The following is a 235,094-nucleotide window of genomic DNA, read 5'->3' as shown; positions in this document are numbered from 1 at the left end:
GCTACCTGATGCTTCTGTTATTTAAGATTTTTATTGAGTTTGGTGAAAATATTCCCCACTTAATGAAGAGAGAAAATCCTGAGTGAAATCCTGTATAAGATGCATTCAGGGTTCATATGTTTTACTAACCAGAAGAGAATCCACATGACAGCAAATGGTTTTTATAAATGCCTTAACCATGGGGAAAACAATCTGATTTGCAGTCCTGAAGTTGATCACAAGACACAAACCCAGAGGCGAGCAAGATTTCCTTGATCCTACTGCTGATGCCATCACTTTCTAAATGTCAAATGACATTGTGCTCCATGAGATTTAATTCAAATTCATCTGAAATAAACATTTCTGAAATCATTCCCTTCTGGATTTCCTGTTTAAGGTCCAGAAGTGACCAGCTGTGGAAGTCTTGAGGGAAATCTCTGAAGAGTGCTGTGAAACCATTTACAGCCTAAACCGCTGTCACTCCATTTTCTTCCCTCATGTTGTCTTTTCTATTCAGTAAATACTATTCTGCTCCTTGCTGGAATGGTGGGTTTTAGGTTTTTTTTTTTTTTTGTGGTTTGGTTTTGTGTTGCTTGAAATGTTTGGTGCTTTAAGCTTTCTGTAAGGTGACCCTGTGACAGTTGTCATGATTGTACCATTTGGTAGTCCATGGCACACTTGCCCTGACAAACATTATTGTTTATTCTGTATCAAGAGTTACCAGATGTGCAAAATCAGCATCTTCTGGTCATCCTCCACAGACCTGACAATTCTTAGTCTTCTATCAGATGTTTGCTGCATCTGATAACATTTGCTTGCTGGAAGTCAATTTGCCACAGCATAGACATTTTTACAGGTTCTTGCTAAAATTTTTATGCTAGCTCAAAGCTCTTTTTGTCCAGTCGTACATGGGATGATTAGAGGATCTGTATTTTTTTTTTGTTTGTTTGTTTGTTCGGGTTTTTTTGTTGTTGTTTGTTTCTAAGATACTTTGCTGTGTCTACAGTTGTCAACTACGACTCCAAGGAGGAATTGCCTCTTTGTATGCTGAGTCTGTACAGATCTGTGCTGTTGACTGGCTTAGAAAATTTAGGATTATTTTCAAATTGTTCTGAGAGTTGTATGTCCTTCAGATGTATACCAAGGCTGTTTCCAAGTTCTTAATCTACTTTTTGGCACAGAAAGATCTTAGCAGGCTGAACACTCTCACTTCATGGACTGAAAGGAAGCTGAATAATCTTGGTAGGGTATGAAAAGTTGATGGAAAATTCGATTTTACCACTGTCTCTTCCTTCACACCATTTCTTTCCCTGGAAATGGTGTTTCTCCTGGCAGCCAGGTGAAGAGCCAGTGGCAGTGGGGGATATAGGGTGAGGAGTGACTGGCTAGGTCTGTGCTGGGACAAGGGGCCCTGGCTGGCTGGGCTGCCACTCTCCCTTCCTCATCCTCTTTGTCCCACCCCTGCCCCTTCTCTGATGGCAAATCAGAACGAGCTGGAGTGCAGCTCTGGCACTGCCATGGCTGAGTGAATACCATGGGTAGGGTTGTGTTCCTTCCAGAGAACTGGTAGAGACCTGTGTGTGTATGGCAGAACAAGGAACAGATGAAAACCAAACTATTACATAATGAAGCTGCCCAATCAAGACCATATAAAAACTCTGCCCTTAGGTTCTACTAGGTCATTGTGATGGTATCTGCTGACTCAACCTCTTCTTACTGAGGTAAATTAAATTAGGACAGTCTGAAAATAGCATTATTCAGGATATGAATACTTTGTCATGTCTTCTTTGAAGGTACTGAGTTATTTCATCTGAGCAGCTGTGAAGTTTTGGGAGAGGATAATGCTCTGTGCAGGTCTCTGTGGATGACTTATTTCCTGGCAGCTGAATGAGCCTTTGGGACCTGCTCTCTCACATCTCTGAAGGTGATGGAAACTCAGTTCTGATAAATGTCTTATCTAGAAAAATCCATCCAACTTACCAAGAAGCTCTGTATTCTTTTTCTCTTTGTTGCTTTGTCCTTGTGGGGTCAGGTGGTGTGCCTTCTTGAGCAACGTTAGCTAGACTGTACCATTGGTTTTTGGCTGCATGTGTATGGCTGTATCTATCATAGGAAATTGTGTGTGCCTGAGTCTGTTTGCTAGTACTGAATGGCCAACATTATACTATTTTCCAGGATTTCTCTGGCCTCATTTATAAGTTGTCTAGGAAGATTTTTTTCAGCTTTCCATTTGGGGTGGCCATATACAGATGGCTGACTGAGAATAGTCCTTGGCCTATGGTGGTTCCCAAATCATATCTGAAAATTATTAGCTATTGGTCTGTGCAAAAACTGCACAAGGGCTATTCTAAAATGAATCATATACAGTACAGATGATTGTATTCCAGTGCCCAGAAACACTCATTGGCATTTTAATTTACCAACCAGCACAGAGGAAACCTACTGTTTTTCTGTTATTTCTTCTTGATTTGTTTTTCTGCCAGCTTTGAGTTGGGATGGAGGAGTTTTTTATTTATCACTCTTCTGGTTTGTTTTATGATATGTGAAGCTTTTATTTTTTTCCTAATACTGTTGTCAGTTTTAGTCTTGCTCTGTTTTTATAGGTAAACATTTTAGCTGAAACTGGAATCCGTGCCATAATGACAGGAAATAAATTTCTCATTGTTTCCTGACCTGTCTTGGAAGGGGGGAAAAATAATCCCTGCCCTGTTATTTATTCCGTTTCTCCTCAATTTGAGTCACTGCAGGAGGCAAGTGAAATTTCTCTTCTAGCACTCAAGAGATAACTTCTTTCCTGGGAATAACAAGTTTTCTTTTCCTTTGCTCTTCATTCCCAAGAGCATCTTCTGTGAGGACATTGAGTGAAGTGTGGGATGTCTGTAGGAAGGAGGACAGAGCCAGCCACCATTGCAGCAAGCCACAAATGGCCATTGGAAGAAGGAATGAGTACAAATGACTTTAGGAAATACACAGGTCACTGTGTGAGGAGAAAACTGGACTGAGAGGCAGAATGGCTGCAGAAGAGAGGCTGCCATGGTGAATAGGAGTAGAAGCTCTGGTGAGTGGAGTTCTCATGCCTGGGGGACTGTTTAGTTAATTACTGAGGGTGGATGCCTACATGCTGATGTGAAAGCTCCTGTAGCAGGATTAAAATAATGATATGTTGTATTTCAGAGAGTCAGCAGTAACAGCCATGTTATAAGGACAGGATTGGCTTGGGACAGGAGGGATTAAAAGTGGAGATAGGCACAAACCCAATATATAACATATATTTTACTAATACAACTTTGACCGAAATATTACTAATTTAAAAAATATGCTTTGTGGCTTCTTAACTTTGTGCCTGGCAATTTTAAGAGGCAAATAGCTAAGATGCAAATTAATCAGTATTTTCTAATTGTAGTCTCCTGTTTGTTTATTGCTTCTTGGTCGTCACATGTAATGTGACAATAACTCAAGATGACACTTTCCAGTCCCCCACCTTATTTTCTACCTTTTGCAACAGCAGAAGCAACTGAATCAGCAAAGCTCCCAAGAGTGCCTGTGTTACAAGTATTGATTCATTCTCTGAGTACCCATTCATTTGGGCATGGAGTAAGGTGAGGTAGGGTGTGTGGAGGGGGAGTAATGGTTTAATTAGAGACCAGGCATTCAGAGCAAGGAGTATGGCATTGACATAATCTTAATTCTGAAATTTATATGATACATACTTGCCTTGAGCCAATGGGTAGTGAGTAAGCTTTGTTAGTTTTGTGTGTCTTGCTGTCATCTACTGCATGGACTACTTGTCCTTTACTTATTTTCCCTTATATCATCGCTGAGTAAATGTTAACTTACTGTATGCAAAGGAGAAGTGGATTTGAAAACAAGAAAGCTGTTACATGTCTCTTTTAAGAATTTCAAAACAGTTCAGACATTCATCTTTACAAGATTTTAATCTCAGTCTTAGGTAGGATTCATATTTTGGTGCTTTCTGGGTATGTCATAGATTGCAGTGTGATATTGAGGCTCTAATTCAGCAATGGTATTTACTTGTCTAGACTTGAGTCTGGAATCTGGGCCAGTGGATCTCAGAGGACTGGGCTTCACAGGTAACACTCATGCATGAAGCTTTTGTAGAGAGCTGTGAATCTTCACAGTAAATAGCTGTGCAGCTATTTTGCTTTGGGTCCAAAAAGTATGTAGCAGGGTGGAAATGTGCTCCATAAGAACATTCATATCCTTGAGGCCAACAGACTTCTTCTGAAGAAAGATGGGACTTGAGAGAGGATTTTGTATCTTTTGTACTGCTGGATCAGGCCTCTGCCGTTTCCGTGTCCCACACTGTGGCAGGGGGAGCTTTCAGAAGAGCACACTGTGAGTTTTATGTGGACCACAGGCACAGAAGGCAGTTTGCAGAGGGGAGACATCTGCATGCCCAGGTCTGCTGCATCTCCTCACTCTGGCTGAAATGCATTAAAATGCCCAAGAAGCTTGGATGTCTCTCCAAAGAGCCTGAAGGCTGTTTAGATGTGTAAGGGAGATCAAAAGAGAAGGGGAAGAAACACAGCCTTAAAATTAATTTTATTGTGGAGTGGTGTAAAAAAGATGGTTCCTGGTTTAGCAGCTTTCTACTTATTAAAAGAATGTATTTTAGAGATGGGATGTCAGGAAAGCTTTCTTATATAAAGATGTATCAGTTGTTTAGAAAAAGCCTGAACTGTAAATATAGGGAAAATGTGAGCTTGTGGGATGTGGGGTAGACAGCTGATATTACAATAAGCTGTCTAGTCACTTAATATTTGAATCTCAGTATTACTTTTAAGATTATTTTCCTCAAGGTACTTATTGAAATGATATTTTCAAATTGGGTATACCTAAAGGTCATTAAGCACATGTTTGTTTGGTCATTAGGCACAGAAGACTTTGAGTTAAATTCCATGGGATTTACTTTTCTACTTCTCTTTAAAGCTAAGCTTGCTTACAGAGAGTAATAGTTTCCAGTTCACACTGCAGAAGATACTGGGTGTTTTTCAGAGTAATATCTGTCTTCAAACAGTGCCTACAGCTGGCAATGACTTTACTGACAGGCAAACTATTACTTCGTGGAAAAGGCAAATCTCAACCTGATGTGCCAATGACATCTGCAGACTAAGTGTGTCATGATGCCAAATACAAATATGGTATAATTTTCTTTTGAATTGTGTTGCCTTTGTAGGCCTTGTAGGCCTGTGGCAACAACAATCCAGCATTCCCTCTAGTGGTCACTAACCAAACGGAATAATTTCTGTTTAACTTAACTCTTTTTTTTTCCTTGTTTTCATGCAGTGCTATGTTAGCATCCCTGAACAGCAGAACTGACGCAGATACCAAATTACAGCAAATGTTTCTGAGACTGGATTTAAGACATGTTCTCATTTCTGGAATGATATTGTGACATTTTTCCATCAGGCTAAGAAAGAAGTGCATTTGTTGGAAAAATCCCAGCAGTTGCAAAATATTGTAACTATCCTCAGTTTCTAAAATATTGTCTATTTCTGAACTATGCATGTACTTGCTTTGTATCACATCATGCATAGTAATTAATCTATTTTGTGACGAAGATGTGGTCTCTGGAAGAGCTGTGTCTCTCTGATCTCCTGCAGTTAATGGGTAAAAGTGAGAAAATGTCTTAATAGTAATGTTTAACCAAACCACAGTGTTATTTTGGCAATAAATGTATGGGACTGTCTGGGACACACCACTGGATCGATAAACCTGCATGGATTTAATTTATTTTCTCCTCCCAAGCCCAACTTGTATTTTGGGCCTAAGCTCCCACCGGTGCCTTTTCAATGAAAGAGCGGCGAGGGCCGAGGCCGAGCGGAGCTGCTGACTCACTCCCTGACCTTTAGCAACCTCCTGTGCCCTGGGCGCCGCCGCCGTGCCTGAGGCGCAACGCGGGCCGGTTCCGCACAGCGCGGCTGGGCCGGGCCGGGCCGGCGGGGCCGTGAGGGCCGCGCGGGGCCGTGCGGGGCGGGGGGCGCGGGCGGGCAGCGGCCGGGCCGGTACACGTGTCCCGCGCCGCTTGTTTACTATCGCCGCCGCCGCGCGGGGCATCCTGGGGGCTGTCGTCTTATCGCCGACCCGTGGGCAGGCGCGGGCGGCCGTGGTGACTACAGCTCCCAGAGTGCTTCTGCGGGCGCTGGCCGAGGCATCGACCAATCGGCGCGCCGCATGGGGGTGATTGACGTGCGGCGCGGTGCAATCCGCTGTGCAGGAGAGTCAAAACATGCCCGCCCTCCGGGAGGAGTTCTGACAGGCAGGCCAGGTAGCCAATAGAAAGTGGCTGAGAATTGAGCAACGTCGCTTCTGGCCACTCAGCGCCCGAGTTGCTCCTGTGGGGGGCGGGACCCACTGAGAGAACGGGGCGGGGGGGCAGCCGAGGGGAGCTCGGTAATGGCGACGGGTTCGGTAAGTGCTACAAAGTTTCGAGCTGCCGCTTTTGGGGGCTGCGAGGCTCCGGCGGGGGACGGGAGGGGTTCGGTAGGTCAGAGAGCTTTGCTAGCAGCTGCAGGTCGAGCCGAGGAGGTCGCGGGGTTCAGTCTTTTGACGGCGACGGGAACCTCGGACATTATTTACTGTGCGCCTTCCCTGACCGGCCCCGCGGAGTCGCTACCCTGCCGCACCGCTGGGTTGAAACTCACGGAGTGTGCCGGCGCTCTTTGTGCCCTCTCAAACCATAAAAACAAGCGGAATAGGGGGGTGTTCCCCCCTTGTTTTCCCCGGGGAGCGGCTGCCCGCCCCGGTCTGTCAGAGCGAGGGCGCCGTGCCCGGTGCGGGAGCAGCGGCTGTGCGGCACGTGGAGCGTTTGGGGTGCAGGTGGGTGCGGGTGAGCCCCGCGGGGGGAGCGGGGCCGGGGCGCGGGGGGGCCCCCCCGGGCCGGTGTTACGCAGTTCGAATGAATGGGGCCGAGCGCGCGTGCGCCGTGCGGCCGCGGGTGTAAACAAGGTCACGTGACGGGCGGGGGGAGCCCCTGAGGGGCTGCGGGCGAGGGGAGCTCGGGGGGCGCCTCCCGAGGGTCTCGGAGGCTCCTCCCGGGGCTCCGCCGCCCCCGAGCCGCCCGGGGAACGCCGTCCTCAAGGGCCTGTGGGTCGGCGGGGGCAGCGCGGCCCGCCCTGCGTCAGCGAACAGGCCGCCCGGGCTTGGAAAACATGGTGAATCACGCTGTGCCTCGGCTGCGCGCTCTGGCACGGCCGGGGATGTGCAGCGAGGATTCCTGATCAAAGCGGCTGCGCCAGGAAAAGTCCCTGGTGTAGATCCAGTCTTGCCAGTATGTTGTGTTTTGCTTGGAGGAGCTGTTCTCCAAATTAAACTCCGTCCAGCTTATTGCTCAGGCGTAGAGCTAGCCTGAAACTTCGTCAGTAGGTTGGGGGAAGAAAGGCGAATAGCAGAAGGAAAAAAGCCACGGGAAGCACTTACACCCAGGCACTTACATTCCTGCGCACTGCGGTTTGGGTGGATGCTGCCCAGTTCCTGCTGAACCCTTTCGCAGCCACAGTCTTTATTTACTTTTCTCCCAAGTTTATTTTTGTCCCTCAGAAATAGACATGATTCAATTAATAAAGTCTTTGTTAGCGTTGCCACTTGTTTTAGCATGACAAATTCACTTACTTTAAAGCACAAAGTAATAATTTCATTTAGCCTCCAAAGACAGCTGCAGTAATTACAGTCCTGTGAAGCATGGTTCTTGACAACATCTGACACAACAAATTTTCAACATAAAGTTGAATTTTAAAAAATTTTTTCAAGCTGGTTAATGACAAATCCCCTTCATGTTCAAACCATTAAAAGGCTGAGGAGAAGGACATGATGTCCAAAGTAGGCTTTAATGAAGTAGAATAAAAAAATGGAAAAGTAAAGTTGGGCACTTTGTTTGTTTTTCTTTGTAATTCTCTTTCAATTTCATTGTCATTCATTTGTTAGAGGGTTTTTTGGCTTTTGTACACAGATGGCTTTGTTTTGGAGAAATTCTTGTGACTTGGAGGAATAATTTATTTCTCAAACAAGTATCTCTCTTGTCAGAGTAGCATTTTGTATCTGTACCTTATCTCTGACCTTCAGAGTGCTGCGATACCAGGACATGGACTTTCAAGTCTTGGCACCTGGCAGGAAGGAGGGAGAAGGTAACATTCTAGAAATAAGTTTGAGTCTTCATTTTGGAAGGAAAATGGGAAGGGAAGAGAGGAAAAAATAGAGGGAAAAATAAACCAAACAACAAGGCAGAAGGAGGGAAAAGAAAGACGTAGATAAGCCAGAAAAACAAGGAGTGGCTTTTCCGAGTTGATTAGTTGGAGATAATGTTCAAGGTCCTGACCTGTACTACTGAGGTCTGGTTTTTCTGTTCAGAAGACTGAGCTATCTGCTCTTGTGGTGTTCTGTCATTTTACTGTCCCTTATGGGTGACAGGGGTATAAATTTGGTTAAAGATGTTTTCTGGAGGTGAAAATAATGTCACTGATAGTTTGTTGTGTATTCTCACTTGTGTCACCTTTCTTCTCCACCTTAAAGTCAGAATAAGCCAATGTTAGCTTTGTAGTAGTGCCATTTGAGTAGAATCAAACATCTTTTTATGTTTAGCATGCAAGTTTATATAAGTTTTGCATATATTTGAAAGATTAGGAGATCAGAAGTGTAGAAATTTTCCAGTCAAAACTCTCCTGGATGTGATCCTGTGCAACCTGCTGTAGGTGAACCTGCTTTAGAGTAGAGGGGGCTGGACTAGGTGACTTCCAGAGGGCCTTTCCAACCCTGTCATTCTGTGATATGAAAATATTGTATTTTTCTAAGCTATTGTTGATATTTCTCTAATGTAGCTTACTTAGTGGACATACATATGGTAGACTTCTCAGGTTTTCTTTCTTATGAACTGTATTCTGCTCTTTTGTGAGAGACTTATGATTATTTTTTCAAGGACACTTCATTAAAGTACAGGCTAATCATGTTATGGTGGCTTTAGTTCATCCTCATCTTAAAAAAAACAAAGTAGATAACCAAATGACTAAAGATTGGAATAACATTGTTTACCAGGTTTTAGAGACAGTGGTTGTGTAGAATAAGCACACAGTTCTCTTTTGAAGATGATCTAACATAGTGGGTTTGGTATAAACATTACTTTACTGGGATTTGGGGAAATGAAACTGAAGTCTTCCAGTAGAGGTAACTTTATCTGTCCATTTTCAGTGAAGGATGTTAGGAGTCCAGTGTGTTTGAGACTCTTCCTGGAGGCCAGAGATGGGAAGGGTAGTGGAAAAGGCTTCTGCAGACACCAGTGCTGAAAGGGCAACTGGGAAAATGTGGACCTGATCTCACAAGGTTGAGGACAGCATTTTTGCTTTGATCTTAATTTTCCAGGCCTGTTTCATGGTTCCTCAAGTCCCTGGGTGTAGCAGCTTGCCTCTGAGAGAGCCAGACACTTCTTTGTGTGAGGTAGATGTGGAGCAAGTGAGGGGCAGGCTGGTTCTGTGAGGCATCTGTGCATGAGGCAGTGGGAACAGATGGGGTCCCTCCAGGCCAGGGTCAGTTGTGGCTCACAGAATGTTTTGGGTTTGAAGGGACCTTAAAGGTCATCTAGTTCCAGGCCCCCTGCCGTGGGCAGGGATGGATTGTGAGGATGGTCTCCAAAAAGCAGTGGATTTGCTGGCAGGATGGCTCCAAATAACTAGAAGAAAGAAAATGTCACACCAGAATTCAAGGAGGAGGATGTGGGGAAATTACAGACTGGTCAGCGTTAGCCTTCAGGTATTTTATTAGGCAAATTCTCCTGACAGCCATGTCCACCGTCTTTGTAAGGCAAGGAGTTGTCTGGAATAGCCAGAACAGATTAGCCAAAATCAAATCTGGTCTGACCCATCTGATTGCCTTTTGTGATGGGCTGAGTGCTGTGGGTACCAAGTGAATGTTGTGTATCTTGGCTTGAGGTGGGTGAGGTAACTCCAGGCTCTTGGAGGAGTGGGCACAGGCTGAGGGAAGTTCAAACCTGCCTGAGGAGCAGCTTCTTTACAGCAAGAGTGGTTACTGGAACAGGGAAGTGCCAGGCAGTCTCCATTCCTCAAGACACTAGAAACTCAAGTGGCCAGGGCCCCAGGTAGCCTCTTGACTTCAGAGTTAGCTCTTTTTTCTGTAAGGATTGTACAAGATTGTGTCTAGACACCCCTAAAAGATGCTGTGATATTCAATAGACTGATGAGGATTTAGGGCCTGGTAACGAAGTAGTATATCAGATGCAACTTAAAACAGTTCACATGTATACAGATTTCTAACCTCTGTCTTTCTAAAGTCAGATACTTTGGAGCATCCTAACATGGTGTGGGAAGTGAAGACAAATCAAATGCCTAATGCAGTTCAGAAACTCCTTCTGGTAGTGGACAAGAGAACTTCAGGGATGAACGAGTCACTGGAGTTGCTGAAGTGTAATGAAAATCTGCCCTCTTCTCCTGGATATGCATCCTGTGATGAGCACATGGAACTTGGTAAATAACAAGATTTTTTCAGAGGAAACAGAATTCTGAAGTTTGTTTTAGATATCCTGTACTGAAATTACTGGAAGCTGGTTAAATGAAATTGCTGATTTTTAGCTTGGTTAGGGCAGGGAATTGTGACATCTGAAGGTATTTGCAGTCTTTTTTCCCTTTAACCCATTTCCAGTTCTGACACACTGGCCTGTTGACTCAAATATGTTCTTGAACTCCGAGCCACAAATTTCTGCTTCTAGTCCCCAGAGGAGCAGGGTTTTTTGGCACAAAAAAAACAAACAGAAAGCTCAAGGGCTCCTCCTAAAGGAATCATGTTGTTTTAGATCTACAAATAAAGATTCTGGCATAGGGGAAGATTACTTCAGTTCTTACAGATTGGAGAAAATCAGCATATACCATAGAAAGTATCAATATAAGCTGTGAAATATTAACAAATTTAATTTAAATTATGAAGTGATTAAGAATAATGATACTTATATGACAGCACATAGCACAGACTTCTGTTAACAAGCTGGGGTCTTTTCTGTTACTCTGTTTGGGATAGGGAAGGTGTATATTGTTGATGGGAATTCACCCTACCAGGCTGTGTACCCAGCTTTCATGATTTATTTAATCTGAGTTATTAAACTTTGGTTCCCTGGTGGAAACCTTTTACCTTGAACATGATCTGATGTTGAATTTTTTTAGTGTCACACCTTCAAGGACAGATTAATGTAAATGTCTTTTGTGAAATGTTTTAGTATTTTAGTGAAGCATGCTGTTTTTGAATCTAGTAAAAACATTAAAATCAGAAGTACATTTTTATTTATTTACCTCATTTTTTCTTAAACTTCTTGTGTGAATATATAATTGACTAGAGATGTTACTATTTCTGTGTCCATTTTTATGAACGGGGTTTGTGAAATGTTGGTAGTTGTCATATGAGAAAATAAAATTACTTTATTGTGGTTCCTTTTTTTAAATCAAATTTGCAATATTTGGTATCAAATTGAGTAGACAGCAAAGAACTGAGTATAATTATGGTAATTTGTGCATTTGTTTGTAGATGATCTTCCTGAATTACAGGCTGTGCAGACAGATTCTACCCCACCTGCACTTTTTCAGCTTGGTGCTGATGTTTCACATCAGGAATGTTCAAGGCCTTCATGGAGCCAACATACCTCAAACAGCAATCCAGAAAATGCTTATTCTTGTGAGAATGGGGTGAACTGGTTGACAGAATTAGCAAATATAGCCACAAGTCCTCAGAGTCCTTTGATGCAGTGCGCTTTTTATAACAGGTACTGACACTCATTTCACTTTTGAACTATAGGGATTTATTTATAATCCTGTCTTCAAAATATTTCCTTCACTCTTTTCACCTTCTGACTTTGAACTGGAGCCCTATTGTTTGGTCTTTTTATTTATTCTGTGAAGGTGTGCACAGAACTCATCTCAGAGCCTGGTGCAAAAGCTGCTTAGTTTCCAGCTGTGAATGACATAGGATGATGTAAAGACTTTGCCTACCCACAGCAGGTTCACAAATTATGGACATTTACCTCATGTGAAGCAGCAGATAAAATCTAAGAGGAATTTCTTACACTAAATTCTTAAAGCTTTCTAGTGCACAGACTTCACATTTGTTTTTATTTTTAAACAGCTAATTGGAAATCTAATGCAATGTGTATTTTAGTAGTGATCTTTGTGATCTTTAAGTTCTGTAAGGCTGTGAGCAGCAAGTGTGGGATCTTGGAAACCACTGGGCTTCACTTCTTATTGTACAGCTTTTCTTAGGTTTTTAATCAGAAAATTTGTAAAAACTTCAGCATTGTGCTAAGGAGATGCCACTGTGGAAATAATACTGTAATTGGGTGCTACATAGAACCTATGCAGGAGTTACGCTACATATTCCCTTTGCCTGAGCTTGTGCCCTTTAATCATCCCCTTGGAATACTGGGATGGTTCGTGTGTGGGAGGTTTGTTTGGTGTTCAGCTCATGCAAACAGAAATATTTGCAATAAAAGCATTTTAGAGTAATGGCAGCAAAGTCTCATGTTATCTTAATCTGCGATATTTTAAAATACATGTTTCTGTTGTAGATCATCTCCTGTTCGCATAATAGCAACAAGCAAAAGTTTACATTCCTATGCACGTCCTCCACCAGGATCTTCAAACAGTGATCCTAACTTCTCCAAGAATGATGTGGATGAAACACCAGTCAGACATGAAAGGGTGAGTTGTTCTGAAACATTTTAAAATAAACATGTATGAGCAATTGGTTAAGTTTTTTTTACAAGGGAAACTAGCTTAAAAAAAATCTGTTTAGTGTTAATACTATTGCTATTTAAACGAGACCTTCTGTTACTTCTCTTTTTACCACACAGGGTGGGCTTGTAGTGCTACTTTGTATTTTTTGTGATGAGATCACTCTAAGAAAGCTCTGCTTCTATTGTGATTCCTTCTACAGCAAGCTTTAAAAAATTGTTATCTGATTTGATGCCTCAAAAGGAAATATGGATCCCTCTCCTTTGAGATGCACAAAGCCTGTCAGTCCTGTGTCTCCTTTTCCCATGTATTAATTGGTATCTGAAATTTGTCTGTTAACAGCAGTGAATTTTCTCCAGGGATTTATCTACAACTGCCTTGAGCCTACAGCTTTCCAGTAACTGGACCATAGAGTAATGTGCTTTAAATGATTCTGTAGATGACTAAGGAATGATGAGGTGTAAAATGCTTACAAATGAGCATAAGATAATCCATTGAGATGAAATGAATCTCAGAGAATGAAACCCAAAAATGTCAGGATGTGTCTCAGAAAAGGCGATGAAAACAATCCATTCACATTTATTGCATTCCTTTAATCTTTGTCTTCATGTTACATTCCTATTAGTATTTAAGGCAAAATGATGCCACAAGTGAAAATAGAGACTGTCTTCAGACATATAAGACCAGCCCTGAAATGCTCTGCAGTAAAATACCAACACCATTTTGCATTTTTTCTTTTTAATAGGCAAACAGTGAATCAGAATCTGGCATTTTCTGCATGTCATCACTTTCAGATGATGATGATTTAGGATGGTGCCATTCCTGGCCCTCGACTGTCTGGCATTGTTTTCTGAAAGGTAAAATAGCATGTTTCATGAAATAAGTATTTGTTTTATCTTGTAGGTTTTTTTTTTCCTTGTAGCACTAATGTTGTAACACTAATGTCCTTTTTCTCCTTGAAAAAATCCATTAGGCTCTCGCCTGTGCTTTCATAAAGGACGCAATAAAGAATGGCAGGATGTTGAAGAGTTTGCAAGATCTGAAAGCTGTGGAAAAGAGGAAAATCTCCCAGCCAGTCCTTACAAGGTAATTGTTAGTTCTAACAAACTCACTGCAATACCTTTAGCAAATACTTTGTTTCTTACATTACCCCTGTGCCTTTAATTACTGTCTCAGGAAAATAGGTTGACATTAATGTTGTTTAGAGCTGATCACTGTGCTGTTTGTGGATCTCACAGAAAGGCACTTGAATTAAATTCATTTATGTATGTTTTGAATGTATGTCATCTTTATTAACTTCCAGCTAGATAGAAATGCAAATTAGAATATTGTTATTTTATAATACAATGTATGATGATGAGTATACACCTAGAGTATGCACAGGTATATGCTTTTCTTGGGGGAAATTTTTTGAACTGTATGTGTGTTAACAGGACTATGGTTCCAATGGTTTGAAGTTGATTTCTCATGAAGAAAGTATTTCCTGTGGTGAGTCAGTGCTGAAGCTGACTTTTGATCCTGGCACAGTGGAGGATGGCTTGCTTACCGTAGAATGCAGACTCGATCATCCATTTTATGTTAAAAATAAAGGTATGAAATACCTCAATTACACGTGGTTGCATATTAAAATATTCTCAGAAAGTGACTGCAGTTTTTGTTGATATCTCATATTGTTCATGAAAGTGATAAAAGTAGTGGTGTAGAAACAGTTTACTATCTTTGTAAAGTAATCCAGAATATGAACAAACAAAAAAAACCTGTAAAGCCATAAAGCTTCTGGAATACTGCCTATCTCATAAGGAAAGAGTTCACTGAGTATATCAATGGAGCTCAGGAAAGCAGAAAGACTGGGGTGGGGGGAGAACTGCAACTAAGGGAAGCTTTTCTCACTTGCTAAAAATGGAACTTCTGATGGTAAAAGTCTCCTTTTTTGCTAGAATGAGATTTTATTTCAAATAAAGATAAACTATTTGCAATAAGAATTCCCTAAGTAAGAGTTTCTGATTTTTCTTTTGTATGAAAGAAACTACATCAGAACACTTTTATAAAATTATGTCATTTCAAGATATAGGATTGCTCCAATAAAGAACTGGAGAGATTGTCTGGCCGTTTGTCTAATTTAACTTTTTACCACTTCAGGTTGGTCATCTTTTTATCCAAGCTTGACTGTGGTTCAGCATGGCATTCCATGCTGTGAAATGCATCTTGGAGATCTGTGTCTACCTCCTGGACACCCTGATGCCATTAACTTTGATGATTCAGGTGTTTTTGATACATTTAAAAGGTAATTTTTGGATAAAGTGGCCTCAGTGGTTCTTGTATTTAATGAGTAGGCACCTTAAGTCTGGAAGAATTTGAAGCATTATATAGAGGAAAGGGAGAATAGTTTTGGCAATACAAGATAAATGTTAGGAAAAAATGAATACTCAGTACTAGGAAAGCTATGTAATTATGTGCTCTGCTAAACTGCAAAGTAGTGCCTTGGAGTGAAATAACTTTTTAGCTTCTTTTATGATAGTTTAAGGCACATTAGATAAAGCAGTAAAAAAATATATATTGTCTTTATAAATTTTCAGGTAAAGTGGATTATGTTTGCAAAACCTAGTACAATTTTCTGACAATAGTATGTCTGCCAGCTGTTATCTCATGTTTCATATGCAACAATACATCTGAATTATCTGAGTAGTTTCTTAGTGGTAAATGCATGTGCAGTGGCTCTAGAATACAGTATGCTCATAATCTTATTATTTTTGTGTATTCTGTTTTTCGGCATTCTTTTTATTATATCAAACTTACTAACTTCAGAGTTTGATTCACTTTGGGGTTTACCTGAGCTAGAACTTCAACCAGATAACCTTCAGAGGTCCTGTTCAACATAAATTACTCTAAGAGTCTAAGGAAATAATAAAGATTTTTCCATATGATTTTGAGATTTTAAGATTTAGTAAAATCCATCTTTTCCTATGATGTTAGTGTCTTTTTAGCATCTGTTTTTAATCTAGTTGCACTTTGGTTTTTTACAACAGAAAAAAAGGAATTTAAGATGCTCTTTGCAGTTCAGGCCCTGAGAGCTCTTTTATGATTTCAGCCTGGCACAGAACAAGTTCAGATTGCTTGGCTTCACTCATTTGCTGTCTGGGTGTTTTTCTTAACCCCTGGTTACTCCAAGTTAGCTGTTAAAATCATGGTAGCTACATCTCACTGAAAAATGTGCATTTCTGGCTCCTTACTGATTTGCAGCCTAGCTGAATGCTGCCTTGTACTTCGAGTTCCTTGTCTTTCTGAGCCGAAGGGAGTGACTGAGTAAGGAGCATGCAGCAGCTGCAGCTGTGATAACAGGACAGAACTAAAAACAGAGTTCGGTTTCTGTGCCATGAGAAGGAGATTAGGAATAGGAAGGGTGCTGGCCTGTTGTAGAACAGAGGTCCTTTCTCCTTATCTTGTGATACCTGCAAGATGGTCAGCATTACCCTCCCTCCTGCTTTGTACTCTCCTGATGAGGGATGGTGGAGGCCCCTCGTTGGGCTCCACTCTGCTGTGTGGTTCTGTCCCACAAGAGGCTTTACCTTTGCAGAGAAGGGCTGGACTGCCACATGCAGCATTTCCTTACTTGTAGTTCTACTTGGTATTCACAAAAAAGCCCTTCACAACCCTTATTTTGGCCATAAATCATGCAACTGTAGCCACACTGAGCAATAGGTAAGAGGAGCATTAGCATATGTATCTTTATCTTGTGATGGTAAATTAGTGGTTTAGATTTTTGATTGAGTAGCCCCTTTCCAAGAGTGTTTTTCCACCTGGAGATGGTAACAGTCTGTGGAATAAAACTACTTCTTTAGTGATTAGAAGTTAATTGTAGTCATTGGTTAGCTAAAAATTGCAAGAGTTTGTCGTATTTGGAGATCTGAATTTTATGGAAACAAGTCACCTAAGCTGTTCAGATACCTCGAGAAGGAATGTGGTGGTTTTGTCACTAGAGGGCAGGCGTTTGTCAGCACAGCATCAAATAGTGCCAAGTCACGGGGCCCTGCGCAGGGCTTCAACCTCCGGAAGGTTTGTGTGTAAAACAGTCTGTACTCAACTGCCCAGAGAAGTTATTTGTACTGAAGTGAACATAATAAATGTAGTGGTTTCATATTTTGGTTAGTATATATTTGCAAGGGAGTAAATCTTTGCATTTCTTTCCTTTCTGTACCTGTCATTCACTGATCAGGTTTGATTTATGTTAAGGAAAGAAGCAGGAAAAAAAAGTGTGTTTAAAAAAAGAATGAAGTTTTAAGACATAGTATAGGTAACAGATACATAGCTGAGGAAAGTACATAGCAGAACATGGAAGTTGCAGTCTTCATCACACTGAAGAAAAGACTAATTTACCTCCCAAAGCCTTGCAGTTTTTTGTTTTTCACACTGACATCCACATCGAGCACAAATCATTATGTGACACAAAAAAGGACAAAATACTAGAATTGTAATAAAAGTGAAGAGTGAACAGATATTTAGGGGTTTCACATGAACATTCCTGGATGCTTTATGACGTGTGTCCTCCCTGCAGTTACGATTTCACCCCGATGGACTCCTCTGCAGTGTATGTGCTCAGCAGCATGGCTCGCCAGCGCCGCGCTTCGCTCTCCTCTGCGGGAGCAAACAATCAGGATGCTGAGAGATCAGAATGCAGTAGTAAAAACTGTGCCTCTGCTGCATCGTCACATCTTCCCTCCAATCCTTTGTACAGCAAAGCTGGCAAAAGCCACACCTCAGGGACTGCAAGTACTGTGAGTGCCACTTCTCCAAACAAGTGCAAAAGACCAATGAATGCCTTCATGCTTTTTGCCAAAAAATACAGAGTTGAATACACTCAGATGTATCCAGGGAAAGACAACAGGTAATGATACAAACTGCAGTTTTGCTGTTACTGGTGAGTTAGAAGAATATCTGTGTCCCACTTTTAATATTTAAATAGGCTAAATGTTGCATTTGAAATACAATGTGTGTATTGTTTTAAGAAAAAGTTTTGCAAGATGTTAACATAAAGGGTGGTTTATGGGTGGACTGTGAATATTTTCATTACTCGGTGAACTTGATACAAACCATTTTTGGCAAACTTGCCTTCTGATAAAACATTGGGGTAAAGCAACTGATAAATGTATGGGTGCACTGGCAGAGGCACAGGTACAGAGCTGTTGTTGTTTACAGTGATGAGGTGCTCTGCTTGTGTGCTGTAATGGAAAAAAGGGAGTTTCTGCTTCTTCTAATTAAGTCTTGATGTATTATTGCAAATTGGTCCTGAAGTTGCAAGCATTTATTTCCAGTCTGTATATCCTGTTGAAGAGTGGAGTACTGATAAGTTAGGATATCTCAAAGATCATCATCCAGATAGCACATTGCCAAATTTTTCTTGCCCTAAAGGCATTCAATGATCTGTTGAAATTTGCAGGAAGAATTGTATGACTGTGTTTGGGGGGGATAAGTCTTTGTTAGTTTGTTCTTTTGTTCTTAATCTCTAGCCTGTTTGCTTTTAAACATATTTTAGTTAAGATTTCCATTACATGTTTTTTAAGTAGTATTTGGTGCTAATTGGGTATATGTAAATAGAAACCAAAACACATGAACATGGACTGATCTTACAATCAGATTTTTTTACTGTATGTAATTTTATAAAAACTGTTACTGTAAAAATTGCATTGTGACATAAAAATTCTTGAACTAAATCTGGTAAAAATTAAAGTTGGCAGGGCTTTGAAAGGGGTTTTACTATTTTATAATGTTCTAATAAGGAGGCTGTAACTGTTGCTGAAATAGAGAATCCTGCCAAACAATCCCAGCCAGTCTTGTGTGTCCTGACAATGATGTTGTGTAATGTTTATAGTAAGTTCAGTGAAGCAGATCTGCTGCCTTCACACTGATTGCAGCTATCAGCGAGAAATGGAAGAGAATGTCAGCCAGGAAGGTTTATGATGGTTATAAATTTAGTTGAAAATGCTGATTTCACATGGATGCAGTGAACTGGAGCTGTGGCTGCATGGATGTGAAATTCAGTGAGCAAGCAGGACAGTGAGCAGGTTTACCTTGAAGGAAAGAGGTGACAAAGTTCCAAGTGCAGTTCAGAATGCACTGCTCACTGTCCTGCTTGGGAGGCAGTGCAGTTTTTGGCTGCAGTTCCATGGCATCCATAAAACACAGGGTGGCAGAAATAGCATTAGCGATAATTGATACAGGCATTCAGCTGCTGTCACTCAAGTGTTGCTGAGGCATTCATTAATTTAGCTGCAGGGAGGCAACTCTCATGTTTTTTAAATATAAGTCTGTGTCATTTTCAGATGTATAGAGCTTATAACATAGTAGCCACTTCTGTACAGTGAAGTTCTTATGTTTACTGCTGTTATTTCCTTATGGGAGTAAGAGAGTACAGAACTTGAGGTATTCTGAATTAAATGGGCTATTCTGAGACAAAACAGCTCAAGGCACGTCAGCAAGACAGTGAGCTTGTAAGCATTCAAAGCACAAGTCAAGAGTCACACTATAAAAATGGACTGCAAGATCCTGTTTGAAAAACTGGTGTTAGGGCTGCACTTGTTTATTTTCTGGATACTTTTCACTGTAACACTGTAACCATAGTTGAACTTGGTTGTGTGTTCAGAAATTCTTTGAGTAGTGGACCTTTTAGAGATGAGGGAAATTATATTTTTGTATAAAAGATTTTAAGGTTGCATCTTTATTTGGGAAGTCAGTGGCTTTTACAGCAGACCTGTTCTCTCTGGGTCACCGTGTTCTGTCCTGAGGGTGTGAGTGATCCAGTACAAGCTGGTGACCCAGAGCAGACAGGTTTCTGTTGATATGCCTCTGGATACTGTCAGAAGATGAAAAATCTGCTAATTAAACTGGGTATGTTTGCTTCTGATGACAGACCAAAGATACTGGTTTGCAGTTTGGATAGAAAAACAGAAATTCAAGTGCCAAAGAGCCAGGCTGTGCAAATGGGTTTGATGGCAATGGGATGTGGAGTCCCCTGGAGGAGTTTGCTCTGAGGAGTCATTGGAGCACAGGGCAGTGCAGGCTCAAGGGCTGTCTGGGCACTTTGGGATGTGGTCCCTGAGTGCTCTGCAGCTCACAGAAACCTGAATGGCACCACTCAGCCTTGCAGGGGTCAAATCCTTTTTTTTCAGTGGTGCAGAACAGCACTCAGGATTGCTGTGTGTGCCATGTTATGGAAACAGTTGATGACACTCTAATTGTCTTGATTCTGTTTGAATATCTTCACTGCCAGCAAGGAACTTCATTAATAGGAGAAAGAAAAAGACTTAGTTGTGTCCACCTTTTTCTTAGAGCCAGTCACAGAACTCTCATTGCTGTAATCCGAAGCCAAAGTACAAACCACTTCATAGCTTTAATAGTCATTGATAAAAGAGCTGTTGTTTAGAGATTTTCATTCAGCTAAAAGACTGAGTTAAAGCTTTAATGGGATATTGATCCAACATTTGGGAGTGAAGTTAAGCAATATGGCAGGCTAGTACAGGGAAGTGTTGTCAAAAACCTAGAGTTTGTAAGGAAAGGAATTAATTTAGTATCTGGAAATGGCTATAAATGTATGAGAACAAATGGTTCCATTTGCACAGTAATGGGAACATATCAGTGTGTTCCACCCAGGGTGGATTAAAGGTGGAAGAAGCTACAGATATTGATTAAATAGACATGGGGACTTGCAGTTAATCAAATATTTGGCTGAGGTCATATTCAGTTCATTGCTCTAATTATTAGTGAACATATTTTCAGCAAATCTGTCATATGATCTTCTAGTATGAAAGTAGAGCAAAACAAATGTAAGTTACCATTTGGTGGTGGTTTTTGTAACCTCTCTATTTTGCTGGTTTATGCCAGTTGCTGTATGTACACCCTTTGAAACGTTAAAATGTGCACTGACCCATGCTTAGCTAACACAGAAGTCTCAGCTGTTTAACTACTAAAAGAACTATGAGAGGATAATCACAAATAGGATCATTTCAATTTTTAACATATACCTGATTTCTTCCTTGTGTGTTAATTCCACATTTAACTCACATCTTTTTTAAAGTGCTCAGATAAAAACAAAAAAAATATCCTGGTATTTCTTAGCACTGTCCTGACTGTACTGTAAACATTTATCTTGCAGAGCCATAAGTGTGATACTTGGCGACAGGTGGAAGAAAATGAAAAATGAGGAAAGAAGGATGTACACACTAGAAGCCAAGGCCTTGGCAGAGGAGCAGAAGCGTTTAAATCCTGACTGTTGGAAAAGAAAACGAACGAATTCTGTATGTTTGTGAAGCTTTTTCATCATGCTGCTACATATGTTCAGATGGGTGGCTACAGTGTGCTTTGTTCAGAATAAGCTGCTTTCTTAGTAGCTGAAACCTTCATTTACTCCCCTGTGTTGTGTAACCTGCTTTTGGCAGTTTGGCAGGAGACAGATCAGGAGAGGGTCTGTCTGAATATTTTATGAGAGTTTTGAGGATTCTGGTTTGTACTGAAAGTTAGTTTGCTTGTGAAATGCAAAGGAAGGGCACGTGGTCTTTTGCTTTGAAGTGAGTTCATAAGGTTGTACCTGAACTTCTTTATCTTCTGTAAAAGCCTTTTCTTTACTTTTTCCTAGTTTTCTTATTGGTAAATTATATCAGCATATATGAAGTTACTGAAGGAGCAAAATAATTTATCCCCCTGAATGCCTTTCATTTATTAGTCTGTTCAATTGTAAAATAAATACAGTAGATAACACTACTGTAGGAAAAGAAATTGTTTTCCACTTTGTAGAAAGCCATCAATATAAGAGTCTGCAGCAATGTATTAGTAGGTGAGGGATGTATTATGAAAGAGAAGGGCTTTAAAGCTGAAACATCAAAAAAAGGAGATTCTGCTTGTTCAACTAGAAGAGTAGATTGGAAGGAAAGATCCTGAGGTGCACAGAGTGCTTGCCAAGTTCTTCCATTTAATGGCTGGGTAGGAGTTGAAGGGTGGTGTGGACTTTATCTGCATGGTTGTGAAACCATCCATGTGGTGTAATATTTCATCCTCAAGTTACCCCTGTCCTTTGATGTGTAAATGAGGCTTTTTTCTCAAGAGCATATGCAAGTGTTGCCTTAAGACTGAATAAGAAATGCTCCAACACTGAGTTGCTTCTTTCTGCTGCACATACTTTGTGCAGTTTTCAGTCCCTGTTGCAGAAGGTTCCACCAAATCCCAGCTGCTAGGAACAAGCTGTTTTTCTGTTCACTGCATTCTATTTTAATCAACAGTGACAGCTTCTGTTACATTTCCTTGTGGGTTTAGTTAAAATAATATTATTTATTTATTCTGCTTTTACACTACAGCAGTTTTGAGCTTTGGGTGGTGAGATCACAGGCTCACCTGTGAGCCTCAAGCAGCTCAGAGGCGTGTTTGTGTGTAGCTGAGTAGTGATGGGTTTGCCTCAGCAAGGCTTTCCTGCCCTGCCTTGCAGTAGGATTTTCCTTGTCCCTACACTCTTCAGGCCAAGAGAACAGGATCTGTGGAACCCATTTCCTCAGTGTTACAGCAGGAAATACCCTCTGTGATTGTTCCAGTTCAGTGAACTGAGCTGTTTGCTGTTTTACCCTGTAATGACAGTGGGCTCCAGGCTCTGACACAGAAGTCAGGATGGTCTTTTGATGATCAGGGAGTAAAACAGTCTGCTTTGGCCTTTTTGGTTTCTTCTGAATAACTGACCAATGATTAGAAATACTTGTGGCTTTCCAAACAAGTGTTGGGCCCTTTGCTTGGTAATTACTAACCCAGTTTCTCTTCTCTTCTCTTTTCTCAGGGCTCACAACAGCATTAAGCCAGAATTTTCCTGTTAACTCTGTATTTACAAAATGGCTGTTGCTTGATGGCGAGAAGATGCAAGATCAAGGTCTTACTCTTTGTTGTGACTATGTGTGACCATAAAATACTGGCACCATCGTGGAAATGACCTGAGTGCAGATTTGCTTTTTACAATAGAACATTAAGTAAGCTAAAAACTATCAGCATTTTAAACCAAATTGCCTTATTTTTCTTCCAAACTTCATTATGTATCAGGTAATATAGGCTTGAAAATGGATATCCTGTGGTGCTAAAGTACTTTAGAAAGAGGCGAAGGAGATATGTATAAATGTTTATTTTTAAAAGAAAATGTACAAAAAGGGGAATTTTAAAATATGTAACAGCTGTTTATATACATTGATTCTTATTGCTGATTAATATGTATTGCACAACTGTATTATTAATTGCGATTTTGGGGCCTGGGATTTTCTGAAATGGCAAAGTGTTATCATTATCAGCTTGCAGCTTCCCAGCCTGCCCTGCTGCCAGCAAGTTACCAGAACGTGGGAATGGAGGGTGTGGTGTGATGTAGCAAGGGAGCTGCTGCTTGGGATGCCACTTAGAAAACTTGTAGCCACAAGGGAGATATTTTTGCATCAGCTGGCACTAGTTAGAGCTGTCATTTTGTGGTGGAAACAATGGCCTGGACAGGATGAAACAAATAAATAGCGTTATCTCAAGAAAAGTGGTGCTGTTGATATCATCACCATCATAGTTATAACTCTGTGTTTTGTCTTTGCCACATATTCTACAATATTTTATTTTGCCATAAGACATCTTTATGGTGGGGGCAAACTTTGCACTTAACTATATGTGCAACACTTGCACTTTACTTTTTTTTTCTCCTCCAACTGTCTAAAATTAGAGCAGCTGCGTTAGGATTACAATTGCTTCTGCTGTGAACATTTACAATCATGGCTTTTCCTGTACTAAACAGCTGTGCGTTGGTTTTTTTTTTAAGAATCACAACTGTAAATTTCAGTTTATGACACGTCTACATGATGTTGCCCCTAAGATTTTTGCACACTATATTCTTGTATATTATTTCAAATAAATTCATTAAAATTTGGTGTTGTGTATTTTATAAAATGAAGAAGACTAATCATGAAGTCAGCCCTGCAGCAATGAGCACATTCGGCATGGAAGTCTTTACATGAACCCATCCAAAGTATATTTTAATGCCTTGCCATTAGGAAGCTAGTGAAGAAATTCAAATACTATTTTCAGGATTGGATAGTTAATGTTCTTTATTACAGTTTAAGCAAGAAGAGTTGAAATCAATATAAATTATTTCTAAGCAAATAGCAGTGCAATAGAGAAGCATTTAGGTTAGTTATAAATATTTTTCCTTGTGTTAAAATTAGTGATTTTTAGATGGAAACTGATGATTCAAACGTTTCAAAAGTACAATTTTCTGAATACAGCTAAAATGTATTCAACTGTTTAAAACTCTACTTGTAGGAAAAGAGCTGCTTCCTTATTTGAGATATTCAGCAATTACACTGTAATATTTGAGTTCTAATTTTATACTGTTCTAAATTCAAAAGGAATGCTTAAGAATGTTTCAATTAGATGTAGACTTACAGCACATAAAAGTTGTACAATTTCCTTATAATATTTCTGTATAAGTAAGTTCCTGTAATGTGAACATAAAGCAAGAAGACAGAAGTTTCAGACATGAAGTAGGTAAACGTGTCATTGTAAAGCTGATGTACTTGGGGATAATTTACATGAACAGTGAGTACCCATTGTGCACCAAAGCCCCCAGCTGTGTTACCATCCATCCCCTGGTGTGAGAGCCTTGTCCAGGTGTGCTCACTGAAGGCTTGACATGGCTTTCTGCAGCAGCTGAACCATTATGGGATAGACTGGTGCAAACTCCTTTCCCTCTCTTGTTCTCACTGATTGAACATAAGCTTCCAGTGCACCACTAGAAAAAAAAAAAAAAGAAAAAGAAAAAAAAGAAGTAGCTAAAGCAATTAAGTACTGTAAATTCAGGATCTGCAACAGAAATTAATTGCTTTCTTCCCTCCTGCAAAATTTTCCTCAGATGGTCCTACTTGTCTGAGGAAGGAAGTGAACACGGAAGGCATTGCAAAGCTCTATATAATTGTTCCATGATCTTCATCTCCTTTCTTGCATGTTTGAGGAGCAAACAAGTTAACATTTAAATAAGCAGCAGCATGTTGCAGATGGCTTGAAATGACAGCTCTGACGCACAGACTCAGTGCTGCACTGGTAACCTTTAGAGAGGGAGAGAATAATCTCCAGCTGCTGCAGACGCTGAGAGTGCAACTTCCAGCAGGAAAGGTGGGGCACTGGTGAACACCCACCGTGCCCTGAGGAGATTCCTGGCACTGCCTTTGCAACTCCCATCATGGGCCTCAGGAAACGCTGCACTAACCCCAGAGAGGGCTTGGGCAAGGCACGGCCTGGCTCTCTTACACATTGTCACAGGATGTCACACATGGAGTCACCATGTGGGAACTGCACAAATAAACACTGCACAGCTAAAAGGGGTGACTGTGGTGATGCTTCACAACACAGGGTCACCTTTCAGCCAACATTCTAGCACACAGTATTGTTGAGTGACAGCACATTTGTAAAACAAACACTGTAAGTGCTCATCTGTAAGATTCCAACTTACTAATTCATTAAGTAGGCCAAGCTATCGCTGCCACACTTAAATATAGCTTTGAATATAATTTTCTTTTCCCTTTCTGCTTCTATTTCTTCATTTAACTGATATGATCATCTTGGATTTTCCTTCTAAAATTTCCTTATATTTGTGCTATTTGCAGCAAAACTGTGACATTAAGAAAATGCACAAACAACAGACCCCATTTCACATGGAGATTAACAGAGCTCCTGGTATGTGGCTGTTCCTTTTCTAATACAGATTGTCACCACAGTGCTTCCAGCCCCCAGGGTCACTGAGCAGGGAGTGGGTCTGGGTTTTGTCTCATCCCTTCCTTTCTGGAAGTGCAGGATGCACCAGCACAGCTGCTCTGCCAGCCAGGGAGCCCGCTGGCTTTTAGCTACATGGCAGGAACATTCCCAGTCCCACTGGGAGAAGGCAGATGGTTCTTGTGCACATCTGGTGAAGGGGTGGGGGGGGCACAGGGGTCAAGGGAGACGGTAACACAGAGCAACCACAAAGCTGTGCCTGTAAATACACACCCACTGCTGTAGGATGGTGGGCTGTGCAGGCAGAGCTGTATTTACGTTTGCTGCTCCTTCCAACAAACAAGCCTTTGGTGGAACCCTGCGTTCCTGCACGAAGAGTTCATGGACTGGAAGGCAGCACTGCTCCCTGGTACGTGCCTGCTGGCAGCAGCAGGCAGTGAATTAGGCAAGGCTTAAGGAAAGGAAAGCAAAAGGACTGAAGAATGATATTCAGCCCATGTTTCACACACAGAGGCTTCTCCTGGCGTAGGATGGTAAGAGAGGAGCAGCCAAGATCCCTGTGTGATGCTGCAGCCCTGGGAAGCCTCAGATGAGCCCACCAAACCTGACAAAGCAGAGGAGATGGTAGGAAGGTGCAGGGTCACAGTACACTTGGGTGCCTGAGTAAAGCTGCTGCTACCTCAGCAAGGGCTTGGCCCTTCCTCAATAACTTGTGCCAGAGCGTGGCTGGGAATTTCCAGCAAAGTTCATTTATCAGCAAGTGGAAGATGCTCCTGAGGCCAAGAGCCTGTGCTCAGGACTCTGGAGAGCGGAGTCTGAGCTTTGGGTTCCTGCAAGCCAATGACAGCCATGGCAGCCCTGCCCCACGAGCTGGTCCTGGGGCTGCTGCCACTCCTGCCAGCACTGATCCGTCAGCCTCGCTGGCAGGGAGCACCAGGAGGAGCTGCCTGTCCCCTCTGCAGCACCAGGAGGAGATGCCTGTCCCCACCTGCAGCACCAGGAGGAGCTGCCTGTCCCCTCTGCAGTCCCTGCCATGGAGTTTGACAGGAAGAGAGTGAAGTGTGCAGCTGTGCAACCAAAGAACCCGAGGCAGCTTCACCTCTGAGCACAGGGTGGGACTGGAACAGCACAGCACCAGGGAATTCCCACCACAGCTCCCCATGTCCCATGCAGCATCCAGACTCACAGCCCCTCTTTGCTGAAGCCCAGGACATGTTGTCTGGGAGGACACCAAAGAAAGATGGACTGGATGACTGGAGAGTTGAGACCCCTCAGAAAAATAAAGTTACTGAGCACAGAAACAGTTCCTCATGCTGGCCTTGGTGCACTTGAGAGCTCTTAAAACTTCCTTGTGAGCTACTGCTGAGGGGTCCACAGCAGGTACAAATACACTGTAAGGAATCACTTTGAATTTTCTGCACAGCAACAAACCACAACAGACAAGGAATCTGTTACAGGCAGAAAGACAGGGAAAGAATATTTATTTTATCTAGCTAAAGTAAACCTGACATTTTGCCCATGGTCAGCTCTCTGAAAAGCTTCAGCCTGCTCCTTCCCAATGGTCCCTGGGGAGCAGCACAGGGTCTACAGTGAAAAAGGCAACTAAAACTAGCTTTGTAGCTAGTTTTTTTGCAGCTACAAAGTGCTTTGGGTGCAGCTCACTTCATTCCCAGTAAAGGCCATCAGCATCATGAACTGCAGAGAGATTAGGCACATTCAAAGGTTTATTTTAAATCCCAAGATTTAGAGAGAAAAACTGGGGGAATGGGACAGCAGGAAATTGTGCTTTTTAGAGAAACAGGCCTCTTGTAGCAAAGGGGGGCAACATGTGATGAGCAGACTGAGCAGCAGGTGGGAGATGCAGGCAGGAAAGGGTCAAGGATGACATCAAGGATGCCATCCTGATGAGTGGAGATGCTTCACAAGAGTCTGAAATGTCTCACATTTCCACTCAGGTCAGCACTCAAGTGCTCTGGTCAGCAGTAATTGTTAGACATGTTAGATGTTTATTAGCTGCTACAAAGAATTGTCCCTTGTTTTAAAAAGACAGTTGAGGAACTCCTGTGAGTTTTCTTACTGTAACTGTCATTTATCTTGATAAATCTCTCCCCTTCCACTCGGCAGTATCCCTGTCTTTTCCATCCTATACACTCCTCAAAGTCTTGGTGAAGTTGTGGGTTGGCATCATTACCCAGACAGTAACACTGCTGTCCCTTAACTGATTTATCTTCTTGCTTTGAAAAAGCCCTTGAAAAAGATTACAGAGATAACCAGATAGATGAAAGGGAGAAGCTTTACCCTAAAAGCAGCACCCAAAACCACTCAATGTGAGCCCTTGATAATCCTTTGCCAGACAGTTATTCCCATCAGATCAAACAAGATGGAATGAGATTTAGGCTATGCTAAGTGCCATACTGCAGTATTACAGTCCCACTGTCACACCTCTAGCAGCTTTTATCTTTTTTCCTTCTCTCCTGCCCCAAAAGAATCTGATTTAACTCGCAAAACCAACTCCAGAGGCAGCTAAAAGGAGTTTTGCAGGTCCCTTCTGCTGCACTTGCCCTTTTACTGTGGCTTTGCTTGCATTGTTTCAAACAGATGGAGTCAAACTTCACAAACATAAGCAACCTGAGAGCATCACAACTCTTACCCACTCCAATCAGTAATGCCAATACTCTAAGGTGAATTCTCAGGCATTTTTCTAGAGACCTTTTACAGCTTTACACTAAACAATGAAAACAAAAGCTTTCTGAATACTCCAACTGCATTCACTATTTTCCTGTGTCCCACACCTGCATCTCCAAGAGAATATTTAAACACTCTGAAGCTGAATTTTTTTTAAAAAAAGCCATTCATAATTTCACTGTTTCACCTGAAACAGTGAAAGAGCAGTGTCTGTGATAAAGCAGAGTGGCCTGGAGAACTCCCTGTGCCCACCAGGGCAGGCTGGGAGCCGGCTCCACACAGGCAGGTGCAGGAAAGCAGCCAAGGGGAGGACGAGAAGCTGCTGCAGCTGCTGAAGGCTGCGAGCAAAGAGGCAGCCACGGGCACCTGGGGCTCCACATGCACAAGGGGACAAGGGAATCATGGCCAAGCTCAGAAAACTCCTTTGCATTGCTGCCTGTGGGAATGACAGCAGGGAGGCAGGCCAGGAAGTCTGTCCATTCCTGGTAGCAAAACAGCACAAATCATAAATCCAGGCAGGAAAGTTGTTTGGAGTCCAGAGAGTAATGGTGAGGTTGCTCCAGAGTGAGAGGGAGGAATGGGCTGGAAGAGGTGACTAAAAGCACCAATGGTCATAGAGTAGACATGGTTCCAGAAGCTCATTTGGGATGGGAATTTTGTTTTGCTGAAGGCAGTCAACAAGGCTTCAGGGGACTGCAGCATACAGAACATGGACAGTGCAGGAAGTTGCTTGTGGCAAAGCAAGATGATTGCTCTGCATGCAGCCAGACTTCAGTGCAGGCTGCCTGAGCTGGGCAACCTGGAACATCACAGGAGCCTACCTGACTAATCTGGGGAGACAAATGAATTCAGGGGCTTTGTTAACACTTGAAATGCAGAATTTTCCATGACATTTTCGTAAACTTTAGCAGTTCTAGCTCAAATGAGCTTTTGTTAACTATGCTGGCAGTACAGAACTCAATTCAGATGCACCAGTTTAGCATTAGAATCTTGTCCTTAGAAAGGCAGGCTCACTCCTGTTGAGGACACTGTAAGAACACCAGTGCCAAAGTAGTTGTGGAAAAATAAACAGCCCTATGGGTGAAAGCAGTATCATGAAGTCTCCAGCACAGAGAAGATCACAGCTGTTGTCATATGGAAAGATGTAACATATATCTGTATTATTGTTTTTAAGATGGAAGAAACCCTGTTTATGTAATATACAAAACATACTCTTGAAGGGATTAGACTAAATAATGCCCTAAATTCAGCATCTTCTAGTCTAATAAAGGACATAAAACCTGTTCAGCAATCTGTTTCTATTTTAAAAGACAAGCTATGGTATACATTACAAATATTGTTTGCAAAAGAGAGCTATGGAAGGAGGGTTGGTGGGATGTTCTGCATATATTAATGCTTCATTAAAAATGCCATAAGAAGTAAGGAAAAAAAAAGCCCTAAGTTTAAGATGCCCTCCCACATAAGGAAAAGGATTTTAAAGCACTTATTAAATTACTTCACTTGCATGAGCAAAACCATGAGCTTTCTTGGAAATCAGGACAAGCTGATTATATAAGACCCTGATAGTTCTTCTTTAAAATGTTATTTGAACCCATGAAGATTTATATCTAGAGTTAAAAGGAAAAAAAAAATATTATTTGGGTTGTGGTTCTTAAGGGATCTTAATGTGGATCCCTTACAATGACTCTAATTAATTAATCTTATATGGAATTATGAATCCTAGTGCTACCCTCCTGGGCTCTGCCTTTGGTCAAATGGAGTCAGATTTCCATGGTGAGCTTCAGAAGAGGCAGGGATCCTCTTTCTGCTCAGCACTGGGACTGCACCCCTGTCCTGATCCATCAGCAGGGCAGCTGCACGACACTGGGCCAGACTTTTCTTTAGTAATTTGGTAGAAGTCTCTTTGCTCTGCAAACTCTGGGGCAAAGCACAAAATGGAACATCTGCTGTGTATGAGCACATCTGTGTGACACCAGGTCTATTTAACCCAGTGCTATAAAAATTACTGTAAAAACAAACAGTAAAACCTCCAGCAGCATCACCTGTAGGACAAGAGAGGAGCAGGAGACATCTCTGGTTGTTGCTGTCTGCCTGAGTGCCCCGGGGTTTGTGCCTGGCTGGCAGCGCTGCAGCCCCTCCGGGTGTGCTCCTGCCCCTCCTGTGCTCCTGCAGATCTGAGCCCAGGGCACAGCTCTGCCCACCAGGCTGAGCCCAGCACAGATGGGGCTCTCACAGTGCTCCTCAAGCTGCCATTTGTCCCTGCCCCAGGCAGATGAGTGGGCAGAGCAACTCCCCAGCTCAGGACAGCTGCTCCTTATGGAAATGAACCCTTCACTGGGTCTGGCTTTCAACTCTGCTTCAGCAAGGGTGAGCTTGAATAAGGGGAGTTAACACACTCTAATGGTAAAGGTGAGAATTTGGCCCTTGAATGGATGAACTATCATTCAGGCTGGCTCAAATTCTGTCAAGTCTAATAGGGCTTCTTTTATGGAAGAAAAATTGAGTTTCCAAGCTTAATTTAAAAAGAAAAAGAAAAAAATTGCCCTGACCAGGCAATTGCTCCTTTCAACACAATCCCTGCTCAGGAAGAACACCTGCAGCAGGGTCATCTCACCTAACTTTAAATGTCTGCAGGGCAGCTGGCTGCCTGGGAGAGCTCCTGTGTCCCAGCCCACACTCCATTCACTGAACAGAGAAAATGGGAGCTTTCAGGACACAATGCAACTGACCTATTTTAGGTACCAGCTTCAGGATGAGATGAATCAGCCCCAGCAGCGCCTGTTTCTCTCTGTTGTCTATAAAGGGAGTCTGGCAAATATACCTCTGGCCAGGTAAATACCACCCCCATGCTGAACTCAAGCAGAAGGAAATGCACAAAAATGCTCAGAATGGGACTAATTCATACCATTCACACCACGTTGCAAGCAAAGCATTTAAGACCTACAGAGCGGAAGCAGCACTCCAATTAGCTTTAATATGAGCCTAGAAGGATCCTGGTAACACAAGGAAATTAATATCTAGGCAGCAGGTCCCTAGAGTAATTGCACACTTGTTACAAAAGGAAGTTGCACAAAATTACCATTTGCAAGGCTGCGGCAAACAAAAAGAGAATATTTTGATGTAGGGCAGTGCAGGGATCTGAGGGCTCCAAACATCCAAAGTTCAACTCACACAGCTGAGCAACTACAGGTGGAAAAAGCCTGAGGAGGGAGACTGATAGAAGAGCAAGAAGCCTGCAGCTCAACTTGGGTTCATATGAAGCACACAAAGAGCTGGCTCAGAAATCTTCCAATAGAGTATTAAAGAAAATATGAGTGATTCATGGTCATACTAGTGACTGATGTCTGCTTGCCTGCCTTACATATGGATAACTAGCCATGAAAAATGAATAAAGGATTCAGTGAAAGGATTGAAAGGAAAACTTAAGTATTCCAGCTTAGCTACTTGGTCTAATGGATGACACTGTCTCAGCCTAAAAGCCTCATCCCAAGGTTTGCTCCTTAATACCTCCATGGTTAGAACAATTTATCAGTGTCTGAACATGACCACCAGCACGTCCATTAACTGAATCAGTCTGGATGAAATTTAATTGCAGACAAAGACAAAAATGTGCTGTAGTTTAAGGATGGCATTTTCAAACTTGGGAAAACAAACTGAAGAGAAAAAATCCCACCAGTTTCAAATGACTTGCATTCCCTGCTTTCCCTACTATATCTGAGATTCAACAACCTAATCAAAATATTCATAGCTGATTACATATACACCTATCACCTATGTCCCTGTAATTCAGTGTCATGGCTTGAGATTCAAGAAAAGCTGGTTTTGTAGACAAACTAGACTAATCACAAGTATGATTTTCAAAAAACACACATATGAAGAGACACAGTTTGTTTTTTAATATTTCAAAAATAAATCCTAGAAATATCTACTGGTGATCAACTAGTATCTTCTTAACTGGCCTGATCACTACATGGGACTGTGTGGTGCTGTCAGCTTCAGGAAATGTAAATATTTATAGCAGACTCCTCTTGGCTGCTTTAGAAGTGTGGACAAAAAACAGTTGAATTTCTGAGGCACAACCACTGTTGCTGGAGTGGAAAAGTCAGCTTTTACCACTCCAGCAAAAGCTGCAACATCCATGCATGGTAGTTCAAGGACAGAGCTGGCTCCCAGGCCAGGTGGAGCCCAGTGCAGCCACGTGTGTCCCAGGTCACTGCTGTGGGGGACACCAAGGTCACTGAGAAGATGGCTGGAAAGTTTAGGGCTTTAGGAGCCAAATGAACATCTGAGTCTTGAATCCTGAGGATCTCCAGGTTGGTTTTGTCAAGTTCATACAAATCTGCTGTCTGTAACATACTTCAAAACTTTGCTTGGTTTGAAAAACAAGACTCTTCATAACTTTTCCTAACATCTTAAGATGCAAAATAATATTTAGCTATGAAGTCATCTACCCTAGCAACCTGATGTTATTATTATTTTCTAAAGATCATGGGTTGATTTCCTGAAGAGCAACATTCCAGGTGTGTAACAAGGGTCTTCCAGTTTTGGATTTCTACCTACATTTATATTGGTTAAGCTTTCAGAGCTTCTATTTCCTGACACAGATGACAGGACAGCTGCAGTCTTGACTTTACAGCAGTTAGGAGAGGGAAGCAGTTTTGCAAAAACTCAGTATTAATTTAAGCCATCATTGTGCACAGTTTACTTCCTGTACAAGAGGATTATGTGCTCCTTCCAAAGGCCCTGGAGAGTTTGAGCACAGGGCAGTGGACAGGAGAGCTCAGTTTGTATTTCTGCCACTTTGCAACTCATCCCATGAGTGGAGAGAAGGTAATGGTATTTGTGATACATCCCCTGAGGCACATTATTTTTACTTTTCAAGAGCCCTAGTGTGCAGATAAGTTCCTGCTCCATTATCATAAATGCAGAGGAAAAGAAGCCGGATTTTTACCGTATGAGAGCAAGCCTGTCTTTCTCAGCTGGATGATCATCGAGCCACTGGGAGTAGCGGGCAATGGACCACTCAGCCCTCTGGAACAGAGAAACACAAACACCAGTTACACAAAATGCAAAAAAGGAAACAGACACACCAATTTCAGAATCACAGATGACATAAATGAAAGCCACATGAGGCTCTCAATACTGCAGTGATGCAGACTGAATTAAGAAATTAAAGACAATTAACAGGAATAGCCCAGTATTTTATTTGGGAGCTCAGAGGTCATCTCCTACATCAGCTCTTGGCCCATTTCTGACAGGGTTTTTATCTAGATTTCCTGCATCTTACAAGAGAAGGATCCAGGCAATTTGCAGACTGGGGAAAGGTCTGCAACTTCTACTACTTGCTGACAGAATAATAAAGAATTGGGAGTCTATTTAATATCAGGTTATTGTATCCCTACTATTAATCAACCAATTTAGTAAACCAATTATTATAATGCATTTTCCACAATAAAAACAAAGCCAAAAATTATATAAAATATGCATTTTAACATTTTTTAACTAAAACAGCTAGGGCAAACTACAATGCTTTTTGCACCTCAGGACATCTGAAAATAAAAGGCAGGTTGATCTTATTACCTGGAAGGGTGATTTTAGCTCTGGTGGTGCTCTTGTAAATAAGAACTGAAGAATAATGCTGAATGGAATAACCTCTCCCAGAGCTGGGCTACTGGCAATATGCTCACTGGTCTGGAACAGCAGTGGTCTGGAAAAATGTAACAATACACTCATTAAATGAAGAAAAAGCTTATCTTATGCATTAGAAAAGTGCCTCTGTGTGGTGGCAATATTGTGTTAGGATAGAACATCGAGTTTTTTGCCCCTACTATGCATCTTGGGTTTCCAACACAGGTCCAGTTTGCAAAAATTTAGGGCAGTTGCCTATTGTAATTAAACAACAAAGGACTGTAAATTTTGTATTTCAGTGAAAACATTTAAGGTAACTATAGAATTCGCTGTCATACAGAAGATGTACTGAAAGCAATACAAAAAAGTACAATTTGGCCAACATTTGCATGACAAAGATTGGTAAATCATAGTTATACTCTGCATAAAATTTCAAAGAACTTTAATCTATTTCTAATTTGCAGGTGGGTGTTGCCAAAAAAGCTCTCAGTTCAATCAGAACTAACAGGAGGTAATAAATCAGTTTGAAATGCAGTTTAGTCATCCTGTGACTGCTCCTCACCTGAATGACCTCAGCTGTCTGTAGGACTTGCCCAGGTCAGAGACTCGCCGACACAGCGGGGCTACTGCTAACTCCATCTACAAAAGCAAACAGTTCCATTTGAATTACATCCTCCCAAAACATAACACCTGGCATTGAAGCAGCCTGTCTTTAAGCAATAATCCAAACTTACAGACTAAGTCAGTGACTTCTATCTGGAATTAAGACAAGAAAGTCTTTTACTTTCATACTATGTTGCCCAAGCCAAGACTTCTGCCTTGTTCTTGGCAGCACAGGAAGCATTTCGTGACAAATGTCTCTACAGTCTGTGCATAACAACAGAAGGGGCCTCTGAGCTTTCTGAGACTAAACCTTTGTTTCTTGCAGCAGGTTTATTTTGTTGGCGATGAGTTTCCTAATGAAGCACTTGTGTCAATACCCCAAAAATCTGACTGCAGTCTGGGAAGAAAGCAAATCTAGGCAGGTCTCCACAAACCACTGGTAAAGCAGTAAAACTGCAGGCATGTTTCAGCTGGGCACCCTTTCCTTTGGTGAAGGACAAGGTTAAAATGATCCTTTCTTGAACAGTGGGTCCCAAATTTTGGGGCACAAAACCCATACAGATTAGATAGAAGGCAGCTGAGATCTATTGCCAAAGGGTCATATGGAATCACGGTTAAAGAGTAAGACCATTATTTTCATACTTATTTTCATACTGTTGGGTTTCTGAGTTAGAGCAGCAATCTTTAAAACAAGTTTAAAACACTTTCTGTTGTTGAAGCATGGGAGTTCAGCTTTTTTGAAGAAGAGCCAGGTTTCACTTGGGTTTTTACATCTGAATACCATCACAGGCTCTTCATTAACAGTGAGGACACAGAAGTGAGAAAGAAAGTGTTTCCCTTCTGGATCCCAGACTGAATGAACATTACACAGCAAAATTTCAGTTAATGTGCACAGCAATACAAACACCACCACTTAAAAAACCCTGCAGGTAATTTTACTCAGACATGGCTTAAGTCTTAATTTTTTGCATTCCTGAAGTGTCAGCCAAATAAGGGATCAAGCTTTACTCTCTGTTTTTTAAAATCCCCAACCTGACTTTTCAGACTTTGATTTACATATAATGCACAATTAAACTAAGTTTCAAACGATGACAGCTAAAATAAGTAACAGGATCAAAACCACCATACAATGAGTTTCCCTTGTAAGTAATATTGCTGAATGAGTTTCAAAGTGTTTGTGATATGACACTATTTACAGTGAAGTCTTTAATACTATTTTATTGTTCTTTCCAGCTGCAGCATTTCCTCAGACATAGATGGCTGCTGGGCCGCCAGCTTCACCAAGAGCACATAATATGCTGGGATTCCAGCATAAACAAGGAACAGGGTGCAGTGAACTATGATGCCATAGTTCATCTAAACCCAGAAGAACTTAAATTAGTGAATAATGCAAATCAAGGCTATATACTTCAGGCATCCCTCTTTAAAAGCAGGTGGCAGGATAGGAGTCATCTCACCTGCTTCTCAACATCTACAGGTTCTCTTCAAAGGCAGTGGCAAGAAACAGCCACTCTTGTGGGGCTGATGCACCTTTCCTCAAGGTGGACACCTAAAGTAGGTCAGGTGGATCATGTTTGTAGGAGTAACCTACATGACACTCAGGCAAAGCTGGGAAAGCCACAGGGTCCAACCCAAGCATTTTGGCTTCCCCTGCAGACCAGGAGAGGTGGGTAGCTCTGGAAAGCAATGGGGAGCTGTCCCATGGGCAGTGCACAGCCACTGCCTGAGCCCAGGGACCTCTGCGTACCTGCCCACATCTGGCACTTCCAGGCCACTTGAAATCTGCATTTTATGGAGCTGGAAAGGAGAATAAAGTGAATCAAAAATCCAGGACATAAGGAAATAAGGCTCCAGACCTGAGTAACAGCCTGGCTTCCTCTTGCCTGCTGCCCTTTTTGGTTCCCAAATCTTTAGGCCATGAAATAACCCCCTGAGGATGAGGTCACCTCTCCTGCAAGCAGGTGGGAGGTCAATGTCCCTGTGGCCCAGGAGCCAGCAGCTGCTGTGCTGAGTCTGCAGGCACAAGGGAGTGAGGGCAGGCTCCCAGGGCAGGCAGGATCTGCAATGAAGTTACAGCAAGTCCAGCACATTGCTCCCAAGGTGCCCCAGGAGCACAGGTGGGAGCCAAGAGGCTGCTGTGCCACACAGCATCAGGAACAAGAGCCAAAACAAGGAGCTAACCAAGTATGCCTTGCTGCATCATGATACAAGAACCCTACAGATCCTGAAAAACAAACAGGAGCAAGACTGATTTCTCCAGAGCTTCGTTTCAGGCGTCAGTACTGGCTGGGGGCAGCTGGAAGGAACTGATATCCTGCAGGAGCTGGTGTCCCAGCTCTGGTGGGAGCTATGGGTTTGTAGCTGGGAGGGACCAGGGAGAAGATAATTCCTTTAGGTTCTTTAGAGACTTTGATAACAGGCACCAAACTGCCAGTCTGACTTGTGGAAACAGAGATGTGTAGATGAAACGGTACTCAAGGGGGGGAGGAAATAACAGCATAGCAAAATATAATTTTGCTTAATAAGTTTTAAAGGATTGTTTCGCTCCTGGAACATAATATGAAGAATGAGACGTTAAGTGAAACTTTCCACAGCTTAACCAATTCCTTATTAAAACAAATTTAAATGAATTCTCTTGAATATACTTTGTAGTTTCCGTAAATTAAAATTTTTAGTCTTAAGTGCTAAAGAAGAAAAATTACTTTGGAAAATTCTATTACTTCATCTCCAACCTTTATTCACTGTAGGAAATTATTAGTATTGCTAGAACTAGATAGATTTAATGGCAGCAGATGGTGGATTCGTGAAGTAATAGCTGCCAAAGAAAAATATTGTTTTTAAGCTTTGCAGCATACTATACTATCTCACATTGACTCATGAAGAGTGGGAATGAGCGATAACTAATGTGGTAAAAATGTACATAAACCACAGAAACCCTTTTTTTTTAAACTTTACAATACCAGTCCTTGTGTTATAACCCAATCTCTCTCCAATAAACAATACAATTCACATAACAACTAAGATTGTTTTCGTTCCTTGAATTTTAGGTGTTTATCTGAGCCCAGTGACACGGTGGGATGCTATGGCATCCTTCTGCTGTCACAATCACTTCTGAGGCCACTGAGAGGGGTTTAGTGTCTGTGCTGAACATTGTGCCAGCCCAGGAGCAAGTGCTGTGGAGGAAGCACTCTGCTGGAACAGCTGCTGTTTTCAAGGTGCTGGAATTGGGCAGAGAACTGAGCGTGCATCACTTCTGCTTGTGTTACCTGTCATCACCTGAAACGGCATCAACTGTTGATTCACACAGTGAGCTCTGCTGTAGCAGCCTCTGCTGTGATACACAGCCATCATTTCAAAGCCTGCCAGTGAGCTCTGACATCAGGGGATGCTTTTGGCTGCTGGCAGCCAGTGTTTGTATTATCTCTGCAAGACCTTTCACTCAGCCACGTCCTGTGGACTTTACATATAAAAGGGTAAGTAGCATTTTCTGTTTCTTTTCCAAATTTCCCTTCCAAACTGCAAATCTGAAAATTCAAACATCCAGGTTAAATTCAGTGATAAATCAGGTGTTCAAGCAGTAATTTGCAATCACAGAGGCTTGATGTGATATTATCATTAGCACAGAATCCAAGGGGAGCATTAGGAGATGAATGTGCTTGCCAAAAAGCAAGCAGCAGATAGAACAGAAGAAGGCCTAATGACTTGTTTCTTTTAGCTTTGTTCAAAACCCATTGCTTTGCCATGATTTATTCATGCTGGTTTGCTATGCTTTGCAGGACACAGTGGCAGGCGCCTGCCCAACATATGCTTCTTTTCAATGGTTAATGCTATCTAAGCCCAAAAATGCAATATTATCTTTTCTTCTCATATGGCTCTGCCATAGCCCATGGCTAGGTGGTCAGTTATCTGTTGAACTATTCACTGGCTGGCCATATTGAAAAAAATACATCACATGCCTGGCTTCTCTAATTGGATTATGTTCAGCAACCCAAGGGTGAAGTTAATACATAGTCTAGGTACAGATAATGCATATATATGGAAAAGTGGTTTAAAAAGCCCATAGTGAAGTTATTTTTTAGTGCCTATTGTGTTATTTTCAAGATCCTTCATTACTTAAACAGCTGTTTTTTCAGCTGGAAAATCTTAACATTAAATTTTTAGCAATTACATTTCCTCCTGGCCAAGATGAATTCCAAGTTTTTAAATGTTACCTCAAAATGCTTTTTTCTAGCCATTCACCAAGACAGGATGCTTTAACAAGCAAGGGAGCAGAAGAGCTGAATTATTATCTGAAAGAAGCTGGCCTTGAAGGGATGTGCAATTTGATTTTTCCCCAGTGCAGCAATTCCAAAACGGTTGCTGTTTAAGTAAATCCTTCAGCTGGAACACCTCTAAAATAACACACATCAGCAAATAATTCCCTCTTTCCAGGAAGATAATTAGCACTAAACATTAAATGTATTTTAGCTTTAGTAGTTTCTGTCTTTATGACTTCAACTGTGATTACAGCATCCTGCTGCTCTCATTTCTCTGTGAGATAACTAGAAAGCAAATTTTTTAGGAAAAATTATAAAAAGCGCTTTTACATTTGTATCATCATGTTTGATCAAATACGCAAATTTGTCTACATTTTAAAAAATCCAAATGCCTAATAGCCATACTTTTTTTAATGTCACATATTGAATCAGGAAACCAGATTCTGACCCTAATCTAGCCAGCAAGTAGGAACAGCTCTTCCACACTAGAATTTAGCATTGTAAACTTCTACCATAAAAACACTTTTCTGGGAAAATTCAATAAAACCCAAATATTTTGCAGTAACTTTCTGAGAAATACTTGAAGAATTAGTGGCAGCATTAACTGTACCCTATCAAAACACTCTGCCCACAGTACTGAACAAGGCCAAAAATCCCAACCATAAATCACACCTAGATAAGAAATACAGAAAAGCATATAGAGAAGAGTATCAACTCTAACGGGACCAATAAAAATAGTTCATTCTTTTCTGCATTTTCCAGCACTTCCATTGAGTTTTAGGAAGGCCTGAACTACAAGCCAGAATCCGAAATTGTGCCTAAGTGCTGTAACAACTCTGAACACCAAGCAAGTAAAAACGTCCTCTGGAGAAGAACTTGCACTCTCCAGAAACAGAAGTGTTGAAAACCATCAGGGCTTGCTGGCTTGCTTGCCTCCAGGAGAACATTTTTTTCAGTCTGACAAGTACTGAATTAAAAAGTGAAATTTGGTATTAAATATGTGAGTATTGAATTATGGGCACCTTGAAAATACAAAACCAAACAAAACAAGCTGATTTGGGTGTATACAGGAGTGAGCTGAAGAGTAATCTTGTGCAATTGCTTGCATAAAAACTGAAACTGAGAGCATGAAAAGAGCTGAACTCAGCCTGGAAATGTTTCTAATGAGACTCCCAAGGAACTGTGGCACTGATAACAACCTTGCAGTGCTGTGCACATTTCCTAGGGCTGGCAATGTTCCTGTAAGCACTGATTTATATGCAATCACATTAATGATATTCAGGCATATTTCAAGCCTATCATAGCTCTCTACAGCTGCCACAGCAGCACACACCTAGTCTCACTGCTGAGAAATCTGTAATGCACAGGGCAGCCAAATGCCATACTGACACTGCAAACAGGGCAAGACAGATAATTCAACAGAGCCACAGCAGTAATACCTAAGGTATGAGTAGCTGAGGCTCACTCCAGAAAACTGGCTGTTATGCACCTCAACAAACCCACTTCTGAATGAAGAGAACTTGAAATTCATTTTCTCCCTTCTGTGTGGACACCTGTTGTTTTGAGGCAACTTATCAGTAAAACACGTTTTCAGTGCAAAAATTTTGAAATCAGACTCTCAGCCAAAGCTATTCTTACTGAATATAAAGCAGCTGTAACTGTGTGAGTGCCCTGAAAGAATGTGAAGAAGCATGAGATACCCAAAATCTGATGCCATCAAAGGTTATTGGATTCATTGCATGTGTGCTTATAATAAGAACTCTAATTAATCAAAGCTTCTGGACAGATTTCTGCCCAGGTCTTTTGCTTGCAAGCAACCCCAAAATACCAGAAACGTCTTAGATCTCAAAAGTAATTTTTGAGCAGGAACATGTAACCTTTTTTTGTGCAGAGAAAATTCGAAATTACTTTACAAGACAGAAGACAAGTAAAACCAGTTTATAAACAAACCTCCTCCTACACACAGTATCTTTCCAGGCAGGTTGTTTCCTTTGGGTTTGGCTTTAGTCCAACAATGCAGTGCCTTTCTGGGACTGAAAAAAACCCTGCACGTGGCACTTATGGCCATTTGGAAAAAATTTATCCTTCTCAGCAAGCCAGCAGCCCAGCTAAATACCTGCTCCCTGCCCTCCTCAGCCAAAAGCAGCAGCAAGCTCTCCTAGTCCCCACTAAAGCTGCCATTACACCAGGACTGCTGGCTGGGTCAGAGCAACAACCACCTTCATGCCAGGCTCCCAGGAGCACATGCACAAAATCCACCAGGTTTCTGGGAGGAGCACACACATCCCAGAAAACAAGGATATAAGGCAGTGTCCACTTACAAAATGTTTCAGTCCTTTTCCTTCCATCCTGAGCAAGAGGACAGAGTGTCCAGGCCATTTGGATACTCCAGCCCCTGTGCAGCCTGGGACACCCAGAGCAGCTCTGAGCAGAGATGCTCAAAGGCACAGAGGGAGCGCTGAGCTGGCTCCTGCAGCTGTTTGGACATGGATTTCTTGTCTTAAGCCCATTTTTAAACAAGCCAAGAATACGGTGCAATGTGAAGAAAAGAAAAACAAGCCCCCAGATGCAGCAACAGTTGAAGCCAGGAATGAATGCAAACCCTTTTTGTTTCATACTGTGGCACAAAAGAAATCAGAATATTTATGTCTGTGCAGTTGTCCATTGAGAAGTTATACTCAGCACAATGGGGAAGACCATGCAAATTCCTCCACACTGTACAAAAACATGTTTACATTTTTCATTTAAAAGGTAGTCCATGTCAGAGTGAGAAAAATCAGTGTTTAAAAACTTTTAACAAGTTATATTTTTAGATTATAACAGGTGCTTAGATCAGATGCTTTTGCTGTACAATCAGGTGAAAATATTTTCCAAATTTATATGACTGACTTTAGCTAAAATTACCATAAATTACAAAAATTATCTCTATTCCTTCCACAGGAAGAGTCAAGTGTCCTTTTTTTGCTTCCAATTTTATGCCATTGTCTTCAAAATAGAGAAGGGAATGGAACCTTCTCGCTGAAAGCAATTGAAAACTTCCCCTTCATTTCTGTGGTTAAGGGCTGATTTGCTATTTCTGAGTAATGAATAAAAAAATTTAATTCAGGAGTATGTAACTCACAGGCAAATGATACAAAGCAGCCAGAAGAAGAAGGAGTGGAGGTGGCAGCAATTCCTCCCTCCCTGCCTTCCTCTCCTACCTCAGTTACCTACCAGCCAAAATCAGCACTCAGCATGCAGACAGCCAGTGCTAATTCCCTTTTCCACTTGGATAATAATAAATGGCAGCCTCAGATTGATCCGTGGATGCCTGATTCTTTGGCACATTAACCATACAGTGGTACTGCAGACAAATTAAATTTTGATATAGTAGATAACACAGACAGGTAATGGATATGAATCTAGCAATTTCTTTTGTGGTTTAGTCCTGCACAGGAGTTAAGCAAAGCTGAGATGCAGGTCAGTCAATCAGGTCACAAAGACAATCTCACAAGACAATTGCCCTTCTCTTTTTCATAGGGCAGCTCTTGCCCAGGATATTGATGTTTCTTTAGCTTGTCTCCTTCACTGCAAAGCAGCTGAGTTAGCCATTAACCACTGTGGGCATTGTGATATATAGAGTGATTAAGGAAGTGGCACACCATATTCCATTAGAAGAGAGAGAAAGAATGAAGTGAATGAATGGTGGCAAATGATGGACGTGCCACAGAGGTTGGCCCAGTGGGACAACATGCCAAGATGCAGCAGAATTTAAATGCAACAGTCCCCTGGACAGGAAGCTGTCAGACCTCCCTAAATGTGCCTTACAGTGATGAGGGATCTTCAATGACTTAGTGGATGCTCTTCTCAGGATCCAGTATCTTATCAGAGAGGATGCTAGAGCTGGAATGCACCAGTCTCTACAACTGCCTGTTTACACCTCAATGGGGACAAAAGCATTGACACTTTCCAGTGAAATGACACCAAAATCAGAAACCAGCACTGAGGGTACCTGTGCAAAATCCGCTGCCAGGCGCATCTTCCCCCCTTCTCCGAGGGGCCTGATCAGACTGGCATGGCGAATGAAAAGCTCAATTGCTCTTTGAGCCATGGCTTCAGTGTTATCAAAGACAAAGTCAAAACACTCAAAATGCCTGAAGTAGTCGCTCATGACTCTTGCTATGAAACCCTGAAGCTCTTTCATGTAGAGAGAACAAGGGACATCTGGTTTTCCTGAGCCGGATAATGATCTGAAAAAAACAAGAGAAGAAAAAGAAATAGGGGCAGCTAAATTCATCTTTAAAAGACGACCAAAACCTATTCGATTCTTTTAAACTTTCTTCCTACCCCATCAAGTCATGGCATGAATTGTAGAGTCTCATTTCTACTCAGAATACAGAGCATGTAACTCTCTCTGAAACTATAGTCAGAAAATATGTCTTTATCAGCCATGCCCATGAAGAATTAAAAGACGAAACAAGAAATAAAAAGATAAAGGGCAACACCCCACTCCCTACCCAACCTGCAGAGCCTCCTTCAATTTGGAGCCTACACCTGAGATCCTAAATTTGTATGTCCCAGTTGTTGATTCAAAACTCTAAAGGGGATCATAAAATATAAACATATGTCACAGGGTTACTAATTTAACCTGTCAATCCCAACCTGTTCTCTGTACAGAATAAGTCTCTGAGATTCCTCCAAACCCAGGATTACAAAGTCAGTATTACAGAAGCAGTACAGAATCCCTAGATACAAACCAATCCTCTTTCTCTTTCTTTGACTGACAGGGCAAAGAGCACTTCCAAACTTAGAAGAACACACAGGGTATCTAATAAAACTTAGCCTTTGGCTGGAAACTGTTTGCCCGCCTGGAGAGGTATTGTGCTACTGGTGCCAAAAGAAGGAAAGGGTAAAATGTTGTTTAAAAAAAAAAAAAAAAAAAGGAAAATTCATTACGTCTCTGAAAATATAGTATTTTCAGTTAGTTTTCAAGACAGAAAACAGGACAACTGATGATGGTGCAAGCAATGTCAGAACAGACATGACAACCAAAATAAAATTTAGGAAGGAAGTCTCAATTATACATCAGGCTCAAGATCTTGGCATGTAAAGAATCCTGGAAATTTTCATGAAAATGCACTGGGAAAATAGCATAACATACTGAACCTGAGATTTAAATTTTTTAAAAAGTCAATTTTAACTATTACATCACAGGCTTTAGAGAAACAGGAATACTGACAGTTCTGAAGACTGCCCAAAAAAAACCACATTTTGAAAGCAAAAGGGCTTTTTTAAGCACAAAAATGGCCTCTTGTCAGCTTTCTTTTTTTATTTGAAATGAATTTTACTCAACAGATATGAATAAAAAAAGGGGGAGGGAGAGAAGACAGATGCTACCTGATTAATTTGTTTCAACAGATAGGTGTAATTCTGCTTCCTGTGTTCATTAACCATAAAGCATCACCTTCCCTTCAACAAACAAGCACTCTTGCTTCAAGGGCATTGTGGCAATAACAATCTGTTACACACATGCAAGACATCTTACTTGAGCAATGGTAAATGTAAAAGACATTTCTATTTACCCAGAAAAATCTTCCTGGTGCATAGTGATGATAATAGCTTCCACTGAATCTCCTACAGAGTTCAGTAGCGGCTGAACAGCACTTCCCATTAGATCATGGACTGCCTAAAATAGAACAAGAAAAAGGCAGAAGTAAAGAAACAAAAACTAGAAGCATTTGCACTTTAACACCTCAAAAATACCTTAGGAACCAGTTCATTTTATCAGTGCTTTTTATTATTTTGCATTTGAAAATGCAAAATAGGAGAACCGAACCTAAAGATAACATTTTTCTTTAACTGATTTTACCAGTAAAGGCTGCTTGCTGCTTCCTTCAAAAGCATTCCTTTTTGAAGGAAGGCTTTACAAATTGCTTTGCCCAGCAATTTGGCATTCCTGGTTTGTATATGTTTTGGGGCACATTTGGCTCAGCTGTTCATTGCCCAGACACAAGCTGCCCTTCATTCCCCTGGACACAACCTCTCCCAGGTCAGTGCCCAGCAGGACAGACTTGGAGAGCTGTCAGCCACAGCACAGAGGCTGCACCACCATCCACATCCCCCTCCAGGAAAGCACCAGGTCACATAAAAATTATAATTTGATGTCTGTCGGGGGAGGAAGGGGGTGATGAAGGATCCAGCTATTGCTGTGTGAATGCTGCAGAGAAAGACATTTATTTTCACAGTCAGAGGACATGTATGTCCTGACTGTTATGAGAATATTCTGAATACAAGCATGACTCAAGCAGTGATTTGGCACAGGTAACACACATGTAGCTGAAGAAACAATAAATTAGAAATGTCAGAATATTTGTATACCTGTTACTGAATATACTGATGTAAAATAATAGGTGGGAAATAAGTGCCCATTTTAAGTGTAACAAACAAAGCCAAGCTCAGCCCTGTCCCTGAAGCATATAGACATTCAATTACCTTTAAGGCAGTTGTGACAGTTTGCTCAGCAGCTGCTGGAAATGAGCTCTGACTGGTAATAACCTAAAAATTGTAAAGTAATTGTTAATAGTCAGCATTCAACAAATTATTAGAATTCATAATATTCACCATCATTAAAAACACACTGAGTTATCCTTAGTAATGAGTGTTTACAGATAACTATCAAGTGTGCTCTATCCAGACAGAATTTTCAGTGCATCATCAATCCTTTGCTCTCAGATTTCCTATGGACTCTGCTTCTGCCTTGGCAAAGAAATGACTCAATGGAGTGAAGCTGAAATTTAGCTGAAGGGCTAACAGAATCAGAATAAAAATAACTGGTGTATTCTCCCACTGCTAAGTATAGAATTCATGGAGAACTATACAAGCAGCTCTGTGGCAAACGTTTGAAGGAATGGTTGTTCTTTCTCAGTATTATGACTATTATAGCATAACATGTTAAATAGTTGTTTATGTACAGCTAAAACAATATTAAAATTGAGAGTCAAGGAATGATCTGAAGGACAATTCTACCAATTTCCTTACAGTCTTGAACATGCTACACAATAGTATTTTTAAGCCAGATAAGTACTGAACTCAAAGACTGAATCATATCAGATCTCCCTCCAACACTAAGACACATGAGGTTCATTACTAAGTACAACAGAAAAAGCAGACTTAAAAGTTGATCTACCATCTGTTTGCAAAATCCAAGGAAATTTTACAGGCTTTTTAGCATTTTTTAAAATTCTTTGAACATATCCAGAGTCAGGAGTACTCATGATCTTTTTTCTAATCAGGCTAGGATTTAAATACGATTAACTGCAAGTACCAATATATCTGTTTGGTTTAGTTTACAAAGACTGTGTTAACAACTGGCATCATTAAATCAGTAAATTGGAATTATTCATAACTGTGCTTAGTCCTGAAAAATTTCCAGGCCAGACTTTAGTCACAGCAATAATGTATGGAGATATTTATGAGCTATTGCTTTTCTAGATTTCACCCTTTCCTTCTTTTCAGTTTGGCCACAATTGTGGGAAAGCACTGAAGGTCTCCTGAAAAACATAAGCTTGGGCTGAAGCAGATGCAGCAAGGGTGCTATCAGCCTGATTAGAACAAAGACAGATAAGAAAAAACAAACAGTTCAATTGTTTATGCTCACAAAGTAATGCCTGTCGGATGTGATTATTCTCTAGAAAGATATTTTTATTCTTCTAATATTGACAGTTTGTCATATAGTGGGGCTTACAAGGGCCAGCCCAGCCTCAAAGTGCTGTACAAATGCACTGTTTTGTGTTTGCTGTACAAACACAAAATTGGGTTTTATTTGTCAAGAGCTCTCATCTGCTAAACAGAGATTAGCACCGGATAGAGCAAGCAGGTAACATTATGGCAAGAAGAGGAATGCCAGAAGAAGCCTACCTTCAGAACAGCCTGGTGCAGTTTGTACAGAGAATTGACCACAGCCACGTTCCTCCTCTGGCCCTCTGTCAGTGGCCCAATCACCTGGCTGGCATCTCCTTGAGTGGACAGCTGCAGGGATCCCAGAAAATATTGGTACCAACTTTTTAAACAGTCTATCTCCACTAAATTAACCATGACAGAGCAAAAACCAACAGGCCCTCACTACCCAATGTTCTTCCATTTAACTCTTGTCTTGATTCATAGAATTTCCATCTTCAGATGAAACAGCCTGAACAACAGCAACAGGAACCTTGGGAGACTGTCTCAGCTCCCAAACCAGCACTGAGACCCACAATGATCCTGGAGACACCTTGTCCCAGCAAAACTTCAACTTTGTAATCTCAGTCAGGTGAAATCACCTACCTGACAAAGCCCAATAAGCTCCCAGCAGCTTTTCTCTATCAGCAGCATACATTTTTCTGCATGCCCTCAGTCTGTCCTTCTGACAACTATCCCAGCCTCTCCTTAAAAGCTCTGCTTTTTCAAATAGATGGCTTAGAGCTTTGTATATATTGCAGGTTTATAAATCAACAGAAAAATAGAACTACAAGGACCAAAACTGCTAGACCTGTCATTAAGGAGTTTTATATATTAATCTTTCAGCAAAAATCAAAGAAATATTTCTTCATATTAAACTGCACAAAGCATGCATTTTTTATTACTATGACAGAAATGGAAGTTCCAGGATGATATACATAAATAGTCATTAACTATGGAACAGTCTTGTAAGGACACCATAGCATATATTTATAATTTAAATATAATAAACTGCAATTGGTAAACAAACAAAATTTTTCTTGTGCACTGAAAGCTGCAGCAAAACAAAGAACTGACAAATGGTGATGTGAATTCTAGAAGTACATCTAAACATTAAAGCAAGAATACCTATTAATAGAAGGCTTTACTGAGATATAATTACCCAACTAGTTATCTATGTTTCAGGATACAGAATTATCCTCCAGGAAATCCCTGAAGATATCAAGCTCCAAAAGTCTCTCAGTAAAAATATATTCAACTCACTGAGCAAATGGTAAAGAGGCTTTCATGGAAGGTGTCTAGACACAGTTGTAGGTCTTACAGAAAGCTCCTAAACTAAAACTGAGTTTTATACAATAATAATTGTTTAAGAACAAAAGAAACAAACATAAAATGAAAATATTTAACTTATGAGAAACAGCGAATCTTTACTAGTGAAAGACTATTTCCATACTTCCCATAGCTCCCACACAGCATAAACACAGTCAGCATACAAGCAGTTATCTAGTATTTTCCAGCACTGCTGATGATGAAGTATTGGACAGGCTTTTGCAAGCACCCAGGACCTCTGATTTATTCACAGCACTATGGTGACAATATCTGTTCATTTCTCTTTCTTCAAATTAAGGGGTTATTTCAGGATAAATAGGTTTTGTAGAAGGAAAGATCTTTTCCAATGTACCTTCAATTATTTGATATCAAAATGTATCCTTAAATTGGCTGACAGCTATATTGTTGTGTCAGTATTTTATTGCCTCTCTGATGAGAACAGCCATGTGAGCAACAACATCCCTGTTTCCTTCTAGATACTTCTTTCTGACAGACCTGACTGGTTTTTAGAATTCCGCTTCTCACATTTACAGCTTCACAGATTAATAACAAAACAGCTGTGCAAAGAAAGACCCTGTCCACCCTGCTGACCACCCTCCCAGACACAAATAACCTTCTTCTCCACACTTTTTAAAGTACTGTACAGAAGAATTTCTATTTTTGCACATTTACAACTATTACATAAAATATACTATTAAACCAGTAAAATTTTGTATCCCAGTCACTGAAATTTCAGTTCCTCAGAGTTGTAAAGGGGTCACAATTTCTTAGACATTGGACTCTGTCTCTCCTGCTGGTGAAAAAGCTTAACTGGTAAGTAAAACCATTAATGAGTACAAACGTAACCCTTCTGCAATAACAAGAAATTCTTACAGTCAGCAGCAGTGCACAACAGCTTCACAGGCAAAATCTGAAAATACCTTAAAAACAAATAATCCTTGGAAAACTGTTTACCAGATTAGATTTCCTTTAACTAATCCACTTGACCTTTGACAGTTACATGTGCTGATCCCTTGTACATCCTAAAACCCCTGGTCTAAAGCAAAGAGGCCTGAAAAACTTGACTCTTATAACTAGCAATTGGAACTGGGCAGCCCAGGGCTCTCTAGGACCATTTCTCCTGAAGGTGTGCCATGAAAACACCTGAAATCTACATGGGCAGCTGTGTCCTACCATTTACAGAAGGCTCTCTTGCTGCCATCACAATGGTTTCTCTGACTTTGCCTCAAGGCAAGGAAGTTCTGCACTCTGTCCAGTTTGGTTCATGTACCAACACTGTGTCACTGGCATGAGTTTGGATTTCAGACAGTTTACCATTACTCCAGATTCTAATGCCTCAGACTGAATTCTTGACAGTCTTTATATCCATTATACAATCATGCATCCAGTTATGAAAAATATCATTATTGTGTCTCCCTGGCTCCCAGAAGCCAGGCTTATGGCCCTTTCACTACAGACATAAACCACCCCTCAGTTTCTTTTCCAGCACAGAGGGTTTTATCAATGATTCACATTTATCACTCTTTTTTATACAGAAAGTACTCTGAAAGTTCTGTGCTAGACACGGGTCATGCATTTAAACCCAGTGGTAGTGCAACTCTTCCTCTCTTATCTGGCCACTGGGGATTGCAATGTGTAAATAGGTTAAGTCAAATAAGTGTGAAGCCTGTGCACGTCTGCTCAGACTGCCTGAAAGACACAGTCCACAGACCCTCTTTTTGATGAGGGCACTAGAGAAAAAAATCAGATGCTTTTTCAATCAGATATATCCTGAAATGCAGAAGGCCAGGAAGGGTGAATTATGTTGAGCAGAAACGGAGGACAGAAGGGGTGACTTCATCCCAAATCAGAATCTATTTCGGGAAACAAGTGAAAGACCAAGTGCAGCTGAAGGCCAGATCCCATCTCCAGGGAGCTGTCAGTCACCCTGGGAGTTAGTCTGGTTTAAGCCTGCTAGCTGAAAATAAAGGAAAAGAAATGATGTTGAAGCCAGACCTGAATGAGCAGCAGCAACAAGGACTGTAATTGTTCCACATTTCTGTATCTGCCTTAAGTGTCGCAATCGATTTCTTACACTCTTCACTTCAGTTGGTTAAATTGTTTCTGCTTTTACCTCAAGCCTGCCTACTATTTACAGTAATTTCATGGGCAGTAGCTCAGGCACCCATTCCCCAGCAAGCATCAATTCTAGGAGGGGTGACACGTCAGTGTGAGCTCCCTTTGCCAACAGGAGCTAGGAGCACACTGCCAGCATGGGATGCTCGTGAGGAAGAGTGAGGCAGAGAGGTGTCCTAGCAGGAAATATTAGCCAGGACTGTTGTACCATGCATCCAGGCACTGGGACAAAGGCTGTGTCTCATGGTGCTCTAAAAAATGTGAATGTGAGCTTCTGTCCCACGCAGCATTTAAAAACAGCAAGGGTAGCTGTTAAACTGAAATGAGAAAGAAACACTGGGAGACTGTGCCTTTCTGACATATATGAGTGTTTTCTCTAAAGTAGGAGGTTGAAATGCGCAGGTTCAATCCAGCAGCTGACTAGCTGGAAAAAGCTGCATAGAAGAATTTTGGGGGTTTTAAAATCTAATTCAACTGAATCTGAGACCTAAGCAGTACACTGATATCAGGTGGCCTACTGAACCAAAAAAAACCACTTGTAGAAGCCAATACACAAAAAATGTGTCACAAAGAGGAACAAGCTGACTTCAGGTCCTCTGACTTACTTCAGTCTGACATGGTAAGAAGCTGTAAGCCATGACTGGCAGTGTGCTCTCACTGAATTCAGAAGTTCTTCCAAAAAATAGCTTCTTTTAGTTTGTATCTCTCAGTGCACCTACATGGTTACACTGCTTCACCTCCAGGGAGAGCAGGTGCCTCATCTTGGGTCAGTCTGCCCAGGACAGAAAGTTTCAGGAATGATTCACCTGACCACATGCAGGAAACCATGAAGCAGAGAAGTAAGAACTTCCTTGAATAATTCACCTAGGTTATTTTAAAACCCCTGCTTTGGGAAGATGGTACATGCACCCGGTAGCACCTGTTTCTCTTCACTAGCTATAAAGGGAATTTAAAGCAGTAGAACAGATCCCTAGTAGTCTTGTCAGATACATTCTCACCCTATAAATGTATTTGCACCCCTTTGCATAGACCTGCTTTGGAAATAAGTCTTGGAAATAACCAGATGAAGTGCTCTAGATTTGACACTTTTCTGTGTTTGATGCCTTAGAACAGACATGAAATTTGACAGCATGGATTTGATCTCACATGTTGAGACATGTGCAATGATAAGATTGCTCTGGGATTCAATGCTTGTTTTCACCATGAAGCAATGAATTTAGAATTTAGATTAGGCCATGAATCAAATCATCAGTTCTCCCTTGGGTTATAAAAGAAATGCTAACTGAGTTTGTCTTTTCTTGTACGAAAGCTCAGACTATTGATACATCTTTTCCTGTAAGTTTTTTTAGTGCTTCAAAGTGACTAACACTCCCCTCTTTCAACAGGTGGCAGCTAAGAAGAGACACTGATTTGTGAGCTGGTTTGCTACTATTCTCTTCATAGACTACATATCTTGTGAAAAACTTCAGTTTCACACTTAGCAACTAAGATCTCCTGTGCATCCTTATTGGCAGTTTTGGAAAGCTCCATTTTTTTGATTTTTCTGAAACAGCCTCAGCAAACCCATTTTCTTTAGAGCAGGAAACATCATCATAATTTAGGAGTATGGAGAAGATCCTAAAAAAAGACTGAAGTAGGGCTTCTCAACAAATCATTTAATCCAACTCCAGGATCACGAGACTAAAGAGTGTTTTGATAGCACAAACTGAACTGCAGTTGTCAGGCTGACATTTTCAACAATAAATGCATTCCTAATAGATGCAGCTGATGTTGCCATACCTCTGGCAGAAGGCAATCAATCCATCTGCTACTTGGCCTCCTGCCTGATCACAACAACTTATTATAAAGGACAGAATCCATTTAGAGAGTTTCTGAGTCAATAGGGCTTGGCCCTGGGATTTCTCCCATAAACTACAAATAATTGGGATGATTTACTCTTAGGTGTAATGTTTTTCATATTGCAGAAGGAACCTTTTACAATCTTTTTCCACACCTAAAAAGCACAAAGGTTTAGTAGAATCAGTTTTCTACTTATTGTAAAAAAAAGCACCACTTAGCAGAAAAATATAGAAGAATCTGAACTCCATTAGCTATTCCACTTAAATATTAGTTACTTAGAGGACAATTTGTAAAAAGAAGATACATAATTTAGAGGGTTGAAGTGTAGGATTTGAATGAATGTGTCAGTGGAAGTAAGATCCTTGACTGATAAGGATAAATTAATATGAGTGCTCTGCTTAAAAAAAACCCACTAAAATTTAAGAATAAATAATAAGTAAGAATTTATGTTCTTGGAGTGGCTTCTAATTTTGAAAAGAAGAAATATTTCAAGACATGAGGAAAGGAGTAAGCTGTGAGTTCAGGCAATAATTTAAAATGTACATAATATCATGCATATTGCACCTTCAGGACATTCTTGTAGCTTACAGAATATTTTTTTTTCAGCTTGCTCAGAAAAATGAAAATTTAATATTCTAGAAATATAGAGAAGGAGGCCTATGGTGAAGAAATTAAAAATCTTATAGAAAATATAATCATTACTTTGGAAAGAAAGATTTGAAGGGACTGTTACATCCTTGACCAGGAAAAAGACCGAACATCACGCTCACACTATTCATGTTAAAAGAAGCAGCAATCATTGAACCATTTCCTCAGGCATATTTCTGCTTTGTTTTGGTTTTTCTTCCTTAATATTTTCAAAAGCCAAAGAAATGGAAGAAAAACAGCAAATGGTCTTTCTGTAACAGAAAAGACAGGATTTATCTCCAAATCTTTGAATCATCTGAGAAGAAAAGCACTGTACAAGTAACCAAAAGTGACTAATGGTTCATGGTTCTTAAACAATGAGCTGCTTTAAAACAACTGTGATACCAGAAAGCACTTATAAAACCAGTTCCTTTAAGGAATCTCAGAGAATATTAAACCTGAAACACTTGGAATAATTTCTCAACTACAGAAAATGATGTCCCTTCCATTATCCAGCCAGACCAAGTCTGAGGAGGATTTCAAGGACAATGTGTGTTGATCCTGATACCTCTGACAGGAACGGTTTATTGCACTTCTCATGCTTGCCAAATTAATGACTGAATGATTAATCATATCTTATATGTAATCCCATTAGCTCCTGGTTTCAACCAGGTACTGAGAATGCCCTTCCAGAGGTGGAGAGCAGACACATCCATCCCCAAGACACATGAGAGGTTCAACATGATTGGGTGATATTCACCTACAGATAAAAAATACAATCAGCTTATTTAATTGCCATCTGTCTTTTGTAGTATTGAGTCCAGCACTAACCAAGATTAGAATATTACTACCCCACACAAGTTTATAATTGAACTTTACATGGTCCAACTCTCATTACAGCTGTTCCAAAATTGAAGACTTCCAAATCCTTCGCCATATATATATACCAACATTTAACCAAGTCCTTTTCTGAATCACAGACTTTAATTTGCTAAGAAATAACTTAGAGTTTACTATAACAAAATATTGCAAGGATTGTGCAATCACATTCTTTTACTACATGTTAGCAAAACAACATACTGGACTTAAAGAAGTCTTTTAACCAATTTCCTCACAAGATAAAGTAACTCCCAAAATCAGACTTTTATGTTTGGATTATTTTTTTCTGGAGTTTAGCCAGTATATCTTAAAAAAAAGTTTAAAAATCACACATTTGTTATGTGAGTCACGATCTAACCAGCAAAAGACAACATGAGAAAACAGAAAATTCTTCATGAAGTATTTTAATGTAACTCTCTCCTCCAGATTTTTAATTAGTTTTAAAAGTTTAAATGCTTTTTAAAGTGATTTATCAGATAGATATTTCTAAGTATTCTCTGACCAATATAAGTACTTTCTAATGACTGTTTCTACAAAGCTCTTCTCATCTTTCCATCAAAAAAATAAATTACAAAACCTTACCTGACTTTTGATTATTTTTAAATTAGTCCTACTGCCATCTTTAGCTTTTATTACTGTACAGTGAAATAGCAATTATTCTGAAATTATTTTATTATATAATAGCCTCCCACATATTCTATTTAAATACCTATTAATGAATTCTTTTAATGTGCCAAACATTGAATTCATATTTTTGGGTTCTCTCATTTAAATAGCATGGATCCAAGTTTTTCATTGACAGTAATACCATGTCTTCAAGGTACTGGCATAGTACAATTAATTCATGTATCTCAAAAGAGAAGTGGGGAAAATATAATCTTTCACATTACTTACACCATTGTTACTGACCCGTTATTTACATAAACCCTTCCTGAGGTGTCATTTCACTCCTGTTCCTGAAGATTTGTGAGCTTATTAGATTTCATACTTGCCTCCGAAGTTGGCAATATTCGACATTTAGACAGGAGGACGAGATACATTTCCCTGGAACTGTCAGACAAATCTCATTGTTGGAATATGCCCTGACTAGTGATTCACCCGCAAATGAAAGCTTACAATTCAATATAGCACTATCTAATAGGAGACATCGATTAATTCTTATAAGATCACATAATAAAAAAGGCAATCAGAAATTCACTTTGTGTCATTACAATAAGGATTCATCATGCTTTTCAATTCAAAACCATCACAGGCCTCATAAATTTGCTGGGGTTTAAATCTGATGCCAGAATTCCAGTGCATTTTTATCCCTTTGCTGGAAGAATTTGGTTCCAGGAAATGTTTTCTCTCCCTCTTCACCCTGCTCTCCCCTACTTGATTGAATTATTCAGCTAGATGAATTTAACTATGTCACATAAGAGGATGGGTGGGCAAAAACCCAACACAGCTACCACAAGCCACACAGTTATGTCTATAAACATCAGTAAACATCCTAACAAGAGATGCAGCTCACATCCACGTTCTTGCTACTCCAGCATATTTCATTTGAGCAATTTGCATAAATTAACTGGGCCAAAAATGTTTTTGGGCAGTGTAAGGTACATTTCTCCTTGAAATATATATGACTAATGCTAACTCAATGAATGTTTTTCTCCATAAATGAGGTCTTTATTATTTTCATTTCCCTAAAAGAAACCAGAATTACAGCCATCTTGTATCAACATTTTTCTTTTTTGCAACATGTTATGGATATTTGTCTCACCCAACTAGACAGACTGGGCAAAATCAATGGAGAACTTTAGTCCAGCTAAATGGCTAACTTTAGTCCAGTTTAGTCCAGCTGCTCTCTGCCTTTTCCTAGTCAACCACTAGGGACAGACTGAAAGGTTGAGGAAAAAAAATCCTATCTCCATGAACACTCGGAGAAAACTAAGAATCAATCCTTCTCATCCAAGTGTTTTCTCATTGCAATATTTTAACTTTTAAATCCCATCCTCCTTTGTGCTTCTGCTTTTCACAATTTCACAGATTAAGCCAAGATGTTCCAATATAGTCCCTGGATCAGTTATAATACACTTAGCCTTTTAGATTCTGGACAAAAATATGCCATTCATACTGCTTCTCATCTAAATAACCCCCTGAAAACAGCTTATTTAAATCTTCATTGCTGTGATCAAGCATGACAGACGCTTTCTCTTCTACACATGACATTACAAAAATTCCTTGTAAAGACTGTCTCTTTCTCAGCTCGCTGTTTTAAGCTGAATTAATTGTTGGGGTTTTATTCCACCTGGCATTGCAGCCTTTTCTTTCCTCATTCTCTTTATTGCAACAATGTTTACAAGCCACTGAGGACAAGCATTAATAAAGTAGAGATTGTTTTTAACAGCAGTAATATAAACCAAGATCAGAGCACATTTAATTGCATTCTCAGGAAGAGAGATCATGGAAGATCTGTAAAGCCATAGCATGACAGCATTACACCTTCAAAACTACATCACCAAAAACAAACAGCAAACTTCCTTCTACTGGCTATAATATATCAGATGCACCATAAATCCACTAAGAAAAAAATTATGAAAAAAATCAAGATCCATCTGCTACAAATAGTTATGATGATGGGATTAATATGCAGAAAGTTGAGATCTATTTTAAACCTCAGTAATTACAAGGTAGTTTTTAAAAAAAAACACTCAAAGGAAAGGATCAGCTTTTTTCAGAAAATATGAAACACAAAAGCACTTCTTCTAGAGCAGTGTGAGATGAATACGGCCTGTTTTCTTGTCTAGTCTGCCTCTAAACTCAAAAACTCTCCCAGGTAACCTACTCCAATCCATTCTAAATGGTTAGCTAGTGAATCAGATATATTTAATGAGAAGATATTAGTTCTGAGTATCCACTAAAATTTGAAAATTGAAAATATCATTATGAGTAACTGCAAAAGACTAAATGAGCACCAATAACGAACACAACAGTGGCTAGGAATGTAAGTAAAAGAGAATTTGGAATTTTGGCATCTACAAATCACAAGTTCAAATATAAACTGGATTGAAGGACAAGAAGAGACAATTTGTCTCAGTTTCAGTCCTGGTGGAAAGTGGACATTTATTAAAATCTTAATAATGTGCATCACTGACTGTCTTACCTGAAGCCTGAGGAAGGAGAACTGTGACTGAAAAGGTCTGAGAAAAGATAAAATGAATCTTTTAAAATGTTTCCTACAGAGACTGAGCACAATGGCAGGGCAATGCACTGAGCTATACAAGTTTTGTGGGCAATACTAAAAATAATTTAAGAACAACTGCAGCAGAGCTGACTTTCCATTGTATATATTTTGATGCTAATCTTATGTAATACATTTGGTGCTGATCAGCATTACAAAGATCAGTGCTCTAAAAATATCTGAACATGACAGATAGATAGTCTTCAGCCTGTATCTCCATCCATTACATTCACTAAAAATAGAATATTAAATTATAGAAGGGTTTGGTTGCACTAGCATGCAAAAAGGTGCCATCTGAGTTGGCTCAAAGAAATACTTGGCTATTTGAAGAAAGGGCTGAATACTGTAGAGTTAATATCCAAGAGTTTTCTTGCACCCATCCAGCAGCATTTTAAGTTGCCAATTAGCCACAATGCCATGGACAACTGTACTCTTTTCAAGGTCTAAAACTCTGGTAGAAACACCAAATGCTATATGAAAATAAGTCAAGTACAGCTGACAAGCACTGCAGATAGAAAAACATGTTGTGGAAAGCATATATTTTGAAGTTCTGGCAATCTAAGAAAATCTTAAGACCAAATGCAATAAGAAGAAAATCACATCTCCTAACTTTTGCCTTAGAGATTTATTTACAGCAGGAGGAAGCATGAATTCCAGATGCAAGAAAAAAATTACTCCAATCTGTCAGCATTTTAAACTTCCTTTAGAACAGATTTTGCATCTTGCTTTTGTTCAGTCTCAGTCACATATTGGCTACACCCAGAGCTGTAAATTAAAGGGTACCAGGAAAGGTTCCTGGGCCTGGCACATGACTGTGTGTGCCACCACTCTGGTAGGACACTCATGGCCCACCCACTGGCCTGGGCCAACAGCTCCCTTGCTCAGCCTCCAGCTGCAGCTCAGGAGAGGCAGCCCTGCAGCCACCATGGCCAGGAGGGCTCTGGCAGGCAGGCCCAGCTCTGGGGAAGGGGAGCCCTCCCAGGTGGGAGGCACTGCCTGGCCCCACTGCCCTCGGTGCCCAGGGGTGCTCCCAGGAACCTTCCACGCCTGGGTACAGACATCGCTGTTACCCTCCAGCTCAAAGAGACGTTCACAGCTGGGACCGCAGCTTAATCCTGAGTGTCTGTCACAAACCCTTACTGACCTTGTGCTCCCAAGTGACAGTGGCAGACACTGACACAAGAAGCAGGGTGACAGCGTGGAGCCATTCAACAGACAGCCCTTCTGCAGCAAAAACAAACACTTCTTGCTGATCCTTGAAGTGAGGCCAACACTAATCGGAACAAACCTTGATAATACAAATTTGCCTTCACACAGATGAGACCAAGCTCATCTACTTACTTACATTTACTGTTCTAAGCATAGTTACGTGTTTTCAACACCCTTACTCTCTTTGAAAAACAAACCCAGACCATCTGGGGACAAGCAGTCAGTGATTAGGATAGGCACGTATATAGTGTTTGCCTCTGAAAACTATAGGGGTTGACACGACAATGAATTGGTACATTTTCTACTTCTGCTTTTTTTTTGGTATTTATTTTCTTAAATTATAATGCACTAAAAAAAAAACTGTCATCAAGAACATGCTTCTAATCATTATGACAGATAATAGTACTTTACAATAACACTGTCCTAGTTACACAATCTAGTACCAGTTAATTGAAAAGTAGATCTCAGTAAACCCTCAGAAGTTTAGAACTAATGTATATTAATTTTAATCACAGAATTTTTATGTCAGAGTCACTTTACATTTAAACATTAAGCCAGTTAAATATTCAGAATTGTTTCACAACATCTGAAATTCAGTTTCACCACTGTATTCAAAACCAAGATCAGGCTAAATCAAAGCTTCCCACTTTCTTCCCAAGAAATCTTTTATGCCAACATATTACTGCTCATATTACTGCTCCAGTGCTCTGCAACTGATGCACATTCTAGAACCATGCATAACATTATATAACTCAAATATTTACTTAAGTAAATATAAATAAATCTCGATATACTACTGAGATCCAGGACAGTGAGAAAGAGGCTGCCTACTCTATATCACAGATATCATCAGCTGATGCTGGCTTTTCCCTCAAAACAATCCAGAATCTTAAGACCTCATTCACCCAAATGTTCCACACAAATATTCTTATGTCTGAGGTGTACAGTCATCTACCACTTTTGGGATCAGCATGACAAATTTTCTCTCATTTTGTTTCCTGGCATGTCCAGTAGTAAGGTCAAGAATAAGTGATTCAATGTCCTGTCCTTTGAGGATATGTGACAGCTATTTGAACCTTGGTGCAGTGACTGATTTTTGAGATGCTTACGTATCCTCTTTAATCTCAAAATTTGCTTCTCTTCCTGGGTTTTTAGCATTTTAACTTTGAAATACATAAGATACACCATGCATTGTCTTATGTTTTCTTAAGAAGACCAGGGCAGCATTCTTCAGAATGCCAGGAAGGACTGTGCTCCCTGCACAGGGCATAAAAACTTCCACATGGCAAACGTGATAATCACAAACACCACAACCACTGCCCAGGCTAAAATCCTGATGAGAAGCCAAGCCTCTACCATGAGCTATAAAGGACAGTTTAGTAGCTGAGGGCAAAGGTTAGTAGCTCTCCCAGACACTGTCCTCAGCCTGTATTTCAAACCTCTGCCTCATTCATCTGCTTTTGTGATATATGTGGCATCAGTTCAACCACACTGAGTTAAGAGAATTTTAAAAATTATTCAAATTCTCTACTTCCTTCCTCCCTCATTACACCCACTCTCCATCTCCACATTTTGAGGGCTTCCTCTCCATGACTGCTTACAAGTCTGACAGCGGGAAAGATCTCCATTATATCATCTGCCTGCAGCCTCTTGTCTGCTGGAAAGATCCCTTTTTTTAGATAAACTTATTACTCCATAAAATACAATATTCCACATTTAGGAAACACTACAATTATAGGCGATCACAGCTCCCACCAATTTTAGCCTTTTCTACCCCAACCACAGAAAAAATCTGCCTAATTTAGTTTGGCCATGCAGGTTCTTGCTTTGTCTGTACTTCAAGCAGACATGAACTTTGTTTGTGCTCCAGGCTGAGGGAGTGTTGTGTTCAGCAAGGTGCCACAGCTGAACTGGTCAGCATGGACTGGAGTGGAGCTAAAATGTGCTCTGCCATCTGGCAACACAGTAGAGTGAGTTTGTGTCTGCCTCAATCATGTAAGCACACAATATCCTTATATAGGAATGTTTTTAAGACAGCTTAATCCACCAGAATTTGCCAGTAATCGCCCCCACCTGCTCCGAAAAGTAAGTGGGCAATCTCATTTTTACAATGCTGCCTCTGCAAATGACTCTTTGCTTGTTTTATTGGCCAAAGGAAAACGTTGTCTCTGATGATGCCTCTAGTGATGCCCTGTGGTGGGAGGAGTCAGAAGACAGCCTCCATCAGACAAGGCAGGAAGGATTGCTCTGGGACTCTGATCAAAATTCATAAAGATAGTCTGACAGGATGACTGTAACTCTAGGGAGGAAACTGGTAGAGGTCTCCAGGTTCACAAAGTAGGAGAATCACACCTTCTCTAAACAACTGCATTTTCATGTTCACAGCACAACACATTTCATCTATGTGCACTTGGTGGGTGTGTTAGTGTATTTCAATCCACCCACATGACAAGCTGAATAGAAACAGCACAAAAGTAAGAGAACATGCAGTACTCACATTCAGGTAACTGAAATCATCACTCTAAAACCGGAAAGAATGCATCAAAAACACCCAACAACAAATATTGTTTCCACCAGTTCTGTGCTGGGAAGGGAATAGACTAGAGGACCAAAGAGTGCTCTTCCATCTTCAGTCTATATGGACAATGGATCTTACAATTTATTTTACTACTTGTTGTCAAAATTGCGTATCTTGTAAACTTCCAGAGCTATTAACCCTCAATGTTTCATGACTTCTCTATCAACAGACAACAAAAATATAGTGATTGCAAAGTTGCAATGAAGAGATTTTTATATATAAGAGAAAACACAACATTTCAAGTACATTCAAAATTCAGCTCAGTAAATTACAAAATTACAGGTAATCAACTGGGGAACCACAGTTTTGTTTCACTTTCAATCACTAGACTACGATTTTTAATTTTTCTATAAATAAATGAAAAATCTGATATAAAGTAGCATATTAACAAAACCAAACATGAGTTCTAAAGACTGCAATCAAGGAGGCATCTTTTCCAAAAAAATAACAGACCAAGTCTGTTCCCTTATTATGGAAGATTACTGCAGAGTATTACTCTACAGCAGTGCTCTTTGAAATGGAGCACATGCACCACAAGGATTAGGCAAAAGAAAATGGGGTGCACGACAAGAATATCAACAGTATATTATCAACTTCAACAGTATTATCAATTTATTATCAACTTCTTATCAACTTCAGCAGTAGACGTATAGAAGTTATAAATAAACAAGTATACATACAATGAGGGTGTACACTCCAAAAGTTTATACTGATAGGAATGATAACCCTAAATGTTAAGATCACTGCACTAGAGGATCCTGTCACAATTACTACTGCCATGTCAAAAGCATGTAACAAAGATACTGGTGAGTTTTAAGTTCTCTTTTAAACTTCTCAACTATCAGTTAAACAAAAATATCTCTAGGAAGCAGATTTATGAGCTCCTATCTTTTGTTAAGGAACATGAATAAACATCCCAAATGACTCAACTTTTTTGTTTTCAGGAAATGCAACTTATTGCCTTGTCACAAATCTCTTCCCTTCACTATACTTATTGTAAGTATTTGATGAAAGAGCTAATTTTCCTGATGTGGCCAATAAACAAGAGCACAACACGTTGTATGTATCAATCAAGACAGATGATTAAAGGTATTTGCAAATGGGAATGGATGACTCCTCTGGAACTGAATAGAGAGAAGTTAGGGTACTTTCTCATCTAGGCTACCTCACTTGCAAGAAAAAGTGGCCAGTGAACAAAATCTGGCTCAGTAAACAGACCTTTTGTTAAAATCTATGCACTGGATTACAAGGTGTAAATGTAGAAGAGGAAAATTTTGCTCAGATGTTCAGATTTGTTAACAACTTTTCCAATCTGGAATGAGAAGGATGTGGAAATGGTGACTAAACAGAAATCTGGTGGTGTCTGTAATCATTATGAAGATGTTTGGCCTCTCTGTTTTAAGAAAAACAGAATGAATAAGAAGAAACAAAATTTAACGGCACAGAGAAAACATACCAAGCACACTTTCTCAGCACCACAAAACACAGGATGGTGATGAAGATGAAAGCTAATACTCTTAAATTAACAGAAATATTTTTTAAATCCGGTGCAATGTCTAATTAGCCCTTCCAACTCTGTATAGTAAGAATATCTGCAATTACACTGAGTGAAATTAAGACAATAATTCTGAATGCTGCATGGCATACCCCAACCACACCAGGCATCAGCAAGCATTGACTAAAGATTCACCCAACAGCAGAATGTGTCTACATACTGCTGCTTCCAGACATTATTGTCTTCTCTGAACTGGTTAATAGAAGAACAGGTCTTAGGTGCAGGAAGTTCTTGATGTTGAACTTGATGGGGAAAGTTGAAAAGGGGACAAAGGCACAAGTAACATTAACAAATGTTTAGGATTTAGAGGAAGAGGCCATTTTTTCTTAGTCATTTTTGCTTTAGGACTGCATGTACAAACTGACAGATACTGCTTTTGCTCAAAGGTAAAACCTTTGAATCTTGACTAACAAATTTCTTGTTACTTGTCTATTTAAGGATACTTGAAGAAACAGACACGAAATCTCAGTGAATTCCTTGTTATGTGAAACTGAGAAAATAAAAACCCTGACATCAACATCAGAATGTCTCAAACTTTTTAGAACTGCACATTTCACTTCACCTTTCAAATCTACCTGCAATATTTCAACATTAAAAAAAATTAATTACTTTTTAAACTCTCCTGCCCCCATCTTCCTTCACTGAGAATTCTGAGATGGTTTTGTTTACTTTTAATTTGGAAGAGAACTCAATTTCAAGTTCCTCCAGGAAATTAAATGTCCATCTCTAGCACTACTCTGCTCTAGCTATCAGACATGAAGCATCTGAGCGGATATGTTCCATGGCCCCTTCTCAGCTTTGGAGAGCAGGATTATTGTTGACTCCAAGCTATTGTTGGAGGCTGGATACCAAGATTGAATTAAGATTGCATTCTTGGCTAAACCACTAAAACATAATGAAACAGTGCTGTCTAACATAGCTCCTATTCTACATGTGGTGCACATTCCAGGCTCAATCTGTCTGCCCAAAAATAGGCACCAAAAAAAGGCTAAGCTGTTCCAGATTATATCCAGAGGGCTGGCAAGCATGGCACAGGACAAGTGGGAGAGCCATGCCCTGCTGGAGAGGCAGCTGGAGGCTAGGAATGGTATTTCAGCACTTCAAAGATGACTCTGACACTTATATCTTGGCAACTGTGTTGAGCACTTCTGGCTTTTAAATTTGTAACATATATCAGCAAGGAAAGAAAGAAGTTTTTAAAAAAGGGTAGCTGTGCAATATTATTTTACAATTTGTAGGTCTGTGCTTCAAGGACACTGATGTTCATCCTGCCAGGCTGGCTAATCCCTTCACTTAGCTTTTTAGTGATTCAAGTTCGCATTTTAAGTTGTCAAAATCAAGAAGTTTAAGGGCTCACACTCCCCCTTTCCTCCTACATTCTTTTACTTTAAGGTTAAGTAACACAAAGCCACAAATCTTATACTTATCAGCTAATTTCTAAGTATCTTGGTTTTTTCAGAGTTTCTTATGAATTTTCCAGCTGTCTGATCACAAAAAGATGTTCACTTCCAAAGAATCCACTGGCCAGACTCTAAGGGAGACAATGAGCACAACCCTGATACTTTCACAGTTACAGCTGAAAGGTCTTTTTTTTCCAGTTGAATGCTACTATTTGACACTACACTGCATGACACAATGTAATTTTTTTTACCTATGATGACTCTCACAACCAACTAAAAATCCTCATTTCTGTCATGAGCAAATTTCATTCTGAAAATATGAAACCATGATTTGGTATCTTTAAAAGCAGACTCAACTTAAGCACCATGCTTTAAATAGCTAAGAAAATAATGCTAACATTTGTTTTTATTTTAAAGTTTAAATTAGTCTTTATGGCCTTCATGACTGCTTCACCTACATTCCCTTTCCATACACCAAGTCAGCAAACTTCCAAGACAATTCATCCAATAGACAAGGTAAACAAAGTATGTGTTACTGAATTCCAATTCTTTCAAAGCTATTCTGATATGGAAGAAATGTAAAAGGTAAACAGAAACCAAACTAACTAAATTACTGCAATGTTTTGTAGCCAATTGGTACAAAAAAAATATTAGCAGGCATCTTTCTTTAAATAAAACATATAGTAAATGAACGTTACTGGAATCTGAGTCTGCTGTCAGAACTAATGTTGTTTATTAAGTGAACATCTTGTTTACAAATACAAGTAGTTAGTCATTTCTGGTGGGTCCGCATATTGCAAAAATTTTTTTTCATCTCTTCATTAAAAAGCTGTTATAATTTCAGCAACAGCCCTTAGGAGAAAATTGTTCATCTAAATTTTTTTTTGTATGATGACAATACTGACTGTACTATCCATAGGCTTTTTGGAGGCTCTTAACAAAAGGATAAGGCTTTGGGGATCCTTCTTCTATTCTGGTTAACACTAGATACCACTGCATGGCAAATGATTGGAAATATATTACAAATACAAACAAGTAAAGGTCAGTTAAACATATGTCAAATAAAACATATATGGAAAAATACCCAAAATTTCTTGCAAGTAGTGAAAAATTTTATTTGAACAGTCTAAATTTTAATACCATAAAGATGCTGTATCATGTAACTGATGTAGTATCAAATGTTGGTTAATAAAGAACTGAATTTAACAGTCTTGATTTTGTTTAATGACAGCTACAATTCTGAGGTTTTAAAAATTAATATGGCAAATTCAATTTGGAGTTATACAGATAAATTTTACTGCTATCAATAGGCTGACTTTGTCTGAAGGCAGAATTTAATTGATCATGTTCATAAATACAACGGAGAGTTAATTGGAAGGTTTTGTCTATCTAGATTGCTTAACTCTTATGTTCTAAATCTACAAAACACTGCACATGAAAAACCATTGCTATGTAGAAATTTAAAGTTACTTACAAGTTGCTCTGATTTTACACCGAAAAGCTGAATGGTCTTCGCCACATTTTTGGCCACAGCTAAACTCAGGTCTGGATCAACAGCAGCCACATTTAGCTCACTGGAAGCAAAGATTACAAATCTTAATTAACAACTGAACAGTGCTGTATTGAATGCTGTATTGGATCGATAAAGAATTAACTATGAATCCAGAGTTACGTGGCACGGCAATTTAGAGAGAGTAACACATACAACCAAGTCGTTCCACGCACCGTAATTCAGTTTACAATTTAACAAGTCATTTGGGAATTTTATGTGCAGTGCTCCTATTCTAGTAGAAATGAGCAAAGTTTAGGAATGACACTTCAGTATGAAATCACTATTAGTAAGCCATTCAAAAATATTGACAGCAATTAACTACATTCAAGCTTTGGCAGCAGCCTTCAAACATTACAGGTGAATACACAGTCATTCAACTCTGGAATTACATGAGCTGTGCAGAAATACCCAGGGGATGCCTTAGCTTGACACAACTAATAAGCTGTGTTTTAGGCAATCCTTCATAGTAAAAGAGGCCCCCAAGGAATGACAGGGAACAAACGAAGAAGGAAAAGATTTCTAAATCGCTTCCAGTATTTTTTGTTCATTAATGTGCCCATATCTCCATCGGCTGGGGCTGCATTCAAAACTGCTCTGCTGAAGACAGGCAAGCACAAGAACCGTCATGTTGCTCATGGTGAGTTTAACCTTTCTCAAGAGCTGGAGAATCACGAGGCACCCCAGCTTGGAAAAATCTTCTCTGAGAACTCTCTAGGGCCTCAAACATCATAAGCTGAAGGTCAGTCTAGAAGATTCAGTTGAAATTTCGCAATTTTCATGTTGTTTTCCTTTCTCTTTTGCAAGGAGCAAAACAGTATCAGTCACCACACCAACAGACATGTTCTGAGCATCTGTAACTCCCAGTCACAAGTACTGTGTCAATATTTTATATTTTATACACACACATACTGTGAATACTGCCCATGTTTTTTCAGACTTTGTTAAACAGAGCAGTCGTTACCAAAACCTTATGAGAGAAAATGCACCACTGGTAATTTAGGTATCTCATTCTACAAATTCTACCTGGAATAGTCATATTTACTTATCATCTTGCTGTTTTACTCTAACAAAGTATTTACATCAGGTATTATCACTTCCAGCCAAGCAACTACCACTTTCTTTAGATACAGTCAGGATAATTAAGATACCAGACACTGACAGTATGTGTAAAATTTCTCTTCCTGATCTTTTATAAGCTTAAACATTAAAACTTATGCTTTATTTATTCCAGAAAAACAAAATATAGAAAATAAATAATAAACTATATTTATTGTAAATAATAATAAAGAGGTGCCTATCTTGCTGCATTCAGCATTGGTGCAGCCTCACCTTGAACACCATGTCTAATTCAAGGTCCCACAATTTAGGAAGAATGTGGTGTTATCTGAATGTGTCCAGAGGAGGGCAACACATCAGGTGAAAGGACTGGAAGGAATGTCCTGTGAGCTTTAGTGAAGGGTGTGGGTTTGCCAGGTTTGGAGAAAAGGAGGGGCAGCCTCCTTGCCCTCTACAGCTTCCTAAGCAGGGAAGTGGAGAAGGAGTTGCTGAGCATTCCTCCCCAGGATGATTCAGAGAAGGTGTGGGAATGGTTCAAAGCTGCATGAGGTGAGGTTCCATTAAGCATTAAGGAATCGCTTAATTAACAAGAGGGTGGTCAAACCCTGGAACAGGCTTCTTGGAGAGGGGGCCAATGCCCCAAGCCTGTCAGTATTTAAGAGGCATTTGGACAATGCCTTTAACATGTTTTAGCTTTTTGGCCAGCTCTGAAGTATTCATGCAGTTGACCGGATTTATCATTGTAGGTCCCCTCCAACTGAAATATTCTGTTCTGTTGTGTGTTACTCTGTTCTGTTGTGTGTTACTCTATTTTATCCCATCCTATCCTGTCCTAAACTCCGACTTGATTTTTGCACTCATCTACTTTACAATTAAAGAGTAATCAACCTTTTACAGCTAAGGAAGTCTCCTTTCTAAAACTGTAAGTTATGAAAAAATACATGTTGAGTATTTCCAATATACACTTCCAATGCCTCACATGTGCATACCTGGCTATAGTTTTAATGATGCTGTCAAGCTCGTCAGAAGAGGGAGGATTCCGACCTCCAGGAGGAAAGACAAGATTGATGGGGTCAAACAGTCGAGACAAGGATTTTGACAAATAGGCAGCTTCATATTGTTGCAGTGAATCCTTCAAGGCCTTTTCTGGACTTTGCACATAAGAAAAAGTTATTACATTTCAAATTAAAAGACACAATAGCATTAAATCTTTCCAGACATACAAACTTTGCAACACTGAACCTGTTTTTCCTTTCTGCTTCTTAAACATATGCATATAAAAAACATTCTTCTGATAAGTCTCCCACTGACTGCTCAAGAATATATTTAAGTCAATACAATTCTCATATAAAATATTCATTTTATCTTACATAAGTCTGTAAGTCATAATAGGCTTGATAAGCCTGTTTCAGCTTGATCTTTCTGATATCACTTAGATAATGTTTATTCTATGATGTATAAACTACAAACTGTGAATCATAACAACTGAGCATTTGTCATACTCAAATGATTGCAGTGTCAACTGAAGAAAGCTAGTGCTGTAATCACAATACATACAAAACTGAATTTTCACCATTTTCCTATTTTTTTCACCCAAAGAGACAAAAAGATAGAACTTGATAGAACTCAGAGACTTTGTGAAAGACAAGACAACCCAACACTGTTAGATATATGGCTTAATAAAAAGCCTAGAGCTCTAAAATAGCATTAGAGCAGTAACTGCAAGAGGGGGAAAAAGCCTTTCAAATTCTCCTGCAGTGACAATTTGAATAACAGTGAGTTTAAAAAAAATATTCTGCTTTCTTACAGGGTGCAAATATTTATATTTTATAGCCATACAGTTCATAATACATACTCATAATCTTCATTTTTTTGCATGAATATGTCCTGTGCATCTTCTTCCATTTGTTGTAGTTCAGCAAAAAGATCAGTAGTTCCACTTGTGTTAAAATTCCTCTGAATATTTTGACTATATTGTTGGAGGCGCTTCCACAAGTCATTATAAAGCCTCAGTAATTTAGGGTATTCTCCTTCAAATGCTTGTTTCAAAAACATAGAGGCTGTAAAATAAAGCAGCAAGCAACACACAATGCTAAGCTCAGACTAATTTTTTTATTCCTATAAACAACTTCTATCCTTGTATTTATATCAATATTACACAATGCTATCCTAAGTTTAATATTAATAATGTAATATTTCTAATTCATTTCAAAGTGAAATAACTATGACATTAAAAGCACTTGACAAAGGATGTAAAGCACCAATATAAAACCGAAAACTGGAAAGACTAGATATGAAAAAATTATTTTGTACAATAAATGTTTGGTGTCAAACTTAATTATTATTATCATTCATTTAAGGCCAAAGGGTAATTGGAACTCTCTAAATCTAGAGATTTGCTAACAATATCTTGATGGAGGATAAGTGTGAGGCTGTGCAACTTTGAAGATAACAATTTAAAACAGACAAAGAGAACTCCTATGACCAAAGCCTTCAGAAATGTGATGAGGGAAGCATATGCTTTTATGCCCAATTCTTATAACAAGGTACTTAATATGCAATTCCTAAACTTCTCAAAGAAAGACAAAGCCAGCAGAAAAAGCAGCATTATTTTCAGCCTTGAAAGGCTTGCCACAAGTAACAGGAAATGAAACAAATGTACAACTGCTTTAGCAACTGTTTATCTTGATCTAACATCACTCATACTCTAGAGATTTCCCATTACATTAGGAGATAAACACTGTTCCATTCATTCATAGGCTTTTCAGGTTCCAGACATCTGCCCCATTTCACCCAGGCTGTGCTTTCAACTCCAATATATAATTTTGAATACAGGAGGATTCACATTTATTATCAAACACAGAGTTATTTTAGGTCATGAAGCTATGTTTGCAAAGATTGTCCCAACCTCACACAAGCATTATCTAATATCAAACATTATCTAATATCAAACCTTTTAAACTGCTACAAATTTCTATTTTACACTATTTTTCTGATATCTTGTCTTCCTCTGATCTATATGATTCAGAACGGGACTGATGTCAGTGCATTCAATCGCCAGAAATTTATATTAAAAATGAATACTTTCATTTAGATGCCTCGCTGAAATGAAAAAATCTGTCTCCCCAAAACTCAGCTGTAGCAAGATAAAAATATTCACATCGAACCTCCCCTATAAATCTTTATATGAAATACATTATTAAAAGCTGTAAGTAATAAATAGTTTTGAATAGCTGTTAGAGAAAGTACAGCTGCCAAAATGTAAGAGTTCCCTCAATTGTGCAGTGTTGGTTGGTCCTGTTAACTGATGTCACAAATTTACAATCTTCAGTGAGAACACTGAGAACAGGCAGCACAAGTTCAGTGTGAGCACAGGAGGCTCAGAGTATGTGCATGCTGCCCTTAAAGCAATGCATAAGGCAAACAGTAAAATTAATATGTTTTAACACAAGATGCATACATTTTCTTTTGGGATCATCTAGTTACTTAGCAACCACTGAGTATGAATCCACCAGCTAGTTCCTCAAAATTACATTGCTGCTAAAAAGCCTGGAAGGACCAAATTTTGAAGAGCCAGTGCAATAGCTGAGATCACAAAGATAAATGTACAACTTATGCCCTTCACCTCTGTGTGCAAAAGATTAAATTTAAATACTCTATGCAAACGTGAAAGACATATTTATGAAAGCCCCAAACTCACCTATGATCCAACTGCATGCTACATTAGCATGTTCTGGTAATAGAACTGTCTTATGTTAATACATGATTTATATTTAATATTCCTTGATTGTATCAGCTATTTACATATTACACATGTAGAGAAAATTGTGTTAAGTCAGAACACCAGCTCATCCGTATTTATATAAAACAATTTTGAAGCAACTAAAATCCTGTTTATAATGGAATAAAAAAAAAAAAAACCCTGAAATCTGATTTTTACAACCAATCATTCTTTAACAAAAAAAGGCTAAGAATTTATCTTTAAAATCAAATTACTAATTTTGAATTTGGCAGACCCACTTGCTTCAGGGAGTATAAGGTAGCATTCCAAACATTTTTACCTCCACTCACAGTTAGAAAAATACTTTTTGTTATTAGATAACAACTACTTAATGAAACAGAAAATATTTCTTTCTGAAAATTCAACCATAGTTTAAGAGGATCCTGTCTGGTTACAAACCCAGAAGTTATAAACACACAGACTTTGTGCTGAGTGAACCACTGCTATAGTTCTGGTAGAGGAGATACCGAGCAAATGACTTACAGGAAAGTGAGATTCAAAATAATTACAGAACACATTACAAATCATTTATACTGAATACTTACAGTCTGTTGCTGACTGAAACTGAGAGGAAAGTGTCTGGGTAACTGCAGTCCAAAATTTGTACAAAATATCAGACTGGCCATCCTAAGAGCAAGGGACAAAAGGAATACAAGTTTCAAAACACGCTCTTTCCAAAGAATATCAAGCAATGCAAATGCTTCCAGTCAAAGCTGCTCCTCATCACTGAGAATAAAAACAAAGTAAGTGAAATCTGAGAAGTTTTCCTCAGGTTTAGAGCTAGAAAAACTATCGGAGAAAACAAAAGAAAAGCTTCAGTCTTGTCTCAAATTAAATATTTGAGCATAAATCTCCAAGCTCCCTAGGGGTCTGAGTGCAGCCTGAAGCAGCACACCTCAGGAGACGTGTTAGAAAATCTCCCTGCACTGCAGTGACCTTCCCATTCTGTGGGAGTTCTCGTGCTGGCTACACCACAGCAATTATTCACTGCCATTACCACGCGCTGGCAAACTCCAACCAGCACCAAACCACTGCACACTGAGCAGCTCTGCTTCCCAGAAACACAAACCACACAAAAATACAGTGAACCTCACAGATGACTCTTCCCTGCCTGGTGCCAACAGGGATTGCAGTCTGAAGTGGAAACAAGGGAACACAGCAAAGGGAATGTGCAGGGGCAGGCTGCTTCCCTACTGCCCCCAACATCTGGCACTTAGGGTCAAGCATTAAAGGCTGATTTTTGATCCCTGTCTGTTTGAGGGAGAAAAAAAAATTCCAGGAGATGAGGATGGGTATGCTGTCCTGCCTACTTGGAAGACTGTTCAGTGTTGTCATGGGAAGAGAAAACCCACTCTGAACAGAAGGGCTTTCTTCCTTGCATGGTGTACATGTCATCCCTTGACCCTATGGCTGCATTAACCAGTTTGACCAGATCACTATAGGAATGATAATCAGAAAAGAAAAAACATGTCAGTTTCATTTCTGCACTGCCCAGCAGTACCACAAAAAGGTGGAGATAATCTATTATATTTAAATGTCTCACTACTCCAAAATGACTTACTACTACTTAAGATGATAAAGGAAAAAAAAATGGTCTCTTTTCACTAGCAGTGGTAATAATGGGCAAACCAACTAATGTCTTTACAATGTCATTCATTAACAAGTACCACTGCATCCCTCTTGAAGATCTCTTCATTGAAAATCTGCAAGTTCAAGAACAAGATTCAGTTCAAAAAAAATCATCTTAAAGAATGAATATAAATTCTGAAAAATCAGTCAAAGGTATAGTGATCCATCTAAAAGTAATGATAAAAAATAGGATTATCGCCACAAACTCTGCAGTTAGATGAGGAATTAATCCAACTCTACTCCTTATCTCTAAAGAGAAAGAAAGGTAAAGTTTATGGGTCATGTATTAAGAACTGAGAGAGAACATCTTTTATACTCTTGGACTCATAAAATGTATGATAATTAACACTGAATGTCAAAATAAACTGGGATTACGGAATCTCATTTTTGACTACTTGAGGACAATGACAGATTTAGAAACTGAAGTAATTTATTTTATAGTTATGTTTGTATTTTCTGTAAAATTGTACTTGACTTTCATAAATGGGCAAAGTAAAATTAGAATATCAGAAAATTATTCAGAAGGTTCACTACATAAAATCTCTTTTCTTTGATAAATTTATTGTGATAGCATATATGTGAATTACTTAATTCTTTATTTCACAGTTTCAAACTGAGAGTATGACAACTACTATATAACAAATGGCATTTTACATCAAATATAAATTAAATGGCTTTCATATTCTCTATCCCAACCTGGAACAATGCTTGCCTATTGAGGATGGTAACTCAATTCAAATTCTAAATCATCTAATGGAGGTGGAAAAGTAGTTAGGAGGGCACTTTCAAACTCTTTTTTTCATTCCTGTAATTACCATCTACATCTCTATCACTGTCTCAGCAGAAAACAGAGTGATTACGGGTCCAGAAAACAAATATGCATGTACTCCTCCCCATCAACATTCCTTTCTTAACTGTCAGATTCAGCATGGTGACAAGTAACAGTAACATGGGATGATACTTTATATTGTGGTGAGAATATGCCAAAGGTCAGACACGCACACACATGTTCTCATGCACACATTTGCATAGGTAGCCACAGCCATACAAATTAGCCTCTGCTCATTAGTTTGTCTTCTGACCTGGGTGAATGGTGTACATTACCTGCATCAGAATTTTGTAGGGAAGAAGGCCCTCGTGGCTCAGCTAGCCAGCTGTATTATGTATGAGGAGAGACAGAAGGGAAAAGCTTCACAAAGAAGTCAGATAACATTTCCTACTGACTGACTACTGCATCAAAAACGTTCAGGGGAAAAAGCAAATGCCCAGTTTTCTAACTAAAATCACTATCTACAGAATGCTGGCTGCTTGTATAACATATGACACGAGATTTCACTTTGTCCAGTGCTGAGATGCAGTCTCTCTGGAGGTGAAATATAGCTGCTGATTAATAGCACAGAGAAGACCATGTTAGAGTTTGTGGCAGGAACTAGAGAATACTGTTGCCCACGCATACACCAGGGGGTATTTAAGTGGGTGGACTGTAGCTACCAAAACTGGAATACAGCAAGGCATTAGCATTAGATACTCCAGAGGGAGTAAAAAAGTGCCATATGCAACCATGAGCATAGAGAAACAATTTCATTTATTTAAACCTGTAATTTCTTTTGCTTACACATTATTTGATATATTACTTTTGAAGGTACATTTGAGTTTCTCACTGCTTGTTTTTTAAATTATATATTCTAATAAGGATTAGATTTAACTGCTTATAATGTAGCATGCAATTCCATCTGACAATAATCAATACTAGAAAATTACAAGGAAAGGGCAGCAAAAGGAATGCTTCTCTCCAAGAGGAAATCAAAGGAATATACCTTCAACTGGACAACTTCTTCAAGGACTTAAAAAGATAGGCAGAATGAAGCTGGAAAAGGCAGTTCTCCTTGCTTGAAATGTACACAGCAAATCTACTGGCTCATCTTAATGTAATGGAAAGTTTATACACCTTCCCTATGCTTCACATACAGCATTGTAAGCAGCAAACCACAGTATCAGAAAGTAACTGCTCTTTTGGGCCTTTCGCTTTCAGGAAACTGAAGTCAGCTAGCTAAAACTACCTTCTCATCTTCCCATCTGCAAATAATGAATATAATCCTCCTCCACACTTAGATAAAATATCCTCAGTGGTAGACAATGTATGGGAGCATTGGGTACATCCACATTAGTGATTCAATGCGGAGATAGGGCTCTCTTTGGTCCAAATCTATCTTGTGTCTAATACTTGTCTTGCAGAACACACTGAAATGTGCTAGCAGACAAACTTCCACTATTCAAGGAATGCACTACCTCATAATTAGTCAAAAAAAACCCACTTCTGCAATTTAACAGCTTTTTGTAGCATATCATAATATAGTTGTAAAATAACTAGTAGTACAAGGATGTACTAATATTTCTATCAATTAATATTCTGAGACTTTAAATGAGGAATTTTCCATTTCTCTTGCTTCTGAAAATGAAATAGAATTGGAAGATGTTAAATTATTTACACCCCCTCCAAAATAAAAATGCTTGCTTTGAAATCTAGTCACAAGCAGATTAACATCTTGTGATACAATCCCTTGTAGCAGGAGCAGCTGACAAGATGAGTAATGAACTGCATCCGATTATCTTTTCAGCTCTGCAGCAATCACTTTCCAACAGCTTCCTATGTCATAACCAACAGCACTGGAAAAAGGTCACCGTTCTGTCACACTGTCCCCCCTCCCAGTGTACGTGTTGAGCAACACAGAGAACACACAAACATTTGGAAGGTAAGGGGTGTTATTATCTGGCACAAAGCTGTTTCAGGTGCATATTGTGCACACAGAAAGCCTACATAAAACATCCATACATAATTGAAAGTCTCCAGAAGTAAATGATTGCACTTTAGCATAAAATAAAATGTTATTTCCTCTTGTCATGTGATATGTTTTTCCTTCAACAAAAGAACCTTAACTGTAATTGATGGTATCTATAACTCATGGTAAGAAAGATTCAGGTTGACATATATATTTTCCCCATCATTAAAGAGTCCAAATTAAAACTATGAACATTAATTGCAAGCAATTTTAAGACTATAATGGCAAAACAAAACTTTCCTCCCAAACCAGACCTTTTAACACAGCATTATAGAATGAATGGTACTGCCTGCTCACAGCTTTATTTTGATCTCACAGCATAGAAAATCTGCACATAAGTCATACTTTGTACCACTACAAAATGGAAGATCAGCCACAGAACTAGCCATTTTCTAATAAAAACCTGTTGTGAAAATGCTCCAATGCCTAAAGCACATTTACACAAACTAATATCTACCAACCCAGACTGTAAATTAAAAATACTGTCACTATTGTTCCTGTGACCAGTGACCACTTTTTCCCCAAAACTGAACAGCTGAGCAGTCACTGACATGATTTAGTAGCCCCTATGTAATCCTTTATGCAGTGCAAGACAGTTTAGATCTGTCCTCCTCTTGTTAATTCTTTATTTTCAGAAATGAATCAAACAACTGCCCAGTAACACACACTAGGACAACCCTCTGTCATTCTGACCTACTGGACATCTGGCCACAATGAAGGAATGAAAAAAAAAGGTACTTTTGAAAGATGTACGGACTATTAGCACTTAGCTACTTTAAAATATGTTATTTCTAGGTAACCCGCTTGCATCTGTGTAGAGTAAAACAGAAAACCACAACAACCAGATTGTACTCTAGCCCAGCCACTGTAGTCTTCCTTCTTTTTCACACTATTTAAGAATTTGGTACACAATCACACATACTATTCACAGAGGAATTAATTGCTCATGAAAATTATACCCATAAATCAGACAAAATATGTCCAGCAGGCCAGACCACAAATGGTGATGTATCTTCTCAACAGTGAGGCTCACTATATTGTCTATGTGAATGGGACAAAGTTTATCCTTATTAACATCATAGACAGCAATAGTTTCACTTCCATGGGATATATTATTTATGTGAAATTAAAAATGTGCTTAACTGCTTTGCTGAATCAGGGTCAGAACCAGCAATCTGTTAGAAATATTTTCACTTTGTGTAACTATTTCTTTTCAACTATTACTATAAAGTCACTATTGTCAATATTTGGCACAAAGAGTAACACTGTGCAACTTTCCCCTAATATAGCAGGTTTTAGATAAAACATCTAAGGTTGTGCAATAGAACCGCAGAGCAACAGAATTAACTAGGTTGGAAAAGACCTTTGAGATCATCAAGTCCAACCTACAACCTCACACCACCTTGTCAACTAAACCATGGCACCAAGTGCCACATCCAGTCTTTTTTTTAAACACCTCCAGGGATGCTGACTCCATCATCTCCCAGGGCAGCCCATTTCAATGGCCAATCACTCTTCCTGTGAAGAACTTTTTCCCTATGTACAACCTAAATTTCCCCTGATGCAGCCTAATAACACTGCATAAGGCCAGAGCCAGGAGACATTTGGACAGTGTTAATTCTTCCTGCTCTCCGTCCCAGGAACTCCTTAAGTTTCCTGTCAGACCATTCCTCCACTCTCTTGAGGTCGCTCTTGACGGCAGCATGACTCTCTGGAGCATCAGCCACTACTCCCAGTTTTGTGTCATCAGCAAACCTGTTGAGGGTTCATTCTGGTCCGTCATCCAGATCACTAATAAAAGCTTAAAACAGAACTGGACCTTGTATTGACTGTTGTGGAGGTACACTACTGACCAGCTGCTAGACTTTGCACCACCGATCACCACTTGCTGGGCCTGGCCATTCAGCGGGGCCATTCATGATTAATCCCACATTGATAAAAAGCTCTCAAAGTGGAACTGGGAGAGCCTGCAAACTCAATCACCTTCTATGCAATGACTGGTGGTAGGGAAAGGATTTAGATCAGTACTCTTTTACTGGTATGGGGGAGGAGGGATTTATACTTGTCTTTTTTTTTTCAGTAGTCCTTTCATTTTTAGTGCATGGTATTACAGCACCTAAGCAGACTTGTTAATAGTGTGAAGCACCACTATTACTCAGATTGATGCATTGACTGCATAGATTTGAAATTTAGATTGGATGTTGCCTGCTCGCAAGATTACAGAAGAAACTACAGACTGACACGATTCATGTGCTAAACCCCTTCTCACTCACATGAAAATGACTCGTCTTCCCAGTTCAAAAAATATAACCCATTTCCACTAACAGCTCCTAATAAGTTAATAAACCACTGAACAACAGTGGGCTGAGTACCAGTGTCATCAAAGGATAGAAATTAGAAGATCTGTAGTCACTGGTACTATACAATAATACTCATGCTAAAGCCTGGAAAACTGATTTCAAGTCTCCTCAAACAAAAACAGCTTACCTCATTTTAAAAAACCCATATCAAATTACTAATTAACTTTGCTATTACTGAAATGAAATCAAATCTTTTTAGCCCTGTTCTTATTAGAACTATTTAGTATCTGACATTAAATCTAAATTCAAGGAAGGAGAACGAAAGTACCTCCCTTCCTAAGTATTAGACAAGAAAGTAAGAAGATGCTGAAAGGACAGATACTTATTTTTACAAATGTCTCTATTTCCTCCACACTGTAAATTTAGAACTTAATGAGTATAATTTTCCATCTGTGAATTAACATATTTGTGTCTGTCTAAAATAGCTATTTTAACATTCAAATAATAAATCTGACCCACTGATTCTAAACTGGTTTCCCCTTCATGACAACCACTTCCAACTTCCCTGTAAAAATTTTGATACTTTGAGTAGAATGTGCAAAACATCTTCATTGTGAAGCCTCTTTGAAATGTAAAACAATATGGTGAATATTAGCATGCAGCTAGTTGCTGCAGGCTCCTGAAATCAGGCTTTGCATACTAACATATACAGTGTTTTCTATCTGTAATCAAACGCTCCGCCATGGAGAAATACAGGACTTGTGCATGTTGCTCCAAAAACAGAAGACGTTTAAAGGACAGTCTAAATATTTTTTCCACCAATAAAGCAACAATGCAAATGATTTAACAATTTCATATGACAAGATCTTATGGGACAGAAATATGAAAATCTATTTGCACTATTTCTATAGCAACATAATTGCCAAATGTTAGACTGTGAACAAAAAGCCATCATCCTCAGTAGTGAAATTAATCAGTAAAGAAAAGACAAATTCTGAGTGTGTTCTCAATAACCCTTTTCTATATCCTTAAAGTAGTCAGGATTAAATTTCTTCAAATAAGAGTGAATTTAAATTTCTAATGTTGTTTGGATTATACATTACAGGTGCAGAGATGTCAATAAATGACACTGTGATTTTAAAAATGACCTTGATTTTTTTTCTTTTACTGCAGGGCACAGAATTTCATTACACTGGGTTGATCAGTTTATATCCAAAGTGTAATAGTTTCTAGACTTCCAGCAGTAGTGCAACATTTGAAAAAGGTCTCTTTATGCAGGTGACAAAGGAAAAAAAAGCTGGTTTGATTTATTTCTCAAAAACCTCCTTGACTAGAAAATAAAGTTAAAATTGTTAATTTCATAGCATATTGGAATTCTTAAGTGATTCCTCAGAAAAACTATTTTGTAAGGAACAAAAATACCTAGATATTAAACAGTGTCCTATATCTTCAAAACTACTTAAAACATTAATTAATCCTTCCATATTCATGCAAGATATACATCAACTGGAAATAAATGAACTTAGTATTCAAGAGCCAGTAACTACCCCAGGGATTTGACAGCTTTCTTCTACCCAGAGATGTGATTCAGTACGTACAGCTTCAATTCCAACCATGCTTTCACCTTGACTACTTCATATCCCCTCCAAGGATGAAAGGATGGTTCGTTACCATGTCCACTCAGCCCGGAGCTGTTCAGGAAAGATTGACAAGAATGATGATAAAAGGCGGCACTTCTGGTAAATGTATTTCTTTTCCAATGGCAAGCTGAGTGAAAACCAACTGACTTAGTAATTTGCAGTCATCACTGATCCGCAATTTGCACAAACACCACCACACCAGAAGCGAAAAAGAACAAAAATCATTATTACCTACTAACCCACAAAACTTCCACACCCTCTCTTTTCTTCATAGCTGCATATTTCTGTCAGAGAAACAGAATTAAAGTTCTACAGAAATTGTAGTGTCATTAGAAAACCACTGCACAGGTTCTGACCCTCCCATGTGAATTAGGATCAAATTATTTTTAGTATGGCTGCCTGGGCACACAGATCCATTCAAAATGAGAGTTGGGACTTTTAACTGGTATGATTTTCTTGGCTCTTTAAGAGTCCTCAAAACTCCTGCAAGTGAATTCAGCAGGGCAATTTGCAGATCTGAAACAAAAATTGTCTTAGATATTTTGGGAACCAAAAACCTGCTCATCCACCTGGGTACATGTTCACAAAGTACCTCATTATGGCTTAAATAACAAATAGAAATCACAGTAGAAATGATGTGCAAGTAATCCAATTCTGTATTTACCAAAAAAACCTGAAAAATAAATCATATAATAATTGGTGAAAACCATACTATTTCTGAATTCACATAAGACAATAATTAGATTATTTTTCAATATTTTCCACTTGGGATTATTTATTAATTGGGTCAACTGAATGTGAATATGTGATGGTAGATGTGAATAATTTCAAAGCAGCAACATTTTTAACAAGTTTGGACAGGGAGCAGAAATTAGAAGGTGAAATATAAGTACACTCTGTCAATAAATATCTATATTTTCCATTTATTTTCTTTCTCTTATGTAATGCTGAGGACATTTCTTTCTGTGTCGTTAACACCTCATATTGCCAGTGTTGACAACTCAGGAAAAAAGCCTGCTTACTCACCAAACATTCATCAGCAGAAGCAATGATAAGAGCCCTCCAGAAAGTGCATAATAACACTCCCTAGAACTCTCAGCTCACTTTTTTTACCCCGAGGCTTACGTAACCGACAGGGTTTGTGATGTGCCCTGGTTGCAAAAGGGACACCCAAAGGTGAGCAAGGGCAGCTCTGCCTGCACTTTCTGCCCAGCAGAGAGACCCAGCTCATCCCTTCTACTGACCACCCCAACCCCCTTAAAAATGATTTGCTGCTTTCCAGGCTGCTTCTCTCTTGGCAGAGCTGTTCCCTGATGCCTATGTGGGAGTGAAGGACCCAAAATAGACGAGGATCAAAGATCATTTTCAACTCTTTTACAAGGGGCTAAGAGGGACTCCAATTAGGAAGGTGGCTGTCACAGAAAGATGTGTTTGGCTGCGATTTACACTGAAGTCAATTGTAGTTTAGGCATTACAACAGCCGAGGAAGGATTAGTCACTACACATTGAAAGAGAGAAGCAATAAAGCAAAATAAACTGAAGTAACCTGTTAGCTCTCTGAAGGTGAATTAGGTAATTGAAAGAACTGATATAAATAACCAGTCATTAGGCGAACAAAAATATCAAATTTCCATTATTTAAATCTTATTTGTAATTTTAATTTTTGCCCTTAAAATTATGACAGCATTAACCCTATCTTTTAAAAAAGGTATACAGTGAAAGCTGTATTCATTTTCCCCAAAACTGGAAATCAGAACTGCATGAGTTCTGAATTCTTTTGGCCCTCTCCAACTAAAATCTAGTCATTAAAGGTCTTTTTTTCTTACATAAAACCCACAAATTGTACATTGAATTGTATTTATCCTTTAAACAACTAATAGATTTGTTAAAAAATTAAATCTGTAAATTAAATATGTAAACATTAATAATAAATCTATCGTTCATGAAAAGCATGAAATGAATAAGTTTTTAGAAGGTACTATGAGTACATTATTTCTTTTCAGAATTGCATTAATTTCATATTGCGTCAAAGGAAAAACACCAAAATCTAGATCTGCAAAGGGAAGGAGTGAAAAAATGTGCAGTATAAATTTAATGTCCAGATTCTTCCATGATCCTCATGTAAGCCTGATACTGTTACTTAACTTTTGGCCACATCTATAGCTAAAAAAGGTAAAAATTGGAAGGGAATTGTGTAGGAGAAAGCATAGGGTACAGGTGTTGTCATTGCCCTCATGCTGAACTGCAGAATTTAACATTTTCCAAGTTCTGTACCTCAGCTTCTTCATCTGTCAGGTTTTGTTTCCTTTTTTTTTTTTTTTTTTTTAAAAAGAGAGTTTTTGTGAATCCTTTAATTAATTAGCTAGCGCTTTTAAAACTACCTTTTTGGATACAACATGATACAACACTACCAAACATTATTATGGTAACAGGTAATTAGAAAGCCGGAAGGCACATGTTTGAGATCATAATGCAAAATTAGAAAAACTGCAGGCTGTGCTATCTCTGAAGAGAAAGACACAAAAAATCCCCAATGGAAAAAGAGAATGATGACTTAAAAAAAAAAAAAAGGCAAGTAGCTTCCTTGCTATTAAAGGACTTGTGCTTTAAAAAGGCTGGATCTCCTCCTCTCTTATGCTTCCTAGGATGATACTTGCACTGCAGTAATCAAAACAAGGAAGCAGATGGACAGGCAAAGTGGTACTGCAGCTGCTGCAGAAGATGACTATAATAATAATAATGTTGACATCAGTAACAGTAATTAGTGCACAGACTGTAGAGTGGATGATTCGTTTTCCTATCTTCTGGAGTGGGCATGCTGCTCTAGCAAACGGGTACAATGTTAGTACCTTTGGCTTGTTTTGTTCATTTGCTCAGTTTATTAATGAAATTGAATACAATACAGAAAATCCAGCTTCTCTCCCTCTCCAGAACACTTGCTGAGGAAAGCACATTTCAGTTTGGTTTAACACGAGATCGAATCTTCATTAGTAAATGGCAAAATACCAATTTCTTATTTATATCTAAACCAATTCATACTCTCCCATACAGCCATCTGTACTTACACTCCTGAATTTCAGCAGCATGCAGTACATGTCTGGTTGTCTGAACAACAGCTCTACTCTTTGGTGTGACCTCACTCATTTGCAGCCTGATGCCACTCCTTTTTCAAGAGACACGAGAAGAAATGGTCTAACTGTGAGAATGTCCAAGAAAAACACAATGCTGTACTGAACCCTTTCAGGCAAGGAGTGAGTGAAGCGTGGGTGCCATCAGCAGTACTGTGCCTTGCTGAGAGGATTCTGCTAGCAGAACATCAGATAAGGATGTACCACTCCTCCTCAGCTGCCCCACTGAGAATGACAGCGTCCAGCCTGCCACTTTACTACACCAAAACACCCACCAAAGAGCAAAATAATTGGAAGAGTGAAAACTGTGGAAAAATGCATCCATGGATTTTATTTGGGAAATAAAACTTTTCACTTAGATGCAATCTTACAGCATGAATGTTAAGGGAAGGAAGAGTAATCAGAGAAATGATGGAACATGCTTAGCATAAGACAACCCAGTAAGCTTTTTATTTTCTAACGCGTTTTTCCTTACCCTGCTTTCACTGAAATTCATTTTCCCTGTTCGTTTAGTCTCCAGGAGGATAAAATATTCCCTTTGGCTTCCCTCTATTATCAGCCTCAAAAAGCTGGAAAAACTTTTTTTTAGTTGTTGAAAAACTCCTTTTCAACTGATGTTTTACAAGAGGGAAGAGTGAAAGTCAGAAGCAAGGGCAGAGGGTGGGAGCCACTCATGAGCACCAATAGATCATTTACCTAAGCTCCCTTTCCATCCAAACTCTTCCTTTCAGCATTTCTGGTCTGTCTCCAGGTTTCTATGTTTCTCCCTAAACATGCTGATCCACTGAAGGGCTGATCCATCCAGGCAGCAACAGATTTTTTTTTTTCCAGATTAAGCACTTCTTAATTAAGAAAATACACTAGAAGCTTATAAACTTTTTGAGGGGGCTTGTGGATTTTTTAATTTTGGTTAGGTTGTTTTGTTGTTGTTGTGGTTTGCTTGTTTGTTTGTTTGAACACAGAAAGAGAAGCTTGAAGTGCCTCATAGAAAAGTGATGTTCTGTGCAACATCTTCTGGAGACAGGGTTAAGAGACAGGTAAAGGCTGTATTTAACCTTCATTATCTGCTTTCACTTTTGAGAAGACCACGTTTGCATATGAAGAGCTTCCCCAAGCTATTTCAAATATTAAGTCCATGTAAATTAAAAATCCAGTTACACACTTGGAAAGAGATGTCAGCAGGAACACGTCTGTTGTTTTCGCTCTCTTCTACTAACGTTGATGAGACAGTTTCAGTAATCCTGTTCCTACCACTGAAGGAGACCATTAATCAAATTATTCCAAATATGAATACAAAAACAATGCAAATGAATGGAAAATAATAGGTATTCAAAAGAACAGCCATGATTATTTTTCAAGGGAGAAATTGTCAAGAAGTGAGAAACAGATGGCTGAAAATGATAGATGAAGACACATTCTCCTGTGCAAACCAACAGATTTAATTAATTACTCAAATCACATGGCATTATGGAATGACATTAATGATCCATACAGTGGTACCTTATCAGCTCCCTTTTAAAGAAAACAAAAGAAATTACAACAAAATGAACATGTTTACATCCTACAGATATAACCCACAGACCACAAATATATCCTTCAATGTTACAGTTTCAACACTTTCCCATCAATTTAAGTAAAAAAAAATTATGGAACTGCAAAACTGTAAATAAACTCATTCTCTCATCACATTTTTCTCGGGAGATTTACTAAAGCATATTCAGCTAAGTTAAAACTTTACCTTAACTATCTCCTCTATGAAGCAGACATGTGACACAGGATCTCTTTTCTTTGCCAGTACTTTCTGCAAATGCTGCACCTGTAAGAGAGAATTTATTGAGAGGGAAAGTGATATCTAAATTCTTACATCCAAAATTGCATGATGAGACAAACAGGAACTAGCTGCAGAGTACCTGTCCACAAGCAGCACAGATCTGATCCATGAGTTTCTCCATGTTTGTCCAGAGGGCTGCTCGAAAAGCTGCTGTGTTCCCAGGTGTTGGCATAGCAGCTCGACCAGGGCCACCTAAATGATTTTTAAACATATACAGCAGCACATTGCAGCTTCCACAAATGAAAATCAAAATATTGGAAATATTGATCTCTATGCACTTTGACAGATACTTTTTTTATAAGCCAAAGCAGCCTAAAATACATTCAGAACACAGCTTTGTGAATGGCCTCAGTTGTCTCAACTGAGAAGCTGACTAAGCTCTGAAGTTCTGTGGGGATACTTCATGCTCATGACTGTTACAAGCTCTACCAATTCAGACTTCCACAGAAACACCACAGTAAGGCAAATTTTCCAGGATTTAAGAACAGAGGGAAATGGGGGGGAGAGAGTAACTGTGAAAAATACAGCTATTACCAGCTCAGGACTTAAATGCATTGACAAATTGCAAAAAAAATTGATATTCCAGCTGAAGGGCATGCAGCTTCTCAACAATCACTTCATAGAAAATTCATTTCTGTATTATTCCGCTGATTAAGGCTCTGGACCCCTACCTTGTTGCAAAACTTTTGAAAAAAATTTGAATGTTTCCAACACCAAAGTTCAAATTTTCCTGCCCACTCAATTCCTCTGTATTTTTTGGTATCTGAGCTAACTGGGAACTACATGTTTAATAGTGCAACATTTCTTCATATTGAATAGTCTGCTTTGAAACAGTTTTCACCTGACAAAAGCATAACAATGTAGTTGCACACTTCTTCCAATGATTGCAAATAATTCTCCCACCCATGAAAAGAAAGAAGAATTTGGAGTCATCGTTCCATGAGAAACAACTAAGAAAATGCTACAGATTGTAACCTAATGAGGACAATTTTCTGGGCAACTTAGGAAGGAGTGGAAGGGAGGAATAAAGGAAAACCTCCAAGCCAAATATCAGACAGACCTGATTTTGTCAAATTAAATGTTTTTAAATTAATTTTTTTCTGAGATATGCCTAATCCAACCCTCTAGTGGTTAAAGCAGGGGAACATTTCTAGAACAGGCTTGGATGTGAGAGTTTCTTCCATTTTATAACATACTATACTCCTATGAAAAATAATCAGTTATCATTCTCTGTAAAACAAGTACCATACCTCTTGCAACTGTTTGAGATGGTTGGGTCAACACTTTGATATCCAAAGCATTTTTTATGTTCTCTTCCAGCACTGTGCAGTATCCATCCACCACATTAGCAATGGTATCCTTCAAAGTCCCAAGATTATAGAAAACCTGAAGAGCAGTTCCCACTTGAGTAGGATTCTGAAGGAAGAAGATATTAAAAAATAACAATCATCTTTAACTGCACTATTGAGGTGTTTTATCCCTGATGAGACATCATTTTAGTGGGCAAATTCATCTTTTAAGTTCAGTTTGCTAATTCTTTTTGTTTAAGTTACTGGCATCCTTACTGCAAAACAGAGAATGGAGGGTAAAGGAGAGGACTGATTTCCTCTGCTCTCTGAGCAATTGCTTTGCTTAGATCCTTTTGGTGCTATCCTCTGAATATGAATGAAAGAAAGGACCTGGAAGCACTGCTGGCAATATCTAACCTGGGATGGGTTATCAGTGACTGATGCAGTAACTCTGGGGTTAGTTACAGCACAGCTGTATTCAGCTATGGTGTAGCTGGTAATATTACTTTAACATGCAGTGCTTGTTACACTACTGTCAGTTAAGTCCCAAATAGTTAATTAAAAGTGATACAGGCTAAAAAAATACTAATGAAGGATAAGAAGAAGCAGGTCAAACCTCTACTACTGACTACTGCAAAGTTTAAGCTTGTATTTCTACATTTCTATTTCTAATGCTGACAGTAACTTCATTTTTACTCACAGCAGAATTAAGAAATAAACCAATGCAGTTATCATTTCCTGATTATTTGCCAAAAAAAAAAAAAAAAAAAAACACCACAAAAAACAACTGCTCAACACAGGGAAGTGAAAACTGTCCAAAAAGTGTCCAGGTCCACTGTTTAAGAGACTTCTGATAAAGATTAAATTTAATGATAATTCCACTTATCAACACTAAACACTGGCATGGGTGCTATTTAGCAAGAGAAAAGCCTCAAATTATTGCCTTTAGAAACTAAACACTGTCATCCATACACTGAATGCTGCTTTTTTAATTAGCATTTACAGGCAATTAGTGGAGGGGGCAATCAGTTGATCATATACACATTAGAGATGCAGTCCTTTGTCATTTTTCTTAGTCACTTTTGCCAGCAGTAAAGAACATGGTCTGACAGAAATGCTGGCAGTCAGGCTGGACAGAAGCATCTGAGAATTCTGTGAGATCACTGGCACTCCCCACTGCAAAGCCCACTTTGGATTTGGCCATGGTGCAGCTGCTGTGCTGAGGATGCACTTCTGGTACATCCACCCAAGGCACCAGGTTTTCTGATCTGTTGTGTTCCCCTCAAACCTAGTGTTTCAGAGGTCACAGCCCTATAGCTGCACATTTGTGCCATTTTTTTCTAGGTTTCCTACAAGATCAAAACTAAGTTAAAGCAAAAAAAGCCAAATCCCATCTTCTTTCCCATAAGGAATTCCCAGGTTTAGTGGAAAGCAAAGGAATATTAGGCATGTATTAGGTTTGCAGACCATATACTAACTATACCAGTTTCTTTTTCCAAACAGTGTGGGAGTTAATGAGCATTCCCAGCATAGTATTACGGGTCTGGGACTTGTAGATTTAGTTTTTTGACAACTGGGTATGCTGTAAAATTTCTAAGCATCCTGTGGGTGTGCTTGTGGAGGTGGGAAAGTAAGCCATAAAGACTGGAAGATTAATGGGATGTCAGAAAATGAAGAGTACTATAATGCAAGGAGGGAATTTGGGGACAGAATGAACAAGAGAAAGAAAATATAAATGGGAAGAAGATGGGGAATAGAATGAACAGACTCTGGCAGAAAGAAAGAGAATAAAACTAAAAGGAAGAAAAGATAGAAAAGACACACCTCATTTACCAGCCTTTCCTAAATTGTTGTAATTTTTACAGAACACTTACACAATTATGAAACCAGGTAGAGAGTCAGTAATACAAAATCAATACCTTACTGCTACTATAGGAGTGCTCAACTAGATTTCAGTCAGGCTCTAATGTTTATATATTAAATAGCCAAAAAAGAGAACAGCATCGAAAGGTGAGCTGGGCACTTTCCACCCTTAAATAATCAATGGCCAGATACTTATTTTCCTGACAAACAGGCAATACAGGCACAAATAACTGCAGGCAAAAAATCAATCTTAGAGCTACCACATCACAGTTTAGCAAACTAACTCTGTAGCTACTGGGTAAGAAAGACACTAAAACATACTCCAAGAGAGGCTGAGCTATATTTCAAAAGAAATGGTTTTAGCCAGAAGTTTCAAACCAAAATACAAAATCATGGAAACATTCTATTCACTCAAAGTATCTTCCAAATATAGCACCAAAATTAAAATCAGAATGGAACAAAGATTATGCAGGTGGCCTATTTCTTATTTGCTTTAAATTGTGGACATGGCCACAGACAGAGGGCTGCTAGCTCATGTATTCATTCATCTTGTGTGGAATTAGAGACATATCAAATCCCTGACGAGGTAGAACAAAGCGTATTATTTTATTTGATTCATTTACAGTAATTTTCTCACCTCAGGAAGCAGTTATTGTTTCATATGCCCCAGACAGGCTATGTAACAGTCCATTGTTGGTTTATGACTAATCCTAAGAGAATGGAAAATTTTATGCACAGCTACTTTCAAGGTTTAGACAATATGAAAAAAAAAATGAAGCTCCCCCCCACTTTAGGATAAAAATTATGGGAAAAAAATGTTGAAAGCAGGATGGAAATGAATTATTATACTTTAAGGCTTGCATATACATCTCAAAATTAAACTGTTTATCATTATACATACTGGACAAGAAGTTGAGAGCCAGTATTTCAGAATTTGCTACTACTAATAGATGCTATTGATAAGAATTTTTCCTTAATATTTTTCTTCTACATGAGAAGGCTTAAAGTTAAACAGGTCTGAGATTTGAAAAGCTGCCATAATTTTTATCAAGAGGAAAGCATGCATTTGAAAAAGAACTGACTACAACAGTGATCTACACAGGAAAAGGGAATCACATCAGAGAATAATATTCAGAATAGCTATCCAAGAGGAACAATACGGAAAATAACTACTTTTGAGATGGAATTTAATGAGTTAATCAGCAGTACTTTACAACCAATTTGTCTGCCACTGCAGGCAACTACACTTAGCAATTTTAAAGTGTTCCCCATAGAATCTCTGTCCATAAAAAATTTGTACATTTGCCATAATGTACATTGCTTGAAGCTGTGGCAATCAAAAGAGTAGAGGGCAAAGAGAAACAGAAGCTCATTTAGGAATATGTTAGCAATACAGTATAATCTAAGTGCATAAACAGAAGCATACACAAGTGAAGTAAAAACATGACCCCACAAAGTGTAGGGCAACAACACTACCTACTCAAAAATTAACTGCAGTGATCTTCAGATTGCAAAAATTATTATGCATCTGGGAGTTAAGGAGAGATGGCATTAAGTCCACCAATAATACCCTTCTCCATTCAAAGCACTTCTCCATCTGGCAAGTCACAACATGGTATGTTACAGATACATGGAAACTAAATTCCACAAATGTAAGAGCTTAAGAAGACTCAGTGAGTCATCAGTTCAACATATGAAGAAAATAAAAAATGAGCATGCTCAAAAGCTAGTTCTACCACGAAACAAGTCTCACAAATATTTTAAAACACCAAAGTTTGTCAGTATCCATCAGACAATAGTTTTAACAGCTTGGTCAGAAGGTTGATACCAGTCACCACTTGAAAAAAAGGTATGGGTATTTCAATTAATGTGTTTGCAAAACAGATACTCATTCAGCAGAAACTATGAAGAGATGTTCACACCAGATGTATTTGCTAATTTTCTCTATGCATGAGAACCATTCATTTTATTGACATAATTTCTGATTAGTTTTACCCCATCCCATTCCATTTGGTTCTGTAGACAATCACAGACAATAGAAAAATAAGTGTCATGCAGTCATTAGTACGAATGTGGGTTTTTTCCCAATTACATCATGTGGTTGTTTCAAAGAGCAGGTGAGTAGATGCTGTCCAGGCCAGCATGGCAGCTACAGTCATTCTCAGAGCACAACCCCTTTTGGTCACTTCCTTTCCCACAAAGATAATAACCCTGAGAAGACTAAACAGAGATGTCATTAAAGACTTAATTAACTATATCCTACGTTTCTAATTTGAAAGTATCTCCTAGGATGGAACAAAACAATTTTGGTTTTTAAACTGCCCATATTTTATAGGGCAACTATTTTATAAGGGCCAAGATTGTAGTCTTTTATTTTATGACTGCCACTAGTATTATCAGAATAATCTTCTGAAAGCATGGCTAAGGAGAGAGCAATAATCTTCTTCATCATTAGAAATGCAGCTTGGACAAGCAAACCTGCTCCTTACAAGTGAGAGTGGTGATGACATTGAGCAAATTTGGGGACAGAAGATTCCTAGCATAAGGTTGAACCATAAACAAGAAATTTGCATAACAGGCAAAACTAATGGCTCAAGTGCTACAAACACAGCTTCCAAACTCACACTCCACCTTCTCAGGGTACAGGATTCACTATGTGGATATTATTATCTACCCAGTTCTGTCTTGGGGAACTTCACATCATTATTTCTTTATCCAGTACAAATCTGTCCCAAAGATCCCATGCCACAGGATTTGCACCTGTGTGGACTATCAACTTCCTTCTCAAATGAAAATGTGTTAATTTGCAACAATATTTATGGTCAATCTGAGACAATTTATGGTTTATCTGAGACAATTGCTACTGCTTACACAAAGAAGCAGTGTTACAAATATAATTAATTGTTAACTTTCATGCAGTTACATTTCACAAGTACTTGCATCACCAATAATCAGAACAGCTCTCCAAAGAAAATGCTCTTTTACAATATAGTTTAGAAGGACCACATACAGAGAAGTCAAACTTGGACTAGTTCCTCACTTGGAAATTATGTTCCATAGCTACTAATGCAGGACATTCCTAATTCACTTATTAGAATCAGAACAGTGGCTCTGACTGAAAATCTCTATCATTCTGCAGAGAACAGATACCCCTGTTCAGGAGAGGCTGTGGCAAGCTGATAGACAGACAGATAGACAGACAGACAGATAACTCAAGAGCTGTGATTTCAGTGTGCTGTCACATCGTTCCCTCTTATGCAAAACATACACCATGTCCCATAAAGAAGCAGTAAAAATGTAACACAGCTCAAAAATAATTACATACATTGCTTAGTTGAAGGAAGATTCATAATTACTAATTAGTCCAGGAATCATTTAAACAGAGTGGTCTGACAACGTGGTGAGCAAGGAATACAACAACATTCCCTAACCATCGAGAAATAATCAACACTAAAACACAGCAATCCCAGACCAGGATGCACACTGAAATAACCAAACTTGTAAACTAATGTGTATTTTCTGACAACGAATACAAAAGACTTGCAGTCTTTACAGTTTCTAGATTATACTTCTGAGTATCTTTGACTGACAGTTAGTATTAACTAATTTCATTTGACAGAAAACTTGCTACATTGGGAGCTATTTCACTTAATTTTTTAAGTTTACTGCTCCTTTTGTTTGTAGGAGATACCAGTTGCAATTTCAAACACAGCACAGCTTTACAAAGTCCAAAAAAGACCCCTTGGAGTGGCTAAAAATCCCCAGTCAGATGTTCCTTTACAGTGTTTGCCCCTTTACCCCTCTCACTACCATTACAACATGCTGCCTGCCTCCTTCCAGTAATTTCCCCATAAATAACATTACTCTCCCTAATGACAAGTATTACTCAAAGACCAAGTGACTGCAAGTTTTGCAAACACTTGCAGCTACCCAGTTCTTAGTCAACTCTTAGAGATACCAGAAAGGAAAAAATGAAAAGTTACTCCAGGAGAAGCTGCAGTTCAACTTAGAGCTCAACAAGGTAAGCAGTGAAGAAAACTTGGCCACCTAAGTTACAGCCAAGGCAAAATGACCTATTGAGCAGAATTAACTTAGAAGGGTTGGAATTCTTGCTTTGAGGTGTAACTCAGCTATTTTAATTGCAGAAAAAGTAACAAAAAACTAAAAGTAGAAATTAAATGCCAATGAAATTCAGTTTCAGTCTAAAACAGTATTTTATTCCATTTCCAAATATCCATGCCTAAAAAAAATTAATTGATATATCACTGCTCCTAAAAATGAACCTACTTAGGGAAGCTCATCTCTGTGTTCATTATCACCCCATCTGTCTTTTACTCTGTTCATCTCTAAAACCTGAGCAATAAATGAAAAGGTCAAATTGACATTGTAAAGCCAAAGAATACAGTAATGACAACCCAGATCTTCCTGGTTTGGTCTTTGTAATGTTGGGAGGAGAGAGAGGTTAAAATATTATTATTTGCTATAGAAATATCATAGGTGATAGTGATGTAAACACACTAAAAGAAAATTTTAAGCCTTAAGAGGCAAGAGTCCCAAAGCCAAACATTTAAATTTGCTTAGGTTATAATATCTCCCTTCTGTGAGCCCATGTTTGAAATACACAACCTCTCATGGTAGAAGGACTTTCACATGAAAGGAGAACAGCCGCAAAGCACAGTTACAAACCTCATCATGCCCTCAAACAAGGTCAGCCTTTTGTTTCTTAGTATAACAAGAAGGAAATAGCAAGAAGCATTGCACTACAAAGGTTGGGGAGGGGAAAAAAAAAAGATACAGTAGCAATAAAATACTAGAAAGCAAAGAAACAAGATTTTTCAACACAGCTAAATAGCTTGCCAAAACACTTATTCACCATAATAGTGTAATCAAAGCAACAGATGGCTAAGAGCTAATGGGACAGAAAGGCATCAGGAACTGTTGTAAAGAATTATCTCATGAAACATCAAGCAATGTTCCAAAGTTTACCAAGCCTCAGGCTATCAACGTGACAGCAATTTCAAAGAAAGGATCTGGCACCTCTTAGGACAGATCAGCTACACTGACTAGCCCGTAACAATTACAAATTTTATCCTACAATGCCCTATTTGAGTGTAGGAAGAGTATTAAGTCTTTAAAGAGTAGAAATGATACAAAATTTTACATGGAAATGGAGGCTTCTGAGCCAAATCAAGCTTCTTAAAATGCTTCTCTCACCTCTTACACAATTTGATCAATCTCTAAATCCCTTACTGATAACAAACCAGCTCACATCTGAAGATGTGGCTTCCCTATTAAAAACACAACTGATGAAGGTCAGGGAGAAGGTGAGATTGCAGCACCTCTCCTGTCCTTGTGCAACCCTGACTTCCACCTGCTGATTCAAGTCCCATTACTGAAGAACAGAAGTGTAAGGACACAAAATCTCAGTACTAATTTTAATATTTGGACAAAAGCTTGTGACCAGATGTTTTCTTCCAGTTCACAATATCATTATGTACGTGCTCACTCTATTAGAACGTTCAACAAAGCCATTAAAAAACCAAAATGTCAAGTTTCACTTTTAACTCAGTCTTAACAATCAACATTAGGAATTAGCTGCTGAAGGGTTTTAACATGTTTTTCTCTCCTTACCAAAAAAAAAAAAAGAAGTTTAAATTCTATCTCAGAAAAAATATCCTTTAAATGGTATGTTCTGAATTATTTAAATATCTACCAAAAGCCATCTGGGTTTTCTTGTTCTCCTGCTAGTCTTTGCAACAAGATAATAATTACCTATGCAAGTGACAACATCTCATTTCTGGAATCTGCGCGTATATTGTCAACAGCCCTGAAGTGCCCTCATGTATTTAAAAGGAATGAACTTTAAAAAGCTATTTTATATTAAATTCTTTTTAGCTAATATTTTCATATTCAACTACAGACAGACCTCCATCATGGTCAGATTTGTTGTTGCATAGAATTTTAAAACTTTTTTTTTTCTTAATACAAAGTTCAAGTTCATTGTATCGCATATCTACAGGAAATGCAGATAATTTGGTGAAGAACTGTAGGTTGCCAGGACTGCTGGAGATGCCCTAATCCACCTGCTTGCTCAAAGGAGGGTTTACCACACCAGGCTGCTCAGGAATGAGCCAGAAGACACTTTCTGCTCCATTTTCTCTTCCTAGTTCTTCTTACAGTTTCCAGGTAATGCAACAATGGATCTGTGCAGTCATTTTCATCAAGTTTTGCTGAGGCCAGCTTGAAAGAGAGCAAGCCCATGTATCCACCCAAACATGCCTTCAGTGCTGGCAGTGTTACCCACACCCAGACAGCAGTCTAAGTCTTCCAGGTTCTCTTGTGAATTTGTCCCCTGGCATGACAAAACTCACTCTTTTTGTTACAGATTCAACATTTATAGAAATAGATTTTATATTTCTAGTTGGTTGTGGTTTCTTTTTTTTTAAGGCCAGTCTCTTTAAAATCAAACGGGCAAAGCTGTATCACACAAAAATTTTACTATGAAGGAAAAAAAATTGAAGTTCTCTGCAGAAAAAGAAATACTGTGCCCAGCTCTGCCTGCAACTAACACAGACACTGGGATCCAGTTTGGCCACTGAAAAAAGGCAGTCCCCACTCCTCACTTCAGCTGTCAGCCAGCAATGCACTCTGAAACCTTCACACAAATGGGAACCTGCTGGGGTGCTGCCTGCAGAAGGAAAGAAGGGAGGTGAAAGAGAAGAATAAGCAGCTGAGTGCACCTCTTCTTCCACACAGATGACATTATTTATCACCCAAGAACTGCAATATTTTGATCCAAGATTTTTCCTTTCTAATGCCACATACTGTTCAGTTCCCTGTGTCATTTCAAGCTTATCCAAAGCTTTAAATCTTTTTGTTACCATAAATGTAACAATGTACGATAACGCAGAATTTCACGTGGCACAGAGCAGCAGATCAAGAACAAGATGAAGCACTGATTTTTTTTCTGAGAGGATTAAGACAGAGCAGATTTTTAACCTGAGAAAGAGGCAAAATGAATTATATTATCTTATTTAGATAAGTATCATGGCTAGTCAATCATATTTTTCACTCTGCTCTATGCAGATGTGGCTTATTAATGCTTTGTATGTTCTCCTTGGATCCCCTAATTGCATTACTGGAGAACCTGTTAACAATCAACAGTCAACAGTACAAACCACAAATAGAATTACAGTCTGGGAGAGGCGTTTAACAATAACATACTATCTTATCTGGAGAGAAAGAACCTCAGTGTAGCTTTAGTTTTGAAGAGACACAGATACACAAAGTAAAAATTTAAAAGGCTGGGATGTATTATACAGAGATCCAGCCAAAGCCCACGTCAGTCTCTGCTCAGGCGCATCCCTGGAATTTACCAGAATTTCATACATGCTGTTCACCTTTCAGTATCTAAAGCAAATCAGAAATATTTTAATCAATTAATAAATGGTAATGAAATCCTTACATGGACTAGGACGTTGGAAGACAACTTTATTTAACCTCATTCTATAAAGATTAGACCCATGTGATTAAAACACTGCAATGTCTGATAAAGAAAAACCTTCATGGTTCCTGTTCCAGTCTTACCTCAACTGTTTTCAACAAGACCTAATCTTAGCCTACCTTGCTGCATCTGCACCACTGCCTTATTTCACTGCTCTGCTGTATCCATGCCCCACTCCATCCCCTAGCCTTTCTGCAGTCTTGTTCTCAGAACAGCTATTTCCATTCATATCTTTCTCTTTGGAGTTACCCTCAAGACCTAATCTTAGTTTCCAGTTTCTGTACTGACACGTGGTGTTCCCAGTCTCCTTCATTCCACCCCTACAGTAGAGTTTATTCACAAAGCTTTTCACAGCTGAGCAGTTCATAGCAGTGACCCAGGCCTCTGTGCATATAAAGAGATGAATCAATCATCATATTTGCATTAATTACCTTAAAAGTACCAGAATCAGATACATTCTTGCCCTTGTAAGTACTATCTATCCTTAGTGCAGTTGCAGTTTCTCATTGTGGACAGTTGTCCAACACACAATGGTTGACAGTTTTCCAGTCCAGGGAAAACACCTAAACAGATGAACAACCAGAACACAGAAACAGACTATGCAACAGCCTCTAATTTAAAATAATTTCTGTCTGCAAAGAAAGCTGAATTCAATATTATTAAACATTCCTGTATTTTCATGACGGATATTCTATGAGGAGTAATTTTTTAGTGATCACAAATGACATTCACTAATTGGTATGAAACCAACCTAAGTGTTTCATATTTCAAAACAACTAGTCTCAATGGGGAGATCAAAAACATTTTTAATAGCTTTCTAAGGTATTCTGACTTTTTTTTCCCCACTCACACACACACTGCATAGCTCGTAATTCCTTAGAATTTATTAAGACCTAAAATATTTGGAACAGTAATGCCATCTGAATTCTTCAAAAAGCATCATCTAAGTCTGAGTTAATATGTATTTAAAACATCATCTACAATAGAAGAATAAGTTTTCATGTTTAGTTGGTAACAGGTCAAATTAATTGATACGAATTTCCAAAGAAAAGGACCAGAAGTGAATTTAAAAATTATCCAGCTGATCCTCACTTAAAATTGTCACTAAACAGAATGCAAAGTTTTTGGCAAACAGCTAAGTGGTGATTCATAGCAGAGTGAAGGGATATAAAACATTAATGACTTCTCAATTTTCACCTATTACTTTACCATAAAAGACAGTTATATAAAAATATTGTTCAGATCAGATGCACTTTCAGGAATACCCGTTTATAGAAACTATTTATAAACCACTTTCTTGCACTATCAGAAAAACAGAAGCAAAAATTATGAGATTAGTAGGGCCACACAATAATAAATCCTTACAAATAAACACTGGAAAGTGAAGGCTATTTGTTGTGCTGCACTGAAACATGCAATAAAGTACTTGCAAATACTCCATTATCCACTCACAGATTTTCGGTCTAATTCTGCATTTATGAGTCACAAACACCTACACAGAAAAAAAAAAGAAAGACAAAAAACCCCAGACACATAATCTGTCAATCCACTTTGATTAACCATTTAGAAAGGCTAGGAGCAGTGAAGAGTTTTACTTTTATAAAAATACCGTGTCACAGTTGGACATCAATTGCATTAGGCTTCCTAAATTACCTCTATATAGGGCAAGTGCACAATGGCAAAGTGATATAAAGCTCTCTACATCACAGAGCAGACAAAGTCTGCACAATCCCATAATCTGTTTCTAATTCAGTATATATCTTTTAATAAATGTGCACAGGCTCATCAAAATCTGAAAGATCAGGATCTCACAGGACAAAAGAGACTACCACTATGTCTATTATTGTCAAGCCTTCATAACTCTGCAGCCAAAATTTTAAGACAAAATGTGAAAATAAAACCTTCGTCAATTAAAAAAAATCCAGTTTTTCTAAATTTACACATAATGAAATATTAATTTACTAGTTCAGAGTGACTTCTCCACCAAAAAGTCTTTTCCTCCCTTTATAATCCTTTTAGAACAGCAGTATTTTTTAAATTAAAAAAAAAAAGAGAGGTCTTCCTTATATATTCTCTGTTTGTTAGATATTGTTTTCCAATACTTCTAAGCAGCAACAAACATGACCACCAAACATTATAAAATATGTCCAGGAACTTCACTGACCACAGAAAGACTAAATACTTCAGTATTTCAACTCACATTTTTGGAATATCCCCAGGAAGTGCCATATTTAAATGACTAATCACAGGCATTCCAAATATTTATTTTAACCCAGAAACATTAATCTTCATATAGGTATATAGATGTATGTACACTATTATGCATCAGCATAGTGCTGAAACAGACCAAAATGAATCTATCAGTTGTAATATTACTAGCGGTACCAGATTTGTGTCATTTTTTATCTTCTGCATTCTATGCTAATAACAGCAAAATTTATTTGATGGTGTGTTCTTTAGCAAGGGCACAGAGAACAAATATCAAGTGACTTGGGATCTAATACATTCACATCATGCTTTGATTTTCCATCTGAAAAATATGCACCAACATCCATAACTGAAATGTATGCTAAGGATATATTTATTTAGCTATTGCTCTCTGCAATACCTTCTTTTGAGCTTTGTGAATAATTCATCTGCTGATGTCTTCTTAAAAAAAAAACCACAAAAACAAACAGGAACATCTGGAAACACTTACAAGCTAGATTTTATGGCAAACATATCTCACCAACCATAAAGGACAATATTGCTACCACAGCATTATAATACATTACATAACTGAGAAATTTTAGGATCCAGATTAGAAGTTCATTGCAGGATATCTAATTGCAAGGCTGAGCCCAGAAATGCGTTTTCCCCAAGTGAAAAGCAAGAATATCTATTTTCCCCTCAACACTGCTCTATTCACTTCCTTCCTCTTCAACTCTGACTGCAGAGGAGACACTGGAGTCTGACAAATACATGGACTTCTTCAGCAGCTAAAGATTCACTTTGATTTGAAACTGTTGTCGTGACAGGTTTCCATAGTACCTTCTTGCAGCAATCACTGCATCTGCCCCCTATACTTCTATTTTAAAAAATAACTTTGAGTAGCAAAAGAAGGGGAGATTAAAAAAAAAGAAGAAAAAAAAAAGGCATGGACGGGGGGAATGCCTAACTAAACTGCCTCTGCATCACAGCCAGAGCAGCAGCAGAAAGGAAATGATACACTAAAAGATGCTGTTTGCTGTCTATTCTCCCTTTGCAGGTTTAAATCACCAGAGAATGGGAAAGCTTATTTTTAACATCAGTTTCAACCATGTGAATTTCTGGGTAAGAAGTAATAGCAGCAGTTAAGGAACAGTCTGTGAAATAGTTCTTGCAATGACTTGAGCCTGGTTTTAAGTTACAGAGAGACAAAAAAAATCTATTTACTAGAGTTCAAACTCAGCCATGTAAGACACGATTTTCAGCAAGTCACTGAGGCCTAAATTCACAAAATGAGCCAAGAGCAGAACATCCCAAATAAACCATCCACTCTGGACTAGAATTATTCCTCCCTTTGCCCCACAAGTATCACATCCCCTGGGCCTACACCTTCTTTATTATGTAGATCCAACCCCAAGCACAAATGAATGTCTTGTCTGCAGCAGTAAATGATAAATATGTAAAAGAGCACCCAGTGCCATGCCTTAGTCCTAAGCCACAGCAGTGTGTGACCACCCCAGCCCTGCCTGGTGCTCAAGGACAGGTCACTGTCTCCCAGATGAGAACAAGGCAAAGCCCTTCAGGCTAAGGATGACCCTGGCCTTCCTTCCAACTTCCTGCAGTGTTTTAACACTTCTCCAGCACTTTCATTGTTTCCATCACTTGTGCAGTTAAAGAAACAAGTCATCCATGCCTACAAGGAAGCCCCAAGTAGTTATGCTCAGGAAAGGTAGTGGCAGGTGAATTCCAGCAAAACCAGCCCTAGAAGAGCTGTAAATGTGTGCTGAGGTGCAGTTTTGATACACTGACTGCATTGTGCAGTTAAAGAAACAAGTCATCCATGCCTACAAGGAAGCCCCAAGTAGTTATGCTCAGGAAAGGTAGTGGCAGGTGAATTCCAGCAAAACCAGCCCTAGAAGAGCTGTAAATGTGTGCTGAGGTGCAGTTTTGATACACTGACTGCATATCAGTGTATCAAATCTCTGCTGCAAATCTCAAACTTTCAGTGCTTAATTCACCAAGTGCTTAATTCAGCTCACTTAGCTCACCCAGGAGACTGAAGAGGTTTTGTGAACCTCACTCCTGTAGCTATCACCACACTCCCCACCACCACAGCAAGACCTTGGAGTCTGCCACATCACCAATCTGTGCATGACCCCTCACTCTCTTGGCTTCTGTTCTTCACCTGCAGAACACTGATGCTGGCACATCACCTCTGTCACAAAGCTGCTGGAGGGGCAACAGCAACAGTAAGGAATTCTGGTAACACAGATTGCGGAATCATCTAAAGTAGAGAGACAGACCAAATTCAGGTAAACTTTTACTGAACACGCTAGTCCCTCAACTCAAAGCATAAAATACAGAATACAAGAGAACAGCAGCTCCAATTTTTCTATGCACACCTGGAAACAATGTGCAGTAAATCTGAAACTTGCCTCAGGGAATGTCTGGAAGTTGCCAAAAACTTTCTAAACCTTGGAAGCTGGTTCCCTCGTACAGGAAACCTGAGCAACATACATTATCAGAAGAGATGCTTATTGATTTAACATTAATACCAAGAATTAATCTGATTAAATGTTACAATTTAGTACTTTCTCTGAATTAAGTGGCCCATTAAAAAACATGCAGATATTTGTAACAGCTTGCAACAGACTTAAACAAAAGATGACAGCTGAGCACGTCAGCTAAAAATTGTATTTTTATAGCTATGTACCAATAAATTAAGCCTCGTGGACTGACAAAAAGTAAACACATTGAATCTTACATAGAACTATGCACAAGGTCTCTGTAGACATTGGGTAAGTTTCATGTGATGTTAGATACACCCTTTTTGAGAAAATTAAATTGTTATTTTAGCTTTTATGTTATACATACATAATTTAGTACCTCCAGTTATCAAGCTAAATATAAAAATATTGTCTTCATTCTCTGGTCCAACAGACATCCTAAATAAAGAAATGCCATTTAAATAATGGACTGTTGCCAAAATGTCTAATGACTGAAATTCACTAATTTTTTTTTTCATTAATATTCTCAGAAATTCCCAGAAACAGATCCTCAGCATGCAATACTGTACTTTATCTGTATTCAGACAGGTTCATACTAGGATCACTAGTATGTTGTATAACATTTTTAATAATGCTGCCACATGCTAAACAAGTTAAGATGAAAACCACACAATTCCAGTTTGAATACAGTGACACTATCTCCAGTGGAGAAAAGGTACAGCTGCTAGAAGGCAGAGATGTGGGGGACAGACAACTGAAGGAAATTGTTTACTGTCCCTTTCAGTTTATTAATATAGTATGATGCAGTGTTATGGAAATTGCTAAGTTCTGCAGTGCACTGGGTTTTTATATATAAATTTATATTCTGCCTTACTGCTTAAGTTCTGCAGCTCCACTTAATCTACACAAGTCCTGTGTCCATCTTCACTTACCTCCAGTATAACTCATTTTCAAGAAACAATATAGAAAGAAACTCAAAACCTATTAGGATACATGTGCTAACTGCTGTACACAAATACTATCTATCCATACTGTGCATTTAAAATTCCTAAGATGTGAGCCATACTCCACCATTTCTTTACATGACTATTATCTCTACATCTCTACATCTCTACACAAGCTTTTCAACGCAATCTTATATTAAGCAATTGAGTGGGTGCAGTGAGCACAGCACAAATATTTTCAGAGAAATTCCTGACTGGATCCTTTCAAATTATTTGCAGTATCTTAGAAGAACATTACCCCTCATAAGGCCAACAGAATTCCTGTGATTATTTCTGACGTTGTGTGTAGAGCATTTCTCTGAGACACAGAGAGTCCCAGCAGACCACAAACATGTGCACTCCATTTCAACCTCATGCTCTAATTTTAAAGTTTTAGTAAATACCAACAAATAGTTTAAGCACATTTATATGTATTTCTGAAGATCTAGTATTATTAAAGCATACACTTTTACTTGGGACAAAATACTATTCAAACTTGGATCTTGACAGCACTCATCATTGGAGCATCCTTTTCTCAGACACCATTCCTTGTTTCCAAGAGCATAAATTCCCCCCTGTTCTATTTAACAAATGTAATACCCATTTCACCTGTCCAATAAGCAGTTATTTCACTATTTGTGCTTTCCTAATTTGAAAGCTGATAGTTTTTTTCTTGAGCAATTTTTATTATTTTATTATTTGTTAGTTATTTTTAAAAGTTTCTTTATCTTCTCTTTAAAAATAACAAATGTTATTCATCTTTCTTGGCATTTGCTTATTAAAACCAGCCACTGATATCCTTGCAGGTAAAAGGACTCCAGGTAAGAGTTAGCTAAAACTGTCATGATTCAGATTTTAAGAATTCTGATGAACCACAAAGATTCCTCCTTCTTATTTTTTGTCACTTGCAAAGCATGCTGCTGGTCTATATACATGAGAGAGCAAACTGCTGGTATTGAATGCCCTTCAACCTATCAAGTAGTGCGCCAATGGATTTACAAACTTATCAGTGTGTGAAATACAGTATTGCATTATCAACAAGGTGATTCACTTTGTTTACAGCAGCAAATATTTTCCATTAGTGAAATCTGAAATCCATTAAAAATGTGTCTTGTCAACTGTAAATCACAAAGCAAAGGCAGGGATGTCCAACTCCTCTGGCTGGGGAGGTCACCTGCATTTGTGCAGGTGCAAAGAAGGGCCACAGGCCATATTCCCTACCCTGTAAAAAGACTACAGTAAACACTCACAAGTGGCGCTCTGTGGGTCAGAGATGTGGCACTTGCTGGGGAGCTGGCCCTCAGCTGAGCTCTTATGTGAGCATCCCCTGCAGTCAGGGTGCTGGATGGTCAGTTCTGGTGTCAGTTCCAGGACACCATGTCAAAATTTACCACACAGATTGAAAAGATCTTGAGGAGTTCAAGTTTGCTTTCCTTCTATACAAGAACAGTTTTCAACAAACGAAAATACAAACCACCTAGCAGAAATTTATCAAGACTCTTATTCATAGGTCCAGCTTTCACTGCTCCTCACTTGACCACCTCTCAGGTTAGTCCATATCCTTCTTAACATGTTGAATTCACTGCTAGAACCCCCAGGGCTGAGTAGAGTATAAAGGTCATTCTACTGAGTAGAGCTAAGAAATTACTCCAGGTACACTTATGCTTACACCTCCCAGTACAATATTTTTCTCCTTTGTATCTACTTGACATGGATGACATTCAGCTTGTAATCCACTATAACATCAAAATATCCTTCTGCAGGTCTCCTACCCACACAAGTGTTTCTGCTATAGAGCCATGCTTTTCTTCCCTTGTTCCTTCTCTTCATGCAGTACCTTATACTTTTCCTTTTTAATAGAATCCTATTTTTTCAAATCAATTTCACAAGATCATTCTAATTCTGTCCTTACAAAACCTCTTAATCCTTCTTAGACAAGTGTAGCCTGCAAATTTAATAAGTATATTCTGTATTCCATCATCCAGAGCATTAATGCAAGCACTGAGTAGCGCTAGCCCTGGGGCAAATCCCTGCAGAACTTCACTGGATACAATTCTTCCATATTGTGTGGCAGCAGCTCCCTGGCCACAGAGAGCAACACATAACTTTACCAGGCCTTTCTGGGAAAGGCTGTGAGAAGATCAGAGAAGAGAATGATATACAGTTCTTATCTTCACTTGCTGCACCTGTTGTTGCGAGCATGTGGAATGTGTTATGGAGATTTGTTTGCCAAAGGGTGGTTTCTTAATTGGCCAATGGGGATGGTGTTTGGACTGGAGGACCAATTAGGTCCACCTGTATCAAAACCATCTATAAAAGCAGTGGGTTTCTTGATAAGTATAGGAAAATAAAGTGATTGATCAGCCTTCTGTGAATCATGGAGTCAATGCTAATTATTACCCAGCAAGGAGCCTGTGACAACAATACTGCAAGAGAAGCAACACCGTGTACAGTTTTCCAAACTCTTCTGCATTGATCTTGTAACAGTTAAAGATTATCTGTAGTCATCTTATTGCAGAAGTCCCACACCTTCTCAGTGATTTCTCATGGGCAACTCCTCACAGCACTGACTACTTCACAGCACAACCACAGGCTCCAGCTCTCTCCTCACCCAGCTAACCCACTCTTTTGTAGCACTCATCCTTATTGGACACAGCTGTGGCCTGTTAAGGGCAGGCCTGTTCCTCATCTTTGGTGATTAGTACAGCTGCAACTCCGCAGGTGTGAGACTGCCTTCTGCACTATTTTCTTACATTCTATCCCTCCACAATTATCCTTACTATTATTAAGTCTAGATTATCCCTCTTCAGTTTGAATTTGAAAATGCCTCAGGTGAAGAACTCTTGCAGATAAAATATCAGACCCCACCTTTCACAGTTCCATCCTCTAAACCAAAGAGCCTTTAACAGAAGGAAGCTAAGCTGGTCTGACAGAAGTCACTCTTGAGAAGCCTGCGCTGGTCAGGAGGCTGACTCAGCACATGTGTGGTTATTGTAAGTGCTGGGACACCAAGAAAGTGTGTGAATGTGGGCTGTGCTCATACATGCAACAATTTTAAGCCTGTGCACAGGAATGTGCTGGGGGAGCATCATGGAAGGCACCTGGCACACAGGGAGCTCTCAGAGGCACGTACCAGTCTGGGCCACTGTCCCCACATGTGGCTCACAGACTAAGGGTTGATTGCCACTACAGCACATCATCCTAAGCACAGATAGCAGCTGCTTAAAATGTAACACGAAGAACTATGTTGAGGCAAAATATTCTGCAGAAGGAGAACATTCTCTTTGGAACACTGCATGAAATTACCAGAAAAGTACTTCCCCTTCCAGGAGAGAGTACGCTGAGAGAGTACATACATTCCTTCTTGAAATTTCTTTTTTGAAATCCAAACTAGATAGCCTCTAAAATGTGCCTTTTAAGGACTAAAGGTGGTAGCTGAGAAGTTCTAGAAACAATGGTTAAATCTTTAACTGCCAGTTGGTACAAGTCTTCTTCTAGTATTACATATTGCTGTGACACATTACCATTTTTAAATAGTACCTAATGTATTTTAACAGCTATGTTAGAAGGAAAACTTAAATTCAATCAATACACTTGGAAGCCAAAAGATTTGTTACCTCAGAAAGACATTTGCTTTCAGAACGATAAAATATTAATACAGCAACATGACTGGGAATGCCAAGAGAAGTATTTGAAAGATTATTTTACCCTTCAAGATGTGTCCCAAAATTACAGGTGCTGTACGTACTCCCTATTAGCCTAACTTGTAATTGCTGACACTGCCCAGTAACATGACTGCTTAGTGATAAAGGAACACTTCAATAGTTGTTTCATTAATATTTTTAGTTTTGGACTTCTGTCACCCATCATCTAATATCATATATTGCTGTTAATCATTGTAATAACCCCAGTTTTCAGTTTTTCATCACTGACTTCCTTAATTAATCTTGATCATTCTAAGGAAGATGATTTGCACAAAGAAGATGTAAAAGAATTCAATAATGCCCACAGTAATAAATTAAAATTGGGCAAATAATCTCACGCAGGAAGCATGAGCTCTTTTTTTCAGAGTGATAGCTTGGTTAGAAAATCAGCAGCTGCTGCTGGGAAACCAGCACCTCCTCCAGCTGGTAATCCTGAAAATCCTGCCATGGCACGTCTGTACCTTACCTGCACACAGGTATTGTCCCACATGCATCTACACTTTGTTACATTGACTATAATAGGGAAAAATTGCTTTGTTATCTGTTGAAACATAAAAATTGCATTTTTCAGGAGTACATTTTCTCCCTTAAAAAAACAATCACCTAACAGATACATTGATGGATAAGTCAGCTAATCTTTTTGGGTGCTCTTAGTTCTTTAAATCAAATTGCATCTCCTCTATCAAAATGCTCATCAGCTCTTAAAGATTATACAGCCTTACTTACATAAGAGATTATCTGTATGTACTCATACTGATTCTTGAGTCATGTATATCATACTCCCCTTTCACCTTAACATCTACAGTAACTCACAATTCAGAGTCTTTCTTAAGCAAAACTGTTTGATGGCCACCTATGTTTTCACTAATAAGAACAGAGACAACCTTAAACTAAGGGAGGAATGGTGTGAGTCATATGATTTCATTGCAGAGTTGGAGCAGACTACAGATCCCTTCCTATCAGCAATAAGGTGAGCCAGAATTTACTACTTCCAGTTAAGTAATGTTAGTAATTCCTCACAATGTCTGTGTCTGTCCCTGGATATTATAAAAGGTTTTGAAGAGGTTTTTGCTCTTCACTAGTATTTTAAAAATTTTTTGTCCAAGCGTTTTTCAATAAAGCTATACAGCATTTAAAAATGCAACAAAACCAAAACATCCTGTACAACGAGGCATTTAAATTCAACAGATTTTGTCTTCCACACTAGTTCCTTTCAAACTCAATTACAGGTGATGTCAAGAGACTTTGTCCTCTGGCAAAATGCAAAATAAAAACCACACATTTCCAAAAGTTTAGGGAGGGTTGTCCCCTTTTCTTTACGAAGCAAGTGGCTGAAACGCTTTGTCTTCCCAAGGCTTTTAAAGCATTGTATCTGTGCCTTTGATATCTTATCTCAGATTCAGATGAATCAGAAATAAGCTAAAAATATTGGCTATCATGGAAAAAAAACCATAATACAGTCTTTCATGTTTTAGCATTTCAGAGTAAGAGCCTGAAATAGTATTCCACCCACACTCAAAAAAATTAAAGATATGCAAAAACTCCCATGTGCAACTTTATTATCTATTATTGAGATGGGAAAATGACAACATTGGCAAAATTTTGCCATTTTTGGTAATAAAGTAGGAAAGCAAATGAATTGGCTTCAGTCCTGAATCTTCTAGTGAACTGCTGGGAAGGAGGAAGCAAACAACAGCATCCTAAAAGCCAAACTGAAAGAGATGAGCCACAGATTGAGAAAAGGTAAAAAGAATGCCTTACTCTCTCTCTGGCTTGATAGAAAAAGGGCAAAACAAAACAAAAATAATTGAAATAATTGTAATTTATGTAGTAATTCTGATGACACATTGATGCTTGTTACAGGGCTGGATTAACACAAATAACAAATACTCACCACAAAATTAAATACTACATTAAATACTAAATTAAAGCTATGTGCTTTATTCCTTGGAAATAAAAATTGGCCTTTTTTTCCACTGAAAAGCTTTCTAGAGCTATTCACTATACCCATAGAATATATTCAATTCTATCTTCAGTTATTTTTACCTTCTTGGCCGTATCTCTCCTCTAGTTTATTTTTACTAATACTCAACTAACACATAGAAAACAACTCCTAATTATTCCAGTGAAAATTAAAGATAAGTGAGAATTCAAGATTACTTTTATTTCTACAGTCTTCATTACTTACCAACATTTCTTCAACAGGGACTGAATTCCAAAGAGACTGTACTATGAAATACTTCTGAAGGCCAGAAGGTGAAAAACATTCTTCCTGAGAAAGTCTACAGCAGTAGTGAGTAACAGGTGGGAAAGTCCAAAATGTGAGAAAGAGTACTATGGTTTTAGTGGATCTTTTAGCCTTCATGTATGTATCCATGTGAAACTATGTATTTTCACAAATCTTCTCATGCAGATTTTGAGAAAATAGGCATCTCTGCTTTTCACATCCTCATACCACGTGCAGGTATGTGGTAGACCAATAGTTAAATCAGTTCTTAAACTCAGGATACCCTTCCTACAGCAGATCGTAAGTAATATTCTTCTCCAATGCACAACTGGGGTTTTTTTTTTGGCCAGGAATAAACAATCTCAAAGGTGGCCTAAAAGTGTATTTCTCTGAAGTTAGATCTAGCCAAATATTAAGCAAACAGCAGCCAGAGTATTTTCAATTTGTGTCTAAGTATTATGTTTTGGCAGAATTCTGGAGGGAAAGGTTTACACAGAAACCATCAGTAGCTGAATCAACTTAAAACAGCTGTTAACACAGCATGGTTAAGCACAGCCCAGTAAAAGCTTTGCTACTGAGTTAGTTCTTTGGGGGTGGAAATATGTGGGATATTCATAAACTTCAAACAATTACAAGAAACAATAAAGCACCAGTTGGTCTACTATCAGACCAACTGAGGCAAATGCTGAATATTTAGAACACAAGAGGCTTACTGAAAAGCAACTATCAACAACTATTTAACACCAAAACACAGTCAAAACATTCACACAAGCTGTGAAAGGGTCAAGATAGGGAAGAGCACTCTAGGAGTCATGGAGAATAAACGAAGTGCAGAAATTGTCAGCCTTTTGCCACTCCTCAGCAAGCTGTCTTGTAACATCTCATTTTATGCAGAAACACAGGGTAGCTTTAAGCCAAATACACAACTACATACAGTTTAGCTTTTCAAGTTGTAAGATTAATGAGCAGATAAAGGTTTCTTTGTTACACAAACACTGCACCCCTCTAACCTCTGCCTTACATAGGGCAGTAACACACTGTAACCTTGCTGTCATCTGCAGCCTCCCCCAGCCTCCCAACCACCCAGGTACACCTTCTGATCCTTTTGACAGATTCTAGATCAAGAGTTTGATTTAAAAATGGGTATCTCTCCTATGGGTTTCCTATCTACTGACTAAGCCTTGAGAAAAGTATCCCACATCATTAACCTGCTCAGGACAGGCTCAGAAGCAGTGGTTCACTGGTTGGAATAAAATTATGTATATTGGTTCCTAATGGGCAGTTATCAAAAAGGCTTTATTTATTTTGCTTAGTCTTTACCCATCAGACCCTTAATATATCCTTACTGACACTGATACAAAAATTAAAGCTCTAGAGGATCAACTCTTTATCATCGATTTAAACAAAAATTCACTGATTATAGTAATTTAGACTTGTTTTCTGAATTAGATCCTGGTTCATGAGCCTCTTCCATGGAGAGGGTTCTTTTAGCAAAATATACTAAATTGCTGGCATTTCTGTTCACCCCTATGATTTAAAATGGAGTGCCAGAAAAAAAGAAATTTTTTTTAAAGGGTTTATTTTGAAGAGACAACGTACACAATCTGCAAAGCATCCAAATATATACCATTCTAAAATGATAGACTTCAATCTTTTTTTTTTTTCAAACTTAAGCTATTGCAAGGGTTCTTGTGATCTGAATCTTCCACTTGCCTTATTGACTTGTGCTGTTTCTCTAGAGAGATGATGAATTCTTGTTCACCTTCCTTGTTTGCTGACAAAGAACATAGCAGCATTGCAGAAATTATGGTTTCTTATTGATCATTTGAACTTTGCTTGTTGAATCATTACATCAGTGAAAATGCTTGTGTCTGTCTGCATACAAAATCTCAAGGGCAATAAAATATTCTTTAACCTTCTAAGGGATCAAAGGATGATTTTATAATATAAGAATAAATCCTAAAATGCATCAGTTTCTTCCCCAGGCCTAAGTGCTCCACAGTCCTATGCATTCACTCCAAACTGGCAGTGAGAACTGAAAGCCCAACTCTAATCCTGATCTAGGTATGGTAAACAGTACTATGGAGGGTATCATCTGTCACCCAGCAGGGACAATAGTAAGTGAACAAATCTTGTCATAAAGGATCTTGGTTGGCTCCAGCATCACTAAAGTACTGAATTTCATGAGTGGGCATTAAGATGACTCTCCAAGGAGATGTAATTTAAACACGGATTTGCACCCTAAAACACAGGATGCTTTTCATTAAAGAAAACTAAACCCAGCATTTTCAATGCTAAGCCTTGTTTCTAATATACGTTTTAAGTCTTAACATTGCATTTAAAAGGGCTCAAGAAGGTAAAAAAAAATCTGTACCTAATGTAAAAAAAAAAAATTGCATTGTTCAGAGTCAGATTCATTCTATTATATGGCTACACACAAAAGAATACCTATTTGCCCACACTTCATTCTGTCAGATAACCTATCCCAACAAAAACAATCATCACACTGTATGTTTACCACACAGATTTTTGACTCTTGCAGAAATTTCTGACTTCAGAGCTCCAAATGGCTGGGGACAAGCTAAATGAACCCTAACTTAACTCTACACAAATTTCTTTATAATTCCTCAGAACACCTCTGAATTTTGTGGAATTGTTCTGACACCTAATATGGTATCACTTTTACAAAAACTCTAGATCAAGAACTTTCTTGGGTGATAAATACTTCTGTGGGTCATTTGCAAGACAGAGGATCTAATCATGGTTGTGTTAGCTCGGCTTGTCAAGCAAATAAAAAAAAAGAGAGGCAAAAGATTTTGTAATAAAAGGGCACGACCTTTTCAGGAACTTGTATCAAAATAAACTCAAAGAGGCAGATCAAGTTTGAAAGGATTCCTAAAAGGGAAACATTTGGGCTAATAATAGCTATTTCCTGTGACAATGTCATTTGGATAAACATTGCGACATCACTTCTGTCATATCAAAGCACACTGCTGAGGTTAACTTGCAGCAGTCAGCAACCAAGGATGAATTTTACAAATATGCACATATTTAAGTGTCTTTTAATGCTTATTTTTCATGTGAAAAAATTTGCCAAGAAGAGAATGAATTTCAGAACGCAAATTTGAAAACTTAAGGGCCTCTCTATTTATCTGAGTCCACAAGGAGAGCTAAGAAGGAGAGCCTACTTGCAGAATATCACAAAATTACCACATTGCTTAGTTAAACTGTAACCTCTGCACACTTAAGCTATACCCAAAAGTAATTTTTAGTGACCTCTTGACAACATGTATGCCAGCCAAGTCTTGACATTATGGATATGCTAAAGCATAACAAAGAGTTTTAATTTTAACATAATGTCATTGTTAAAATATTGTTATCTTACATAATAAATTGTGTCAGAAGTTAGCAGAGCAGACCTCCTGATAAATTCCTGATAAAAATCTAATATTTTGCTCCAGCCTAACCAGCTGTCATATACAAATATGCCTTCACACTGTTGAAAAGGTCATCAATGCCTATGAAACAGGTAATAAGCACTGAAATGTTGTTGAAGATCTCTTTGGGAAAAAAAAAAAAGTTAATTGCAGAATATACAATACTACTTCCAAGCAAATAGTACCATCTATACCACAATAACACCACTTGGACTTTCTAGACCTCACTATTTTCAAGAGACTAAACACATCCTAGCACACTCTCTCTCATAAATTCAGGCACATGCAGTCTAATATTCTCACAAGTAAAGAAATTGCTAGTGGTTAACAATTTTTCCTCTAACATTTATTACAAAAATAATGGTAACGCAATTTTTGTTACTCTCATTTTTGCATTCTCTGGCATTACTGAGAAAGCAAAGCACATAAGTATCATGACTGAGTGTACTTTATTTTTAAAGCTAACTGTAAAATGATTAACCAAAGCTCCTCACGAGAAGTCTTGACTGTGTTGTCAAGACTGCACAACACACCATTGATTTTATGTTAACTTGTGTGTGAATTAATGCTGAAAACTAAAAGGAATGAAGTTCCATCTTTCTTTGGAGGACAAATGCTTGCACTTTTTCTGAGACAGAGACATCTTCAGAGATTTCAGAGATTTCTAAGATTTTAAATGGAAATACTGTCCACAAATGACACACATTAAATTCTTAAAATTTACATTTTAAATGTGACTGTTTCAGAGATATTAGCACCTTCATTGGTCTAAAATTAATACTTGACAAATAATTTTTCTTACTGTTGTGACTTTTATAAGAAACATGTTGGAGAAATTGTATACTACCCTGAAACTTTGTTGGACAACAAGTGTGTGGCCTGGTTAGAAAACTGCAAAGTCTAAAAGGACTCCATTTTCTCTTCTCTGTATCACTCACTGTCCTATATGTATATTATTTGCACAACTTGTTTACCTTATATACTAAATAACCCCAGTATTTAAATATTTATTCTTGTGACAGTGGGTTTATGTTGCTAAAATTTCTTGCGCTCTTTTCTTAAATTCTTCCAAATCCTATTACTGAGACAGAATGAGCACAGTTTAGAGTATTGTGAATTTGGCCATGTTCCAAATTTACATTTTATATTTTCTACATGCTTTTATTTTGTTATTTTGAAAAGCAGACTTATTTTCTCCAACATCTTGGGAGGAGAACAGAGGGGATGAGAGGTAACATGAAACTTTTAGATGCACACACTTTGACATCTCATTTAACATCTGGTCAGAAACTGTCTCCAACTATGTGACTTCTTTTAAAAGGTTTTGGAGTAGATGATGTTAGTCCCATTTAATCATCTCATTTGGCTGTCAAGAGATTCAACTATAGTAGCCCACAAAAATGTCTCTTCCTACCTCTTAAATGGATTTACAACTATGTACAGAAGTAAAAATCTGAAATGATTAGAATAATAGGCATTCATAAACATAAGGTCTTCCGTAAATGCTTTTTTACAGAAGAATTCTGCCACATATTTACAGATGATGTGTGACCCACGCTAGAAAAGGTACTTTAGCTTCAGTATTGTCAAAAATGTACTTTTTAAAATCTGATTTACAGGAGCTGTATACATGTAAGTGTTAATTCTGATCTTAAAATAACTATCAGCAGCGGGGGCTGAAGAAGGAGAAAAGGAGATCACTGATTCATCGCAAATTATATTAAGGAGTACTATTGTTTTCCATGAATGATACAGGTTGTAAATGTTTTCATTATCCAAGTTGTAGTACTTTAAGAATACATCTACATTTTGTGATTGCAAGTTCATTAATTACAGTATGCTGCACTAATTACATCCAGAAAGTACCTCAATTACCAATCTATGTGAGAAAATTCCCAGAAATTTGAGTTGAAATGCAAACAATACAGGAAGTTTAAAGCTTTCCTATAAAAAAAGTCATTAACGCTGGAGGTATGTTTCACAGTCTGAAATTCTGAAATTAGCATCTCATACATTTCTTTCTTCAAAACTGGACCATCAAACAGCACAGTAATATTTTAAGTCTTACTGCCACAACGTAATAACTTGTTTACATTTGACTGCACAGCTAAATTACCTTTTGATATGCACAAGGAAATTTTAATATGGTGCTAAATAATAGCCAAGATGGCTTTGTCAGAAACAACTCATGCCAAACCAAAGTAATTTATTTCCGTTACAGAGAAAATGTACCTTTGAATAGGAGATGTAACATGTTTTGATTTGAAGCAAGGCTGACACTATTTTAAGTGACTTTCCTAAGTAAGCCAAGCCAATGTGGTCTAACGATGAACATAAAGAACAGGGTGGGATAACCCAAGTGTGTGACACTCTCACACTTGTGTCTTTGATTGACTGTCCTAATTCTGGTTCTACTCAACATTCTAATGGACCTAAAAAAGGCAGAAAAGAGAATAGCAAACCATCATGGTACACAATTTATACAGGTGGACAGGTTTAGAATTCACAAAGCAAAGACAGTGTAGTCTGGACAAAGAGAAATCTCATATTAAGGCATATGGAATTTGAATTCCACTCACAATAACCATGAGGTGTCTCTGGCTCCTACATATTTAAAAAAACCAAAACTCCGTCTTTAATTGAGTTAACTTCATTAATGAAGTTCCTGTATCACAGATGTGTGATTTTATAATTCCCAGCTCAGGGGAATACAAAAAGGCTCCCTCTCAGCAGTACTGGCTGACTGTGACAATGTGCCTCGTGCTCCAGTCTAAACTTTACATCTGATGCTGCTGCACAATTGGATGCTCTGTAAAGTGTAGCACAGAACAGCTTGGGTTGGAAAGGTTCTTCAATGATACCAGTTAGTGTGAAAACTCCCTGTGACTTCAAAACAATAATAATGATGATCCTCAGAAACAAAATTTAATAATATGAAGTTGAAATAATATTCCTAGCACATATGTACAATTACACACCATGACATGTTTTCACAAATTCTATGTCAAAGTCTCTTCTTGTATGAACAGCAGTTTCGTCTACAGAAGAGATGAGCTACTTGACATCAAAGAACAATTTTGGTCTAATGCACAAGATAAGGACAATAATTAGAATCTTTAATTTAGCCCAGCTTCTCCCCCATCCTAAGAAAGCCAGAAGTAGAAATGAACAGTTAAATTATGAGCAGTATTATTAGCTTTGCCAGACCTCCTCTGCATATTCACAGCCAAGGTAAAAACCTTGAGTATACATAAAAGATTCAAAGGGATTGCTGACAGAGATCCTTAACTAAAAGGGCCTTAGGAAAACTACTGCATCGAAGTAATTCCTCATCCATTATTAAAATTCAGCTGTTATATCCCTAGTATTTTCTCTTGTATGAATGACACATAAACTGTGAACTTAACTACCATGAAATATAAATAAGTGTGGTACGGAAAATAAATTTTTCAGCATGCAAAAAATCCCTTATGGAAACTGGAATACATAATAGTATGATGTGTAAAAAACAAAAGTGTTTCAGAACATTTAGCACTTTTACCTGAGGCACACTTTATTTACTAGTATAGGTTTCAAGGAAACGAAGGGAATGAATCACTTGTTCATAAAAATTGTATACAGATGCAATGGAAAAAGTCTTTACAGGAGAAGCTTAATGTGCAAGAGAAATTACATGTAGGTGCAGTTACTCATCAAGATGTAGGATTAAGTTCACTCTTCCACATACCACTATCAAGGCACAAAGTAGAAGGTACTCTCAGTATAAGGAAAAAACATTTCAGTTGTAGATTAAAAAACTAATCTGAGGTCTAGTTAAAGCCAACTGCCTAACATCTTTTTAAAATTCTTATCACTTGACCTAGAATTAAGACTGAAAGCCTCTGAACAGAACTAAAAACTATGCTAAAGTTTATCTTTTCTGAAAAGAAAATCCCAAAGATATTCTCTAACATTGTAAGATTTCTAAACTGAATAGCGAATATAAAGTATAAATGTAGACCTCATTTCCATTTTAAAAAAATATGCATGACATAGATTTTCAGATGTTCACAGGCCAGGCCATTACTTCAATGATCGCCTTTATTTTTGTCAGCAGTTTTGCCATGTTAAATCTCAGAGCAAACACTATTTTACTTACACAGCTAGATAATTTAAGATTCAGTACTGTTCAGTCCAATGAAAGCTAACTAATTATCAAATTCCTTGCTTTAGAATATAATTTCCAGCTCATAATACTTGCTATTCTTTACACCTTACAGCTCACCATCTGATGAATTTAAGTCTGTGTCCAGCACTGTAAAGGCAAACTACACCAGCACAAGGTTTCTTAGCTCACTGCAGAACTCTGTGAATTTATCAATTTCACTATTTTAGTTTTACAACCTGCACTGAAGCAACAATACTTGACACAGTGATGCTTTCCCACTGTGTCATATGTGGAAACACTGTCAGAGGGTCTCTATGAAGAATAGTATCTTTTATTAAGGAGAAAAATATCCTTGATCATGAAGTATATTAAATTTAATTCTAAGGTGTGGCAGAATGCTGAATGAAGGGGAGTGAATTCCCCAAAAGGATAGAAGAATAGGCTGTAGCTGCACAGCAAATGAAAAAGTCTTAAGTCTGTGGAAAGGTTGCTTGTATTTATTTGCAGACAACTTTGAAATTCAGATTCCTAGTGAGCATTTTAAAGGGTGATAAAACAAGAGTCAAGTAGAAAGACAATAAAAAGGCTTCATGCATTAACATCTCCTTAGGCAGAAAAGCCCACAAACCTGCAGCAAAATGCAACCAGCACTGTCATACCACAAGTTTCTACTGGGTGAAACACATGTGCTTGAGGAATGTGGTTTTCAGTACACAAAAACCACAACAATAATAACAAATACTGACCTAGATCTGAATTTAGGAAAATCCTTCATCTAACATTAATAACAAAGAACAAGGTGTCTCAGGCTTTTCTCAAATAAGTCAATACTTACATCCCAATAAACACAAGAATGGCAACACTAAGCAGGAATAGCCAGATCTTCTACAATACTGATCAAGTACAAAAGACAACTACATTTTTTGACAAGAAATCAATAGGATTTTAGAACAAATCTCCAAGAAAGAGTAAAACCTGCAGTGCAGGAGAACATATGGCACTCTCCCATCCTCCTTACTGGTAACTCCTACTACAGCACACATTCCTTCCCAAATGCATATGGATTTTAGCTTTGCTCATATACAGTGCTGGAGGAGGGAGGGGAGAAGACTGAAAGGAGTTCATCTTCCCTTCCTCCCTGCTCCTGGAGGGGAAGAGTTGCACAAAGCTCCATCTGAGCTCTGGAGAGGGACTGTGAGTCAGCACCCTGTTACAGGTGTGCTGTGTGCCCAAGAGGAGCAGGATGAAACACGGACGCTGCTCCTGTTGCCCCTGGCGAGGGCACTCACTGCACTTGTGTTCTGTCAGAGCAGCAGGGCAGCCTCAGCATGGCTCAGCAAACAGTACCAGGGACAGATTTTGGTATAACTAATTCTGCCTAAGGAGATGTTAATGCATGAAGCCTTTTTATTGTCTTTCTACTTGACTCTTGTTTTATCCCCCTGTAAAATGCTCACTGGAATTCCTCACATAGGAATTCCTGCTACTATGTTATCTCTATTACCTTAAAATATGGGCATCTAAACATATATGCCCAGGTGCTTCCCCAGTAGTCCCATTTTCCCAACAGTATTCACTGAGGAGCTCATCACCTCCTCCTCTTTTACAAGACTTTCATTCTGGAAAGCCCATTGTGTATGGGGAAAAACTACAGCTCTGAAAAATGAATGAGCTGGACCTGCACATCTGGATTTTTGGCATGAGATGTCTCCAAAGATGACTGTGTTTTCCATTCTTCTGCGGTTCCAACATGTTTACCCAGCAGAAATGTTGGGCATGCTTCAAGATGTAAATTACTGATTATTCAAGTAATTGCTCAATCTTTATTGTACTCAAAGAAATACCACGCTTGGTTGAAGAGCTTATAAAAGAGCTGCTACCATAATTTTTTAAGTCTGTTAAAGGAAAACTTGATTAATTTTATGGCATTACAAAACAAGGTCAAGTTAAAAAGATACAGACTTCATAATTTTAATAAAGTATCACTATCGTATAAACTGCTAAGAAACCTAGAAAACTGAGCAGCAATACCAATGTCTCCCATTTTTTGCTGTTTTTGTAACATTAATCTGTACTTTATGCTATTTGTTGCAGCTGTCTTTTTTTTTTTAAAAAATCAGACTAGCAAACATAAAGCAGTACCTTGTCAGAAGAAAAACAGTAAAGGAAAAAAATGACAGATAGCAATGGATTCTCTGGGAAAGGCACTGAAAGAGGTCAAGGCACAAAATTATTGTGCAAAATCAGACACAGTTTTAGTTAGAGAAGCTTAGTGACTTTAAGGACCAAACTATTTTCAGTTAAATATGTATAACACACATAGTTATACAGTAATACTAAATAATTTACTTAAGCTAATTCTACCTTTTCCCAAAGAATTTTAAGATATTAAAGGCAACAACTCCCAATTCGGTATTAAAATTTCAGCCAAAACCATTTTAACTAAACACTTGTATTACCATATGCTTCACATTAATATTACATGAATTATTGAAGACTGATTAAATATACATGTGTCTGTCCAAGCAGGTTTCTCCTCAAAATGCAGTATCTTGCTTTCTTCTGTTTTCAATATTTGCTTAAAGGCAGTGCATTTGAGTCTGTGCCTCATGTCAACTAATTATGAATTCCTTACACCACGGTGTACTACCTGCCACTGAGGGAAGGAAAAGCAAGTGTTTCATGCTCCATTTGCTGTTGACAACATCTCACTGGGGCTGTCTGCTTTGCAGACTACTCTGGAACACGTGTCCAGCAGAGGTACAATTAATAGTCAGGAGCGCTAACAGATGATCAACAAGAAATATCACGCCCTTGGCTGAGCCACCCAAAGCCCTGAGCCAACACCTCCTCCAGCACTGCAGGGGACACTGACAGCAAAGGAGGTGGCAGTTCCCAGGTCTGCTGGGCTCGCCCGGGCCATGGGCTGATCTGCAGCAGCATTTCAGATACAAATACAGACACAGAGCTTTCAGAAGCTGGTGGGCTCAGCTGGGGTCACAAACAGAGGTAATAGAGCAAGATATCCAGTGTGAGAGGACTTCTTAATTTGGATGCTTTGAAGGCATTTTGAAGCCTAGGAAAGCGGCAGTGTAATGGCATCCAGCTGAAGGATGGAGGGGGGCAGGACAGCTGTATGCCCTAACCATGGGTACTGCAGAGGAAGCTGCTGCCATTGCCACCACCCCAGTGGAGACAGGCAATCCAAATCTGGGAAACAATGAGCACTTCATATCTCAGTTCTCTGCTTTATTATGATTTGAAAAAAAAAAACCCAAAGGACAGAAAGAAAACGTTCTCTAACCTCAAACTAATTGAATTTGAAGGTTTTACTAAACAATAGCTGCTAATATATTGTAACACAGTACCTCCCCATACTGCCACATCACAAAAAGGAAAACCTGTGCATTTTGTTTGTTCTGCTAATAGACACTTCAAAACTTCAATATCTGGTGCATAAAAATCTTAACATTTTTAAGGCCTGAACCTGAACCGGCTGGAGTGAAATGCAGGTGAGAATGCTGCACAGCTGCATGGCAATGGGACAGCCCAGAGCTGGGTTGGCAGGCTCCCAGCAAGAGCTGCTAACTGGGAAAGGGGGTGGATGGAAGGCAAGGGGCCCTTCCCTGCCCAATTAGCGAGTCCCCTGTGCTCACCTCCATACCTGAAAACTTTCTGCTAAACATAAATTAAAGAACTAAAACTTACATTTATTTTACAGTGTTTTTTCTACTTGACCTGAAAATATTTCAACAAATGGATAACTACAGTTGAAGATATTAGTGGGTGAGAAAATAGAAGTTTCCAGGGTTTAAGAAAAAAATGTTATTTTCACACAGGAGAAAAAAGCATTTTCATTAAACAAGGCCAGTGTTGTTTAAAAGGGCCAGTGTTGCCTAATCATTATAGCATAGAAACTTGCAAACTCAGATACTTGTTAAGAACCTACCTGTTTACTTCTTGTCATTCACAACTTCTCTGTATTTGCCCAGTTATAGAATGAGGTTTGCTAATACTTGCCTAAAACACCTACTACATACACTGAGAAATTTTCTAAAGGATGTTGCAAAATTACAAACTGAATCATTAATGAAAAAGGATCAATATTCAAAAAGTAACGTGTGAAGAGGGTCTTCCACACATTTACAACAGCAAACAATATTCCAATACAGAACAGGAAAGCCCTAAATCTCACTTTTACTTTAAAATCCTCCTATTTTCAAAATGTCGCTATTGAACTTGCCCATATGTTCCAATAACTACAGCTCTCAGGAATCTTCTATATTAATGGTAGTTAAAATAGTCTTGGAATACAGATACTGGAAACAAGTTACTATTTGAACTATATTAGCACAGTGAAGCTCCATTCTCTCAAAACTCTGTTTCACTGAAAAAAGAAACTATCACAACTCATTACCTCTTTGCTATTTTACTTCTTTTTTTTTTTTTTTTTACTTTCAGTACCATCCTAATTTCCCCATACAAAATGTTTAAGCACCAAGTATCTTAAATGGAGAACACGTTGTACCTTAAATGAGGTACAGAAAATGAAAAGAGCCCAAGTACTGAACAATCAGTCACACACTATCATTTTTACCTGCATGCACAATGCTTCAGGTTGTGGGCACTCAGATTCCTAATGGTTTGTTAACAAGATCTCCATATTTTCCCTCTACATCAATACTGGAGTTACCTACCCATTTATCTATCTCAAAGAGATAAATAAATAAATATTGCTAATGTTTTTACATTCAAAGCATATCTCCTCTGATTTAGCATGACCTGTTAAATTGAGGTCAAACACCTAATAAAACAGGTACTACTCCAGCTGGCATGTTTCCTTGCCTGTTCTTCAATAATCATTTTTTGCTGTAGTCACCTAAATAACACTCTACATATGCCATTTAAATTTTGCTGACCTTCTCTTTCTGGCTACATGAAGTTTTCTTATGTTCTACAAATTATTGCAATCAGAAAATACACCTATCCAATGTGTATTAGGTGAGATTAAACAATGGCTGGACATGAAATTTAGAGATGACCAACAAGACAGATGATTTTTTTGTAAAACATTTAATAAATGAGCCATTAACAGAAAGGAATAATTAATAGTTCTCTTTTCCTATGGAATTGAGAACACCTTTTGCACCTGTAAAATAAAATACAGAGCTAACACCTAAAGAATAATGCATAGAAACATTTTTACTTCCAATACTATTTTTTTTGCTATTGTTGTTACTACTGCTCCTAAAACCACTTTAATTTGTATTATGCCAATATTCCACCATCCTTTTTAATGCACATTTTTAGCCCTTTCATGCAGAGGTTGCAAGCTGCAAAGTAAAAGTGAACTATATTGAAGTCAGACATTCATTTTAGCTATTCCAAGATTCAAAACATTCTATCATCTGTTCCTATGGAAACTGAAAGGATATTCTAGGTTATATCAGTACCAGCCGATTATGTTGCCGAGAAATCTGTGGTTTATTTTAATCCATAGTTCAGAGGTATAAAATCATGCTTAGTGTTTAGCTTGGTGATTTTGAATTACTGAGGCGTGGTTAACACTTCAGTTCCATTAGATCATACTTTAAGATAAAACAAACTCCTTTTAGACCAGAATAGTAAAGGGAAAATGTTATAAGGTTCCATTAATCCCCGTGGAGTTTGCTGTTCAGATGTAGGATATAACTAATATACACTTGGAAGATATTTTTTCGTTGTTAGATGAGCCATACGTTGCTGCATCACATCGTAATAGAATAGTTCAAGGAAAAAATAATTTAGATTTATAGAAAACTCCCTCAGTAGTGCCATGCACCAGATGGCCAGATGAAGGAATCTGATTTAGCAAGTTAACAAGATCATGAAAACCATAACCATAAGACTAAAGATGAAAAATAAAATTGAATAATGCAACATGAGTATATTTCTATGACAAAGAAACTTAAAAGTCAGGATAGAGTAAAACATGTGAAGACATTTAACCACATTAAGTGAAAATGCTCCATATGTATACAGAGCTACTCTAAAAGAAAGGATAGAAACTGTGTAAGTTAGTAGGATTTTAATTAAGCAGACCCAAATGCCATTGTGATCGTTCACAACAAAAGCCAATATGACAGCTAAACATGCTGGAATAAGTCTTCTCTGTCTATATTAGAAATAAGCAGTAAAATGGGTAGTTAACATGAATTTAAATAAAAAGCTTTGGATTTCATACTCCATTTTCACTAAACAAAACTAGATGATTTAAAGTCAGCTATAGCTACCACCCTCATCTAATGCCAAAAGTAGCAAGTAGGTTCAAGTTTTCCTCTTTACAGATAAGACTTCAGCCTTCTCACTCTAGATTCAAATAACTGACTTCTGAATAATCATAAATGCCTTCTATTTCTATATCATATTTTAGTCAATCACTCCATTAAGAAGTAACTGTCTCAGTCTAGTTTCCATCAGGATCTCCTGCAGGGAATTAAGATTGTAGCATAATAAGGAAATGTAACAACTACTGCCTAAAGTGTACTATATTGGTTAAACTTTTGACAGTAATGAGGTTAAATTCCAACTACTAGCTTTCAAGATAGAAATAAATGTCAGAATAAAGAGAAAAGAAAAAAGAAAGAAGCAATGATTACTTTTTTACTTTAAAAAGCATACTCTTAGTAGCATTTCCAATCTAGTTATTCCAGGCTTTTTATGAGGGCAACCAACAGTATGTGGATAAAAAGATTAATGGCTATGAGCCAGATTGGAGGGGTTCTTCTCTCTTTCTTTTTGTACCTTATTTGCTATTCTAATGATCATTTTGTAATTATGCACACCTATGCAGTTATGTACATCTACATAACAGCAATCAATCCCACTGACATGCTGAAGTGCAGAAGGGCTTGGATTATTTAAAAGCCATGACAAAATAAGATAGCTAATACGTAAAAGCAGCAAAGTGTAGGCAAAAACATCTGGAAACTAAAAATTGTGCTTTTGAGTAGCACAGTACATCAGTGTGGGCAATGTAACAGATTCTAAGCTAAATGAACTAAAGCTGAACATTGAAGAGGCCCCTACACAACCACAGGGCACACCAAATGACATCCTGCTACAGCACCGGACTTTGCTCTACAGTCAAGCACATCTTCAGAGCTGACAACTTTAGAAAAGCATATTCATGCACTTGCACAGTCCATTTCACAATGAAGAATTCATCTGAAGATGACACTAAACCAGCAAAAAACAGAAGGCAGATTTTGATTTAAATCAAACTGTTTAAATATCATGAACTAATCCAGAAATAGGGATGTTTCAGTGCAACACATACTCTTGCTGAAGTAGGCAAGAGTGAAAGAAACTGAAAAACTCAAAATCACAGGACCCTGCCCAGACAGTCACGCCCCAAGAGCCATCCACACTTTTGGTAGCAATAGTTAGAAGCAATTAGAAAACACAACACTATTATATTTTTCCATGTTTCATCAAAAAAGTGAGAAATGGAGCCCAACACTAACCCTTCTTAATATCTGAATATCTCAAACACTTTGAAGTGCATTTGCACAACTGGAAAATGCTGCCACAGGACAGTAAGTGCATGCATTGCTTATGATCCTTGATATTAGATTGAACACTAACCTATAACCAATTTAAGAACAATTTCACCAATCCAGCCATAACCCTGCAAGCTGCAGTAGACAAACACTCAGCTCAGAGGGCCCTGAAATGAAATAAATTACGCAATTTCTTGATGATTGTGTCTAAGTGATGATAACTGGTCAATTATGTACATACTTTCCCCTCCAACCCCTTGGGGAATAAGAAACAAGACCTATTAGAGATCCTTGACAAGAGATTAAATGCTGGTCTATGAGAGATCTCAGATTAATTTCACCAATTTTGCTATAACACTGCAAGATATACTACAAAGCACCTAGCTTAGGGACTGAACTGAGATAAATTGAGCAACTCCTGGATAATCACCTCCAGACAACTGGTTAATTATGCAGACACTTCATCCTCCCATCACTTTTCTCAGGCACTAAACAGCATTAGTCAAGAACACTTATGCATATACATCTAGTTAATAATTTTTTAATGTAAAAAAACCTGCACTTGTTCCAGAGACAACAACTGAGAGGAAAGGTTCAGTATGAAAAAGAATGCAAAACAGAAAAATGCACAAAACAAATTCTTCTCAATGAATTGTGAAAACTCAAAATGTCCTGTCCCCAAATATGCCCAAAATAATAACAGTACAAAGATGCTACAATGTGAATAACTAAGAAATTTTTGTTCAGATCACACTGTTTACCTACTTATCCTGTTAATAAAAATCCAGCATTTGAACAAGTGTCAGAAGTAGAGTTTAGGATTTATTTCTCTACATTATTTTCCCCTCTTCTTCATTCTGCAAGGTTGTAATTAGCAAAGCTCTTCATTCTGGAGAAAAAATAAATCTGGGTACTTTTTAAAAAACAGCACACCCAGTTCAACAAAGGATACTTATTAGGCTTACACCTACATCTTATATACAGGAAACTAGACAATAAAACATGGCATAATTTCTCTAAAATCAAAAAAAAAAAAAAAAAAAAAAAAATTAAACCCCACCAACCAATCAAAAAAACCCACCGAAACCAAACTAGTCAGACATTTACAGATTCCTCCAGGAGACAAGGAAGGAAAATTTTTATTTTGTGGTCAAATATACAGAATGTTTCTGTAACACACAGAAGGACAAACTGTTTAAAGTGCAAACCCAGGGAAATCTGAATTCTACTCTCATTTCTACACCACATCCTGCTATATTTTAATCCATCTTTAATGATACCATTGATACCTCACAGCCTATGTCCTAATTATTACAATTGGTATCAGTAAAGTCACAAGCAAGAACATAGGTCCCTAATGTATTTCACACATGCAAAAATCCATCCTTCTTACAAAAACAGCTGCTGCTTAAAGCACAACCTAGCTCAGAACTAAGGCTACCTTTTAAGAGGAAGGAGGAGACGGAAATGCAGCTCTTTTCTGCACACACATGGCCTGGCTCCTAAAGCTACCAATATTGTCATTACCAGGTGGAGCTAAGTTTGCTTATCCCTTTAAGTCCCACACCTAGCATGGCAACACAGCAGGAAGGGTTTGAAGCATGAACTTCTCATTTTTAAATGTAGCAGACAAAACCATGTCTGGAAAAACTGTTCTACCTGGAATTGAGTTTTGACAATCTCAACAAATTTCTCTTTTCCCCAGTAATTTCTTATTATTCATATCTACTTTACACAATATTGCTGTTGAAAACAGGGGTGAAGTGGTGCCAAGAGCAAATCTAGATTCTTCAGTCTAGGGTTCAATGGGAGCAAAATAAATGATGGGAATGTTGCAGGTGGTTGCAAGATGCAGATATCTCTCTTTTTAAAAATTTTAAAGCAGAAAACATGGCTAGCTTCTGTTAAAAGGGTGGCTTTTAATCATGTTCTTGATGCATCTCTGCTAAAGCTGTCTTTCCTGCTTCCTATGCTATCTGCCATCAGCCTGCTTACAGTATGAAGGAAAGCCAGCAAGGAGTTCAGGACTAGAAATAAAGATGGGGTTAGAATGCATTTTCTTTGAATTGTTCTATGGGCCATGAAAGACTATCTGTGCTATGTACACTAGGAGTGCCTAACAAAGCACACGGCAGAATAAAAACCTGCCTGTAGCCACTGGTACCTGTGTGCTCACAATAGCAAAGAGAACTTGCTCTTTCTAAAAGGATTAGGAAGGCAAGCGTGGTTTGCAGCTCTATGAGAGCCTGTTTAGACACGCTGACAGAAACTTCTAGGCTATACCCAGACAGCAGCTTTAAGATTCCACCAGGAAGAGGAGCGGAAGGCCTCACTTCCAAAGCAGTCAACGGCTAATGCCACATTTCCAAAGGGGGAAGAGGTTTCATTTTTTCTGAGAAATACACAAAGACCATGGTGGTGGACATTGCATAAAAACATGAATTAAAATTAACAGAAAGAGACAATGTATTACTTAGGTATAAGTATCTGCTTTCATGTGCTACTGCTGGACATTATTTGGGGGAATCTGTGCACACCTCACTAGCATGTGACTTATACATCATTAAATAAACAATAAAAAGAACAAAAAAGTCTCTAACCAAATCAAAGGGGATATATAAAAATGTTAAATGTAGCAGCTTAGACTTTTTAGCTCTGTTCTTTTTGTCAGAGCAACTTCAAGCAGTATCTCTGGAAAAAAAAGCTGAATTCTAGAGAACACATTCACCAAATTCTAATGACTTTTGTTTAAAAACAAATACTTCCAGTCTTACTTTTTAAAATTTATTTCCACTTCCTGCTTCTCTTTTAGGTGGACACTGAAATACTCTAAAATGGAGACATAAGGATCATTTTTCTCTTAAGGCATTGCTGAAAAGTGCTACATGAAATGTAGAAGTACAGCTCACTCTTATGCAGGCAATTGATCTCGTATTATTTACACAGCAGATGCAAATAAGGGTGGAAACTAAAACTGCATTTGCAAATATGAATATCAAATAACTGCAGAAACACCTGGATAAATACAGATGCACTATTCTCAAAGGTACAGACAGCCACCAGAATACATACTGGCAGGAAGACAGTTCATCTGAGGAACTCTTTAGTACTTAGTACAGGAGAAAAGATGAAGGTCCTATGTCCTCTTTAAGGAAGTTTCAGGGGTTGGAAGGTATAGATGTGAATCAGCTTGTCAGTAAAACACAATTACAGGAATCAAGGACATGCTATTCACTAGTCACATTTCAAATTCTAGATTTCTTGGGCAATGCCTGCATAAGTATTTTCTAAAGCAAACTATTGTTCTCAACATTAAATTCACAAATCATATCCAACAACAAACCTGTGATGCGTAACCCAACACCTCCTCATGAAAACATCCCCATTTCTGATATGACTAAGCACTAATAATTTTCTTCCAAACACTCCTCCATTTGTTGGAAAGAGGCCCCTGGCTAAAGCACAACAGGCATATACTTTAATAATCTCTTCATTACCTGGAGACAGCCTGGAACACCTAATAAATCTGTCTATTTTTCAGGTGGAGTGGGATTGATTTCCCCAGGGTTTCTTTGTCAGTTCCATTTTAGTACTTAATATGAAGAGAAAATTATCAGAGAAGGTCAAATCTGACATGAAAAACTAGAACGAGTTCACACTGATGAAGACTTTTGCTACATTTAAAATAAATGTCCACTAGCTTTTTCTTAGGTGCTGTCTTCCGTCAATCTTTATTTAATAACCTATATGTTTCATAGCTTGCAAAAAGTGCAATCACAGCTTGGCAACACGCTCAAATAGCCAGAAGTTTCAACACTGGAATAGTAATCAAGTGAAAAATGGGGTGTTTTTTTCCTACCACTTTGTTATCAGCAAATAGTCAAAGGTATTTACCACAAACATGACTTCCTACTGAAGAAAATTAGTTGAAATGACACATCTAAGTTAGAGACATACCAAAAATTTTAATCCTCAATTGCTTAATCAAGCCAATTTATTCAGTAGATTTTCTATTATGTATACATTCTATTTTCATGTCAATCTACAACAGTATAAACAAATGCTATCTTACCTTAGAGAGAAGTTTAACACTTGGTAAGAAACAGGATAAAAATGCCTTATTCAAAGCCTCTTTGTTCTCTGATTTAAGATCCAATTTTGATAGAAATTTGTACCAGATTTCTCCTCTCACTCTGGCAATGAGAATTTAAAATATTCTTGTTTTTGAAGAATATTAAAAAGTATAGACAAACGAAGATTAAATTTTACAAAGGTGAGAAAATAGCACTAAAGATACTGCAAACAGTTAATAGATGGAGCCAGGTTATTAAGATGTCAATAATTACATTTAATATGAATGAATGCAATTACACATATTCATTTTTATTTCCCTACAGTGAATATTTACCTCAAAGCTTAAATTGCTCTTTGAAGTTTTAATGCAAATCTTTCAAATCTTTTCAATATATTTCAGCAAAGCTAAAATGCAGAAATCTTCTTACAGTTTTAAGAAACTGTATTTTTCATACTTTGCTATAAAGCTTGGCAACATTGGGAGTGCTGTATATGGCGTTGAATGCATCAAGCTTTTATGAGTGTTTACAGTTTACCTACTTCCTTCCAGTCAGATCATGCAAAATTTTATTCTTGCAAATACTGCACAAAGCCAGTTTTGTCCATTTATTTGAATATAGTAATGTGTGAGAATTTATCCCATAGGATTTTTTTTGTTTAATTTACACTGGACAGTGCTACATAAAGCAAAAGAAATCAAGCTCAACTGTTTTACCCTTTACTTTTGAAAGGAAGTAAAGAACAAAGTGTATTTTACCTGAGTCTCCACACCTTGCTCAAGCAACCTTTTAGCCTGGTTTTCCACCTCAAGACGAGCTCTTGCAATAAAAAGCAGGTCATTTTCAATCACTTCTATTCCAGACAGATCAATCCCTTGAGAAAGATAATCTATAAAATCAACAAAACATTGATAAGCATGACACAGGATCATGGAACATTTTAAGCATGTTAAAACATTGAAAGTTACAGTCAGTTCCAAGGGATGATTTTGTATACAACACTTGACCATACAGTACATCAAAGTTATGTCTTACACCACTGAAAATCAGAGGACTATTAAGAAAACTTGCATATTGAATAACTAATTTACTTCAACACACTTGTCTAGATCTAGAGACCACCAAAGAGGTGCAAAACATGAGTTCTAGGAACTACAGAATCAAAATCATGGGCCAAAAAGGGGCAAGAAGTCGTATGCTTGTCCCAAAGAATTAACTAGATCATTAAACTTGTCTAACCAGATGTTTGAATAACTGTAATTTGCTCTAAGATCTGAAATTAAAGATGCATCAAAAGCTCAAATTATACTTCATATATTTAAATTGCACTACTAAACATTTAGGATTAAAGACAAAAGAATGGTACAAAAACTAAAAAAAAAAAAAAGATTTTTTTTCCTTTTTAATTACAGAATCATCACAAAAATCATTACCATTGTGGAAATTACCATCAGCTGGGTAGCTAGAGATTGGACTGGATTATTGGACTGGACGGGCAACTGCAGCAATAAAATCTATTCTAATTCAACTTTTCTCAATTATTTTTTTCCTCCTTTTTTATCTTTCTGGATTTAAATTAATCCAATTCCCCACGTCTAGGTAGCCTAGATGTTTACACTACTGCTTATCACCCAAATAATGCAGGACTACTCTCATTTACACAGTTTCCAACATTTACCTTAATGAAACAGGCTTTCCACTGCTTTTTTGGAAAGATCAAATGAAACTAACAAAATGATGGCTGAGGCATTTCATGCACAGTATCATATTCTTCCTTCATAAGATGATGCTTCACTCTTTCCATTTATAACCAGTCCTCTATGAATTCCTAATAAAGTTATCTTCCTTTTAGTCCTCACAGTAAGTTTATTAAGGCAAAGACTTGAGCATTTTAACTAAGCTAACTAACCTTTTATATCTTTGCCAAATAACCTTTCACTTTAGTAGCCATTTATTTTTGTTTATTCCCAATAAACTAATCTAATTCTCAGACGAATTTCAGCAAAGACATATTCACAACTGAACACAAAATTCCAAGTGAATCATTTCACAGCTATGTAGAGAACACCCCTGTACCTGCACATGAAAAATACCATATAAGAAATCAAAACAAAAAGCTTACTGAAATATTGCATAAAGCTTAGTAAAGGCATAAAGGAAATCATCTCTCTTAACACTACAGTATATCAAATAGGTTTTAGTCTACTAAGAATAGGCCTGCAAATGCTTTTCCCTGCATGCATTTGTTTAAAAATGGATCAGAGGGGCCAAAGTTCAGCTGAGCAGCAGGACAGCACAGGGAATTCATGAAGCCCTGTGTGCTGGTGTGTTCACAGAGCTGCTTTTGCCACGGGTCAGAGCAGCCACACTTACCCCTTATCTCCATGCAACTTTTTGCTGTGACTAAGCTACAGGTGGTCTGGCTTATGAACCCATTAAAACTAATACTGAACTCCCAACAACTTGCAGTGATCAAGTGCCTTGAATGTGAAGGCTAATTTTCTGATCCCTTTCTTTTAGCTGCACAGAAAAGGAGGAAAACACCATCACAGATTCACTCTACTGCCATAGGAAACTCTGAAGAAGTTTCTTGGAAACATGAGATTTAAAAAGGTGCAAATATTACCAAATATTTACATATTCCACAAACACAAGAACTGCTGTGTAGTTCACTTATGGTATAAAGTCATAATCTGGAAGCCCAGACTGCCTAAACAAAACAAAATTAAAATATGGTCATGATCTCCTAAATCCACAGAAAATCTGAGGAAGATTATTTAAAAATATACCAATTCTTCCTGTTGTGTTTCATCTCAAAATCTAAATAAAGCCATTTCACGTGCTAAAAATTTAATCCTTCTGATGGTTTTAAGAAAAGAACAGAAAGACCTTGCTGCTCTGGCTTCTCCAAAAACCTCCATCTGTGTCTCCGACTGGCAGCCACCTCCTGCCAATCTGTTAAAATCTGCAACTTTGCTCCAGATTTTCTGCAGCCCTAACAAAATATTTTGGGACAGTGCATTTCAGCAGGACTTCAAAACAGTGGGCCTTCCTGTAGGTTCAGTGGTTACTACTGTAGATGCTCCTAGCTGCTATTCTAACAGTAAGGAAGCTCTAGCAATTACCCAGTTTGCAAAAGAAAGGCAGTTTTTGTAAGGACAGCAGGTCTATGTCAGAAACACCTGCAAGTGCTTTCCTGCCATTCTTATGTGAGAGCAGAAGCTGTACCACAGGCAGGGTATGTGCTTTTTGGATAGTTTTTGTCATCTATGCAGACAACATAACATTGTTAATTTCTACAGTTGTGTACTCTCAAGAGTGATGTTGCTCCCCTGGACAGCACAATGAAACAAAAAAGAAGGACAGTTGATGTAAGAGCAGCCAGACCATACCCAAAATACCTGTGCATTTAAGATCTGATTTATTTAAAATATTGCAGAGGACTCACACATTTCAGTCAGTTTTAGTTAGTACAGAAACCCTGTCAAGTGAGCACAATAAAAACGCTATGGGTTATTAACTCAGTAGCAAAAGTAGAATTTTGTTTCAGGAACTTACTCATGAGATCGTTTTTCTATTTCTTGCCATGCACTGTGGTCATGATCAGAGGTGAGTGGGACATGGGCTGCAAGGAACTTGTGTCTACTTGTCAGGAATTAACCAAAAGCAGTGGCTCACCTCTCAACTAGCACAGACTCTGGGGACTGGTGTCCAATTTAAAGCATGCCAGCTTTCCATGGCTTTAACCTTATAGCTCTGCAGTAAAACTATTACTGTATTAACTCTAAAAGATTTAGTGAGTATGTATTTATACCTGACATCTCTCCCTTAAGAGATTTTAAAAGCCTACGTATAACATTTGTTATCTTTGGGAAGATTTGTGTTTTTAACAAATTAGAATCTAAGTATCCTGTACCACCACGTGCCAGGGCTGGAGCAGCCACAACAGCAGCACCTCAGGCTGCTCCAGCCACTTCTCAGCACAGCCAGGGAGCAAATCAGAGGAGTGAGCTACAGTCCTATAAACATTTCTTTACCGCTCATCCCTCTGATAATTCTACCTCTTTACATAGGTTCGAGAACATAAAGGCAAATCCTTAACTCTCACTGGGTGTTGGTATTGCTTTCCTTCTATCACACCGGAATCAACTTGGAAAGCACAGCTGGAACTTACTTTCTAAGAACTTTAAATACAGACTGCCTGGTGAATCATTTTCTTGAACAAAAATACTGTATGTCAAGGCAAAATGCACTAAGACCGAGCAAGAAGTGACATATATAATCTACTTCAGCCTACCAAGGCTGTACTTTTATTAAAAGTACAATTTTTTGTCACTAAAATACTGAATTTTCTTGATTTACTAAACTTGAACAACTTTTCTAATCTATTGGTTAAGATACTGCTTGAAAATGCATTTTTTTAAAGCAGTATTTCCCAGATAGTTATGTAAGAGGAGATTCATAGACAGACAAATCCAATATGCAGATAGAACATTAGGCAGAAAAACAGTACTTTGAGCAACACAGTTAGCTATCCTTAATCTAAATGACTCACCAACACAGATTCTTTCTAATATGTGATCTAATTTTTTAACCTCCAATATTCTTTGTGATAATACAGAATCAAGATTAGAAATTGCAACTTTCTGTAAGGATTGAAATACATTTTGGAACAGAGAGAACTACGATGCTAGCACCCTTATGAGCTCCCCAAAAACTGTATTACACTCCTTTTACAGACTGAATTGATTTTAAGCTTTTGCTAGAAATTAGAGAATCAACAGAAGACTACTGAGAACAAACAGGTGCACTAACAAAGAGGAAAACAAAAGACAGCAATAAACCAACGTGATTAAGCTGCATGACTCAAGAGGCTACTTGAGTCAAAAGAGAAACCCTTCTGTGCTCTGAGAGCCAACCTCAGTGACACTAATAAAGAGGAGGAAAAGAGCAAATTAGAACATACAAAGTGGATTCCCCAGGAGCAAACACCTAAGGTCTGCAGACACAAAACTCCCCTCAAATGCAAGAATCCAATGACAAATTAAGTGGTGTTCCATGGAAGACTGGGAATGGGGAGAGGGCTATTAATGGAAAATAACCCATTCCTGAAATTTTAAATAAAATCATAGAATAATAAAATCACAGATCTTTGTTTCCCTGTTTGAGGGAGGTTTGAGGTGTATTTCTCTTGCATTGGTCATTTGTTTTACTTGTTTCTGCAATCTTAGTTGCAGACAATGTTGGTGATATCTCTAACCTAAGAGCACACTGCTATTTTTCCATAGTGAAGAAAAATTACAATTTTTGAAGAAATTGCTAATTTAAATTCCAAAAAGTCAACAGGTCTAAATGACACCCAAGAGTCCTGCTGGAATGTAAATATGCAGAAGATGAGAGGCTACATGATTTGTCAAGAACTATTACTGAAGACTCATGGGTGCATTGGTAGAAGTAGTTCATGAAACTGAACCTAAACTGCTGTTGGGAATATTTGTTTCTGTTATCTTCCATGGTCTTAAGGGAAACATTAGTTACAGCAGTAGCTACTGGACAGGAAGGACATCTTGTTTGCTTTACTGTGTCTGAACCAACAACCCAGGATGCTGCTGGGCCTGAATATGTCAACTGTTTTTTTTTTTTTTTTTTTGGCAATGCAGCTAATTTAAAATCAAAGCCCTGAGAAAAGAGCCTGAGATCCCAATAGCTCAGCAGCAGACCAATGCTCACCCTTTGGTGAAGGCAACCTGGGGTTTTACATTATACCTCTAGTCTCTAGGTGGAATAAGCAAACACCCTACCTTAAAGAGCAGTGATCTGCTGCCTGGAGACAAATCTGCCACACAACAGATGCACAGAGAGCAGGTGGGGAAGAGCAAGAGCAGGCAAATTTGTGTTCAAACTGGAAGCTGATGCCTCCAAAAAGTACCTCTGCTTATTTTCTGCTTTAACCAGACTATTTCTCCACTTAAGCAGAAATGACTGCCCCACACTCTGCACCAGGCACCAAAGTACTCGCTGAAGCAAGCCTCATATTAAGCCTTTAAATCAAGTGAAAGTGATTCCACTACTGGTACTATTAAACAATATCTTACAGCTATCTTATGTAACTTGAGCTCTTCAGAAAAAGATGTTAATTCCGATCAAAACTGCATAGATTACAATGCCTTGTGAAGTGTTCAAAATAAGAATGTAATTGCTCTGTACTAGGTGCCATACACAACCTCATATATTTTGAATATACTTTAAAAATTATTAATTTGGAATATTAAATTATTAATTTTGAGGGGTTTCTGGAGATCTTTTTAATTCATTATTAAAGAGGAAGAAAAAAATATTTTACTAAAATGCCAGTTATTTACAAAACTCTTGGTATCCTTCTTTCCTTTTCCTATATGGCAAAATTCCTGCAAACGTTTCATCAGTGAAACAACAGAGAATAAAATCTTGCTGTGTCACTGAAGTGCTGTTAAGTTCCTATGAAATCTGGTCCTTATTTAAGCAATTTCTACAATCTTAAAAATTCACCACTTGCATGCATAATACATAAGATTTCAGGTTTTAGCTGTTTGAGCAACATTAAGTGAATGAAAACTGTCCTGCTCGAGACAGAAACTGAGTGGGGCCCCTCAGCTCTGTATTTGTTTGTTTTCTCAGACAGAACATTAACACACTCTTTCTGTTTCAGTCCAGAAAAGGAAATATTAGACACCCAGGTATAGTCTGATAGATGTCCCTAGTGAAGGGGAACATGAAAAAAAAAAACAGAGCAAAGCACTTCTCAGTTCTTCATTTCAATCCAAAACTGGTTTCATTTTAAAGAAATCAGGTCAACAGTACCAAAACCAAACTGGTGGAAAGCATACAAGTCAAATAAGGCAAAACTTTAACTGCTCATTTAAACACAGACAATTAAATAAAACAGACCTGTCATGTACATTATATCATTCTGTAATGGTTTGGTCAGAAGGAGCCTTTAAAAAAATGTAGTCCGACCCCCCTGCATGGGCAGGGACACCTTCCATGATATCCTGTTGCTCAAAGCCCTGTAAAGCTCAAACACCTCCAATGACGGAGCATCATCTTACCAGATCAAAGCTTTATTTCAGAAGGAAACTGAGAATCCAACACTCTAATTCAGAGACCATGTAGATATGAAAAAATTGAACATCTTCTAGCATGTTAAAAAAAAGGCAGGAAGTTTTAAGTGTAAAGGCAGGCTGGAATAAGAAAGAATGGGTGTCATCCTGCACTTGGCATCAGATTTGTTTCCTCCAAAAGATTGTTCCTGGTTTTTTTAATAGAATATGGTTTATGTTAAAATATTTAGCAGTGCTGTAATAATCATCTATGTCCAACCTGATCTACAGAGGAAGCCTGCTGCTTCTCTCCAGACTACATGCAAAAATATAAAAAAACACACCCTGAATTGAGAACATTATGGGGGAGCAGTGAGGAAGACTGACTAGCTATTTTTAAATTAAATTAAAGCTGCATTTAAGTTGTCTTGATGGAAGAGTTAATTCCTACTGCTCTCTGGGCTGGAAATCAGATGCCACGCAGGATCTGGAACTGATGGAAATGAGTTTGATATCTATTTTTATCATCATCACTGACTTAACAATGAGCACCAAATTTTGGAGACATTCCTGTGAAAATGCCATGATTCAGAAAATAGCTTAACACACCAAGACAAACACTACTTAGGTCTAATCACAAGTTATACCACACGACTCCCACGCTCACTTAGGCCTAAAGCAAGAGTTGTTGAACTCCTTTAAGGTTCCCCCTCCCACACACCATTAGATCTCCCCCATCCCTCCCCCTCACCCTTGAATACAGACTCACAACCTTACTTCACCACGACCTACTAAACCTGCTGCTTTCTATTGTGCCCTCCTTGGGGAGCAGGCAGCAGCCCCACATCCAGCTGCTGGCTGCTCAATGCCATTGGAGGAACCTGGGTGACAGGACAGAATTAACCCTCTGTGAGCTTATGGGTGACAGCAATTTCAGGAAGTGCTCAGCACCTGGAGAGCAGGGCTGCCATCCTGAAGAACCATAGCAAACCTGAGGTAAGGACAGAAAAAAAATATCACGAAGGTCAACAGAAGTGAGTTAAGCCCCGTTCACCTGGGATGGCACAGCCCTGTCCACACAAGCAGGTTGGGTGCTCACTGGCTGGAAAGAAGCTTTCAGAAACAGACCCAGAGAACAGAAAGTTTAACTTAAACCAGCAGTACATCCTTGTGGCAGAGGCTGCCAGCTGGGTACCAAACTGGGTGTACCCAGCAGGGTGAGGAAAGTCATTACTCTTATTATTTGGCACTTGTAAGGCCACTGTACTCCACGCCTCCCAAGAAAACAGAGACATTGACAAATGAGTCCAACAGGGAACCACCACGACAGGGGACTGAAGCATGTGAGTGTGAGGAGAGGCTGAGACAACTGAGTCTTTTAACCTTGAGCAGAAATGGTTAAGAAGAGATCTAACTGCATCTTCTGCTGCCTGACAGACAGACCTTTCTCAGAGGTGCGCAAGAGGCAGGAGATACAGGTTGCAGCATGAGAAATTCTAGTTAGTCATGGGGGCAGAACACTGTACTTTTGGTTCCATACACCTTACCCATGGAGAATATTAACCTGCAGGAATGCACACATTGTATTTTAAAATAATTAAAATTGATAAACTGGGAAACATTAGGATCTAGAACTCTAAAAATCACTGTAAGCTTCTTAAAACAGGCTGGTTTGAGAAAACGTCCTCAAGAGCTCCCAAAACATTATCAGTATCTAAAACTGCATTTTTTACTAAATTCGCTGTGATAAAATACTTACAAAGAACTGTAACATTCATGCCATTCATCAATAGTATTTGGATGGAACTGAAATCAATTTCATCCTAAGTATTCTATCAGAGCTATGGACTAGAAATCAGAAAATATTCTAAAGAAAATTCCAAAACAGACTTTCAAAATTAAATTTATTCTGGCAACAATGTAATAATACCTCTACATGTCAATACTCCTCTTGGGCTTTTTTTGGAGCAAAGTAAAAATAAAATATGTTGCCAGTAAAAATCTAGTTGCCCTATTTTGGTTTTGAACAGACTTCATAGCATCACAGATGCAAAGCAAATGTACAGCATGTGTGAAAGAGACAAAAACAGAAAGGGGGACAGAAAGGTAGAATATGGAACAGGAGAGAGATGTTGCCCAAGTGGGGCATTACAGAACAAATGAACTTCAGCTTTGAAAGAGCTGAGAATAACAGAATGATGAACAATAACAGACAGAAAATTATGAAGGAATGTAGTGAAAGGATACAAATAAAGAGTTGTTCATACATTTTGGTTTTTTTAATCTGCAAGAGTTAATTAGTGCCATCATATGCTTTCCACTTTGACAACTTCCTCCCCATCTAAGCCCACAGCTTGCACTGTTTGTTCATTAACAAGGTCAATGGTAATGCTCATTTCTGCTCATATTTCAGGAGAGCATCCAAAACTGGAAAACAAAAAGGTGAATAAAGCTTGCTTTTAATAAATTTCATGGAGACAAAATCAGGATTTTTACTGTCCCGAAAATATTTCTTGAAATCTCAACACGTGAACAATAAGCAGTCATTGAAATGTAATCGGTATACAAAATGAAGCAGGATGAAAAGAACGTACTTTCATATTTATCAGAGATAACTACATTGAAAATATATTGCAACTGCATCATAAACCCATGTAAAAGAATTATGCCCTTCCAAATGGAGTGGATGAAGTAAACCATCTCTTTTCCGATCTAGGAAATTGAGAGAAGGACTCACCTAAATGAAGGTGTGTGACTTTGGCTGTCTCTTGTTTGCCTAAGTTAGCATTGCAACTAAAGCCATGAAAGCCAGCAAAATAGTTATGAGCAGAGAGATGCAAAATATAACCTAAATTTACATGTTGGCCTGAAAACACCAGGCAGCTTTTACATCTGATTAATACATTATTGTTCAATAGCTAAGTAGAATCCCTCAATATAGAGCATTATGTAAACGTGTGATGATTCAGTTTCCATCAGTACTATCCCATGTTGCAATAGAACATGCAATGATAAAAGAAAATGAAGGAAAATGATGATGTGTCTCAAGAACCTTAGTCAGAAATAACTTCTTTCAAACATCCCACCAGTTGCGGAGAAGGCAAAGATGGCTGACTCTTCGCTGAATCACTGCCTTCAAAGGAGGGCAGAGGAGATTTTGATTCATTTGTGAATTTTAATTAATTATGTAAATGGCTATTGACCTAATTTTTGAATACGTTACACCTGGATAAAGGTATACATCAACAGCTACAGACTTACAGGTCTACAGGTCTACAATTACCATCCTGAACTAGCTAGTTTGCATTTTTTTTTCTTTTTGGTGAGATATTATATAAATTCAAAAAATGTACTATATTATTTTTGCACTAATATGTGCATCCAAAAATGTAGATTGCCCATGAGAGAATACAGGTCATTTCTAACATACACTACTTGTAAAAGCCAGGAGACACTTTAGAATCAGTAGTGCTACAGTGCTATAGAATCAAAGTAATAAAAAAAATCATGCTATCTTGGCCCCTGCATAAGGGGGAACACTACTTTTTTTCTTTACTACATATATATATAAGCTGCAATATTTCTTTCATATTTCTCTCTTCTTATGGGTCTCTCCTGCCTCTTTTCAACACCCACTATTCACCCTTTCATACTTACACCTTCAGGAAAACACTTCTGCAAAAGCAGAACTGCTTTTTCTTTAGTAACAGCTATCTTAACTCCCTCAGTACTCTAGAATATATGTAATTTTTGTCTTCAATAAATGCATATTTAATTCCTCCCACCCCTCACTTGTAGTATCATCAATAACTTCCTGCAACTGGCTGCAGATTTACCTGTTTTTATCATCTTTAGATTCAACAGATGTTGCATAGGTTATAAATCACACAGATTTTATGTACCTCAGATACTTTGTAGGAGAACAAAGTGAACCTTGTGTTATACAGAGTGTTTCTGTAGACAACTTGAACATAACAGCAAAATTGTAAAACCTCTTGAAATGTATCTTATGTCCTACAGCAAAATCTTTTTAGAAATTTGGAGATCAGCCTATGGCAGAAATCTGCCCAGTCTGCCAGAATTCTTGCCAATTCTTCTGGCAATAATAAAACTTAGCCACGGTACTAAAAAAAATAGGCAAGAAAATAATGTTGTTTCAAAGCCAAACTGAACCTAACAGTGTTCATATCCCAACACTTGCATTTGAAGTTAGGCTGCACAGATGCCTGCCTTTTGACCTTTCAACAGGAATGACAGACTGACAGCAGTTGCCTATTAATACCTTCTATTTTGTACAATTTGTATAGTGAAACTAAAAAAAAGTTTTAAAACCTTCCTTGTCCCCTCTACAACATTCACTGCAATTTGATAAAAAAGTTATCTAGACAGAAATTGATAAACTCTTACTCTCACCCTTAGCACTCAGTGTAATGTTTAGCTGTACCTGCTCTGAGAAGAACACCAGGAATCTGAAGGAAATGTCCCATTCCTCCCACACCAGCTGCTCCACAGTGTTCCCCACAGCCTCCAGCCCCTACACAGCACGCGCTCCGATCATCGCCCAGCTGCCAGCACCAGGGGAAGGAACTGGAGCAGCCCACCCGCACAGCTGCTCTTCAAACACGGAACAAAAGGGAACAATCACCTACAGCACTGCCAGGACTGCGCTACACAGCTGGGGCACAAACCTTCTCTGCTACCCGTCAAAGTTCTTTGGCAGCCTAGAAGAATAGTTTGATCCATCACTATCAGTCTTTCATGTACACTGACCATGATTTTCTACAAAAAACACATAGTGTTAAAATTAGGGAGCACATGCATGTATGAAAGTTTAAAATTACCACAGATTAAGATTTCACAAAAATGTACTTGTCTTCTCAAAATGATTAAATATCAGTGAAAACAGAGAGAGAAGCCATTGTTTTTATTCTATTATTTCGAAATGGATAAAAACGAAAAGCTAAGTCTTCTCGAATACAGTACTGATGACACATTTGAGTTCTACTATCATTAATGTCACAGAGACATAAAATTAAAAATCAGTATCTATTGTAGCCAAGTTCAAAGTAATGAGCTAAATGCTAAAAATATAAATCCTTTTTTTTTAAAGTTTGCATATCCAAGGAAGCAAACAATAAGTTCAGGCAAGTCTTTCAGTCATTAAAGGCACAAATTGTTAACAGATGGGGGAAAACATTTAATTTAGCAAGTAACTATTATTAAATAAATAATGCGGATATTTTCTTTGTAAAATTTCATAATAATCTATGAGCCAATTCTTATTACCTGCATCTGTCAGCCAACTGTATCTAATAATTAATACAAAAGAGCTGAATGGACGAAAAAATGTGCTGTTTGAAGAATAAAATATGTTTAGCAATTTAATACTTAAAAATAAAACTGAGAAAAGAGAGATGCATTGTGTACTCTTATGATTCTATCATAATTTTTATTATAGTTCTAATTCTAAATAATATTTAGCCTGATAACAAATTCTTCTTAATCCTTACAAAGCATATTTTGTGACATTTACTGCTGTTAGTTATGAATAATTTCAAGATCAGGAAAGAAACAGAATCTTCTCTAAAGCATTAATACTGTTTAAATTAAACACCTTTTCTTTCAGGAGAAAAAAAAAACAACACAGGAAAATACCAGTTTTTCCATAGCATATACTGAACATTCTAATAGTAACCCAGTCCTGAAGATATTATTACGCTGCATCACAATTAAGATTCACATTTTTCCAATATCCAGAAAGTGTGTTTTGCCAAGCAAAAAAAAAAAGCAAAAAAGCTCAAAACCCGAAAATAACTTCAGAAGAAAATTAAATGAAGATTATCAAGGGTCTTCAAAATTAATGATATTGATATACTCAAAACTATTCATTATCAAAACTCTGAAAATCAAGAGGCAGCAGCAGTGAAGAGTCTTGACTGGAAACACGACAACACGTGCAATTCTAATATGTCAAACTTATTACTGTCAAATCTGTATCTCTGTGCTACCTCAGCCAGCAGTATATAATCTCTACTGACAGATCCTCAGAGAGAAGCTGCTAGATGAGCTGTGCTCGTGGCTCTTAGCTTCCATGACTTATTTCACCCTCAGCTCCTCAGCCAATCTCCAAGCTCCTTCCAGCACGGGGGGGCAGAGCACAAAGCATGGACAACTTGGAAAGCAGACGCTCCACAGAGCAACAGCTCAGGTTCAGCAATATTGTGAGCAACAAGTATTGTGAGTACTATCATGTTCAATAATCCTCACTTTCTGTTTCTTTTCCATTAATTATAAAATACTCAGGGAACTCATGGAAACATTTCACAATCACTGCTCCCCATGGTAACTGAAGCACTCACTGCATGGGGCAGCAACTTTGGGCTGTGAACCTGCCACCTGACAGTTTCATTCAGCGCTTTTTTGGGCTTGTAATGGAAGAGGGTGACTGTTCATTGTGTTCCTTTGCTCCTCCTGCAGCATTCATGATTCCATGTACCTCCATCATAATTGCCCCTCAGCCATTTAAAGCTCATTTATAGGGGGTGGCCACTGACAGCTGACTGACACCTCCACCCTCACAGTGTCACAGGAGCATTTGCCATGTATTCCTTCACTGGATAATCTTGGGGTTAGTAAGTAATGGATTTACCTAACACTATATAATTATGTCTCTGGCACAAGAATCCCAACAGAGAGTTACTGACAAACAGCAGGCACATTCCCTAACCACAGCAGAGCCAGTGCTGAGCCTAAGCCTGACCCCTCTGGGTACTTAATGACTCCAAATACCATGCAACAAAAAGTCTTAAGTTCTACCAACTGAGAAAAAGAAGTCCATGACCACTCTATCAAGCAAAACTTTTGATTCACTTAATTGATTTTATGACCACCTTTGCCATTTTATTTGCAAATTAAGTATATGAAAAAAGACTTTTTGTTAGAAAAAAATACACAAGGAAAGTATTGCAAGATGAACACCTATAGAAAATTATGAAGTCTAGGGTACTTTAGGTACAGCTGCAACTTACTTTCTGTGTGTTGGACCCTCTAAAAAAAAGAAAAAAAAAAGAGTTAAAATAAAAAAAAAATCAGAAACAGACAGTCAGGGAAAAGTTAGAAGTCCTAAATTCATAAGTACGTCACACAGAGACACATGTAAGCTGCCTTGTTTTTGTGGCTGGAAGTAGCCAGAAAGTACAGTGCAGTAAGAGCTGCTCCAAGATAGAGGCTCCCCAAAACCAACTTTCACTAAAGCAGCCAGAGGCACCAGTAAACAGTCTCAGTATGAAATTCAGCTTGACTGCAGTGCCCTTTAGAAGAGGAGGCAGTTTGGTTTTGGATGCTTGTGTAATTATTGGATTGCTGAAATGGTGAGAAGGTGGCAAAAAGGAAGTATCAGAAGGGCTGTAAGGTGTAACTACTCCAAAAATATCAGCAAGACACAACAGCACACTGGGGTCAACAATACTCAATCATTCTCAGTACAAAAAGCTTTTTTCAAGATTTGAGAGCCTGAAATACTGAAAAATTCCAGCTACTGGGTATCTTAAATGAACATGGTTGTCTTGGTACTTCCATAACAGAAGACCTGCAGCATGGCAGAATGGACAGAGCTTGGTGACAGCCACTGCAAATTGCTGCTTGCAGCAGGACTCCTCCCACCACATGAACCCTATGACATCACTACTTTTTAGTTCTTTCTGTTTTCTGATTCAGTTAAAGTCATTGCAAGTAACTAAAAAGGCAGGATTAGCTGACTGCATTTCAGGAGACATTACACAGATCATATTTGTAAATAAAATGGCTTTTAGGACTGGTTGAAGTAGAGGATCCTGGCAGAGGCTCACGTTGGCAGTGACCTTTGAGAGGCAGTCACCATCAGATCAGCAACCCTGGGTCCTCCTGTGATGGCCAGCACAGCCACCAGCAGGCTGCTGGCACAGCTCCCATGGATCTCAGCTCCTTCACTCTCCAAAAGCAAGCACTGAAAAGGGAATAAAGCTTTGGGACTACAAGAGTACAAGCACTCCAGATTTAACAGAATTGCCATCTGATTTACACAAATGATCTAACAATGAAAAGTGTAGTCTCTGCAAGGCACTGACTTCAAAAATCCACATATTTATGCTATCATAAATGAGAATTCAAAATGAAATGCATTTTATAAGACATTTCAGTAACTGCTTGGAAGCAGCTATTGCTTCCTCTTTAAAGAAAAAAATATATTTTGATTATGTCATATTATGTTATGAAATAATTTCAGAGGAAAAAGCAAGTAAGGCCTATTTGTCACAAATTGGATGAAAACTGGACTCCAAAAGGTAAAACCTTCCCAGAAAGCAACAACTCCAAGTTTCATCTTCTAACTCTCCTGAAGACTCATTTTCAACCACAAAGTTAATTATGTTTGATCTGAATTCAGTGAGCAGTGTTAGGGATCAAGGCAAATTGCTAGAGTAAGGGGAAATCAGACAGGTCTTCAAAGTCATTCTAGGTAAGACAGAGCACTCCTTAGGAGCATAAGGCTTCAATAATAAAATTTTGTATTTGATAACAGGAAATAGGAAAATAATTTCATTGGCTCATTTAGAGAATACCAGTTTTCCATCATGTCATATACAAGTAGTGGCTTGTAAGAAGAAAGAAAAATAGAAGAGGGGTTGACGGGTGAGTATTTAAAAATAATCGTTTAAAGTTCATACGCCACAAGAAATGACGGCAAAATTCTGCATGAAGTCTGTTGCAAGGGTAAAAATAAGTAGAACACAATCCTCATTTTAGAAATGGAATGAGGCAAAAAAAAAAGAAATTGAGTATCAAAGGCCCTGCAGCAACTAAGAGGAGGGATGTCTGTGTGGGCTGACAGAGGGAATCATTTAAAGTTAATAAAATACACAAGCCACCAAAAGTACATTTCTGAGAAAAGAAAAAACAGGAAAAGAAAACATCTCCTTGGTTCTTGATAAAGCAGAACATTTCAGAATATTTCTACATGCTTCATGTCTTTGAGGAGTCAAAGTATTGTTTGCTCATATGCTCTTCATTCTACCTTCATTCTCCAAGTAACCACGCATGCTGCTGTGAGTCTCAGTCTCCCTCACCCTTCACCCCAGGTAAAACTGGAAAATATGATGCACAGTCAGGAAAGAGGAAGAACATGGGGAGGGGGAGAGAGGGATCTAACCCCTCCTTCCTTCCCTGGAAAACAACAAAGGGAAGTATCCTCAACAATAGAGTTAAGAGCTAAAATCTGAGTCAGTCCTCAAGAAACCAAGGCACAGTTCTGTTTCCAAGTAACATTGGCATGTACGTTTTACTGTGTTTCTCTGAACTTATTCCTGAACTTCTACGGAACTCTTGCTCTGCACTTCCCAGGTTTTCAGAGCCCTGAAAACTAAACAGGATCTAAAGTTAGGTTCTCAAACTTTATCGTGATAATAACATCTAAAAATGGATATACATAAAAGTAGGATGAGATTTTTCAATCCTACATTGCACAAGCCAGCAATACAGTCATGGAGGCACAGTACTGACTTTCCCTTTCCAGAGAACATGCAGCAGCTGAGACAGATCTTCAAAGGTATTTTTTGAAATAACAGGGGCATGGTGTGAAGAGTCTGGGCCTGGTAACAAAGGATGCTATAGTATCCCCCTTTCAAGTGACATGTTTTATGGAGAAAGGTTAAGGAGCTGTTTTTCAGCTACACTTCTCTTACTGCCTCTTCCTGAAAGTGATTGCTGCTGGCTCCCCTCCAGCGAGGGCTTGAGAGGAATCAAACGATTCAGTGGTGAGAACTGCACAGAGAGCCTGCAGGCAGAGGTAAGACAGAGAGCATCTTAATGAGGAAAAAACTGCAGATCAGAGATTTCTCTCACGTAAGGTAAAACATACTGGAGACACTGAAGGGACTTGAGAATTACTGGACACTGGATGATTAAATTACAAGATTCTCCTATCCCCCTTTCACACAATGAGGACAGGGAAAAAAAGAACCCCAAATCTGCATACACCTTTCACCAGCATTCCATCAAATTGCAGATCCAAAAAACTTGCAAACATTTTTTGTTAGAAGGATTCTGCTTTGCAAATGTGTTTAGAAATTTATAACTACCTGACTCATCTCCACCACAGAAGAGCTATTTAATGGTGTATTGCTTGTCACCTGTTATCAACAGTGTCCTTTGAACCCAGTTTGAGACTACAGAGCACAACATAAATCTGCCACAGCTTTTTGGCACTTCCTGCCAAGTACTTGCTCATACTCTGCAATATTTTGCAGACTATTAACCTTACATAAATTTTAAAAGTCTGGGTCTTCCCAAAGAACGTGTAGAGGGCAGACTCATAAAAGTTCATCAGAGCAGTGACCAGGACCAAAACAGACAAGGAAGAACCATTAAACCTCTACCTGAATTTGGGTACAGCAATTCTGTGCATTTCCTGTACAAGAAAATGTACTGGAAAAAAGTCCATAAAAAACAAAAGGTGCTGCAACACCTTAATAACTCTACACAAACTCTTCTGGCAGGAGAGACATAATCCTGAAGTCTCTGTGCTTCATCATCATAGCTGAGCATTTACAAAAAAGGGAAAGCACAGCTCTTTGTCAATTCAGAAATAAATTTACCAGATAATCCTAAATATTTCAGTATGAAACAGCACATCAACCTTAACAAACATTTTCTTTATCTACAGTACAACGTTCCTAGAAGATACAAAAGTAGTCATTGTAAGATCTATACTAAGTCAAATATTAATGTAAATATTTCTAAAAACTCTTAGTTTCTAGTTCAAATTTAATTATTTTATAGACTTACTTAATATGTTATTGCTTAATGTGCTTAAAATGTTTTGACTAGTTCAGTCAATGTTGAACAAAGAAAAGAGAGTACAAATGACTTAAGAAAACTGTTCTTCATCTGGAAACGGTTTTCTAACACAGAGTGATAGGTTTTCTGCCCATCTGTTAAACCAGCCCCATCAAAATGTTTTGAGGACAAAAAAGGGGGATAGAAAAAAAATACTCACAGCATTCATCATGACTCACCCAGTATTTTTCACTAGCTCTGCTTACTAAAGTGTAACAACGTTGATTCTATATTCTATTCTTAATACCTATTAAGTCCAGCTCTAAATAAAGAACTTTTCTTAGTGCACCATCCTGGGATGAAGTGAAAGGTCTACTGCATTTTTATGCCAAAAAAAGCCCAAGTGTAGAAAAGGGCTTCTGCTGGTGCAATTCAATCCAGAGCTAACTTAGCCTGACTTGGCAAAAATGCATTTACAGCATTCCGTGTATGCTGAAAGGAGTATCTGGAAGAGACATGACAGCAAAACTTGTGTAGTGCAGCCCAGGCTGAAGGCACCCAGGCACCTGAGCACTGCAAGGGCACAAGGCCAGGGCACTGCAGTGTGGGGCTCTGCAGGAGGCACTCACCCGGGTTTGCAGCCCCGAGCACAAGCGGCAGGCACAGAGCGAGCTGAGAATTCAGGATGATGCTGTCACAGCTCGGCACGGGCTGCTGTCAGCAAAGGCTACGATAAGCGAGCTGATCTGCAGCACTGCTCACACTGCGATCAAACTGCTCTGCTGCGAATTGGTACTTCCCCAGTTCTCAGAGTAAACAAGCAAACAAACAGAAGAAAATCACCAAAACAGCCAAATAAACTACTGAACAATACCTGTACACTCAGAGATACTTAGGGCGTGCAACTTTCTCAAGAAGGTCAAATCATTTAACATGGGACACTTGGCTACAGACAGTTGCCTGGTTCTGTGGATGAGCTGTTCTTCTCTTAATGGCAGTAACAGTACAGATATCCAGTAAATGAACTCAGTATGTTAAAAACAATGTCACAGTAACTGAAAATAATTCATAGCCAATTCAAATTACTCCATTAAATGATTGCATAGGTCTCATAAAATGAAAGTACACTAAATAAGCAGAAAAGATCAATATGACCAAGAAACAACTGCATATTGATCGAGGAACAAAACTGCAGATAATTGTCTGATGCTTCACCCCAATTCACTGCTTCTGCTCACACAGGAGGGCTCTTCTCTATGAATCCCTTACATCCTGTCCCAGCAACTATACCAACTGCCACTCACTTGTGTTCTTCTCCCATCCTGTAAGTTTTAAAAATAGCATTAATACTTATATTAGATGTACTGTATTTCTACTGGTTTATGACATTAAGCCCTAATTTTAAATTCAAAAAGTAACAATAGGTGCTTGGCGGATGGATGAAGGATGGAATTTTAAGTCAGCTTCTGACAGAAAGGGGGTATTTTGTGCTCCTAAAACAGCTCATGAAGTATAAAAGAGTTTTAAAAATACAGAATAAGGAAATCACAATAAAAATTAGAGGTGTTCGGGGAAAAACCGTTATCAAAATTTCTTCAAGATATTATTTTCACAGAAGAGTTCCAGCTCAAATATGAAAACGGTTTGAAGGCTTAAGGACTCTGCACGGATGTGTATAAAATCTACAAAGAAAGTAAACAAGGATGAAACCATTCTTTTACATGGGAAAGCTGCTCTGCCATTGACTCATATCACTCCAGTTGCTCAGGGTTTGTCTTTTGCATTTTACCTCTTACTTGGTTTTTTAAATTAAAATGTATTAAAAGGTCTACAGAATTCGGTAGTGTTAACACATTTATGCTTTATCAGACTTGTAACCTTATTTAAAAAATCATCTGAGTTTATCACCTTTTATTAAATTCTTTCCATTAGTAGTTACAGAAAATCAGTTATAAAGGATGATAAAAAGAATGTGCAAACCTTGCTAGCAAGATGGCTGTGGTCAATTCTTGTCGCAGAGTCCATGCAAAATTAATTACTTTAATTTTCTCATTCACATTTAGAAAAATGTATTTAAAACCATAACAGATATCATGGTACTCTCAACCCACAGCATGCAGATCACACCAATAGCTATGTGCAATATCAAAGGAATGCTATTACAATAGAGATAGAGTAAAAATTAATTGGCAAAACTTGTTTCCAGACGTACTGGTTAGACTTCTGATTGTCTGATTATGTGCCATATTCAAAATTATTCTGCCATAAGCAAATGTTCAACTGGTCCAGACTATGAGTCATTTCATTTACTCATTCTGAGCTCTTCTAGAATGTCCCTTTCTCCTACACCTCTTGCTGAGTCTTCAGGGATCTCCATGGAAAGATAATAATTGAGACACTTACTTGTATGTAATTTGACCATCCTACAGATTTTAAGAAAGGGAAGATACTGATCTGGTACCAGACCCCAAGTCTCTTGAGCTTCAGTTCCACATCAGTTTATGCTATCAGTTTTTATTCCAGCTGCCATTGCTCCCTCCCTTCCACATCTCCCAGCCATGTCATCTCCTCTCCTCTCGTGTGCACCCACATAGGCATTCTGCTGAAAATGACCCCAGTAGCTTTCAGCCACTGCTCAGCATCAGCTCCTCACTCCTCTTCAAACACCTATGCAAGGAACAAGCACTTGTGTTTGGCAGACATGCAAGGAGAAAAGGATCACAGGAGAACAATTTATATCAGTTAACCAGAGATGGAAGTTAGCCCTTAATCCACTCTGTGTAGGAAGCTTCACATTAAAGCAATAAAAAAACAGAACTGTGTAAATTCTATATCTGAATCTGTAAAGTTTTGGTTTGTACAGACAGCAAGTTTTCACTGTCTTATTCAGCAACTAGTATCTATTCTGATTTCCATTTACTCAGTAACTCATTAGCACTAATTAGCACATGCCTTCAACATATAAAGTAGTTAATGCACAAATTAGTTGTGGCAAAAGCACTCAAAAATTTCAAAGCAGAAATAGAAATTCTTTAGAGAACAGAGTTGAGCAGAGCAACAAACTTGGGGAAAAAAGTGTCAGATTATCTAGTATTGAAACAAGTACCTTCAATAAGTACAAACGGTTTCCAAATGGCAATTAGACAAGTTCAGATTATTCAGATAATAACTGGTGTCATCTTTTTTCAAATGTTCAATCACTGCCCTTCCAGAAAGAACTTAGGTGGATCCTATGTATATTCATAGTAATTCACTTACTTCATTCAGCTATTTGCTCATGTTTTAGAGGAAGAGGGATTGATTACTTGGCAAAGGAGAGGGACAACAAGTGTCTTACAAGCCAGTGAAGAGCAGTGGTCAGTAACTCCTGGAGCACTCCCAGTTGTGGAGCAGTGAGAGCCAAGCTCTCAGCAGCCTGTGCCCAGTCCTACACTACTCAGCACTGAGGATTCACTGCTCCCGTAGCTGTGCAAGATATTAAATGATCCAAGTGCACAGATCTCATCAGGATTAGGCCTTCTGTGATCCTAACTGCTCCTAAGAAACTATCCAGTATTGATTCAGTCCATTTTAGCATGCTGGCTGCAGAATAGAAACAAAACCCAGCACTATCCCCCTCCCTGGGGAGCTTTTTTTGGTACATGTATTGCTTTAGGTTCTTCAAGCAGATAAAAGCCCTTACTAATCAGTAAGGGTTACATTGGGTAAATGTAAACATTACAGGTAAGTATTCAGGTGAAATACTCTTCCTAAATTCTATAAAAATATATTATTCAACTAAAGACGATTCCCTTCTCCACTCCAATTACACATAACTAACACAGGTGACTTTTTTTTCTTTAACTATAAGGGTGGAAGAGGACAGGTCAAAAGACTTCTACAGAGAAAGGTCAGGAACAACACAACTGGCCATGAAGGTGAGTGCAAAGGCAAGAGAGCACGACAAACATCACAACATGGCAGAAAGGATGACAAGAACATCAGGTAAATAGCAAGCACCACCACCAAGAAACTGAACATACAACTTCAAAAATTACGGTAGACGCCCATTATAGAATAATTTTAATGAACTTGCAAAGACAGTATTTCAGACTAATTTAACCAAGGAAAACTAAATGAAATCTCCCTGAAATAAAATAGGCTATACAGATGGAAGTCTAGTACTGTGGGTTTTACCTTTGGGAGTTGCAGCCTGCACAAGATTCTATTCTTTCATTACAAATCTGTTGTGTGGGGGGCGGAGGAGGAGTAACTGTGTTACAGGGATAAAAAGAATAGCACAATTGTTGTAAGAACATCTAGTTTTCTCTATGTATTTCTATCCATCACAATCCATCCTGAACTTCACATCTATTTTTTCTCATTACCTTACCCTATACTATGTCAGTAAAGGATATTTTAATGCTGGGGGGAAGCACTCCATAGATAAAAGTCCCTGAACAGGACATCACAAATTCATTAGCGAAGATCATTAAACGCCGTTCATTTTAAGCGAGCAGAGAAAACAAAGAGAGCTGATCAGGCTCCATCAGGAGAGTGAGGAGGACTGGCAGGAATAGCAGCTGCGCTCAAGCTCAGATTGGATTCGTGCTGGCAGAACTGTGAAATAAAGCCTGCAACATACTGTGCTTTTATGAATCCTGCTTTCCCAATAAAAGGCATCCAAGAATTTAATGCTTATGTTTTGCCTTTCATAGGCTGTTTTACTTAGGATGGTTTCTATACAACTAAATTTATAAAAGTCCAAGATGCAATTATTTAGACATGCTGCTCCTACTAACGGTGCCCTCTAACACATAGACTAACACAGCCTCATTCATCTGAGTATCTCCAAGTGCTTCATAAATGCCAATTGAACAGATGCCATGAATCTGAAAAACATTACTGCTGGAAAATTTTCTGCTATCTGACTTGGTTAGAATAGTATGTTTTATTATACAGTAGAAAAGGTCAGTGCAAGGAGAAGAGTCTAGTTTAAGCTATACATCTAATAGCATTTTCCCTGTATCAGTTTTAATAATACATTTTTCACAGTCAATTATGCAACAGTTGAGTTCCTCCCTTACCAAGAAAACCACTAAAAACTAAATAAAAAGACTGAAGAGTTTCTTAAAAAAATTATGTGACACATATACAAAAACCTAAATTTCAGACAAATACAAAGGTATATGAAAGACACATGAGTAAAAAAAAATCCTTCTTATTTTCAAAAAGATGTAAAATATACATTTAGGATTACATTTATTAGAAATTTATGCATATTCTATACCCTGGTCAAATGAAAAAACTTAAGTCATTTTATTTCATTGAATCTCTAATTTCTGGGCATAGAATAGAAAAAAGGAGGAAAAACCTAAAGAAAGAAAGGATGGAGAAATGTGTAGGAAGATCTCAAAGTACATAAATATAGTGTTGTTCTTTGTGTTCCCATGCAGAAAGTATGAAAGTAGGTCACCTATTATACATTACAACAGAGTGATATAAACCAGCTTCTTCTGACTACCTTGGTAGGGGGAATGTTTTTGAGTATAACATTACATAATACACTGGTGCAACTACCTCAACCTGCTTTAAGTAAGTAACACTTCAGAATTTGTGAAACTGATGAATCAAAACTTTCACAGCTCAGACTTTCAAACCTGAAACTGGGGCTAGGAACAGAAGCACAAGTCCATAAACTTCAAGATTACAATGACTTCCTATTCGCTGAGCAGGAATTCAGAGAACTTCTCTGAGAATGGGATCACTGCACTCGTGCCTTCTCAAGTGGGATCACTTATGCAGGGAAACCAAGGAACATAACTATTTTCCTTCTACAGGTATGTATGCCAGTCCTTCTCTTCATTTACACTCTTTCTGAACCAACCTCATAACCCTGATTTCTGTGCTACTATAGAACAGTAAACTATTATTTTATAAATCAAGCTTCAGATCAAAAGGAAGAAGGAAGTGTCATTCACTGCAATTCAGAGGCAGGTGAAAGGGCTGCAGTGTAATGTTCCAAGACAGAATTGCCTTTTCTTTGTGCTTTTCTTAGGTTCTGTCTAAGCAAGATGCCAATCTATTTAATCCATCCACGAATGAAGGTAAAAAGGATTTGTCCAAGATGATACATAGTTATAAAGTAGAAACTGTAAAACATCTTTGCCTGTTGAACTCCCTTCAAGGCTAAAAATAAACTCCAGACTTAAAAATGCTCTAATTGATTCAAAATCCAGCCTGGTTTGTTCAGTCTGAGATCCAGATCACTCCACTAAGAACTCAAGGCATAGATATTCTAACTGCAAGTGTGGCATAACAGTATGATAGAAACTTCACATAAACATACCAAAAACCCTACCATCCATAAATCTGTTTTATTCACATGTTCAGCAATCACCAGTAAGAAAATACTTACTTCTAATATTTAGTATTTTACTAGAAAGCCAGCATGGTGCTTTACATTCCACCAGAGACAGATGTGTGTGCCTTGGTAATACAGATAAGAGCAGTGTTTATTATATTCACAACAGCAAAATTGTAATTTTGTCTCTTCTATTACCACGATCAACTACAAAAACAGGTTTTTTATAATAAGCATCAGCTTAATGCAGACATCAGTGAAGTCATTCTAGTAGTTATGGGAACTAGTGCATTAATTAATATTTCCTAATGTATCAAAGATCATATCTAGATTACTAACAGAAAGGAGAGCGTAACTCCATCACCATTTCTTCAATTGTGCTTACTTTAATGTAAGTTCAAGCAAGGAAATCCTGAAAAAAGCCTGAGAAGATGCAATTTTTCAGATAATTTAAAAACCATGTACAACTGCAATGGTTGTGCAACCAACACACAATGGTGTGCACTAAGAGGTTTCCTTCTTCAAGTATGAGTAAAGTATCACTCTGTATGCACTGATGAAGGGCTACAGTCTATGTTTCAAACAAGTTCATATTTAATGAAAGAAATTTTATGTGTTACATGCACTGTTAATTTTTTCAATCAATTGTAATTGTAAAAGATCCTTTGAGCAGTGGCAGTTTTTTTCTTGCTGCCATTTTCTGCACAAAGGTGATGGGGCACCATGGGGACTTGTATATTTTATTATTATTAAGGGGGAATTACTTCAAATTAGCTTTAGCATATTCTGTTTAAAATCTTATCTTGAAATTGCAGTATTTTGAGTCTATCCAGATTATGTTTTTCACAGTAATTTTTCCTCTGGTCTTTAAAGCTATCAATATTTACACAGCCAATGATTCTCAGCTTTAAACAGTTAAGGAAAGGAAAATACTATATTCAGATGCAATTGCTACAGTCCTTTCTCATATTTAAAAACGCATTTGATGCATGAAGCTTGGAAGCAAAATCAGTTTCCCTACTGCTTTTCAATCATGATGCAAGGTTGCAGTTTGTAAAATTGCTTATAAATTATAAAGACTGTATTTTTAAATAACTCTTAGAAGGTAGCAATTGTTCCCATCTTAAGATCTCACAGCATTTTTGGCTACCATTTTAAGCATTTTTATAAAGGGAAGAAGTTGAATACAAAGTAACTTGTCTGAGAAAAAAATTTCCACTTAAACCCAGCAACCAGAGAAGTCCTGCAAACAGTGTTATAACAGAAATATCATTCTTTGTCTCCTACCTAACACCACCTCAGGATTTTGTCCAATGTTGCATCCATTCCCAGCTGATTAATTATTTTTGCCCCAGTTTGTTTTTCCCTTTGACTTATTTCTACCCATGACTAGAAATGGAGAGTTAGGCAATCTACCAACGCGGGAGAAGTGAAGAAAAGAGCTTTCTTATACCTTCAACTCTAAATCCATAATTTCTTTAAACTTTAGGAACTGGTTTGGTTACACAAAGGAAAATCGCAAATCATGAAGAATTTATTCACTGAAAAGGTGATCAGGCATTGCAATAGGCTGCCCAAGCAGGTGGTAAAATCACAAACCCTGGAAGTGCTCAAGAAACTATTGGAAATGACACTTAGAGCTATGGTTTAGTTGACATGGTGGTATTTGGTCAAAGATTGAACTCGATGATCTTGGAGGTCTTTCCCAACTTTAATGATTCTATGATTCTATTAAAAATATAAAAAGACAGGTATGCTATTACTTCATTTGCACAAAAATCTAAATTTTATCAGAGATTGAGATTTTAAGTAGATCTGTGTCCACCTTTTCTCCTTTCCAATGCCCTCAAAGATAATAATACTACTTCTGATAATTCTAAGCAGAAAAAACATTGAAAGAAAAACTTTTGTTAAATGGGAAAGAGGGTGAAAATTATCTCCACTGTCAAAATTAATAAAACAAGGGTCAAAATGTCCATTCAAACTAAAAATGTCCATTCAAACTACAGCTTGAACTGATTTTTCCATTGCCGTTGCAGCATGCTCATCCTTGGTAAAAAGGTTATTTTAAAAAGCCTCTGGGCTAAGGAGATTAAATTTAAATTCACCATTCTTTCTTGGTACCTGTTCAAAACAAGATTCCTCTTTGAAGAATGCACCATGCATTGGAGAATCTCCATTTGAAGAATTCAAAAATGACATTGTTTCTGTTGCCAGAAAGAGTGTAATACATAGCAGTTGGGTGAATCAAGTCATTTTTATAACCATTTTATAATTTTTGTACATGTACACACATCCATACAAAATATAACTATGGTACATTTATCACAGGAGTTACAGAATACTCTGCACAGTGTTCAGCTGCACATGTCAGGCTCACATGGAGCACTGCTTGTCATGGCAGTGGTGACACTGGTTTTAATCACGTGTGGTTTTAATCACGTCGAGCAATCAGAGATTTCCTCAAGAGCACCAAGAGCTGTCTTGTGCCAGCTGAGTCAGCACCCCAAAATCCCAGGTTTGGTGGAGGAGCTGGAACAGTGCTGAGAATGCCTTGGGTGGTGGACACAGCAGGCATTTTGCGTAGCCCTGTATGCATCAGCTAAACAAAGCAGCAAAGAGCTGGGTTTTAATAGTAATTAAAACTATTTGGATATTATTTCCTTCTCCCAGAGGCAGCATAACAGAATTTTCTCATTTGACGTTCAAATATAATTCAAATATCAAAACAAATAAATAAATTACTAACTCAGTGGCAATTCAAAAGCCAAAACACAGCCAAAGGAGTAAATTTTTCTGTTCAGAGGGTAAAACAATAGCTATCTGGCTGCCTTCTTGAGCCTGTCAAAGAAGAGGCTGATCTAATCTGTGACCTGCTCACACTGTTCACTGCTTTGATATCTAACAAGCACTTACTAGACAATAGTATCAATGGAAACTGGAAGCTATACATTAACCTGTGAATGTGTACTATTTGTCAAAAGAGAATCCAGCTTCTTGCATTATTTTGCAGGTGCTAAAATTACTTAAAAATAATAAAAGCTCAAGCTATAAAACTCAGCAACATTCACATGTATTTCTAACTGCTACTATTATTCCACTGTGTCAGTAACCAATAATGCTATCCTAGAGTAGAATATTGCTGCCAATTTTACAAGCAAAAAAATAAAAATAGGTTTTCCCAGAATTAAAACTGCATTTCTTTCCATTTATTTATTCATTCATTCAACAGATGCATTAGCCAAGACTCCGCACAAAACCAGAATATTCAATTGTATCAGCTGGATGTATTTCTAAAAAGAATCTAAAAAATTAAAAAGATTAGTGATTTGGTGAATTCATTTCTTCAGTGTCTACATCTAGCAACTCTCAGCAATCTTCAAACATACTTTGAAAATATAGATGCTTCCAGGCTAGCACAGAAAGAAAAACTTTGCATCATAATCACAGATTTAAACAAAGATTTAAAATTACAGATTAGCAATTTTATGTGGACTCTCTACAATCCACAGTTCCCTCTGCAGCTGCTGGTTCATGGAATTTTTGGGATCAATCCCATTTCCATTCTCATTTCCTTGTGTTGTGGATCAAATCTACTCAAGGCAATTTTGTGCCCAGCTGATCACAGGGTGCCATTCAGCCAACTGCCATACATGGCAGTCGTACCCAACAGAATTATACTGTGGTACCAAAGTGAAGAAATACTGATATTGCTGAAGAATTTTTTTCAAAACATCCAAAACTTAAAGCAGAGCTACAAGTCAAGCTCCTAGCAGCTTCATACAAAAGCGACCATGAAATTCAACACTCAACATCCTCTATTTATAGCAAAAGATCATTAAGAAAAGGAAGAAAGCCTATATAAATAAATCTGAAGAGCAGCTCAGTCACCCTCGTAACAATTCTCACCATTTCCCTGTCCTTGTGTGTGACTCCTTTAGTTCTCATCAAATATTCATGCAACTAACTCCATGCCTGGCTCATCCTCAACAGGCGTCTTTTCATCTTCCTCCTGCCACATCACGCACACCTAAGGTGGCACTGGCAAGAATGACAGAAGGGGAAATGCACCAATACAAGGCACCTAATATATTAGTAACAGTTTCTTTTCAGTATGGCAGAACCCAAAGTACCACACAAAAAACATAATGTCCAGTTTGTTCTACTCATAATATTGATTTGGTTAACTGTTGTTAAACTGCATGGTACTGCTTGTTACAGGTTTTATTTATGAAGCATCTTTACACTTCATTTAACCTCCTAGTTGATGTCAGAAGCAACAACTTCTCAATGTCAAATTACAGGTGAAATGCAATTTTGCATTTTTGCCCTGTGCTTAATAATCTATGCATACTGCAAGGCCTGTTTCTTCAGAGAGGGGGGTGTTTAATTTTGAAAAGACTGATGATGAAGTAGAGTTCTATACTGTTTCATCAATACATTTTTTAAAATCTCATTAATTATTTGCATCTTGTGAAGGTTTGTTTTGCTCCCCCCAATCCCTCTTCCAATGCAGTTGAGGGCTTAAAGCAATTTAGATAAAAGTAAAGTTAGCACAAGAAATAATTTATATTCTGACTTTGCCAACACATTACTTTATTTTAGAAAAAAAAAAAGAAATTCATATCTTGAGAGATAGATACATGAACTATTTTTTCCACTCAAACCCCAATTCTCTCCCTATTACTCCAAAGCATTTCCTTGGTTTAACTTTGTCAAGTCTAGTTAGTCATTAAAAATCTGTGCTTAAAGATCTGCAAAGAGAATAAATGAGGAAAATTTCTACAGTCCATGCATTCTTCAAAAAGAAATTGATTTTGTATTACAGAGACTGGACAGATTAATGAAATACAGACAGCCTTTCCAGATCTGTGCTAGGCATCTAGGACATAACCAAATTGTTGTTCTACAAAATACAATAATATGAACAGAAACTATGAAGCAGACACACAACACTCGGGCATTGCGGTCATGGACATTGCAAAGAAGCTAAAATCCTTAGTTTAAATGTTAATCCATACTATCTCTAACTGTCCATATAAATTCACTCTAGATTAAGGGTACTGAATACAAACTAAAACTCTGTCTACTATCAATCTTTATTGCCCCAAAGTATACTGTAATAACTGCTTTGCCTACAGGCTTCGAGATTACTGAGAGTGGCTTTTATACGCTCACAAATGCTATCAACACAGCCTGCAACATTTATCAAGGTTTGCACTCAACCAACAGTCCAAGGGCCACTGAGTTCTTACATACAGATACACACAAACAGCATAGGAAAATCCCTGTTGAAGTATTCTAGCCTAGACCTGTATTGCTTATTGAGATAAGGCCAGCTTCAAGATTTCAGAGTGGGAGCATTAAACAGGGTAACAGCAAGAGTCCAATAAACAGGTAGATGCCTAGAATTTTTTGATGGTGGCAAGCAAAATAGGTTTCTGAAGAATATATATAAAATTTGCAGGGTAAAAACCCAACTGCCCTGAGGGGGGAACAGAGGAGGCTGAGTTTTCCTTTTACTTCAACAGCAAGGCCACAGAAAAGGCATTATAACATAAAGCAACTTCAAAGAAAAACATTTCAAGCCTAACAACCAGCAAGTTTAAAGTAGTAACCACTTTCAAAGGGCAGGCTCTCCTCTCCTTTCATTCTTTCCTCGCATTAAAACCAATTTGCTTGATTAATAATGTTCTCCATATCCAGCTGTCTCAGAGGGAATAAATTCTCACTGGGCACCATTTCTACTGTGGAAAGAATGAGAACTAGAAAAGACCTCTACCTGTGTCAGAATGGCAATTTCTCTTTTAGAAAGACAGCACAGTAACAGGCAGTCAGGAGGTAATAACTCACAAGGTTTTCCTGGTGATGGGCTGTTGCTGTTCCTACTCCTCGCCTTCCACATTTCCTCCAGGAGCTCCTAACCCAAGGTATTATTTTGCAGAGCTGCTAGCCTACCTAGAAATAGTGAAGCTTCTCACTTTGAAAAGTACAAGAAATAATGCACGTAACATTTTTCCTTTTTCCTATTCCAACTACATTTCATAGCCCCTACCACTACAACTCATGCTACCTATGTTTTAATTGATTACCTAGATCATGCTGAAGAATTTGACAAGCTTTTTCTCCATAAACCTGTATCTGCTCATCATCCATCAGTGCAATAAAAACGTCTTGAACAGCCATTTTAAAATTCACACGATTTTATTAGTAAAATAAAACCTTAGGCTTCAAGCCTAATGACTGCAAAGCCAGCTCCAGGCATCAACCATATACAGTGCAAAACAGCATTCCCTTCCTCAGACATACCACTGACACTACTGCTCTCAGCCTTCTCCCAAAAAACAGCAAATGAAAGCATTTTTCATACAAGCTGTGGTTTGCTTCAGTATTACTGTAAGTGATTTCAAAGACAACAATTATGCAGTGAGGTTAAAAATACTTTAGAAGATGGAAAAAAACTGAAACTATGGTTTAGGCACAAAAATCCTTGATATTTGAGAGCTTCACAGACAAAATTAGTTCTTCATATGCATGTGTATGCATGCATTTTTACTCAGTTTAGGTATTTATTTTAGATTCTACAGCTACAATAGATACATTTTTTTAAAAAACCCAGAAAATATGAAGGGGTTTATATTTTTCTTTCATTTTTCCCCTTAAGAAAGTAAGAGATGTTTTTCAATAATCAATAAAAAAATTAAACTATATTACGGATAAAAATTATGAAAATGAATGAACCCAAACAACAGAGGAAGAACGAAAATAAACTGAATATGATACCAACACAAATCTAAATTTAGATCAACATGCACATCAATCATGAATATTTTTTTTAGTAGAGGAAATGTGAAGCCAACACACTGTACTAAATTAGTTCAATTTCCATGTTATTATGCATTTATCATTATAGCTTATTAAACTATTTAAACTTCTCTCACATGTCTTTTTATGGCACTACATAAACAGATTTTCTATCAGTTTCCCTGAACAACCTCGTAAAAACAACTGAAGAGCCAAGGTGGCAAAGAGGGAACAACCAAGTCATTTATCATTTAAAAAAATCAGACAAGAAAACGTAGTGTATATAATTTTTCAGATTTTGAGAATTTAATTTGTGGAACATCACCACTGTCAGACTGATGAGAACTTCCTGCATTTGAACCAAACACAGAGGCTGACAATATTTTAAACTGCTTATATCAGACATTCACAACAAGGGGGGTAATCTAACTACTGTCTTTAGGTTTTATTTTGTTGTCTGAAGAAGGCAAAGTATGTTCCTGCCACATGCAGACTTACTCAACTTTGATTTTAAGGGTAGTAAGCCTACTAGTCCCTTTACACACACTCTGTAGTCTTTCCAAACTGGATCAGCCAAGCCCAAGCAGCTACTCGATCGAGACTGACACATATGAAGTCACCCTTGTGGTAACCCTTACACAGCTGTGTTAGCCTTAGAAGAATTGCAGGGACATGACAGTTGATACCTATTCATGTTGTGTTCACTCTTTACTTACAGGGTAATTAAGATCCTAAGGTTTGTCTCTTAATTTCAGCTAGAACAACGCTCACTACTAGGCACACCATGTGAACACTTTCTCTTAATTAAGAGACAATGGTACCGCCTTTCTAGTTTACAAAATTACTAGAAACAAGGTCTATCCATGATCTCTGCTGAATAAACAACTCTAGAGAAAATCTTCCTGTTTTCTCATTTTGTTTTAAATTAGCAATTCCACTTAAAGGATATTACAACAGGAAGGTCTGTAACCAAACCCCTGCATCAGGGGATTGTAACAGGGCAGCTAGTGCTGCTCGGCTGCAGCCCATCCTGCACACCTGGCTACTCATGACTTTCACAACAAGAATATCTGACAGAGATTCCTGAACCCGATCCTGAAGTTTCAACCCTGCATGTTAACTTCAGCTGCCTCCCAATCCCAAGCAACATAATCAGCCAGGCAGAACACTTCCTGACAGGTCTACACAGAGGCTGCTGTGCGATGCACAAACGCAGAGCTGCCAAGAGCTGGGACCTGGAGGTGCTGGGCACCAACCAGCAGCGGGCAACAGCACTGAAAAGTTCCTCCAAAATGCAAAATACCTGCATGAAAGAAAGGTAAGCAATCCAGGGGACTTCAAACCACAAGGCAGTATTTCCTCATTCTACGGCTACACAGCATCAGGACTCCAGCTCCAGAACATTTCAGCTACTATGCTAAACCACTTTGCAACTTTGGGAATGAATGTTCTTTCAGGCACGCTTTCACACGGCTCACACAATGCGAGCAGGTGCCTTTTTTATTTGTATGTTCAAAGCAATACAAAAGAGACGATGTCAGAATTCCAAAAGCCTTTCCATAATAATGAAAATCCTCACAAAAATTCAGTAACAATTACCAACTTGGAACTAAGAATATTTTACAAAAGCAGAAACCTCTCAAGTTCTCAGAATAGTCAAAGCACAATTGTAATGAAGGAGAAACCAAATTCATAGCAATATTACAATTTTTAAATAAAATGAAAAAATATCTTGAAATTTATAGTCACTAATTAAACTTTTGCCAAAAACTACTACAACATACAGCACCACTCATTATGAATGCTTACACTAGAGGACAAACCACCTCCATGGAGAAAAGCCAGAGTGAGACTGATGTTATTTAAATTACTGCTAAATTTAACAGCCATACTTTCCTCCTGAGCATAACTGATACTGCTGTTTTCCATTTCTGCTAAAATGTTTAAATATTTGTGCAATAATACACTAGAACCATTATTTACCTGTACTGCTTAACCAAATTTATTGCCATGAAACAAAAAGGATGCCTTCCCTATACATGAGTGACAGCCAGCAATGGTTTCGCAATTCTTCTTTGGTATCACCTCATTGTGCAAAACTAAAATAAGATACATGTTTGGTATTAATAGCTAAAGGGCATTCTCTAACTTACACATTTCCTCACGAGTACAGAACCTTCCAGGGCTGAAAAGGTCAATAATTGTTCTAACATGGAATAGTATTGAAGAAATAACCTATGCCTAGTAGTTATACAGACCCAAAGGAATCTTATAAGACATTCTTATTCCATAGCAAAAGTAGTTAATTTTTCCATACTTAAGCTGCTATGCTGTCATTAACTCAATCTTGGAAATTAACATGTACACATTATATATAAAAATACATAAACATGTAAAATATATATACTATTATATTTTTTATATATAATTTATATATTATCTATTCTATGCCTATTTTAAAATACTTTTCTTTGTGCTGCTTCCAAAAGTATTCATCTTTGTAAATACAAGAGGAAGCACAGTGAAACAACATACAATTTATCTGGAAAATCCAGATTTTTCCAGGGATGTAATTCTACAGCGGCAGAACCGAGATCAACAATGTCCCATATGCAGGACTGTTTTCAGTCAAGTGAAACATGAATATCAGAAAAGTGGAAAAAAAAAACCCTCACAAAACCCAACCTAAATAAGTCATTATAAGAATAACAAAACAAAGCAAGATGGCAATCAATAGTAAGGGAGAAAAAGAAATAAACTTTAAGGGTAAGACACCGAACAGAAAATGAATTTTTTGTATTTTTCTGCAGCCAGTCCTCACTGCAGAAAAGGAAAAAGCCTTAGATCAGTTCTCTAGAGATTAAAGAAATGAGAATAAAGTACTTGAACTAAAAGAAAGAAAAGACCATGTTACCATCCGAGTCAGAATAGTACTATCTACAAATTCTAACAGAATTTTTGTCATCTATTCACTATATCACTCATAAATAATAATAAAAACCTTTATGACTAAAAACCTTTATGTCTAGATCTTGTGTATGGGTCAAGAGTCACCATTTACATAAAAGCACGCTCCAGCATGATCCAGACCAGCAAGCTGTAATTTCAGTATCAGGTAGAAAGCAGAACACATTTACAAATTCAGCATAACAAGGGCACATGAGTACAACTCCCAGACTCAAACAGCTATTATCCATTGCTTCTTTTCCCTTGATACTATAGAAATTACTGGATTTTCATCAATATTCTAACAAAATTCTTTGCGACTGACTATTGAGGAAACTGAGATACAACAAGGTAAGAAACTATTTTAGATATAGTTCACAAACTGCTAGAACAGATACAAATCACAAAATATTCAGAAAAGCTAGGTTAGAATTGGGCATGGCACTCCTCAGAGTAGGTAAATGAAAGGTACAGAGGAGCTATCTAGCTGGAATTGTGCAGATGCACCATGTAAATAACGCTGAACAACAATCCCAGGGTAGGATATCCAAAACCACACAATATTCATTTTCTAAAACAACTTGAGCTCTAAAGACACTATGTGGCACTAAAAAAATTGTATGAGTTAGGATCTCAAATCTCTTGCTAATATGAAAACAGATGACATTTTTAGACCCAGACGCAGTAAAACTCTAAATAGTCACTAAATGAGCAGCAATATTCAGAGCAGGAAACAAGATGTGCAGTACAAGGAAAGAAAGTGTTGCTGAAACAGTCAGCAAGAAAACAAGAATAATGCAGAGAACAAGAGAAGTGAGCAGACACAGTCTTACAACTGTGCCAATAAAGATCCTCATGAAGAAGATCCATGACATCTGGATGTTAAAATAGTCTGCAGTAGGTTTATGTAAAGTTAAACTATAAAACACATTAAAAGAATTCTAAAGCTCCAAAATCAAGGACTCTGATAGAAAAACATTAGAACTGGGTACTTCATTTGGCCCTGCTTGACCTTTTGAGCCTAATGAGTCTTTTTTAACAAAATAAGCTTATTTAAAGCACTGCAGTTCAAGAAACTGATTCAAGGTGATCTTATAAACTAAACAGCAGAGCTTTGACCTTCAGACCTAGAGATGACCTACCATGGGTAGGGAATGCAGTAACAGCCAGTGTTGGGACATTACTTCTCTGTGTAGAAAGTAAGACAGTAGATAAAAGGACCAAAAATACACTACAACTTGCAAATTTCTGGATTTCCTCCTCGCAGCAAACCAGAAAAATATACTCTCACATACAGCTATGACTCCTGAATTGAATTTAGAAGTGCTACAGGGGTGTGTGTTATGGCAATTGCCATTATCTCTACCCCTGTGCACCCAGTGTCCTTTTACATGCACATGCCAAATTACCCTTGCGCTCCACTCTGATTCAAGCTCCCGCCTCTCTGCATTTCTTTTCCCCCCACATCAGACCCAGCAGCCTCAACCCTTCACAGTCTATTCTCTGTTACCATCTGGATCTTCCTTTCCCCTTGTGCTGCCATTCTCAAACCTAAAAGTCTTCATCACCAGTCTCCTGGTTTAGGACTCCTGCTGTTCTCTGATACTTCTACCTTCTTATTACCTTTTCACCCCACTTTTCACTACCCTAAAAGCCAAAATACCAGTCAAATTCTTTCTCCCATCTGTACTGATATAGAAACAGGTATAAGAACAGCACATTTTCTGTTTATGCTTGGTGCCTGCACATGGCTCCTTTTGCCCACTCTTCCCTTCTACCCTTTGAGGATGAAGTCATCTGTTCACACCATCTTAACTAGCATCTGCACAGCAATGGCTTATAAGCATGTCTATCCATCCACCTACTCCTGATTGCCTCCATATGGTACTGCTTCTTTTCTTGATTTTGTCTCCAGAAAACTTAAGCTTAATATATGTTCACAACTCAGCTCCTTATCACTCCTCTCAAACACTTTTTGCAGATAAAACTTCTGCCAACATCACCTCCTGTCATATCGGTAGTCTTTTGTGACCCCTTTGCCTGCCTTTGAACCATGTATTCATGATATACCCAAAATCCTGTTACAATCTTCCTCCGTGTGTACATCTTTTTCCAACAGAACAGCTCCTCCAATACCTCCATCTTTGTTCAGGCACACATTGAAGAATTAGAAAGGGAGATAGAGATTCATCTGTTTAAATTTAGACAGGCTTCCTTACTTATCCTTAGTCATACTGAAAGAGAAGCAAGTAAATCTCTTTAATATATTAGTATTTATGCTTTCATTTTGGGAATCCTCTTTATCACATCACCTTCAAGAGCTATACTGGTATCATTGGTTTCAAGCTCTTGAGAGGCAGATGATACAGAGACAGCTCAAAGGGCTCAATCAGCTGCTACTCAGCATAGCCAGCTGGTACCCAGTGATCTCTCTTCAAAGTTTCTGCAATCTTTATTTACATGGTTTCTGAATGCAAGAGTATGAAACAGGAAGCATGCTGGATGGATATGAAGCTGTTTTAAAAAATAAATAAAGCATGCTGTTACCTAAAGATAAATAATATATTGGATGTCTGCCTGAAAGAAAAAGTAAAGAAATAAAGACATCTGAGTTACACAACTGCATTATGTATTTGCATTAACAATCTACAACCAGAGGGCTGCATCAAAATTTGACCCAAACTACCATCTTAACACAGTTACTTATGTATTTAACATTTAGTACTTCATCACACCTTACAAAAAAACCTTAAAAATCTTTTAAATCATGGTGAAAAAAAGTCCCACACTCATCTGAGATTATAAACTGCCTATAGGACATTTTATACTCAGATATTCTTAAACTAGTTGTTTCAGCAAACCAATTTTGAAAAATATGGTTTTCGGGTTTACGTTGAAATGATTTCCAAGATTTATTTAGCACCACTACTAGTTAAAACAGGTATTGTGCTACACTTCTCATTACGCGGTTGTGAGCATTGCTTATACTGACAGAGTAGATTCAGAAATATGTGACAAAACAAAAAGTGAAAACAAAGACATCCCTTGCAAAGTGAAGGTCAAGAACATCATGCAAGAAAGACATCTTTACGAAAACCTGTCAAGTCTCTAACAAAATTCATGTAGAACATGCAAGTTTTTTTAGAAGTTTACATTTCACTAAAATTAATAAGCTCCACAACTATACATACATTGTACATAGTGATGGATCCTAAAAATAATTTTTTTCTGATCATGAATCAACCAAATTATCACGTCTGAATAATTACCAGGGTCTGAATAATCTTGGTGCATCCTAGCATAAATTTTCCTAATATACATGTAGGTATCAAGTTATCCTGAATATAAATTATTGCTACAAAACCTAGATGACCACTTGCATGTAAACATAGACGGTGAAATTCAGCATGGCTTAAAGAGGCAGCATTATTTCAGAACGTTCTTAAGACAAGAAAAATCAACAAACCAAAACAAATAAACAAACAAAAAAATCAAACAAAAAACTCAGAAATGGAAAGTAGGCAAATATAGACTGTAGTAAGCTTTTAAAGTAATAACCGTTTAATCCCTTTTTTTTTCCTCACTGCCATGTGGTTTCCAGTGTACACAAAGTAAAGAGTGAAAAGGTAAAAATAAAACAGGCATACCCTTAATATATTCCAGAATTCATAAATCATTTGTAAATTTAGTCCTTTTATAAAAGAATCCTTATATAAATTGGGGGAGGGAGGGCATCAATCCCATATATGAAGCACAATTAAAGCCCAACATCACTGACCAATCAAAATTAGTGAATGCACTGCATCTCTCTGCAGTGAGGAGAAGCGACAAGGTAGGCTGTCATTCTGCAAAAGCTGCCCATCGCAAGCTTTCCTCTCAGAAGCACTGCTCTTCTTTTTTAGAAAGCCTGAATCTCCGTGGTGTCTCTGGAGACAAGAAGCCTTCAGTATGTTAAATTACTTTCATTATGTATTTTCAGATGCTTATTGATTCTACCGTAGGAAGAGTGGGAGACTGCAGCAGCCTGTAAACCAGAACTAAAGCAATTGTATACATGAGCAGTATGCTGAAACAATGGCACAGTACAGGCACAAATTTTCATTAAGGTCATTTTTTGAAGATATGCTTATTACCCTGTTTCCCTTCTACTCTGCTAACAAGTGAACAAAATGAATCCCTCCAACCTGGAACTGCTTCACCTGCATCGAGAATTTACCAAATCTTTAGTGGAGGTAAGACCTGTTCCTTATTATGATATGCAGAATAAGCAACGTTAAATTAAATTAAAAATTGGAGAATAAAAAGGCAAGAGATCAGATTCAACTTATATTAAGCAGTAATATATTGTTATATTTGAAACCAGGAAATATTTAAATGCTATTTCCCCTTCCTCATTAAAAACATAATGATAGAAAAATGTTATTCTGTATGAAAGTCTTCTAGAATATTAAGAAACTGTTTTGTTTGTACAACATGAAGATAGTACAGTTTAAGCTCATACAGTATTGGGGAAAACAACCACATAAAGCAACCGGGAATATGCTTTTCCTCCCTCAGCAGTATTTCCAAATATTGGCAGTTAAATACGTTTCAGATTTATTCAGTTACTCTTCGAAGGATCAGACAGTCTGTAATTAGTGCATACTTATTGCTTTATGAAGGTTGGCTCATATGACTAATCTCTGATTGCTCAAGAAATCCCCCTTTTTTGTTGTTTTTTTTAAACTTATTTCTTTCATTATCCTATACATACAAGCCATTTATTAAAAGCATGGATTTGCTAAACATCTATTTCAAGAAAGGAAAGTATAACAGTGTGCAAATTAAACAAAAGCGTATTTTTTAAAAGGCTCATTAACTCTGTTCAGTTTCTCATTAAAAGACAAGAGAGTTGTATGTATAAACTACCTGCTCACCAGAGCTACAAAACTACATTTTCTAGCTTTAGTCACAGACACTGCATCCAACAGTTATTGCTTCTTGCCAGGATTTTTTGTAACCTGTACTATCTGGAGAACAGGAAACTTGTCCAAAAAACCTAAATTCATGTAAGCTGGCAGAAGAATATGATTTTACTAGCAAATAGAGAGCAGGCAAACTGATTTTCTATGTAATCTATAAGGTCCATTTTTAGAGATCCTTTATTCATTAAATAAGTGATATTAGAAAACACATTCTTGCATTACTAATTTTTTTTTTAATTATAGCCCTACTTTTAACCTTTTTTTTCCTCCCCTTCACAAGGGCATGCAGCAACTAATTCAGTTTTACTACTGACAATATGAAGAATGCAGTTGACCGGGTATCTTTGTAGCTGTATGACCTACGAGCAGCAGGATGCATCCCTAAAATGTATTCTTAAGACATAAAGGAATTAAAAACAAAACATGGAACACACTTGCATTACCATTTCCGTGCATGACACTTCAACAATATACATGGAAGACTAACACATCTGCTCAGATTTTCATTACAAGAAGAGTGCAATGATTGATTCTTAAAACGGTGAGCATTTCTTAAAGAGGGATTTATAATTTAAAACCAGAATTGTGGAAACTACTGATGCATGAAGAGACAATGAAACATGAAATCCCAAAAGGAGAATATGCATACTTCATCAGCAAGCTGAATAAAGGTTTAACCAAGCTTTTTCTATACTACTCATTAAATAACTTACTTGTCATAATGACTAATGGATATTTTTCTCTCAATTTTATGATGTTATGTATTCTCCTTAAATCAAAATAAACCAAATTAGGTAACCCATGGTTACTCTCAAAGCACATGAACTGGATTTTATGATGTATAGCAACTTCTTTCACTAAGCCATCACTCAAAACTAATGAGCAGGAATATCACAGAAAGAAATACGCAACCATAAACTAAGGATGTCTACACACACTCTGAAAACTGAGATCAGAAAATACTATTCTCTAAACCTGGAAAATAAAAACAGGCTTCTACAAAATACATCAGGGAAGGAAATTAACATCACTTAAAAGAAGGTTTATTTGTCATTGCTGGCTTGAAACTCAGAACAGACACAGAATATGCCCTGGTCTGTAGAAGTATCTGAGGCAATTAAGAAGTCCCCATGTTTAATCAGAACTTTTTGCTGCTGAACTGCAGGAACAAAATAAAGGAAAACAAAAAAAAAACCTGCAAGAAATGAAATAAGAGCTCAGCTACCACTTGATTTCCAGGGCACAGCGCTGTCAGAAATCTCTCAGTGACAGCATGTGTCGGTTTCTGCCCAGCTGCTGCCACGCTGTGCCAGGCCCCTGAGGCACAGAACAGGTAGGTGCTCCCGCTGCCCGCACGGCGCTGGGGGAACGAGCTCCTGCCACACAGCTCTGCTCCCCAGCCCAGGCAATGCACCCAGCAGGTGATGCTTAAGCTATTCATGGCGACCTAACACAGCTGAGCTTGTCTGTTTTCACAAAAATTCGGTCGCTGTAATGTTAGGGTGAGACTGTCATTTGTTTTAGCAGATCTGCTTTTGATTTCTTCCTGGCTTTTGCTAACACAAAAGAACTTCATTTGTTCAACAATGCATTTGGAATGGTTTCTTGAAACCAATTCACAGCCAGGACAGCATGCAAGAGGAGATCATATCCCTGAGGGTTAATGTAAGACAGATAGAGGTTGCCTAAATTAGAAATGAAACAAAGCTTTTGAAATATTTCTTGTTTCATTTCACACCTGAGAGTAATACGTTCTAATTTACATCTTTTTTTATTTAAGAGGCACATGTGAAATAGCTGTTGAAGAATACCCAGAATTTTCATCATACAATTTGCAATTAATAGTATTGTTCAGCTGAAGCTTTTCAGAACTGCAGATGAAATCCATTTGCATACTGTATCCCAAGTGTGCTTAATTCATACTTTCATTTTAAAAGAGCTCAGTTTTGTTCACCTTAGTGCTATCCATTTTAATGTATTCAGAATAGAACAAAGGTCTACATCCAAATTTATTTTCATGCCAAATATGTCCCCTCTTAAATTTAAAGCTACCTGGGAAAAAGCCCTCCAGTATCATAACAAGAAATTGAATAACCTCTCTTTTATTTGTTCAATCAATTACAAACTCAAGAGCTGGCTGACGATATAAATCATACAAACATCAGGTATTACATGCAGATGCTATATTTAGAACTTAGCCGCACGTGTAAAACTAAGCAGATGAAACACAAAATAAAAAATCTGCTAGATAAAATAAATACCTTCCTGATCCTTATTTATTTCTAAGAGAAACATGCTATGTATGTAAATCTGCTTGGTTTAATTGCAGTTTGTATTGAATAAAAAAAAAAACAAACCAAAATCAAAACCTGAAAGAGACAATTTTCTTTTTAAATATTATTTGCTGAAATTATTCCCTTAAATATATTTTGGATTAAAATCAAATACTCTTCCATTCCATGTAGGCACAGATTTCTTGAAGCAATTGAAAATTCAAATCAGAAAAAGGAAATGTAGTATATTGTAATAAACTCAACTTCACAAACCCATATAAGTTCTGCATTTGAAATTATATATACTTTATATAAAGCTGTTGTAGTGGCAAGCATCATACACATAGATGCTCAGAAGATTAAAATGAACAGAAGGTTTAAACTCTGTAAAAAACTGGTGAATTACAGAACATCACATTTCAGTCCACAGCACTACCGTAAACCTTACAAGAAAGAGGTGGATAAATCGGCATAAATAATTTAAACATCCCTTTTATGATACATAAACAACAGTGCTCCATGCTCCTATCACTTTTTTTTTCCACAAGAGCTTTTTAAAATCATCTTGATCACTAATTTGTTAATACTTAACAACATTCTTCTAAAATGACCCTCAAAGCAATACAAAGGCTATGCACAAAGTATGGTTTATTCAACAAATGAGCCCTTTGTGAAAAACCACATCACTATAAACAAAGGCTTGCCTCCCTAAGTGGAAGCTTTTCACTATTTTTTCTTTTTTCAAACAAATCCTGCTTTCTTTAAAAAGCAAAGACCTTATTCTAGATCTTCAGGCTTTTGAGTCCATGCCAATTAAAGCTCTAAATATACTGTAAATGAAGAGTTTGGTAAGAATATTGCTTTTTTTCCCCCTCCTCCTTCCCCAGCATTTATCTCCAATAAATGTTAAAAAAGAAATCAAATAGTTCCATATTTTATTTCACCTTTCAGGAGAAAAACCAGCTGCAACAAAAGAATGTGTTTGTCCCCCATTCTGGAAGTCAACATGCAGTCCGAATCTAACATTACAGTTCGAGATGCCATTGATGACATCGATACCAACATGTACCAACCACTGTCATATCCATTAAGCTTTCAAGTTTCTCTCACTGGATTTTTGATGCTAGAAATTGTTTTGGGACTTGGCAGCAACCTCACCGTTCTGGTACTTTACTGTATGAAATCCAACTTAATCAATTCTGTCAGTAACATAATTACAATGAACCTTCATGTACTTGATGTAATAATTTGTGTGGGATGTATTCCTCTAACTATAGTTATCCTTCTGCTTTCACTGGAGAGTAACACTGCTCTCATCTGCTGCTTCCATGAGGCTTGTGTCTCTTTTGCAAGTGTTTCAACTGCAATCAACGTCTTCGCTATCACGCTGGACCGATACGACATCTCTGTAAAACCTGCTAATCGAATCCTGACCATGGGAAGGGCTGTGATATTAATGACATCAATATGGATCATTTCACTGTTTTCCTTCCTGATTCCTTTCATTGAAGTCAACTTCTTCAGTCTCCAAAGTGCAAGCACTTGGGAAAATAAGACACTTCTGTGCGTGAGTACAAACGAGTACCACACTGAGCTAGGAATGTACTACCACATTCTCGTTCAGATCCCAATATTTTTCTTCACTGTTGTAGTAATGCTAATCACATACACCAAAATACTCCAGGCCCTAAATATTCGGATTGGTACAAGATTTACAACAGGACAAAAGAAGAAAAACAGAAAGAAAAAAACCATTTCTTTGACCACGCAGCATGAGACTACGGATGTGTCCCACAGCAGCGCAGGAAAAAACGTCGTCTTTGGTGTAAGGACTTCCGTGTCCGTCATAATCGCTCTGCGCCGAGCTGTGAAACGGCACCGGGAGCGGCGAGAACGGCAAAAGAGAGTCTTCAGAATGTCCCTTCTGATCATCTCCACCTTCCTTCTCTGCTGGACACCCATCTCTGTTTTAAACACCACTATCTTATGTTTGGGCCCAAGTGACCTTTTGGTAAAGTTGAGATTATGTTTTCTAGTAATGGCATATGGAACAACTATATTTCACCCTCTACTTTACGCATTCACGAGGCAAAAGTTTCAGAAAGTTCTGAAAAGTAAGATGAAAAAGCGAGTTGTTTCAATAGTGGAAGCAGATCCCATGCCAAATAACGCTGTAATACACAACTCATGGATAGAGCCTAAAAGGAACAAAAAGATTACCTTTGAAGACAGTGAAGTAAGACAGAAATGTTTAGTACCTCAGGTTGTCACTGACTAGATTGCAGTATTCACCAAAACACATCAAACGGAATATTTGAACAAATTGTAAAAAAAAAATACTGCCAAATAAGAAAAACTTTTTTAACTATTGGCAAGACTGTATATTTTCAATATATATGTTAAATAGAGTAGGTCTTGTATATTCAATTTCTTCATTATGTAAGATATATGTTGCATGGCTGTTTGTTAGCGTAACACCATGTGTATATTTGTCAAAAATATTCAAGTCCTCTTTTTTTAGAAAATAAATAGCCTTAAAGAAGTGCAAACTTTTAAAAATATTTGTATGGCTCAGTTTCTCTGTAAATATAAAATAATTTTTAAGTAAAAATTGCACTTGGGAATAATTTTCTATAGCACAAATTCACCATTTTGTACGATACGGTGTTTTTAAATTTAATGCATAAACAATATTGATCAGAGTATTCTGAATATTATGCAACTACAACCTGGATGCATTTTGACCTCATATTTAGATATTCCACTTATTTCGATCTTCTCCAGCATGTGACTACCATGCACATTATGTCCTTCAATTGCTGGTTCAGAAACTTTTGTTATGGGGAAAAAAATTCATACCAGCCCAAAAATTGACAGTACTCTTAAGAAACGTAAAAAGTTTTGCATATGCAATCTCAGATCTACAATTTCTACAAGGAAAATACACAACTTTGAATAATTACAAAGGACAGGGCAGGAGTAAAAGGCTAAATTAAGGAAAAAAGCATGGATGAGAAAATTATTTAGCTGATGCTAAAGGTCAACCAACCGAGTCAATCCTGTGCAAAGGTTTAGATTTTTCACACTGACCTCTAGTGTGACACAAGGACCTTTCAAACAGGAATTTTTTCATTCCTATCATCTATCTACATAGATATGATTGTCAAATGCCACAGCTAAAGTAAAAGATAATTTTCCTGCCCTTGATAACTTTATTATTCTCCACTGTGTTCAGCTCTAGCCATGCAATTGCCTTGTCACAAACCAATCACCAATACTAACAGCTACTGTATTCCTGCATGTCCTGGGCAGCCATGGCATACCTTTGTTCTACATTGTCTTCTTCAATTTCATCCCAAACCCGCATTGAAGTATCAAGAAGCCTTATGAATTTATCATCATCCATAGCACTGTAAACAAGAATTAAGATCTTGATCCAAACATAAGTTTGTCAAGTTGTTTGCACCATGCCACACTTAATTTCTTCATTTCAATGAAACCCTGGTGGGGAGAGGAAAACAAAACAAAAACCTGCAAAATCAATGAGCATGATTTCATTCCTCTTGTTACATAAACTGATCAATGTGTCACCAGCTACCAGTATATTTAAAATGCTAATTCTCAATAACTATTATCTTATATAAAAAAGCAGATCATACCCTTGAATACGAGAGCTAGTTTGACTAAAACATTACATAAAAAATTAGGATTTCTAAAGCACTTTTCTGAAGTTGTGCATAAAAAAAGGCGCAGTTTTAAGGGAACAAAAAGCTCTTCTCCACCACATAGCTAAATTATTAATCATATGTGTATTGCCAAAACTGGTTTTGTGCTTAAAAAAAAAATACCTGCAATGCACTTAGTTTACTTGAGCTCATGCCTTAGCTTACCAGAACTGAAGACCCAAAATATAATACTGCAGCTCCATATGCTACAAACAATAGCCACTTGTAATCATGTAAATTCTATCGAGAAATGTTATTATCTGATTGATGTGAAATGATACGAAATTACTGTGTAATATATTCAAACATACTTTCATATTTTCACTGAGGTTTTTTTGTGGAAACTGGCCCAAAAATACCTGCATTCAACTGCATTTAAAGTACTTTTTTTATGCAAGTTATGTCTGATTTCCTAAAAGAATTGAAATCCTACATCTTATTTGAGAGGCTGCAGAGAGGAAGTAAATGCAATAATCTCTCTTTTCTTTTTTAATCCCATATCCTCCACATTTACCAGTTGAAAAATTCTTTTGAGAATAATTTCTGAAAAGAAATGCATGCAAAATACTTAAGCAGAAAGTATTTTTTTTTCTTTTGTGTACCCCTTCTTCATTTCCCTTTCCAGCTATCCTCTGTATTTTGAACACTAGAAGCAGGAGAAGCTGGGATGTGTAGGGTTAATATTATAACATTATTTCAGTGATTACTAATCTTCCAATAAAGCATTCTTAAATGAAAGATACTACTCATTCATTTAAAAAGAAGGAAAGAGAAATGATAATGAACAGATTAATAAGTCTACATCATGTCCTTATCTGAAAAAAGCATTTAGAAAAGCTTTCAGACTTGAAAGGTTTCTTGACAACATAACCTTACTTCTTAAAATTAAATAAAACCTCAAGAATTACACATTTAGTGTTAAAAGCTCATTCATTACAAAATCAGATGCAATGAAGCAGCACTTCATAGCAGAGAAAGAGCAGCCTAGGAATTGCCCAAAGAGATTAAGCCTGGTTTTAAAGGCTGTGTCGATCACACTCATTGATTGCCTTTACAAATTCATTTTTTCTATTTTTACTTCATTTTTACTATTCTTCATCTTCAATAAATTTTTAAAAAGAGGACTTATACTACATAGGAGTACACTTTGAGGGCTGCAGAAACAAATTCTGCATACAGAAGGAAGGAACACAAGTAAGAATATGTGCCATCCTACATAGACCCAGAAGCCATCATAAGACAGAACCATGCATTATCTGTACCACATGACAAATTTAACAGAAGACAAAATAAAAAGTAAATTGTGAAGACACACTACATATCCTACAGACAGAAGAGGATTTCAGGAATGATATGACGGTGTGGGTGCTTGACAGATAGACTAAAACAGAATGCAAAGAGGCAGCATCGCTGAAGAAAAAAGGGCAAACTTATGCCATAGTATTGTACAATAAGAAGCCCACTACATTCTTCAAAATGATCTCACCACAGTGAATCATTAGTTCAATTACATTTCACACCACTCAGCCTAAGGCAAGCAGAATTGTACAGGACGCCAAAAATATTAATTCCAGCAAACACATCTCAGAAACACAAGCAAGCACTGCCAGTTTCCACACGTTCTCTGTCTCTAAAGTATTAGCTGGTATCTGACTACATTGTTTTTTAACTGCAAATGTGTTTCCATTCAATTTTATACTGTAAAATGAGGTTATCTCACACTAAAAACACCAAAATAAGCAGAGTGCAGCGCCAGTATCTATTAGAATATTCAAGAAGCTTACCTTCACACACTAGTACATCACAAACCTGTGAAACTGAAATGTAAATACATCACATCATCTAGTTTCTAGTACACAACAATTTTTATGGATTACAAGGCATGTAATCCACACATGGTCGGAGGTTCTGCTTACTTTATTAGTGCCAAGGGAATAGCAGTCACTTCTGTGCTTTCTAAATATATTAGATTAAAAATGTATGCAGTTGGATACACATCAGATCAATTCACCTCCCTTCATTGTTACATAAATACACACATGTATGTCCATACATAATTATTATTTATTTGCACACACCAAAAGGTGGGTTTAACATCAGGATCTACTTTTTATTTATATGAAGGAGGTTTGGTAAGAGTATCACTGAACTGGACTGACAGGCACCATGTCCCACCACACAAACTTAAACATCCTACCTTCCCCACCCATGTTGGATTTTTTTAATTTTAAGTTAAATAATTCTTTGAAAGGCTACAGAATTTACCCAGACAGAAGAACAAAATTTCTGCTGTGTTAACCATTAAATATACTATATTGCAGTATTTCTTTTTAAAGTGATGTGCTAATTATCAAATTTCTTTGACAGTTGAATATTCTAGACTTATGTTTGTTTCCTACGAAAAAAGTTTTAGTTGCCAATTGCTATCAAACTCTTTTGAAAGGAGAGAATACAGCATTCTTTAGCAAAGTTTCAATGAAGTATTAAAAAATCTAGATTATGCTAAATTACTCTTCTGTTACCCATTATTCAGACAAAATACCTCCAACATACAGCTAAGAACAATCACCTTCTGTCTTAAAATTTTCCAGCCTTATAAGAGCTGAATTCCACTCCTACTTCACACATTCTGCCATTATATCACTGAATGTATTTGTCTTACACCAAGAGGAAAGAAGAATCTGACTCTATAATTACCATCTCCGTTTTCTACTTCATAGAGCACTTGCGCAATTCAAGAAGCAAAATGAGATCCAGGGTTTGAGTTTTGTTTTGGTGGGGGAAGGTAAAAAAAAAAAAAGGAAAAAAACCACATACTAACAGGAAAATCAGAATCACTCAGAGCCAATAAGCGTTAAAGAAGAAGGATGTGAAGAAGAAGAGGAGCACAGGTCCAGCAGAAAAGGGCAGAAGGAAGCACTCAAAGGCAGCTGGGGCCATCAGGACCACAGAAAGGCAGAGGGCAACACACACTGTGAGAAAAATGCTAACCTTAATTTTTAGGTTGTAGCAGCCAAAAAAAATAAGAACTTGTCTTTGAATCATTGCGTCTGATATGTGGTTGTGCCAAAACTGCTGGGAGGAGAGGGGGGAGCAAGATGAATAGCAACTCCAGAAAAGGCTTTTGATTTAACAAAATACACAGAATAACCAAAAGCATGCACAATTCTATTACCCCTTTTCCTACAGATAAAATACAAAGTACATACAGACTACAAGCATTACAAGAAAAGACCTGAAAGGTTAAGCATGTGCTCCCAGTGATACATTTTAAAATATGCTATTGAATTTTGCTTTAGTCAGTCAGATAACTTCAGTTCATCTGGATGTTTAGAGTGTGTTTTACTACCACAGTATGTTTTTAACTACTGTTTTAGCTTTAGATTAGGTAAGATACAAGCTTAGTTTTAGCTTCTTTATCACAGTTTAATTATTTTTGTAGAGTAATAAAGTGAAGGAGATATATCATCAAGCATCTTCAAATTCTTTGCTAAAATTATACTTCACTGATTATTATAAATTGAAACAATGGGAGAAATATCTTCTTGTGTATTTATTTTATAGATTTCTCTATCACCTTCTTTTCCTATTTTACAAAGAAATTCTCACACAATGAAAAGAAATCTACTTGAAATGAAAAACCAGGAGATTTACAGTGAAAGTTGTGTGATAGGTACAGAACCTGAATTTTTAAACCAATTCTTTTTATAGTTTGAATGAATTGTATCCTTAGCATATAAGCATTTCTATATCCACATTCTGATTCCTGACACTGCAGCCAGGCAGGCTGAGAGCACAAAGCTGTTGGCACACAGCACACTCGTGTTTCCTTTCCAAGATGGGTTTTTGGAAATATACTTTTGGTTTCTGTTACCCTGACACAACCTCTAACTTCCTACCATATACTGTAACAGTTTAACCTGATACCATGTCTAATAAACAAATCAATGTCACTGCTGAAACAACATTGCTGTAAAATCTGTCACTCGGGCTATGTCAGACTGCTATTAACATAGCTGTATTAGCACAGTTTTACTTTTAACTGTACCAGGAACTCTCACAATCTGTTGTGAGATTTTACTTCAAATTAAATTCAATTTCAACTCAATTAGTAGGGGGGGAAAAAAGCACAGTAACTTATTACTACTCTGCACCACAGTTTTCTTTCAAATTTTATTTCAAGATATTTTTCATAGATTCCTGCCACAAATAGAGATAAAAAGGGATAAGGAGGAGAAAAGGACATCTACCCACATTAGTAAGTTATTAAAAATATAAATTATCAATTAAATTATTACAAATCAGCGATACTTTGTGTACTAGGCTGCATTTACAACGGGCTGAAATCACACTTAAGGCAAAAAAGGTAAAAAATATAAAGGAACACTATTTGCCATGTATTATCACAAAACAAAAGGTGAGTGTGAGCACTGCAGTTGTAAAACACCTTAATAAAATTGAGGAAGGTTATTATTCCTGCTAAGAGCTCTAACAGCTAGTAAATGAGACCTATCAATGAACAAGAACAAACAAAACAAAAGACGTGAAAATCGGTTGAGGAAGGCTCGATATGACCCAGATACGACCCAGAAATGCACCCTTGAAGCCCAGAAAGTCCAAGGATGCCCATCAGCAGCAATGGAATCTGGCCAGCAGGAAGAGGCAGGTGATGCTCCCTCTACTCTTCTCTCATGAGACCCCACCTGGACTGCTGCGTCCAGCTCTGGGGCCACAACCCATCAAACATGCTGACCTGAGAAAGTTCAGGATGGCCATGGAGACACCAGAGGGGTAGAGCAGCTCTCCAATGAAGACAGCTGAGAGCTGGGGTTGTTCAGCCTGGAGAAGAGAAGGCTCTGAGACCTCAGAGCACCTTCCAGGATCAGTGGGACCTACAAGAAGCTTTTTTTACAAGAGCACGGAATGAAACAACAAAGGGGAATGGCTTCAAACTGAAGCAGGACAAGTCTAGGTTAGATATTGGGACTTAATTCTTTACTGTGAGAGTGGTGAGGCACAGGAACAGGCTGCCTAGAGAAGCTCTGGAACCTCCATCCCTGGAAGTATTTAAGGCCAGGCTGGATGGGGCTTTGAGCAGCCTAGTCTAGTGGAAGGTGTCTCAGCTCACAGCAGGGGCATGGAAGCAGATGGTCTTTAAGATCCCTTCCAAACTAAACCCTTCTGTGATTCTATGAAGAGAATCTGTGGGTAAAGACTACATTATGGACATATAACCTTTATGGTCAAAATTATTAAAATGGAAGTATACAGCTCATCTGCAATTGCATCAAACAGCAATGAAGTACAGAAAAGTGCACATGAAGACAAGTTAAAGAGATCTTCAAAAGGATTAATATATTCAGACGCTTCTAATAAATCTTGCCTCAGTTTTACAGCATGCAGTGAAGATTCCAGAGCAGTTCAAATAAACTAGAATAAAAGTGAGAAACTTTTGATACAGTCACCGATTTTTTCTTGTGTCCTGAATTTTTTTCCAGTCAAAAGTTTCTGCAACTCTAGTTTGCTAATCAGGTCTGCTAAAACTGGGCAAGGGGGGAATCTTTGAAGTTGTAGACAACCTGACAGAGAAACAGTATGTTCTCAAAATAATAGGAAGTTCCTTCTTTTAATGAGGTTAGGTTTCCACATTTTTCCCTGAGATTACATGAAAAAAGGTATGAGACCCTGCTGGTTTTGAGCTGAAGAAGGTCTAACCTCAAGACAACTAAGTCAGTAATTAGACTTAATGCCTGTGAATAACTGAAGGTTGGGCCTGAAAGGTAAACACATAAGACAACTGGACTATTTTATGTTTCAAACAATAACTGAGCAGAGATGATAAAATGCTTAAACAATATTTGAAAATTATGTGTATGTGTTGGGTGACAAAGAGACAAAACTACTCCTGTGAAAACAACCTATTTTTAAAGCTGTTTCCTATGAAGAATGAAATCTTACTCTACATTTCTCATTACTTTGTGTTACACACAGTAACACCTTCACTGATCCTTTAGGCAAGACAAGAGTAACAATAGTTACAGGGATAACTAGTACCAATAGGGATACTGGCTCCCATCCAGGGCCTGAACAAAGATTAGTCTTCAGTCTACTTTTCACAGCTATTTGGTTAGACTTTTTAACCAGAACTGGCTATACTTCAATGAGAAATGAACAGGATAAAATTGGGTATTATGTTTAAGACTTGAACAACCAGTATTTACTTGAAGAATTCAAGTAAATTGTGTCTATAATCCAATTTTTCAATTATTTTATACTTCTGAATTTGCCAGGCCTCATTTTCCAGTCCTTAGCTCTTGCCATTTCCTTTCCTGCAAATCCAAGAGCCCTTCTGTGGTCCTTTATTTTCTCCCCATGAATGCACCTCTACAGTCTTAATCTTCATGAAAAAGGGCCCACTTAATCACCCACTGTGACATGTATAATTGCATTTATTCACAGGTAACCACAAAACTGTTTTTATCTGTAGAGCACAATTCCCTGCACCATTTGCACAAGTACAGATTTGTTTGACACAGCTGCATGAATGCAAGAACAGAAACAACACTGGTAAAGCAATCCCAGCAAGGACACGGTCCAATTCCAAAGCTTTACAGTTTAGTCGCCCTATTTCTCTGTTCCAGCTCCCCTAGTAACAAAATCATCTACTAAGAATGTAGAGCAACTGTGAGGTGAGGAGAATATGGCTTATTTAAATACCTGCTTTGGGGAAAAATAACTTAAAGGGAGGTTTAAGTAATCTAAATTTATGCACATAAATCTATAACGCATCTACACAATTTCTTTAATCAATTCAGTAAGCAAAACACACAAATTTGTTTGACAACACATATTTTCCGTAAAAAGGTAATTGACTATCATTAATTCAGCTTTACAGCCCCGAATTATTCTTTCAAATGAATTCAACTTGCCTACTATTTTTTTTAGAGTAGCTTTGTATCTACTTGACATTGATATCAATAGAAATACCATCTCCTTTTGAATGCTGGAACAACCCAAGTTGGAGTTTCTCTTACCCTTTCAGTAAAGACCTACAAACTAATGTCTCTGGGAACTTAGCACTTTTGTGTAACATCCTTGTTAGTTGTTGGTATCCTTACTCTATGGAAGAACAAATTACCCTGTCTTCAAACAGAAAACAAGAGCACTTACTGAAAAGTCCTCGTATTCTCCATCTTTATGAACAATCTGGAAACTAGTATATTAAAAAGTTTATTTCATGATAGATGTCTTTCTGGTTCCAGTGAGTCATGGACTTTTTTTTTGCAATATTTTAGATTTTTTTTTCATACCTATAATCTATATTTGCAATGCATTCAGTGGTATTTATACATTGTTTTCGCTTTGTCACTACATTAGAACAGGCCTTCGGCCAGGAGTACCCTCTGTCTTGCTTGCCAAAAAGCCAGTATTTCACAACCTAACATTGTCGTCTCAGCAAGGTTTCAGCTTTCAAGTTTGGCTAAATACATGTGCCCCACCTACTGAACCAAAGATCCTCTGCAATGGAAAATCAACGCTTTCCAAAAGGAAACACTGAACACTGGGTCTATTCTCAGTTTGCCCTATGCATCACAACTTGGCACTCTGGCAACAAATGTCTTACAAATCCAATAGTTTGTTTATTATAAGAGAACACAAAATAATATTTCCTGTATTAGAAATGTAATGCACTGGCTTCAGAGGACAAATAGTCTAGGCTCCCAACACTGTCCTTCCACACATTTTGGAAACATGTAACGATTTGGTTTTTCTGGTTCAATTCAGTGGGTTGTGAAAGTAACATCTTTTGGGTTTTTTAGTTGACTTTCAGATCTATATGCACTTACAGTTACTTTTACTGAAACTTCTCTTTCTATAATCCTCAATGGAATTTTCTGGAAATTATTTTTTACCACCATTATTTGATCTTCTAGTAATCATTCTAATCCAATGCTCACTTCTTTCCTTGGTCACCACAAGTCATCTGTCCATTTTATCAATTTCTATTCTCTCTCACTCTACTGCTGAATCTGTTTGTTCAAAAAGAAATAAAAACCACTGTTCTGTCAGGCATACAATACTGAAGTGTTATTTCCGAATGAACCGCGCTCTTCTTCTGTTCATCCACTGGGTTACACACTAATAAATGCTTCAGTCCCAGCAGAAAGAAAAAGATCAATATTAGAAACTGCTTTTCAGTGTTATTTCCCTGACCACTAAACAACTGATTTCACCATCAGCCACAGAAAAACACAACTCAGCTACCCTCAGCCAGCATCACTAGAAAAAATACGTGTGACATTTCTCTACACCTTTCCATGGACACATGATCATCTATTGAACTCAAACCACCAAGGTGATCATCTTAGAGACCACTACGCTAGTTCTGGGAGAACTAACCTGCAGTTTATTGAATGTCCAAGCATATAAATGCTCAGAGAGAGGGAACAGAGAAAGTTATAAATGCCAATTCCTACCAGAGCTTCAGACAGTGTCAATGCACACTTAGCCAGAAACATAAAACTGCAATTTCCTTGCAGAACTTCCATCCACACCAGAACAGACAACTGGATCCATACTGTTTCAGATGTATCATTCCAGCTGTAAAAGGAACTAGAGAAGTAAATTCTTCCATTCTAGTCATTTGTGTCACCAATTTAAGAGCCCTAGCTCTTCGTTGTTTACTTGAACTTTAACGCCTGTTGAAACAGAGGAAGAATATACCACAAATTTAAAGATGACATCACTCTGTGTTGTTGATATCCCTGCATTCATTTACTGGTTGGAATTGTGTCATTCAACTTGCCTTTCTCTTCATGACCACATACACACAGCTTTTGCTTTATTTATGTAATATGTAAGAGATAATGGAAATTATTTTCAAAGTCTTGCCATCTAACTCATACTCTCTACAATGTATTTATAATTTACAAGTTGCAAAAGGATAATCTCTCAGAGATTCACCACTAACCTCTGTGTCCCTTCCATTGTCTCAGTCAAAAGTACTTCTTTTAATCTTTTTTTTTCATCTTTGGTCTGGTCTTTTTTTTTTAAACTAATATGGAGTTTTTAAAGTCAGTGCACAAAAATTATTAGATTCAAAGGCAGACAGAGCTTGCAGACATCTTTTGGTCTTGCTAATTTTTGTATGTCACCTGGAAACAGAAACCCAGGGTTTTTCTTTCTACTTTTAATAATGTAGTTCTACTGAATGACTATCCAGTAACAATATTTTGTCTCAAAACTCAGATGTCATAGGATCCATACTAATTACACAATCATAACTGCTTCAAACAAATAAAAAATAATCCTCTGAATTACTATTTACCCTGTATTTGGCTGAACACAAATATTCAAAATCTAAGCCTATTTGTGTTGCTGGTTCTCTCATATCCTATCATATCTCTACTCTTACGACACACCTTAGCCAACAAATACAAAAATACATACTGTTCAAACACTTGAAAAGATCAATGGGTAAAGCAAAAACAAGGTGCAAACCTTGTTGCAATGCCATCCTTCTGGTGGGAGAATAATTATGCCTTAACAGCAAAAGAGAAACAGGTTTGGTATAACTCCTTACTGCTCTACAGGGATACTTTGAGAGTAGAAGGAGAATTTCGTAATTAGAGAAACAGAATACAAGCACAGTTTCCAGATTTTAGAGTTACAAATTTGAATTCACTAATTTCAAAATAAAGAAACAAAAATTGGAAAAAAAAAAACCTGTGAGATTTGACCCTTACATTTAAACCTACTAATGAAAAAAGATAGGATGGGGTAATTGCCAAGATCATCTTCTACAATTTCCCTTTTCATCACTCCTTCTATTCTTCCTTTCCAACCAGTTCTTCTTTCAAAATTCCCAAGTCCCTTTATTTCAGCACTAGGCAACACTACAAACCCCAGATACAGCCTCTAGATCACAAAACCCCAGACCATCTGATGTATTACCACAGCAAATGGAAAACACTGCAGTCACAGTAATTTTAAGAAAAAAGAAGTACTGGCTTAATCTCAAACACTGAACTGAATGTGCTACCAATGCAAGCACCATTTGTGCCTCATGTGCCTGTCCATAGACAGTTTAAATGCATAATAATTTATCAACTGCATGGTGGGTGCAGTTATTCTGCTGTCCTTACAATAATTCATCTCCAAGCAGAAAACACTTTGTGGCAGTCCATCACATTTCCCCCTCTCTCGTTCCTTACTTATTGTCCACTATCATTTCTTTCCCACTGGAGCTCCCTGACCTGTTAGAAGTGAATAAACCAAGAGCTGTCAGGCCCAGATTTTACTCTGTACTTGCTGAAGCCTAGCTTAATGTAATACAGGCTACAACCAAAACTTCTTTACATTAGATCATACAATAAAAGTCATAACTGATCTTAATAATGAAATAGCAGAAATCAGATTTAGGGAACAGATGACAGGGAGCTGGAAAGAGTAAAGCTATTTAGAAATCTAAGGAACAAAAGATGTAGACATCTGTAACTGAAAAAGAAAGAAGCAAAAGACAGAAATAGTCTTTGATAGACCTGGAATATGGATAAAAACTTTTAGAAATACTCCCCATGCTACAGTAAAAGCAACTTGAACACACCATAATTAACTTCTGACACCAACTTACTACTGAGCTGTCAGTAATATATCACTCAGGAACAGGTCAACACCACAACAGAGTGTGGAATACAAAACTCATTTTAAAACATCTGACACACAACCCTCCAACAAGGCCTATGTGCTTCAGACTAAACTTACCAAACACTTAATAGTACGGCAAAATCAAATTCTTTGAGTGGTTACAGCTAAAAGATTAATCTCATCAATACCATAAATCAACTTCATGCTTACATGAAAAAATAGTTTCACTTAATACAGCAAACTGAAACTTGTTTATGGTTGTTTAATGGAAACTAGGCATGAAGAAATCCCAGAATTACAAACATATTTTGATTCTTTTTCTTGAATTGTATGCATAAAGAAAATGAAATTCAAAACCCTGGTAATTTAAAGGACATGTTGAAAAACAAAACTGCAACAGGATTTTTTTCTTGCATCAATTCCAACTTAAGTTTTTTCTCTCGTGTGCCTGTAATTGTTTAGTGAGCTCTACTGAAATGCTTAGAAGAAGAATGCATGCCAGAGATTAGGTAAAACACATGAAATATTTATGTAAAATGCTTTGTCTAACATCAGGTTTCCAAGCTGGTAATCCTAGTTGCAGCAAAACATAATTTGATGGTAAAATCTGTATGCCTTGCTCAAAGAAGATAAAGAGGTCTTACACTACTGGCCTCTTAATGAAAAATTGTATAAATTTTGAAAATCATTCTATTACATGCACATTAATTTGGTATCTTACAGTCAATGTTTCAAATTAATGAACTTGTTACATACAACCAAGAACGTACTTTATTTCAAAAGCCAACACGAAAAAAACAAACTTTCCCACCGGAAAGGGTTTTTTTTGGTCTGGAACACTACAAATAAAAATTTGCACATCAAATTTTTGCATTATCTTCCATCTTATGGTAACAATCTCACAAAAAACAAAGCAAAATAAAAGCCAACTCAACTTGAAGGAACATGAAATTGAAGAACTTGAAGGTTACATTCAGCTACAGAAAGGCACAGTATTTTTTAGTCCAGACCACTTCAGTCAAGGTCTGGCAGTATTACTGTTAATACTACTGGGGACAGAAGAAAAATGTTTTAGCAGGATATTTGCACTTCCTATGGATGCAGATGCACCACCTGAAGCAGTGGCACTAATGCAGATGGCTCTGAGCCAGTAACACAATTCAGTCATTCTCAGCAAGACTAATTACCCCAGGCAAAGTGTCATGCAGTCCAAGCCATGTAATTTCTATTAATCAAATCACTTCACTTACCCCTACAGAACAATGCATTGTGCTACAGACATGTGCTATATTATTTTGGGGAACACTAGATATTGCACAAGGCAGCAAACTGTAAGGCATCTAAGTCCCTAAGCAAAAGTACCATAAAAGCAACACTTCCCTCACGTTTGATGAGTGTTGATTCTTATGAGAAACAGTGTACAGCAGTATCAGTATCACCAAATCTGTCTGCTCTGCGTACTAGCAGAGAAAGACTTCACTGACATGACAGTAGCCAAGTCCATCCTCACTTTACAGCAGTCAGCACAAGATCTGGCTTGGCAATCATACACTGTAAATTACTGCTGGGAACAGAAGCAAAAAAAAAAAAAAAAAAGTTCATGACTGAAAGGGATACAGGAAGAAGGCGGCAGCGAAAGAGAGCTGCCACAGTATCCATGGCAGGTGTTCAGACAGTTTACCATGGCAAGTTTAGTAATACTTGTGTACAGACACATAACACATATTGAATGTTACTGCGAAAACTGCAGCAGCTAAAATGAAACAGCTTTTAGACAACAATATTTAACCTGAGGAACAAATATTGCAGTCAGCCAATCTGCAATCACTTCAGAATAAGTCACTGTGTATTAGCTAGACTACTTATGCTATTAAACACTCAATTAATAAGGTACACCATGGAAACCACAGGTAAAGGTATTTCCACCTTGCAATAAATAGGGCTAACCAGTACAAAATAAACTAGCTTAATACTTACCACTAAAACAACAAATTAAAACTGTTGTTTCCTGAATACTAAGTATTACTAAGTGCTTGGTATTTTCATAAATACATAACAATATTCATCACTCATTCTAAATACTAAAAAAAGAAAAGAAAAATAAAGTAATATCTTTCTTAAAAATAGTCAGACAGCTTGCCTTCTTTCCCAGAAAAGGGGAAAAAACCAGATACAGGACACTTACATTCACACACAGTATCACCCTCCTTTTCCTGCTCACTGCATTCTCCTAGACCAGACTGACATAATAGCTTTTGAGGGTCAGTTTTTGCAGCACTCAAGTAACACAATGAACTATGTGAGGTTTATGTGAATGTCAGTCAAAACCAGAAGAGAAGTAATTGTGTCAGAGGGTTGAGATGAAGGTCTTTGAGGAAATTTTTCTATCTCATCTAAAGGAATGATAAGAAGAGGCTGAAGTGATGGCATGAAATTTCCTGTCACACTGTTCTAATAATATTCCAGGTGGTATCTGGGAACAATGCCCAACAAACCAACTTGTGAAGAACGTTTTATATGAAGCATGCCAATTTAAAAAAAATAAAAGAAAAAGCAAAAGCAACCAAACAAAAAAATGGGGAAGGAGGGGAATATCTCCAAGATACACAAAGGACTGGGAGCAGATCACCTCACTGAGTCCTCCCACTTCAAGGCAAAATCATCTCTATCTAATTATCCCTGCTTATTGCAGAGGAGTTGAACTAGATCAGCTTTAAAGATTCCTTCCAACCCAAGCTATTGCATGACTATATGATTTCATTCCCAGTACATGCTTTGTCTGAGACACTTTTAAAAAGGCTTCAAATACTACTTCATAGCTCCCCTGAAATTCTAATTTCTGGCAGAACTCTTTCCTAATACTTCAGAAAAAAAATTCCTTTGCTTCATTTCAGGCCCATTACTTACTGCTTAAGTCACAGTGCATATAGAGAGCCATTTAATCCCTTCCCATCTGAAAAACCTTTGTTTATCTGAAGAACATTACTCTCCCTCTCATCCCCCTCTTCTCCAAAACACAGCCACACACTTCCAGCTCTTTCACTCACTGCCTATCCTCAAGACCTTCAGCCACCACTGCTGCTGCGCTTAAGAGATTCTCTAATTAACATACATCTTCCTTCAGTGAGGTGCTTCAAAAGGGACTTGATACTCTGTTTGAAGCATGAACAAAAGATTATTTTCAAGTGCCTTGCACACAATACCCTTCCTTAGAAATATCAACACAAACTTTATTGCCAACAATGTCACACTGCTACAAAATAAATGAACAAGTGGCTTGCACTCAATTTGTGAGGAACTATCAACCCTCTCAGCAGAACTGTAATCCGTTCAGTCATTTCTCCTGTTCTCCTTCTTAACTAGAACTATTTATTGTGAGGACTTACATCTTACCTGAACTGATTTTATTTCTCTTTCAGACAAGTGCTATCTCCAATTCGCTAAGAATATTTTTCATTCTAATCCTGTTTCCCAACATACCTCCCATTATTCTCGGCTTGATTATTGTTAGCAAATTTAATAAGGATATATGCCATGTTACATCACTCAAATCATTAATGAAAATACAAGCCAGCTGCAGAACACGTTTTAACAACACCCTGCTTGATATATTGTTGGGTAAGTGAACAACAGATGAAGGCTTTTGGGGTACAGCTTTCTCTGAACTTCTGCATTCACTGCATGACATTTTCATCTGGATTCTATTGCCAATCTTGTAGCGTGACACGGTGTCAAGAGCCCTATTTAAATCAATGGTGTCAAGAGCCCTATTTAAATCAAACTACAAGACAGTCATTGATCTCTCTAGTCCCAAGGCCTGTTATGCTGCCAACAAAGAAAATACGGTTGGTTAAACAGGATTCATTCTTGATAAATCTGTGTGTCCTGCTATTTAACAGCACTCTTACACAGACTCCAACAAATAGTTTATTTGCTCTAGGGTTCCTTTGCTTAAGGAAGTCAGGTCAGAAAAAACCTGCTTCTCAGTAAAAGCTACTGTTTCTTGTAGTTTCTCTAATTGACACATATTTCTACCTAATTCAAATATTTTGTATATTTACAATAGCCTTTCCCATCACTGCAAAATAAACTTCAATACACAACTAAGTAAAAGCTGTGATGGAACTACCATAGATTAGCTACAGGAATATATGTTAAATACATGCCTAAACATGCACATTTGTGTTCCCCAAACATATACACATGGTGTAGCAGTACATTTTAAAAAAAACAAACTTGACAGTCTCAAGATTCTGTACATAATATCTTAGAAGCAATGGAAGGTATCTTTTACCCCAGCAAGTGCAAAGCTTTCACAGTAATATCACAGGGCTGAGTTTGACAAAGCACAAATTACTCTGCACTACATGTACAACAGAAAGGCAATAAACAATGGAATTATTTTTTCCTTGAACAAGAGATGAAAGGGATATTCAGGAATATATGGCTAAAACCACAGATCAGTGTTCATCCTGGACATGAAAGCAAGCCTCTGTGACTCAGAGGTCCCTATCCAGTACCAGGCTTTCACACCACTCATGTCTACCACCTATTTACTACCATCAGATCTTGCAGCATTTCCCCAAAGCTTTCATATCTCACCAACTGAACTGCCAGCTCTCAGTGCTGTTCCATGCTTCCCACCCTCAGAGCACCACAGCCCATTTCCCATCTTCCTGAAGCTCAGCACTTGCACAGCCTCACCCCAAGCCACCACATCCCGAGTGCTCACCTGTCACACACCACCACCACCTCTCTGCTAGGGATCTCCCACCCATCTCAATGCTTCCCAAGTCCAGAAGCACAGCACAGCCTTTCCCCAGCCATACCCCACACCCCACATTCCCTGCAGACATTGCCTTCCACAGCAGAACCCTGACCCATGCTGAGGGCAGCCCCCTGAGCTCTCCTCCCCTTGGGACAGAGCTACCCCACAGCCAGCAGCCACTGCCTCTCCACACGGGACAGACACCTCCAATTCCCTGCACCAGGGGCATGCTCCCATCCACGCCATGCTGGGAGGCATAGACAGCTGGGAAGCAGGAAGAATGCAAACCAGCCAAGGGTGACAAAGATGGAGAGGTAAGAGAGAAAAAAGGAAGAAATACCAGGAAAGAAGATGGAGAGAGAAATGACAATAGGTAAGGTATTTTACCTGGCCTTAAACCATCCAGAACTAAGGATGAAGGATTAAATTAAGGACCACAAGCCTTGGCTACCCCCATAGACTGTAGGATCCAATTCAAAAGGGTCGCCTAAGGGGACACATTTCCCTTCATGTTCAACAATAATTACTCAGACTTTGCCAAGCTTCAGGAAAACACCAAGGATTTGAAAACAACAAACTCAAAAGACTGCAGCACTTCAACAAAAGAAAGTGCAAGGTCTTTTTTTTTATTTAAATGGTTGTTGTCATCTCATTGCATAGCTCCCATACCTTCTCGGTAATTTCTCATGGGCAGCTCCTCACAACTCTTTCTTCTTCACAGCACAACCAACAAACTCCAATTCTCTCCTCACCCAGCTAACCCGTTCTTTTGTAGCACTCTTCTTATTGGACAGAGCTGTGGCCTGTTAAGGGCAGGCCTGTTCCTAATCTTTGGTGATTGGTACAGCTGCAACTCCTCAGGTGTGAGACTACCTTCTGCACTATCTTTATTTTCTTACATTCTATCCCTCCACAAATGGTGAAACAAAAAAAAAAAAAGAGGAAGATGAGTAGTAAAAAGTATTTTCTGTTGAAGAAAGAAACCCTAAAAACTACACTAAACATCTCAGATTTTACCACTAAATTGTACTCATTTGTTTAACAGGACCAAGGTAATCCAGGTAGTTAACAGACAGGATTATTTTATATATTCTGAAGATGTAAAAGTAGAGCAAAATGGAAAGAAAAGTAAAAATAATCAGAAAAAATATTCTAACTTACAGTGATACAACTGGCACTTAATTGCTCCAATCAGACTGATATACTAAATAAATACATAAATTTTCTGCTTGCAACACAGCATCTGCCAGTTATAGGACTAAGTCATTGTCTAATAATTTTTTGATCACACAATATAAAAAGAGCAGTAGTGACAAATATGCAAAAGAAACTTCAGGATGATTCTGAATGTTTGATAGTTTAGCCCTCCCACAACCTATTTTTGGAAGTTGGAATTTGAATACCTTTAAATCAGAGAAGAACAGCTGGCAAGATACCATATACAACACCACTAACTGATCTCCAAGACTAATGGGATGCTCCTCACTGCATCCTGCAGCACAGCGTGGAATTTCCCAAGCTAGCTCAAGTATAGAAAACATTTTAGCAATGTAACACGAACCTTCATGAGAACTACCTTATTATTCTTCACACAAGGCAATAAAATAAATGGTAAATTAGTCACTACTGCACCAGAACACTTTCAGTATCTGAACTGGGTTAAGTACCTGTATACCATATCACCTATGGCTTTCATAAAAGTCACATGGCCAACATCTTTCTTTAAGGACATAAACTGTAATTTAAACTATGCCTTATTATAGTGCAATGTCTCCCAAAAGCTAAAGATATATCTGCTGCCTCTGAGGGTGTTTTATAGAAACATAAACCAGTACGAAATTGCTTCACAAAGAAATTGTTGCCCAAAAGAACACAGGTTATTATCACAGAATTTTCACGTTATTAAATACCAGTATCTAGAGAAGTCATACAAAAATATGTAAAGGACTAATAAGTTCTGTCTATCCCATTTCTCAATTTAAATCAGGAAGTAGAAAGCAAGAACCACAGTAAAAAGTTTTGGGTGTTTCTTTACCTCAAACACTAGTGCGAGTCATGTGAGCAAAGCTAAAAATGTATCTAAAAGTAATTAAGAAGGACTCACCAAGTTCATTGAGACTCTGGGCAGCTTTTGTTATCTCTCTGCTTCCTCCTTGCAGCTGTCCTTGAAGTCTCTTACTGAGATACAAGATGCGTATTATCCTCCGCAGCAAGTCACAGGCAGCCTGCAGGGAAATCGTGGCATTAGGGGATATTATCAGTACATTACCATCACATAATACCACTACTCAAATGTGGAAACATCTTAACCAAAAAAGGAAATGTGAATGGGAATAAAAACAAGGAACTTTAGAACACTGAAATCCCTTTTTTCCAAAATTTTTAATATGATTCTGTGTTATATAGACGAAGACTTCCAGAAGCTGGTAATTATATCCATGGGGCTACTGAGATTATTCTGTCACTACCCAGGCAGAAAACAAAGGAAACTCAGAATCCCATGACAGAGGCATGTTCTATTCCTAATTAGAAGTGAGTTTTATTTTACCTTGTGCATCTCTCCTCAATACTCCTCTCCTCTTAAAGCTTTAGCCAAGTTAAGAAAATACTTGAGTGAATTGGCTTTGCCAATCAAACACTCATCCAAAAGAAGCAAAATGGCAGCACTTACTTCAGAAGACAATAAAACATAAAGACTAAATTGTTATTACAGATATTGACTCTTATGGTAGGCATATATGTAAAAACTAATTCTCAGCAAAACTTTTAGAAGGCCAGTCACCTTCACTCACTCAACTGTTAGTTCACATTCTTTCATATGCTCATTAAAATACATGGCATTCTTGGTTAAAAATTAGGAATATGGACATTTATATAAATTTTTAGGAACCATATTCATGTGTGCTTTTATTAGCACCAAATTAGAATAACAGGCATTGCTGACATCTGAATCAAATATAATAGTTTCATAACTTTTCACTCAAATAGTACCTTGAAATACATGGTAGAGGAACAGTAACATTCTGGAGTGGGTAACAACTAAAACAGAATTCAGAAATGCAACTCAGATTTCAGTACAGTCATAGATACAGTCCAAAATCTGCAATCAGATTAACAAGGGTGGCAAGTGAGAAATTTGGAACAAGTATGACATAGTTGTTTGGAGCTATTTTCCCTGGTACTGAAGGCAAAGTCTTCTGAAGTATTAACCTTATGGATATCAAAATTAATTTTAAATTACTTCAAAAAATATTTAGTATCCAACAAGACTTAGAATATCTTTTTCAGACTCAAGTTCATTTATTGAAAGGTGAAGTTGAAGTGCACATATAAAAAACTATAGCAGTGAATAATTTCAACCAATATCCACAGCAGACTTGTACAACCTGGCAGTTTCTTCCCTATGCCAGCACAAACTAACAAATCCACAAATATTTATAGTTTAATTTTATTAAACATCTAGACAAAACAAAAAGGAAAAATTAGGAAAAAACCCACTGAGGCACATCAGGGAAAGCCCAATTACTCTTGCTGCTTTGGGCTCTCTATCACAGTCTGAAGTGCAAGTTTTCTATGCCTTCTGTGATAACTTAATCATGTGATTTCTATTATATTTTGTGAGAGCTAAGTGGGGCTTATCCTGCTTTGAGAGATTAATGTATTAATTTTTATTAATTCATTTCTTTAATTAGAAAAATCTTGATCTCCATATCACTTTCATATCTGTGAACTAAATTTCTGCAAGACTAATCAAAAATAGCTTCCAGTACAGTGCACTGTGCCTCACCAAAAGAAAGGGTATAGTATCACTACTTTGCTTTCAAAATTAATTACTCTCTAAGCCAGTTGCATACCTCTGGCTAATGTTTTTCCCTGAGAATTCACCTTCTGTTATTTTCAAACCACCTTTTACTTTACACACTGAAAGATTATTTCTTTTTTGTTGAATTGTTGCTTATGTCCTGTCCCAAGAAACAATCTTTTAAAATAGAGTAAGAGATGGGAGAAGTTACATTTAGATACAAGAGCAAAAAACTGTTTTAATTTCTAGCCCTGGGATTTAGTAGAAGAAAAAAATCTAAAGACACTGAAGGTGCACTCTAAATTTTGTAGTGATTTCTACTGCATTCTACCCTTGACAAAGATTCTTTTTCACTCAAGTATTTTCATTTATGTGAGCTGTCCAACTTGATAAAACTCCCAATCACAGCAAAAGAATGCTATATGTAAGGGCATGTAACAGAAATAAAGACCTGTATCTAATGGTGAGCTGTTCACAGATGCCAGATTCTCTAACCTGACTACCCACATAACAGAAGTCTGAATTAATTCAGGAAACATTCCCTCCCTGAGCTGATCAAGTATGCTTTTCTAAAGGGGATGCTTTCATCCAAGAAGAAACAAATTCTACTGATCAAGAACTAGTTTGGAAAAGGCCAGTGGCCTCAGTCAGTTCAAGTAATTTTAAGTAAAATTAAAAATAAACCCTGATTTTTTTTTTGAGATTAAATATTAGTTATCTCCTGAATTTTAAACAACATGCCAACAATAACAGAAATTATTGCTATAATTTGAGTCATTGAAAAGCTTCTAATCTCAAGTAATTTTAAGAAATTAGTGAAAGAAGACTTAATTATAAAGAGAGAGTCACTTGAAAATGTGCCAGTGTGTAGCTCATATATGCAGGTAACTGAATGGATATATTTTGCTGTTTATAAAGCTTGAAAAAAGTGGAGACAGCCCACTATCTTCAGACTATATTTACTCTTTATTTACAGTAGCATCACAAAGACATCTGCTACTGGCAAATATTTAAAAGTAAGAATAACTTTAAAATATAGAATTATTGGGGTTTTTTTTTAATGTTTTGTAATTATAAAGTTTTTCATACAGCAAGACACTGAAACAAGAGACCATGCAAAAACACTCAGTTAAAGAGAGCTTCCCAGAAAAGAATCCTCTGAAGGACAAACTCCCTGTCTACCCATATCAGCTGCTAACCACTCCCACTTAGCTTGTGATCAGCTATGGAAAGAGTCAGAAGAGGACAGTATCATTTAGAGCAGGAAGTGAGCTTTCAGTGTCTGCTGCTGCCTTGGGATGCCATGAAGCTATAAGAGCACAGAAAGACAAAATATGTACAAGAACATAGCAGAGATTTAGAATTCAGGACTAGATTTGAAGTTTAACAACAAACTTGCAGTGAGAATGTTTATGAAAAAGCCAGACTATATTAAAAACAATTAAGGATGGCAAAATCTAGTTTTATGCAAGTCAAATATTCCTTCAGTTAGTGAGCAGTCCCACAGCAATCAATGCAGAGGTATTAAAAGAACACCATCACAACTCTAAGAGGCACTGAAACATCACACATTCCAGCAAAACATACCTGCCAACCCTACAGATCTTGACAGAAGGCAACCTCTTTTACCAGCTATCTACATGTACCAATTGTAGATCAGCTGATAAAATTAGTAAGTTTGACAATGTCCCAAACCACAAGTCCTGCATTTGGGAGCAATTTCACGTCATAAGCCCTGCCACCACCAGGAAGTCAATTGTTTGCTGTGCTGTGCCCTTCCTTCCTCAACAAACGAGTCCCCCAGGTAAAGGACACCCCAGCAGCGCAGTTTTAGGAGGCTGGAGAGTTGAGATTTGACTCAACTCTCCCTAAGTTCAGCTTCATTAATTAATTCAGGTGTCCTGACCCTCAACTCTTCCCAGAAGTGTAGTGTAACATAAAGCACTCACAAAGTATCTGCCAACACAAGAAGGGACAGCAGCTCTTGTGATGAGACTCTGACTCTCACTGGCAGAGAATCTGGAATCATCATTCCTCTTTCTACACTGATGCTAAAAGAGCAGCCTACCAGACTCCCACTCTCCACCTCTTTTTCCTGACTTACAGCAAAAAAAGTCAGATCTTACAAATCCCCTGGCACAGCCTGAATAATGCTGACTCTGGATGGATGATGCTTTCACACCACAGGAAAACCCATGTAACAGCCAAGAGGAAGCATCCAAGAAACATCTCCTAAATTCAGGGACTCCTTCTCCTCAGACATCTCTCTGCAGTCTGACTTTGTGTAAGGGCAGGCTACAAAAGATCTTCATCTTTAGCCCCACATTCCCACAACTTTTTCTACAAGCACAACACACATCAGAGAACAACCAAAAAATCTGCACCTAACCTGCCACATGGAAGTCATGGGACTTTTGGCCAGTGGCAAAAAGAGTAACAGCTGGAGCTGAAAACAACAGTAGCATCTGGCCAAACTGGCTGCACAGTGTGTTAAGAGCTCCCTGCTCAACTTCACTGCTACTGAAAGTAACATAGAAAATAGAAGTTCAGCCAAGAGACAATACAGCTGCTCCACCAGTCCCCAGACTAGAATCTGCAGCTTCATCTACTCTACAACAGCAGTCACTTGCAGATGGCAATCTCCTAGAGTGTACATCCACAGCTCAAAATTCAGGTAAACTTGCAAAGACAAACAGTTCCAACAATAACTCATTAAACAATTGTGAGGCCAGAGCTGTATTGCATTTCAAACCATAAACTTAATAGAATGCAGATACATGACTCCTGAAGATCTATGGAAAAGCTTTCAACTACTATAAAATTATCAATGAAGTGTTTGATGCTTATCTCATCATCATTGTGATAAGCTCTCTCCCACTGCTATCCTCTAACAGACATCTACACCCTTCTGTAGACTCCACTTATACTTAAAAGGCAGGCTTACAAAACTCCACAAATAGCTCCTCAAGTTGCATCTTGACTATTGAAGAAATCTGAAAGAATTTTGAAAGAATTAATTCTCAAACTCTTTACTAAACTGCAGCAAAGCCTGCACTAACTTAGGGGCGAAAAGCATCTTCTACACAACAGCACCATAACATTAAATACCAAAATAACACAAATAGTTATGAGAATTTAATTAATCTATACAATTTAATTAATCTATACTCAGATAACCCTTCTCTCTTCCCTCCATCTCTACAAAAACTCAATAAACCAGTGCGAAGGTCAATTTCCCACTTTCCTACTACACACTTCTCAGTAGCTCTTGAAGGCGGACAAATACTGATTTTCAGAAAAATACTGACAATGAACTAGAGGCTACTGGAGTAGAAAAACTGTACTCATGCCTGACAGTTGTGAAATAACACACATTCAAATAGAATTTTTTTAAGTATGCTTTTAATGCAACTTACTTGAAGTTTTGCTAGCTGAGCTGTGCGAGACACTATTTTGTTGTAGGGGTCAACAATTTTGACTTTAATTCTAAAAACAAGAAGAGAAAATAATTTATAGCTGTGTTAATAAATAGCATTATAGAACATAAGGATTTATACTTTCTGATTGCATAATGAATGTCATACCTATCAACAGTGCTTTGTAGAGCACCAATTCTAGTTTGCATCATTTGGAGGACACCTGCAAAATAAAGCAGATTTTTTACATCATTCATCAATTACAGAAACATAAGAAAATTATAGAAAGAGTTTTTCTTCAAATCATAGTAACTACTTTAGCATAAACTAAAAACAGTTTCCCCCTTTATAAAAGAGCATCAGAGAAACCAAAATTAGTAGGCATATTGGGAAATAAAATGAGCAGGTCACTTACTGAATGTTATGGAAAATGTATTGGTAGAGAACATAAATCTGCAGAATAAATATCACTCCAAAATCCATCATTTGTGAAATTTCAAACACTATTTGGGAGGATTCTACTTTCTAAGAGAATGCTGATCAGGACTGCAGTTCAAATTATACAACCTGGTATAAACATCTGACCATGATATATAAAAATGGCATAGCATATTTAACGCTATTTATTTAACATAGTGACTAGGACAAAGAGAACTGAGAAGATAAATTATTATATTTCAAGGTTTTCATCCTGTGCAGAAGGATCTTTAGCAAAAATTAAGGTATCAATGTCATTGTAAGGTCATCTAATTTAGATTACAAGCAGAGCAAACTACCCTAATCATGTTTGTTCCACATTAGTTTGGCAAAGCAGCACAAGGAAAGCCAACAAGCGTGCCTGTTCTTTTCTTGGTAAATTACAAACTAAGTAGTAGGGGACAGGAGTCATTTTTGCAATACAGAATCAGCCTGCTGAGAATTTAATTAAGTTAGACAAACCCAGGCCTACGAAATTATTTTTGTTTCAGTTACTGTTAGCGTTCTAAAACATACAACATTTTTGCCCTGTTTACAAGCATGCCATCATTAAATTAGGTAGAACTGCAGCATGATACAGTGAGATGGAAGACAAACAAAACTACTACAAATGTTACATTCAGGTTGTCCTGTACTGTGACTGTATCTCACTCATTTTATATAGATAGGTAAATTCTCATTTTCTCGACATTTCAGAACTCGTGTGTTCACTGTTATTTATACACGGCATGACATGCAGCAGATCATGAGGATGAAGATATGAGTTACAGCGAAAAGCTGGCAAAATAGGCTGCAGTGCCCACCCTACACTGCAATAATGGGGCCAGTGGCACAACATTGCTGCATCTATGGTTGTGATAGTGCTATTTAGCATCCAACAGCCCTCTTCCCAGAGGACAGAATAAGGATGGGCGAAAAGGCACTCTCCCCTCTCCACCTGCTGTCAAGATACATGATGATACAATTTAGCCTAATCCTAAAGTAAGAGGTAGCTCAAGATACCTACTGAACTACCTACAGACAGAAAAGAATACATAAAACAGAGCAGGCCTAAAAAAGCAAAGACTCTACAAGCTGGATGTACCAATTTGAAATGTTTAATGAGATTCACTTTCACACATCCAAATGACTGTGCATGCTGTGAATTAGCTCCATAATCTTCACTTGCTAACATACTTGATAAATATACCAAGAGCTACGCATTTCTAACTTCACAATTAAAAAATCTGTTGGCACTTATCTTTTCTTTTTCTTATGAATCTTGACTCAGTGTTTCCTTTAAGAGCAAAACACTAAGTAAATGGAAAAATTTCAACAAATTTGAGGTGAATTGAATTTTATTTTTACTTTGCCAAATTAGTTGTAAAACGTGCATTATTTACCACACCTGCCTGACAGAAATGTTTCCTAACTGATAGTTGTTTTGAAGTACATCATTCTTTCCTCAGAGCAATTTTAGGAAGAAATGCCTTCAGAAACAACCATCATTTCAGAAAACAGAATTCCACTGAGCACAAATTGCTGAAGATTGTTACAGGGAGGTATTCATCAGTTACAAGATTCACCACACATTCCTGTCTACTTCTTATTTGGAGAATGACACATATTTCAGGTTTTTACACTTGATTCTCCAACTGTTTAAAAAGTTATTTAGGAGCTACTGTTACTAGATTAAACAGCCATTTCTTTAATTTTACAACTATATGCAATTACTGACACAAAACGGTGAACCCAAGCAACTCCAAACACTAAGGATACTGTCTGCACCAAAACCGACACCATAATACCAAACTATATGACACCCTCAGCAAAGTGACAAAGAGCAGAATGGCAGGTTTAATGAGCTCCTGGCATGAGAACAATATACTGCAACCATCTTCTATACAGTCAATGGTTCCTAAGCAAGCCTTTGAAAATCAGCAGTTTATGTTAAAATCCACATCTCAAAGAGTAGAATAAAACAAAGGTATGTATTTAACTTAGGAGCCCTTCCCTAGTAAAAAGTATCTCAACATGGTTTAGATGATGTGTTATAGCCTCTTTGGTTAAGATGTGCAAACTATGCAACATGTGCATGTGCAACAGAAAATTGGCGCTTATGGCAGCAGATACCTACCAATGTTGCAACAAAACTAGGCTTAGTTAGAAAGATATATTAAAAGGTAAAAGAAGGCTTTATTGCAAAAGTTGCTCAGAACATTATCAAAATACATTTTCCCACGAAGAAGCTGCCCCAGAGAAGTATCAGCCAAATCTTCTCCTTGGAGCTCCATCTACTGACGTAAGGAAAAAAAAACTAAAATAAAAAAGCTGCCACATGTTACTCCTCAGAAATCAGACCTGGAGCTTTAACATTAGGGACCAAAGTTGGCAGTGAATGAGTTCCCTGCACAGATCCTAAAAGTGCTTCCTCCACTGTAAGGATAGACAGCATAATATAACAAGATTTACCTTCCAGGGATTCAATTCCAGTTGCTTGGGCCAACAGATCTTCATGTCTTGCAACAACCTTAAAAAAAAAAAACAAAATAGAAATCAATAGAGAAAAATGGGGTCATGAGCCTAAAAGAAGTATTAAATATATCACAATCATTCCTACATTAGGCATTTAAGTATCAGCACCCCTATATCAGCCAGATATAGGAAAAAGCAGTACATCTCACAGGAGAAAGGGTTGTAAGAACACAAGGTGTTTTAACTCACAAAAGCAGCAAGCTCAGAATGAGAAGAGGGCCAGAAATTAATTAAGATGTGCAGCAGAGCTGACAATTAGAGACAGCAGAGCACATTTCAACACATCTTGATACTTAATAATTGTAAATGTGAACTTACTAATCATACCATAATAATGTATATTCTTTTTTTTTTCTATTTACAACATATATAAACTAGTTCCCAAAGAATTTACTAACTGGGGCAGGGGGAGGGAAGAAGCAAGTGCTGAAACTACAGACAAACTTAGCAAGTGTTCTCATTACAATGTCTACTGCGGATTTGTGATTTCTGCATAGAAAAATTCTTCTATCTTAACTCAAAAGCCCTTCTGAAGGTGTAGAGGTATGTTAACATAGGTTATATCTGCCTAGCTAAAGGTAAGTCTCAGGGCTTATGTTACTCTTCAGCACATGATGTAAAGGTGCAAGCTCTCCCTATCTTCTCACAATGCCATGCTGAACATGGCCTCAAGTGTTTATGAGTTGACACAATCATTTGGAGTCTTCCTTCTTACCAGGAAGAGTAAAACAGCACACAGTGATATGACTACAAAACCTGAAAAAATACATGGCTACCTGCTACGAGTACTGACTGTAGGCTTAACTGAGTTGTCAAACTCACTACTAGTTTAGCTGCAAGCTGTACCTTTAGTAACTGCTTGCAGAGGAACTGGGCAATACCACAAATTACAAGCTTATAAGAATACTAAGTTTTTCACTAGTTTATATCAATCACCCCAGAATAACAGGTACGTTTTAAACTTACTTGTAAATGCAGCTCTTTATCCAACTGACTAATACCTTGAGCAAGTTTGGCCAGCTGCTCAGCTATCACAGCCTGATGGATGGACTGGGAAGTGTAAGCTTTCACATCAAAGTCTTCTCTGAAGAAGTCAGCATAGCATTCTGAAAAAGGATTTAGGATTTTAGGGATTTATTTTCGTGGTTTGGAAGAATGAAATAATACTTATAGCCCTGCAGTGTACAGATCTCTGTCAATTTCTTCAACATAATAGTAAATGTTCTCTACATTACACAGTACAAACGTCGGAAGAGGGCACAATCATAAGAAACAAGTCTGGAACCGGCAACTGAGGTTCGTGTTTGTTTTGGGGATTTTTTTTTTTTTTGCAAATGGTGATAAAGTCACATGTTTCTTTATTCCCCACACCCTTCTCTTGAGCAGAATACACTAAAAAGTATCAATATCTTATTTTCTCAAACTTTGCAGTGTAACCAGAGTGAAGCTGGTGAGCCTGTACCCATAGCCAAACACACGAGTCAGCTGCAGATCATTGACAAGTAGCATGAGACAAAACTTCATAAAATCATAGCGGATTTCGACAACAGTGTGAGTTTATAAAACAATTATGAAATAACACTGCAATTATAACTCTGGATCAACCAAGACCAGAGTTCCCAGACAGCTACTCTCAACTCAACCGAGCACCTTCGCCTCATGTTCCAATGCAATTTCTTTCTCTTTGGGAGCAAGCGAGCCCCAGCGCACACTCCGCGCACCCATCGCAGCCCCTCCCCGCACCGGGGCATTCGCTCCCCCGCCCGAACTCCCGGAACTCCCCCGCCCGCCCGGCCCACCGCCGCCCTCACAGGGGACCCTCCGGCCGGGGCCCGCAGCGGAGAGCCCCCGGGGCGGTCGTGCCGGCGGCGGCTGTGCCCGGCGCTGCCCCCCGAGCCCGCGGCCCTGCCTCACCGTCTGCCCGCAGCTCGGCGAGCGCCGGGGCGGGGGCGGCCCCCGCCTCCTCCATGCTGGCGGTGCCGGAGCCCGCGCGTCACTCCCGGACGCGGCGCATGGCGATGATGGCGAAGGAGCGCGACGGGGCGGGCGGCGGCGGCACCGGCAGGGGCACGTGGTGAGCGGGGCGGCCGGGAGCGGGAGCGGCCCGGGCCGGGCCGTGCCGTGCCGGGATGGGCCGTGCCGGGATGGGGGGAGCCGTGCCCGAATGGGGGGAGCCGTGCCCGAATGGGCTGTGCGGGGGGAGCCGTGCCGGGATGGGCCATGCCGTGAGGGGCCGTGCAGGGTGAGGCTGTGCCGCGGGGAGCCGTGCCCGAATGGGCCGTGCAGGGTGAGGCTGTGCCGGGAGGGACCGTGCCGGGAGGGCTGTCCCCGGCACCCTGCGGGGAGCAGCCTCTGGCCGGCCGCTTCACCAGAACGGCAGTGCTGTGTAAACTGTGCTGCTCTGCAGCACCGCCCGTGAGAAGTAGCTGAATGACGAATGTTTCAAACGCTGTTTGTTTTTTCCAGATGCTGCAAGGACTGTTAGTTATACATGATTGATGACATCAGAGAAACTAAAGAATGCCAACTAAAAGATCCCATGGATTTGTTTCATTCTGGGCAAGTTGTAAAAATATGTGCTCCTATGGTCCGCTATTCAAAGTAAGTAACTGTCATGTCAGCTCTGTCATTTTCACTGTTTAGAAACTTGTTTCTCAAATTTATAATGACTAAAAATGGGTGATTACCTTCTTCTCCTTTATTTAAGACAGAGGTAGATGTGGGACGTGTTTTATTTTACATATTTTCATTACAGATCTACACATAAAATACTTGAACATCCCCAGAATACTGCATGTTAGAACAGCATTTTAGGGTAGCTAATCAGAAAAATGCCTTAACTATTTACCTCTTAATCTTCATGTGTCTGCAGGTTGGCTTTCAGAACCTTGGTTAGGAAGTACAATTGTGATTTGTGTTATACACCAATGATAGTAGCAGCTGATTTTGTGAGATCTGCAAAAGCCAGAGACAGCGAATTCACAACAAACAAAGGTATTATTTTTAAGAAACCATTTTCTTGTCAGAATGCTTTATGTGATCATAAGCGAAATTGACCGGGTGAATGAAGTGAGTTACAAAACTTGACATCAGTTAACAATTTTGGTATACTGTCTGATTATAAAAACACAGAAATAATCTAGTGAGAGTAAGCACAGCCCAGTGATAGTGGGTGAAATGAAATAGTGGAAAACCTTGTCTCTGCCTGAAATCAAGGGCTCCAAAGTGATTTATATCTGTGGGGGTTGACCACACATAGCTACTCACTCCTTCTTCCTTCATTCTCCCAGCACAAGGGGGAGAATAGGAAAAGCAAATGAAAGAAAAATTCATTTGTCAAAATAAAGGCAGCTTAATACATAAAGGGAAAGAAACAAGTTATGCAAAGGCAATCACTTCCTACTAGCAGACCAATGCCTGGTCTGGACCACTGGAACAAAAATTCCTTGTCCCAACCCACCCTATCGTTCCAGTTTCCTTGCTGAACTTGATGTTATACAGTATGGAATACTCCTTGTTTCTGTTTGAGTCAGCTGTCATAGCTTTGCTGCAAACTTCTTGCCCACCCCAGTCTGTTTGATGGGGGTAGGGGAAAGCAAAGTGAGAAAACCAGGAAGTTTTGACACTGTGCATGTACTTTGCAATAACAGCCAAAACAGCTGTGAATTATCAACATTGGTTTTATCACAAAATCCAAAATGCAGCACCACACAGGCTACTATAAATGAACTTCAAATAAATTTGACAAGTAACTCCATCACAGCTAGACCAGGTGCCAAGATGACAGTAAGATTCTTTTTCTAGCAATTGTTTCATGTGTGTTTCAGAGACAAACACTCAACTCATCCAGGAAAATTTTCTAGTCTCTAGCAAAAATAAGAGTGTTACTAAAGGTGAAAAAAGCAATAGACCAGGCATTGATACAGTGGAGTCAAGGACTGACAAAAGAAGAAGGCTTTCATATTAGCCAGACTGGAGGGTGGAAGGGGCTGTTGGTGGACGACTGAGGAAATGAGCATAAGAAAGCACAAAAGAGACCAGAGGTTTAAGCATGGCTGGGGTTGAGGGGGAGAAGCAAGGCTTCAGGCATGGTACAGAAACATAACCAGAACCTATAAAAAGAAGAAGTATGAGACCTATAGAGTGTCATGGCTATAAAGAGATCTGAAGTATGTGGGAAGAGGTGACGAGAACGATAGAGATCTGTTGGCGTGAAGTGGCTGCAGCAGAACAGTGTGACAAGGAATGTATGAGCATAGGCTGCAGCTGGAGGAATGAAAAGCACCACTAACATGCAAGTAAGATCAGTGTAGGGTCTATAAATTGGGATGATTTAGTCTATTCAGGCCACAGAATTTGTGGTTTTGTAAGTGTATATGTAATAGGGAAGTGTATTTCACTGTTTTAGCATTCACTGTGAGTTATGGTAGTAATGCACCCACTATTATGGTGCATTATTCAAACAGAACAGAGCAATTACAGAGAAAATTCACATTGGAAAGCACAGGTAGACTCTCTTATGAGTGGAATGCAACTACAAAAAATCCATTAATAACTCATTGTATGTAAAAATAAATGAGTAAGACCATAACTGATTCAAATATATATGGTTCAAAGCACCACAGTTACTAGTTTGCCCCCCTTGAATTTACTTACACTTCTGATCTACACAAAGTATGGTGGCATTGAAGTTCTACAGATCAGATATAGAGTGTATTCTGGGGAGTGCTGGGATAGGGAAAGAGGAGATGAAATGTTTTAGTGTTGTAAACAAGATCCTTTTCCTACTCAGTTGTTTTATGCTGTCCTTAATTTTACAGGCCTATGAAACACTCTGCTTCATGCTTTGACCAGATTATAGTATTTACATTATTGGTATTTGCATTTTTTTGTGGTTTTATGTTTAACTTCCTGGCTGTTAGGGGATTTTGTCTTCTAATTAGAGGGGTAGGTTTGCAATTTATGTTTTACATTTTCTTCTGCATTCATGTTTCTTTGTTGTGTATTTCTCAGAGGTAGGTGTTCTTTGTGGCTGCTGCTAAAAAAATTTATGTGGCTAGACTCAGTATTTATATTACTTAATGCTCAACAAAGAGAAACTAGGCATGTGGGCTTATTCTAAAATATTAGGTATAACAATGTAAGTCTCTTCAGCTAGAGCACTATTGAAAGGACACTTTTAAAAATATATGTGCAAATATTTTTTTGCTTGCTGGATTTTTAGGTAACTTTTAGAAGTGCCTCAGCTTTATTGAGAGGGTAGTGGTGTCCTTTCTTACTTAATCTCCACCATTTCAATAACTACTTACTTTCCTCTGAAACAGAAAAATGTTCAGAAAGCACTTGTGGTCTCTTCAGTACAAGAAGTGCACTTGTTTTGTGCATTTGTTGGATCATCTCTTTCCATCAGTGCTCTGATACCACGCTGCTGCTTCTTAACTACAGCAATTGTTTACATGGAAAGTGAGTGCTGAGACTGCTTGAGATATTTGAGATGCCTTTAATGTAATGCAGTAGCTGTAAAACAGGAACTCATGTTCCAAATGACCATCTGGCTCTCTGCAGGGGCTTAGTAAATCACAAGTAGTTCAGCAGACCCAAGCTGAGGGGCACTGGCACTTTGGTTTCTCACTAGAGACAAAGCTGCTAGAGCTGCTTCTGCACACGTGTGCCCTTTCCAATTCTGTGTGTCACATTGTGGACAGAAAACAGCCATGTTGGCACAGAAAAGGAAAATGATGGGCAGGCATGAGGAAGGGCAAAGCTTGTGGGTGTTTTAGTTCTTTCCTGAAGGATTGGTTCTGTAAGCAAGTTTCAGACCTGGCAAGACAGCACAGCAAAGGGGCAGCATGCAACAAGAAGGGGCAAGCTAAGAGGGGAAGCATGAAGGCTGCTGAAAATTAGAGAATGCCTGGTTTCATAAATGGTCTTTGTGAAAGATCAGCAACTGACCAGTGTCAGTCAGAAAGTGTATGTTAAGCCAGCAACTGTGTAGTACACCTATATTTGTCTGAATTTCCACCTCTGTTAATAGACATACTCACTTAGTAAGTAACCCCTGGCCAGCTGCCTTTGTTTATTTGTGACTGAGGGCTTCCAGAATCACAGAATAGATGAGCTTGGAAGGACCTCTGTAGGTCATGTTATCCAGCCACCCTGCTCATGCAGAGTCACCTATACTTGGTTGCCAGGACCATGGTCAGACAGCTGTACAATATACAAAAATAGCATTCAAAATTTAGAACCTGTTACTTTTATTTTCTGGGGATTTTTTAATCTCTAAATATCTTTTCATTGGCATAGGTGATCACCCACTGATTGTTCAGTTTGCTGCTAAAGAAGCACAGGTTTTGTGTGATGCTGCCCGTATCATCTGTCCTTTTGCAGATGGAATAGACCTAAACTGTGGCTGTCCTCAGAGGTAAAGGTTTGAACAAGCTGGGTAAATATGGGGAGATAATTAAGAGACTAAAGAATGCTGGTCTTCCTTTTCATCATAATTTCTATCTTAACCTAAAAATAGATTTCAGGAGAGTAAGAGTTTTTAACCTGTCAGAAATGTCTATGTGGTAAGGCACTGTTCTGAGTGCTCCCAGCTGCCTGTCACCATGGTGAGACTACTGGGAAAACTGTATGTATTTGCCAACTTGCCTTTTTTCATTTCTGAGATACTGAGTGTTGGCTCTGAAGTGTCCGTCCCTTCTCAGCAACTGTTAAATGTGCACTACCAAAAAGAGCTTGCTACTAATAATTTGCAGAGTGGTTTGAATCATGATGAAGCAATTTCCAGAATAATGAGGCAAGTCCATGATGTCTCAAACTTGCTGCAAGTGAAGGATAGTCTTTAAAATAAATTATACAGATAAAGTAGTGAAAATAATTTTTTCCATCTTTTATTAAATTTATAAGTATAGTGAATTAGTGATGTACTTCTCACCTAAATTGATAAAGATTTTGTCTTGGCAGTGAAATAGAGTAGTAGTTCCTAACTGGTTCCATTGAGAACCATCTATTACATGAGTGTCAGGCAATCTTTTTCTAAATAAAGACCTGAAAAATGTAGGAAAGTAAAAGATAATATTACAGTGCAAATAAATTTAATTTCTCTATTCTAATTAGGTTTTCTTGACCTAAAATTATAGTATTTGAGAAAGCCCTTCTGGAGAGATCTGAGGCTTGTGCAAGGAAGTACTGGGGTTTTTTTAAGCTAACTACTGTTAAGTATGTAGAACTGTCTGTTCCTTTTAGGCCAAAAATGCATGCTTACATTTGAATCATTTGTTTCATGTGCAAATTAGTTTCAAAATAACAAAAGTTGGTGTACTTTATGTGCCTCTATAAGAAAAAATATTTTAAAAATAGCTGCTGTTATGTGGAAGCAAAGGTTATTCTTGCCAGTCAAAATAGTGAGACCAGAATATCACTAAAATAATGTCCTCACTTGCACTTCAAAAAATCCTCCTTTTCAATATGAAGTTGTCATCTATTTAAAAGAAATCTGTGACAGGGGGAGGGGAAACATCAAATTATTTCTTTTATGCATGCACTGTAGATTAAAATGTAATTTATTTTCTTTATGAATCTGTTTTGAACCTAAAGAAGTTGGTAACTTGTCCAAAGTTCTGGTAGCACAATGGAGACTGAACCAGGATCTAAAAGCTGTACCAAACTGCAAACAAATAATTGATCTGCAGCCAGTACTATCTCTGTTCACTTAACCTCACATGCTGAAGGCCACGTTGATGTATGTAACTGATATTGATCTGCATTTCTTCAGATGTAGAATATGAGTGTTCTTTTTCTTTTAAAGATGGGCGATGTCAGAAGGTTATGGTGCTTGCTTAATAAATAAACCTGAGCTTGTTAAAGATATGGTGAGACACGTACGGAGGCAGATCGACAACCCTAAATTTTCAGTATCTATTAAAATAAGGTAGGTCTAACTTAACTGCTGTTTGTGGAGGAATCTTTTTTTTTTCCTTAAAGAATTTAGTGTAGTAGTAATAATATTTATAATTCTATTAATGCAATACTATACATTATAGTAATTTCCTTACATGTGAAGACTGCTGAGATTTTTTTGACTCAAATGTCTGGGGCAAGTAATAGAAAACTTACAACCAGCACAGCCTTTGACCACTTACCAGATAACATACTGTGAACTAGAGTTCTCTTGCAATCCAAACAACATGAAAGTACAAGTGAAAAGATGAGGGCTTCTATAAAAGAAAAGCAATACACAATCTGTATCATCACAAGGATTTGCTTTGTGAGCTATTAGAGAGCAGAGCCACAGTTGTAATTGAGTATAAAGGGATGGGTAACAAAACTGAGAACTGGTCCCACAGATGCTGTAAGGAATACGTTCTGCTTCCCTACATCAGCTTCTCAGCTTCTGTAGACTTGCTTTTTATTGTTTTGTGTGCAGCCCAGAGAAGAGAAGGCTCCAGGGAGACCTTAGAACAGCCTTCCAGTACCTAAAGGGAGTGAACAAGAAAGATGGAGACAGACTTTGTACAAGGGCATGATGTGCTAGGACAAAGGAGAATGGCTTCAGGCTAAAAGAGGGCATGATTAGATTAAAAGAAATTAAGAAGGAATTCTTTACTGTGGAGGTGCTAAAGCCCTGGAGCAGGTTGCCCAGAGAAATTGTGGATGCGCATCCCTGCAAGTTTGTAAGGCCAGGTTGGATGAGCTCTGAGCAACCTGGTCTAGTGGAAGATCCAGGACTTCTCCATAGCAAGGGAATTGGAACTGAATGATGTTTAAGGTTGCTTCCACACGGAACCATTCTATGATTCTATGACCATTCTCAATCCATTATTTAGCCATATATCCTATGTGCCTTTTGTTATTTGCCTTTTAAGTTGCAACTCAGTTTCCAGTCCTTCTGGAAAGGGGGACTATTATAAATTAGATTTTTTTTCCCCACAAAATATGCAAAATCATGGCCTTAATTTTAGATTTTTTGCATACCCTTGCTCAATCTTTATAAAATTTACCATGTAGATTACAGAGATGTGATGTAAGTGGGAAATGTTAAATTAAATACCAGTTTCCATACACTAAACTCATATATCTTAAAAACACCCCAAAAATCAAACACTGTTTTCCAACTGTAATATTGGCTTTATACTGTTATTTATGGAAATCTGTGGTAATTCCTCCTTATGGAGTAGTGCTTTTTATATAGGCCAGGAAATTTACTACCTACTGCTTCAATCCTTGCAATTTTAGGATCCATGAGGACTTAAAAAGAACAGTTGACCTGTGTCAGAAAGCTGAAGCAGCTGGAGTTTCATGGATTACAGTACATGGGAGAAGTATAGAAGAAAGGCATCAACCTGTACATTACGATGCAATTAAAATAATTAAACAAAGCATGTCTATACCTATTGTGGCTAATGGAGACATTAAATCTTTAAAAGATGCTGAAAATGTTCATCACTTGACAGAAGCAGATGGTAAGATTAAACATACTCTATTTTCTAACTACACTTACAGGTTTCAAGGTATTTATTTTGAATGTAAGTAGGACATGATTTGAGTGCTTTCTCTCCTTGAGAAGACAAATGAAAGAGGATATTTTAGATGCCTTAAAAAACTCACAAGCAGAATCACTGGTGATCATCAGAACACTAGAGCACTGCTACTCAAAGCCACAAATAATTATTTCTGAGGCAAATTACAAAAGCTCTGTGATTAATTATGCTATCTTATTACTCAGTAGTGGAGTTCAGGGGGACCTTCAGACATTCTGTCTCTTTATGGAGCTGATAATTCTAAAGAACTGTAAACTTCCACTTGGAAATCTCTGCTTCCTGCACATGGGAGCAGATTTCCTACAGTAAGAACACCGTGGAAAAGGGATGTATTGTTAAGCCAGATGGTTAACTTCAAGGACACAGTGAGGCATTGCACTTTCATTTCAGTCATAGAATTTGGGGATTTTTTGCAGTTAAGTCACAATAGATTCCTGCAACTGTCTGTCATTTCAAGACAGTATGGAAATTTGGTATATGTTCTGAAAAGGTAATCTGTATCTACAGACTTTGTGTCTTCCAGCTAGAGAAAAACAGGAAAGAGAACAGTACCTGTGGCAGGTTTCTGCTGACATTGTTGCTGTTTAATAGCTACAACAGAAATTGAACTGAGCTGCCATGCTGCTTACAGTGACTTTCCCCACAAATACAGAGCAGAAAGGAAATGCATAATACAAAAAAATGTTCTCATAGTCCAGCTGACCTTCTTCCGTAGTAAAAATATTAAGCATTCAGTTTTTTCTGTCATGGACAATAACAAAATAAATGTTTCAGTTTTGATCATCCTATTTTTTAAGAAAAGACCAAGTGTGATAGATTATATCTAGATAGTGCAGAAAACTAGAAACCCTTAAATCACAGAAGAATTACAATAGAACTTGTATGGGTTTGTCTGATAGTATTGGAGTAGAGTTGCAAATACACTACACGCTTGTTCAGAAAGATTTACTGCAGATCAAGAGTCCTAAAATGTACTTAATTGTGCCATTGAATTGAGCTCTTAGTGGAAGAACAGTGAATAGACTGAGTTACACAGAAAACTATTGGTCCTCTTTTGTCTTCCCATCATAATTTTATGTTACAAATCAATAAATGTGTGTAACGAATAAGAACAAAGTATAATTAGTTGCGGTTTCAAAAAAAGGGAAGAAATGCTTCTTGTGACCTGTGTTTTGTTTCAGAATCTCTGGAATGTGTGGGTAGGTGTTGTAGATCCTCTGAGGTTTGCCTTGTTCAATGGATTTCTCTGATACAGCTGTAATACTCATCTCTGTTGTTCTCCCATTACTATCTGTAAGCTTTGGGTGGGTGTCCTAAGGGGTGCTCTTCAAAGTCCACAGGAAGATTTAGCATAAAATTGAAACTAGAATGTAACTCACGGCTTTGATTTCCAATTTGAAGGTATCATGGTGGCTAGAGGACTCTTGGCAAATCCAGCCATGTTTGCAGGATATGAAGAGACACCTTTTCAGTGCATCCAGGACTGGGTTGACATTGCCCTTGAGCACGGAACTCCTTTTACGTGTTTTCACCACCACTTAATGTACATGATGGAGCGCATCACTTCAAAACAAGAAAAAAAAGTTTTTAATGTTTTATCAAGTACCTCAGCAGTACTAGATTATCTGAATGACCATTATGGTTTGGGGCAAATGAAAGTATGTTAGTTCTATGTAAACTTGTATTTTGCAATTGTCGATAAACTGTAAAAGTTTTCATTGGGTTTTTACTTTTTAGTCATATTTGTATATTGTGTAAGTATTGTGTAAGCAAAACATTATTATTTGGATGATACTTTATATTTTTATGTCTCTTTTTTCACTCTAAAGAATATTCAGGATTCTACAAATGTGGAATTCTATTACAATGCATTACCACAGAGAGGATTGATTATTGTAAGGCCCCAGTAATTTAATTTTTCACCAGATAATTGCTCACAGCAATATGATTACAAAACTAGGGCCTTTCTTACATTAAACCTCCTAAAATCAGGACTACTTATAGATAATGACAGTAATTTCAGACCAAAAGAATACAAAGGGAGCCACTGTAGAAGTTTTTGCTTTAGATGACAAAAGCTTAAAGCCCATCATACTATCCTTTTTTAAATTTGATGTTTCTTTTGCAGCCTAAAACTCTATTATTTATAACTTAGAAACATTCCATACTTCTTAGAGCAAAAGAAACACAGAATAGATAAACAATTATGGAAAGAAGGAAGAAGAAAAATGAAGAGGGAAAGAAGAAAAAAGAGATAGTTTAAGTACAAACTTAGCTGAATCTAATTACAAGACTTCAAGTTTAATCTAACTAAATTCAGGGGTTTTTATCTACCACAGAATAATTGTATACAAGATTAAATCCCCATCATCTACCAAACCAGAACTTTTTAGGTCAAAGAAAAGCTGACAGATTCTCTCAGTGGGGCTCCTGCAGTCCTTTCTGCCTGCTGGCATGTTGCTTATCAAAGCATGACAGCCACTTGGCTTTGAATCATTACATCGAGGTGAAATAGTGAAAATTAGAACAAGATAATAACATTACACACCAGCTGCATTTGTTCTGCAAGGGAAATTTCACAAAACTATACAGTACAATTATTTGTAATCAAATATTTTTTTCTTTATACATTTACACAGAAATTCATACCAAAAATTGCCGAGTTTTCTGACTGTGATTGTTCTATGAATATACATGTGAATATTTCCAGATTTTCTAAATAAATTACTTGGTTTTGTATGCAGTTGTAATTTTTTTTATTAGACATCAATCTGGAGGAGGGAAGCTTGCTTTTGATGCTACTCTTCAAATCTTTTCATAGTTCAGGTATCTTAAATTATCACTGTTTTTTTAATGCAATAGCATAAAATACTTGATTAATTTTCATAATGAATATGTGTGATTTAGGCATATAAACAAAAGTTTGAAAGGCATGACCCAAGGCATCAGGTCCAGTTCACTAAGGCAGCAAAGTTACGTAACTCCTGATATGATCACCTTCCCAATGTGCTAACAAATTGAAGCTACAGACATGCTTTGCTCTCCTAGGCCAATTGAGACAACCTCTGCAACCATTTTTGGTGTGTCCATTCCTTCACACAACTATTTTTTCACTCTTCTGGATTGTAATATTTTCTTGATGTTAGTTGGGCACAGTTCTGTTTAGCATTCCAGGTAAATTCCCAGCAGTGTCCTCTACAGTTAATGCTACTTCTGATACTTCACTTTTCCTCAACTAATATTTATCATGTAAATTATGAGCTCCCAGTTTTAGAGCAGAAGTTCTTACTTCCCAACTGCATGACTAGGGAATTTGTACTACCAAAAATTCCAGTATCAAGTTCATCCAGTTATGTTGCAATACTGTTCTCCTCAGTTCTGAAATACCCCCAGCCTCCTCTGAACTAAAACTATGCAACTGAATTGTAGAAGAAAAGAATTTGTAAAAGTATTAACTAAGCCCTTTGTTGCCATCTTCTTAAGAGTTTTATGATTTGGCTAGCAACTACTATATGTAGCAAACTCCCATTAGCCTCAAGGAGCAGAGAAGATTTACTATATATAACCAACACAAAGGCTTTATTTTTATCTGTAGTATTGGGAAAATTGAATTTTAGAGGACTGGAAATACCTTGACCTATTTAGGAACTGAGTACTTGATGATTTTGAAGGCAGCAGTTGTTGTGCCTGTGTGAGATTAATCACAGAGATTTCTGCCTGAAGTACAAGACCTAGGTTGCTGTTAATATTGGTAGTAATTATGGAGTGCTTGATCTGGCCTTTTATGTATCATAAAAGTCAATGCAAGTTCATCAACCCTTTTCAAGGGTGAAATGAATTGTTCACCTTCCATTCTGAATTTTGTATGCATCTGAACATACTTCACTGTGTTTTTATAGAATGAACTGCAAAGTTGGAGTCTTTAAGCCATACTTTGAACACCACACTGTTCCAATATACATAAATTGCTAAGGATGAGAGTTATTCAGCTACCAGTGTTGTTTTTACAATGTGTTCATATTTCTCATTATAAGATACTTGAATGTGGAAAAATACTAATTTCTGGGTTAAAATCACTGGATGTAGTCCTTCTGCTGTATATGTTACTTTTAACGTCACCATGTGGTCAGTCTATTTTCTAGTTTTTAAATGTTGTAGCATAAGTGCAAAGCAAGTAATATAATATCCAAAGCCTTGTTTCCTATTTTAGGTTCTTTGCTCCTTTAACTGATCCTGTTCTTTATGTTAAACGCCCCTGCACAACAATACCATATTCTCATAATACCTCTATGCTTTTGCAACTTTTATCTTGCTACAGTAACCCCAGCACTCTCACACAGCTTGTACAATTCCATTTTCTCTATTGCCTATTGTTAGACTTTTTAGGTCTCTTGGGTTGGTTGGGCAAAACCATTGTGTGATGATAAGGCTGTCACAGAAGCCAAAACAGAACAAGTTTAAACTTTCCTTTTGTTTCAAAAGAGAATTAGTTGATTTCACTCCTCTAACCAGCCGTTAGTATACAGGCATTTCCTATTTCTGCTTCTGAATACTTTGTCACTTCCCTAATGGAAGAGGGAGGTATTCCTTTTAACTGTAATTATTGAATGTTTGTGAATTTTTTTCACTAAAGCAGACAGCCATTATATATATATGTGTGTGTGTGTGTGTGTGTGTGTGTGTGTGTGTGTGTGTGTGTATTGTGGCAAGATATTCATCATATGGTGGTTCAGTATATGAGAGACAGCCTTAGATGAACAACCCTTCCACAGCTTCAGTTAGAATTCCTTCCAGGAGCAGCAGCAGAGTGTACTCAACAGGAAAAGAGAGGTCTCACAGATGTTTGCAGGAGACCTCTCTTTTCTTCCTATCTCATTTTGGGTTGGTGGGGAACATGCATCAGCTGCAGGGAAGTGCACAGCAATCATACTCACAGTGAGCCTTTCTGAGATCTTACAGAGCCCCTAAAGTGAAAAAGTGGCTCCAAGTCTCTGGCATCAGGGACAAGTGAATACAGTCCTACCAGTATGAGGCTGTGCTACTGGGAGAGCAGCTTACAGTGCTGGAAAGGTGAGTAAGCAGCTCAGAAATGGAAACTGCTCTGTAATTAAAGGAAAGTCTATTCACATTTTAACAGCTTCAGTGAAGTATACTGGCTGTAGGCCAATAGCTAAAATGTAATAACCAGAACATTCTAAGAGGTTGTGTTTTGTCTATAGTGCTGATAATGTATGTTTATGAAAATGTGTTAGAAATACTACTTAAAACGGGGGCTATTCCTGCTGTGTAGATTGGATTGAAATGACTCCTTATATCTCTCTCCAGTATTTGTTGTGCATAAACAATTATTTGGGATGTAACCTTTCATCCAGACATTGCTTGGCAGCAACTAGAAAAATGTTGACACACTGGCTCCATCCCCAGGCTGCAGACCTGGGAAATTTTAAGTAAACAATTTCAGATTGTGAGCAGCTGCAAACAGCTCTGCTCAAAACTGCTTATGCAAGAACTTCCCACCCCATGTCAGTTCCAATGGATTAGAGTAACAAAGAACTACTATTCACAGCATTTTATGTCTCGTGTTGATGGAACTTAATTGGGAATGAATTCCCCAAAGCAGGTAGTTGTGTCAAAGAGTGCTGGTGATGCCCAGGTAGACAAGGTAACCTCTTCCACTGACAGCACCTCAGCATCTGTTAGGATCAAAAGGAAAAAGTGATCAGAGCATGGCCTTCTTACATAAGAGCAAATAAGGAGAGTTGCATGGAAATAACGTGCTTGGAGCCTTGGGTTGCAGATAAAAAACATTGAGCAGAACCATAGGATAGAACAGGGTTTTCTGAAGGAATACTGTTTTATTCATGAGGCCCAAACAGGCCTGTTGGAGCGTGTTTGAGACTGTTGTTGGGTTGTTATTTGTCTTTATGAATGCTGGACCTGTACTCCTTGAGAAAACTACTTACTGGGTCTTAATACATTTATGTCGGGTAACACTTAAAGGAGGGAATGGATGGATACACAGAGTATTTTAATTGAATTTTAGAAACTCATGATAATGTTGGAGAGCAGAGTTGAACTCCCAAGTCGATTAAGCTCGAGTCATAGAGCGGTGGGATGATCACAGCAGCATTCCGCAGTAAAATGCTTACAACCAATTCCCTAGACAGGAAAAAGCAATGCTCATTTTAACCCATCTCAGCGCGTAGATCCACGCGTTTCCCAACAGAAGTGCGGCACCGCACGAGTGCCCGGGCGGCCGGGCCGGGCCGAGCGCGGCCTGTGCGCTGGGGGGGACCGGGCCGGACTCTGCATCCCTCCCCCGCTCGCACCTTTCTCCGGCCGGGCCGCCGGCAGCTCCGCGCCGCCCCCGCCGTGTCACTCAGCCCCGTCCCGGCCCACACCCCCCGGGCAGGGCGGAGGCGGCACCGTGTCCGCACAGACACCCCGGTTCCCCGGCCGCCCCGCCCTGTGCCGGCAGAGAGACCGGCCCGCGCTTCCGTAGCCCCGGCCGGTGAGGCCCCGCTCCCGCCCTCTGGCCGCCATCAGCTCCGCCGGGTGCCGGCGCTGACGAGGTTCGGAGGCAGGCCGGGCGGGAGGCAGCGGGAATGAGGCGGCCCCGGGGCTCCGCGGCCGCACAGGGGGCGCCGGCAGCGCTGGGGGGCGGGAGGCGGCGGGAGGAACCCGCGGGGCTCTGCCCGCCAGGCCGGCGCGGCCCCGGGCTGTCCCGGTGCCCATCTCCCTGTCCCCGGGGTCGTTCGGGAGGGGAAGTCAGAGCCGCCCGTTCCTCCGCAGGCCGCCGGGACGATGACTTTCCAGTGGACGGCTGTGGCTGCCTTCCTGTATGGCGAAATCGGAGTAATTCTCGTGCTCTGCCTGCCGTTCATTTCTCCGCTGAGGTAGGAGGACTTGGGTGTGCTGAGCAACACAGCTTGCGCTTCTCACCAATTTGGGTTTATTTTCATAACCACGGAGCTTTGCTGCATCCTGAACTAGTTGTAAACAAAGCCGAAGGAATGATGTTTGGGACTCGAGTGTCAGGAGCTGCAGGAATCGCAAGGCTCTTTAAGGAGCTTTACGGTTTCTACGCAGTGCTGATTCACCCGGGGGCAGCGGTCGGGGTGCCCGGAGGAGCCCCCGGCTTTGCTCAGCAGGTGGGTTCTGGCTTCTCCCAGAGCTGGGGAGCAGGCAGCGTAGAGAAAGGCATCCGGCAGTAATTAATGAGAGGACAGTGCGGTTTTTTCAGCAGTTTGTCAGATTTGTGAGGTGCAGTTTTATGTTTTGGTGTACGCTAGGCGTTGTGGGTGTTGAAGAGATAAGACGTCAGATACTCAAAGCAAGCGGCAAGCTGTGTGTAACGGCTGCAAGAAATTTGTGATCACTTGTTTAAAAAAACTGGAGTTGAGTTTGAAGCAGAAGGTTCAGGACTACTGGAATAAAGACCTCTGTAAAACTCTAGAAAAACTCATATATAGATTAAGAAAATAGTACTACTTCTGGAACACAACACAAATATTAAGAAAATAATAAATTCTTGTAAAATAAATGCACACAGTAAGGGGAAGAAACAAAATTAATTTATTACCTTTAGTGTTTGCAGAGGCCTGACTTACAGCATTATCTTGTTTCCTGTAAGTTGCTCTTCAAATTTGGTAATATTATTTCCCTACAGGAAATAAAGCTAGATTCTCTGCAGGAGGCAGAGAAGCAGACTTCTCCTTTCTTTTTAGAATATCAGTAAGTCTTCCAAGAAGAACCAAACCCACAAAAGAATGAGTCTTAAAGTAAGAAACCACAACCCCCCCAAAACGAAAAGCAGAACAAAACTTTAAAGCTGTCTCACCAATGCTCTGTAAAACTGTTGTGTGTCTGTTTCCTGCATCTTTAGATGTATTTAGAATGATGTAGCATTTACTGTCCTGTTAAGGAGCAAGAGTTGTTGTGGAAAGTCTGGATTTAACTACTTAAACGTGTGGAGGAGTCTTGAAAATGACTGGCTCCTCCACAGCTGATACCAATGATGAGGCATGTGTCCTCAGCTTGAGAAATGGAAACTGTTCTGAAATCTAATTCAGCCTCTGGTTTTTTACAAGTTGGCTTGCAAGGAGTTCAGCATTTCAACATAGACTATTGAGTTGTTGTATTTCTTACTATTCTCTAAGCCAAAGTGCAACTGTGTAAGAGGAGAGGAGTATTACGGGAGTCATAATCATCAGCTTATTAATGGCTTATGTGAGGAAACTAGCTGCAAGAATTTCTGCAGGCTGATGTCACAAGCAGAATACTTTGGGAGTATTGAAATATGTTTCACTTATGGTGCAAACAGAGTCCAGTGTTTGTGGCTGAAAAGCAAATTCGTAATGTGCAGCTTTACCAAAATTTATTCAAATATTAAACACAGTGCTTTTAATTCTATGGAAAGGATAGATTTGTGTGCCTTGTTTGGAGCATATTCAGCTATTCCTCTGAACAGGGGTTTCTGAAAGAGTGAAATCACGTTATCCTTTATGGGGTATATGCAATTAACTTCTTAACAAAACTTGCAGGAATTTTGTGGGGTTAAAAATCAGATTTAGCTGCTGTGACAGTACCAGGGGGCAGCAGCTCTGCCTGACACATCTCAGTGCCCTGGGAGCTGGTTCTGTCAGCAGTAAGGCATGCGTGGTTACTGACAGGTGGGAAACTGCTGTTCTTGGAAGTTTTGATTTACTTGGTTGTCAGTTTTCAAATGGATTGCTTCTCTCTCTTGTGTGTGCACATTTTTTAAATTTTTTTTTTTTTCAAATTTGCTAACAAGTTTATAAGTTCCTGGGGAACAAGTAAATTGACAGTATAAAAGTGCCAATATTCAGAGACAGATCAGATTTGTTCTGCGAGGTGTAGTACACTAAGCTGGTGGCTAGTATTATAGTACAGAAGTTTTATATTTATATGACTTTTGTCACCAAAAAGAAGAGCAGTGTTAGTAAATGTGAATCCCTCAATTCTTGTTGAGGGAAAATAAATGTGAAAATACAGGAAGATTTTCCAGTAAAGAGATCCATATTTTTAGCCTGATTATAACTTGGCAGTGTAGTTTATCTAAGATCATACCTCAAAGAATCACTTCTTAACTGAAGGTCAGTATGGAGCTTGAAAAAATGCATGTTTAAAGAGTTAGTGAATTGGTTTGGTTTGAGTTGTAGCTCAAAGCAAGTTTTTTGTTTGATGCAGACTGTGGCTGTCTGCTATAAAGAATTCAGATTATGCTAGAAGACTTAAATGAGATTTTTGCATGCACAATGCAAAAACATTTTAATGCTTTCTGATGGAGAGCTGGAAAGAGCTATAGGAGATGATGCTACAGTTTCATTTAAATTAATAGTAGGTTGGCAACCACTGTTAGAGGGCGAATGGTCTCTGGTAAGCATAAATAGTCTTAACAAAAGTAGTAAATTTTACCTCCTATAATCAGGTGGTTACATCCCTATGGCATGACCAGGTATTATTTCATTTGTGCAGTAGCACTGATTGTAACCTGCAGCAAAGGACAAGTAGGTGCTCTGTTATCACCTTGATGTGTTCATTTGAGCACATCAGATGCTCTTTGTTTGTGCTGCAAGTGTGACTTCTGCTACAGCCCTTCATGCAGCAATATCAAATAGACAACTCATTGTTCAAAAAAAGGAAGTAGTCTACACCACCGTTGGCCCCACCAGAAGTCACTTCTGTAGCCAGCAAATTTATGCCTGGGAAAGAGATTTTAAGTCTTAACAAAATATGAACACAAGACTTGTCTTTTTTGTTGTCATTACAAGTAAGAATGTAATCACAGTCCTTGTACTTCAGAGTTAATAGAGGTACTAGTGGTTAAAAAATAAAAATAATGGAATGGGTTTTACAGTCTTTACCCTATCCCTTGTTATATTCAGGACTGAATACAATGTAATGATAGCCAAAGTATAAGCTAAAATAAAGCACATCTGCAGAGTATCTGCTATCATGCAAAAAATTTGCAAGTATTAACAACAAAAAAAAGAGAAGTTAGATTACTGGAAAAGTTAACATAGACCTAAATTATATTGCAATTAAAGCACTGTTCAGAGACATTATACAAGTCCCTTATCAATAACAAGGCTCTCTTCTGTGGGGTTATAATGTTCTTCTTTTAGTGCTTAATTATTTTTGAATAACACAATTCTATTTTACAGATGGCAGAAGATTTTTATGTTTCCTCTATGGAGCAAAATGGCAGTATTTTGGAACAAGATGTTCCTTACAATAATAGTTTTGTTGATCGTCTTGTTTCTTGGTAAGTGTTAGATAATTTCTTAACAAATGGGTAAAAGAAACCTGGTACACTGAGTTTATATGAATAAACTAATGGAAAGGATTCAAGCCTAGTGCAAGTCAGCTAATTTATTGAAAAATTATACAGTGGAATGAAAGAGGAGAGGGCTAATGCTGCATCCACATTGGGAATCCAAATGTAATTGTATTATACTGAGTGAATGAGAAGGAAAAATGGAGCTTAGGGAAACCAAGCAGCTGCCTAGACTTTGTCACACAGGTAAATGAACTTGTTTGACACCAGAATTTGGCTGAGCTGTACCTCATGCAGCAGATGGCACTCTTTCTTTTGGTTGCTGTTGAAGTAGAAGACCAGAATATATCAAAGCACTGGGCTGTTTGAAAACTTTTACTCAGCACAGATACAAAACAGCTTCTGGCTTCATTTGTTATGGGTGGATCCTAAGGTCTGTGAAGTAAGAGTAAAGCTTTAATGGTTACCATATGCCTGACTGATTTAATTTAATGTCTGTCCTGACTGTTGTGAGGTAGGCATCTCCTGTATTTCAGTGATGAAAGCAGTTCTCCTGTGTTTTGGGGATATTAAGTAGTTCTCCATGGATAAGTGTTTCCAGTGCCTTAGAATATACGTGTTACTTAATTCCAGGCTACTTGGAATAGAAAGAAAAAATGCATGGTTTTATTTTCTACTGAGGGAAACATATATAACTATGTCAGGCTAGGCTATAGGACTATATTCTTAATATTTAAAGTACTAGAAATTCAAATAGACTGTTTTATTCATTTTTTAAGATTATGTTTAGCATTATTCTTAAAAGTAGGTCTTCAGTGAATGGCTTAAGATTGAGAACTAATGTATTTGGTTTACTCTGTTGAACTGCTGTTGAAAACTTGGGCCAAAGTTTGCTTTTGACTTGGTGATGATCATTGTTTTTGTGGAAAGAGAGAACAGGGCTAAAGGGAAGCAGTGATGAGATGCCTGCCCTGTAGCATGAAGTGACAGGTTACTGCAGGCCTAGACTCTTCCTATAGCACAGGGACATGCATTTGTTTGCTCTTAGTCTTTGAGGCATTGTTTGAAGCTTCATTTCAGGGTTTTTTGATGTCCAAATTACTCAGACATATGAGAGAGACAGTCGTGAGTGATGATAGTCACTTGTGCTTTTCTTTGATTTTGCCTGCTTAGACAAATGCAGCAGCAATTTAATAACATCTGGCCAAAATATTCTGCAAGAACATGTCATGAAATGACAATTTATTGATGTGCAGGAGGAGATTTAAGGTGCTGTATTGGTTGTAGGAATGTCTGGTGACCTTAAGTTTAAAGATAGTAATATGAACTCTTAACTGGGTTAGGTTTGGGGTTTATGTGGAGGTAAGTCCTAATTAATTATTTTGTCCTTTGAAAGGTGTTTGCAGTGCACTGGCCCTTTTGCAGTGCTATCAGAAGTATGTGATGGATGAAAGGAAGATGAAAGATGTATGAAAGGCAGATGAAAGCGGTGTTGTAGCTTTCCTTCTCCAATCTTTTTACAGTTAGTAGTTGCTACTGTTACTACTGCTGTGTTGCTATAGTCTTCCTGTTTTAATGGATATGAAAGAAATAATTTTTTCCCTCTATGATTGAAGTATAAAGTAGACCCTTCTGTCATTACTAAAACACATGCATATCTTTAAAAAACTCCGTGTAAAGCAAATACTTGAGAAAATACTGCTTCTTTTTGCTTATTCTTCTCTTTTCTCACTGTTTGTCCACTGGGGAATTTTAGCTCAGTTGTCAGCAGTGACATTTTGACACCATAGGGTCTTGGTAACATCTGTAGAGTGAGATGCTTTGACCTAATCCCTCGTGGCTGGGTACAAGTGTTTGAAATACCTGTTCAGGCATATTTTGGGCAATGGTTTGTTGTATTTCTGAGGATGTGCTAGAGCACTTCATGATTTATCAAGACCGATCTTTGAAATGTATAGATAACATAATTGCTGTCACTATTTGTCCTATTACTCTTTGCTGAGCAGAAAATCAAAGTACATATTTCTAGTACTAAAGTCTGGTTTAGCATGCATGCACACCCACAGATATGAATAAGAACAGACTGTTTTTGTTTGCAGATGCTGTTAGAGAAGTCAGGAAATACTCATCTGTTCATGTGAATGAAAAGGCTGCAAATGTCAACAGCAGTGCCTTTGATCATATTCAGATGAAACTCTTTCGGTCGCAAAGAAACCTGTACCTCTCAGGTTTTTCCTTATTTCTTTGGCTGTAAGTATAACATTTTTGAATGTTTACATAGTATGTTTATTACAGGAACTATTGCACAAAGTAATTGTAAAGTAAAGGTCAGAAAGACAATTTCGGGAGATTAAAGAATTAATTGTGACCAGGTTGCTACAAGGCAAGTAAGATCAGGGAAAATAATACCTTGCAACTGTTTGAAGGTTGGAAGGATATGTGAGCAACACATGGAAAGAAACGTTTTGAGTGCTGGAGAAAACATGTATTTTGCAGAAGTTTCTTTGGGGGTTACTCACTCATTTCCTTCCTTAAACTTATACCCTTTGTTTTGCACATGGAAAACTGGAATAAAAAACTGCTCAAAAACTAAAGTACTGTTAAATATTGTTATTATCTGGCAAGCTGGTGTCATTGCACCCTGCTGTGTTAAGAATCAAAGCGTGAGCCTGACCTGACCCACTTCAGGCCAAGCTTGAAGTTAAGAACTGTAGGATAATATTCCACCTTTCAAGGAAAGTAACAGTTGTATTTCAGATCAAACACTTTGTGGCATCTTGCCTATTATGGTGTTATGTTCTTAAGTCTGGTATCCCTTTCAGGATTTCTAAGTTCACCTACTAAAACAGGATAAGGGAAAGGGCAGTTCTGTACTGCCCACATGTAGCAACCAAGACTACCTGTGAATCAATAGGCACAACAACCTGCAGATCTTATCAGTTGGGCTGGGAGCACACAAAGTCACTGGACATAGATAATGTGAACAAACAGAAACAGACATGTTGGTCTGATGATTTCCATTTGTACATTTTTCTGGTGGCTGGACAACGAGTGTTGGTCCTCTTAGGAGTTCCTTCAGTGAGCTACTTGACATTGCCTCAGTACTCAAGAGGAGCACAGGAAGGACAACAGAATCAGACTTATGACAAACTTCTTCCCCTTTGAGTGATGTGTGGCTATTTTAGCAGACCATCCAGCATAAAAAGTGTTAAGGAAAAATGAATGGAAAGCTTGAGCAGAAAAGCTTTGGAAAAAACAATGTGGCTGTAGCCTTGCTCAATAGTGGTAGGAATACATCAAGTTCTTTGTCTTCCTACAGAGAGGTTAAGTAAATATGCACAAATATGTTTTAAATCTCTGCTCCAGGAGGAATAGCTAGATTGTGTCCTACAAAAGAATTGGAAGCTGATCTCTCAGGATCCTATTTATATTCAGCTTCCAAAGAGGAAAACTTGTCAAGTGATCCCAGTAGATTATGTTGTATAAAAACTCTGCTCTTGAAGAGGTTTGCTTGAGGTTTTTTTGAGCTGCTGGCCTTTCACCAAGATTTAGGAGAAATAAGCACTCTTCCAGTAGTCACTTCCTCAAAGGACTTTTCTTAGTAGCTGGTTTGCTAATCCATGAAACAGACAATGTCTGTCAGAGAAGTGAGGAGAAAGTGTTCCTTGGCTTGCCTTACCCTGTACTGCTATACCATCATCCAAACAACTTGAGACCCCATCTAATGTGAATGGGTAATTGGATGCCTCTAGTTCATTCTTTGGGTCAGTTTTGGTTCATTTTAGCACATCAGCCAATGGGAGAATTCCACAAGAATGGTATATGGAGATTCAGGAAATAGAGGAGGCTGGGAGCTTGTCACTTCTGGCAAGACAACAGCATTGTGGGGTTCAGTTATTGCAGAGCATTGGGTACAGGTGAGGAAAATTACCTGTCAGAGGGGGTGTTGGGGCCAGTTGAGCCTCTCATCTGCAAACTGTGCAGAAAAGAGGAGAGTCACAGCCCCTGGAGACAGTCCCCTTGGTGGGACAAAGACACCCATCTGTTAGTCTGACCTGGTCCTCTCTTAGCCCATGCTGAACCAGAGAGGGATAAAAAGGGCTGAAAACTAAAGAAAATCTCAAGAAGCCCACTGCTCACTGGTGCCTTCTAGGAGAGTCAGCAGGGTATGTCACATCATCTCAGTAGTGGAAGATGCAGCTAGGGAGTGCATAGGCCAGTTGGGCATATAAAAGTCTGTGGCTTCCTAGGATGGCAGAGGGAGTTGGCCAATGTCATTGTAAGGCTTAGTTTGAAAGATCACAATTCTGGGGAGAATCCTGGTGACTGCAGAAAGGCAAACATTGCACCTGTCTTCAAGGACAGAGAACAGGATGTAAGAAACTAGAGACTGGCCTCCCTGGAAAGGTTATGAAGGAAATTTTACTCAAAGACATCTTCAGGGACACGAAGGACACGATGACTTGGAATACCCATCACAGATTTACTTAGGGAAGATGATGCCTGAACATCCTTGTTGCCTTCTGCAGTGAGGTGAATGGCTGTGTGGATAAAGAGCAGAATATCCTTTTTGCAAGGCCTTTGACATAGTGTCTTTTAGTATTCTGATAGCCCAACTGTGGAGGGATACAGGCTGAAGAAAAAAGCAGGTGAGAAGTTCCCTGGACCTTTGGGCTCAAAGGATAATAACCATGTGAATTTCAGCTGGTGCTTCTCAGGGGTCCATACTGGGCTCAGTGTTGTTTAATGCCTTTATTAATGGCATGGATGATAGGATTGAGTGTGCCCTCAGCAAACTGGTCACATTTCCAATTCAGAGTGGTTGACACCTTGGAGAGCAGTGCAGCTTTTCAGAGGGAGCCAGAACGGTTGAAGAAATGTGCTGACAGAAATCTCATGAAGCTCAACAAAGACAAATGCAAAGCCTGACATTTTATTGGATAATCATATACAGCATCCAGGCTGGAGACTGGCTGCATGGGTGGGTAGGAAGAAGTTTTACAGGAAAAAACCTGGGGATCCTGGTAGAAAGCCAATCGTGTATTGAGCTGTGATAGCACGGATGCAGTTAGCAGGTCAAGGAAAATGGTTATTCTGCTCTGTATGACATGTGGAATGCTGCAGCTGCAGGACTGTGTCCAGTTTTAATTCCCCAAAATACTGGAGTACTGCAGTGGGGTACAGAGAAAGTTGGAGGCTGAAATAGGTGACCAATGAGGGGATGATGAAGGAGCTTTGCTTTCAGCCAAAAGAGACTTTGAAGGGAAAATCCTATTGGTTTCTATGTCTGTCTAGTAGTAAAAAAGATGGATGCAGTTCATCTCAGTGGATGCAAAAAGGAATGACAAGAGGTAACAGGAACCTGAGATGTTCCGACCTGTGGTAGAAAAGTGCTGCTGCTGTCAAGAGCAGTTAAGCACTGGAGCTAGGACCCTCAAGGATGGTGGAATCTCCCATCACTGAAGATGGTAGGAACTCAACTGGATAAACCTCTGAGCAATCTGCTTAACCTGTCCTGCTTTTCATGAGATGGAAGCCTCTTTTAACAGGATTCTGTGATTCTCTTTTAGTTTTGATGTTTTAATGACTCCTGCATTTGTAAATTAATAAGCAATAGTAAATTTGCTAATCTGTGGAAAAGTAGTAACATAGGGACCTTGGCTTTTATATTAGCCCCCTAAAAATGTAAGAAAAGGAACTTTCAATGAAAAAGCAAGGGGTGGAAGGAAGCTTAACTTGAAAAGATCTGTTAATACTCTTCCAGTTATGAAAAAGTAAATTACTTAGATTTTCAAATTTCTTTGAAGAGCAGCTGCATACTTACATTATAGGCATTAATTTAATTCAGTGTTGTGTTGCCTTGATTCAGCAACATTTGAAAGACTTCAAGATGAATAATGAAAATAGTGATGCAAAGAATCAAGCAAGGTATTTGCAAAGCTTAGAATTGAGTGCTGACATCCATACGTGTTCTGATTTAATTCTGTTGACAGTACTTGGAAGATTATTATGCTCATACTGTTAATTTTATTTTTGCAAGGCTGTTTATGAAGTTGTGTGATTTTTTTTCTTTCTTCCCTATACTCATTACCATAACTTGTTTGGCTCCTGAGTTTGGAGATCAATCCTGTTAAAAATACTGGGTCATACAACAGCATTTAAACAGCCTTTAAGCAACCAGGTCTCTGACCCCTTAATGGCTGTGGGTATTTAGGATGAGGGAGGTTCTGTATCAAGTAAAAATCAGAATGTCAATGGATGAAAATATTTTCTGTCTCTCTTGTTGCTATTATTTGTTATGTATGAGCCTGGATGTTTCCCTCTTCTGGTTTTATTTTTACATCTGGTACTGAGAGAGAAAAGGGCTTGTTTTGGTTTGTTGGATTTTTTGCTTGGTTTGATTTTTGTGGTTTTGGTTTTTGCTTATGATTTGGGTTGTTTTTATTTATGCTGTAAATTACAGTTCTATTCACTTCTTTTTTCACCAGTGTATTGAGACGTACTGTTACCCTTCTCACTCAGCTGGCAAAAGAGATGGCATCTCATGCAGCTCTGGAAACACAAGTAAATGATGCTACTGAAGCAGCCAAAAAATACATGGCCGAGAATGAAAGGCTGCAGGAGGTATCTTTGAGCTTCTTCAGTAACTTTCTTACACAGCAAGTAGTTAGTGCAATGTACTCTGAGGATGGTTTGCTACAGAATGCTTGTTCATTTTATTCATTTTATTCCTTCTGGTTGAAAAAAGAAGAAAAATATTTCTATAATATGTAATTCAGAATACTGAAAACAAATTATATTAGCACCTTATTAACAAAGGAAACTGAAGTAAAACAAATAAATGAAGTTCTGTCTTTCCAGTACAAATTTCATCAAAGCAGTAATAGATTATAGTAATACCTCTCTGAATTTAGTCATAATAAAGTAGAGGAAGACACTAATTTTATTCCTTTTATCACAAACAATTGCCTGTTTAGGTTAAGGCTGTAGCAGTCCAGGATGAAAAAGCCTACTATATAACTGTTTTCATGCTGACTGTTTCTTCTTAACAGGATTTTCTCCAGTTCTGAATGTATTTTTTCAAGTTGTAAATTAATCTTTTGTATTTGATGAATTTTGTATTCTTCTGTCTTTTTATGGGAGGTCAGCCAATTTCAGAATACTTCCCTTTCTTAATAGGATGCTACTGTAGCATTAATGAGAATACTACCTTTTTTTTTTACTTAAAAAAACCACCAACAGACTGGAGAGATGTTATTTTTATGTGAAGAGTGATTAGGCTGTGGTTCAGTACATAACTATTCAGGAAGGAAAGGCATCAAAGATATAATTAAGATAAATGTATAAAATCTTTTCTTGTAACAGTTTGACTTCTGTTTGAAGAGACTGTACCCTAAGCTGAGTTCAGACATTTAGACATAGGACAGCTTTTAGAGTACAGCACATAGTTAAAACTAAATTCCAAACCCACACTGTGGGTGTGTACAGGTTTCCTTCCAGTTTGTCTAAAGCAGTGTCTATGGTTACTGGCACTGTCAATTTTGTAATGAATCTTCCTATGAAGACTCTGGACAGAAAGTACTAGAAGGGATAAAAAAAGTCCAGCTGGGAGGTGTTGTAAAACAAGGATCACTAGTCTCTGCTAGGTGTTTCCCAAGTATAAAATGATTCCAAAATTTTGCGATTTGGTATGTTGTCAAAATGATCCAAATTCTTCCCTCAGCCATGGAATTTGTCTTTTTGCTGGTTTTTTTTCTTCTCTATCCTGTTGAGATTTTGCCAAAAGTCCTCTTTTTTGTTCTGCTTTCACATTCTCTTAGCAACACATTCTCTTAGCCACTTGTAAATGATAGCCAGAAATTGGAAACTGTAGCCCTATCTGTTTTTATTTGTGTGCTCGATTGCATGGTTTTCAAAAACACAGGTAGCCACAGGTACTGGCAACATGCTGTGGCTGGATCTCCATTGTAATGGGCACAGGAAATGCTCAGGGTTGGAATATTTAACTTTATAGACATCCTATGGTTTAGGCTTTTTTGTGGCTTGGCCCCTGCATTTGTGTTTATTTACAAGTGTGCTTCGTTCCACCATTGGAGAGAAGTGAGAGCAATTGTGCATAAGGCACTGGCTGCAAGTATAAATACTCTGAGTTTACTATGGTGTGCAAGGTCTGCACTGTTCAGAGGTTTCATGGGGCACAGGACTTCAGATAAAAGTTTACAGAAATAGCTGTTTGCGTGCTAACAGAAAGAGGTGAGCACAAAGCAAAGAAGACAGTTGCCTATGGTTTTGTTACCAGCAGTTAAATGTCATCTCAGCTCTTTGATTAAGTAGCTTCTGGAAATTTTTTTTTTCATCTCTTTTCCTTGGATTGTTTACCAATCTTTATAAACAGTTCTTTTTCTTTTTCCTGAAATAATCTTTCCCCTTTGCTCCTGCCTGTGCCTAGTAAGCTCTGATATTTCTAGTTCACCTAACAGCTGTTTGTCTGTTTTTCTTTTCTTTTTCCCATTAAGCATTTACCTCTTTTTTGCTTTTGCAGAGATGATGTGTGGTTACATAGTAGAAGCTTTATGAGAAAAGGATCTTGTTATGGGATATAATCTTGCACCTTAACAGGGTGCATAAGTATAGTAGTGCCAACATTTTTGGCATGCAGGGAATATATTGCTCTTCTGTCAGCTGTTTACAGGGCTCTTCCTGGATCCTTTCCTAGTTTTTGTCCTGGATTTCACTGGAAATCAAATCTGGATATTGGAACTGTTCTGAAGATTGAAGTAGCTGCAAACCTACAAGGAGAGAATTCTAACCACTTGCTCATAAACATGGCAGCATTTTGTCACTGACAGTCCCAGTGTGTATAAAATCCATTTTATAATCTAAATGAAAGTTGCGCACTTGATGCAGACATGAGAAGTACTCTTACATAGGAGATAACACCATTCTAAGTATTCCATTACCTAAAACACTGAGCTTGTTAATTTCCTTTTTTTGTTTGTTTGGGGTTTTTTTGTTGGTTTTTGTTGGTTTGTTTTTTTTTTTTTTGTTTTGTTTTTTTTTTGTTAGAGAAGATTTTTGTCTAGAATGACTATCTGCCTGTGTCAGGTTGACATCTGATAAAATGTAATGCTTTGCAGCTTTGCAAGATCAAGGCTGACATTCCCTGGCTATTTTGCATTAATATCAGACTTATGAAAATGAAGTTAATTGTAGCAACTGTGTTTTTTAATAGGCCTTGAGTGGGAAAGGAGATAGTAAAAAGAAAGAGTCAACAGATGCAACTCAGGAGAAGTTGAAGGAGGAAGTTGAACGTTTGAAAGCAGAGCTACAGAAGACATCAAATGGTGAGTATTAGTTAGGACCTCTTTGATTGTTTAACACTGAATGTCAAAAAAATATTCTAGGTGTAGCATGAATTAACTTCATCTGTTTCCAGAACACTTGGCATGGGGTTTCTTTACATTTGACTAGGAACTGTTAAAACATGCTGTTGCCATCCCAATATTTTAGTAAATGTGTTCATTATGAAAATATGTAAGGTGTAATCAGAACACCTTAGTTAGGTTGTAATTATTAACAAGTTGCACTGATATATTTAAGTGGTGTTGACTTGTCTTCATCAATGAAATGACCAGGATATGGAATCATTTGCACGTTGCTTTTAGGTATCAGTTTGATCTTTCATGTCATACATAGCAGCCACTCTCCCTGCATAAAATGGGGGATGTATTGTGGTTGAGGTTTTTTACTACCATGGGGTTCTGTCAGACAGCAGAATAGTCCTTGACTAGTATTTTAAATTTATATATGTTCTGCAGCTGAGGTGTTAAGATGTTAGCTTTTTAATATTTTTTTTTGTTTATAAGGAAACATAACTTAAAATTAGTAACATAATACTTTTGTTAGCAGCTTCCGTGTTTAAGGTTTAGGTTGTCAAAACTGCTTTATAGGCAGCCCAAATTGAGATAGAAGCAGATTTGACCTGTTTGGTTCTGTCTTACTGGGATCTCTCAAGGTGTGTGATGCCTGTGAGCACCTGCTGATCTGAAATCAGTGTTTTTAAGATAACACAGCCTGCAATCTTGTAAACATTAATCAGATGTTCAGACTGTAACAAAAATACAAATTTTCTTGGTACGAGACACTGTGTTATCATCAAAACATAGCCCCACTTTCATACTGCCTGGGACTGCTACAGTGCTGCAAGAATAAAGTTTTCAGAAATGTTTCATGAATCCTTTTTTGTGCTCCACTGGGAATTCAAATAAAAAATGCAAACCAGCTGTTTTCAACTGGACTTGAAGCAACAAGAATCTTTAGAGGGTCTCATTAGTTCACATTCTCAGGCATGTTTGATGGTGGGTTTTCCCTCTCCTGCTGTTTTCTTGAAGAAAGCTGGGGGGCAGTGCCTTTGAAGTGACAGGATCAATGGAAAATTTAAATGCTTATGTCTTATTTAAACTAACTGGTGGTATGTAACACTAATATAATGTAAGCTTTTCAGTCAGGAATGCTAGAGAAAGCTAAGGAATAAATAGATTTACCTCATGCTGCTTCAGCTTCATTCTCCCCATGATATGTTGTCCATCCAAGAGATGTATAAATTAAGGCATGCTTGAATCTTTTGTTTAGGGCACAAGTGGGAGAGAGGGTCTTTCTAAGGAGTGAATAGGAAAATATTTACAGCCCTTCTCCTAATGCCACCCCCCTCATTGCCAATAGCCCCCTGGGTGGTATGGGAATTACCATGAGCAGCTAGGTGGTGTTGAGGTTTGTCTGTCTTACCTTCTTGTAAGTTTTCTTCTATGTTATTTTGAGCAAATTGATAGCCAGAAAGCTTGAAGTACTTGATAAGAACAACCACATCCTTAGACACAGCTTTCTATAGAGTGTTAGAGGATGTGAATTTACTGTGTTCTTTTGAAATTCCTGCAGCTGGTCAGGTCAGTGTTGACTGTCATGTTCACTAAGTGTGAGCAATGCATTACACAAAATGAAAGCTGACATTGGAAAGGTTTTTTTGCCTTTTCTAAGCAATTTGTTTCATGCTACTGAGCTCTCATGACCAAAGTAACTTTTTCTTTGTGTCTGTAAAGTCCAATCCATGAAACTGTGGGGGAAGAGTGAAGAGCTTAAAGGGTGTCACTTAATCATGAAACAAGACAAAACTCATAAAAAAATGAAAACTTTACTGGTTTTGATTTTTGAGGTTTTCTTATTGTTTGTTTTTCAACTATGGTATTAGTAAGAGTCACAAATTTGGATATTGTTCATGGTTGGTTGGGGGTTTGTGTTTGGGTGATTTTTTTGCTGCTTGAAAGGAAAACCTTTTTTTGTTTCAAATGCAGTTTCAAATACCCATTGCTCTGGTCTGGGACACTTACTAAGCTGCTGATGCATGGTAATATATTATTTTAGAGTAGGCTGTGAGTTGAAAGGTGGGTTAAGTCAGTATAGTGGCAGCCAGGAGGAGTCCTAAATGTACACCTGCTTCACATTTAAGAAAACAGTTTAGTATCAGATTGGTGCTGTGACATCAAAGGCTATGCAAATTTCCTGTAAAGTTTTGAATCAGTATTTACAGCTGGAAGAGAAAGTACCGTTGTCTCCTCTTCCTGAAATTCTGACTAAAATCGTAGTGTAGACAGATGATTGTAGACTTTCAGGAGACTTATCTCTAGTTCTTCAGCTTTCTGTCTTTTACAGAAAACACAGACTACTTTTTTTCCCTGACTTAACAGTGAAATCCTAAGTTAAGAAGACCTTTTTCCTATGCTCTGAATAGGTGGGGAGGAGGAATCAAAATACAAGACTGAGCACAAAAATTAGTAACATCTGAAGAAGGGTTGGAAATTAATTTTAAGGGTTTTTTACCAAATTTGCTTTCTTTCCAAGCTTGACTTTTGTATTACACTTGATGCTTTTTTTTTCCTTTATTTTGGAAATGAAGCAAAGAAGGCTAGTTCCTCACAGCTCTATTGCAAACCCACATATTGTTGTCAGGGCTTTATAGGCACCCAGCAGTGGGGCGAGCACTTTGAGAGCCTAATCCATTTTTAGCATACCTAGACATGTAATAGCATGACTGGTTAGAAACCTTCTGAGATGGTATTTTATTGATACACTTATATATTATGAAAATGTCTCATTGATACCTAAAAATAAATATACATACTTGTAGCAATACCCAGAAACTAATGATTCTCCTGCTACACATTAGACATATTTCAAACAAAATATTCTGATAATTAAAGGTTCTCAGTATGGCTACTGGACTAGGACCAATAGGAATTTTCTGGGGAAAGAAGACGTGCCCATGATACTGTTTCATTTTGATGGTTTGGAAGACTATTCAAAAAAACACTACAAAACAATTACCTGCAACTGGGCATGAGATTAGACCTGAGGGAAGTTTCATAACTTTCCATTTGTCCTTACAATGGTCCTTGTGCTGGGGCAGGAACAGGGCTTCATTAAATATGTACTGGCTCATCAAAGTCATTTAGGTGCTTTTGAACTTCAGTTCAACTTTTTCTGAAAATACTCTGTTTATATATGGATGGGGCAGGAGGAAATTCTAATGGAACTTGGATGCATCATTTAAAGAGGTTTGTTTTGTGTACAGATTGACACAAAATTTGTTTCATGGTTCCATAGTGTTGTAGGAGACAGGAGGAGAGCAGCAATTCATGTGGAGGGCTGGTTTTGGAATAACTTCTAATTGTTGCCTATTCTAGAAAGTATGCATGTACAGATGTACAGCTCTCACTTAAACCTGTTAAAAATACAGACTTTGGGAATACATTTCATAAAGCTGCTGCTAGGGAGAGTTCAGTTTGGCCTTGGTGTTGCTGGGTAGGCTAGTGCCATGTATGAAAACTACACTGAGCTTCTCTGATGCACACCAGTTTTTAAAAACAAACAAGTTTAAAGAATTGGCCACAGTCTTGTTATTTGGCAAATGGCAGAGGGAAGCTGAGGAACAAGGTCTGTCTTACTTAACCTTACTTTTTACAAAACTGAGGTGATAACCAAGGGTAGGAGCCATTGAAGTGCCACATGCAGCAAGAGCTGATACTCACATTTGTTGATTAGAAGAGATGGCTGCATACAGCAAGCATGGGTTTATTATACAAGGCTTTTTATGCCATCCAATGATGCTATAATATCCCTTCTGTAACAAAATTTTATTTGAGGTTGCAAAAGGTACCTGAAGCAAATTTGTAAATTTTTTTGGCCCTGCCTTCTCATTTTAAATTCTGACCATTGTATCTTAAGAAGAGAATTCAGAATTAGCATGGAGGTACTTGACTGGAGTTGAGTTCCCAGCCTTACAGCGTATTTGTTGGCAAATCTCTTGTGCCGTCAGTGCCTAAATTCTTAAACATCAATAGCTCTTTTTTCACTTGAAAATTCTTTTAAGAGAGGGCTCTTTTTTACTCTTCAACTAGTCCAAATCATTTGGGCTGTAGGCTTGTATTGTGAGCAATGCTAATGTAAGTTCCAGATGGTTTCCTTAGTAGCAAGCACTGTAAGTCAAGTGATGTAGTCAGACCAGGACTAGTAGTTGTGCAAGGAAATGCCCAAAGAATTATTAGTTGTTTTTGTTGGTGTTTGGTTTTGGAGTTAGGTTCTCCATTGTTGTTGAAATGAGAAGATCATAGAAATGCTACAGCTACTGGGCTGTGGTAATGTAGCTCCTGAGAGCAGTTTTATTCCTCACCCTTAGAATTCAGAGCAGTCTGAAGTAAACTGTCTCTCCTGGAATAGGATTCAGAGAATGTTTTGAAAGGACACGTTCTTTACTTTTCCTAGATTATACATGTTACATTAGTTTATGGACCTTCAGTCACACATAAGTGCAAAGTTTTCCACAAATGTCTTCCATTGAAACACTGCCCTAGGAATAGTTTGTTGATTTTTCTTGGTAAGGGACAGAGTGGAAAAGGATAGCCTACCTCTTACAGTACTGAGGCTGGATTTGTTTGTTTGGAACTTCCTGATTGTTCCTCTCAATGGGTGCATGAATGTAGCAGTAGCATCCTCATCTGCCTGCTCTGCATTGACTTGGTGGGAGGTGTCAGCTGTGGGAGCTTGCTTGCTGCCAGTCCAGCTGTTGTGCTCCTGGGAGGCAAAGTAACAGGCCAGATGGAAGTCAGAAATAATAACTGAGTGTGTTGTGCACACAAAGGATCTCCTGTTTCCTGCTGGATCTGTGTTGATGTGATAGGATCCATATGGCAGGCAGTGTACCTGGTGAGCTGGGCTGCGCTGCAGTGCTCCCAGCAGAGAAGCTGGGCACTGGTGTGGGGACACTCTGGTGCTTCACAAGGCATCAGGGAAATGCATGCACTGAGGAATTCACCTTGTCAAAGACGTGATGCTCCTTTTAATTGTGTGACCCCAACAGGAATGAGTCTGCATTTGGTGGTTTATTGGTGTTTTGGGGTTTTTGTCCATAGCCAACGCAGGTGGAAAGGACAATCTGTTCTTTGCTTTTTCTTCTTCTAGGGTTAGGCAAGATATTTCTGTCATACATCTGTTTTGGTCAAAACACTAAAACAATGCACTAGCTTGTTCGCTTTCCTGACTTGTAGATACTTCTACATATTTTGTTCATGTTGAAAGATAAAGTAGTTTTTAGTTGCAACTAAAGTACTGTGCTGCTACTTATAAATAACTAAATAGTGTTAGGTCAATAACATTGTGTTACAACTTCTTCAGAAGTGAGATCTTATTACTTTTTGCTACAGTATGTACAAGAATGTTCAAACAAAAGCAAGGTTTATCTTTCTAATTAGCAGATTCTTGGAGAAGTGAAATAGCATATGTATTTTTTTTTTTGTCTACAACCTAAAATTCTATCCAATTGTCACAAATTTATTTTATCAATATCAAAATTTTAGTATTGAAAATTTTAAACAGTACAGAGATCAGAGAGAGAGTAAATGCAGTGGGGTTGGACTTGTCACATGTGTGGAAATCAAAGTTACTCCAAATACCAAAACCTTCAGAAAATCTGTATTGATGCTATCAAAAATGACTTAAAGGATGAAGGAAAACTGTGTAAGAGTATGGAAATGAAAGAAAGGAGAAATTAAAGAGAAATTATGAGGTTTTAATCATTTTGGAATCAGTAGACCAAAGTGTTATTGACTCTAGTGAATCAGAATTTCAAGGTAGGTGCAATTCCTGTTACAGGAAAACCACTTGCAGAGTTCTGAAATGAGAATTATTTTTATCTGTACATTCAAATTAATTATTTAAAAATAAGTGAAATTCTGGGTGAAGAAGTTCTCCTTCTTGCATGTAGGAGTGTGGTTGAATCTCATTTCCTGATGTTTCAGGAATTAGCACCCAAAGAGAAATCTGGTTCATACCAGAGTGCTTGTAAGTCAGTGCTTAACAAAAACCACATCTAGCTCCTCATCTTTTCAGAACAGGCTTTTAGAGGTGCTGCAGTTCTTGACTGCAGTGGAGGTCTCTGGGAAAGAAATCTCTCTCAGGGAGTTCACAGTCAAAGGATAGATTCACACTTCGGGAACAAGGAAATTTGCTAATGTTCTTTTTTTAGTTTTAATAAAATTTTTATTTGGTTGTTTGGGGTTTCTAAGTGGCCATGCGAGGCAGCCCTACTAGGTCATTAACAACATTTCTTTGTTTTCACATCAGTAGATCAAGATTTAGACTATGCCTGTGGTGCTGAGTCAGAGAAATACAACAATCCCTGAGATACCTATAGCAGAGGAATATGAAAATATCTAAATGACCTTACATAGTAGCTTGGGACTAACGGCTTTATGGCACTTTGTGCTGTTTTATCCTGCATTGTAAAACAGCCCCAGTGGAGTCCTAGGCTGTTTGGTACTGCAGCATAGAGGTGCTCTCAGTTTGTGTTGAGATGGAGTGGAGTAATAATTACTTTCTTCACATGTTAAAAACCTGTTCAGAGTTGTTTATCCACCCACCACCATTTCTGCCTTTTCATCTGTAAGCTGATGCTGCTAATCAATTAATTCATGCATGGTAAAATTCAGAACAGGGTGGAAAGCTGAGGTCTGTGCTCCTATAATCATGTATCATCTTCCTCCTTACTGTGTTTTATAGATGGTCTCAGTTGCTGTGTGAAAATCTTGCCCAGTGTTTGAGTTCCCTCCTCTTCTTAAGAGGTCTGACAGTTTTGGAGTTGCTGAGTTTTGTTTTTCTAGACCTGTCTCCTGCAATGTGACAGAACACTGCAGTCATCACTAACTAGTCCCTGTTTCAGGAGTTTATTGGTCTCACCCCTACCTTTCTTACAGGCCCTTCCTGTTCCTTGTGCTGATCTTTCTGAACATTGGCCATTCTCTTTCTGCTCCCTGTCCTCAGCTTCTCAGGTTCCTGTGTCCATCTGTGAAGCTATTTTAGAGGAGGGACAGTTTACTCCAATGGAGCCCTGATGCACATCTAGGGCTCTGAGGAACTGCAGGAATACAAGTAATAATTAAAACACCAATTCTGGTATCTTACAGCTTTCCATAAGGCAAAAACTGAAGGGGCTGCAGTTAAAAAGCAGTCTGAAAGCCTTAGAAGAGAATATGACCATCTGATGAAGGAATTTGAACAGCTTCAGGTAGGTGGCTCTGGATTGCCATACAAGGACTGTGTTTTGAAATTGTATCAACAAAATTCTGTTTGTTTTGAGAGAATTTACCAAAATCTTTAGGATATCATAAAGTTACGACAGGCAGCATTCCTTAAACTACTTCAGAATAGTAGAATTTTGTTTTGCAGAGGTAGTAGCATTTTATTTTTTGCACTTTGGTTGACAAAGCTCAGGTTATCATTAGCTTCCATTTTACTGTTGCTTGGAAAATAAGATTCAGGTGGTTTTGCATGTGATGATCACTGAAATACTGTAAGAAAATTATAGGAGGGGTGTGGGTGGCGGGGGGAGTATATACATGATTTATAAAAGTAATTTTATTTTGTTTGCTCTTAAAACATGATTTTGCAATCCTAGATTATAAATGTTGCAATACTGTTGATACACAAGGATAAAAAAACCCAACAAACAGCCTAGGTTAAAAACAGGCTACTATAAAATTCAAACTGAAGTACAAAATAATTTTTAAAAACTAAACCATATTAAGCAAAAGTTCAATTAGCTGTTTGACTGAGTTTCTTACGTACATGGCTGTAATACCCATAAGATACGCAGTAAGTATCAGTAAATAGAACTGGGAGTTTGTATTTTTAAGTTGTCTGACAGATTTTCATATGCTCCATACCCAACAAAATTCAGTAAAAATTAAAGTTAACCTATTTACAAGTAGTGGTCTAGTGGTCTTGGGAGAAAATAAATTATTATTAAAATTATGGTGACCTGCTTTTCATGAAGAGTTGCTCAGCCCTGTATTAATTTTTAAAAAAGGCAGTTTTGACCTGGTTATAATATTTTTTCCTGTATTCTGTGAAACCACTAACTCATTCCCAGCCTCACCCTGTACTTCGACAGATTGCTCAACTGATCTCTGTGTTCAATTCAAGACCACCATGCATGTCCTGTCCTTGTTGTGCTTCCCTGTGTAATGAGCCATAGTAGTCCTGCTGCATTTCTAGCAGACTTGTGGTCTAAAACACACATCCTTACCATCTCTGTTTACCTCTGAGTAGAAGGAACAGAAGGTACTGAGCACACAGTAGATTCAGCTCCCAGGGATAAATGAGTTGATAGCAGAAAATGTTTTGTGCTGAGTTTGTTACACAGCTCAGCTGTAAAACCAAAGGGAGCAGAACTAGGCTGCACAGCCCTGACTGCTGGCAGCAGAAGCTCAGGGGTTCTGCAGGGTAGTGTTGGTGGGAACAGCTTAGAAAGGTGTGTAATGAACAAATCAGGTGTGACTGCAAAGGGGCAAAATTTGGCATCTGAACTCAGTGGTTTCTGATCTTGCCAAACTGAAATTATTTTTCATCTGTGTCTTTTCAGCAACGTTTAAATAAAGCAGAAGATAAGAAAGACCTGTAAGCACATCTGGGACGGATGGCATCGCTACAGTTGCTTGAATGAGAAAAGGCTTGTGCTGTTGATGTACCTGAAACAAAACTTGATTTTTCTGAAAAGCACATGCATTGCAGGTCACTATTCAGATTCCTCTAATATATCGGTTGCCAAAATGTTCTGTGTTGCAAATAAAATGTTAAGTGGCTTACCGGATTTACCATGGAGTTTGTCACTGCTCTCGTGAGGAGAAACTCAAAAATCTTTCAACTCCACCTGGAGCAACCTGTTTACCAAGCTTTTTCCTCCATAATGGTAACAGATCACCATTGCTTGTAGCATTTGAGTGGGGTTGTATATCACACTAGACCATAAAAACAATTACTTAAACCTCCTTGCAGCACCTGCTTGGAATCTTAGAAATTCAGTTCCCAGTGGGTTGAAGAAGGCTGAAAACTTATTTATCAGTGGAAAACTGAGTGACAATCAGTCTAAGGAAAATAAAGAAAGAAACATTGCCTTTGCAAATCCACCTCACTAGCTTGTGACTTTCACTTTAGCCACATGGATTTGAGTGTATTTTAACAAACAATATTTTGCATGCCTCTGGTTTATTTTTCTCTAATATATTGGGATATTTCATTTTTGGGTTGGCTGGTATTAGAAGTCTTTATTTTTACACTGTTTACATTGGTTTACTCCTTATGTACCACCTAACTTCTTTAGCTCGCTAAGTAAAAATTGTTTTAAATGTAGATAGTTTGGTTTGTTTTGTTTTGTTTTCATGGATACGATACCTCAAATAAATGTGCACTGTTTTGCATAAGACCTTTTTGGTATTCAGAAAGTTGTTTTGAGCTTATTTGTTAGTTGGTTCCAGTTTATATTTGAAAGTTTGATATGTTTGTTATATTAAAGGGATTGTTTAAGTTCATGGTTTCTGGATTTTTTCTTGTAAATCTCTCCCAGTGTGCTGTCTCATCATAGTTAATAGTTATATGCACCAGGAACAAAATATACTTCTAACTTGCTGATGTTTAACTCTTCTTGAAAATACAATCTTCATAGTGGTGGTTTTGCTTACTCTGGAAATAAAATTTGTTTAGCTTAGAATTTAAACACAGCTTATCAAGTAGTATAAGGCATAATAACATACCATATTAAATAAGAAGGCATATGTTTTTAAAAAATACTTTATCCTTGCTGAAGTCGTACAGAATGTGTTTTCAGAGATTCTGTGACACTCAAGATTTTGGGTTTTTTATTCATATAAAAACTTCCAGGAAAACTTACAGACTTTTCATACCTGCATACACGTGTTTTGAAGATGTAGGTGAATGCATCTTTGTTTCTTTTCTCTCCACCCCTTTCTGAAATATTTAAAATTGTGGTGGAATGTTATCTCCGGTCAGATCCAAAGGCTGTGGTTGGAAACTTTGGAGGTATAACAAGAAGTGCTGGTTTTAAAAAGAGAACAAAAACAACCCTCACCTATGTTTCTTCAAGACACTGAACAAAAGCAAATAACTCTTGCTTTTTATTTACTGTTATCTACTCAAACTTCAAACTCTTCTTCTGCTAGTATAAGTTGATAATGGGGTAGAAAATTAGAAGCTTATTATGAATGATGTTGTGCACTGTCCTTTTCATCCTTAAAATATTATCTTAAAAAATAATATGGAATAAAAAACAGATGGCTGTGAATGCAATGATAAAGGTATTTCTCCTTGAGAAGGAACTGTGAATGGTTTACACAGGTTCTTGCTGTAGAGCATGACTGAAGTGTGAAGGAATACAGGTGGTATGCACTGTTTCCTTGGAGCTGGAATGAGGCTGGGTATTTTCAGACATGCAACGTGCATTCAACACACAATAGATCCATGCTGTAATAGATTACACAGAAAACCTTGATATGGGGCACAGGGAAATGTTCCTGCCTTGGAGACTGCTTAAACACACAGGCTGTATTTTGTCTCCATTCACTTCTTCTGTCATGTCCATTTCTTGGATCCTTTGTCAGGTTTCCCTGTCACAGAGCATGACCATCATCATTTTGTACTTGGCTGTTGTGGATGGTCACACACATTGGACTGAGTTGCATTATCACAATTCTATCTCTTTGGGGTCCCAGACTTGTTCACAGAAAAATAATCTTCTGTTTTTCAGATTAAAATTATTTTGTCGATTCTGCTATGTAGAACTCTATTCTTGGAAAGAATGTGGGTTTTGTAAAATTGTAAGTCTAAATAGTGTATATGGAAATTCTAGTAGATGGCAAATCCTTGTGAATACTTTGCATTTGCATTGTTTCACATGATATGCTTTCAGGGCTTGTGAGAGTCTGGGTTGATCAACTTTAGGTTCACTCCCTGTTTTTGTTTTAAGTTATGGTT

General features: G+C 38.2%; 4 protein-coding genes across 17 annotated transcripts; 3 read left to right on the top strand and 1 right to left on the bottom strand.

Moving 5' to 3' along the window:
- The first annotated feature begins 6,370 nt into the window (after positions 1-6,370).
- HBP1 (HMG-box transcription factor 1) lies at positions 6,371-23,633 on the top strand. 5 transcript variants are annotated; one of them, XM_064702839.1, is made up of 11 exons: positions 6,371-6,411; positions 10,277-10,469; positions 11,518-11,752; positions 12,551-12,683; positions 13,462-13,573; positions 13,690-13,802; positions 14,150-14,306; positions 14,856-15,000; positions 17,269-17,598; positions 20,863-21,004; positions 22,525-23,633. In XM_064702839.1, the coding sequence occupies exons 1-11, from the start codon at positions 6,397-6,399 to the stop codon at positions 22,540-22,542; spliced, it is 1,593 nt and encodes a 530-aa protein (XP_064558909.1). In that variant the 5' UTR covers positions 6,371-6,396; the 3' UTR covers positions 22,543-23,633. The 5 variants fall into 5 exon arrangements, with proteins under 5 accessions (XP_064558909.1, XP_064558910.1, XP_064558914.1 ...); XM_064702840.1 differs by having other exon boundaries at positions 6,385-6,411; positions 10,281-10,469; XM_064702844.1 differs by lacking the exon at positions 6,371-6,411 and adding an exon at positions 6,511-6,819.
- A 161-nt stretch (positions 23,634-23,794) lies between these two features.
- Positions 23,795-196,905, bottom strand: COG5 (component of oligomeric golgi complex 5). 4 transcript variants are annotated; one of them, XM_064702835.1, is made up of 22 exons: positions 196,794-196,905; positions 195,846-195,985; positions 194,817-194,874; positions 192,057-192,111; positions 191,889-191,958; positions 186,775-186,895; positions 125,071-125,201; positions 84,101-84,266; positions 82,930-83,042; positions 82,758-82,835; positions 70,028-70,109; positions 67,557-67,761; positions 66,691-66,852; positions 64,568-64,667; positions 46,541-46,651; positions 45,116-45,178; positions 44,206-44,309; positions 42,636-42,873; positions 34,348-34,424; positions 33,738-33,864; positions 33,109-33,188; positions 23,795-24,495 (listed from the first exon to the last, which is right to left on the bottom strand). In XM_064702835.1, exons 1-22 carry the CDS (start codon positions 196,846-196,848, stop codon positions 24,381-24,383), a joined length of 2,451 nt encoding a protein of 816 aa, XP_064558905.1. In that variant the 5' UTR covers positions 196,849-196,905; the 3' UTR covers positions 23,795-24,380. The 4 variants fall into 4 exon arrangements, with proteins under 4 accessions (XP_064558905.1, XP_064558906.1, XP_064558907.1 ...); XM_064702836.1 differs by lacking the exons at positions 191,889-191,958; positions 192,057-192,111; positions 194,817-194,874; positions 195,846-195,985; positions 196,794-196,905 and adding an exon at positions 124,312-124,432 and having other exon boundaries at positions 186,775-186,889; XM_064702837.1 differs by lacking the exons at positions 186,775-186,895; positions 191,889-191,958; positions 192,057-192,111; ... (1 more) ...; positions 195,846-195,985; positions 196,794-196,905 and adding exons at positions 124,312-124,432; positions 185,340-185,357.
- On the top strand, positions 162,107-168,089 carry GPR22 (G protein-coupled receptor 22). 3 transcript variants are annotated; one of them, XM_064702846.1, is made up of 3 exons: positions 162,127-162,525; positions 163,538-163,798; positions 166,482-168,089. In XM_064702846.1, the coding sequence occupies exon 3, from the start codon at positions 166,507-166,509 to the stop codon at positions 167,806-167,808; it is 1,302 nt and encodes a 433-aa protein (XP_064558916.1). In that variant the 5' UTR covers positions 162,127-162,525; positions 163,538-163,798; positions 166,482-166,506; the 3' UTR covers positions 167,809-168,089. The 3 variants fall into 3 exon arrangements, with proteins under 3 accessions (XP_064558917.1, XP_064558916.1, XP_064558915.1); XM_064702845.1 differs by having other exon boundaries at positions 163,538-164,590; XM_064702847.1 differs by lacking the exon at positions 163,538-163,798 and having other exon boundaries at positions 162,107-162,525.
- Positions 196,903-233,635, top strand: DUS4L (dihydrouridine synthase 4 like). Of its 5 annotated transcripts, XM_064702852.1 has the most exons (12): positions 197,078-197,480; positions 197,752-197,873; positions 201,183-201,300; positions 202,690-202,812; positions 204,117-204,356; positions 211,225-211,317; positions 214,609-214,709; positions 216,821-216,971; positions 221,210-221,345; positions 223,954-224,065; positions 231,233-231,333; positions 232,690-233,635. In XM_064702852.1, the coding sequence occupies exons 1-12, from the start codon at positions 197,371-197,373 to the stop codon at positions 232,726-232,728; spliced, it is 1,446 nt and encodes a 481-aa protein (XP_064558922.1). In that variant the 5' UTR covers positions 197,078-197,370; the 3' UTR covers positions 232,729-233,635. The 5 variants fall into 5 exon arrangements, with proteins under 5 accessions (XP_064558919.1, XP_064558920.1, XP_064558918.1 ...); XM_064702849.1 differs by lacking the exons at positions 211,225-211,317; positions 214,609-214,709; positions 216,821-216,971; ... (2 more) ...; positions 231,233-231,333; positions 232,690-233,635 and adding exons at positions 196,903-196,953; positions 205,823-207,160 and having other exon boundaries at positions 197,346-197,480; positions 204,117-204,343; XM_064702850.1 differs by lacking the exons at positions 211,225-211,317; positions 214,609-214,709; positions 216,821-216,971; ... (2 more) ...; positions 231,233-231,333; positions 232,690-233,635 and adding an exon at positions 205,823-207,160 and having other exon boundaries at positions 197,058-197,121; positions 197,346-197,480; positions 204,117-204,343.
- Positions 233,636-235,094: the final 1,459 nt, after the last annotated feature.

The sequence above is a fragment of the Zonotrichia leucophrys genome, chromosome 1A, assembly GCF_028769735.1.
Source record: "Zonotrichia leucophrys gambelii isolate GWCS_2022_RI chromosome 1A, RI_Zleu_2.0, whole genome shotgun sequence".
Classification (NCBI taxonomy): Eukaryota; Metazoa; Chordata; class Aves; order Passeriformes; family Passerellidae; genus Zonotrichia; species Zonotrichia leucophrys.
The sequence above is the reverse complement of the archived record's forward strand: the minus strand, read 5'-3'. Positions and strand labels throughout refer to the sequence as shown.

Excerpts from the sequence above, each read along its gene's own strand:
- COG5 (XM_064702835.1), bottom strand. The coding sequence starts at position 196,848 with ATGGAGGAGGCGGGGGCCGCCCCCGCCCCGGCGCTCGCCGAGCTGCGG. Across the intron at positions 191,959-192,056 it reads CTACAAAGCACTGTTGATAG|AATTAAAGTCAAAATTGTTG; the intron begins GTATGACATTCA and ends TCTTGTTTTTAG. Across the intron at positions 33,189-33,737 it reads AGCTAAAATCACCCTTCCAG|AGGGCTGAGTGGTCCATTGC; the intron begins GTAATAAGATCA and ends TCTCTGTTCCAG.
- GPR22 (XM_064702847.1), top strand. The coding sequence starts at position 166,507 with ATGTGTTTGTCCCCCATTCTGGAAGTCAACATGCAGTCCGAATCTAAC.
- HBP1 (XM_064702839.1), top strand. Across the intron at positions 10,470-11,517 it reads TGATGAGCACATGGAACTTG|ATGATCTTCCTGAATTACAG; the intron begins GTAAATAACAAG and ends ATTTGTTTGTAG. Across the intron at positions 14,307-14,855 it reads ATTTTATGTTAAAAATAAAG|GTTGGTCATCTTTTTATCCA; the intron begins GTATGAAATACC and ends TTACCACTTCAG.
- DUS4L (XM_064702852.1), top strand. The coding sequence starts at position 197,371 with ATGATTGATGACATCAGAGAAACTAAAGAATGCCAACTAAAAGATCCC. Across the intron at positions 197,874-201,182 it reads CGAATTCACAACAAACAAAG|GTGATCACCCACTGATTGTT; the intron begins GTATTATTTTTA and ends TCATTGGCATAG. Across the intron at positions 211,318-214,608 it reads CCGTTCATTTCTCCGCTGAG|ATGGCAGAAGATTTTTATGT; the intron begins GTAGGAGGACTT and ends TCTATTTTACAG.